Raw genomic sequence first — 288,358 nt, 5'->3', positions numbered from 1 at the left:
CAATTTCCTCAAATGACCTGATGCTTGACATTGTATTGTGGTCAGTATCTTGCAGATAAGTGGCCCTGATAGAGTTGACATTGCCCTTGTAGGAGAGGTTGAAGGGTTGCAATGACCTGCAAAGGAGTCGGCATAGCAAAATTGTGCCCAGAATGTTGTGAGAAAAGGTGACTTCTTTGTGCGTTCCAATGATAAAAGGCAACACGTACAGCCCTTGCTCGTGCCACTCCTTACAAAAGGGCACTAAAAAACTCTTGTCGAGCGTATTTTGGCCTACTCTTCCACACTAAATAGATGTATTGGAAGAGGTTAGTGTATCCACAATTTACCCCACCACACGTGACCTATCAATTAACGAATCTGGTGGACAGAGGCAGCGTGATTTCAGAACCTTTCACGTTTTAACTACCGTGCCGGGGTGTTGAATCGGCGACCTCTAGAATGCATGGCCAGTGTGCCAACCATTGCACCACAGCGGCATCCCCCGTCTCATTGCTTCCATTGGTAGTGGCTGTTAATGTGGTTTTTCAGCATGGATGGTAAATTACTTGATAGCTCTGTGAGCTTCAGGATGGTCGAGTAAATGCGTGATTTATAGCCTAAGTGCAGACGGAGAAAGTGAATCCGAATGGATTTGGCTCAGAGAGATCTGAACTCGGGGGATAAATCTCAGCCTACAGTATGCCGGTTAAATATGGACAAGTACATTTTGAAAGTGCAGAGAGCAAGAACAGGAAGTCAGTACGTGGCTCGAAAACAAAGGATAATGTGGTATTGTCTTATTCCGTATAATCAGAGCGAGGAAGATTTACATAATGTTTATTTATTTACTAATAATGTTTTTAGAAGTTAAATCTGAATTCCGATTGACAATTTGTATTGTTTCGGGTTACAGCGTGTGGGTACAGATATATGCCTACTCCACCAGCCGTCAAAGCCAAACGGGTCAAATTGCCGTGTAAGCAAATGTGCCGATTGATTTTGATTTTCAGCAAACAGGCACAATGAAAAACAAAGCAAAAGATTTTGATAGCAGTTAATATCGATCGTGAAAGCGTACGTAGTGAATAAAATCTGAATTAGGCAGTTTTGACGTGCATTTATTGAAATAGTGTATTACATTTTTTTGTAAATTTTAAATTGCAGCTTATAAAAGTAACGGCTTGCAATCACAGTGCCACACACAGTTCTTGCTGCTCGTGAAGAACAAATAGGGTCTCAAGCTGAGAGGTAATGAAGCCTTCTCAACTCAGCGTCATCTAACCTGACAGTACCTGGCAAATGGCCTCGTGTAACCTAGCCAAGAGTGGCGATGCAAAGCGGGTTGTTCAAATGCAATGCGTAATCGTGGTAAAAGTAATATGCTTTTAAACGGTGGCTCTAAGCGGCACATGGCGGAACAGCTGCTTGTGTGCAGTTTTCCATGGTAATTGGGCCTGACGTACCGAATAGTTCAAAAGGGTTTCACGGTGACCATCTGCGCTTTTAGCACTCCGGTGGTTCAGAACATATTTTTTTTAAGTTCATGCAAACAGTGTAAGTCAGGTTTTAACTGTTTACATACAATGTACGCTTTATTGTTACGCGGTCCCTCAGAATATTTCTTATGTAGTGTATATATAAAGATTAGCAATAATATCGTACAATTTATTGCATAATAAGTGGAAACACATTCTAGATTTGAAGCTTTCGTGACTGCAAGGATTCATATTCTTAGGTTTTTTCATGTCAGTGTAGAACGAGGAATGCATTGTACATTTGGTGGATATAAACACAAGGTGAGCAGAAGAGGATACATATAAAACAACGTGGGAAAGGAAGTGTGGTTTTTTATAGACGTTCAGTAAACCACATTAAATGGATTTCAAATGAAACCAAGCTACATTTTACCCAAAAGAAGCATTGTTCAGTAAGAGAAATTTGGCCATCTGGTTTATTTGTAAAATGCGTTTGTTGATTCGGGTTTGTTTTTAGTAGTACAGTCAACCATCATGAAGTCATATTGGACCTAACTACGTAGCAATTGCAGGTATTGCACTGTTGAATTATATTAAAACAAACATGGAACAAAACGGAAAAGTTTACAATAAAACATTGAGAGATGCGCATTTGGCATGGCATTGACAGTTTTTCATTTTCATGTATTAGGTATAGCCCTGTGAGCCATGCGGCTCTTGACTCGGGTGCAACCGCAACAAAAACGACATGAACAAAGAACATCTTAAAGTGACTACACGCAACAGAAAAAAATTCAAGAAAAAACGGCAAAGTCTTCCAGGAAGAGGAACCACGTGTATCAGAGAACACGCGCAGGTTAAAGATGTAATTCAACTGGTCCTAAAAGTACAGTCATTGGGCTTGGCCAGGACACTTGACTTAGAAGGGACGGTGACCGATGGTCAAGTATTACTAAGAAGTGGGCAACCAATAAATATAGTGCAGTTGAGAGCATGTTGGCCACGGAAATGGAGCGAATCGGAACAACCGAGATTTAATCTGAACGCGACTCGGTCAACAGCATCGGTTCAAGGGTGGGCGAGGTGTGCAAGTGCTAGGAGGTGGATTATGACAACGCAGAATCATGAAAGGTGGCAGCGGCTTGCAGCAGCCTTCATCCAGCAGTGGCTTGACCGTGGCTCATGGCAATAATACGAATGATGATTCATTTCCGTCCACTAATGGGTCTTCAGAGTACGTGAGCGATGAAATCCGCAATCACGGGCTGACGTTTTGTTCCCACGGACATCACCCGGCGCCTGTCACTGGGTCCGCCCTGGACTCCACGGGAGATTTCCGCACAGCTTCCGTTCATCCATCTTTGCTCGGAGACGTGTCATAGACAGATCTCTATTGATTCCGCTTGTCGATTTCAACCTTTGATGTAACCCTTTTTGCAAATGGCATTCTATAGGTCCCCCTTCCCCCCCACTTGGCTGATAAAGAAAAAAAAAGACGTGGGTCAATTACAAGAACTCAGTGACATTTCCATTGAGCAGGCACATGGATCTTTCAGCCCTCGGGGACTTGAGGGAGCACAAAATCTATAGTGCTGAAGCTGACCACAATGTCAACCCCATTTAGTTGCGATATCTTTGCTAGTGGAAGTCTTTCCAGATAGCGGATCGCTAAGCCAGCCAACAACAAGACGTTTGAAGTAAACCGATTCTACCACCTGGCAGCAATCTGTTGTGTGTAAGTAATTAGGTGGCGGGGGGGGGGGAACTCCATAGCAGTGCGGTGTTCTCCCGTGTAATATTTTTGTTGTTAACGTCAATGTCTCAGTGGCTTGAGATGTCCATCACCAAATCGCACGAAATCATCTCAGAAGCTGAGCGTGGTTGAGCCTGAATAGTGCCCCGACTGGGTGACTGCCAGGCACAATAGGTTGCTATAGGCTGCAGCGCTACACGGAGGGCAGCATCAGAGTGCAGTCCAGAAAAAAATGATTGTTGTACGGTACTTCTGTGCTCCCCACGTCGATGTTCCCCATGCCTTTAGCAACCAGCACTGACTTAATGTGGTGAAATATGATCAAATGCCCTCCCATGACCGGCAGGGCATTGGAGGAGGCCCTCATCCAGTGGTGGATTGACAAAGGTCTACACACATCCTTGTATGCGTGTTTACTCGGGATGCAACCTTCGCCTCTGTTTGGCATCGAACCCACGCGATGATTTGTTGCAGAAAAAAATTAAATGGGAATTAATTCGGCGAATCGGATCGACCGAGGTTGAATCTGAAGGCGACTCGGGCAACGTCGTCGGTTCAAGCGTGCGTGGGCGAGGTGTGCATTCAGCAGCGGATTGACATAAAAGCGGCTATCAATGTGCACGTCTTGCGGCGTTTAGTTTTTTTGACGCGTGAGATGCGTGCGCTGCAGAGCCCGGCAGGGCACGCGCCGTTGCGTCGTCACACGGGTGCTGCGCTCAGACACACACACGCGCGCGCTTATCGGCAGTTATATGGACTCGTAAAAAGGAATGCGTGTGTTTGAGCAGCTGTGATGCATGCGATGACCACGACATTTATTATTCCCCAGCTGTTTGCCTTCAACAATTGCCAATGCGTGGAAGGCATGACGCAGAACCAAGTTTGATTTGGCACGAGACGTAAACGTGTCGTGCCGTTCTGCATTTTGTGCGGGAATATCTGATGGATCAAAGTCGAAATTAAGATATCTGCCCTTCACATTTAGAGCAAAGTTTACATTGCTACGTTTTCGTAATGGTAAAATGGCATGATGTGTCTGTGGGTATTGATATTATACTTATTTATGAAACAATAAATATCTACGGAATCTTTTTTTTCCAGGATGTATCAAAACGATTTGCAATATATATGTTTGGTGTTTGAACATTTTAACAACTGTTTGATTGCCAGATAAGCTAAAGCCTGTTGTTTATTTTTTCATCGAAACACAATATGTAACGGAGCAAAATTTATCGACCAACACATTCCTGCGGAGGGAGCTGGTAGGAAACGTTGGGTTGCTCGGTCAATGGCCAGGGTCAACGGCGGCGTGGTGTATTCCGCAAATATGGCCGACTGTGAGGGCGGGCACAAGCCGGCGTGAGTAGGTTAAACGTTGAGTTTTATAAGGCCACCACGGGGTGACCAGCCCCTCAACACCCAGCCCCTCCCCTCCCCTCCCACCCCCTACCCAGCCTCACCCTCCCCACCCAGCCCCTCCCCACCCTCCCCACCCAGCCCCTCTCTCCCCACCCAGCCCTTCTCTGCACGACGGACACAATCATTCCCTGTGGGCTGGTGTAACCAGGAGGTTCCTACCAGTATAACTTTTTTCCCATTTTACTGAGCTCATTTTCAGAAGTGGATGGAAGTCATTACGTATAGGCATGCTAGAAATTCACCTTCATTCATTTGCACCTGCGATCCAAACTATGATTAATTTGCTGGCTGATACCCTTTCTTTAAATAGATGACAATCTTTTGAGATTCAACTTGCTTTTTGGCAAGCGAGACCCATGATATTATAATTACACTGGGACCGTTATTTGACATCTTATTGGAATCTATTTGCAAGGTAAGAGCATTATAACTAATGACAACAGCACACGATTGTTACGCTTGTCAATGACATAACAAGTCCTGTAATATAATGTTTCTGATACTAAACAATGTGAACAACATCTCTCAATTATCTGTGCCTTTTTCCTTTTGCATAATTCCTGGAAGATTAGTGTTTTCTCAAATCAAACTTCACCAGTTAAAATTCCGTTCTCCACTCTGTTGCCTATCACGAGCCATGATCTCACTAACTCCAGGGATTTGTGCTCCCTCCGTATCCCTGTTCAAGTCAAGGCCGAATGCCTTCATCTTTACAAAATATGCCCACTGTTTGTTTTGTGAATGATATGTAATGCATGTGTAATTACAGTGTGACATCTAACAGCCATAAGTGCTAAGTACGGGTGTGGGTGCAGCATAGATTGATACACACGCAAGCGACCACAAGGGGGGCATAACTGGGCCAAGGGTCAAAGAGGGGATCGAACTGGAAGCTCATGGAACCCGCGGGAGAGTTCGAGAAGAGGGGCGTGGCCAAGGGCGAGGCTTGGCCAATCTGGGCGAATATAAGGGAGAGGCGAACAGGGGTTCGGGGCTGTCGTGGGGGTTCGGGTCCTGGCTGTCGTCGCTGTCATCGCTGTCATCTCTTCGTCGCCGTCGTCGCTGCATAGCCAGCCAGCTATGTAGTCTTTGTCGCCGTCGTCACTATATAGTCAGCCAGCTATATAGTTCTACGTCACCGCCATCGTGAAATGGTTGGCTAAAGCTACGAGTCAATCAGCGCTAATGTTACTCTGTGACCCTATTGTCAAAGTATTCAGAAATAAATAAGAAGCCCTCTACAGTCGTGTCTGAAGTCATCTCATTACACATGTACAACCACAGCTTACTATAAAGAAGCTGCCAGCTATTGACTTTAAACAGCATTTTACTAAGTATTTCTTGGCAAGGTGATGCCTAAGGTGTTGCCTAATAATCAGGGCATTAAAGCTAAACAATTTTTTTTTAAACATGTTTTACTCGGTAACTCTTTTTCAGAATTGACCTGGCCACAAATGATAGCTCAACGAAGTGGTTTATCACGTGGAAATTTATAGCAGCCAAATGCAGAAAAGTGGTCGACTTGGTTATAATCTCATAGGATTTGGCAAAGGTTTTTGGAAATCGTCATGCTGTCGAGGTTTATTTTTATACATAAAATGTGCAGGTTATCTGCCTTAAAGGGAATATACATATAACTTTGTACAAAACCGAATATTGAAGTAGTTATCTTTTCACTTTGAAAATCCACACGGAAGTGTCGAGTGAATTTAAACTCACGAATCACTCACAGACCTCTGAACACCTAGCCCAAACTTTAAATTTTAATATTCACATGTGATTGATGTTAAGATTATATTGCTTATATATTCTTACTACCAGTAGCTATTTAAAATATCTGCTTATTTGCACTTATTTATCGTATCAATAATTTACAGCCCTCTGTCAATGTACGACTAGATAAAGGCCTCCCCATGCAATGTCGGTCATGGGAGTTGACTGTAAAGGGGGCCTGAAACTGGTCTCAATATCACTCATGCCTGATGTTAACTGTGGTGAGGAATCACACTCAGGTCTCCAGGTTCACAGCTCAGTGTGTTAACCACTCCGTCACTGCTCCAGATGTGTTTAAAAGTCTAAAAAGAATGCCTGCCCACACACGATGCTTTAAACAAATAAATATTACGCTGAGCCAGATCCGGTAAAAAAATATCGTGGCAGCAGAGTCCCCTAAGGATTTGTCCTTCAGCTTAGCTCTTGTCAAAGGGGCCGTTTGGACCTGCACTACCATCTAGTTTATGGGCTAAACACACACCCTAAGTGTATCAGAGTGGTGTCGAGCGAGGGGTTAAAGGGCGGAATGAATTGTATCCCAGCAAAGCTGCCACACAGCAGCCATCACCATTCCTCTGCGGCAGCGGTCCTTAGATATGTTTCTTCAGGTTGCGTACATTTGTTACATTTTTTTGCTATTCATTCATTCTACCACTAATAAAAAAAAATATTCTTCTTTCATATGGCTGATGTAGATGCAGAGCAACAACTACAATTTCACATTCGGGTGGTCAAGCGAGACAACCGCATCAGGAGCAGCGGAGTGTATCCCTGTGATGTCTCCGTCGTATTTGTGGATTGAGCACTGCATCGTTATACGTTGTATGGTCTGTTCTGCATGACCACAGTCGCACACTGGAGATTTTTTTTTCTTCCATTTGTGCATCAAGTATTCGCATCTGCCATTGTTTGTGCGGATGTGATTTCGGGTGGACCATGAGCTCCGTGGAAGATCAAAACCGAGGATCTTCTGCGTAGGGTCTGAATAATAAAAAAACACATGACAGCCGCTGCCATCCAAAGCATTCAAGACACAACATGTGGTGGAAGGAAGATGTGGCCGCTGCTGGTATTGGGGCGTGTGGGTATGTACGGCCAAAAATGTGTAGATCTGGCCTCTATGATGATTTAGGCAATCGATGACTCAGTTAGATTACTGGACAAATCAAATAACACGAAATACAGTTGTAAAAAGGTCTCACCTCTGTTTCCAATGGCAATGTGAAAAAATAATATCTGAACTGGCTCATGGCCAGTTCGAATATAATCGCCGACTGATATTAGCCATGGCCGTGAATTAATCTCAGGTTGCCACATTCAGAGTACAATGCATTAGCCACGTTACCACTGCTACTGCCACGTTATATTTACTGTGCAACTAACATGATCAGATCCCTCATATTTTCCCTAAACGAAATAAAGTTGTTCGTGGTGAATATTGAAAACCTCACACTGGCATGCTATTACATCACAGCATCATAATACATAATGGCGGCTTGAGGAGGCGTTCATCCAGCAGTGTATTGACCATGGTTGATGATGATGACTGGCATGCTAGTGTATCAATGGTGTGGTTGCACCCGTTCGAGGAGCTAATCTTGGTTCGGTCCACACTGTGTGAGTAGTAGAGATGAATTGGCCCATACACACAACATTCCCCACACGTAATCTCGCCTTGGTACAGCCCTGTGTCTGCTGAGGACCTCCCTGAAGGTGTCATTCTGAAGTAACAGGGCGATGTGTGCAATGATGGACACCCAACCCCTCTGTATGCTGAACCAAGATCTACGCAGCCGTAGGGCCCTTCAGAATATAGAGTAGATAGGTTCTTTGTCTCTGATTTTTTAATTTTGTGCAGAAGTGACACAAGAGTGATCTATCTATAGTTGAGTTAGAGAAACTGAAATGAACATTTATTAAATTGAGTTTCAAATTGAGGGATTTCTCCATGTGTGTATATTCACATAATTTAACATTTTTTGATCGTGTAACTTGAATTGTATTATGCATCATGTTTAAAACATGTTTAAATAATGTTAATGTGTTTATGTAATAGAAGAATACAAGAATGCATATCTGTAAAATGTGTCCGTTTTGCACAACACGCATTAAGTATGATATATTATGATGAAATGTAAGATACAATTCAACGTGGTCTTGCAGAACACAAAGTTTCTCAAGAACACCAGCTTGCTTCCAAATATATTTTATTGATGTATATAACGGCCATAAAAAATGTAAGAAGAAAATCAAGCTTTACTTTCACAAATTGTAGTGTTAAATGAACGTTTATTTATTTATAGTGTATCTTCTAAACACACTCACCAACAAACTTCTGTATTCAGCCACTGATGTTCAGAGCTACCATTAAACTAGGAGCTGCAACAGATTAAATGTTTTATTTTGGTTGCTTAATCTCTCCCAGGATTGAAAAACAGGGAGCATCTTTATTGATGAGGCAATGTTGCTATTGTCTGCTGGTACCTGCAGTGGCTAAGCAGCACATGGCATGAGCAAAATGGCATTTTGTTTTCTTCTGGCAGGTAGCCACCCTGCCTGCTGTATTGCCAATGTATTTCTAGATTTGAAGTTTTCGTGACTGCAAGGATCCATACTTCTTGTTTTTTTCGGTAAAGTCACGTAGGTAAAAAAACTAAATTAATTAAAATGTATTTGTTGGCTTCCAGCTGTCAAGGCTGCGCTCTGGTTAAATAACTTAGGAATGTTGGCGTTGTTGAGTATTTTTGGGAGAGCTTGCGTCCTCTCAGAGGTAATCATGACTTCGAATGTTTTGCGTTTTATAAAGGATAAAACTGTGCACCATGTTCTCAGATGCCTGTTCACGTGACTCTGGCACAGGGTACAAAGCGCTGACGAGGTGTCATGATTTCGATTTAAAGCTTTCGTTGCTGCAGGGATTCATCTTCTTGGTTATTTCGGTAAAGTCACGTAGAAGGGAAGTAATAAAAGAATAAAAAATTATAAAAATAAAACATAATAAAATAATTCTCACGACGTTTCGGCCACAACGCAAGCAGCCGTCCTCAGGTGAAGACCAGGTCTCTCGGGGAGACAGCGTCTGAATGGATCCAGAATTATTTTATTAGAATTATTTTATTTATTTGTATTTTATTATTTTATTACTTCCCTTCTACGTGACCTTACCGACAGAACCAAGAAGAGGTGTCATGACCTAAGTGGATTTGGCTGTGATGACATCTTGATCATGGTAGGGGTTCAAGATACTTCTTCATCAACACTCTTGGATGGAGGTTTCCCCATTTTGTTACCACCCCTCACGGTCCTACAATCCCTGCACATGAACTCGATCTCTGCACTGATTGGCATTTTGGGCAACTTTCTCTGCTTTGGCTGCCATTTCATAACCAGTCTCATCCATCGGCTATCATCACTTCGAGTGATGTGTCCTGTCCACGCCAACTTACTTTACTTAAACGTCACAATGACATCTCTGATTTGATTTTCCCATGATCCATGTGTTCCTTATTATATCTCCCAGTGCACTTCCAAGCATATTTTCTCATGCTTCTTTGCAACGTTTTCAAATCTTGTTCCCGTTTCCTTGTCAGTGTCTATGTTTCTGATCCATATGTTATAGTGGGTGATAGTTACATAAATTTAAAACTTTTTTTTATTTCGACATCTTGCTATGTTGCTTTTTTAATCATTGCATTAGAATGTCGTGAAGACAATGAACTAACCCCATCATTTGGATGTTACATTGATACCTGAATATACATTTAGAATAAATTCACACTATTTAACACCTAAACACAGACAAGCAGGACCTCGCTTCTTCTATCTTCATGATCCAGTGGAACAATGAAAGTTGTTACTGACAAATATATCGATCCAAGTTCTGAATTAAGTGTTAAAATATACTCGGAGAGACATGTTCGAGCAGCAACTAAAAATATCAAGTTTGCTTTAAAATAACCTCACTGAATCTGCAATCTTGCCCTACCGCTTAAACCTATCAGCAAGTGCCATTACTCCGGTGACATTGTGATTAAAGAATAATCTCTCAGCATTCTTGCTGAGTGCCATAGCAAGGGTCAGGCCCAAAGCCAGTTACTTCTTTGACACTATAATGTGTGAATTATGTTCTCGTCCTTGTACGCTTAAAAAAGACGGCCACACGGTGACCATTATGGAAATAAGCATTGAAACAATAAATTGTGTTATTGATACTGGAGGAATCCGATGAGTTATACGGCTCTTTTTCACAGATGTCTAGTAGGTGCAGATCAGAAAGTGTCAACAACGCACAATGCAAAAACACGATGGGAGTGCAAAGTATAGGAAAGGTAAGCACATCATTAAAACAATCTAAATAAACGAATTTTATTTTACCAGGTAAAGACCACTGAGCTATTTCGCTCTTTTTCAGAAGTGACCCGGCCACAAATGATAACTCAACGAAGTGGCTTATCACGTGGAAATTGATAGCAATCAAATAATCTAAACGCATGCTTCTAAATGTGGAGGGGAAAACGGGCATTGAAATACCCACCGCTCATAATGTATTCCAGACGTGCGGTGGCTTTAACGACATATCTTTGCACGCAATGAAATCCCGGCGTCATTATGCAGCTAAGCTTATGCCACTAATTTTTAATTTATAGGTACAGTTATATTTTTATGGATTCGAGGGAGATAATGTGAGAGATGGGAGCAGGGAGAGGGAATGAGAGTGGCACGGGGAGAGAGAGGGAGAGTACATGATCGCTGTTTATAGAGCTCAAAGGGCCTTCGCGTGAGTCAATCCATCAGTACAGTGCATCGCATACAAAGCGATTCATGAAGCTGGCCCACATTGATTGATTGTGCCTGTGAGATATGGCATTTTTCTGGTGGCTTCGTGTGCATGCCTATATTGATAATGTGTCAAAATACTCTTGCGTGGATTACTCCAATAAGCATGACAACTTTGCTTCTTCGTAATAATGTACAGTATGATTAGTGTTGTTTGTCACAAGTTTAACACGTAGGCGCCGGTGTGCTGAAGTAGTAAATAATTGGGCCGTATTTTGTTGTACATGGCAACTCGTACTCATTGGCTGTGTAGGTTGGTGGTGGGTTAACGACACATTTATATTTACGCGATCTAACCCCCAAAAAAAACTGTATTATGAGCATTTTTTTACAACTTAATCCTTATCGTACATTTATGCCTGTGAGTGAATCAGCTGGACTGTGCCTGATCTCATCGAAAGCTAAGCAGACTTTCGAAAGCTAAGCAGGGATTTTTTGCCTGAGTAAATAACAAAACAAAAAAAATATTGGACAATTGATGTGTATTATAATACACATTTACAAACTAATGTGTTCACTTTATATTTAATACTAGCAGAAGTACCCGGCGTTGCCCGGGTGAAAAATATATTTCTTAATAACCTTACATATATACACAGATGGGCTGCTACCCCTGCCCCCCCCCCAGCCACGATCTCCTCGGCCGCTGTGCAGTAATATGTACGGCCTAGAGTGTGGTGGGGTGTCGAGGCCTTGTACCGTGCAGAGCCTCCGGCCTCGCCTAAATTGCCCACCCGGCTGAGGCTGGGTACTGGGGCCGTTACCCCCCCCCCCCCCCGCGCTACAATAATACTATCTAATCGCTATAATTTTATTATCTACCGACCCTATAATAGTAATTGCACACATTGGGGTGGGGGGGAGTGAAGAGGACGTGAAACTTTGATGAATTTACCTCAGAGTCGCGTGTTAATGCGTGCGCATATTTTTAACGGGAATTAAAAATGGCGTCCACCCCGCAGCGAATGCGTCGCTACCCGTTGCCAGGGGCAACCGCCGTGGAAAACCAAACGGACCAATCGTGTCTCGCAAATCCCTCACATTTCGTCCAATGAAACTGCGTATGGTCCGGCGACACACAGACAGACAGACACACACACAGACAGACAGACAGATTTGCGATTTTATATATATAGATACACAAGCACTGATGGTAAATTATTAATCAAGTAGATTTTTCTACACTATGCTTCATATTGCTCCTTTACATTATTTATCATCATTGTGCACCAAAATCATGCTTCGAGTGTTTGGGTCACCAAAGTTAAACAACTCATTCATGTGCATGGCTTCTACAGTGCAAGACTCAATTTCTCATAGGATATATTGCCGGGGGCCCCCAACCCCGAACCCCCTAGGTGACCCCTCCCCGGACAGTTCCAGTTGAAATTAAGCCCCCTCATGCACTGCCTACTTTTAATTACCTCTGGCTCAATGAGATGCCATTTACTGGTGAGGCTGTGCTTATCCTATGTAATGTTTTCTCGTGATCACTCGCAAAATTGCCGATGATATTCATAATGAGAGTGAGAGTGGCTCGCTTCGCACAGCGTCTCGTGCTTTTCCGAATGCCCCACCGTCTTGTCTCGCCGCACCATGCAACGAAAAAACGTTGTAGGAACCATAGTGTGCAGGGGCAAGTGTCAAACGCTCAATGACGTAACATTAACCCGAACCCTGCCCGATAATCTGAAAGTGCAACGATGCTAAAAAGAGTTAACTTCCCAACAAATATTGTTTTTATGTGGATGACAAGATTTTTTTTATTCCTGGACCGCAAGGAGGGGTAACGCGGTGGCGAGATGTTAACTACCTCGCTGCGTGGGTTCGATCCCAACCCTGACGCCTGTATATTTGGAGTTTGCGTGTTCTCCCTGTGGTCGGGTGGATTTTTGTTTGGGTCCTTAATGTTTTCCCTCCACATTTAAAAACATGCGTTTAAGAGCATTTGGCTGCGTTACATTTCCACATAAGCCAATAGCTCAATGGGCCTTACCTGGTAAGATAAAAAAAAATTAACCCGTAAAAACAAAGTTTTTCACTATAAATCCTTTATATGCGTGGCGGCTAGAGTCCTCTCGTCCTCTGGCTTGAGATGGCTGCCACCTATGGGTCAGATGATTGCCTGCCACCATTAAGCAATTGGTAATTAAATATATATAAAAAAATTCCTAAAAAGTGTAAAATTTTGGAATTTTTTTTCTCACGAAAATAAATTGTCACGCACAACGAGTCTGTGTGCAAAATGTCAGCTCGATTGGATCACGGGAAGTAGGTTAAAAAACCACCGAAAGATTTGCACGGTCGTAAGCGCGCAAGCAAGCAAGTGAACTTTATATAAAGGATTTAAAAATCGTTTCGTTAAGTTATTAGGTTACGAGTTCAGTTACAACTTACTATTATTATTTTGCATGGTTAACTCTCGGTTATCTTATGGGCAGATTATGTGGGTTGTGGATGAACTGTCCTTGCAAATAAATAGGTGTAAACATTTAAAATAGGGCGTTTAAAGTTTATGTGTGCGCGTTCGAAGTGTCCCGCTTCCATTGTTACCTGATTATTGAAACAATAAAAACGGACAACTATATTCGTAAACCATAAAATTTCCTAATTGACATTTTTTTATATAATCATTAATTTATATGTTTACATTATCTGCCACCATCCCATTACCTGGGATAACGGTGTGCCGATTGCTGAGGGTGTTTAAGATTACACATTTCACATACGTTCTGCTTTATCTGTTATCTGTGTTTCTGTTTCATCTGGGTCAATACTCCCCCCACACCTTCCATAACCCCGGTTAATAAAAAAAATTACTGTACCCGTCGGTTGAAATTGTGAAGTTAACTGCTGCAGCAAGTACCACCACAATGGTCTGATCCAAATTCGTTCTTGAGAATGCAGCATTGTGTGCAATGTGAAGCACTTGGAACGCAGACGTACCTGCCCCGGAATTGAAACCAAACTCCATAGTAGATGTCCCAGAAATATTATTACACTTGCCGCATTGTGCAACAGACATCGCTTTGTTTAATTCATTATTGAGCCTCGATGTTAATTAATTTCATGTCACCAGGATAATTTATTTAACATTAATCCTCCAACAGAGACAATCTTGCCGTAGGAGAGAGTCCTTAGGACATTTTTTAAGATAGGTTTTTTTATTACTTTCTTCCATAATGCATATCTAATGAATGGGTTGTGTAAATTAACTTTTAATGTGAATATCAATATAATTTGTGGATTATTAAAACTAATAATATAATTGTCTGAATGTATTGACTGGGATCGTCTTCTCTTAGTATTCAACAAAGACCTCCACCGAGGAGCGAACGGTGCCCAGGCATTGTTGTCTAAAATGAAAAAATCAATAAATGAAGCTTTTATCTCCCAAGAGATTCTAAATTGGATTTCAAGCTGTGGACAGGTGTGAGATGTTCTATTGTCACAATCATCTTTCCGGTAAAATTCTTGCAACTTTTATCGCTTCCATCATGGGTGCCCGAGTGGATATTGTGTCTGCCCGTTGAGTATGTTTATGCACAGTGAATCAGTTGTTCAAGTAGGCGGTCAAGTGTCTCAATTTATACCCCTTTATCTCGGAATGATGATGAATAATGAAATTGCCGCAGCCGCATTGCTGGGCGTAGTCTTTATTGATAACAGTAAACTGGACAGGGCAGCTAATCTAATAATAGTATCCTTCGGAGTATTATAAAATTAGCTCAGCATGTCGTCAAATTAAACAAATGAAACACTTTTAAACCTCGGTTTATTCAGCTTATCCACAGAACTGCAATGTGAACCCACAACTAAATGTTCACTGACAATTCCATGTGGTGGCGGTGATGGAAAATGTACACTTCAGTTGTTATTCTGGTGTGATGAAAAAAAAATCCACATGTTTTATTAACGCTTCCCAAATAAGGTTGAAGGTGTTCAAGCATTAGCTCTGTCCATCTGTGCGTTCACCCATCCGTGTGTCTGTAATATGGGCTCATAATAACTTTCAAAAGATCAGTTTAACACGTAGGCTTTCGCGACCAATATTATTAATAATAAAGGTTTTTGGGTTAGATCGCGTTATTTATAAATGTGTCGCAACCCTCCACCACCCGACACGGCCAATAAGTAAAAAATGTGTCACGTTGACAAAAGACAAATACCATTGGAACCTCATTTTCCAGTAAAAAATATGATACTTGATTTTTTACCCTTCTATCTGGCAACAAAACTGACACATTTTTTACAAGAAGTCATGTTTGCATAGACCACAATACCTGCAGCCATAATGAAAACAAAACACATAACTCTGATAATATATGCACTGTCCTTGAAGGACAGTGCATATATTATCAGAGTTATGACTCCTTGTAAAAAAGGTGTCAGTTTTGTTGCCAGATAGAAGGATAAAAAACCAATTATCAAAAGACAAATAGTTCACTACTTTATCCCACCGGTGTGTTGAAGAGTGACAAATTGCCCGATGATGCTGGATGTAATTACCAGCGAAACGTCCTACTCAAAAATTGTAAATGTTGTGGATTCACTCTTCAACACACCGGTGGGCTAAAGTAGTGAACTATTTGTCTTTTGTCAACGTGACACATTTTTTTACTGATTGGCCGTGTCGGGTGGTGGAGGGTAGCGACACATTTATAAATAACGCGATCGAACCCAAAAACCTTTATAATTTCCACAAGATGATACAAATATCAATACAATTTAAGTTCAAATTTGTATTGCTATGGGGAAATTATCCTTTAGAAAACCGGCCAAATTCATGCAAGGGCTGCTGCCCTTTGATCAATTTGCCCATCGTGGGGCTCGGAAGGTTAGCGTTATTAACGCTAATTAAATACTTATGTAGGGGTGTTACGGAGGGGCTGTATACATAGGATCACACAGGAAACAAACACAGTGGGCGGGGCTTCGTGAATGCACGGGGAGGTGCTCTCAACGACGTCCGCACAGGGCAGCCTGGGGGGCTGGCCCCACCCCTCAGCGGGGGGTTTTGGTATAAAAGGGGATGAGCCGGAGAGCTCGGGGTACAATGTTAAAGCTAAACCAGTGAAGACCGAAGATCGTCTAGCTAGAGCCCTAGACTCCCCTGGGTCGCCGCCCTTGTCAGGGCCGCGCAGGACCGAGCCAGCGGCGTGGTCCCGAGAACCAGAGCTAGTGCTCTGGGACTCCGGGTACCGTAGCCCGACTTACCAGTGTCGGGCCAGACAGCCTCCCCTAGCCCGTTAGTGGAGGACTAGGAGGTAGGTCAGAGATAGCTAGCAGTGTATTCCCAGCTAGCCGGGTGAGGGGGCCGATACCCCCTCCAGTGTTGTATGTCCGCGGTTGTGACAACTATTGCGGAATAAATACGTGTGCCTCAACCCCGGCGTCCAAGAGTCCTCAACGATATTACACTTACGAGGGCCAATCCGTGTCGGAGAATGTGAGGGAATGTGTCCTTGAATCGTGGGTTTGTTTGTTTCCTTGTTGGTATAAAATCTGCTTCGGTAATCACACAATTATTGTTTCCCAATAGGCTTAGTAACTTTCCCATTTCGGTCGCTAAATAATTATCTGTGTACAATGGTACTGAGCATAACTGTACATTCAGTACATCTAAAACCCTATTAAATAAATCTTGACTTAAAGCTTTCGTGACTGCAGGAATTCACATTCTTTGGTTCTCTCGGTAAAGTCACGTAGATAGAAAATAATAAAAAGGTTTTTTTTTAAAAACCACGACGTTTCGATCGCAACACAAGCGACCGTCCTCGGGTGAACAAATACAGCTGGCAGACCGTTGAGAGAAATATCGCGAGAGAGTTGCTTGAGCCAAATGCAGAGCCACCGCAACCAAAGGTTTATATATGCTTGGAGTAGACGGGGCTGGAGATGGAATTTGCAAGTAAATGCAAGATCGCAGAGCTAGGAATGCCTCGGCTAATTATGTCTGCATTAACCACAATACTTGTGGTCAGAATGCAAATAATAATAATAAGGCGATCGGTATTAGCTTGGTGTCGTGGCATCTCTGCAGAGAAGTGAGAGACTCGATCAGATGGGCCCTTCTGTCTCGGAGTCTGTTAAAAGATCTCATGGTCGTGTGGAAACCCTCCCCGTAGAGGCGGTTAAATCTTGATTTAAAGCTTTCATGACTGCAGGAATTCATATTTAATAGATAGCAGTGTTTATTGTTTGAGCTGATTGTAAAACATAAAAGGCAAAAGGAATATTTTGCAGTGCAGCAGATGATGTGCAATACCATCCTTGTTTACTTCAAATGAGCGCTGCAATTTAAAAGAGATGCATTTGGAACGTTTCTAATTTTTATTTGTTTCCATAAATTAGAGACGTAAACATCACTGTTGGTAAAGGTGTACTTGATCAGGACATGTTGCTGGAAGGGATGATGGTCAGAGGTCAATACTAATGACAGAGTGGCAGCCAAAGGATGAAAGACATCTGAGAGTACGTCCAGTGATGAAATCAGTTAAATACGTCTCAATGGCTCGTACAAAATTTGCAACAGACGCATCTTCAAAATGAAGCCAATTTACTCATCACGGGAAAGCCAGAGATGGCAACCGACCAACAGCTCGGTGAGGCCTTCAACCAGCAGTGGATTCAGTCCGTTTAGGAGAGCGACTGTGAGACTTTCACGGCGAACGCGTTGATCCGATGTGGCTGCTACCGTTCGTCCACACGATCCTGCCCGCTGGGAGCTCAGTCCCCCCCGCCCCGAAGCCATTCCCCGTCATCACGTGCGCACTGTATTCATGACCCTTCGGGAGTTTGGGGGGAGTCCGCCGTGGCGTTTTTTTTATTTTTTTGCACAGGGGCAATGCAACACCGTTCCAATTTCCCAAGTGAGATTTTATGGAGGGACCCAGTTGAATTTCGAGAGTGCTTTTGTGTTTTGTTTTTTCTTTGCACCAGCAGCATGTGACAACACCCCCCCCCACACACAAACATTGATTGGCATCATCAGGGCATGTGAATTGTGAACTCTCCTGTTTGTTAGGGGCCATCTATTTAGTACGTACGCATGGAGGGGGGAGGGAGGAGGGTTAACCCAAATGCGTACGCTTGCGTATGGGGGGTCTACTGACAATGTACGTACGCATAGGAAACGGGGGGCGGGTGCGTCAGGCGTACGTACGCAGTGGGGGGGATGTAAAAAGTCCACGTGCGTACAGGGAGGGGGGGAGGGGTCAAGTTTTGACTGATTTTTGCCTACCTACTACATGGATGGCCCCTTAGCTCTCATCTGGCCTCCCCCCACATCCGATTAGCACGGTTGACTACGTACGTTGCGAAAAAAAAGTTCAACATACATATGTAATCATAATTTACAGCCCTATGTCAAACCATGGCTGGATAAAGTCCTCCTTAGGTCTTGTCCGTTTATGGGGGTTGTTTGGCCATACTTCACCACACTGGACATAGTGGATTTGTGAATGGTTGGGGGAAGGAGTGAGTGCCAGATGATCGCTCCCCACTAACGTCAGAAATGACCAGGGATTGAATTCAGGTTGCTGGGTTCATAGTGGAGCATGTAAATCACGACGCCATCGCTTCACCACTCCAATGCTACATCTGCATAGCTAAATAGGAGTGATATATGTTAACACTGTTAAACCTCGACTTAAAACTTTCGTGACTGCGGGGATTCATATTATTTTGGTCTTTCAGGAAAGTCACGTAGATAGGTTGAAAGAAATTTGCAAAAAATTATGTTAAATAACAAAAAATAATGTTATTTTCTTTCAACCTATCTACGTGACTTTACCGAAAGACCCAAAGAATGTTAAAACTGGAGTACAATCAGCGATGTTGAATATATATGCAATGTGCACTCGTAAGCATGAATGTGGCCAAGTGGATAAGGATTATGAGCATATTAAATATAAACGAAATTTATCAAGCGTCGATGCGTGATTTACACTGAACTTTATTTGTATGTAGAAAGGAACCGTAATCACGTCTACCAAAATAAAAGTGGTTAAATCCACCCTGAAACCAATCAACATGCGAATGCGTGACCTGGACAGGTTGGGCGGGATGCTGGGGGGGGGACGAAGCCTTAGGGAGACGGGGAACGTTGTTTGGGTGTATTAATAGCTGCAGGGCGGCAGTCGGAGCAAGAGAAATCAGTGGCAATATACGATCCCCAAATTGAAAGAAGCAGTTGCAAATTATTTCACCCCCCCCCCCCATTTGCCTTCCACCTTCTAGCTACATTATCCAGTGGTGTTGTCCCCCCCACCCCCACCCCCCACCTCCCACGTATATCCTCTCAGAGTCCTATGCCTCAATTACAAAAACGCAGTTGTGTTGGAACGATGATACATTTATAAATGTTACAATTCTTAAGTGCCCATTCGGCTCAGGAGTCACAGCACCACTGTGATCCTCGGTTCGAATCTTGAGATTTCAGCCACCTGTGTTTAAGCTGCATTTTGTATTGCAATGATGATCTCAGCCCAGTCACTTCATTGATTAATTTGAAAACGCAATAAACACATTCCTGCGGAGGGAGCTGGTAGGAACGTTGGGTTGCTCTGTCAATGGCCAGGATCAACGGCGGCGTGGTGTATTCCGCAAATATGGCCGACTGTGAGGGCGGGCACAAGCCGGCGTGAGTAGGTTAAACGTTGAGTTTTATAAGGGCACCACGGGGTGACCAGCCCCTCCCCACCCAGCCCCACCCCACCCCTCCCCACATTCCCCTCTCCACCCAGCCCCACCCCTCCCATTTTTGGATGCACGACGGACGGACGGACAGAATAATCTCCCGTGGGCTGGTGTAACCAGGAGGTTCCTACCAGTACAAGCATTGGTCTGGGGAGTGTGTGGAAAAGTGTGACCCCTGTGAACAATCTCGTCCGCGACCATTCTCTGACACACGGTAGATGCACTGCTTTGTAAGATATCTGAGCAGACCCTTTGTTTAGCGACGTGACGACACCGAGGGAATAATTGGAATAGACTTTGGAGAGTAGGCCAACAAATAAATAAAAAGGTAACAATACTTTCATTGAAGGGTGGAACATCATGTTTAGTTGAGTTTACCAGAACGGTTGTAAGTCGCGATGTTCGTTGCTTGTGTTTTTTGTTGGTCGGTGTACTTGAACAGCCCATCAAACACCCTCGTGGGCTGGAATCGCCATTATCACTGGCAAATGCATGATCTTGCATGGTGCTATCTATAGCATTTAGGGGGACCTGAAAGGCCGCAGGAATACAAAATCGTGGGAAACAAATTGGCCCAATCCTCAGTGGGAAATTTCCATGATAACGTGTCACGCTTACCACTGCCCACGCTTGCACAAGGATTAATGCGTGCCGGTGTTCCGTGTGCCGTCCATAATTTATTTGTTTATCACGTTTAATTTTTCGAGTGTCATTTGTTTGGATCTTGCTAATCCCCCTGAGTTATATATTGCAGGATTATAAAACGTAAATACAGTGAAGGAAAAAAGTATTTGATCCCCTGCTGATTTTGTACGTTTGCCCACTGACAAAAAAAATGATCAGTCTATAATTTTAATGGTAGGTTTATTTGAACAGTGAGAGACAGAATAACAACAAAAAAATCCAGAAAAACGCATGTTAAAAATGTTATAAATTGATTTGCATTTTAATGAGGGAAATACGTATTTGACCCCTCTGCAAAACATGACTTTGTACTTGGTGGCAAAACCCTTGTAGTTGGCCACCAGGTTTGCACACATCTCAGGAGGGATTTTGTCCCACTCCTCTTTGCACATCTTCTCCAAGTCATTAAGGTTTCGAGGCTGACGTTTGGCAACTCGAACCTTCAGCTCCCTCCACAGATTTTCTATGGGATTAAGGTCTGGAGACTGGCTAGGCCACTCCAGGACCTTAATGTGCTTCTTCTTGAGCCACTCCTTTGTTGCCTTGACCGTGTGTTTTGGGTCATTGTCATGCTGGAATACCCATCCACGACCCATTTTCAATGCCCTGGCTGAGGGAAGGAGGTTCTCACCCAAGATTTGACGGTGCATGGCCCTGTCCATCGTCCCTTTGATGCGGTAAAGTTGTCCTGTCCCTTTAGCATAAACACACCCCCAAAGCATAATATTTCCACCTCCATGTTTGACGGTGGGGATGGTGTTCTTGGGATCATAGACAGAATTCCTCCTCCTCCAAACACGGCGCGTTGAGTTGATGCCAAAGAGCTCCGTTTTGGTCTCATCTGACCACAACACTTTCACCCAGTTGTCCTCTGAATCATTCAGATGTTCATTGGCAAACTTCAGACGGGCATGTATATGTGCTTTCTAGAGCAGGGGAACCTTGTGGGCGCTGCAGGATTTCAGTCCTTCACGGCGTAGTGTGTTACCAACTGTTTTCTTGGTGACTATGGTCCCAGCTGCCTTGAGATCATTGACAAGATCCTCCCGTGTAGTTCTGGGCTGATTCTTCACCGTTCTCATGATCATTGCAACATCACGAGGTGAGATCTTGCATGGAGCCCCAGGCCGAGAGAGATTGACAGTTCTTTTGTGTTTCTCCCATTTGCGAATAATCGCACCAACTGTTGTCACCTTCTCACCAAGCTGCTTGGCGATGGTCTTGTAGCCCATTCCAGCCTTGTGTAGGTCTACAATCTTGTCCCTGACATCCTTGGAGAGCTCTTTGGTCTTGGCCATGGTGGAGAGTTTGGAATCTGATTGATTGATTGCTTCTGTGAACAGGTGTCATTTATACAGGTAACACGCTGAGATTAGGAGCACTCCCTTTAAGAGTGTGCTCCTAATCTCAACTCGTTACCTGTATAAAAGACACCTGGGAGCCAGAAATCTTTCTGATTGAGAGGAGGTCAAATACTTATTTCCCTCATTATAATGCAAATCAATTTATAACATTTTTGACATGCGTTTTTCTGGATTTTTGTTGTTGTTATTCTGTCTCTCACTGTTCAAATAAACCTACCATTAAAATTATAGACTGATCATTTCTTTGTCAGTGGGCAAACGTACAAAATCAGCAGGAGATCAAATACTTTTTTCCCTCACTGTATATGCATTTGCTGGGTAACGAGCATCTCTGGCACATTTCTGACAATGAATGCTTTCGCATCGCATCACCATCTTCAGCATCGATCGACCCACTGCTGGATGAAGACCTCCCCAAGCCGTCACCATCTCACAATCCTGTGAGGTAATAATACTTCTAGTACCCGGATATGAGCTGAATGAATTGCTCCATCTCCTCGGCGGTCATCCTCTGAGATGTGTTCCATTGCTTGGCCATTCCTTCAAACCATTCCTTCTCACCATCACAAAGGTAAGAATCTAGTGTTATGGGTGGGTTTTTTCCAGATACAAAATTCCTTCTCATGGGGTTGCCTTCTCGGTTCGCTATAAGTTAGGTGTTATGAATTCGTCATTCGAAAACAAATCCCTAACCCAAGGGTATACAACACATGCCATATGAAACAAGTAACTCACACATGCAGAATGTTCATCGTTGAGTCCTAATAATAAATAGCAATGTACAACCCTTTGTCAATCCATTGCTGGATGATAGCCTATCCATGCCATGTCAGTTTAGTGGAATCGTTTTACCATACTTCACCATGCTGGTCAGTGTGGGTTGGTGAAGTTGGTGGTGGGGGAGGAATTAGAAGGAGCAGAACTGCTATTAGATGTGTATAGAAATCATATTCAGGTCACCAGGTCCAAAGTGCAATGCCCACATCACTGCAGCACCACTACCCTTCTCGAGGAATAAATTAGTTTCATTGCAAAATAATGCTATAAGAGTGCACCACTGACTACAAGCATATCTTCCAAGTCTAATTATATTCTCGCCAGCAGCAGCAGATGTAGACAGTTATTCCCTGGTGCTTTCAGCAAGCACGTCTTCAGATTAATAGAATAATTGCTTCTGAGATTAACTTTAATAAAAGCGTTAACATTCGCATAATTGAGTGTTACAAATTTCTTATTAAAGGTTGGTGCTGTTCTGAGATAATTGTCCTACATTTATAAACAAGTTCATGAATGTGCATAAAGTCCCATCCAGCTCTCCGTGTACCCTGTGAGTGTGGAGTCACCCAGAGGTTCCTGGCGACCAGGTCTGAATGCTACGGTGGGGCCCCTTATTAATCGTCCAAGATATTCAAAAACCTGCATCCCATTTTCTTTAGACACAAAGCCACTTATTTGATCCCAAAAAAGCATGCATCTATTACATTACACTTATATGTGTCAAATTACAACAAAAGCAGCTCAGTTGTGGGGACCTCTTTCGTGTGAGGGCCAGGGAAACGTTCCCTTGCAACCCTATCCCCTCCACCCCGGGTGGCCCTGTGTGAGTGTATTGTAACTGGAGAACGAGGTGGCTGTTGCAGAACCTTTGAAAACAAAAATGCCGATGAACACTCTTCTCTCGTAACACTTGACGGCATTGCAATCTGATGAAAATATTCACCGGGGATTCAAGCGTAAAGACACAACGCGTGATATGGCATGCAAACACAGGGACTAACTCAAAGGTGTGGGAGGAGAACACTTAGGTAAGATGGTACGGCATGCAAGAATCCGTGACATGGCAGTCCCCATGGGAAATGAGCAAACTCAGCGAGGGTTTGTCTCTGAAGGACAAACGTTGGATGAGACTGGAGACAGTATGAGAATCAAGTTCAGAATGCGCATAAAAGGCATGACCGAAGTGGAGGTGATACATAATAAAGCCGGGGATTGTGTGGCAGGGATATGGAATACATTGCTACCAGCATGCCGAGGGTTTTGTCTAGTAGTTGAGTTAAAAATAGCTAATGCTGGCAATGGGAATAAAGTTCAGTGCATGTAAATGAGCGTATGACGGTGGTGTATTTAAATGTGCAATTAAAATTAACATGATGGAAATATAATGTATTAACTTTATATTGCGTATTCATACAACAATGTGTGGTATGTTAGATTCTGTGTCATGTTAGACATCCTTGACGTATTATAAACAACATGCTGCTTTTAAGATAATTGCTGCTGGTTGGTGGAAAGTGTATTGAACGTTTGGCTACGACCTTTAAAGGTAAATGTATTTTGCTTTCATGTAAGAATGTTATTGTAGTTGCTGTGACATTCCATATAATGCGCCCAGAGGTAATTAAAGGGTGATTTATTGATACACATTTCCTCGATAAAATATATTCCTGGAATTGTTTTTTTACGTTCACTTTAATCTTAGCGTCTCCATTTTATCGAGCGCCCAGGCAAAGCTTGTTTACATAATTCACTGAACAGCCCTGCGTAGTTTAATGCAACGTCAAGTTTGTGAAAAGTGACAGTTGCGTATGAAATGGAAAATGCACCGAGTAGGGCCTACGATGACATATGACATGATAGGCACGTTCATAAAAGGGCATTTGAAGGACTGGCTCATTAGGATTCCCAAGTGAGCATGGGTGTTCTAATACATTATGACCGTTCTTAATATATTTGAATGCCATGCATGTCTACAAGTGGGAGGGCTGGAGAAATTAGACAATGAAAAAATACTTGTTTCGTTAAATTATTGTTTGGCAGTTACGACAGGAAATTGAATACCTAATGTAACCTATGTTGGGTAACGATGATGTATAATGAAAAGCTAAACAGCAGCCGGTGTGATATGGTACATTTCAGAATTGTGGTACATCAGTAAGTGAGTCATATAAATGACTTAAAGAGGAGGTGAATACAGTAATCCCTTTGAGACACGTGAAACATTGCCTCTTTTGCAAGGGCGACCTGGGATTGCAAAAGCGATCTGGGTTAAAGAATCAAACATATACCAAGACTATTAGCATGGGGCCTTATTTTGCCAGTATCAAAATATGAAAAAATAACAATAGGTTTTACCTTTTCTGGCAATAAAACATTTGTTAATATGTTCAAACACCAAATATAAACATTTTTCAAGGAATCATGTCTGCATTAACCACACGCACTCGTGATGAACAAGTACATGGGTTTGAGGTCATCGGAGGCCTTCACACGAGAGCATGAAGGGTCCTCTGCCAATGGCCCCTCATATGTAGTGGGCCTTCGAGGAACCCCTGACGTCAGGGATTCGTAACTGCAGGTGGTACAACACATTTCCCTCGGCGTCCGATTACTCCGGCCAACCTCCCTGGCCCGTCTGACACCCCAGACCCCGACCGCACAAACACTGGGGATGAATAACCCATTTCGGGGATGAACATACAGCCCTAAGCGCGGCTCGTGGACAACCCAGCGGCAACATCTTACTCGCTCTCGCACACACCGCGGCCGTAAAAATTCTACGACCTCCACCGGCCATCTCTCTGGCCGGTGCAATTTCGAGGGCGTATGCAATGGCACTTATAAAAATTGTTAGTCATGCTCTATCCCTTACTACCTCTTAGCTGCCTCGCATACTTCTGATACATCATCCAGCGTGACCTGCTGGTTTACTGGCAAAGAAGGTCTCTTCCTTCCCGAGGCCAGACCCCATCGTACATCAATAGGGGTGTACTTCCACGGCCATACTTCACTCAACAGGGATCGCACTTAACCCATTGCGCCCTGGACAACTTAGGTTTCACCTCACACACCTCATCCTTCCATGCTTCGTCAGCTTTCAGAGCATGCATCACATCTCCCATACCCATCTCCGCGGTGGAGCCGAACGCGTCATTCGCTGCTAACATCACATCGGCTAACACCGTTCTCGCCTGAACCACCGCTAATTCCATATCCCTAATAGGGACTTGCAGGAACGGTTCCTAATCTCCCCTTAACAGTGTCAGCACCCCGAGTGGTGTGAGCCCATGGTTCTTCCGCTCTAGACGGGCCAAGGAGGACCTCCGTCTCCGGCCCGCCAGGTCAAATCCTCCGCAACAACGCAACGGGACCACTACTCCCGAGCAGTGTGAGCCCACAGCCCACTGCTCCAGATGGGCCAAGGAGGACCGCAACCTCCGGACTGTCAGGTAAAACCGTATGCAACAATGCAACGGGACCACTACCCCCCAAGCCGTATGGGCCTACGGGCCACCGCCCTCATCATCAAGAGCCGTAGGTAAAGTTCTCAACCCCTCCTCCTCCTCTGTCCAGCCGACAGACCGGTATGCTGCTCCAGACCGGTGGGTGAAGGCACTCCAATCCCCCACCGCCGCAGTAAATTATTTAATCACAGGCAATCTTCGTGGTCAATCGGCGGTACCTCGCCTCGTGACTGGAGTTGACACCGCCTCTGCTGCTTCACACGCAGGACCCCAAATGGCGGCCATCAGTCGCGTCGCCTCCCGCGAAATGGCGGCCCCCGACCGCGTGGTTCCCAGTGCCGGAAACCCCGACAACAGGTAGCCACTCCACCATCCCTGCGCGACTTCGCGGCTCGTCCCCGGCCGCACCAGCCCTCGAAGTTGCCGCTCCCATCGTCGCCACCAAATCAGCGATGGTCGAGCGGAACAAATCCGCCACCAGTTCACGCCATTCCTCCATCACCGGCTCTGTTTTCTCTGCACCCGTGGGGTTTGTCACTGGGACCCCGGCTCCTGGGGCTGCTGGGGGGACCCCTTGGTCGTCTTCCTTCTCCTCTTCTGAAGATGCTACAGGTGGGTTCTTACGCTTTCCTTTCATCGGCATTTTACAAGCCGCTTCTGACACCACTGTAATGTAACTCTGAGAGACACCGTCTTGTTCAGTTATATGGATATTTATTATGAATAAAGTCCGCAGACTTACTGATAACTTAACGAGTAACCGTGAGTGACCATATACGCTTGGGTAACTTAGATAACTCTATTCTAAGACAACATAACTCTAGCCTTCCAAGACTACAAGGTGCCCATTCCAGGATGATGAAGACGACCCGCTCCATGGTAACAATGGCGACGGCTACAGCAATTCCCCCACAACAGCAGCCTCAAGTCTTGGTTCGCGCCGGCTCTTATCCCCCTCATCACCCAGCCACGCCCCCATACCCGAACTCTCTCTCACCGCACCTGGCCCTGTCTGTCTCTGCCCTTATTACAATTTACAACCGTTAGGTCCCGTGCTTCCCCTCACGCGACCCTGTCAAAGCTTGTCGCATCAATCATTATTAGCAACCACTTAGGTCCCACATTATGCTAAAGTGACCCTGTCTATTCCCATTATGTTAATTAGTAACCATGGCCACGGGGAGCCGTACTGTCCGTACATCACCCTGTACTGTCCTTACACATGTGTAGTGTCAGTGATTCGGAGACAAGGTTTGTAGGAGGAACCTTCTTTATTATCAACATCCACGTTCTCGTCCACACACTCTCCACAGTCGCTTAGCCTTGCCTGTACACAACACTAGCCGTCTAACACTTACGGCACCGACTGAGATAGCCAACAACTATCCTGCAACGCAATATCTATCGAAGATGGCAGCGACGATGGCGACGAGACTACAGCAACGACGAGACGAGTCCAGTCCCAGAACCGGTAGCCTCGAGCTACCGCTCTCAGCTACTTTTACGCTACCAGCGTGGCCTGGCTCTGCCCTGACCACGCCTCCTTTCTCGAACCCGCTAGCAGGTTCCAAGGGCCTCCAGATGGGATTCTCCATGACCCTTGCCCTAGTTCCTCCACTCTGCCAACACACCCGTGCACACGCTCACCGGCGTGTGCATGGTCTGTCCACCGCAGTTGTCGCTGCCGTCCACCAGCCGGCGCTATTACACTACACATGTCTCAAAACACTTATTTAAACCTAATATCTGTTATACTTTGTCCAACATAGCTGGTGTGCTTTGTTTACATCATTCAATGATGCGTAAGTCAGAATCAGAATCTTCATTTATACTGGAGGAATCAAATGAGCTATGAAGCTCTATTTTACAGATGTCACAGACCATTGCTATCTCAGTGAGATATCTATAAATGGATTTCCCTGTATTACAAGGTGATTAATGTATATGCCGTGAATGGCTCTGGCTCAGTGGATAAACATTTAAAGCATTAAAAAAGTGGATTCAAAATGGTTTGCAGAAATAAAATTATTTCTTTTTTTTGTGCAACTTGTCATAATAATTTGTAGTTGACTAATTTAAAAGAAAATGCACTACTACTGCTTCATGATTGGGATAATTATTTTAACATTTTCTCGAATTACTCTATGAACTCCAGCAAAATTTGTCATGATAATAAGATTATTTTAATGAGCTGGGATGAAAAGTACAACTTAAAATAAGAACCGCAAAGCTTAATTCTGTTCAATTTCGCAAGGTAACTGTGTGCAGCCCATAAATTAATGTCTTTATAAATCAAATGCATTTAAAGGTTTGCAATTTAAAAAGTAAATTTTGCTTTAAAAAATAATGGAATATAAAACGACTGCTTCTTAAATAAATGAGACAACATTCAGGCGTATTTAGTGAGCAATGAGGTAAATAATTATTGCAAAGGACATCGTGACTTTTCCAGAAAAAGATAAATGTATGCAACCTCTACATGCACCTTATCATCCGAAAAAAACTCTAGAGGCCTAGTATGTTCATGCAATTTTTGTTCGATAAGGTATTAGGAATGAGTTTGGGATTTTAAAATATAGGATTTTTAAGGACAATTTCAGGTGTTTTGGGGGATTTTTTGGGATAATTTACATTGAACACGCCTTCACGTTTATTACATTGTAAAAATAATAGATATAATACCGTAACCCATGTCTGGCTGTATCTTTAACAGTTGTGCCAACGTTAGCAACAATTCGAAATTTCAATGACAGCAACAAATTCTTCATTCAAAATCATTAATCAAAGAAATATAAATAAAATCATCATCATCATCATATGTAATATTGCTTTTATATGTGTCCAATGTTTGGTATTACATGTGAGTTCCTGTGTCATGGCACACACTGTATGTCTTGTCAACCAACACCCGTGGACGTACATTAATCTGACTTCGCTAAAAATATATATGTGACTGCCACTCGCTCAGATAGAGCAACCCACATATATCTACACTCTCAGTATATATTTTTATTTTTAGAAAATGAGGCATGGCTGTGAACCCCTAGGCCACTGCACTGGGACTCCACAGACAGCAGACACGCAGTCCTTTGCACACCAGCCTGACATGCAGACTCGGGAGAAAAAAAACAGCAGTACCCCAGGTGTGCTGACACTTGGGCAGATGAAAGGTCTCGGTGGACGATAGAGGAGGAGGCCATCACCATGATTATGGAAATTTACTTTTATAATGAGCCACTGAGTCAACATAATCATAGCTCTAACCAGAAATCTATATCTGTCCATGGCACATATCTCTTTCTATGGGCCCATAGACTTACTATTGGAATTGGTCTATATCTCTTAACATGGTCCCATTGGTCTGAGAGATCTGCTGGATGTAATTTTCAGAGATACGTTGCACCGCTGGCGCTGCTGAAGAAGTAATAAATGTGGAACGTTTGGTTCACGTGACAATTTTATTCATTGTCTGTGTTGGAAGGAGGAGGGTTTATGACACACATTTGTCCACGACCTAACCTAAAAGCAGCCAATTATGAATCTCATAGCCCCATACATTTTCTTCAGCAACCACTTCTCTATCCCCTAGTACGGTAGGTCCCAATCTGTGGTCTGCAGTGCACTCGCTCGTGGCTGTGGAAAGTGCCTGAAATTGTTGCAGATAACATTTATTTTCTTCACGAAACACGATTATGCTTTTTACTGCCCATTGCACGATCGTTGAGGTTGTATTCACCACTCACGAGCACGGCTGGCTACTGAATGAATCCACTGATTTCTGGCATTGGTTACTGACGTCATACATTTAGAACTATGTCATCGGTGCACGGTGGTTCGCGAGAAACGTTTAAGATTTGACGGTGGTTCTGCAGCTGGGGAAGGTTGGGAACCCCAGCCCGCGATTAAATATAAACCACCCACTGCAAACACATTCCTGCGGAGAGGGCTGGTAGGAACGTTGGGTTGCTTGGTCAATGGCCAGGGTCAACGGCGGCGTGGTGTATTCCGCAAATATGGCCGACTGTGAGGGCGGGCACAAGCCGGCGTGAGTAGGTTAAACGTTGAGTTCTATAAGGGCACCACGGGGTCACCAGCCCCTCCCCACCCAGCCCCACCCTCCCCACCCAGCCCCTCCCCACCCTCCCCACCCAGCCCCTCCCCACCCTCCCCACCCAGCCCCTCCCTCCCCACCCAGCCCCTCCCTGCACGACGGACGAACGGACACAATAATCCCCTGTGGGCTGGTGTGACCAGGAGGTTCCTACCAGTAATATTGTATATACTGTCGTGATATGTTGTTGTCCAGAGACATTTAGGGCATCACACATTGGACATAATAATTATAATACGTATATATAAAATATTAGCATTTATATTGCACCCATAATGTCCAAAATGTCTCAGAAAGCATTTGTTTTAGCCGAGGGGACCTTTACTTGCAGTTTGTCTAATACATTTCATGGTGCAGAATATATTCACATACAGCAACAAAAATAAACATTTGCTAAAATGGTGAGGAAAGCTAAGTTTTTCCTGAAAAAAGAGGTGCCAGACATGTTCTCACTGTGGGCGACAGGGATGTCATGGCTTCCCCCTTGGCAAAGACAAAGAAAAAGCCTATGTGTTAAACTGACAAAGAAAAAAGATCCATGGTTTTAGCCTCAACAGACAGTTGCAGCAATTGCAGTTAGCAAGCATCTACGAGGGGGTGTGTGGCCAGAACCACACCTGGCCGTCTTTGTTTCCCCAGTGGCGATGTTTACACTCTCCACCAGGTACTTGTTTGAGGCAAAGTCTACCTATGGGAGGCCCAGGACAATTTCAGACAATCATCACTGATGTTGGCCGTTAATGGGAATTGATCTCGGGTCACCAAGTTTGTAGCACAGACCGCTACACACTACACTACCGCTGCCCTTGACACGACAATGACAACTCCCACCGTTCGTTACTAAATGGAGCACGATGAAGATAGTGAGGGATAAAAAAAACATGTCAATAATAATGGCTTCAAAAGAAACATATAATAGACGACGTTTCAGGGAATTGGCCCTCCTTCATTGCACGTTGATTTTGTTTTAGGTAATCGCGTATAGAGTTTCTATAACTCTTAAAGTGCGTTTCCGTGAACAGAGCATCACCATTTTAAGAGCAGGAACAAGACAGTAGCGGTGTGAAAGAGACATGAAAGAACTCAACTCATTTCTTAGGTTTGAGTTCATTTTATAAGAGCCTTGGGGTGCATTGAAAGCCAGTTATCTGTATTCAAAATTGAATACATTTTTGGTGATGCTGATGGTAGTGGTGCACAACCGCAAACAACAAAAGCTCAATACACGTGCCAAAAATACTTCCCAAAATAATGGAATCAATATCACAAGTGACGTTTCGGGCAATGGCCCTGCACTCATAGCAGAGAACGAGGGCCATTAATTGCCTGAAACTTTGCCGATTGATCAATAACTATATCATTGCCCCTCCTTGTGGCAGCGGTATTGACGAATGTGTCGAGTTTATGTGTACAAATAACAAGATATTTCGAGGTTTGTTGATACTCGTAATACTCTTGTGCCCTGCTACCCGTGAGATTGACCGGCGATGTTCCTGCAATAAGATAAGCTGGCACGGAGAGCCTAATGAAGGCGAGCCTAATGAGTAGCCGACTCGTCCTGCTGTGGGTAAGCGAGGCCGGCTTGCTCCTGAGCGGGTTGCGGTAGTTTGCCAGGCTGCTGGCGCTCGTGTGTGTTCGTGCAGCCAAAGATAGAAAGCCAGAGTCCAGGGAGGGATGGATGGCATCTCCAACTTGCCAGTGATTGCTTGGCATTGTCATGTCCATCAGGATGGCTTGTGAGTAATCTTGCAGCAAACGGTGAACGTTTGGAGAGAACATTTGCGAATTATTTTTGGAAGTAGGGCAACAGTTGTTTCAGCAATCGAAATAAAAATCCCATCTCACGGTGCTTGAAAACGAAGCCTTATTTATTTTTAATAATAACAAAAGATAATTGAGAGTATTGACACAATGACTCAATGAAGATACGTTTTTGTATTCTGAATAAGAAGCAGAATTGATTATCATGTCTGGCTTGAACAGCAATTAACCCTTCCATGACTCACGTGATGGCAGTAATAATTGTAATGCTAGGGAATGGAAGCATCAACAAGGGCTGTGATCGTCATACATTGTGAGGCCCGCATCATTTTTCAAAATAACCAAAGCTCCTGGATGTACTTGTTATGAATTTAAGATCAATTTACAGAATATCTAATTGAATGTAAGTGATAATTAACTATCAGAATCGATTACACATCATTTTCGTTTTTCCAGGAGCAACTGTTGGACCTTTTTGCTGCTCATTAATTAAAATTGATCATACCTGCAGGGTAGGACAATTAATTGTGTTTTTGTAGAATCACTGAAGCCTCGTTCATAAATGACTCGCAAAACAATAAATAAAAGTGGGTACTGTCACCGTAATAGTGAGTTTTTCATTCCATATGTTTAAAAATATACAGCGATGGTAATAGGCTATTCCGATATTAATATAGAGCATTACAGCTTTCTACCACTCATCCTGTCATGCAACGTCAATTTCAGCTTAAAATGTTGCTTTGCTACTGCGTGTCTTCAACATTTTTCAAAATGTGTTCAAGGCGACTGCACATCCGCTCAACGCCGTGTCTCACTGCACATAAAACAATCATATTCTCTAACCCGCTTGCGTTCCTCTCTTAAAACAATCTATCTCTTCTGCACAATAGAGGGTTTTTTGGGGATTATATCACGTAAATATGTGTCGTATAACCCGTCACCACCCTACACAACCAATTAGTAAGGTTTGCCACATAAACAAAACATGCCAATTAGTTACTAGTTCAGCACACCGATGTGTTGGAGAGTAACCCACAACATTTACAATTAGAGTACGACGTTTCGCCGGTAATTACAACCAGCCTCATCCCAACCAGCCTAATTGTCGGCGAAACGTGTGCTGAACCAGTAACGAATTGGCATGTTGTGTTTCCGTGACAAACCTTACTAATTGGCTGTGTCGGCTGGTGGCGGGTTTAACGACACAATTATATTTACGCGATCTAACCCACAAAAGCCGTATATTATGGATATTGGTCGCGAAAGCCTACCACGTGTTAAACCATCTCTTCTCCCAAGCAGATGCTGCTACTCCTTGCTCCCCCCCCCCCATCTACAACCAGGCCTACCCCAACCTCTATCACTACCCTACCCCTAACACGACCCCAACCGCTATCACTACCCCTGCCCCTAACACGACCCCAACCCCTATCACTATCCCAACCTCTATCACTGCCCCAACCCCTATCACTACCCCAACCCCAATCACTACCCCAACCTCTATCACTACCCCAACCACTAACTCCACCCCAACCTCTATCACGACCCCTCCTTAACCACTCCCACCTGGTCTCCTGTCACCATAGCCACACCACCACTTTTAATAACCTGACTCTGTATCTCAACCACAATCTTCCTTTGTACAATGTTCTAATTGCAGGTGAAGCACTATGGAATAAGGGAGTTTGAGGAATAAAGCATGACCGTCGCTGCCAGGTCTGCTGTGACTTTTTGTACGTCGCACGCATCCAGCCAGCAATCTCCCATGGCGTGAGTGGTGACGGGACTGTGATATGCAAGCCGTTGTTACTGATGTCTGGACCAGCCATCTCACGGCCTTCCACTTACACTGACAGGCATGCTCACAGAAAGGACGAATCTAAGCATTTCTCGGAGAGCTCTTTTGAATGGACGCACCCGTATCAAATCGCCCAACGAATGTCACGTTGGTGAGAAGTTTACCGTGCTGTACTGCGACCCTGCTTAAAGTGGGGAGGCATACAAAAAGTCAAGGGGGTGAGAATGACAGTTGTGGTGCCACAGCGACGGGGCCGCTCGGCCGAGCCAGGGAGCCGCTCGGCTTCCACCGCCGCACTGCCCCCCATCACCCCCCCCACATAAACACGCACCCGCACCCACGTAGGGCCTCGTGGTCGGGTCACCTACCCTGAGTTTTCACCCGAGGGCCCCCTAGGGGGGTTACCCCACGGTTTCTCAGGGCCAGGGAATTGGACAGGACCCTTCCCAGGCCAAGTAACACTGCGGCGCCGTGGGCGGATTTGAGATCGCACGACCACGGCGAGCTCAGAGAGCCCCGCAGTTAGAAACGCATACAAACACAAACACGGGTCAGCAAGGCAGATAGCTGGGGTCAGGACCCGGGACGACTGATTGGTCGAAAGTTCAAAGGCCGGCGGGATCGCAAAAGAGCGGGAAATCCTAGGCTCAGGATTGGTCGAGAGACCAAGGCGGTCGGGACGGGGGTGCCTAGCCTTTGATGTGAATAGTTTAAAAGAAAACGCAGGGGCAGTAGGGAAGTCTCTTCTTCTGGAGTTTGGACACGGGGTCAGCGACGAAGGAGTCATCGGGCGAGCCGCTAGATTGTCTGCAGGACGATCTGAGCGCCGCAAGGTCACCAAGGACTACAGACGGTATCGTGTTGCGCGCCTTACAACACCTCAGAGCGGAGAGTAGGATCCGTAGGAGAGGGTTAGTTCGGGGTAAGGACGAGTAGGAAAGTGGTTTAGCAGAGAGCGCAGCATAGAATAGGGCTACACGGCACCAGAGTGTGGGTTAGAAGCGCCTTGCGGGCCCGCACACACACACGGGTGGCTCGGTTGGTTAGCAAGGGCTAATAAAATCTCGAGCGTAGTAACAAAACCGTGTTGTTGGGTGTTTTTGGAACGTGGTATTAGCGTGCACTGCATTCGCGAGTGTGTGGTCGTTGTATGCATAAATGCCGTGGTCTCTGTACGATTGTGCGGGTACGGAGGTGTGTGCGTTAACGCCCGGGGAGAGCACTTTTGTGTGTTGGCGTGACTACGCAGCCGTGTGAGAGGAGAATCGTCCTTGTACGATATTTGGGTTGACGTGCACGCGCGAGTGGGGGAGGGGACGAGTCGTTGTGTCGGCGTGTGCCCCGCTTGCGTGTGCTCGTTACTTGCGTAAGCTCTCGGCGTGCGTAATCGGCGTACCCCAGGTGCGCGATCGTAACGTGAGCGGCCAGCGCGGCGCAGAGCGGCGCAAGAGTGGGTGTCGCGTGGGGAGCTGCGTGTGTGTGCGTGCGACCACCCCGTGTGCGATACAGGTGCGCGATCATAACGCGAGTTGAGTTGGAGTGCGCGGAGCGGCGTGTGTGTGTGTGGGCGTGCGTACGTTCGCTCCGTGTGGGTTGCAGGCGCGCGATTAGGACAGGGAGGTATCGTAGTAGGGAGGGGCAGAATACTACTCGATAGTTAGCCATGCCGGCTACGCGGACCCGCGGGGGAGGGGAATCCTCGGGCGATGGTTCCCACGCCACGGGTGAGGAACCTAGCAGCGGGGGGGCGATTGATGATGCTAGCCCAGCCGTTAGCATTATCGAGGGAGGGATCTCGGGGGCTAGCGACCCCCACAAATTGGTGTCAGAAGCGGTACGGACCCCCGCGTTACCTCAAGCTAAAATAAGACTAATATTTACCGGCCGGGGGGCCCCTTCGTGGAAGGCATTCGCCCGCAATCTCTTAGGGGCCAAGGAAATTAATGGATGGACGGACGCGCAGGCAGTACGTCAACTTAATATGAATCTTGATGGGCGGGCAGCCGATTTTGTAGAAGCGTTACCCGCGAGCGCACAGACACAGCTAGAGGAGCTGATGCGCCGACTCGATCAGCGTTTTGGCACACGTGACGAGGAGGAAGCAAAATCGGCCTTAGAGGCGCGCCGTCGCCAACCTGGCGAAGATCTCCGTGATTACGCCGAGGATGTGCGCGAGTTAACAAAGATCGCACGCCCGGGGTACGCAACTGAGGTTATTGAGGAACTGGCTGCCGAGAAAATCCAGCGGTACCTGTCTCGCACGGCGTGGTGGCAGCCAGACATGAGCTGCCCACGTCTTCCCTTTAACACCCTTGTCGAGCGCGCACGTAAGTGTGAAAGAATTCACAGCGAACGCGCGCAGCTCCGGGGGCTGGGACGAGAGCGCGCCATTGCGAGCCTGCTCTCGGAAGACGAGGAGGAGGAACAGGAGCTCGCGAGGACGGTAAGGGGCCGGGAAAGAGAGCCTCCAGTGTCCCGCGAGACAACCCCGGGATGGGTTGCCGGTATACAAACGGGTATAAAGGATGTCTCCGGCCAGGTAACCCAGATAGACAACAAGGTAAACCAAGTAGGTGAGAGGGTAACCCAGGTACGCGAGGAAACGAATAAAAATATGACCAAACTGCAAACCTCCGTTGAGACCATCTGATCCGAAATGGGGGACCTACGCGCCACGGTGGGAGGGTTATCTGGGAGGGTAGCCCGACTAGAGGCGGAGGGTGGACAGCGACGTAATGGGGGGGGAGGGAGTGGGCAGGGGGCCCACTACGGAGCCGCCCCCCCTCCCCGGGCATGTTATATGTGTGATCGCCGAGGGCATCTAGTGAGAGACTGTCCTGAAATCACCCGAGCTAGGCAGACGCGGGGGTTAAACTCCAACGCCTCCTAGTGAGCGGACCAACTAGGGGTGCAATCGACGCGGTCCCGATACAAATAGACGGTAATGAGAATAATGGCGAGCGAGTGATCCATAAACAGGTTACAACAACAACACCCAAGGGCGCGGGGACCTCGGGCGATTGGCTGCGGGAGCTGGTGGCAGGGATAACGGGAGCCACGTCGCTGGTGGAAGGCCAGGTGAACGGGCAGCGCACCCGGATCCTGCTGGACACGGGCGCCGTGGCCTCTCTCATGAGCGCCGCGCACTGCAGCATGCTCGGGGTGGACGTGGGCTGCCTGCAGGCCCCGGATCGCGCGCTGCACACGGCAAGCGGAGCCGGGATGGGGTTGCTGGGGAAGGTCTCCCTCGAGGTCCGTCTAGGAAACCAGGTGTGCACACAGGAATTCTACGTGTCGAGTGTGTTGTGCCACGAGTGCATTGCAGGAACGGACCTCCTGGAAAAGTTGGGACTTAACGTACAGCCCCGGCAACGATGCGCTACGGTGGAGGGCAGCGGGGAGCGGATTCCGTTCCTAGGACAGGAGCCGAATCGCCCACGCTTCACACCCGTGGCCGCTACGCTGGTGTCGGCCGTCACCATCGGACCTCTCGCCGAGATGCTGGTGCCAGTGGCAACCCTCTCCACCGACCCAACCCACCGACCATCGGGCGAGGTAATGCTGACTCCGCACCCGGAGTTGGCATCGCGATACGGGGTTGTAGGGTCAGCCACACTGGTAAACGCAGATGGGGGCCGGCTGTTTATACGTGTGTTTAACCCACACAGTACCCCGGCAATGATACGACGACGCACCCCGATAGCCACCGTACACCCCCTGCACGCACGCCACTCTAACGACTCGGTGTTCGCACTCTGGGCTGAGGACCCCGGGCGTCCTGAGGGTGACCAGGACCTGGCCTGGCGAGTCGGCCCGACTCCCCGAGCCGAGGTCGTTCCCCTGCTCGACGCGTTACATGTACCATGGGCGGATTTACCTAAGGGAGAGGCCGATCGGCTGCGCGAGTTACTGCGGGAGTATGCCGACGTATTCAGTGAACACGACTCGGACGTGGGTCGGACCGATCTTGTTAAGCACCAAATTGACACCGGTGCAGCCCGACCCATCAAACTCCCTGCGTACCGAGTGGGCGCACCCGAACGCGCCCAAATCAAAGAGGCAGTTGGGGACATGCTTCGCGATAACATAATTCAGCCCTCGGCGAGCCCCTGGTCAGCCCCAGTGGTACTAGTAACGAAAAAGGATGGGTCAACCCGGTTCTGCGTCGATTACCGTAAACTAAATGCAGTCACGCTCGGAGACGCTTTTCCCATCCCACGCATCGACGACACCTTCGACAGTCTCGCAGGAGCGCGGTATTTTTCCACCCTCGATCTGGCGTCCGGTTACTGGCAGGTGGAGATGACGGAGGAGGATCGGCCAAAAACAGCATTCACCACCCCGATGGGCCTGTTTGAGTTTCGAGTGTTGCCGTTCGGACTCACTAACGCGCCCGCGACGTTCCAGCGGTTGATGGAGTTGGTGATGCGGGGCTTGCAGTGGGAACAGTGCCTGATTTACCTGGACGACGTAATAGTGTTTAGTAGGTCGCTGTCCGAACACTGGTCCAGGCTGCGGGAAGTATTCCAGCGACTGCGAGCAGCCCATCTCAAGCTCAAGCCACGTAAGTGTTACATTGCGCAACGCGAGGTGGGGTACCTCGGACACCGAGTCAGCGAGGCAGGGGTGAGCACCGATCCCGAGAAGGTGCGTGCCGTAGTGGATTGGCCGCAGCCGAGGAACCTGACGGAGATCAGGTCATTCTTGGGACTCGCCACTTATTACCGTCGATTTGTAAAGGGATTCAGTGAGATTGTACGCCCCCTCACCCAACTCACCTCCCCTAAGAACCCCTATCAGTGGTCGGAGGCCTGCCAGACGGCTTTCACCATACTCAAAGACCACCTCACCCACACCCCCACCTTGGCTTTCCCAGATTTCACCACCGATTTTATTTTGGACACTGACGCCTGCAGCAGTGGGCTGGGCGCGGTGCTGTCGCAAGTGCAGGGTGGGACGGAGCGGGTCATCGCGTACGCCAGTCGGACCCTGAGCGGGGCCGAGCTGAACTATTGTGTAACCCGTCAGGAACTGTATGCTGTAATTTTCGCGTGTAAACAGTTCCGACCGTACTTGTACGGCAGGAAATGTCGTGTGCGCACCGATCATTATGCACTGCAGTTCCTCCTTACATTCAAGGAACCGCGGGGGCAGATGGCTCGATGGCTGGCGCAGCTGCAGGAGTACAACCTGCAGATCGAGTACCGAGCGGGGCGGACACACGCGAACGCGGACGCCTTGTCAAGACGGCCCGCGGTGCGCGCTGAGACGAGGGAGGGAGACGCCTGCCCGTGCTTCACGGGGGGACGCTGCCGCCAGGCAGCAGAACCCAAGGAGCGCGCGGAAACTAAACTCCCCCCCCCGAGAGAGAGTGCAGTGTGCGCCGCAGGAACCCCTGCAGAAGGAGCCCGGGGACAGACGGATCATCCCACCCCAACCGGGCAGATCCAAGAGGATGTCGGCTGCGCCTTCCCGGGCTTGGACGACGAGCAGCTGCGACAAACCCAGCAGCGGGATCCGGATCTGGCGGCGGTGGAGGCGGCACTGCGAGAGAGGAAGGATGCACTACCAGGGCCCTGGAGCGGTTTGTATGCCCGGTTGTGTGTAGAAAACGGGGTGGTGAGGGAACTGGCCGACGCTGGGCAGCCGGGGTGCATCTGCGTTCCCGCCCATGTGCGACCCCAACTACTACGACTGGTACACGACCACCCGCTCGGGGGCCATGATGGGGAACGGCGCACCCGGGAGACTCTGCGTCGCCAGTATCTCTGGCCTAAATTGGCGCAAGATGTGGCCGCCTGGGTGCAGGGCTGCCGTGCCTGTCAGCAGTGTGGGCAAAAGCCGGCGAGGTACCAGGTACCCCTGAGGCCGTTCCGAGTCAGTCGGACGAATCAGTTGGTCGGAATCGACCTGCAGGGGCCCTTTCCACGATCCCACCGGGGCAACCGATATATTCTCGTAGCGGTGGAGTACTTCACCCGCTACCCCGTGGCGGTGGCTATCCCGGATAAAACAGCCCTCGTAGTGGCCCGGGCCTTCGTGGAAAACTACGTACTTAAGTGCGGGATCCCCGAACGAGTCATTACCGACCAGGGTAGTGAATTCGAGGCCGAACTATTCCAGGCGCTGTGCCGAGAGTTCGGGATCCAGAAGGACCGAACCACAGCGTATCACCCCCAGGCGAACGGGATGGTAGAGAGGATGAACCAGACTCTGGCCGGGAAGCTTAAACGCATGGCGGCCGCGAATCAACAGGACTGGGACGAACACCTCCCCTATGCCTTGTTCGCCTACACCACCGCCGTTCACACATCCACAGGACAGACCCCGTTCCTAATGATGTTTGGTCGCGAGTCTCGCCTGCCCGCAGATCTGCTGTTCGGTGTCCCTCCACCGCAACGGGAGGAAGGGAGCCACCCCGTGGAGCACTTGCTGGAGACCCTGCGAGGGGCCAGGGGCCGAGCCTACCCGCACGGAGAGGCCGCGCACCAGCGGCAAGAGCAGGGCGCCCGACCCCGTATGGAGCCCCCCTTCTACACTGCGGGCTCCGAGGTGTGGCTGTACACTCCCCGCGTCGGTGCCGGACAGGTGGGGAAGCTGACCACCTACTGGCGAGGACCCTGGATTGTGAGACGGCAGATCTCACCATGGACGGTGCTGATTCAGGGAGGAGAGAGGGGCCGGGAGATGGTGGTCAACATCCGCCGACTGAAGCCGTGGCGAGCAGCCCCCGAGGGGGGGAGCCCCGCCGTCCAAGTACCCCGAAACCCCGGGGTTCCCCCACCCCCCGTGCCCGGGGGCCTCGCGCAGTATATGGGCCCCACGGAGCCCCGGGCTCCGAGGGGCCCCGGGCGGGGCCGGGGGCGACGAGGACGGCGACCCTTAAACCCCACCGCCTCTGAGTTTGTTCCCCAGCCCGCAGGTGCCAGAGACCGAGGGGAGCCGTTGGAATGGAGGAGGAGACCACCGCCGGAGCCCCAGGAGACGGAGCCGCCACCCCCGAGGCCAGCCACAAGGGCCGGGCGAATCCCGCGGACCCCGCGGCGATACCTCGTGGGGGCAACCCAGGCGAGGTGCTCCAGTCAACCCGGGACGGGGACTGGCACCCCGGGGGGCTATGTGGTGCCACAGCGACGGGGCCGCTCGGCCGAGCCAGGGAGCCGCCCGGCTTCCACCGCCGCACTGCCCCCCATCACCCCCCCCACATAAACACGCACCCGCACCCACGTAGGGCCTCGTGGTCGGGTCACCTACCCTGAGTTTTCACCCGAGGGCCCCCTAGGGGGGTTACCCCACGGTTTCTCAGGGCCAGGGAATTGGACAGGACCCTTCCCAGGCCAAGTAACACTGCGGCGCCGTGGGCGGATTTGAGATCGCACGACCACGGCGAGCTCAGAGAGCCCCGCAGTTAGAAACGCATACAAACACAAACACGGGTCAGCAAGGCAGATAGCTGGGGTCAGGACCCGGGACGACTGATTGGTCGAAAGTTCAAAGGCCGGCGGGATCGCAAAAGAGCGGGAAATCCTAGGCTCAGGATTGGTCGAGAGACCAAGGCGGTCGGGACGGGGGTGCCTAGCCTTTGATGTGAATAGTTTAAAAGAAAACGCAGGGGCAGTAGGGAATTCTCTTCTTCTGGAGTTTGGACACGGGGTCAGCGACGAAGGAGTCATCGGGCGAGCCGCTAGATTGTCTGCAGGACGATCTGAGCGCCGCAAGGTCACCAAGGACTACAGACGGTATCGTGTTGCGCGCCTTACAACACCTCAGAGCGGAGAGTAGGATCCGTAGGAGAGGGTTAGTTCGGGGTAAGGACGAGTAGGAAAGCGGTTTAGCAGAGAGCGCAGCATAGAATAGGGCTACACGGCACCAGAGTGTGGGTTAGAAGCGCCTTGCGGGCCCGCACACACACACGGGTGGCTCGGTTGGTTAGCAAGGGCTAATAAAATCTCGAGCGTAGTAACAAAACCGTGTTGTTGGGTGTTTTTGGAACGTGGTATTAGCGTGCACTGCATTCGCGAGTGTGTGGTCGTTGTATGCATAAATGCCGTGGTCTCTGTACGATTGTGCGGGTACGGAGGTGTGTGCGTTAACGCCCGGGGAGAGCACTTTTGTGTGTTGGCGTGACTACGCAGCCGTGTGAGAGGAGAATCGTCCTTGTACGATATTTGGGTTGACGTGCACGCGCGAGTGGGGGAGGGGACGAGTCGTTGTGTCGGCGTGTGCCCCGCTTGCGTGTGCTCGTTACTTGCGTAAGCTCTCGGCGTGCGTAATCGGCGTACCCCAGGTGCGCGATCGTAACGTGAGCGGCCAGCGCGGCGCAGAGCGGCGCAAGAGTGGGTGTCGCGTGGGGAGCTGCGTGTGTGTGCGTGCGACCACCCCGTGTGCGATACAGGTGCGCGATCATAACGCGAGTTGAGTTGGAGTGCGCGGAGCGGCGTGTGTGTGTGTGGGCGTGCGTACGTTCGCTCCGTGTGGGTTGCAGGCGCGCGATTAGGACAGGGAGGTATCGTAGTAGGGAGGGGCAGAATACTACTCGATAGTTAGCCATGCCGGCTACGCGGACCCGCGGGGGAGGGGAATCCTCGGGCGATGGTTCCCACGCCACGGGTGAGGAACCTAGCAGCGGGGGGGCGATTGATGATGCTAGCCCAGCCGTTAGCATTATCGAGGGAGGGATCTCGGGGGCTAGCGACCCCCACACAGTCACTGTTAAACAAATGAACAAATGTTAAATGCCAAACAGAATGAAACCAGCTGAGCCTTCAGTGGGGGAGGGGAGGTCTGGGGTCAGACCCCTTTGCCCCTCACCCCCATTATTCTAGAGGGGCTGTGAAATTAGATGCAGAAAGAAGGAATGGGATCTTGATTTGAAGCTTTCGTGACTGCAGGAGTAAGGAATGGGATATTAGTATTTTTTACATTTGTATCAAAAATTTAACAATATTAAAGGTCACGGTTTTTGTTCTTGTTTTTACACATTACACACATCCAATAACTGATTGTTGTTTAATTAATAAAGCGGCTGGGTGTTGTCAAACATAGAGTTTTCCGACATGATCCAATTTTTTATGATTTTCCACTGTTGAAATGTCACGTGTTTTAAAATATCAATGGCGTGTGAAATGTTTCCGTGTTGTAGACATGTACTCGCACACAGAATGACACTGAACATGCCATGACACTGAACATGCCACTGATATGTTATTGGGTTGGACCGCGTATTGTTCAACGTGATCCAAATGTATAACTTTCGAAAGAGGCTCCCAGCACGTGCAGTAAAACGTCGGACATCGTGCCGAACAGCACGCGGTACAACTCCCGAAAACACATCGCAGATATTTACAGCGTAACTGAGAGCACCTATACGGTCATATACACAAGCTCCATTGTTTAAGAGAGTGAGTGATACAGAAATATAAACAATGATAAAGCTATATACATCATCATTTCGTACCATATGTTTTTGCTCATACAGTGGAAAATGTTATTGTGTGGGCTCAGGAGAAAATTAATTTGATACCTTTGTCATCACTGAATGGAGGCTGCCTAAAATCCAAAGAAGCCTGGCTTAGAACATATGTGGCGTGCACTAGAAGCAGAATCTGGTTGAACGTAACTAAATTGAAGTGATGTCCCCATGTGGCATGCTCTACCACTCTACAGCTGGCCATAGGAAATATTTAAAAAAACAATGGCGCTGATAATCCAGAAGAGATTGAGGTTGGAGTTGATCAGTTAGAAAAAGTGCGCCCTGGGCGAGACTCCCAGTTGAACCTAATCAAAGGCCTTGTGTAAGCCCAGCAAGTCGAACAATTATGTCCGTGTCTTGCCTCACGGCAGATGTGGAGCGTACGTTCACAGGAAGTTCCTGTTTTTAAATCCTTTATATTAAGTTCGCTTGCTTGCTTGCTTGCGTGCTTGCGTGCTTGCTTGCTTGCTTACGACCGTGTAAATCTTTTGGTCGTTTTTTAACCCACTTCCCGTGATCCAATCGAGTTGACATTTTCCACACAGACTCGTTGTTCGTGACAATTAATGTTCGTGAAAAAAAATTCCCAAAATTTTACACTTTTTAGGCAAAAATTTTTTATTTTACATATATTCAAATAGAACTCATTCATGGCTTTGGCTGAACGTCACAGTGTAAGAGCCCAGAACGTAACCCCTCCACAGGCCGTGGCGGAGTAGCGCAGTTGGTAGCACCCTCGCTTCCCATGCCAAAGGTCGCGGGATCGATCCCCGCGTCCTCCACAGGCGAATATTTTTAAATCCTTTATATTAAGTTCGCTTGCTTGCTTAGGACCGTGCAAATCTTTCGCTCGTTTTTTAACCCACTTCCCGTGATCCAATCGAGCTGACATTTTCCACACAGACTCGTTGTGTGTGACAATTAATTTTCGTGAAAAAAAAATTCCAAAATTTTACACTGTTTAGGGAAAACAAATTAAATATTTAATTACCAATTGCTTAATGGTGGCAGACAATCATCTGACCCATAGGTGGCAACCATCTCAAGCCAGAGGACGAGAGGACTCTAGCCGCCACGCATATAAAGGATTTATAGTGAAAAACTTTGTTTTTACGGGTTTACTTGTTTTATGCTAATTTTGGTCACGTGACCAGGAAGTCACGATGTTAGATTTCAGTGAACCACGCGGGCATGGGCCATCTTACTCATAATTCAAGATGGCGGCACGCATCACATCTCAATGAGACCACAGCCGCACTTGTCCATTGTGGGAGCTTAAGAAGCATTGTCTGTAAGTTTGTATATATTCCTATAATATTGGCAATGCTGTTGTAATGTTGGAATGACCGTTATAGTGATGTAAATGCCTTTATGGTGCCGTTAAGTTGTTGTAGTAAATACTAGGCCTAGTTAGTAACGAAGCCTGTGAGTTTCCTTATTGTGGATGTTACTTGTGATTTAATAGGTCGAGTCAGACTTGTGCCTATGTTGCGATCCTGAGAGTAAAGATGACGAAGTATCTCATCCACAGTTTAGTGTTATGTGTAATGCTGTACATTTGGGGTGCAGTGGGATGAATACATGATGTGCCTGTATGCAACGCACCGGCTTGTGCTCTTGTCTAGCAGTTCAGTGGTAATGTAGGGGCCTGGTCCGTCCAGGATCTATTATCTAAGACAATGTTCTGATGCTGTGGCGTTCATTGTGTTGGTGTTTCCGGATTATAACAGATGCTGTATCTGTGTTTTCTCACCAGTTTTACCTTGTTACAATCAATAAATGACGATTGGAGTTGGACGTTCATCCTGGCTCCGAGGGTTTATTGAACGCAAGGTTATCTACTCGACTAGCAGTGCAACGCAGCGCACAGCAAGGCCGAGATAGTCAGCTTCCAATGTTGTTTTTAACACCCTAGCTGGCATAGCACCAGATTTGGATTCTGCTGTTCCAGGAATTACTTTGAGATACCTTTTTTTATTTTATTTATCTTTAGTCAAAGGCGGTGGAGACAAAAGGTGCAGCCGTGGAACTGCTTGCTCATGCCACTGCTAATAGAAGGGCCTTCACTCGGGGGCGCTTTAGAGAGCCCCTCTAGTGGGCATTTTGCCTCATCTGCACTGTTGGCCAGACATCTTGATAGAGGTGGGAATACCCACGATTTACGCTACTGCACCTGACCTGCCGATCGACAAACTGTAGCGCAGCCATTCATACTACCGTGTGGTCTGAGGCATGGGACATTGAAGCAACTTGCACCATTGTTTCCAAACGCCACGCCGAGAGATTGAACAGCCCAGCCTGCAGTGTGCTCACCAGTACACCAAAGCAGCATCCCATCGATAATACCAAATCCTTAAAACAATTCTTCAGGAAACTGACACATGTCTTAAAGGAACACAACATCGAATAAAACAAAATGTACACGCTAAACTAAAATCTTTTGCGAAAACAACTCTTAATTTAACGTCGAACAATGATGTAATGGTGCTCTGTCATCATCGCTCAATATAAAAAAGCAATGTATATATTTGTAGCATTATTATTCACGTAATTTCCTATTAAATCTCAACTCTAAATTGTAAATTTTAAATGGGGTTTGAAGAATAAAGCATAACCATCGCTGCCAGGTTTCCTGTGACTTATTACACGTGTTCGTAGCATCATCATCATCACGATCCATGGGCAGATAGCCAGTAGGTTATTACAGCACATTTCGTAATTTGTCTCCCCTCTCCTCTGTCTTGTGCCAATACGCTCAAGTGCTGGAAAAATCTTTGGCACAAATCTCTTTTGTCGTGAAGCCATCCTCTGTTAGGTTATCCTCTCTTTCCGGTTCCCCACTTTTAATTGTGAGTTTATAGCGCAGTGCGCTAACCATTGCGCAATCACTCCCCACAGAAACACATTAATACACGCATATCGGACAGTGTGAATGGAGCCCACCCTTAAACAAGTTCTTATCTCAGATTGCACCTTCATAGGGGCCCATGGGCCAGAAGGGCCCATAGGGACGAGAAATTGGACAGGAGGTCACGCAGATTTAATTCCTTCTACCTGTGCTAGCCACGTTATGCCCACTAGCTGCATCCGCAATACCAGATACAGTTGTTAAATACGAGTCACGTTCACATGAATTTCTCGTTGCTTGGAAGATAAAGGAGCATTAGATATTGTTTACCTGCCACTGAATTTTGGATGCGCAGCACCATACGAAGGATATTGCATGCCAAGATATTTTGATTTGCAACCTGTAATTTGTTTTAATTTATATGATAGTAGTTTGTGCCATAGAGTTGGAATTTTAGGTGGGCAATTTGAGAGAAAAAAATAATATTTATCATACACTACTTTCAATGATGTTTCACTGCACTTTTGTGTATAAAGCATATCCCTGGGTGCCTGGTAACAGGCCACGTGTCAGTGATAGGGCATGAGGTTCAGGTCAGTTCATTCACTCTTCACTGCTTCATCAGCACAGTATAATTAACCCTCTCGCTATGAGCTCACAACTTGGAATCGTCACCAGTGCTTGTCAGCACAACGTACTCGAAGTTCGCAGTAGCACACGCACATTTGTACATTGCTACAGGCAGTCTCCTTGCATAATGTGCAAGTCGGTTCGCTGCATTATGCTGTAATTTGAATCAAATATTGCTCCATCACTTAATTGCTCATTAACAATCATTATTGGGCCAGGCTATCGTTTTATGTTCAGTCCTTTACGAATAACTGAGCACCCATATGTTTTGTAAAGTCAGAAAAACATTTTTATGGTTACTAGAGTTTCATTTTTGTGCAATAAATTTTATCAAACAAAAACAGCACTTACTGCAAGTATTTGTAACATAAGAATGCAACACATGTGTAATGACAAGGTGACACCTGCTGGCCGGAAAGGGAATCATGGGTACGGGCACGGTTAAGTACCAACCAATCAGAGAAGGAGGCGTATCTGGGATAAAGGTAACAAGTGGGGTTAGTCGGGATATTCCAGGAACCTGCTCGAAGGTTCCACGAGAGGGCTTGGCCGGAGGTGGACCCGTTCCCTCGTGTGTGGGGTCCTGGGTCCTGGCTGCGTCGCTGCTCGCCGACATCTCTCTCCGTCATCCGGCCACATGGAAGATCTCCTCCGTGGTTTCCATCACCGTCATCGTCACGCCGCCAGCCAGCGGCGTAGCCGAGTGAGGGCGATGGGACCACGCCAAGTGATCGGCTGTGTGTGTAGCCAGTAGAGGTGTTATTACCTAGAGTTATACTCAGTGTGAGGAAGAACAATTGTTGGCCTGTGTTGTGCCCAGTGTGGGTAATAAAGAAGAAGTACCCTCCACACGACTTGTCGTGGAGGTCGCTCATTACACATGCATCAATAACAATGTAACCTTCAAAAAATATATAATAAGCAACGTTTTTGACAATGACCCTTCTTCATTGGAAAGAAATAGAGAGGCCAGAGAAATACAGCACTCGATATATACCATGGGGCCTAATGAGAATAACATTTCAAAATGTTTTGTGATTTCCAGTTTTTAAATAGCCATGTGAATGGTTACCTAATAGTAGGTATTGAGAAATAGACACACCTTTCAATAATCGTTTGTATTAAAGGTAAAGTTATTCATTGTAGCTGGCACATTCTATTGTGGGAAGGTTGGTTCTTGTGCGAGCAAGGCATAATCCACCTCGATAATAAAAATTACAATGTCATGTTATACAGCGTCATTCGTGCTAATTGCATCTCACAATGCTGTATAATTATTATATCCATAGTCACATTAAAACCCTCAGAAATGTAAAATGAATAAACAAATCAAGAAATTTTATTAAAACGACAGAGAGACACTGCAAAATTAGTACATTCAATTATTTAATTGTCATGCAAGACTCCCTACAATAACTTAAAAGGATGTCCAAATTACAGAACTAAATACGTTATAAAAATTTGTAGCAAAAATCAATAGCTGCAATTCTGGGACAAGTTGCATTTTCAGAGCTTACTATGTTCATTTGCAATCAAACATTGAGTGTCACTGTCATCAGCCTCTGGTTACCATGATTGCAAATGATAGCCAGATTAGGGCGTTCTATCGACAGTGTGGGAGTGACAGATGAATGCTCTGATTGTTCCATCAGTTTGGCAGGAGGGTTTCAATTACCTTAAAGATATTTACATAATGTATTTTAGCCATGATAACAGGTCTCATGATATCTCTTTTATCTACTGTGCAAAGCGATGTTTATTAATACTTTTTTTTAAAGACAATTTCATTTGTCCTGTACTGAATATGTTTGGAGGCTAACATCCCTTGGCCTGTTAAGCTAAATGCATTTGTCAGCCTCGGCACTGCTGCTCCACACGACGCACGCACACTCATGCGTCCGCTCTGCTTTGCAGGGTTTTACTGAGGGTGCATCACAAAGTTTGTTGGCATCGAGAACGTTTCTGGCAAGTTAGTCTGCCCACTCCGGGGAGGAGGAGCAGGCGAGAGCTCAGATAATATAATCGTTATCGTGCTAGGAAATGGCAGCTGTGAAAAAACATACTGTAGGTCTAATGTGGGTGTTTCTTTGAAAAGTTAAATGCATTTTTCTCATTTAGCAACCTTTTTTTATCGCAGTTGCCGATCACAGGCCAAAAGACCAAAAATGCCAAGCAACAGCAACATTGAAGGTGCAATAGGTAATATATATTTCTTACATTGAACAAGGCTGTAAGTAGTTGGGAAAAGAGACGATGAGAGGAAACTCCAAAGCTTAACAGTGTGAGGGAAAAAGCAAAAGGATAAGTCTTATGACCTGCAGTGTGGTGGCTGAGCAGAGTATGGACGAGAGAAAACATTCAATCTGGTAGACCGAGTCCTCAACATGCGTGGAAAAATCAATGAGTGAGGTTCATGGGAACAACTATGGTGGTAGCAATAGAAGAGTTATAAGAAGACAACTAACCGCTGATGAGTGAGCAAGTGACTGGAGTGAATCAGCGAATGCTGGGTCATCAACTGATATGACTGCTGCAATCTGAGGACGTCATTTTGCCAGTAATTACAACTAACAACCAGACAAATATTTACGTGACCTAACCCAAAAAAACTATATTTTGGATGTTCTGCCTCACGGCAGGTATGGGGGTGTGCGTACACAGGAATTTATTGATATGGTGTTTATTTGGGTCACGTGACCAGGAAGTTACGACTTAAGATTCTCTAAGCCATGTGGCAGGGTGTCAGCCATTACACAGAGTACAAAATGGAGGCACAAATAGCGTCTAAGTGAAGACAGGTGCATCTGTTCATTGTGGGACTTTATGAAGCATTGTCTGTAAGTTCGTTTATGTTCTTATACTACTGGTTATGTTAGGATTGACGTTATAATGCTGTAAATGCCTTTATAATGCTGTTAAATTGTCATGATAAATATGAGGCCTAGTTAACAACGAAGCCTGCCACTTGCATTATTGTGAATGTTACTTGTAATTGGATAAGTCGAGCCAGACTTGTACCCATGTAACTTTAATGCGATCTTGAGAGCAAGGATGAAGAAGTATCTCATCCGCAGTTCAGTGTTATGTGCAGTGCTGTACATTTAGGCTGCAGTATGGTGATTACACGATGTGACCTTATTTAACACAGTAGCTTATTCTCTTGTGTCGCTATTCAGTGCTAATGTAGGTTCCTGGTCCATCCAGGACCTATCGTTGAGTTTCATGATATCTAAGACAATGTTGATGCGCCATTCATTGTATAGATATTGCAAATATTAACAGATGCTGTATTTTGTGCTATTTTTCCATTAGTTGTACCTCGTTCAATTAATTAAATACGTCGGAGTCGGATGTTTACCCTGGCTCTGAAAGTTTATTGAATGCGAGGTTAACTCCTCGGATAGTGGTTCAACGCAGCGCACAGCGAGGCCGACACAATGGATGATATTGGTTGCGAAAGCCTACGTGTTATGGAGGTCGTGAGTTTGATCCCGACCCATTGAAGCCTGCATATTTATAATTTGCATATACTCCCCATAGTCGCGTGGATTTTTCTCCAGGTCCTCCAGTTTTTCCCTCCACATTTATGATCAACACGCGCGTATAGAGAATTTGATTCAAATACATGTCCACATGATCAACTATTAGGTTGAAGCTATCATTTGTGGCCTGGGTGCTTCTGAAAAAAGCTATACACTGTAGCTCAGTGGGCCTTACCTGGTAAAATAAAAAGTGAATGTTTAGTTTTATAGTTTAGTTTAGTCGGCTGGCTACGTGGCTCTGTCCATGAAGGGTTTTGCTCACCGCTGATTTCCAAGATGTCCATTGTGGCGAGCCCCGCTGAGGTGCTCTGTACGCTCGCTCGTTAGTTCGCGACACCTGTTTTTCTCGCGGAGAGAAGGCGCCCACGTTTACGCCGCTTGTGGCAAGATTTTTTCGTAACTAATTGTTGACATTTGCTCACCTTGTGGATAACTGATTCGCTACCTTAATTGGTGGGCAATTCAATTAGAATTGACGCCATTACGTTGTAATTAACGTAGAGCCAAGGAATGCTGCGCTACCGTTGTGCGTGTGTGAAAGGAAACAGCCGCTGTTAATAAATAACGACCAGTTTACAACATGTCAGTCATTTGATATTGTGTTGTATTTATTATTTATCAGGGTAAACATCATTATTGTTTAAACTAGTCCAATGGGCCAATAGGTTCAACGCCTATATTTAAATGTAGCCATCACTAGACAGTGCAAAGGGTTGTATTATATAAAATGTAGGTGTATCCGCACCATTATAAGGCACCGACTTATTTAAAATCCATATAGACAAAATGGAGAAATTATTTACTTGAATCATGCAATAGCTTTAATCGGACATTTATTACAGAAGGCAGCTACATTTCAAAAATAGTATCCTGAGATAATTCAACTCGGTGCGCTGAAGCAGCAAGCTGGAAGGAAGGAGATGTCCCTGTGATTGACGTGAGAGGCTGCCCTCTCACCCCGTTCCTAATTACCTGTTTGCTCGGGCATGCGTACTGGCCAGCGGGTCAATAATACCTCCTTAGACCAAGCGTGCCAAGAACCACGGCTTAATTTAGGGGCCCAATCAATACGACTCCAGTTTGATATTGCAGGCACACAAATAGGCGATGGCTTTTCAAGTCCCACACCATCTGAATCTGTCTGTAGCTTGGCCAGCCATGCAGGGTGGAGATCACTGATGCAGTGGCGCCTAGTGGGATTAATCTTGGGAGGATGTGTTATTCAGTGGTTGTGTAACATGTTGACCTTTACGGAGCAGTAAGGTAATTTTATTCCTGATATTCCTAAGACTTCTAACGCCTCATTGCATGCTGGTTTCATTGAGGCACACACCTTGTTTTAAGAAGGGCCCATAGTTTTGAAGTTCCGCCCCCTACTGTGTGGGATAGAGGTTACTAGAAGGGGTCTCAGGTATCTGCTTCAATGACGGTTTGCACTCTCCTGTCAGGGATCCGAACTCACTGCTTGTCTGCTGAATAAAATTGTGAGGATTTTTTTTGTTAACAAGTAGGGTCTAGTTTTGATAAATGTATACAGTACTCCAGGACTCGCAGGCACGTAAAAAGACGTGTACATCGTGTCCTTTCTTCCCACCGGTGCAAAGTTTAGGCAGCAATGGATCAATCAGTATTGCGGCATTTTTAAATGATTACCGGGATTTATGAATTCAGTAAGTAGATGTATTAAAAGGCTGACTACGAGAACACATTTTGACACGCGTGTGATAATGTTTGGACACATTCCCTATGTTTAATTGAGACGAAATAACTTTGACGAGTAAGGCATTTTATTTCAATTGATTATAATGTTTCATTCAAAACTGATAACCATGAACAACTGTTAAAGGTACATATATACGTTTTATTTTGTACCAGATGCAGATGAATGGGTTTAGATTGCAGATTGCTGGGAGTGTGAATGGTAACACCCAAGACATCCCCTGACTCAGTCAATAAGCCATGCAGCGATTACCCAATTGTTACAGCAATATTATTTTCACCTCACTTTGCGGTGGGATGGCATTACAATACCACCACCCCTGCCCACCTCTGCCCCTCACTCCCCACCTACATTTTGTAAAACATATTTAGATCCCATATTAATTTTTGTGTATGCATGTCATTAAAATAAACTTTTTTAATTAATCGCAAAATACACAAATTTCAGCTGCTCGTTCAGATTATGAAACGGTTTAATTCATATTGTCCCAAGCGTATATGAGTAAGAAAAAAACCTGTTAGTTTTTGATTGGCTGCCCTATTTTACTTGGAGGTTCAGGGTCAGTGATCGACAGATCTATAAAGCTTATAACATTTGTCCTTTTTTCGTTTAACATGTAGGCTTTCACGACCAATATTATCCATAATACAGGTTTTTTGGGTTAGATCGCGTAAATATATAAATGTGCCATTAAACCCACCACCACCCGACACAGCCAATGAGTAAGGTTTGTCACGTAAACAGAACATGCCAATCCGTTACTAGTACAGCACACTGGTGTGTTACGTGACAAACTTTACTAATTGCCTGTTGGGTGGTTGCGGGTTTAACGACACATGTACATATTTACGCGATCAAACCCAAAAAACATGTATTATGGATCCTTTTTACAATTCAGCGAATATAATTTATATGCTATTGGGTTAACGAATCCATCCAAAAAAAAGCAGCATTGATCATTTGAATGTATGTTCAAAAATATTTATCAAAATCTGAATCAACAGATTTCATTTGGTTGCCTTTTTACTGACGACTCGAACAAAAATTTACGGCTCTAACATATGTGTGTGAAGACTTCGGCTTGTTGTAACTCATTCCCGAATTTGCAGCACCCGATTATGATTGTGCTTTTTTTGAGTTTCATCCTGGTTGCACTCAAGTGGTGGGTTCGCTTGATTTTCCACGGTGATATTTCCCCGTTTGGACTCTGACGAAATTCAATCTCATATGGGACTGAAAATGCCCGGTGCTTCGTTGGCATTGTCACCCATCCAAATGCAACACGGACGCATGAGAAAAGTGGTCCGTCGCTTGGCGCCCGTGTTCAAGGCTACCGTGTGCCATCTGTTATACCCACGTGAATATAAATAAAGTGAGAGTCTGGGCGAATGACGTAACCACATCAAATTTACCTTAAGAGCCATAGCTACAGGCCGCATCGCCCATCAGCAGTACCGTGGTAATCACCTGTACTGTAACAGACCACCCGTTCAATAGCCCAGTACCACACCTGCAGAACTTATCATGTACCAGGGGTGGATAAAACCTAATTTTTTCAGATCCGAATTTGAGGTTTAAGGTTCAAACCTTAATAAACATTAATAAACCTTAATAAACCGAATAAACCTCATGGTTTTATTTGCAATACTCCCAGATCAGGACTAGTCCTCCGACGAGTCCATGTCGTCGCCCTCGAACATATGACTGCATTCGGCAAACACCGCATAGTTGCTCTTGAGGTAGACCAACTTCTCCACCGAACTGAGCACCAAGCTGTTCCTGAGCTCCCTGTGTATGAAGCCCATAGTTGAGAAGTTGCGCTCCGAGGCTGCAGAGGATGTCGCCATCGTGAACAGCTTTACGCCGATCTTCTGAAGTTCGGGCCAGGCCACGCCGTCAGACTGATAATACTGCAAAGATGTCTTACGTCCCCTGAGCAGCATAATGAATCTAAACCCCCTGGAATCCTTCTCCTGCTGCGCCGAAATGACATACTCTGTGAGCTGCATAAAGAGCGCCTCTTGCCTCTCGTTATCAACCGCCCTCTCATCGTCAATCTGTGTCTCCAGTAAGATGTTTTCCAGCTTTTTTCGATTAGCCAGGCTCAAGCCCTCTCCAATGAAGTTATGATCTAACAGATACGCCAGTCCATGGGCCTTTCTGTACATGAACTGAAAGCGTCTTGCTGCCAACTTGATCAGGTAGTTGATCTCTTCAGTGCTCGCATGACCGTCTTCGTGCAGCTTGGCAAACTCAGCAGGGAGGGCATGAAAATCAAGCAAGACTTCAGAGACTGCGTCGATGGGCGTGAGAATGGCAAGGGACTTCTGCAACAGAGAGACAAAGTCATCGCTCATAATGATGGTCTTGATTCGCATGCGCTCGGATTTCTGAGCTGCCGTCCCCTTGATGAAGTCGCGAGCAGTGACAATGGAATGCAGAATCCTCTCCGACGACAACAGCGTCTCCCAACAGCCATTGATCATTCCCCAACGTGTAGGAGCTGGCCGGACCAACACTCCAACGCCAGTTATCTTCTGTTCAGCCTGCAGCTGTGGCTTGAGAACGTGACTGTTGTGAAACAATTTGACCGTATCCATGCACCCCACGTATGTGTGTTCTGATTGGCTGGCTTTCCTCGTCTTCGTGGCAGAGAATATGTCCTTGACAAAGAAATGCAGACCATGTGACGTACAGCCTTGGAAATATGAGGATGGGTGAGCCTTCAAGAGCTGTCCCCACGCATTCAGTTGGTGGATGTGTTGTCGGTGAATGTGTTGTCGGTGACCGCGCCAGCGATGTAGTCTTCGGATGGGACACCACCACATGTTGAAGATCCGAGGCAATCCAGTCAGCGTTGTGGCCCTGCTCTCCAGTGGACACTGACTCGAGAAACAACGTTGTGGACGGCGATGTGACCATGTAGTTCACAATTGGATCATTCTTGATGTTTGACCACGCATCAGATGTCAGGCAAACACTCTTATTGTCCAGGACGGTGTCAACCTTCTTCTTCATGTCGATGTACGCCCTGTCGAGCAATGGTCCGGCCAGCCTCTTCCTGTTTAGCAGCACTGCATCTGGGCGAAGGGCCTTCACAGCGATCACCAGGTTCTCCTCGACCCGCTGGAACGACTTGCCCGAGACAATGGAATGCATTGCAATGGCCTGCTCGAACTTCTACTTCGTTCGCTTATCGTGTTTGGGTATTAGGTGATCTTTGATCGATCCTTGCTTCATCGACGAAGCATTCGATGTAGATGGAGTTGAGCTGCCGCTTGCCATCAATGGCTTTGCCCGCTTCTTATTCGACGCATACCACTCGGGAAAATCATCTATCTCGGTGCCATTCATTGCCCTCCGAAAAGCGCCGCATGCATTCAGGTGCCTCATCGCCTGCTCACTCTTCTTGTGATGGTTGAATCTGGTGCAACAATGTTTGCAGATGGCACTCTTCAACTTGTGCGGTTCCGGATCATCGGTGTAGTGCCAAAACTGGCCCATCGAGCGTCCTCTGGCCATCCCTGCGTTCACTGACGCCCCGTCGGCCACTCCATCCTTCTCCGCGTCGGCCACACCATTCTTCTCCATCACAATTACGACATCACTATCACATTCTTCGGAATCGAGTAAATCCTCATCCAGGTCCTGATCCATGATCCTGCTCACGGTGGAAATTTGGTTATTTTGATGACACTAGTAACTCGGGTAATGCCAAGATTTCTGATTTTCGGGCTCCGGCCTTCCGCTGTCCGTTACTTCAGTCAGACTTCCTGCAAAAACTAAAATGGCGTCTTTTTATAATAAACCTCAAAACCTCACCCTAGTTTTTTTTTTAAACCTTATCAAACCTAATTATTTTAAATAACGCCTTGCCACCCATGTCATGTACATGGGCTGGGGGGCTATGCCGATGGGTGATACTGTACCAGTGATGGTGGAGTGTTGACACAGTGGTCGGTGTGCCGCGATTCGAAACCCAGTGGTGAGTGATATTGGAACCGGTCCATGGGATCTACCCTCCCCCAGCCCCCCCCCCCCCCACCAACATGCACTGACCAACATTGTGAAGTATGGTTAAACTCACCCCTTGTGACTGACACGGCGTAAAGGGGGCCTTCATTCCGTGGTGGATTGACAAAGGGCTGTCAATTTCTATAATGATTACACCAGTGAAGGTGGCACTCCTTGATGAGCATTGATTTTACTCGGTCCTCCTGGCACTGGCCCCGTGCATGCGCAGTGTGCGACCACACGTAGCCCGCCAATTGGCAATTCTGCGATTGTGCCTGGTTGCCAATTCAATAGGCTTTACTCCAGGATGCAGTGTGAAAGTTACATCCTCTAATGCACTGCCAAGAAATCTCTGCTTTTAAATTGGTAGATAAGCGTTATTTTGTGAGCGTAGCAGAAGAGATTTAATGGAAAACACAAATTACGGAAGTGCCGTTTTTTCTTGTGTGTGCATACCTCTTGGTGGCTGGTCTCGTACCATTAGACTTGCTGTCAACTGATTAAGTAGCTTTTGGTATCAGGGAGGCAATGTTCTTACTTCGGTTGTCTGCCTCAGGGTTTGAACCCAGAATATCAGCAGTGCTGGATCAGCATTCTAACAAAGACATTGCCGCCTTTCCCACACATTGGTACACAGCCGCTTCAGCACAAACGATATTTAAGCTCCTTCACTGGTTCATGAACTAAGTCTGAAAGTATACTTATGCACAGTTAGGGTCTTTTGCGGTAATACTGCGAAACTTGCCAACGTATTTTCGGGTCGTACCGCTTGTTGTTTGATAATATGTCTGACGTTTCGCTCCACGTGCTGGGAGCTTCTTAAGAAACAGATTTTTGGCACAACCCTGAAACGCATCGGAGAGGATTACATTCATATTATGGCAGCACTTTGTCTTCTGACCAAAGTAGCAGTCTGGCACCCAAACCATAATGTTGAGTAATTGTCAAACTTAATTAAAACACGGTTGAGTTTGAAGAAGCAATCTCTCTTACTTTTTGGAACATTATAGATCATACTTCCAAAATGTGTCCTGGGTATAACATCAAACTGCATCTGGTGATGAAGTCGTGTGAAAACTCAATTAACGACGGCAAGGAAATCTGAACTGTGTCTCCATATTTACATGGCTCAAGAGCCCGGGTACGGAGTGTATTGCTGTGAAATAACGAGTTGGATTGGATGGGATGGATTGAAGCTTGAACTATGGACCTGCCCTTGGGCACAGAACTTAAGAGGGACAGAAAATTATAAACTGGGGCTGTTTAGTGCTCCCTGGATGAGCAAACACTGCACCATCTGCTCCCCTCCTTCACTCCGGATGATCTGATACCACTCTCCATCCGACAGACAAAACCCCAAATCCTCCCCTTAACAGATTGCACCGGCTTGACCCATACAGAACCTCTCAAATGCTCACTGACATCCGTGGTCAGAGTCTACAGTGATATGCAAGAGTGACGTGCGAAAAGTAAACGCATAATGCATCCACCTAACAAACATCAATCCTGAATGAGCTCGCTGCAGCTTCCCTGAGCGATCCTCTAGGGTACTACGACACAAATGATAACGAAAACTCAAACATGAATATATCTTTTATTATTTTTTGTCATTTTCAAATCCACTACTTGATGAAGACCTTCACTATTCCAGTCAGTCGTTTGCCACTCATGTCAGCCACGCCTGGGAATTGAACCCCTGTCACTCCTGTCACCGGGTTCACAGCGCAGTGTCCTAACTAATGCGTCGCAATTCCACCCCAGATATGTGATATAATAGCGAACTGGCCACATTGCCTAAACATCGCAGGGCTTGCGCAGATGCCCTTGGTGAAGTGTCATGCTCTGAACATACCGGGGCTGCCTGAGCTTCATTCCTGACTTACTCGTGATCTCAGTCTCAAGGGCTGCTGAAGGTACCCTTCGTTCCACAAAACACAACGTTCATCCTCCACGACACCCGCTCACCACTCACACTGCCAGGCTATTTCTGTCTTACACAGATGGTAATGACTGCTTTATGCTGGGTAAACAACAATCGCTTACATATGTCATGATGTCCACAGGTGCGATTTTAGTTAAATCAATTTAACTCTCTGTGAGAGATACGTAAACGATGTATATATGTTTGTTTGACTCATTCAAATTGTGTATTTTTCCTCCAGAGTGCTGGTAAGAAGCTTTATTTAAATAAATGTCAAAACCTTTTCACTGAAAGCCAGTCTCAATTTCTACACGCAAAATGCGCCACAGATGTAGAAATACACTTTGTCTATTTCCCACTGTTGCTGTCACTGTTAGGCGGAGATGCAATCGACCTGTGGGTTGAAATTGAATAAATTCTCGGTGGTGGTGATGGTGACGGTGGACGTAATGCAGTCGGAGTTTATTTTTCTAACCCAAACTAATTTCCCATTTTGGACCTGGCATCCTCAACAATGATGATAACATCCCAGGCCTGGTTTATTATCCACTGTAAGTGCAAGCCTCGTTACAGCGGAAATTACCAATGTGAAATTCCATTTCCCCACACGTAATCATCTGTATTTCAGCTTCTTTTCTATAACGTTGAGATGCCATGAAGCCAAAATTTGGCACAGAGGCTTGGGGACTCATATGCTAATTTAACATTCAAATCTATATAGAATTAACAGCGCATTGGTACTATATGTTCATTTTTCTAGATTTAATTCAAAACAATTGATATAAGGTAACACGACTGCTATTCGTTTCCCTAATGGAACTACTCCAGTGCAGAAAGAGAATGAGAAATCATTACGTATGGAGAATATTAAATATTTAAGGTGAATTTTAAGAATTGAAATGTTGAGATTACAATATCCAAGGTTAAATGTATGCTTTTGCTTTTTACCGACATGTGTTTGCAAACAATTGCATGGATCGCGATGTAATATATTCATGCCCCTTATTAAACATGCTAAGGCTGTTGACATTTTCAGTCCAATATAAATTAATAGCAATATCTGTGCAGCTAAAGGTCACTCGAGTTTCCCTCTGCAATTGGGAAACGATTCAATGAAACCAAGAGGCGGCGCAACCTTCTGCGGGTGCCACGTCTCACATTGCTGACCAATTTGTTCTCTTCTGTAGAGATTCCAGGAGAGTGCTGAACGTTTCTCAAAAATGAAGTATTCACTCATTCAATAATACAACAATGGCGTCCATTAGAAAAGTAGAGCTGCATGTTAGTTATCACTCACCGCAGCCTACACCGGTGAGTCGCTATTATTTTTCCGTCCTGTTTTTGGTATTTGTATTGTTTCTCATTTGTCATCTCTAGTTTCTGCTTAGTTGTGTTCACCCCTGTTAGTCTAATTTCACTGCAAGGATGTACAGTATTCCCTTGTTATTCACGAACTTGCAATCCGCGATTTGGGCTATCCGCGAATCGCATCTGGAACTCTACACGGCTGCATCGAGAGAGAGAGAGGGAGAAAAAAAGTGATAGATAAAATATTGAGAGAGAATGTGATGCAATAAAGTGATGAGATAGAGTGATGAGATAAAGTGATGAGAGAGAAATATTACGTATTTATTCAAGTTAATTCATTATACAGATTATCGTCGGCCAATATAATTATCCACAAAATTTGCTATTCCCGTGCATCTTCGGAACATATCCCTCGCGCATTACGAAATAATAACGTGTATTTTCACACACCTGATCTGATTAATCTATCGTAAGCTTCGAGCACTTATATTAATTAATTGATACCTCGTATGTGGAACACATTGCACTTGTGTATAAGGGTACATTTTTGCGATCATCTGAACTATCCTCTGATCATAATTATGTATTGGTCGTAAAGTCAATTAGTAATTGTCATCATTATTATTATTTTGAGTGAAGCCTGCTCAACCGAGATGAAACAAAACACTGTACAACGAACAAACACGTCCAATGGACATGAAGATTCTATTACATACAGAGCAGTGACATGACCTCAACGGAAATGTGTTTCATATAATTGAACACACAGACAAAATTCTACAATTGGCGCATGGCTAAATTGACAGTTGCATACACTCCAAGGTTGAAAGCCTATGTCAGAGGTCATCGCTAAGCCTGAAAAAAATGCTTTGAGAAAATCTTTAGAGTTCGTATGTTCTGCTAAAATAGCCACTGCAGACAGAATTTGTTCAATGGTGGAAATTTTGAAAATAATTAATATCTTCCTCGTGGCTGTCTGTGGTGAATGTGACAATAGACGGCTCAAGTGAAGGGAAGGGGGAGGCCGTTGTGGTTTTGGGGTCGGTAAAGGATCACTGTGAGCATGCAAAACCACCACAGAGGCCATGGCAGGCATCCACCCCCCAAAAAAATGCTTGGACAGGGTGAAATTAATATGCCACGGCCAATACAAATTTACAAGAGGAAACATCTTGAAATACTGTACAGCAAACCCCTGCTCATCCTGGTTTTAAATAAAGGATATATATTCACTTTCTAAGGGGGGTCTAGTGGATCACACACTATGCTATAAACCCAGTAAATCCCAAGTTCAATACCCAGCTACGGCAAATATCAGTTGCGAGTGATATTTGAACTGGTCCAGTGTCCCCATTTTACACTTGCCAGCGTGGTAAGGTTACGGTCAAATATACTTCACCATTCTGGTCAGTTAGGAGGCCATTATAAAAAAAAGACAAATATCTGTACATTATTTATATTCAATAAGCATTGCTTGAAGGGCCCCTTTAGCTATTTTACAGGGGCTCGTATAGTTACTCGTCAAATTCCGACCACCGCCAAACTTCTAAATCGTTCTAGATTTAAAGCTTTCGTGACTGCAAGGATTCATACTCCTAGTTCTTTCGGTAAAGTCACGTAGGTAAAAAATGAAATTAAAATTAATTTAAAAAAATAAAAAATCACGACGTTTCGGAGGCAACACAAGTCTCCGTCATCAGGTGGGACCGTCACAGCCAGATTTGCTGCATCACTTGATCACTTGTGTTGCCTCCGAAACGTCGTGATTTTTTTAAATTCAAATGTTTACCTACGTGACTTTACCGAAAGAACTAGGAGTATTCTAAATCGTTAACACACACTGAAAAAAATACTGATAACAAACAAGTTACTCCTCGTACGGAGCGGTGATGACACAAACCGTACGAGTCGTGTTTTTAAATCCCACACAATTGGAACTCTCAGTTTTGCGAATGATTCTTCCCGTGCAGACAGGAGTGAGGAGGCAGCAATGTGGCAACAGCCATCTCCTTGACGCCACCAGCCTGCCACATGCGATTATTTCCAGCACTGAATGTTATTCTGAGTGGGGAAGAAGCTATTCAATCGGCACATTGTGCAAGAGCGCAGAAGGGTGGTCAACACATCTACGCTTTTATATAAGGAACGAAATAGTAAGACTTCACAAATCTGGCTGTCGCCTGATTAAGCTAGTTGTAATGACTGGCGAAACGTCGTACTCGGATTGTAAATGTTGTGGCTTGGCTCTCCAACACACCGGTGTGCTGTACTAGTGACTAATTGGCACGTTCTGTTTACGTGACAACCCTTGCTAGTTGGTTGTGTCGAATGGTGGCGGGTTTTAACGACACATTTATATATTTACGCGATCTAACCCAAAAACTTCTATTATGGGTGAAATACTATGATTTCTAAATTGCAATGCATATACTGTATAGAGAATGTCATTATGATGATCGGCAGCAGCCCCTCCCCCCACTCCTCTCCATCTCACATCAATGCCGTTCCCCATGGTACCACTGCCACAAGGTCACGATTGGTCTCGCTCCCGCACACTAGCTAATGTCCTCTCCGTGGTGGTCATCCTCTCGGACGAGTTACCTCCTTGGCCCGTCAGTTCATCATCTGTCATGGTCGTTGGTCACTATCCCTGCTCGTGACATATCCTGCTCAAGCTCACGTGTTCCCAAATCGTCACTACAATGTCTCTGTTTTACATTTGTTATCTGATTCATGTTTCTGCCTTCATGTCTGATTCATGTTTTAGCTTTGCCTTTTTCCCCATTTTCTAGTATAGTATATGACGCAGACAGTAGAACATGTAGCTGTAAAAAAACGTGCTGGCAATAATTCGGTCGATTAATCTAGCAGTTTGACAGAAGCCGTCTCTAAAACGTATATTTAATTGTGGAGTTCTGAAATGATTGTTCATACCACATTGCATTTTTCTTGAAGATTGCTCATTCAGCTCGTGTACCACCTGGCTTTACAGGTGAAAAAACACATCTTTAAATATATTTCTATCACAAAAGAGCACAGGCTAGGCTAGGGTAATGGCTGTTCTATGTAAAAAAAATTACGTGATAAAAGTAGAAGACAGCATGAACTAAACAACAATGGCCCGTGCCTGGCCGACACGATCAGCTGTTTGCGCAAATAGGTGTAAATTGACATATGGGCAGAGTTATTTTTTTACACGCTTTTTATTACTGGTAGGAACCTCCTGGTTACACCAGCCCACAGGGGATTATTGTGTCCGTCCGTCGTGCAGGGAGGGGCTGGGTGGGGAGGGGCTGGGTGGGGAGGGTGGGGAGGAGCTGGGTGGGGATGGTGGGGAGGGGAGGGGCTGGGTGGGGAGGGTGGGGAGGGAGGGGCTGGGTGGGGAGGGTGGGGAGGGTGGGGAGGAGCTGGGTGGGGATGGAGGGGAGGGGCTGGGTGGGTGGGGAGGGGCTGGGTGGGGAGGGTGGGGCTGGGTGGGGGGTGGGAGGGGTGGGGCTGGGTGGGGAGGGGCTGGTCACCCAGTGGTGCCCTTATAAAACTCAACGTTTAACCTACTCACGCCGGCTTGTGCCCGCCCTCACAGTCGGCCATATTTGCGGAATACACCACGCCGCCGTTGACCCTGGCCATTGAACGAGCAACCCAACGTTCCTACCAGCTCCCTCCGCAGGAATGTGTTAACTCACTGTCTGTTGTTGTCGTTGTTGTATCCTCAAATCTTGTAACTAAATGTTAACCCACTTCCCAATGTGGTATCGACTGCAAACTTGGTATGCTTATGTCATACTGATGACAATACTATATTATATCATAAAAATGTAATACATATTTTTAAACATTCTTTTTTATATGTTATGTTTCGGCTTAGGTCTAATTGTCCACGGTCAACTGACGTTGGCTGTAATTGACCACGGTCCCTTACGTTATGGCAAGCTTCGGGGCCACTTCCTGGAGTCGTGTTTTAAAAAAAGTTTTTTTTTACATTACTTATTTTCCAATAGTCTCTGCGAATGTGAACGCTCTGAGACCTGCAAGTGCATTGAGTGTCTTGCAGAGAAGGAGAGTGGATATGTTGCAGCTTTTTCGCTTGTTCCAACTGTGACTGGTTTTATTTTTATCGCGTGATGCTTGCAATGTCAATGTACCTTATGTAACGTTTCTAGCTTGAAAGACAACTTATTTTTTGTAAATGTGTTATCATATGCGGAAACATCTCGCGCCAAATGGAATAATTACAAATAATCCAGATGATTTGACATTTATTGTCCTCTTAATCTTTTGTTTTTATATGCATGTGAATGTTCATTTTGGAAAGCACTATTTGATGCAAGGAGATGATGTATGTTATCCTTACTGAATCAAACAGCACGGATTTGTTTTATTTAGCAGTATCCGTACAACGTTGGGCGTGATGATCCCACAGCCCAATATTCATGCATAATTTGAAATATCAAAGAAAATAGAGCAGCCTGTTTCTAACTCCCACCTGAAGACGATTGCTTGTGTGGCGATCGAAACGTCGTGATCTATTATTTTTTCTACCTACGTGACTTTACCGAAAGAAGCAAAGAGTATGGGATTCCTGCAGTCACGAAAGCTTCAAATCAAGATTAATGGTTTAACTTTTCAAAAGTTCTCCAACATTATTGGCCAGAGCTTCCCGCATCTTCCAAGACTTAAAAGCATCCTCCAATCCCGTAATGTGATTACATCTCCTTTCACAAATATATAACTTGTGATTTTATTATCACAACTAATATAGAGTAGAACTCTTCTTATCTACAGTGATGTGAGAGATGAACATGGTGGAACTCATCAACCGTGATATCTGCAAATTTACGTGAAAATCAGGGATAATAGGATGAATTTGTCAAGGAACTCCACTTATCCACAAAAAATGTATAATAGCCATTGCACAGTGGAGGACGGATAAACCCAAGAATAATGGCTGATGATAGCAAAATAGGGCTGCCGATTATAGGAGTTTCCACGGACCGTATAGCTCCCGTTAATAATTAATAGGAGTCGTTCTCATGTATTTCACGTTTCAATGCATGCCTAGCATGGGTCAGTCATATAAAAGTAATTTAATCCATTTGTTGTCAAGTTTCAAAGAACCAGAGGATATAACTGACCCTATCAAATCACATCTGATCTCTATATCTTATATACAATAGTTTTATATAGCGCCTTATTCCAAGGCGCTCCCTCCGATTCTTGATCAAACGTTACCAATATCCGAGTATGGATTACAGAGTTGCATTGCAGTACTTATTTTTGCATGTGAACCTCACTTTGTGTAAAGCCATATTACCGACTTTGCCACAATAAGGATTGTATGTAGAGAATATCTTACGAATAACCAAGCAATTTTCATTTTCGAATTGTATTTTTTATTACCGAACAACACTGCAGCCAACGTCGTTGGCATTTACATGCTGGCAACTACCGTGTTTTGCTGATCACATAAAATAGATCATGTAAAATTATGTTTGTTGCTCTACATCAACATCAGCCATACAAAAAGAAGATAAATAAAGCAGTCAATTGAGGCATTCATTTAAGCATTCGCGCATAAAACTAAAAAAACTGAAAAAATACAGATGTAATTTCATTCTCCAGCAGCATTATGCATGCAATAAATAATGTATCATGATAACATTCATGGCTCCGGTAACTCTTCAGGCATATGGCTTTCATTTGACTTTGTGTCGTATGGTTTTTTGTAAGATAGAACTTTGCTCGCACGCAATGAAATACATTCGGCTGTGAATTAATATATAGAGCTTTTAAACTTTCATCTTCTTGGTTTTTTCGGTAAAGTCGCGTAGAAGGGAAATAATAAAATAATAATAATAAAACATAATAATAAAATAATTCTCGCGACGTTTCGGCCACAACGCACCTGAGGACGGCTACTTGCGTTTTATTTTTATTATTTTATTATTTCCCTTCTACGTGACTTTACCGAAAGAACCAAGAAGATGAATCCCTGCAGTCACGAAAGCTTTAAATCGAAACTTTTAAACTTTGTCAGTGTTGCACTTTCGGGAACGTCTATCATCGAAACTAAAATATTTGTCGGTACATATTTGAACGATCATGGCTCAGTCATAACGGCTGCGTACATGTCAAGTGTAAGTCACCGGCACAAACAAAGACCAGAGTAAATATGCCACTTATGTATGTCTAAGGTTGCAGTCAGAAACTCATGGGCTTATTGCACCGACAATTATATTTATGTCACAATAATTCAGCCTATTCCTGGCCCAAAATTTTAAGGTGTTAGCACATTATCTTAATTTAGAAAAAGCACAATGCAGTGTGCCTTTATAAATATTAATGATTCATTCACAGAAAAGCAAAAGGTCAGACCGCAGAACTCTTTTTGCAATTTACTCCCACAGGATATACTGTGCTCCCTGTATGCTCACTTAATGACATTTGTACTGTGTGCTCCCTATATGTAGACTTAATGGCATTTGCAGAAGGAAGAAAAATATATAATAACCTGTAAGCCACAGAAATGTCAAGCATTTTGTTTAATATAGTGTCACTGAAACAGCGAGGATAAACCAATATGCGAATTCCATTTCGAAAATGATGTTTCCGATGGTGTATCTGTAATTGAACTTTTGACGTTTTGTGTTTGTGAAATAGTCTTGCCGCCTGGAGCCGTTCAATTGCACCGTCTGCACGGTTTACAGCCACCTTTGCTTACGATCCATTTTAACGTCACTTACCTGGTTCAACACAATCACTCGGTGTACATGCGGGTGCCGCGGTGGCGAGATGTTAACTCCCTCGACTAATATACAGAGGCCGTGGGTTCGATGCCAACCCTGACGCCTGTATATTTGGATTTCGCATGTTCTCCCGGGAATTTTTATCCAGGTCCTCCGGTTCCCCCCCCCCCCCCACATTTAGAAGCAATATGTGTTTAGAGTATGTGGCTGCGTTAAATTTCCACGTGATAAGCCACTTCGTCGAGCCATAATTTGTGGCCATGTTGCTTCTAAAAAAACCGAAATAGCTTAGTGGGCCCTATCTGGTAAAATACAAATAGTTTAGTTTGAGTTATCAATCACTGTTTGACGAGGGCCTTCCCGTGCCATGTGGGTCGTGGGAGTTATTTGGGGGGAGGGGGAGCGTAGAGGTTGGAGGATGGTACAATACAGCAGTGGTTGTTGCTGCACAGGCCTCTGCTGACAAAGTAGCCCCGCCAGAGCCTGCAGCACCTGTGTTGCACATGGTGGTCGCTCATCCAAGCAACTATCCTGGCTCAACCCTGCTTAGTTGCATATTACGCCATCACTACTGATGGCGTAATATGTCACTGCTGCTCATGGCCCATTCTAACTGAACAGTGCAAAGAGCAGAAGTGTTAACACGTGTTGCAGAATATAAATTGTACCCTGATTAAACATCCACAACACCAGTAAGCTGTAATGGTTTTCATGAAGAGTGTGTGAATTTATCCTGTAAAGTAACTTGACTGAAATGCATGCCAGCACTATCTGGCTGGCTGCAATGCACAATCCCACCATTTCACAGCTGACATCTCGAGCAACCTCACAATTGCAGATGATTTTCCTGTTTTTATAACCACATTAATATCACACTGGGGTGGAAGCAAAAAAAACAGCTCTTGGTATGCAGGATTTATGTACTATATTTAGATTCTGCGTGAAGTTGCTGAGATAACAAGCAAATGCATATTGTGGAAAGTGGGAAGAATAGGAAATGAAGTGGCTCTTAGTTAATCCATAAGGTCCTAACACAAATTGGGCCTCATAAGGGATACCTTGTAAAAGTGATTGCATTGTGTTATAAATGGCACTGCAAGTGTAGTGCAACCCCTGGAGGATAATAAACAAACAGCTGACAGATTGGCATGTTGCACGTGTTTTAACGCAGTGAGAAGCGGTGTTGTTTGGGTTCGTGCATGTATGTTGAACTTCTTTCGCACCGTGCTAATCGGAGGTACACTGCATCATGAACACAGAAACCCGAGTTAGATTGCCTATCACGGCCAACATCTGTAACAAAGCAATCCTGGGCCTCCCTTATGTCAACTCAGTCTTAAATGAGTAGTGTAGATATTGGCCACACCACCCGCTCGTGTACCATACCGGCCTTCATAGGTGCTCGAGAATTGCACTTGCCCCAAATATGTGAAGGCTATAACAGCATCTTTGTCATTGTGTGTCATACCACATTTCCTGCAGTGCAATTACGCAATGATTGATGGCTTTACATAGTGTTCACATTAACTCCACGTTAGACGAACGTGCAAAACTAAGACTTATGTCAATGTTCTGCCTGCGGATCGAAAAGTTATCCCTGCTCAATGTTCATGCAAAACCTCAAATCACAGCTTTTATTTATTTAGAACTTTCAGAAACATGTTGAATATATTTGTTCCAGAAAATGTCGTCTGCTTTTAAACACATAAAGTGTTTGCCAGTGAACAAGTCGAGCTGTTAATAAATGATATTGCACACTCAACACGGATACAATACTTTTCAATAACGTGCATGTTAGTGATGTTACCCAGTGCATTACCATCGTTGTGAATTACAGCCCTGCCTGTAATATGAAACCATTGAATTGTTTCCTCTTACATATGAAACAGCTTTGAAATGTGTATCTCCATTTTACAATTACTTGATCGTTCTGACTCAAAAGTAATGGGGAGGTTTTGTCAGAGACATTTTAATGATTTCTTACGTTTAATGGTAGACTGTTTTACATTGAATTACTTGGTAATCTGCACTTCAAAATCGCATATAATTGTGCAATTTGTCCTAAAATTAGTTTTCAGAGTATTGCACGATGCAGCAGTAAAACAGAATGCAGTGTGTGGAAAGCGTTGGGTGCATGGGGCTGATGCATGCTGGGTAGAACAGACAGGGTGGTGTTGTGCCAATTAATTGCATCTCAGTGCCCCATTATGCAGCGTGTCGTGGCTTCCTAACATGTGATTGCCAGATCTGGGGCTGGATATTTCCGATCCTATATCCAATTAAGGCCGATCATGTATCACCATGTCCATCTTAGACTCTGTAATGTGTGAAATCTTCAACTGGCAGTGTCATAGCCGGTCGCAGAAAGGCAAAAAAAAGATTATGCAAAACGCTCGCCGCTGTGCTCTGGGCCACTCTGCTATCTTATCTGTGCGTGTTTCAGCGCAGAATATGGGGGACGTGAGCGGTGTGCTTTGCCGAAACGTGCTCACACGAGAGTGCACCGGTGAGGATCGGCCAAAACAGGACCCAGCAGAGCAGGACCCAATAGCTTGAATTATTCACGGCGCTAGGGCGGTCTTCCATTAGCAGAGAGCGAGTGGAGGCCACGCAGGAATACGGGTAGAATGCCTTGCACAGAAAAGGGCGAACTTCGTGGAACATGAAGAAGGAAATTTGTAATGCAGGGAATAAGGGTTCGTGGTTTATGCTCTTATCAAGGAGCATAAATCATCACGTAAACTCCGGTCATCCTCGCAGCGGATTTTGGCTAACCATCGAATAAAGATGGTTACTGCATCGTCTGGAACGCTCTTTCCTTCCTATATAGGAAGCCACTAGAGCTATGCATTTTGAAATCGAGATTTAAAACTGATATCTTTAGAACTGCTTTTTGTGTTTAGTTTGTTGTCTTCCCCCGTACCTCCGATTAACATGGTTGGTGAGATACGGTGTGAAAGAATTTCAACAAACATCAACAAATACAAAAATCCCCCGTATAGCCTTAACAGACTGTAGGGGCAAGTGCTGTTAGCGAGCACCTATGAAGGTCAGAAGGGTACACAAAGGGGTGAGTGGCCAGCACCACGCCCGACCACCTTTGTCTCCCCAGTGACGATGTTTACACACCACACCAGGTACTCATTTCAGGCTGAATCGACCTATGGGAGGTCCAGAACCGTTTTAGATAATCGTCACTGGTGTTGGCCGTGAGCGGGAATCGAACCCGGGTCGCTGGGTTCATAGCGCACTACCGCTCCCCACTACATTCATCAACATACAACAACAACCGCCATTCGCCACTACGTGGCTGTGACGTCACCACGACGCTTATGCCAGGCCAAGTGCACCTTGAGGCCACGTGAAGTGTCGAACGCCCGCTGGCAGGAGGTCAACATACAGACATCAACACACATACATCAACATACATACGTGCAGAGAGCCAAGACGAGGGGTATAACTAAAGGTAATGCACATGGATGGAAAGTTTACTCTTTGGAGATTGCTTTCAATTTTTCTCAGCCATTAAAATCATCACGTCCATTTAATTCCGCTCCGGTTTGTTGCATTGTAATAATTAATTACATGTAAACATCACTGGGCTAAATGTGACAGCAGGCAGTGGCTCACCCAAATAAAAGAAAATATTAACATTTTTGGGGGAGGGGGAATTGTTTTCCTACCAAGAGTAAGCATTAATTCCGGAAAACCACAATGAGTTTTGTATAATATTATATATGTAAAATCAAACATATGAGAGTTGCCCGGAAAGACGTCGTAAATCTATTGGTTAAATGCGCATACATTTTCTACATAATTCCCTTCCACCTCAATGGCTTTACACCATCGATAATTGAGAACGTGGATTCCTTGCCAGTGGGGCATTACTTCCTGGGCGACCCTCGTACATCAAGAAGTATGATTTATTTACAATTTGATATTACACACAAAAAAATGGGACTGTGACATTTTTGGTCTGTGACATAGAGGTCAGGAATGCCACTCCTCTCCCCCTACTCCCAGATTTGCCTCTGATACCAGGTAACGGGTAGCAGTTGTGTCCAAGTCGTGTGGATATGGGACAGGAGGTCCATGACAGAAATAACCCAGTGGGCTGCGTGTGATCTGTCACGGTTGGTTATACCTTCCTATTATTAGCCGACGTCTCTTTTCTACCAAGTAAATGCTTTATTTGCTGTTTCTCAGACGAGAATTATTGTACAGAAAAATTGAACGCTCTAAATGTCGGCGATATTTGCGGATCAGAAAATAATATCGACTGCAACTACTTGAACGTTATGAATCCAAAAGCAGTCAATGGGAAGCTAAAATCACTTTGTGTGATACGTGGTGAAAATTTAGATTTCTGGTGTGCTTTCAGGAAACAAATTTTTAAAACAGGACACGCGCGCGCACACAAAAGACTAAGATCCCCCAATATAGCCTTAAAGACTGTTGGGGCAAGTGCTGTTAGCGAGCACCTATGAAGGCCGGCACACGAGGGAGTGGGTGGCCAACACCACGCCCGGCCGCCTTTGTCTCCCTCGTGGTGATGTTTAGGCTGAGTCGACCAAGGGGAGGCCCAGGACCGGTTTTGAGCGGGAATCAAACTCGGCTACCGGGTTCGATGTGCAGCACGCTAACCGCTCCACTGCTGCTCCCCACACACCCATGCACCCAAACACAATTATCAAAGAGAGACAAAGACAGACACGCACACGGGGTACATACACACACACACTCCAACGACAACGATCCCCCATATAGCCGTAACAGACTGTTGGGGCAAGTGCTGTTGGCAAGCAGGAGCAGTGACCTGCTCACACACAATCACGTTTATTCGGCGCTAATGCCACATTCATTACATGATGTAAAACAAAATTTAATAACCTCTTAGAAATTCCCATTTGTGTTGATAACGTTCCTTATTCTCTGGCTAATACCATGCCACCAAAGTGTTCCAAGGCCAGACATTGATTTATTGTAGCATATGCACGGATATACTATTTTTTTCCCTTTTAAGGCAGTGTTATTGATAAATGTGTTGAGTTTTTGTGCCAGATTATTTTATGCCATTGCTGGCTGATAATTCTAATAGGAGCTCATCACTTTCATTCCTCACTCCGTTGATACATTTACCAATAAACTTCTCCTCGTCTCTGTACCTTTTACCTACTTTTGCATTACAGTTATCAATTACGATGTTGTAATGCGTTTACCGCTCTAGGTTAAGAGCATTCACTTGTACGTGATTGCGAGGGGTGTAGCAATGAACAAATGGTGAACACACAACGTAACAATGAACACGTGTGCATCAAATGACGTGTAAGAAGCAACGATTTATGCAAACAGTAAGCATACGTTGTGCAATGGGTTTCGCACCACCCACTCCAGCCACTAGAGGTCGCTAAATTGACCCCAGTGTAAAAAACAAATACCCAACCAATTCTTGAAAGTAATTGTGACCCTGAATTACAGCAAATTAATTGAATCGGGGGGTTGGGGGCAGATTGTTGCAGCCCTAATTATGAGGAAGGGCAAGAATATTAATAGTGACATTTAAAAGCTATAAAGTTAAGATCAAAATGAATTTATTCATGGAGGACCCCGTTAATATTGTGCACAAAGATCAAACGGGGGCACGGCGTAGTACACATCAATGCTGATTCCTGTACCCAATTACAAGCAGGGGAAAGCCTCATTGCCCACCTAGCATCTCTCATCTTTATGATCTGCCACAGCCACCAGCCAAGCCGTTACATACACGACGCTACACAGTGTATAGGAGATTACAAATGACAGTAGATCCTCTAAGGCCCATTTTCACCCAGTAACGGTGGTGATGCACAATAGTATGAATGTGTGACGTGTATATAATTGCCACATTTGGCTTGCTTTTCAACGTGCCGGCTTTCTAAAAAAAACAAAAGTCACATGGCACATTTGTCCAGGTGGCAACTTTCATTTGGTTTGGCTGTGTCGGGTGGAGGAGGGTTATAGCTCTGATTGTCATGATACCCACACGATCTAAGCCAATAAATGATATTGTCTGCGTAATACCTTTGTCTGATTTGGTGTCCCCCTTACAGGGCTTTGGAATTAAAAACGATGTTCCTAACTCCTTAGTGAAAGTGATTTAACATATACACAATACTGTATACATTCTGCAAATATATTTTCCTATGTCGTGATAAAATACCAAGAAAGAGCTCATGTTCGTTGGTTCACATAATGCCTATGTCATCAGCAATTAAGGGATGGTTAATATTTTGTCAAATTAAAATCAAATTTTCAGAAGATATTTTCTGTCACTAATTAACTATGATGAGAATATATCACGGGTTTTTTTGCTCTCTTCGTGCAATGTCAGCTTAGATGTACCTCGACATGTGCTTTTAATCATGTCAAGATAATTTTAACGCCTATGGTTTGTGAAAGCGTAAATGACATTAGTTTTCACTGAATTACATGCGTCTTCAAAGCCCACAAAAACCATTCATAATAGTATTTTGGATATTTATTAGCATTTTCTAGAATATCGAAAGTGCACGTGGTCGATGGTAGGAAACACCTTTTCTAAATATACTTTGATCGTGACATTTGTTGGGCTTAACATTGCACGTGATTCATGATCTTCATGAACAACGTCTATACATGTGATAATTACGAGGATAAGATCTCCATAAATGCATTGAATCATTTGTGTAAAAATTGTATGGTTTTCTTTCCAAATGTGTTGCAATGGGTTCATGTAACTAGGGGCACTAACATTAACCACGGTGTAAAAAAAAATATTGTTGAATTTAATCCTGACCCTGAATGATGGTCATTCATCCAATTGCCTTGAACAGAACAGGAAGATGGCAGATAACAGAACTGTAGTGGGTGGATAATTTTAGCTGTGAACCTGTGAAGCTGAAATTCACGAAGCACTTTGGGGCTGCAGTGAGCAGGCTGCAGAACATGAGTCAGTGGCTTAATTATTGAGTGTGCAGGCAGTGCAACTGCACTGGGGCCCACTGACCATAGATGCCGAAGAACCAGGCTACTAAGAGTCAGGGAAATTGGAAGGTGGGGGGTTGTTTGGGATTTTAATTCCTTGCACCAGTGCTCATTGCCACACTACACCACAAAGCTACAAAGGGTTCACACTGCCAGTCCACACACCTTACATGTGTCCTGGCCTCTACCTGCCAGGCACGACCACACGAAGTGCAGCCTATACCGAGCGCTTAACGCCTTCACCAACATTGTTGTGACCACAGCTACTGGCCTAAATATATGGAACATTTTAGGCTCATATCCTAGCATTTCATTTGTCTGCAACCTTGCATTGCAATTTTCAAACAAATGGCTGTGTCCGGTGTAGATTCTGCTAGGTTAGGTGCCATTGTAGAATTTCGCAGATGTGATTAGTGTGGGCACTAAATAAAGAAAACACTGAAATCTGGAGGCTGAATGGTTAACAGTGGTACTGGGATGTTCGCTCCTAGCAATAAGGGGGGTCCCCAGTGCATTTTGAAGCCAGTTGCATTTATTGATTTGTGTCCCAATTTAGAAAAAGTGTTACACTTCTGCCCAACTTGAATCGAGATGAATTAATGAGCAACTCTGCATATACTCGTGACATGCTGGGGGGTGTAGCCTTGTCCTGCCCCCATGAATACATCATCTGAACTAAATGTGCTCACATAATGTACTCTGTAACTCTCATAGGAACACACGGACAAATGTTAGAATTGCTACCTCCAAGGTACAAGAAAACTGGGCGATTCATGGGAGAAAATCTCACAATACTAAAAAAGGGGAGAACTAAATGTAGTGTAAAAGCATTGCCTTAGGTAGTTTATTACTTGCCAACTGACATTAACCAAGACTTTTAATGTCCTGGGAAGACTTATAGATTTTCCAGAACAGCCACCTGAAAAATATTATGTCCTGGGGAAACCAGATAAAGGAAAACCTAACAAAAAGCCATAATACGTGTATTCATTTATAGCTTATTCAGAATGTACTGAATGGTCTTGTAATTTTCCAAATAATAACACAATATCAAGAAACTAATGTTATGTGATTGTGTGGGAGATGTATTACATGTGGAAATTAAATTCTGAGTGGACTGCTAATCATACTAAGTTGGATATTCCCAGCAACAAGTCGCATAAATTGATTTGTAGATTATGCACCTATTGTTCAACTACAGTCATCGACTTACGCACACAGACTTACAAATACCTGCACTTGCAAACCAGCTTCCATGAAATATTTTTTTACATTGACTTCAAACTCTGACTTGCAAACTGAACCGCAGAACTATGTTGTTCTGCAAAGCGATCCTCTGCGAGATGTAACTAGTCAGCCTCGCACTGGGGGTGTTTGTGCGTGTTAAAGTGTGGGGAGCGGTAGTGTATAGCTGTTAGAGGGCTGCGCTACGAACCTGGCGACCCGGGTTCGATTCCAACTCACGGCCAACACCAGTGACGATTATCTGAACCGGTCCTGGGCCTCCTCGAGGTTGACTAAGCCTCAAATGAGTACCTGGTGCAGTGTATAAATGTCGGCACTGGGGAGGCGTGGTGTTGGCCACCCACCCCCTCCTGTGCCGTGTTGGCCTTCATAGGTGCTCGCTAACAGCACTTGCCCCCTACAGTTTGTTCAGGCTACACGGGGTCTGTGTTTGTCTTTTGTGTGCAATTGTGGTGACTCATTGCGCCCCTTCCGACAAGCACGCCATCATCAGGACTAATTTACGTAAAATTTCGATTTAAAGCTTTCGTGACTGCAGGGATTCATCTTCTTGGTTCTTTCGGTAACGTCACGTAGAAGGGAAATAATAAAATAATAACTATAAAACATCATAAAATACAATTCTCACGATGTTTCGGCCACAAGCGAGGACGGCTGCTTGCATTGTGGCCGAAACGTCGTGAGAATTGTATTTTATTGTTAGATTTTTATTATTTTATTATTTCCCTTCTACGTGACTACCGAAAGAACCAAGAAGGTAATTTACGTTCCTTTTAGTTTTATTTACTATGCAGTAATTTTATAGTGTTACTTGCAAATGTACAATATTTATTCTTATTAATGAGTTTAACAATGCTTCCCTTTTTTGTTGAACCGTAACTCATTTCATAACACTGTCCGACTTAACATTTAGAAACATGCGTTTAGAGAATATGGCTATACATTTCCACATAAGCCACTTTCGTTGAGCTATCATTTGTGACCAGGTCGCTTCTGAAAATAGATAAAGCTCAGTGGGCTTTACCTGGCAAAATAACGGGGTTTTTGTGTTCGTAAGTCGATGACTGTCTAAATATTTGAGTCTCGTCTTTTAATTCGCGCAATGTCGCCACCTGCTGTTCACGGAGCGCTGAACACGATTCTAGATTTAAAGTTTTCGTGACTGCAAGGATTCATACTCTTTGGTTATTTTCGGTAAAGTCACGTAGGTAAAACATTTTAAATAAATTAAATCACGACGTTTCGGGCGAAACACAAGCGTCCTTCTTCAGGTAGAGACAACCACCTGAAGAAGGACGCTTGTGTTGCGCCCGAAACGCTGAACACGAGCCGTGGAAACCGAAGCTCCTCTTGACACGAAAGCATTTGGGTCATGATTCAGCCATGGGTGGAAAAACCCCGATTTTTCCAGCGGCAGGCATCGGGTTTTTTCTTTAATACAATTAAACCCGATTTCTGGGAATTAAAACCTGGTTTAGTGAATACGAAACTCTGATCCAAGGCTTAGGCTGCTTCCTCGTCGGTGCTGCTATCGAACTCGGGGCCGTCGGGCACGGGGTGGTCGTAGAATGCGGCGGGCAGGTTGGTCTTGATGAACACGAGCTTCTCCTCCACAATCGTGGGCGCCAGTGAGTTCCTTAGCTTGGAATGGATGAAGCCCATCGTTGAGAAGTGCGGTTCTGCATTTAGAACCAATTAAACCGGATTTCTCCCAATCTCAGATGATCGGGTTTAATATAAAAAGACAATTAAACCCGATTGTAAAAAACCCGACTGTGCCACCCTTGGATTCAGGGTCGTGGATTGATTTATGAATGGATCATAGATACCATTGTGACCTCTAGGGTATTGCATAGGTTACATTAACCCATGACATACCCTGTACTCGTTCTCTGCGATATTGATGTTGTCTTTGTTGTTGTGTGCCCAGACTTCCCTTGTAAAATTAGCGGGGCAACTGACTGAAAAGGATGATCTGAGTAAAAAAAACTCTAGGATGGATTAAAACAAATATTAATTGTACATACGATTCTACATATGTAGATATCATGAGCCAAAATAATATACGATCGGTAAAAATGTACACTCAGATTGGACACGAACGCATTAGAAGACAAGTAATATTTTCAACGATTCTTTAATCTTTCAGCCAAATGTAAATAGCGAAAAAATGCTTCAAACGATGTGAACAATTTTCCATACGCATTTGGCAAATAATAGTTTTTTAATACACTGGGTGTGAATCCATAATTTTTCTAGGGTATAGTAGTAATTGCAATAGTTTATACAGGATACTTTAAATGCAGATGTAGGTTTATCCCATGTACTCGACGACTTTCCGTTGGAGAACTTGACCTCCCTGGTCAACATCTCCTGTTGAAACAACAAAGCACATTAATACGTGTTACGTGGTGGCTGTTTTAATAGGGTACATTTTACCGAGAACATTACACGGTATTTTACTGGTTGATAAACGCTATGGTGACTCGCAAAAACTGACTGAATTCGCTGCTCGTGTTCACACTACGGAGTTCTCGATATTTATCCCCTGGCGCAAACGGGGCAAGAGTTCATGTCAATAAACGAATACGTTTTGTCAGCTGACAAAGATTCAGTGCTTGCGCAGTGAGGGCAAAAAACTCATAGTGATCATAAATCACCCTTCATTTTAAACGTTATTTTCATTGATAATGAAATTATAGCAACTCCTAAACCGCTAGGTTGAATACTACATATTTATTCACTAAAGTTGCACTACCATAGGATTCTGATCAAATCACAATCCCAGCTGATTTGAAATGTTAGCAAAGATGGATTCTGCGCTCAAAGGTGCGGCCCTAACATTCCACTCCTGTAAGTTGTGGTTAATGAATCACCACGTTTGGTATATGGCATTATGTCACGACAGTCTCATTATAACACTGTAAGGTTCCACATCACTTACATTGGAGGCAGTTTTTCAGGAAACACAATGTTACGTATCATAGTGTACAAGGTATATTTAAAATGACTTTTTTTCCCCTTTAGTTTTGTTCCATGAAATATGTAGTCATGTTTTTTTTCTTCCATTTTCCACCGATTCCCTAAGAACATGCCGATACTTGCTGTTTTGTATCACACACTATGTAATCTAGATTAGAAGTTTTCGTGACTGCAGGGATCCATACTCTTTGGTTCTTTTGGTAAAGCCACCACGTAGGTATAAAATGAAATAAATTAAATCACGACGTTTCGATCGCAACACAAGCAATCATCCGGTGGGAAAACCACAGCAAAACATTTTCTTGCTGTGGTTTTCCCACCTGATGATGATTGCTTGTGTTGCGATCGAAACGTCGTGATTTAACTTATTATATTTTACACCTACGTGACTTTACCAAAAGAACCAAAGAGTACACTATGTAATCATAATGGTCACTAAGATCTGTACTGTACAAAATCTGTACCGTCGCAGGACGCCCATGAGAGAGCCTAACAGCTCATTGGGCCCTTCCTGCTGAAATAAATACAATGTAATGACCAGCAATATTTTTAAAATAAACTAATTATTCAGATGAAAGAAAAATGAGCAGCACACCTTATTTTTTAAGTGTAGACTATATATTTTTTACGTGCCATCTTTCGTGCAATGACACAAACAACCTACAAATTTCATGAACGGACGAATGAACACTGCCTCACAAGTTTCATGAGAGAAATTCGTTGTTTTGCAGGATATACCATCTGCGAAACGGACCATAGCTCCTTAATATCCTGGCATTGCGCGAGTGGCACAAGTACAGAATGTACAAATGACTTCTTCTTCACAATACAAGCTTGCTTGTTCACTCGTGTTTTTCAGGTGCAGCTCTAAGTTCCTAGATCTTGCTGAGCTGGAGGCGCGAGATGAATGGGGCGTGGTAGGAGCCCAGGTAGAGCCATCCATCGTGCTCATGGGCCTCGCTGACGGAGGGCACCATCGTTCCCGCGGGGTCATGGAGGCTGCGCCGCACTGTGCCGTCTGGGCCCAGCTCCAGCAGCAGGCCGTGCCGTGGCACAAACTGCATCATCACCTCCTGGCTCAGGACCTGTGCGCTCCGCAAGGGACGTGGGCGCAGGAGGACACAGAACATGCTGACCACTTCTAGATTTGAAGCTTTCGTGACTGCAAGGATTCATACTCTTTGGGTTTTTTTCGGTAAAGTCACGTAGGTAAAATTTTTTTTACCAACTAAGTTAAATCACGACGTTTCGGGTGCAACAGAGCAGTCTGCATCAGCAGTAGGCCATGCTTTCCCACCTGATGACAGACGCTTGTGTTGCGCCCGAAACGTCGTGATTTAATTTAGTTGTTTTCATTTATTTTATTTTATTTTTTACCATGCTGACCACTGTACAGTGCCTGTGGCAACAGCCCATGCTGGCAGCATTTGGAATTCACCGACAACGCTCATTGGCAATTCTGAGGTTATGTGCAATTAATATTCACGTACCAAAAAAGCATATGTTAATTTATTGTTCACAATTCATGCAAATTATATGCTGACGATACATAGACTAATGGAGTCAACAAAATTGTACAAGAGAGACAGAAAACATAGAAACAATACAAACGAGATGGTAAATAACGAAAAAATAAGATTCCTCGATTCAAATCAGGACTCTGAATCAAATTGCATAATTCGCAGTAAATGTCTGATTATTCATCGAAACAAGTTGACAATATGCATTATCCACACCTTGAAGAGGAGCGACTTAAGCCAAGGCCGCGGTGCAAGGAAGTCTACGAAAGAAAAACCAGGGTTGGGCCGCACCCCAGCCATGGCCAGCCAGTATCCGCCGGTGCCGCTTGCACGAATGTTGTCTGGGAATCCAGGAAGGTTGTCTGCGAAGATCTCGCTTGCGCCCGCCAGCTGTCCTGACAGACGATACCTGTGGGACAGGTGGAGAGGGTTCACAATCGCTGAAGAAGCCAGAGGTGCAGAAGAAGCAAGTTGCAGAAACGTTGTGTGGTCACTGCGTGAGCAGGTCATGTCTGTGGCAGCTGAAACACAACCGTCGTTGGGAATTATTAACAGGTGGTATACAGTGCATGCTAAATTAGGTGCCTTGAGGCAGAAAATATATTCAAGACTTGTGCTCAATGGCAGTTGTGTGTTTTAAGCGAGAGTGTTTATGCTTTACAGCAGCTTTATTCAACTGGCAGACCAGGAGTCAAAGGTTTGGGGATAGCCCATCGAGAGTTATAGAGATGCTGATTACCGAGATGAAAAAAAGATACAATATAACAAGAGATAGAGATGAGGAAGCTGTTTCCACGCCACGTAAAGTCATAATGAATGGCTGTGTGACATGTGACGCCACGTGGCTCTCCAGAGCACGCTCATGGTTGTTGAATGTCTTTCGCACCGTGCGTAGCAAACTGTGCTAATCGGAGGTGCTGTTGATGTTACATGCAAATATGACAATGATTAACCCTGCCCTAACCCTCTATGATCCTGAGCTAAGTCAGTTTTAGTTGTCTTCGTTTTGGCTCGACTCGGCAAACAACCAGTGGAAAACCCACATGTACCATAAGGGCCCCCATGCTGGCGCGGCTCTGACGTGCCAGTAAGAAAGAGGTCTACAGGGCTTACTTGAGCACCCTTGCCATGGTTGTTTCAGCGACGAGCAGCGCGTCCTCGTTAGGTGTGAGCTGCACGCCATTGGGGAATCGCAGCCCGTCCATGAGGAGCCGTAGGGAGTCCTGGACCATGTTGTACTCGAACAGACTGCACCACAGCACACACCAGCTGTCACGTGGGCTCCAGCTGTAACAGCCTGAGCAACAGTGCAATTGTTACCAGCAAACACATTGAAAAGCCGTTGTTAGGCTGTCATCAGCTAAGTGTGACTTGTTAAACAGAAGCCAATTTATGTTGAGAGGCAAGATCCCCCGACGAATAACCTGAGGACTCTTTAGCTGTTCAGAGTACAGCTGGGGTATATGATTATATATGCAACTACTCAATGACTCTCTTGATTGCCAGTTCAATTACTCGACTAATCAGAACATGTAAATAGATGGGGAAAGTCGCAACTCTGGACGAGTTTGGTGCTATGATTGGCATCATCAGCTGAACACTCCCAAGCGTGGTTTAAGGAGGATTCCTGTACTCATGCTTCATCTGAATAAGGATGGTTATAAAATAACATGTTTAGTTGAATAATCTACATGACTGCCTATGTATATATACACAAAAATATCACCCAAAACCTCTGAAAATACAAATACAAAATCCCTATATTTAAAAACTACACGAAAGTTTAAAATGTGTATTTTTTTCTAAATCCCATGTCATGCATGCAATGCTCGAATAATGTGAAGAGAGAGAATTAAAAAATTGGACAGCACATTTCAAAATAGTAAACAAAAAATGCCAACCTGGATGCCTGGACAATCTCACACATTACACTTCCCACAGCCTTCTTCCCTCTGCGCTAAAGCCACTCCATCGCAGGCCTCACCGCCCATCAGCAGTGGCCTCCATCACCAGGTAGCGGTTGTTTCTCCGCTGCCACTTGCTGCTCGAGTCTGTGAAGTAAATCCTGGTGCCGTCGCTGGTCACCGTCAGGTCATTGATGAAGCCCATAGGATGGCCCTCCACCGGCTCTTGGGATGACACCAGGGTCAAGACTTTGCCTGTCCATCATACCAGCAAGCAGAACACAAGGCGAATCATGCACGACAAACCCATTCAACTATCGCAAGCGTAAGAACTTTAGCGATTGGACCGAAGCATCATTGCATGCCCAATCACAACCTCAACATTCTTAATTGAATTGTGGTAGAGTGAGGAAAACACTGATCGAGTTTTGTCCATGACTTGATGAATAGCAACTTATAAGTCCATGTTCAGATTAGTTAGCCAAGCAATGGTTTCAGCCGATGTGCTGTCGATTGCTTCAATGTCGCTGTGGAATGTTCGGAGTTCATAGTGGTTCATAGTGGGTCGAAGGTCTAATTGGTGTTTGCGCTATCGCATGGCAAGCTTTCGTTTACTTCCAAATTGCAAAGGTAGTGAGCGTGTCTGCTGTGAGTTGGCAAGGAAGATTCAATCCCAGAGGTTATTTACTGGGATTGGTAATCAGGTGCTCTTTCAGGATATTGGTGTTCACCCAAATCTATCACAATTGCTCTGAGGGATGCAAAAGCCACATTTTTAAAGCCTTTGGTTGTGCTCAAGAATAATTTGTGTGACTTTTGTCAGTAATTCAATAGATTCCATATATCATGTGGAAGGACAGAATTGAATTGACTTGGATATCAATGCATTGGTATGAAGAATCGTGTTATAATTCGGCCAAATTCGTTAAATTATATCCTGACAAATGTCGTAAGGCCAGTTGTTGTTTTTATGCTAATTATACATTTCCTACACATTTGTGAACAACGTTTAGGTGCATGACGTAAAAAAAAACATTTTATTTGAGATGTGTAATGTTGTAATTACGACGAATAAACTTCTTTATGAGGCACACGTTGTTTATTGTCTTTCACTACAGGGTCCCAAGCATGAAGGGTATATCGGTCCCTACACCCTATACCTAGGCATTATGGCCTCCGAACTATACGGGACCTAACTCTGGTAACCCGTTCTCTATCGTCCTCCGGCTGGGACCTAGGGGAGGCTAACCGACTCCTGGTCCGTGGGTCCTGACCACTGGCCTCTCTGAGCTCCAGCCCTTAGAAGGGCTGTAGAGCTTGGGGTCCAGGGTCCTATTCTCCAGCCCGGTCTTCTGTCTTCAGCGTGTAGATATATACCCGTTCGTGGCTCCGCCCTGGCCACGCCTTCCTTCTGGAACACTCTGGGCCATCCTGGAAGGTGACATCATTCCCCCGGTTCCCCACCCGGGGGCCTGGGGAATGTGGCCTAGGATCCGTTAACCGGGATCCACCGTTGGCCTCTCTCTGGCCCATGGCATTTGCCCTGGCGAGGTAACGCCTCTGCACTCTGTTGACGGTAAGTGGAACTGCAGGGCTGTTGAATTGTGAGTGACAATCACTCTTACAGATGTATGAAAAATAATAGGTTCATTGTCATTACAAACACTCAATGATGTTGTGTGCAACAGTGGTTATGAAAAAATTCATGATGTAAATACAATTGGAAAAGACCCTTCAATGATTTAGGGTCCTTAATGTCAGCTTGCAAGCTTTATATAATGAATCATGTCAGACTTCATTATGTCAAGCTGATACCAGGCTGCAGTTTATATTTAGCTACTTTCATCATGTAGCACGACTCACTGCAGTACTCATGCCGTATTTTTATCTGTTCGGTGCTAATTTCGTGAGATGTGCCTGCAAGCACCTGTACTGCCTTTAAGCGTTAACGTCAACAAAACAGGGTTACACAAAGAGAAGGTCAAAGATAACACTAACACTGCATTTCCCTCGGGTAACAAAACATTTTTCCTTTTTTTGGCAAATGGACCTCACAAACTATTAAATGGGTAAGAAACAAATGTATACATGCTCTGTTAAACATGCCGATGCTATACAGTATGGTATAAAAATAACAAGGTTCACCCATTCTGCTCTAAAGTGCAATTATAATCCCCTAAACCTCCCTTTGCCATTGTGGTTTTATGAATGCACACGCTTTTAGGGTTCCAATTTCATCTATAAAAAAAATACATAAACTGTACAGAGAGAAATGGCATTGTTTAGCTACGGAGTAATGTGCATATATATTTTACAAGTGTATGGTACATGGGGGAATGTTTATAGTCTTGAAATTCTGACGAATTTATGTGCTTAAACTTGGTGTAAGTAAATAATAAAGTCCATCAACCAATTGGCATCAGCATTATTTTAAGCAGGAAAGTTCTGGACGAGATTCGACCTCCTAGGTCTCATCGGCAAAGTTGTGTTGCCAGATGTGAATGGCCAAAGCACTCCATCGTTCAAGCTACAAGGCTCCCCAGCGCAAAAACGTATTATGCACCATCTCGGGGGACCATGATGACGATTATTATGCTTTTATATCCAGGAAAGACTCAGCTTCTCATAAATCTTTTCAGCAAGGTCCTCCCAAGTTTTCGTGGGACAGGGCAATGATCACTGTCGATTCTAATCGAACAATTTGATTAAGGACCATGGAATAGCAATCAGCATGGAATTTCTGTACAAATCATGGATACCTTTGACTCCTTTAAAAATGTCACGATACCTTTCATAAGTGACTTTGCTAATAATAATAATGCTGCATATGGGAGGCACATTATAAATGATATTTTTCAGGCAAACAAAAAAGGTACGATTTGGAGTGGTTCATGAGTTGATTGCAACAGTGCAGGTGGCTTCCTGCTAACTGCCCGAGTCTCGGTAAAGACGTTTGGCTCACCGGTGACGGGATCGACTTCGAAGAGACCGAGGTACGCGTCGGCTATCAGCAGTGTTCCGTTCGGACTGACACGTATTCCCAACGGCCGCCCGCACGTGGGCTCCAGCTCCGGGCGCCCTGCATTACGCGCACACGATGGATCCCGCGCAATTCGCAGTGAGCAAGTGCAAGCACGTGCAGTGCGAAGCATGAGCACGAGGGAATTGCTTACTTGGCAAAAAAGTCCCAAACCGAGGAGGAAATACAGGCAGCCCCCGCTTAGCGCTCAGGATGCTTCCTGGAGAAGGGAGCGCCAATTGAATTGGTGTTAAAAGCGGTCATGGTTCCATTGTATACATGGGGATGCATTCCTGACAGCGTCTTTCCTGTGAGCAATATACGAGGGCTTCGTTGGGGTGTCAGTAAGAGCTAAAATCACCCAGAAATGTCTGACAGTCCCGCGTGTAACGTCACTCCACATGAGGCCCACCCCCCCTCATTAATATTTATGAGTGGGTGGATTTTTACACAAATGCAGAGGAAGGTCGTGCTAAATTAAATAATTTATTGCACAAAGTCGCTTCAAATATAACGTTTCTTTACAGAAAGTGACGGTAAAAAATAAATCTATGCAGCACAGTGCTACATCCGTGCGTGACATCACTGCAAAAGAGGACCCCCCCCCTTCATTAATATTCATGTCCGCGTGGAAATTTACACTAACGCACAAGAAGGTCGCGCACTCCACAAGCCGCACCCCTCCCCTCATTAATAATCCTGAGCGGGTGACGTCACTCCACATACCGCACCCCTCCCCAATAACCATGAGGGGGTGACGTCACTCCACATACCGCACCCCTCCCCAATAACCATGAGGGGGTGACGTCACTCCACATGCCGCACCCCTCCCCTCATTAATAATCCTAAGCGGGTGACGTCACTCCACATGCCGCACCCCTCCACAATAATCATTAGCGGGTGACGGCACTCCACATGGGGCAACCCCCCCTCATTAATAATCACGAGCTGAACAATTTTTCTATTGAATATTTAAGATTTACTGCAATATACACCCGTCCTAGGACGGGCAAAAAAGCAAGTAAAGCTAATAATAATACAGGCGGTAAACATTGTTTTTGGACATGGATGACGTCGGCGGCGCAGAGTTCAAAGTTCATTTATTAGGTATAGCCCTGCGAGCCATTCGGCTCTTGAATCGGGTGCAACCGCAACAAACAAAAACATGAACAAGAAAACATCTTAAAGTGACTATGTGCAAACAGACAATCCAAGAAAAGACAGCAAAATATTGCAGAAAAAATCACCGTACACCAACCCTGTGCAAATATCCCAGTGGGATGCAAGTCAAACAACAACAACCACAAAACAACTTAGATTAAGGCCATCAGTCTAACTCTGTACTACAACAAGCAAACATGGCCAAACCAAAAAACTTTTCGAAAATCACCAAAAAAAGCCATAAAAGCAGTGAAACAGTGGTCATAGGAACTGTGACCGAATTTTCACAATAAACGACATAAACAACATGTACTACCAAACTCTGCAGCCATAGCTGGCTGCATGAGTCACTCCACAACAGTAGGAGCATCAGTCGGAGTATCAACATTTTTCAATGCACCTTTAAAATCAGCACACCAAATCAAAACACAGATCATACAGAGAATCACTCACGGAGGCCCCCATCCGCTGCCCAGCTCCCCCCCCACCCCCCGGGCCGACCACCTTTGTCTTCCCAATGCAATGCCTCAACACTTTTCTGGCTCCCAGCTTTCCGTCAGCCCCCAGCAACGACCAGGCATACCACAACTCCTCCGAAACACTCGCGCCCATTCTGTTGTCACTAAAATTACACCACCACTTGTAATAATCCCGTTCTTCATCTGAAACCAATATATGCACAATTGTAGAATTGCTGTGAAGCGCCTTGAAAAAGACGCAATATAAATTTTCGACCAGATAGCATTATTTCATAAATAACAAATCATAATGTAGGATCATATCAGTATTATGTCCTGTAAACACGAGTGCATTCGACTGTACTCGTTACAAGGCATCGGTGGATCAAGACGTTGTAGTAGTCTGGGTCATTCTCAGAAAAGAGCTCCAGGTCCTCTGTGATCTTAGTGATGCCCTCAGTCTAAATTTCTGTGGTTCATTTTAGGTGGAGCCTTAAGACTCTATCCCGGTCTCATGAGTTCTCACCTGGCTGAACAAATCGTTTTTTTTATGTAATCGCAACCACAAATCGCGATAATGGAATTGCGGGGGGATGGGGGCATACCGATTGGCTCAGAGCGTACGTCGCTCTCATTTGGCCAAGAGAACGATGGGTTCGGGTACATTTCCACGGTCAGCGCTGCTGCATGTTCTCACTCGTAAAGCACTTTGTAGATTTGATTTGATTTTCATTTTACGTTGTAAAAATGCACTCCAGGACAATGAGCGCTCGAATGCATCAGCATTATATGGGGTCACGCTAAGTGAAGTCGGCCTGTGAAAGATCCCCATGTGCAGCCTACAGAGGGTACTGTTAGCAGGTACTCATGAGGGGTCAGCAGAGTACACGAAGTGGTGATGTGGCCAGAATGCCTGACCGCCTTTATCATTCCAGTTATGATGTTCACACACTGCACCATGCACTCATTTGGGGGCTGAGTTAACATATTAGAGGTCCAACCAAATATAAACAAAACACTGTTCTGTGTGTCTCCCCATATAAATAAAATGTTTTAGTCCATGGCCTTTTGGCATTCCAGCCCAATATCAGAATCTTTATTTATCCAATATAAAAAACAAGTGCAATAAACTCTGGACAGGTTTGCAAATGTGAACCCCTCTCTAATCGAACAAGCAAAATGCACCCGTGTGTGGCAGCTTGCACACAGGAAGCAGGTGCAGGAAGTATGGCTTGCACCAGAGGTTGTCTCTGGAATTTATAGATAAAAATGTGATAAAGTATTTAAAAACATAAATATACACTAAATTACCCGACCATGGTACTTTGAGACACACGTTTTTAAAAGGTAGCTTGTGGTAGGATTATACTGTAATTATATAAAATCTTAAATTTGAAGGGAAAAAAGGAAAAAAACAAGTTTTTTTAAACTTATTATCTAATTTACTTTTTAAGTTGTTTTACTTATTGTCTTATTTACTACTTACTTTTCTCTTTTCTTATGCTATTCGTTGGATGCGGTTGTACTTTATTTTGCACACAGTTGCTATTTGTTTTTCTCAGTCGGTGTTAGCTGCTGATGGCGTAACGGGTTTCTTTTTTCATTCCTGTTGCTCTGTGCCCCCCCCCCCCGTATCGTTCCCGTTCTGTTGTAATAATGCACCGATGCCTACTATATTGAGGGCGATATTGCCACATAAAATAAAGATTGGTTGATTGATTGATTTGAGTAATTTTGGCACACAAATGGATAAAAAAAATCATTACCACATGGTGGCTTTCCAAATCTTGCCAGTGTGGATATTTCTCCTTTTTCAATTTTTAAAATTCGTCCATCAGCCGTTCCAGTATAAAGCACATCTGAAAGATAGGATACAAACAATGCAAAATCTAAATCTCAGTTTCAATTGAAAGATCAGCAGCAAATGCAATGCATTGGTCAAATATTGAATTGAAAAGTTTTTACAACACTCATTTAAAGTACAGGGTGGTCTTCAATCATAAACCATGGAATATTATCGCCGGATAAATTCTGTTTGCTCAACATAATACACGAGTCTGAACCTGCTGATGAAATATAAACATTCTCCATTCAGCCATATTAGAACTTTGCAGCTAATGAATAGCAGACCAGAATACATTCTACGTGGGCCCTATATTTTATGAAGGATCTATGTTTTCTTTTCCAATGTAGGTGATTTCCTGCCACAGCTGTTATACACAGTGGGAAAATACAACTGCTCACAGATTTCACTGAATATTACTGATTGCAAGAATTATGGGAAAATCTAGCATCGGTTTCACTCTCTTTCATTGATAACAGTAACTGGTGAGAAAATACAAAACCACTCTCAATCATTCTACAACCAGCTCTTTGTCTGATAATGGAACCATCTGTTGACTTCCAACTGTAAAACTGTGTGCCATTGTTAACACTGTGTGGCGGTTTGCAATTCTGAAATGCTTTCCGCACTTGTGGTCACGTCAGGTTGACTGGATAATTAAATTAATCTCAAGTTGACGGTAAGTTTTTCCATTGCCCATATCACGTGGTCAGTCACTTTAAATGCACATTAATCAACGACGCTGAATACACACAACCCTGACATGGCCACTGTAGAAAACTAAGCAAACTTCTAATACATATTAATTATGCAGATGAACCGTGACATTCCGTGGATATCACAGTGACGTGTGGTCGTCTAAATGTTTTACTGCAAGTCAATGTTATTGCACATGGTCCAATATTTTAATCTAAATGAAACACTGTGGCATACTTATAGGGATTTGTTCAATTCACCTCCCAACGTAACAATGGACTCTGGGCCCATGAGCTGACCCTGGAACAGCCGTTCTACTCCACGTAGCTTCTCGTTTGGCTGCAGCAGTCCCGTCAATGGGGGCGGCTCTGCATAGCTGCCGGAGCGTGGCCACAGAGCAATCGCAGAGCATGGCAGGGAGATAATAAGCAGTTTTAGGTTCATGGGCAACCGAACAAACGTGTTCATTTTGCACAACACAGCATGCCAGCGCATTCTTGGTAACATGACTCCGGTATAATTTATCATCCAAAAATGTGTTCTGGATTAAATCAAGAATTTCTCATAAGGGCCAAAAATAAAAATAAATTCTCCTATCACATCTGCTCATCATCACAAATGAGGAGTTGTATCAAGGTGAATGACAGAGGAATGATAAACGTTATTTAAATTTCAGCAAATATTCATTTATTTTTAATTTTCTAAATCTTAATTTTATCATGATGCTCATTACTAGTACAATAGAGCGGAGCAGTGATGCAATAGTCAGCCACCCTACCCTCTGAACCCATTCCCTTGAGTTCAGTTCCCAGTCATGGATAGCATCACTGGTGAGTGATCTCTAAATTGGTCCCCCCCCCCCTTAACCACTAATCCACACTGAACACCAGCGCATGGTCAAAGAATCCCTATGATCAATTGGCATGGGGAAGCCTTTATTCATCAGTTTATTTATTAGTTATATAAACTATAACTAATAAAATATCTAAATAGTATACCTAAATATAGTGGTCGCTACAGAACATTAGACATACAGCAAATGGAAATGTTAAAAGGCAACACCCACGAGGTAAAAATAGTCGATAAAAATTCTGTTGAACACAATAAAACTACTATATCGGCATGTATCTAGTTCCAAATGTTCTCAAAGAAACATGTTGTTCTGATTTAATTACTAGATCTGTGGCAACAGCGCATTAACACAATTCATATGTTTAATTTACCACCCACAAACAGCTCATTTACACAACTTTCATACCAATGATTGACTCTGGTGACATATAACAATCAGCTCCAAGGACAACCTGTGAGAGATTTGATCTATTTTTCTATTCAGTCTCAAGATTTGTATGTTACAACCTTGCTCTGTTCATCACGGTCATCTGAACAGCCGTAGCCAGACATTTTCACAGCTGGTGCAAGGTGCTACCCCAGTCATCCCGTCAACCCGTCCTTGCTACAGCACTCGATCTCAATATCCGTTCGGGTATTTTCCCACTTTGTGATCGAAAAAATAGTTTTGCATTTTTTGTTGAAAAGGCATACGTATACCAAAGTGTTACCAACTCGGTTCACATGTTTGCTCAGTTCACAAACATTTGAAATCTGAGATGTGCTTGACAGTTCAAGAGCCATAGTCCATAACGAAACATAAAACAAACATCCTGTCAATGTCTGCGCACATGGATTGACAGTGCATTTGAACCTAAATGTGGGGCCGTCCATAAATGACGTCACGCGATTTGGGACAATTTTTGACCCCCCCCCCCTCGTCGTCACAGGGCGTCACAAAAAGTCAGACCCCCCCTCAAATATGATGTCACAAAGCTCTGCCCCCCCCCCCCCAAAACCATAAAACATGCTTCAAATTGCTGTAAATTATTGTCATTGTAGTGCGTATTTAATGTGGCGCTGCACTCTGATGTAGGAGAAAACATTTATTAAAAAGTCTATTTAATTAAGTAGAACGCGCTGTCTATATTTATTTAAAGTTGCGCATTTTGATGTGATGTCACATTTCTCAACCCCCCCCCCCCGCGTCACACATCGTCACAAATGTATGACCCCCCCAGGTGCGTGACGTCATTTATGGACGGCCCCTCTATCATAACCATTTCTGGGTAGTTTCTGTGCAATTTGAATCACTTTTTGGTAGCCATGAATTGAAATGTTTGCCGATACATAAATCAGGAAACTATAGCAACAGAACATAGAACATTGACCTGAGGTTGTAGAAACCGGGCAGCTCAGACGGGCTAATGTTATATGAGTAAACATAACCTTTTGCAACTTACTTGTGTGAACTATATATATACCCTTTTTCGACTGTACAACCGCGGCACACCAAGGCTGTAACCGACCCAGCCGGGTGCAGCTCAGGTGACACATTGTTTTTCCACTGCAGAAGCAAAGCTGTGCCACTGATGTCACATGTAATGAACGGGTAAAGGCGCATGTAGATGACTTGACACTTTGTCCTCACAGTATACTGACTGAAGTCACAAAATGAATGCATCAATCGCCACGCTCATGGCCCTGCTTGTCTCTGAACCAGATGCAGATGTCTCAAGAGGCCAGTACAGCAAACATTTCGCTCTCTTGGTTTTAACCATCTCGGTTTTGCGCCAAACGTATTGGGGTACAATTTAACACGTAGGCTTACGCGACCAAAAAAAACTGTATTATGTTATTCATTGAGGTACAGTTTGCCGATCGCACCCCCTTTAGCTTGAACATTCGCAGTTGACCACGAAATTCCTGTACGCATCGTAACTGTACTGCTCGCGATGATGCTGCTGCAGAAGAACACCCGCGCCATCTTGTCTCCATCTTGTATGCCCAGCCTCCAGTGAGGCACATTAATTTTGAACACTACATTTGATTTTTTGCAGTCTATGCATTTACCATACACGTTACATAAAAAAAAAGACTTCCTGTTTAATGTTTGGGTTGATATACGATAACATAAAACCAAACCATAGTTTTCCCATATGTCTTTGAGTTTGTGGATATTTTCCAGAACATAACCCCCGTGATGGGCAAGGGTTTGCTATGTATCATGGGTTTGTTCTCGCTCAGCATGGGAAATAGCCAGTGTAAGATCATCGATGTATTGAGGGCCCCTCTGTTGGCACAGCTCGGATGTACAAGTGGAAAAGGGGTACAATCGGTACAACAATTGTATATAATTACTAATCTTTCATATTATTTCTGAAATATATTGATTGTTTTGCTGTTGTTAGTTGCTGCATTGTGCTACATTGAGTAAAATGGAATCTATGTGCGATAAACATATCTACAAACACAGTATTTCCATAGGCAATATGCGTAGAATGCGATACATCACCAGTACATACCTGTAGGGCTGCGGATTGATGGGCGAGTCAACAAAAAGGCACAAGATAGCCAGAGGAATCAGCAAAAGAAGAAGCATGATCCCAATGCTAACACGAAATGCACGGCCACTTACTGATCTGCGCACACGGGAACAAACACACACAAAAACAAGATGTGAAAATTCACAATGTATTTAAATAACTATTGGCAGCTTTTGAGTTAGCAAAGATGGAAATAAAATTAATGACAATGATTGATAATAAAGGAGACAATCTATTGTTTAGCAACATAGGAAGCCTGCAAATGGGCTTTAATTTTTTTTACCACATTTCGAGATAGGTGCATATTTTTCCACCACCTGCAATGGAAGTGCAGTGGAATGCATTGTTAATGGCAAGGGAACAAGTATGAAGCACTTAGCTCATGCTACATTAACGTCTCAGTTACAGGACGCTATAGAATGCATAAGATTAAAGTTATGTACATCTTATGTGGATTTTTGCCAATAGATTTAGCAAACACAAACTAGTAGAGAAGACGTTGCCCTGCAACAGAACATACAAGACAGTAATCATTTCCACTCTTCTCACAATCCTGTACTCTGAGCACTAAAATCTAATTTTTTGTGTGATAAAATGCCCAGATAATATGCATTGCAATGTTTATTTATATTCGCTAGGATTTACATAATATTCTGGCTAAAGAATGACATTGACAGAAGCACAAATTGAGCATTTTTAAATTAACCGTGGTCAGTCTTCTGCATTCGTTACTCCCACCCTATTCGGTGTCGCTGTCCATTATTAAACGTCTTCCACCATTTCAATGGCAAAGGTCCGCAGCCACGAACAACGGAGTTATTGTTAGGGTGGAGAGAAGCCCAGCCAGCAGCCAGCCAGGAAATTCTATGTACAGTATAGATCATTGTAAATAGTAATATGATGAAAATGCACATCATGACTTGTTCAAGAGCAGCACCTTCAACTTAAATTATGTAACCGTAACCACCCTTGTGCTGATAAAAAAAAACTCATGAAAGTATAATGCATTACTGTATATGGAAATGTTACCGTGAAGTTAAAAACGAATTCACGGCCATGAATGAGATGAGATGAGGAAACTTGCAGCATTGTATAAAGTAGTTCATTATGTGGCACATTTAAATTCAGTAGAGAACAATTGAAATATTAAACAATTATTCAGAACAATGGATATATTCTCCAGTGCTGGGCCATTGTATGAGAAAGAAACCGGTTTAAGTTTTTAGTGTTATTGCACTTAAGTTGACAAAAAAACCTTGTGTTCAATGTGTACTTTGCACCCACGGCTTTCAAAAAGTAAACTACTGTACTGCAAACGTGCCCTGCTCTCTGTAATAAGCTGTTAGTGTGCATTTGATGTTGTGTTAATGTACAGTATACATACATGTAGAGTTCTTTGTAGATAGCCAACCCATTTCTGATAACCTTCTTCTTACAGGCGATTGAATATTGTGACAGTAGTGATGGCTCCACATCTTACACAAGAGCGTCACATTATGTAAATAAGTGCATTTGAGATTGGTGGGAGACGTGTAAATATTTGCTTTGAAATAAATCGTTGTTTTCTTTAGACTATAATTGTTCTCGAATGTTTCAATGCCCGATATGTTTAATGCTGTCCTCGGTGTTTCGGTAAAACGGTACTGTTTCATAGTTATCCCCCACTGGAAACTTACGTGAGATGAACACAACATCAACACGCTACAGCCACAACAGGGGCCGTCCATAAATGACGTCACACGGCGTCACGAAGAGTCAACCCCCCTCAAATATGACGTCACAAAGCTCTGCCCCCCCCAAAAAAATGAAACATGCTTCAAATCGCTTTAAACTATTGTCATTGTAGTGCGTATTTAATGTGTCGCTGCACTCTGATGTTGTAGGAGAAAACATTTCTAAAAAGTCTATTTAATTAAGTAGAACGTGTTGTCTATATTTATTTAAAGTTGCGCATTTTGATGTGACGTCACATTTCTCAAACCTCCCCCCCTCGTCACATATCGTCACAACTGTCTGACCACCCCCCCTCCATGCGTGACGTCATTTATGGACGGCCCCACAGTACATACTACAAGCGTCTAGGACGAATCACAAAGGTCGACCCAAAGCATCGTGCACTGGCGCAGTCATGCAGCAAGCCGAATGTCATGCTCACATTCACACGAATGAGCTCGCATTACAACAGCAACAATAATGCATTGGTGTCCTTTCTCTGCAACTCCTATTAGCACGGTTGGCTACGTACGGTGCGAAAGAAGTTCACCATACGCGTACATTTCACATCTTTAAATCACTCTCAAACGCGCATGCATGGACACCACAAGTGGCCCAAATATGAAATATGCTAAAAGGTACCGACGCTATTCGGGTCCCGTTATAGAACAGGCTGCACCACACACAGAGAGAGAGAGAAGAGACGTCTCTACACGATGCTTGCACGTGTCAGTGCGTTCGATACGTGCACTCAACGCGTGCCACGATTCGCATAACGCTCCTCCACGTGAACAACGCGTGAACATCGACAACAACGCAATGCGGGCACCACAAGCCCCCAGCCAGCCGGAGTTCGATTCCCGCACAGGGCACAACATCAGCGGCGGACACTTCTAAGAAAAAAAACTACAAAACAAAAAACACTCCTCGGGCCACCGTTAGGTCGACTCAGCCTTAAACATCGTCGCTTGGGTAAGAGACGAAGGGCATCCCCCGCTCCGAACATTGGGCACTTGGCGCCACAAGCAAAAAACACGTTCGCAAGCAAAGGAGGTGGCGATCTGCCTCTTCCGTGCGTGTGTGTGGTGTGTGTGTCATGTGTGTGGTGTGTGTGTGGTGTGTGCGTGTGTGGTGTGCGTGTGTGTGGTGTGTGTAGGTGGGTGTGTGTGTGGGTGTGTGTGTGGTGTGTGTAGGTGGGTGTGTGTGTGGTGTGTACGTGTGTGTGTGTGTGGTGTGCGTGTGTGGGTGCGCGTGTATGTGTGTGCGTACGTGTGGTGTGTGTACGTGTGGTGTGTGTATGTGTGGTGTGCGTGATGTGTGTATGTGTGGGTTCGTGTGTGTGTGCAAGGTGCTCGCTAACAGCACTTGCCCCTACAGTCTATCAAGGCTATACGGGGGATCTTTATCTCTGTGTGTATGTATGTGTGTGTGCCCCCCCGAACGTTTGTATCGCGAGTGCTCGTAAAAGCCCCCCTCCCTCCCCCCAGAACGTGTGGCCCTGCGAGCCACTTGCCCGGCCGTGAGTCCGTGGGCCCCATGAGCAGGAGGAGGAGGCTCCTCCTGCTCGTCCGTCACGACTTGCAGCTCGGGCGTTCGTCGCCGGCGCAGATCCGTTGGTGGCTCCATCTTCGTCTTCCTCTGACTCCCCTTGCTCTCGCTCTCTCGCTCTCTCGTTCTGCGCGCCGCCTGCAGGAAGGATTAGGGGGGGGAGTTTTGGTCGCTTCCCTGCTCTTCCGAACGAGGTCAATGCCCAACACCACACACACACACCACCACCCCCACCAACCACACACACACCCCCCCACCAACCACACACACACACCACCCACACACCCACCCACACACACCACCCCCACCACCCACACATCACCCCCACCACCCACACATCACCCCCACCACCCACACATCACCCCCACCACCCACACATCACCCCCACCACCCACACATCACCCCCACCACCCACACATCACCCCCACCACCCACACATCACCCCCACCACCCACACATCACCCCCACCACCCACACATCACCCCCACCACCCACACATCACCCCCACCACCCACACACCCACCACCACCCACACACCCACCACCACCCACACATCACCCCCACCACCCACACACCCCCACCAACCACACACACACCACGACCACCACCCACACATCACCCCCACCACCCACACACCCCCACCAACCACACACACACCACCACCACCACCCACACATCACCCCCACCACCCACACACCCACCACCATCCACACACCCACCACCACCACACACACCCACCACACACACACCCCCACACCCAACACCACACACAACCACCCACACACACACCCACCACCATCCACACACACCCACAACTTTATTGGCGTTCTCTCTAGCGACACGGTTGTTCCGCTGGCAAGTCAACACACAACGCAAACACACACAACACAACAACACACTGGAGAAGAGCTGGAGCTGATGCGGTACGGGAGGACGTGGAGCTGAGTGGACTTACCGTCGTCCGGTGCCGGCGGTGTCAAGATCGACCTCTGTGGAGGACGAGGCTCGTGAAGGACGCTGCTGCTGCTGCTGGGACAGGCACTCAGCAGAAACAAACTTAGTTTAGTTAAAACGTCCTCGCTCTCTCTCTAAGACGACAATCCCTCGTCAATCGCGGGGGTTACATCACTTAAAACCGCCGCGGTTGGCAATAACTCAGTCCTTATGGGAAATAGTGGGTTAGGGCAACACACATACAATACACAACAACGAAATTTAAAAAAAAAAATAACACAAAAACAATGTTATTTACCTTTAATACTGAGGGTTGAAGTCCATGGTGATGACGATGATGAAGGTAATGGTGGTTGTTAGAAGTGTCGTGATCTATGGGTCACGAATTGCATGGAGATGGGTTGGGTATATTGTGTGGCATTGCAGGGAATGAGGATGCACACCCAGGATGATTGCTTGGGTGGTGTGGCTACTCCCCAGGGAGTGAGGTAATTGGGGAACAGCTGGATTTAATATTGCAATAATTATCTAAACAAGTGATTTCCGTCTATATAAAGGGGGCAACACTCTATCCCTGTACAGATGGAAACAGGTGGCGATTAGTCCACTTGTACTGCCTTTCTTCTGACGAGCCTGGGTATGGCATCAGAAATGAGCCACGCTTATTCCACTTCTTGTTCACAATAACAATTGCCAGTAAGTGTGTTACACAAATTAATTAATCATTAGTGCTAATGATGAATTAATTTGATGCAGCGTCGTCCGTGCAAATTGCATTTCTCAATTGCGGAGAAATCACAGACAAGCTGGATGGCTGCCAGGCAGTGATCCAACATTGTACCTGCAGTTCTCATATCTGAATATATTAAGATGTTTCTTTAGTCAATAAGTGTTCATATTTGTGTGGAGCAAACCGGATCACCCAGAGAAACACCACGAATGAGACACTGCTCTCTCCTGGCAAGACATAGTACTGCACCACTATGATCTCTCTTGCCCTATGGGTAAGAAATTTGGCATAAATCATTGTTAGAAAGTGGCCAACCCTACAAATTGACATGCCTGCTTGACAGTCAATGTGGACATTTTGCAACGAACGTAGACTGGAATTGATTATCAGTTCGGTGTGCTAAGAAGCACTAACGGTGCACATGTGAAAGTATACTGACGACAATCTTGATTTGAAGCTTTCGTGACTGAAAGGTGGTAATACGGTACGGAACAAAATAATTATATGGATCAGGATGTTTTGATTCTTAAGTACGGCAGAATATGACGATACGATATTTTTTCATCAGGTATGGTACGGGGCAAAAGTACGCTTTTCTTTGTACCATTTTTATACTCGTTTCGTACCAACTCAGATAATCAATTATTAAGTTAAGCTTCTCAATCTGATAATTATTGGACTTTCTTGTCTTTAAAGGCGGCTACAATAATGTAACACATCAGTTATCAAATACTAAAATTGCAGGCAAGATTTATTTCTCAAAATGCCACTTAACATTGATAACGGATGGGAATTTTAAGCGTTTTTCATAAACATTTCGGAATTGTTATTTTGGATTAAAATGTTTATTGTAAATTCCAGCAAAAAATCTGACATGTTTACAGAAGATTTTTTTTATGTTTTTTAATAGTAAGTTTTCTACAAAAACATTCAAGCAAAACAATATACTATAAGCTTGCTTGTCATCTATCCCTTATTTTCTAATATTTGTTTTCTTCGGTTTAATATAACGCACGAAATTGTGGTACTAAATGTTACTGTATTGGTACTTTACGAAAAATATTCAAAGTACCGGACGACAAAATGTTCAAAGGTACGGTGCGAAATTACTGTACGATACTTATTTTCGAGTACAAAACACGGAAACAATATCGTACCGTATTTCCACCCTTTACTACATTATGGTGCTGTTTTTTTTTGTTAAAAATATTACACGTTTCAGGAAATGGTTCTTCACATAGAGAGGCCAGAACGAATAAAAATAGTTGAAGACAACACTTGAGAATTAAAACAAATTAAATGTTTTCTGATGACCGTTTTTTTTTAAATTGACATATGGAGTTACCTAAACGTAGCTTGCTATTGGGTTCACAGACAGACTCTTTAATAATCAAGAAAATATTCCAAAATAAATCTAGATGAAAAGTACAAGTATTAAATGTTGCACTCAACGATGCATTTCTGGGCCCTATTTCCGTTTATAAATGCGGTGGTGTAATCAAAATTGTCGTCACCACACGGTGGCGATGCGATCACATGTTGTCAACATTCACACTCAAATCTCTTCCAGGTCAGAGGCGAGGGTCCGCCTTGAGTTGCACCCGGGACTCTCGGAGGGAGGATCGTGGGACGTGAAATAAGAGAGTTGGAGATCGAGGAGGAGGAGAAGTGAAGAAGGGAGGAGGAGAAGGGCAACCACGACCATGCACGGGACTCGGGATGGAACCCGTACCAAGGAGAAGAGACGGTAAGCCTGGCAGGCGTCAAGGTGTCATAATATGCACACTGCGGGGGTGATTGGTTGGGTGGCTCACACATGAGGTTCACGATGGCCATGGAGATCCTGTGTTCGAATCCGGGTTCTGGTAAGAGTGGGCTCTCAAGCATTAACGAATGTATGGTCTCAGATCGGTGACCGATCAATCACTTTAATCGGATCGTAACTTGATCATTTATATTGTTTGATATCAAACCCCTTGACGTTGAGTGTTTTGAGATTAAACATCGCCTGGCAGGGCTTTTGAGAACTTGTGCGCCACCTAGCGTGGGTAAGGGACGATTGAAGTGACTTCGACTACTTGTGGGATGTCACCTTCAAGAAGCCATTGTTCGGCACAATGTAGTGCACTGCTCACTGTTGTGCATTTTTTCGTCTCTTGACATTACGCCACCGACAGCCCAATTGGAATATATCACAGTCAGGGAGAAGAGATAAATGGCCAAGTGTTCCGTTCTCAACATGTGACGTTGACGATGAGACACCCAAGTGTCACGTCGTGTCACCTCGTCAATGTTTTTGAAGCGTGGGGGGGAGGGGGTGTCTCCCGTCAATCACATAACATTTCCTTGAAATGATCAATGATGCCACTGAATATGCAGTACGACTGCGGAGAGCAGGACAAACAGCGTGGGGATGGTGACGACTTCACTATGTTTTCCAATACACGAGTTGGACGTCTTTCCAGGAAAGTAGTTATTGTGCAGGAAAAACACATGTGAAGCTCAGCCAGTGCTTTCTTCATGCCAGCTGTATAGATGCATGCTCTACCAATATGCAGGGGCTATACATGATGTAATATGATGCACGAACACATTCAGTTAAAGGCCTTTCCACTGCTGGATGAAGGGTGCCCCCAATGCAGTGTCAGTCATGGGGTTGTGTGACCATACTTCACCCCCATGGTCAGTGTGGACCACGGCTAACTGGCTAACGCCACTTGGCCAACGCTCCACCTAGTACGTTTAACATTGTGATATATAACACGTACACAGGAATAATAAGTACTCAGGAACGTATACATAGATAATTTCCTATTTATGTGCCTCTTTGGCTGTCTCAGCCAAAGTCAAATACAGTGTCTGATAATTGCAACTTTCTGATGATGTCCATGTTTTAGTTGCAGGCGTATATCCATATGGGTGAATGTGTTGCTTGTGCTTATGTCCTAGGCCCAAGCTGGACATGGTGTTTGTGAGGAGGTTTGGAAAGTATGGATCCATCCTTTTTCCAAACGTCACGTCTACAAGCTCCCTCATGTTTGCCACGCTGCTGGTCATCGGCCTACTCGGTGAGAATTATTTAGACTTTAGGAATCCGATGAGCTGTGAAGCTCTTTTTCACTGATGTCCAGTAGGGGCAGATAAGCAAGTTAGATAGGGGCAGGTCAGCAAGTAAGAATTACACAAGACATTGTGCGATGAGTCACTGCCACTTCTAGTCCCCCTCTGCAAGCCATGCACTTTCATGTCTCATTCAGTAGTTTTTTTTATTTCTAAACTTGAATGTTAATATGAACAAGATCGCAATGTCAAATCGCCAATCGAATTTTTTTTTTAAATGTTTTTAAAGGTGGTAAATTAAACTTACTTTTTAATATAATTGGTAACACATTTTATTGGTCGTGTTTTGAGATTGATTTCAGCTTTAGCTGTTCGGGGCTGTTCTTTGGCAATGTTAAATTGCACCTGTGTGATGTGATTATTTTCAGTTGAAGCAAATTATATGCTCGTGTTATATATAGGGTGATTGAGCAAACTAAAGTTTTCAACGGAGGAATATAAAAATATTATTTAAATAACATGTGGCAGCTAAACCCATGAACTGAAAAATGCATTCTGGGTGCCCACAGGGCAGCTGGTGATTTATCAGGTGGGCGTCATCCCAAGCCAATTCTATGAGATCCTGGGCAGCAAAGACTTTCCTAAGTTCAAGGGGCTGGTCGCCATCGCTGTTATCCTCATTGCTATCAACTCATTCGTAAGTATTGCATTTTTCACTGTGCGAATGGTCTTTGCATCTCGAGTGCTAATAGGTGAACTGTTGTTGTTGCTTGTCCCCGGATGCTGTGTCCTGGTTTGTACTGCAGTGGTGTTCTTCTCCTCCCTCTTGTTTCCCTTCCAAAACCACCGCGCCCATCATTATATCCGTTGTGTTTTGCACTATCTCCACACGTGATGCATTCAAGTGTTTGTGTCCTCTCTGAGGCTCTTGAAGAGCACAACATGCCTGTTTTGGCCCTTCCCTCTGTGCTTGCAGCTGAAGAGCTGTGACCAGTACGTGTCGAGCCTTCTGTACCTCACCTGGAGACGAAGTGTCACCGAGCACCTGCACGATCTCTACTTCCGCGGACGGGCCTACTATAGGCTCAACACACTGCAGGATGCTCTCGACAACCCGTGAGCGACAGACCGTCTTTTTGTCAAAACGATGATATGATTGTTGAGCAAGACCCCAAACATCGCACATCCTGGTTTTGACATCCCTCGAAGTCACCTGGTTTACCATCAACCACGACTTTGGCCATGCAACCCAAACTATGGACTCGTATAGTAAACCACTGTAGTCTGCACTCCTTCTACGAAGAAGGCAGAGCAAAACTACACAAATTCCCTCCAGAAGCCTTCTCATGGCCAGCCGACCTCGACATTGGCATTCATATTGTAAACATATTGCCATATGTAAGAATAGAATTGTTAACTTATAAGCTGTTTTAGCCCTAAGGTTTTTACACTACATGTAGTAGTAGTTAGGTAAAGTTAAATTTTACCAGGATATATACATCAACATTAACTGAGGTCTTATTCCCAAGGGTGGCCTGGGTTAAATGGTAAGTTTTATTAAAATATAAGGGTAGTCATTCATGAGGCATAGTCAGCGAAGGATCGCTGGCTGTGCGCCAAACGTGTGACCTCTTGCGACAGAATTCGCATAAACTGCTCTTGCTGCCATACCGGCATCTCGAGTGATTTGCTTGATCCACGGGGGGGGGGGTGATCACGGGTGCGACCACGGGGGCACCACCATTTCTTTGAGGGTCGCAGTCCACTTCGAACCTGAAGTACGCAATTTGCCGGAGTTTGCGCATCAATAAGGGAGAGTCCATCTCTACTTATTGTCCATCTCTAAATGCTCACTTTCCACTGGCTCGCCATCTTAATTTTCCCGTCATCGTTTTTGTTTAAAGGGAAGCGCCTCGCACCTGCGTGGCAGCTCCGGCGGCGCTAAAAGTGTTTTGACATTGAAACGCCACACATGGTGGGCAACAGAAAAGCCCAAATGCACATCACATTGAGCAACACAGAATACATAGGCTGAAGATATTTCACTCATGACCGTGGTACTACAGGGCTTATGTTCATAAATAAGTGAAGTAATCATGTCAACTACTTTAGTATTGTGAGACAGTTGTGGTAGAAACCAACATTTTTTACAATACATTCCATAATTCAGAAGCAAAAACCTGCCAAAGCTCTATCAATGATTCCTAAATGTGTACATGGAACCTTGAAGGAATATCTTGTAATCATGTGTTTGTTTATGTTAAACCCTTTAACAGTATTGTTGCGTTAAGCCATTTGTGAGTAAGCATTTTAATATTTTAATTAGAACGTGCTCCTCCGTTGTTCTGCAGGGATCAGAGAATCAGCCAAGACGTGGAGAGGTTCTGCAAGCAGCTCAGCCTGATGGCCAGCAAGTTGCTGATGTCGCCGTTCACTCTGTGCTACTATACATATCAGTGCTTCATCAGGTGCAGACACAATGCCAACATGCTTTTCTGACCGCAGAGCCTTCAGTACCTCTCTAATCATTGTGTTAACTTTGATCGTATTACCATACCCACCTGTAACCCATTGTGTTCAGCTTGAACGCTGAAAATTGGCAAGCTTCTACATTACCTATAACCAAAAATGTGATTTGTTCATATCACATATTAACTGTCTTGCAAAAGATATAAGGAATCTCATTGGTTGCTTTTTCCAGCCTATTTATTAATAGTGTTATGTATAGCGCGAGCGCGCAGCCTGACCCTTTTCAGATATTCTAAAACCACTCGTCAGTCATCAACTCACCTGACCCTCACCACTCCCTAATTTGTAAAATATATAGTGGGGAACCAATTGAGATTCATCAGCTCCCCCTGCCTCCACACACCCCTTCTCTAACAGCACAAGGCTGTCCGTTGTAGATGTTTTGAAACGGGGCTGTGGTGGATTTTCAATCGGCCGTGTGAATGAGCAGCGCCAGCACTGATACACTTTCAAACGAAACCCCATTAAATTTAATTGATGGAGTGCTCAGAAGAGCCCTCCGGACAACGATACATTTACACGTACAAAGATGCCTACATACAGATTAGCAGCTTACTACGTAGATGCTACCTTCGGGGGATAGCCATTGATGGCCCGTGCTCAATACTAACATCGGGAGTAGCAGCCGAAGGATCGGGAGGATGTCTGCTGCAAAGCTGTGAAATCAGCTGGCATGCAAGCGTGCTAGATGGATCGCTGCATTGCAGGACCATGTGAGATGGCAGCGGCCTGGCGAGGCCTTCATCAGGAATTTGATTGATCGTTGCGAATGATGTTGGTGACGACAGAGATACACTCTAAAGGCCCTGGTGGTTGTGCTCGATTGTTGTGCGCAGCACAGGCTGGATCGGCCCCGTGAGCGTGTTCGCCTACTTCCTCGTGGGCACGGTGACCAACAAGCTGCTCATGGGGCCAATCATCTCCACTCTTGTCGCTCAGGAGAAGATGGAGGGAGACTTCCGGTTGGTGCATGTTATGACCCAGCCCTCTTTATTTTCTCCTCCATTAAAGAGCGAATTAACAGATGATGGCGAAGAAGTCACAGTAAATAGATATACACGCACAATTTGTTCTTCATTTTTAACACGAAAAATTAGGAGTTGCTACCACGATGTAATGGTGAGGATGCTAGACTTGCAATCCAGAGGTGTGGCAGTTGACAAATTGGGTAGATTTCTTAAATCCTCTCTGCCTCTGTCCATCCAGCAGTATAAATGAGTGCAACGACAGTTTGCATGTTGTGGGGTAAAGTGTGGATATATCCACATCTTTCAAAATGTTTGGCTCGTGTAGAAGAGTAGGCCAAATACCATCTATAGGGGGACTGTAGTGGAGGCCCTTCCGCCAGCAGTGGCGTGTGCAGGCGTTTGCAGCGCTGCATGTTTACCTTATTTAGCTCTCACAGAAGTGTCCAGTGGTAACTTCAGAGTGACTGTCGAGAAGGTGCCTTGCCTGCTCACACTCCCAACTATGCTTATGTTCTGGTCGGATAGCTTAGACCAGGGGTTGGCAACCTGCAGCTCCGGATCCACATGTGGCATCTTTAAGGACTCCATAATCCAGGTGTTTTTTCTGGGTTAGCAGTCTTTAAGGACTGCTTTGTGGACTGCTTTGTAACGTTATTCACATGAATTGTGGCTCTTGAAATATTGATTTTCTTACCAATTTCGAAAAAGATGGCTCTTTTTATTTTGGTTACCGACGCCTGGCTTAGATCATGTGACCTAATTTACTCCAGTAGGTCAATGAATCACGTGTTTTATGGGACTAATCTGATAAATGTATAACTTTCTGTCACACCATTGTAAAATATATAGTTGTGCCTATGTTATGATTTACCAGGGTTTCCAAAAGGACAATGAATATGAATTGGTTTTCATTTTAAGCACGATGTTTATGTAATAAAATATGCAAAACTATTAACTCACATCTATTATAGAAGTAACTCATTAACTGTTTGCCAGGTTTAAGCACATGGAGATCCGAGTGAATGCTGAATCGGCTGCTTTTTACAGGTACCGTCACAGTCCAGCCACTTGCCCTTTGCACTTTCCTCTACACGTTGGCGTTTAGATGTCCCAGGGTGTGCCTTGTATGCTTTCAGTCTTCTCCAATTGTACACCGAATGAAACTGTCTGGGTATTCAGTCACTCCGTAATAACCAATTTTAAAAGTTGTATGCCATGTAAGGTCACAGGAAAAATAATTTTTAAAAAATATTATAGCTGTAAGTTTAGATTATGAACAGAAACTATCTAATTGGCCCTCTTTCTTCTGGCCTCTAAATATTGGACAGATGCTTTGAACTCAATCTCTTAAGATGTTTCTCAAAATAATTATTCTAAAGTCCAACTGTCCTGTTTAAATGAGCATTGAGAGGGTGCTTATCTCTTGTTTAGAACCCAGAGGTAGTGCTGGATATTCCACATTCCTGTGACAGGGGCAAATACACCCTTAGGACAACCACTTTTTAAATCCTTTATATTAAGTTCGCTGGCTTGCTTGCTTGCGCGCTTACGACCGTGCAAAACTTTCGGTCGTTTTTTAACCCACTTCCCGTGATCCAATCGAGCTGACATTTTGCACACAGACTCGTTGTGCGTGACAATTTCTTTTCGTGAAAATTTTTTCCAAAATTTTACACTTTTTAGGTTGAAAAAAATGATATTTAATTACCAATTGCTTAATGGTGGCAGGCAATCATCTGACCCATAGGTGGCAGCCATCTCAAGCCAGAGGACGAGAGGACTCTAGCCGCCCGTTTCAAAGACCAATGTGGGCTGGGTTGTGGCCCATTGAACACGCATATAAAGGATTTATAGTGAAAAACTTTGTTTTTACGGGTTAATTTTTGACTTCCCCACAAGTTTGTACTTCATTTATAGATCCTAGAGGAATGATTGGCTGAGTCAACCCCACGATCCAGGATTTGAACTCACAATCGTCCGATTGGAAGTTGCTTGTTCTATCTCTGAGCCACCTAACTGGGTTAATGTTTTACTCCCTAACTATGTTATTTACCATTTAAATCTCACTGAGTTTTTACCTCTTTTCCAAAGGTGACCTGGCCACACGTGATTGCTCATAGAATTGACTTCGCATATTTGGTCATTTATATTTGCTAAGTAATGTAAAAACATGTTTCTAAATGTTAACGACCAATAAGAGATGCATACTTCAGAGTGCTGTCTATGTCAGGGCCGGGAGAGTGGAGCACACTCGCACCAATGCCCGCCTACACCGCCTTCTCAGCACCCAACAGACGCTCATGAACAAGGAGTTCTGGCTGTACCGTGAGTGTCTCCACCACCAGTTCACGATTGGGCTGACAAAAACCTGGACATGTTCAACAACAAGAACAAAAACTCCACGCAATAAGATCAACAGACTGCCCTTACCACTTCTTTCCTCGCACTGCTCGACTTTGTAATTTCCTCCCATCGTCTCTTTCCCCAGGTTATTATAAACTCTCTCAACTCAAGAAAAAATATGAATTCTTACGTGTTACCGTATTCTCCGGATTTTAAGATACTCCGGGAAGTGGGATGCACCCCAAACTAGTGCCCGGTGTTAATAAAGTTACGCAAATCTGGTCACACACACAGCTAACAGATTACGAGACGCACCCCCAACTTTGGCTTTCAATCGAGGGACAATGAGTGCACCTTATGTATAATGCAGGAAATAAAGAAACAAGCTCTACCTTGCTGGCCGCTTGGCATTCTGGGGGGTCTCTACCCAGCAACCGTAAAAAAAAAAAGAGAAGCATTCACACAGGGTTCAGAGCAGCCAGACGGACAGAGTGTGCAGCGGCCTCACATGGCGGCTCTTCGTTGCTGTTATCCTCTGGCGTGAATTGTTCTGCATCAAATTCCCATTGCCTGGAGACAAGCTTTTTCTCTTCAAGTACCACTTTAGCACGGGGTCATTTTTACTTTTTTATTTTATTTTTACCAGGTAAAACCCACCGAACAAAATAGCTCTTATTCAGAAGCGACCTTGCCACAAATGATAGCTCAACGAAGTGGCTTATCATGTGGAAATGTATGGCAGCCAAATACTCTTAACTTATTTTTCGAAACGTGGTAGGGAAAGACTGGACGACCAGGAGAAAAATCCACATGACCACGAGGAGAGCATGCAAACTCTTGTGAATGTGTGCTCTTCCTCCCAAGTGACCTAATTCATTGTCATCTTACATTTGAAAATCAGGTTTTCTTCTGACACAGTCCACATAAAACTAGGAACTGATGGTTATCAATTTAAAGTGGTAAATATTTATAGAAGCAACCAACTGTGATGGTCACAAGTGAGAAGAACTTGGATCGGTTGTTCTAATCTGTCCGATTTTTTCACATTCTGTTAGAGGGTGCCTATGCCAACTGATACAAACTTATCCAGCAATGGATAGAGAATAGTAAGAATAGCATAGATATCAGATGTACAAATTGTACGTTCTGTTTTTGACAGAACGTAATAAGAATTTAGATAAATAAAATTAAGGTAAAAAAATAGAAACAAATGTAAATCTTCACTTTATTTATAATTGTCAATGTTAATTCGTGTCAGTAATTTCATTTTCTGAATGTGCTGTTGATGTTGACGCCGTTTTTCAGTCACTGATTGCAATCGTTGCTTTCTGAGCAGTAGTCGCAGATGATTTTATTCTTAATTTGCATGTCTGATGAATTACCTTGTGTCGTATTTGCTGTTAAGTCCCATTTGTGGTTAAGTCCCAACGATGTGCTCTGGTTTTTTCAGAAATGTTTCTTGAAATATTTCCAATTTTGTGTTGCCCGTGATCCGATTTGTAGATTAAAGCGTATTTAAATCAAGTTACAGCTGTCACATTGGGGCACATAATTAAGTCCGTTTGTAGTTTACTGCAGGAAAACATGCATTTTGCTACACTTCGCAAAACTAAAGCATGCAAATTGGGCGAGCGTTAATTAACTTTTTTCATAGAAGGAGTTTGTGTTCTTCAGTGACTGCGTTACCCTGGTATAGCAATGATCCCATTCCAAGGATGCACCCTCAGGCTGAACTTGAGATGCCTTATCATTTGTTTCACGAGCTACTTGAATGATGCTCTTGTTACATTAGACGTAGGTACTGTTTTTTGTTCAAATTACAAGGATTATCAGGTTAGGTCTGCTGATAAAGTAATCAACAATGTATTGCAATTCACTTCCTGGCCTATGTAGTGATGTAAGGATGGGCTGATTAGTCTGCTTAAATCGGTCCTTGCACCGATGATACATGTGTCAAATTGTTTGAGTGAGAATCGATTGTATGCTCCTTGTGAAAATTATATCCAGATTATATGCTCATGTTACATTTAGGCTAATGGAGCAAACAAAACAGTGAGAAACGAAGCAGCTAAAAAAAAACGAAACGAACAAGATATGGAAAAATAGACAAAAATAAATCGCTTCTAGAATCGTGAGCTGGAACTGGAGGCCAGGGGAGGGGTCAATGGAGATGCGGGGGGAGGGTGATGAATCTATCCGTGTTTGTCTCTCACTGTTTTTCCCAAATGGTGAATAACTGACCTGATATTGTACCTTATTTATTGCTCACATTTTTAAGGCCTTCTGTGAGGAAAACATATTTCCATTTACTTCATGCACATGGATTGTGCCTTACAATCGTCAGAAAGTGTCAGCTTATTTTTTCCTATTTGAAATACCAGAAGCTATGTGATATGTGTTGGTTTAAACTACGACATACGCGTTGTTGCTGCCTTCCACAGTGGCTGTGAATATGTTTGACTACATGGGCAGCATCCTAAGTTACGTCGTCATCGCCATCCCAATTTTTGCCGGCGTCTACGACCACCTGAGCCCCTCCGAGCTCAGTGCACTCGTCAGCAAGGTGAGCCTTGGCTGGAGCAGTAGCCACAGCGTAGGGAGCGGTAGCGCAGCAGTTCTCACACTGCGCTGCGAACTCGGTGACGTGAGTTCGTTTTACATGGTCGCCAACCTCGGTGGCGAACATGTTAACCGGTCACAAGCATTCCTCGGTCGACTTCATCGTAAATGAGTACCTAGGGCGGTGTGTAAACGCAATGGCGGAGCCAGGATTTTCAGGTAGGGGGGGCAACCCGTCCAGCAATGAAAAATGATAGGAGTTGTTAGCAAGTAAGGACTTGTCCCTTGCTTTTTATTCGACGCGTGTGCGGCGATGGCACAGCCATCGATCAAGGGTCGAATTCGAACCGTGTGTGATCGGTATCGCGCTCGCTGAAGGTGAATGCCTTCAGGGAAGTCGTGTACTCTATACGCAACTGCGCACAATTCTGTGAGTCACTTATAACTACTTTGCTGTTACTTATTGCCAATTATGGACTCAGACTATTGTCCTATCATCTCATAGAGTCCCTGGCACATAATAATATGCTACACAGTGGCAGTGGGGGTCGCAAAATGCCGATTTATTACTAATAAACCCAGTGTGTAAACATCACCATGCGGGGGACGAAAGAGATCGAAAGCGGTGCTGGCCACACCACCCCTCGTGCGCCTTGCTGGGCTTAATAGGTGCTCACGAACAGCACTTGCCCCAACATTTTGTACGGCTACGAGGAGGGTCTGTGTTGGTCGGTCTGTAGCAATGTGAATACGTTGACCGCGGATGTAGTCTTGCTCAAATATTTGCAACGTTACACGTTTCCATTTAGCCAGCAATGCTAATTTATTTTCGATGATGGCTAAGTATTTTTGCAGCTCTACAGCATAAATTACATTTTGGAGGCGGGGAGGAGGGGGGGTGGTTTGCAATTTTTAAGTTGTTTCACATAAGTAGAGATGCCACTCATAAGGAGGTGAAGATCTTACTTAAAATGCATTTCGACTAATCAGGCTTTAATTAATCATTTGCATTTTCTTTCTTAAGTTCAATTTCCAGGAACTTGCCTGCTTACAGCTCAAATGACAAAAGATTAGAACGAGAGTACTGGATGATTATGCAGATTATGCCAGAGAGCAGACGATCATGCAGATTACGTATGGAGCAGACCGATGACTTCCCCTAATGTGATGTTTTCCAGAGGCTTGCAATGTGCATGCTTTACCACGAGAATTTGCATAGATTAGTGGCCCCACTCTTTAATTTCTTCTCTGATTAGGCGGAGGCATAAGCCGGCAATCAGGGACATGGGCTTCTGTGCCACCCCCCTACAAGCCCCACCAGCTTGCCACCCAGATGAGAGCCCAAACAAAGCTTTTTCCAGCCCCTCACTAATGAGAGAACTCGCTCAGTTATGGCTAGCCACTGCAAGCAGCTGTCATGTCTTCAAAACTAGGTTGTGTTACAGGAGAATATAAAAATACACTTAGATTGAATTGGATCTGTGCTGTCCTCGACCGAATTCAAATGCAACGTTTAACATGTCTTTGTTTGTCTTTTTTGACAGAATGCTTTCGTATGCATCTACCTCATCAATTGCTTCAGCCAGCTGATCGACTTGTCTAGCAAGCTGTCAGATGTGGCTGGATACACGCACAGGTTACTCGCATTATGATATCTGCTTTTCCCATTAGAACATTTTCCCCTTGCAATTTGAAGTCCAGTTAATGTATATTATAGCACAGTAGAAAAGCTTGGATTTTCTTCCCTGCTGGTCCTAGAGTTAGGCTTGAAGGATCAATGTATGTCACAGTGTGAGCAGTGCAGCAATCTCAATAGTTCCACTGTACATCTGTGTTCCCAGATGTACTCGCACTGATGGTTAAGTATGGTCAAATATCCCCCCACAACCAGCACAACGTTGAAGGCCCTAATCCGGCAGTGGATTGACAAAAAGAGTTATAGACCTATGCAAGGGACACTCTGTAATTTACATCAGGCCTGCACGACAATTCCACGCATCACACGCAGGCGTGCGTCGTTATCTGCCGGTTGCATGAATGCCGTGTTAAGCGGCAGCTGCCTCATCTGTTCAGGATTGGAGAACTGCAAGAGGTATTGCTGGAGCCGACAGATGCCCCCCACGATAAGTGGGATCCAACCCGGGAGGCATCGTGGGATTTTGAGAGGTGAGAGCACTCAGACTAGAGCCACTCCTACCACTCCTCTACTCATTCAGAATCGAGAAAAAACCTGCAAAGTTTCAAAACCTTTCTGCAAAGCAAGACTATAATTTCGTCCTTTTTTTTGCCAAGTTTGATCCCGATTGTGCTATCGGTGTCATAAAACGATAAATCTATTCGGAGCTCTCTCCCAGCATGTGCAATGGCCCACAGAAGGGGATATCATAGAACTACATCTGAGATCCCTTTACGTGTTCTCTGATCCACACACCAGGGGGCAGTATTTTCCCACTTTTGCAACAGAGCAATGTTTTTTACAGGACATTTTTTCTAAATCTCAGACCTGGCATTTTGCCCAAATTTAATATGATGGTGTTTTGTAGTCATTGTTTCCTGGACAGAAACCATCAACTCTCTAAACTGAAAAACTCTGTTTAATCACAGGTGGCTACATGGATTCGAACCCAAGACCTCAATGGTACCAGCTCAATGCTCTGACCTCTAGACTGTTCAGAAGCTCGAATAATACTTTTATATAAAATAATCATTAAAATTTATAATGCGCATTCCATCCTAGGATCCCAATGCACAATGCATGAAAAGCAGGAAACAAAAACAGAGCCAGAGCAAACGACCAAACTAAAGAGGGAAGGCCAGTTTAAAGAGATGGGTTTTCAAAGCAGACTTAAATATATCTACCGACTCTGATTGCCTGATTTCAAATGGCAAAGCATTGCATAGCTTGGGTGCCACGGTAACAAAAGACCGATCACCAAAGAGGCATCATCAAAATAATGGTGATAACTTTAGTTGTGACTCATGCCTGTGATATTATTATTCAAGATATTTTGTGATCTCTAATAGGTCCTTGTCCGACTTGGCGATCAGATTGACTTCCCTGTGCGTGGTGCGTGTGTGTGCCTGCGTGCAGCTGTCAGTGTGAGAGATGCAACACGGAGGGGATGGAGGCAAGGTCCCTGGCAAGCGTCACTAAGCTGAGGTATCTCGGTTGCCACTAATCGACGTGCCGAGGTGTATCGCTAGCTGCAGGGGGAAGGCTAGCACAGAGAGTCGTGTGAGCTGCATGTAGATTCTATCCCCTGCCCCAAATGCCCACGATATTTAATGCGGCATTGAAATAAACCACTTGTGCATTTTATTGCCATGAAATCCAATTGTTTTGTAAATTTTCTTTTCACATTTTCCAACGCACGGTACACTTCCGACAATGACATTTTGCCCGAGGTTACACCTTGATACATATCCTGAATGTAAGTGCATATTATGGAAATTTTAAAGGGATAGTAGAATATATATATTTTTTAAACGCACAAAGGGTTGGTAGGTGAAATGTTGTATTCTTTACAGTTTTCAAATACTACCAATCATAGCAATGTGTTTACAAACATACGCAATAGGATAACAGTTTCAATATGTTACGCGTACCACGAGATACCGGGTAACTACAAAATTGGAAGTGTATTTGGAAAAATGGGTGTTTTCACGTGCATAATATAACATTTGAAACAATATGCAGTGTATCCATTTACTGTTCAACCACACATCCACGTGTATGTTTGTGCGTGCAGTCATCAATATGTGGTGCATTAGCACAGTGGTTAGTGCACTGCGCTACAAACCCGGTAGCCGCAGTTCAATTCGCACTCATGATCAATAACAGTGAAAAATATTTGAACCAATCCTAGGGCTCCGCTAGGTCGACTCAGCCTTAAATGAGTATGCTGCAGGCATGGTGTTGGCCACCACCCCCTCCCCCCACCGTGTGCTATACCAGCCTTCATAGGTGCTCGCTAACAGTACTTGCCCCAACAGTCTGTTCAGGCTATATGGGGGATCTTTGTCTTTGCAGCGTCATTGAGCCGTGGGACGAGGTGGCGAAGGACGCCTTTGTGCTAGACCACGTGTCCTACAGCACTCCCTCTAGCACCGAAGCTCTCGTGCGGGACCTGTCTCTCCAGCTCGCCTGGGGCCAGAACATCCTGGTGGTGGGAAACACGGGCACGGGGAAAACCACTCTCCTGCGTGTGCTCAACGGCCTATGGCCTACCCTAAAAGGCGAGCATGGCGGACGGCGGCAGTGTCTGCTCCCCAACCGTAGCTGTTTCACATCGGTTGATTGAAATCTCTTCTTCTTGGTTGTTTCGGTAAAGTCACGTAGAAGGGAAATAATAAAATAATAAAAATAAAACAATAAAATACAATTCTCACGACGTTTCGGCCACAACGCAAGCAGCCGTCCTCAGGTGAAGAACAGGTCTGTCAGAAAGACAGCGTCTGAAATGACGCTGTCTTTCCGACAGACAGTGAATAACAGGTCTTTCCGACAGACCTGTTCTTCACCTGAGGACGGCTGCTTGCGTTGTGGCCGAAACGTCGTGAGAATTGCATTTTATAATGTTTTATTTTTATTATTTCCCTTCTACGTGACTTTACCGAGAAGATGAATCATTGCAGTCACGAAAGCTTTAAATCGTGATTGAAATCTGTTGTTACTCTCGCAATACATACATTGAATCTCACGTGTAAGAATACTGCTACGTAGTATGCAGTTGGTTGGTGAGTGCGAAACCAAGATCTTGGCTGGTAATGGTGGTTATGATGCAATTGGTTCATGAAAAATCTACAGGGTCATAGACACCTTGTATCTACTATAGGCTTTCTACATGTATTACAGTAGCAAATTATTAAATTTAATGGAGATCCTGAATTGTGACATTAAATCTAATTGAAATGGGGGTGAATCATTTCTGACGTTTTGTTTAGCCAAACAATCATGTCTTACCTTAAACAAAGTTGAGTTTTTAAATGGAGTATATGTCGTTTTATTGCTAATATGTTCCATTTGCTTGCCATTGATATTAATTATTTTTTGTTTAGCTATGCCAGGATTTAGGACAAGATTCTTGTCCTGTAAAAGCTGTGGATCACTTGTGTGCCGTGGTGCTCATCTCAGGAGGGAAGCTCGGTGCTTTATATTCTACAGCATCTTGTGCATAACCACTGCTGATGTGAGCACGATGTCGCGCAGGCTCTGTCCACATGAGGACCTGCTTTGGGCCACGGGGAATCCTCTTCTTGCCGCAGAAGCCTTACTTCACTGACGGGACCCTCCGTGAGCAGGTCCATTGCTTTGCAGTCACTCGCCCCCATTTCTCTCTCTCTTGAAAAAATTGTTTGGTGACACTGCATTGGCAGTGGTCAACACATTTGTAAGTAGCACTGGATGCCATAAAAGGGAAAACGTGTAATAGGTGACATTTCGGGCAATGAGTCTTTCTTCATAGCACATAAATACAGAGGCCAGAGAGACAGAGTGAATAAGAGTTGGAGACTGTTTACGTGGAAATGTATTTACCGAGTGTTGGGTTATTAATCGGCTGTGTCGGGTGGAGGGCTTTACGACACACGTTTTACTTACGCGATCTGACCAATATATAAATTGGGAATTACAACAATGGAGTTTACCTGCACTGCCCTCTGCTGGCAATGTAGGCTCCGCAGTGGCATACAACACCTGTTTATCCACGGTGGTCACCCATCATCCAAGCACTATTAAGCCTCGGTCCTCTTTGTATGTTGTACCCTTTTGAACCAGCTTGCTTAATACACGATGTTCTCTCTGCTGTAGGTCATTTACCCATTGAAGGAGATGTACCCTGTTACTGGTAAGCAGGCTTTTTTTTACGAGAGATAGAATTGTTATGGTTACTTATATGAGGCCTACAGATGTTGTTGATGATGTCACCACTACATTTAGACATTGCACAACCTGACAGTGACCCATGCATTTATTGGCTTTTAACACTATTACTTACACAAATGCGGAGTTTTAATTGTGATCATGTTATGCAGGTGTTGTAATTTCCCTTCACGTACTTTTAATAAGCTCCTGTGTATGTACATTCCTAATTTAAAGGGATATGTCTGGTTGTCATCCTATTTTGTGTTTTAATGCAGCCAGGTGGCTCAGCGAATTGTGCAAGCAGCTCACAATCAGACGGTTGCAAATTAAATCCTACTTGCAGATTGACTCAATCCATCATCTCTCTGGGGTCGATAAAAATAAGTATCACTTGATTGGAGAAGTCAATCCCCGCCATAGGGATGCGGCTTTCCACCACTGGCTCAGGGCTGTAAACATGAGCTTAAGCACGGACTCAATGCCCATTTGAGCAGACAGTCACTCTGATCACGCGTGTTTAAGACCACCTTGAATTAACTTTCATGTCCGGTCTGCCAGAAGATTTTGATGACAAGAGGATTTTACACTTTCTGGACTGCGTCGGGATGGTGAGAAGTACCCCCGCACCTTTTGCAATACACGGACCCTAACCCTGGGTGCAGGGCTTACATTTTCGCTTACAAGGGTGTAGTTTAATGAACACTGTCGCCTGATGAAGCTAGTTGCAATTACTGGCAAAACGTCGTACTCGGTTTGTAAATGTTGTGGCTTGGCTCTCCAACACACCGGTGTGCTGTACTAGTGACAAATTGGCATGTTCTGTTTACGTGACAACCCTTACTAGTTGGCTGTGTCGGGTGGTGGTGGGTTTTAACGACATATATTTACGCTATCTAAGCCAAAAAACCTCTTATTAATTAACACTGCCTGGCCCACTAGTGGAGAATACTGTGTGCGCAATAGGGCAAAGTAGATCTGTTACAGCTGCGCAATAGTTCTTGTGTAACACACCAGCTGGTGAAGGGCTTTGTCGTCACACAATCTACAAACCTCCCAGTGGCAAGGCGATTACTCTTGTGTAAATTACTGTTACCAAAGTAGACAAAGCCCCCTATTGTGCTGCAGTACGCAGATGCGATATTGCCCATTTGAATTACACATGCCACACGTTATTGTTGTTTTGTGTGCGCTCTGTAGTCGACCCTCCTGGACAGGACTGGTGGCCTTGACCAAGAAGTGGACTGGAGCTGGTGAGTGTGTGGCTCGTGGAGTTCATGATTCTCTCCAGCACTGCGAATCAGATGGCAATGCGATATACATGACCCTGCTAGCTCTTGTCTTGTAACACTTCTTCATGTGCTGGGTGGTTAAACGACAATCGTGTTTTGTGTTTTTTTGTTCGAGTGTGGCGGAGCCAATGTTTAATCCAGAGCCTTGAACCCCAGGAGTGGTGGATAATTACAATTTGTGAAACTTCCCAACCGACTGGGATAGGAGATGTCCAGGCAATTGCAGTACAGCAAATGACTTCTGGGGCCCATCTGTGTTCATTTTTGAGTAATATCCCCTCTCTGTGCAGTGGGCAGCACAAGAGAGCGCAGCAAGAGCCATTGTTGTACTGTGCTCCTATGCTCTTACTTTTGTGCCTTCACCAACCCACACTGACCAGAATGGTGGGGTATGGGGAGGCCCTCATCCATCACTGGATTGAAAATGACTCTACATGCGCATGAACGTTGTCCTCTTGTACTTGTGGATTTTTTTCTGGGTTGTCCATTTTTATCCCGCTCACAAAACACTCTTGAACACGGATATCACCAAACGTCCAGATTCAGGACACTCCTGAAAGCATAAGTCTTGAGGCTCGCTGAGGCTTTCCTGGATAAATAAATAGAATAACATTACTGTATTCACTTTTATCATCTGACAACATTTTGTGAGGCCCTTTTGGCTTTATGCGACAATGGTAGCAAATGGCACCGCTGTTATCTTAGATGATGTTGTGATGCAATTATGGAATACGGCAAAAAGGGTAGTTAATTCATCTCTCGATTGTATGTTCCATTGTCATATTTCTTTTTCTTGGTGGTAGTTTGATCCGGTGTGTATTCACTGAACAGGTCCGATGCCCTTTCTCCTGGAGAGATGCAGAGACTGACTTTCGCAAGGCTCTTCTACCATCAGCCAACCTATGCAGGTATGAAAGCTGTTTATTGTACAGAGTGCCTTCCTCACCAAATTCAGAATTACTGAGCCCTACAACAAAATGGCAACCATTTACTAATGTAAGGAGAAAATACTTTAATTCCTATTTTGCTATGCTATCCTGTAATAGATATGTCATGGCTGACCATGAGTCCTATAAGGAGATCTGGAATGTCATCTGGTAAACGGTTCTCCACTCTGCTCATTATCCGTAAACATATTTTTAATCCACTCCAACTGCCAAAGCTGTTGACTGGGATATCAGAACTTAACATCACACTGTAAAATGTTGCTATACATTCATACTGATCATTTGTAAATGTGGAATCGTGGTGTGGGATTCCTACCACTGGCTCTCAGAGTTATCAGAGGAGATTAGCACGAGCCCAAAACTTGTTTGAGCTTTGAGACACTAGAGTTGTTGGATCAGAATTATCTCTAAATGACCCTCTCCTGGTTTTATATTGCCTTGTGTCGTACCCTCCACCTCCGATGCTAAATCCCCAAAACACAAGTCCTGGACGAGGCGACGAGTGCGCTGACGGAGGACGTGGAGGGAGACATGTACCGCATGTGCAAGCAGCTGGGCATGACGGTGCTTAGTGTGGGCCACCGCAGCAGCCTGGAGAAGGTGAGTGTCGGGGGGGAGAGCAGTCGGAGAGGGCAGCCAGGGACTACAGCCGGGGAGGGAAGCTGAGGAGGGAGGTGGGCCAATTACCACAGGGCCCTCCACTAGGGAAAAAGCATCGTATCATCACCCACAAGCAAATTCTACGGCCGATACACCAGGTGTCTCGTTGCTGCGTCTACTTTATTAAAGCTTTGCAACTTAGGATAAAAGCGTTCATGCAATAACGTTGTCCGTCTCTGTAACAGAGGGTACTGCGACTCTTGTGGTGATGATCCAATATGAACCAAGCTGTGGTATACAGCTGTGTTGTTGTTGGGGACTTGCCCTAATAGAAAATGGCCCAGTTGGTCAAAGGGTTGCCCAAAAACTCGGAGACACAAACCAGGGGTAAAAGACCAATGTTAACATACGCAAATATGTTATGCCCTGACTGCTACCTGTCAGCTTCCATACCGACTGCCCAAATGTGAACCCAGGGTCTCAGCCAGAGGTCGCAATCGGGTACCCGATACCCGTACCCTACCCGATACCCGGCTACCCATACCCGGCCGGGTACGGGTACGGGTACCCATTTGCGACCCTGGTGCGGCCAGGTACGGGTACGGGTAAGGAATCAAAACCCGTTTGTGACCTCTGGTCTCAGCTTCGCTGGCTCGATGCTCTTCAACTTCTCAGCCACCTTGACCACCTCACCATTGTAGCTTCTTGAGAAGTATACTTCATCGCAGCCTCTCCCTTCTGTCCTTCATCTTTTGAAAGGCTCACCCAAAGCGTGTTGCGTTGTTGTTGTTGCGATAAAGTTTTGTTGTTATTGTTGTTGCAAATTGAAAATTATCGGAATGTCGACCCTCTCTCTCTCTCTCTTTCTTGCAGTTCCACGACTCCATGTTGAAGTTGTGCGGCAAGGGACGGTGGGAATTGCAGACTCTGTTCCATGACCCCAGGTGATGGCAGTCTCCTGCTGGATGTTGTGCGGTCAGTTAATTGCTGACCGAGACCAATGGACTCATGTTTACGGATCAAATTTGCCTTGTTTTTAAGAGAGAGAGAGAGAAAAAAAACAATCGCTTACATTGAAGATTTACATGTTGTGTGTATGTCAGTATGATTGCTGATCAAGACTAATGGACTTGTATTTACGAATCAAATTTGCCTTGTTTTTAAGAGAGAGAAAAAACTATTGTTTGCATTGAAGACATATGTGTCGTATGTGTGTTGTATGTTGAACTTCGTGCGCACCGTACGTAGCCAACCGAGCTAATCGGAGGTGCAGGGGAAGGACAACAAACTAAACACAAAAGCAACATTTTGTGTGAATAGAACAGTACAACAATTATTCTTGTTACATTGTTAATGTTGAGTGAGTGCACATTTTTGGTTAAATATGCAATATATGTAATCAAATGTAACTTGACATTTTTTACATGGAAGTCTGTTGGAAAAGTGTATTTATTTTCCAGAAGTTCTAAAATACACTTGCAATGCTAAAGATTTTATAGACGAGCGAGTCATGTTTGGGTGCGTACCGCTAACGGTGGGCATACATCACCATGTGTTTGATTATACGACTGTTGCTTGTGTAGCCTGTGAATACATTTGTGCGATTGGTACAGTACAATATTTCTTTAAAGTTTGGATGCTTGTAGTATTGTATTATGTTGCAAGTGTTAGGACTTTGGTGCTGTAACAGCTGTGAACTGGTTGTATTGTTATGCTTGTCACCTAGTTTGTCTCTCACTCAGTAGCCACACTTGCATAATAGACCATGTGATACATGGGTAACAAATGTGGTGCTATGAGCCATGTTTCTATTGCCGTCCAATGATGAGACCCTCGTCCATTAAATCTTCACATCCCAACTCGTGCATTGCCACTGTCTTCTCTACGGCTTCACAAAATCCCTCTCCTCCAAGCTCCAGATTATCCAAAACGCAGCTGCCAATCTCATCACTCAAACCCGTAAATGAAACCCCATTGACCGAATACTCCCAATCGCTCTGTTGGCTCCCATTCCATGCTGATCGATTTAAGATCGCAGTCTTCAAAGTCCACCTTGGACTTGCTCCTGCCCTCCTCTTCCCTCTCATCTCACTCTTCTCCTCTCCATGTTCCAGCAACCGATGTTTCCTATCGAAGCCCCCAGTCAACCTTCACTCAGTGGGAGATCGCCCATTCTTCTCTGCCCCCCTTAGTCTAGAACTGCCTTCCTCCTGCCATCCATGCTGTGGAATCCCTGTCAATCCAGGCTCAACACCATCCTTTTTTGATCTGCCTATGAGTGACTGCCTCTTTTAAATAAATATGCCCACTGTTTCTGGGCAGCATTCTTCGGTCTATGTTGCATTGATAAACTTGCTGCATGGGTGTTATGTTTACATCTGGATATTCCATCAGGTGCTGCTGTATCCAGAAGTGTATCCTGCTATCTTTTCATACCTTGTAACATTACACTGTCTAAAGGTCAGAACAGAACATATTTTGTCTCTATTCAGTCAATGAACAGCACCTGTGCATGGCTTTACACCAAATCTAACTCTGTATATGTTGAGAACATCATCAGATATGAAGATGAGTGCAGACTTGAAACAAATAGGAGCAATAATAACTCACGCAACAGTGATTTTAAGAAATCAAAAGGTGCAGTATGGAGATGTGACATACAAGGCGTAATGAGAGTAGTGATCGACCTTTTCCTGCCTGGAAATTTTATTTTACGTGTATTATTAGCTGTATGCATTGTTTTATGTTTGACTTGCGGTATGTCTGGCTGGGATAAAAACTATTGTGTTATACTGTGAACACATTTAAGTGTGCTGGTGTACCTCATCGCTGTGTCTCACCGCTGTATCAGAGGGACATTCTGTGATGGGGCTTATGTGTCTGTGTGTGTAGCAATAGTGTAGCGGTTAGTGCGCTGTGCTACGAAAAACTGGCGACCCAAGTTCAATTTCCACTCATGGCCAATACCAGTGCCAATTATCTGAACTGAATACCTGTTACGGTGCATAAACAATCGCCACTCGGGAGACAAAATCAGCTTGGCGTGTTGCTCCACCCAACCCACTCGTGTGCCATGCCCATCTTCATAGGTGCTCACTAACACCACTTGCCCAAAAGTCTGTTCAGGTTATTCGAGGTGGATCTTTTTCTTCGTCTTTTCATAGTAATTCGAAGTGCAAAGTCAGATTTTATGTTTGAAACTTGCAAAGTTGGGACGTGTCTCACAGCTTCTCGGTTACGTTCATTAAAATATAACTTGATCGGTTTGTGGTATCAGTAATCCAGTATACTTCTACCAACAGATTTTTGTAAGAAATGCAAATTAAAATCTGGTATATTTTCCATGTTTTTTTTTTACAAATATGTTGTGAAAGTTCTGTGATTTGAAAGTAATTGCACAATGTTTTTTTTTTACAAATCGACAGAAAGACAATTTTATTAACAAGGTACTTGGTGATTTCAAAGTACTTTGTGCTGAAAAAATGAGTTCCAATAAAGTCATTTGAATTTTTTAAAGTCGCATTTTATTGGATGTTTTGCACTAAAACTTGTTTTTCGTACGTGTGACCCAAATACAGCGTGAAGTTACTAAATAACAACAGAGGGTGGATTGTTAAAACTCGCCTTGGAAAAATATCAACACGTTCATGTCAGTTTTACAAACACTTAATGCTATGGGCTATCACGATAAATAACTTTAAAGGATGTACAAACGGAGAACAAAAAGTGTAGTGGTTATCTTTAGGGTCGTTTGATTTAGTCGTTGGTGAGTTATTATGCAGAGTAAAGCCAATGTATTGGATTTACCAATCGTGCTGGAATGGTTTATGAAGAACAATGCAATTCTCAGTGTGTTAGTCAAACCAGGGCAATCGAAAGATACTGATTACTTTAGTCAGTAGAGTTGAGAATTTTTTGAACTGCCAGGTAACGTCTGAAGTTTTCTGTCATCCTGTAATTTCCGATTAAATTATTACCATTACAAAGTAGGAAAATACTGAGTTCTCGTAAATAGATTTAACTTAATTCCAGATATATTAGTTTTGCCCACACCGAGTAACTTTGTTCTCATGAAATAGTTTGTTCAAGTGATTAACTCGTCTCAAATTGTCGATAATGACCTCAACCTGGTTCAGCGCCCTCACTTCAACAGGAGTATGGCATCTTGATTGAGCACAATTTGTTTTACTTTCTGAAATTTCTGATACGTAAAGGTGCAGCCCTGCAATTGCTCGCATACACCACTGCTGGTGGAAGGGCCTCCACTCGTGTAATATGAGGCCTTTACAAATGTGCCCCCATGTTTGTAAAGATTTCTGAATTATTATCGCCAAAATGTGTATGGCTTTATTTCCACTATTTGTGTAAAATATTTACATAATGTACAATGTTAGTGCTCGCTATTCGTATAATTGTCCATGTAAGGGAGAAATAATGTAATGCTGAGATTACAAACATAACTAAAGCAAACACTGCTTCTTATTTACACGGTGCTAAATTACAATTATTAAAACTGTGAACATAACCAAAGTTATATTTAATCGATAATGATAAAACAATAACTATTTACAACATACAATATGTGCTTGTGGAACAGCTCTGAAATGAGTTGCAGGTATTACTCGATGCAAGTGTGGGTTTGATGACCTTAGCACAGTTTTGCAATGTGTATTTTTTTATACCATAATATTCATACTTGGCTTATGCTCTTGGGTAACGTTGAACTAGATGCCGTGTGACTATTCGCGCCTCGTTTAGTTAAGAAATGTGCTCCTCGCATATGACTGTCACAGCTGCAGTTTGTTCATGTTTAGCCCTTGGAACATTAACCCCTGTAAAATAATTAATCTCTTCGGGACTTCATTTCAGGTGGGTCTGTCTGGGTCAGCGACTCAGAAAATATGTATATGCCCGACACACCACATCAAGTATATCTCTCGCTATTGGGCGTCACGGTACCACCTACTTAAATCTATCAGCGACCCGGAAAATATTAAGAAATTAAGCCCCGCGTCTTTTACACATTTGAATCATTGTTAAACGGCTACCGCTGCCTCTTTGGCATCACCTGCATTTGCATTCGCATCCTTCATTAAAATTCCAGGTCACTCTTGAAAATGAGACTTTCCTCGCCTCTTATTGAGTTGTCACCTGCTTAAACAAAATAAACTTGAACATCACGTAGCACTGCTCGCGGTAAATGACAAAATACGGCCATTCACCGCATGCTAGCGCTCAGAACACTCCCTGCACACCCGCCAATTACAACGGGGCAACCTTGACTGTGGAACAATAAAGTATGCTTTAACTGTCGTCTCTTCAATTTCTAGCACACGAATAAATATGACAACTTGTTATAATTTAACTCGATTTGACCGAACAAACAGCGGAACAACACGGCCGATGCTGTGGGTCAACAAAGATACAATGATTTACGCTGGCTGCTCGCCGCAGCTCAACGGCGCGGTGGCCGCGTGTGACAAAGCCCTCTTCCCGATTCGTGCCACTCACAAGTTCCACCACCATCATCATCATCCACCCCGCAGGGAACAGCTCCCATCAGCAGAGTGGCCCCGCAAGATTCGCCTTAAGAGGGAGTCCGTACCCCGGTCCTGCCGTCCCTGGCGCCTCCTCCCGCCGAGTGCACGGTGGCTCTGGGTCCCGGGGTACCGTGACCGGCGGGACGCTGCGGGGTGCCGTGCGGGGTGCCGTGCGGGGACCCTGGCCGTGCCTTGTAAGCCGCCGCTGGGTCGCCGTCACGGGGTGCCGCCAAGCTGTCCGGGTCACGGACGCCGACCTCGCGGCCCTTGAAGCCGACGTCTGTCCGCTGCTGCTGCTGCTGCCCGTGCTTGCAGCTCTCCACGGACTTCTTGTGCATGCCTGCGCGACGTTGCGAGATGCGTGCGTGATCTTTGGGGCCGTCCATAAATGACGACACGCGGTTTTGGACGATTTTTGACCCCCCCCTCCCTCCTCGTCACACGGCGTTACAAAAGTCAGACCCCCCCCCCTGAAATATGACGTCACAAAGCTCTGCCCCCCCCCTCCCCAAAAGCATATTTCCATTTTGAATAAAACATGCTTCAAATCGCTTAACTATTGTTATTGTAGTGCGTATTTAATGTGGCGCTGCACTCTGATGTTGTAGGAGTGGTATTATAACAATTAGTGTTGTTATAACAATTGTATATTTATTTAAAGTTGCGCATTTTGATGTGACGTCACATTTCTCAACCCCCCCCCTCTTTACACATCGTCACGAAAATCTGACCCACCCCCCCTAGGTGCGTGACGTCGTTTATGGACGGCCCCTTACAGCCGAGCCTGAGTCGTGAGTGCATGGTTCAGAGTTCGCCGGCAACACTTTAGTGGTGGCAATTGTTGGTTGCGGGGCTATTTACAAGAGGGTACGTGTAAAGTGCAGCCTCAAATTAATATTCACTCAATCTCTGCGGCCTCTCCATTTCTGTGCCACTAAGTAAGGCCATTGTACTGGTAGGAACCACCTGGTTCCACCAGCCCACAGGGGATTATTGTGTCCGTCCGTCCGTCGTGCATCCAAAAATGGGAGGGGTGGGGCTGGGTGGAGAGGGGAGGGTGGGGAGAGGCTGGGTGGGGAGGGGCTGGGTGGGGAGGGCTGGGTGGGGAGTGGGAGGGGTGGGGCTGGGTGGAGAGGGGAGGGTGGGGAGGGGCTGGGTGGGGTGGGTGGGGAGGGGAAGGTGGGGAGGGGCTGGGTTGGGGGTGGGAGGGGTGGGGCTGGGTGGGAAGAGGCTGCCCTTATAAAACTCAACGTTTAACCTATTCACGCCAGCTTGTGCCCGCCCTCACAGTCGGCCATATTTGCGGAATACACCACGCCGCCGTTGACCCTGGCCATTGACCGAGCAACCCAACGTTCCTACCAGCTCCCTCCGCAGGAATGTGTAAAGAGTCACCTCTCGGATTTTCTTTCCTCTTTGGGGCAGTGTTATGGCGGCGTGCGTTGTTGAGTTTGTGTTTGTGAGCAGCTGCCGGCAGCTGAATGTGGTGGTGGTGCTCACCCAGAAGCCACGGCGCGCAGGAATCGACCGCTCCCCCCTCCTTGGCCGAGCGCAGGATGGACTCGGGCAACGGGATGGAATGTCTCACCATGGCTCCGTACAGGCCGTACTCGGCCATCACGCTGCTGCGGCCCCAGCACTTCTCACGCTTGCGCCACTTAGCTCTCCTGTTCTGGAACCACACCTGAGCACAGCAACCGACCACGCATGCACATATGCACGGACAACGCGCAGTGCGTGAGTCAGGCGGTGTCCAGTGATTCACCCTAATCTAATTCACCCTAAAAAAGCAGCGTGCCAAAGGTCCAAAATGTGAAGCAGCCAGCAGCAAACAGAAATATTAACATCGTAATCGGCGATGGTGAATGCGCTTCTTGACTTGAGCGAGGTTAGAACAACTTGGGAAGAGAGACGATGGGAGGGAATTCGTCAAGTCAGGCATTGCGAGGAAGAAACAGGACATGGGACGTGTTGCAAGGAACTAAATGGGGCCCCTGGCTATTTCCTTTTTTCCCACTCCAGCCTCTTCGTAGCCCGGAACTCAGGCCGTGTGGGCACCGGTGCAGTTGCACCGCCTGCACATTAGACAGCTGTGCCACTGCCAACGTCTCACCAGAGTGAAAAGGGGCATTCGGGGGTGGAAGAGGCTGGGTTACGAGGCTGTGCTGGGTGAAGAGGGATCTGGGAATTGCAAGGACATGGGAAGTTGGAGCTGCATTGCAGGACAGTTTAAGTCTATAAACTGAATCCGAATCTTAAAACGATCGAAAATATACGATTAAAATGTGGCTTCTAATAAACACACACTTCACATACTCTGCACAGGTATTTTGCAATAATAACTAGTAGAGAGCCAGTTGCTGAACAACAGGAGATAAGGGACTGCTGTCAATTTCATACCCTTCTTACAATCCTATGGTCGGAGCACGAAAAGTAATCTGCTTTTTTACGTAATAAAATTCCATTAAAATACTGTAAGTTGATGTATATATCCTCTAGGATTTAAATAGTATTTTTAAATACTGTAATTATACGAGCACAACAATTTTTCATGAACCGTGTCACTCTTCTGTATTCGTGACTCTGACCTCTTCGGTGTCGCTATCTATTTTACGTCTTCAAAACTTCAATTCAACGTTTATTCGTTACTCGGAAACTTCCGTTTAGCCAGTTGCCCAGATAGATTCGGTGGCAACGGCCCGCAGTTAAAATCGACAGAGGTATTGCTAGAGGAGAGAGGAATCCAAGCAGCTGCCAAATAGGAGACTCGAGGTAGAGATTGCATTTAATTGTATCGTAATTTAGAGTTGCCCCTATTTAAAGTGTGATATTGGCATCAATATTGCATCATCTGTATGTATGGCTAACCTTTCAAAACAGCGTGATTTTGTTTTTAATATTGACGTTGTTTTCCTAAAAAAAACACTTTACGTCATTCATATTCATACACATCACACTGCCAGAGTACTTTCAGAAAAAAATACAAAATATATTTAAACATTTTATATGAAACGTATTAGGTACGAGTAAGAGAAACGGATATGTTCCATTAAGCGGGTCCCTGTTGATAACGCATGCACGTGTAAAAAACGTCTTCAACAGCAAAACACAACAGGAGCCAAAGCACGCTTCGCATAGCAATGTGACATAATTCTTGCGCAAGTTGCGAATGTTTGAATTTGTTTAGTTTAGACTGAAGAGAGAAAACAATACACGCCTATAGTGGCTTCAATCTTCTTCAGGTTCATCATTGTCTGTTTGCCACTATTACATATAATGAGCAGATTTTAGTCGAGTCTAGGTGAACGCTTGTACATCCCGCAACTCGCGTTTTTACGTGAACGCGAGGCTCATCCAACCATCTGTCGATCTGCTAAGGCCCCCCCCATCTCCTCCACCTCCTTGCTCCTGCTTCCGAGTTTCCTCCCTCTGCCTGGTCAATGAGACACGGCCTGTCAATGGGGGAGCCGGGGCAGCAACACGTGAATGACGTCCCCTTTGATTATGTCACGCGCCGAAATCACGGTCCCGTCGTGGCGAGTCACGGTGGGTGGCTGGGTCAAGTGCGTGTGGGCAACCCGCAGCATTGATACAGCGGCGATTATCTGTGGGTTGCTGTACCTCCCCACCCCCTATAATGGACAGCAGTGTATATGTAAACCCCCCACCCCATCACCACCACACGAAAAGTAATTCAAGGGTAGCTCCTTGGGGAACCTAGAGAGGAACGCATGTTCACAATGTCATCACGGCCCCCAAACATCGCCATAGCTTCTTCCCCGCTATGATTCGCTGTGTAATTTACAGAGATTATGCAGCAAATCAGATTTGAGTGATATGGTATATCAACTCGGGTCTGCTGTGCAAGCTGCCTTAGAGATTCAGATCCAAATCTACATGTTCAAAAATATATCTTTTGCTAAATTTTCAATTTAAGATTTGAAGCTTTCGTGACTGCAAGGATTCATATTCTTAGGTTTTTTCGGTAAAGTCACGTAGGTAAAATTTTTTAATTAATTAAAGTAAAATAAAAATAAAATAAAGCAATCGTGCTGTGACGGTTCCACCTGAAGACGGAAGCTTGTGTTGCCTCCGAAACGTCGTGATTTTATTTTTATTTTACTTTTATTAATCTAAATTTTTAACCTACGTGACTTTACCGAAAAAACCTAAGAATATTTTCAATTTAGTTTGGTTTACAAACACTGCTGGATGAAAGCCTCCCACACATCGTGTCGGTCGTGGAAGTTTGAGTTTACTTTACCCCGCAGTTCAGTGCGGGTTGGTGAAAGGAGGAGGAGGGGGATTCTTCTTTAGCCATTGGAACTCAAGTCGTCAGCTTCACGGCGCAGTGCGCAGCATCGCCCCACTCCAGGACTCCCGATTAAATGATTACAGTCATACCCCGATTTACGTCGTTTTGCAAATATGTCGCTGACAGCATCATCCGTCTTCTCTCGTATCCGTCGCTTCAGCCTTCCTCTCCACCTACGCTGTAAATCGCTTTGATTTAAGTCGTTTCCATATTCGTCGTCGCACCGTTCAGGAACGCATCCCCTGATGTAAACCGGGGTATTGGCGTATTACCCTCGTGAAAATGAGTCGTGAGACTCATTTTCACGACTCCTTTTCACGAGGGTCCTGCCAAGTTTGCACGGAAAGTGGGCGATGTTTACAATGTAGATTGGAACTGACTAGTTTCCGGGTAAGCATTTTTTCTACTTTGGACCATGACGACAGCACACAGTGGCCTACTTTAACACGTCGTGGTAGTAGAAGAAGTAGGAGGAGGAGGAGGCTTTCGCGACCAAATAAGAGTGTTTTTTGGGTGAGATCGCGTAAATATAAATGTGTGTCGTTAAACCCGCCAATTCGATACGCGTTCAGCCACACCGGTGTGTTGGCTGTCGACTGATGAGGCTGGTTGTAATTACCGGGGAAACGTCGTATTCGAATTACAAATGTTGTGGGTTTACTCTCCGACACACCGGTGTGCTGAACGAGTAACGAATTGGCATGTTTCGTTTACGTGACAAACCTTACTAATTGGCTATGTCGCGTGGTGGTGGCGAGTTTAACGAGACATTTATATTTACGCGATCTCACCCAAAAACAACCTATATTATGAATGGCCTACTTGTTGCAAATGACGTTGCAGGATCGTCATTAAACGTCCAATGTGAAGCAGACGGCGTGTATTATTTTGTATGCTTTGTAGACCCACAGTAGTAACCCGATATAACAAAACAACTAAAAACGACCCCGAGCAATGTACTTTAGCTGGAATTGTCTCTTGCACTGAGGGGCGGATTCACCGTCGTCTTAATCGTGTTGTCGGTATCACTGTTGAGTCCCTCCTTCTCCTAAGCACTTGAGACAATAATAAGGCGGATTTAATGTGGCACAACGCAGGTTCATTAAGTGTATCTGCCGCTCAGCGTGCCTGATCTCATCCAATGCCTTGCCCTTTGTGCATCAAGTTAAGACTTTGCTTAACATGTGACTCTTACTGGTATTGGTATTTTTCTTATTTTAACGTGTTCAAGGGTGCATTTTAAATGCGCTCCCTCTGTGATAAAGTATGACGTACAAGACTAAACTGTAAACATGACGTGTTGGAGCGGTGGAACAGTGGTTAGCACACTGGGCTGCCAACCCAGCGCCCCGCATTAGATTCCCAGCCACGGCTGACATCAGTAGCGACTGTTATCTGAACCAGTGCTGAGCCTCAACTGGGTCTACTCAGCCCGAACGGAGTAACTAGTTCGGTGGGTATGAAATATCAGCACTGGGGAGAATAAGACGGCAGGACGCGGTGCTGACCACGCCACTGCCTTCGGTAACCCACACTGACCAAAGTATTGAAGTATGTCTTCTTGGTTCTTTCGGTAAAGTCACGTAGAAGGGAAGTAATAAAATAATAAAAATAAAACATAATAAAACAATTCTCACGACGTTTCGGCCACAACGCAAGCAGCCGTCCTCAGGCGCCTGAGGACGGCTGCTTGCGTTGTGGCCGAAACGTCGTGAGAATTGTTTTATTATGTTTTATTTTTATTATTTTATTACTTCCCTTCTACGTGACTTTACCGAAAGAACCAAGAAGATGAATCCCTGCAGTCACGAAAGCTTTAAATCGATATTGAAGTATGGTCAAACAACCCTCAAGATCAGCAAGGCGTGGAGAAGACTTCGTCCAGCAGTGGAGAGACTAAGTGTCTTTCGTTGCATAAATATGTCACGTGCCAGGGTCAATGCTACTAGTGAGTACTTCTAATCGATTTAAATGTATATTTAATTTATCAGAGAAAATATGAATATAGAAAGTAATTCTGTGCCGACATTACAGCATATTGCAATAAATATAATCTAATGGTTTTATTTAATGTAATTATTATCACAATCAAACATATAATTTTGTCATTTGTGCCATGATCAGAATGGAGGTACTCTAATCTGCACGAACCGATTTTGTGTTGCAAGGCATTTCATATTTAGTTTTCATTTACCACTGATCTACGTTTGTGATATTTTTATACCTGACGTGATTTAGTGTTTTTGTCGCATTTGCTTTGACATTTCTTTTTTTTCTGATTTCTTTACTTAATTGCTGTACTGTTTTGCCATTTCCAGTGACCAAAGTAACGTTTGCACGCGAGACGTCATCCTGGTCTCCTGAGTTCTCATCTGGTTAAACAAAATCAACTCGAAACTGAGAATAATATATTAATATATAGAATAACAACAAACACCACAGAGTTTTCAAAACAACCCCCCTCCAAACTAAGTTCTCAGCTTGACAGCAGAAGGACGAGGCGGGCGCCCGGGTCATTTCGCACCGCAACCGGTGACTCCGCAACGCGAGCGCGTGAATCACCCCTCACGGATCGCCCCACAACATCGCCTCTCCGCTCATCACGACTGTGGCCATGCAACCCAAACTATGGACCCGTTTAGTAAAACGACTGTAGTTTGCACTCCTTCAACGGAGCAGGGGGAATAGCAAAACTACACGAACGAACTCTCTCCCTTTCCTGAAGCCCTCTCGTCGTGCCGAGTGGACCTCGACATTGACATTGAAGCTCCTGATCGTGTTTCTGCCATCTCATGTGCAAGAGTAGAATTGAACCTGGATGCGGTCTTCGGGCAGCTCGGTTTTCATGGCCAGCATCTCCCTGGCGTACACGTCTGGATAGTGTGCCTCGTTGAAGGCCTTCTCCAGCTCCTCCAGCTGGTACGACGTGAAGATTGTCCTGCAAATAGTCAGAATCTCGATTTAGACTGGAAGAATTCGATGATTGTAACGAAGTGAAATTATTTTTTAATCCGGATAACCATGCGCAACCATTGCTGTGCTGTGAGTTGTGCATCGATGATCGTTAAGGTAGCCGTCGCATTTTTTTCAAACAAGTGCAAGCAATGTCAGAGCTATTATAGCCACGTAAGAGCCATAGCAAACAATGTTGAAGAAATGCGGATTCGTACAGCGTCTGATTGCGACCGCGTCTCATGATGCTGTGCAGAAGCGATGTGCAACATTTATATGACACAGAGTATCAGTCGGTCATCGGCACGGGCAAAACAAGGAAAGTATTGAGCCTGCACTTGAACAGAGGCAGAGAGTTGACAGCACAGGTGGCTGGGGGAAGAGAGTTCCAGACGATGGGGGCAGCAGAAGAGAATGAGCGACCTCCCACTCAGCGAAGGTTGACTGTGGGCCTTGGACATACAACGTCGTTCGCTTGCTCTGTTCAACTTTCATTTCATAGTTAGTTATAATTTTCACTCTCACAACGCCGAATTGAACGATGTCATCAAGATATTCTTAGGTCTTTCGGTAAAGTCACGTAGATAGGTTAAATAATATGAATTCCTGCAGTCACGAAAGCTTTAAGTCAAGATTTCATCAAGGCTCGCCGAGTCTCAACACACGTCTTCCACAAGGTTCCTGCATCGGGATATTTTGACGATTGCATACGTGCGCATCTTTTCGCACTTTGCCACGTGCCCGCTGCGGGTGCACGCAGTCGGGGTGCGATGCTGCTGCGTTGTTCATTGCTGGTTACGCGAAATAGGGGCGGCCGTGGTGACGGATATTATCTCCCTCGCCTGTTCTATACTGGAGTTCGTGCGTTCGATCCCGACCCTGATGCCTGTATAGATATGGAGTCTGCATGTTCTCCCCGGAGTGGCGTCCTCCGGTTTCCCCCCTCTTCACATTAAGAAACATGCGTTTGGAGTATTTGCTTTGCTATGAATTTCCACGTGATGAGCCACTTCGTTGAGCTATCTATCATTTATTAAATCCTTTATATTAAGTTCACTTGCGCGCTTGCTTGCTTGCTTATGACCGTGCAAATCTTTTGGTCGTTTTTAACCCACTTCCCGTGATCCAATCGAGCTGACATTTTCCACACATACTCGTTGTGCGTGACAATTAATGTTCGTGAAAAAAAAGGTTCCAAAATTTTACACTTTTTAGGACAAAAATATTATATTTAATTACCAATTGCTTAATGGTGCCATGCAATCATCTGACCCATAGGTGGCAGCCATCTCAAGCCAGAGGACGAGAGGACTCTAGCCGCCACGCATATAAAGGATTTATAGTGAAAAACTGTGTTTTTACGGGTTATACTTGTTTGTCTTTAACCAAAATTGTCTGAGAGTCACGGGCACGCACACCTTTTCTGTTATATATAAACACATGTATAATTTGGTCATCACTTGCAACAGAGACGTTGCGCATCATATATCATCGAACGTTCAACAAAGTTGGGAAAGCAGTTTATTTTCATTCGTGATAATGTTCTCACAACGATAACAGTAATATTATGAACGTGTGTTGAGTGACATCGGAACCGGTCCTTGTCCCTTGAGCACACACTCCCTTCACCACCAGCCCGCACTGACCGCCCCAGCGAAGTATGGTCAAACGACCCTCATGAGCGATACAGCGTGAAGCGGTCTTCATCCAGCGGTGCGTTAACAGAAGGGCAACTACATCATTACATTCATAACACATTGTTATTGTTATCCTGACGTGTGTTTCTCTTCGGTTCAACATCATAGCGCTGTAATGTTTTAAATAATATTAAATACCTAAATCATTTCAACAACAATGTGATACGTGTTTATCCGTGATGTAAACACTTTATATGTTCGTCTATATGCGATGATATTACATGTACAGTCAGCACGGGTTTCCCTCGCTTTGTGCGGTAGTAGATGCGTTCTTAAAAAAAGGGCGCGCAAAGCGAAACTGCACGAGACGCCTGCCTGTCGAGTAGCGCACACGGTATACACACAGTACACACAGCACACACAGTAGACACAGAGCACACACACAGCACGCACAATACACACACACTACATACACACTACACACACAGTACACACACAGTACACACTACACACACACAATACACACAGCACACACACACCACGCACACAGTATACACAGAGTACACACACTACACACACACACAGTAGACACACAGCACACACACAGCACACACAGTACACACACTATACACACAGTACACACACTACACACACACAATACACACACAGCACACACACACAATGTTGTCCTACGTCCGACCGCATAGCCGCATGTGAGTGAATTAAACCTGCGTAGAGCGAATTTTTTGTAGAAATAAGTTCGCCACATATTTGCGAAATCGCAAAAAATCGTACAAACCAAACCCGCATAAAGCGAGGGAAACCTGGAGAAGCTATCGCCAGGGGCTCTGCTGATGAGCAACAGATGGGCAAACCCGGCCCAGAGTTTGCGTGTTTAAACATAACGCTGCTTGTTAATATTATTCTCGACGGCCACTAAGCTGATTAAACAAACCTGTCAACCCCTTATCAGTGCCCTAACTTATTACAGACCAATTCAGACCTTATTGGTCACCCCGTGCCGTTATAAATCTCAACGTTCATCCTACAAAGTCCCATCACAAAGGATCAACACAGACCAAACATGAGACAAAACAATTGTTTTGCCCGCATTTAAACGACTGTACGTCGTCTGGACATTGAAACTCAATTTCCCTGTACAAGAATACGGGCTAAACCCGTATTGGTTGACAGGCATGCTGAAAGGTAGCCATATATATTTAATAGGGTAGATTTAGAGCGGAAGCTCATGTGTACAGGATAGTTTATCAACTGTTTGCTGGAATCGGTGGCGTGGCTCCCTGCGCTATGAGCCCCGTGTCCTGAGTGCCATAGCCCGACCACAGCTCTCATCAGTGGCGAGCGATCCACGGCCGAACCGCTCCTGGGTCCTTCACCAAACCGCACTGGGCAGCGTGGTGGAGTGTGGTTCAACACCCCAATTGACTGACTCGGCATTACGACTCCTCCATTTATAGGAGTGATGATGACATAAAAAAAAACCTAAACACTGTGGCTTTAAGAAGAAAACGTGTATTGTAATAAGCGACGTTTCGGGAAATGACCCTTCTTCACAGCACACAGAGAGGCCAGAGAAGTAGACTCGTCTAGCAGTGGATTGACAAAGGGCTGTACATACGATGTACACCGTGTGCTGGAGTCTCAATGTACCCGAGAGATCAGCTGGAGTGTTGGTGCCGGGTGGATTTGGTGCATCACGAAACCGTGAATGATGTGGGGAGGCCTTCATCCAGCGGTGGATTGATCATGGGTGAGGATGAATGTTGGGAACAAGAGGCATGTGCCGCCCTGTGCAAGATCTCAAACTCTTCCCCGTGACCCCCCCCCCCAACTCGCACTCTCTCACCTGTGCCGTCGCTTCTTCCGCTTTTTCGACTGGCAGCCGTTGGAGACATTCAATGCACATCTGTCTCCCGACGAGATGTCTTCAGAATCTGAGAAGGAATTGATCAATCAGTAAATGGCAATGGCATCCGAGAGAAACGTCACTCGCGCGAGCGAACACTAACAACAAGAAAAACATCTGTATTTTAAGCTTTCGTGACTGCAGGAATCCATACTCTTTGATTCTTTCGGTAAAGTCACGTAGGTATAAAATAAAATAAATCACGACGTTTCGGGCGCAACACAAGCGTCCGTCATCAGGTGAGAAAGCAGATCAAGCAGATCCTGCTTTTTATTTATACCTACGTGACTTTACCGAACGAACCAAAGAGTAAAGAAAAACATCCACATCGGAAAATTCGCACACCAGCGGACAATGTTAAGATGGGTATATCCAGCGCAGTTGAACGTTTAAAATAAAATTGATTGTTAATTTACGTTCACTGTCTATGAGGTTATATGCTTCATTTTGAGAATAATCATTGCTTTCGCTAAAGTATTTGATGTGGTTGAGTGTCTATTATTCGTGCTGTTAGCTATTGTGCAGAATGTCGCGGGGTGTTTTGTCTGTAAGCAGGTACGTGCGTAATCAAAGTAATACTGATTTACAGCGCTTCTGAATACGCTGCTGTATCCATAATACAGGGAGGGGGGGGTATTTGGGTGAGATCGCGTAAATATATAAATGTGTGTTCTGTGCATGACAAACCTTACTAATTGGCTGCGTCGTGTGGTGGCGGGTTTAACGACACGTTTATATATTTACCCTGTGTAATGGGTGATATTGCTCGCGAAAGTCTACGTGCTACACTGCTGTATGAAGGACGGTTCGGACGTTTGCCGTGGCCGTGGCCGCGAATCGAACTGGGCGCGCGACGTGAAACGCACACTTCGCTGATAGCTGCGCCACCGCTTCCACCCCGCGTGTCAATGATCAAAAGCGACGGTATGAGTGATTGTAACAGTTACGTTTCGACTATAAGTTGTTAAGCAGCAACGTCTGCGTCAGTTACATTTTTTGACCGAGCCGCATTCGGACAAAAACCAACGCAATGTCCGGCGCGTGGCAACTTTATCCCAAGTTAATACAATTTTATTTCTTTTGCTGACGCGCGTCGGCACGTTTTTGGCACAAATCTGCCACTCCAAAAGCGCCGTCATCACATCACTGCTCAAACACAAATAATTATACACAATGAGAAACTGTATTATCAATAGCCCATGCAGGGGCAACGATTCTGAGAGCAATGAAAAAACTGTCAACTTGAAACTTAATTTGGAGCTTTCGTGACTGCAGGAATTATTATTTGGTTCTTTCGGTAAAGTCACGTATAAAGATAAAATTTAATTTAATTTATTATTTTATCTTTATACGTGACTTTACCGAAAGAACCAAAGAATGTCAACTTGAAGTTTACTTCTTAACTTAAAGCTTTCGTGACTGCAGGAATTCATATTCTACGTGTTTTTTGTTGTTATTTTTACTTTTTTTTAACCTATCTACGTGACTTCACCGAAAGACCCATAGAATTTGAAGTTTACCTTCCAACAAAATCCAGCCGCCTTTGCGTCTGAAACGCAACTAACCAAGCCCACGATTCCGTGAGCTGTTCGCGCCAGCACACATCAAACGGCTGCTCTCCGACGCGTCTTCGGGTCGCACCGCGCGTTATTCGGAAATGATGTCCGACATTTCGCTCCACGTACTGGAACTGAAAAAGCTCCCAGCACGTGAAGCGAAACGTCGGACATCATGCCGATTTTGTTGTTGCTATAGCCTAAAAGCTAGTTCAGGAAAGTAGACCGTGATTCTGTGTTGGCAGTGGTGAATACGCACAACTAACAACAGCAAACTCAGCACACACCTCTTCCTAACAAGGACAATGGCCCGAAACGTCTGTTTAGCTGTTCTGAAACCATTCGCTCAAGGTCCCAGTGCGCGCTCCACGTGCAAGCAGCTTCCTCAGTTCCGAGAACTGTCTGGAAGAAGCACCCAGCGCGTGGATCGAAACGTCGGACAACATGCCGTCACGTCGAACAACACGCGCACACAACCAGAACACACGCCGCATCGTAGCAATTGCAACACAACAACAAAGATCTCCCGTTTCGCCTTAACAGACTGTAGGGGCAAGTGCTGTTAGCGAGCACCTATGAAGGCCAGAACGGTACACGAGGGGGTGGGTGGCCAGCACCACGCTCGACCGCATTTTTCTCCCTAGTGGCGATGTTTACACACCTGCACCAGGTACTCATTTGAGGCTGAGTCGACCTACGGGAGGCCCAGGACCGGTTCAGATAATCGTCACCGGTGTTGGCCGTGTGCGGGAATCGAACCCGGGTGGCCGGCTTCATAGCGCAGCGCGCTAACCGCTACACCACCGCTCCCCAACACAACGCACACAACACGACACCCCCCACCACCACGACCCCCTCCATCCGCAGTCGCCCGCGCGTGAACGCCGACGCAGCCCTCACCCGAGCTGTACTCGTGGTGGCTGTCGAGGTGCGGCGCTGCTCTGCACGCGAGCGCGGCCAGGTGCGGGCCCATGACCCCCCCGTGACCCGCCGCCCTCGCGTCCCCCGCGCTGTGCAGGGCCTCCAGGAAGGCCGCGGGAGGCGCGTAGAAGGCCGAGAAGGCGGCGTGACCCACGAAGCCGTGCATGCCGCCGCCCATGCCGCCCATGCCGCCGCCGGCGTGCAGCACGGAGCGCGCGGCGGCCAATTGGAGCATGGCCGGGTCCACAGCGGGACGCGGGGGCTCCCGGTTCAGCCCCAGGATCTCCTGGATGGCGAACCCCGTGGAGCGGCGGGGAGCCACCGGGCCGTGCACCGCTAGCGCGGCGTTCGGGCCGCTGGGTGGGACCACCACGGCGCACGGCGGGACGGACACCGTCGGGGCAGGGGTCAGTGCAGGGGTCGAGCCGCCCCCCTTCGTTGTGCGGGTGGCTTTGCCGGTCCCGCTCTCGTGGCCGCGCGGCTTGCCATGCTGCGGCAGAGGCTCCGGGGCGGTGGCGCGCGTGCCCTCCTTCTCTGTCATGGTGAGGCCCCCGCGGGTCGGAAGAGCTGGGGTGCGTGGCCGCGAGCGTTGGCCCGGGCGCGGCGCGTTATTTATGCGCTCTGGGGGCGGGATCCCTGCAGACACCCCCGCCGCACGCAGCGCCGGGGTTCGGGGGGCCGGGGGTCGGCCCAGAGGCTCGCCGCTGACCGTTTGGGAGTTGCCCGTAATCCGGTCACGCCACTCACAACACAGTGGGACGCGGGGTCGGCCCACACGCCAGCTCATACAACCCGCCCGCCATCCCATGCACCACCAGTCCACGCACCTGCGTATGCCACCATTCATCACATGCAATCAGACAGGGCAGCACATACACCATTCCACGCGACCAGTTCCTCGCGTCAGGCCATGCATCTGCACATACACCTACCAATGCACCAGTCAGTACAGCGGCCAATACACGAGATCATATATATATTTAAACACACGCCAACACGTACACTCCCATCTCAGGCCATCTAACAGGCAAACCCATACATACGCACACTCATCTCACTCACATCATCTCGCACGCCAGCTCTGCATGGTGCCGATGTACAATTCAGGATTTGTCTCAACCCAAGAATTGAGCGCAGAGGCTGCAATGCGCCGCTTGCCCAAATCGCAAACTCTCGTAATTACCCCTCGGCTCTCGAGCACAAGTTTCAGACCATATATAGATGGCAGACTATTTTTACTCACGACACACTGTGGGAACTCATAATAAATTCCATAACGGGGGGTTATATAAAGCAATAATTTGTTTCAACAATGCAATTTTACGCAGGCCACGGAAACGCATCCGAAATTATCATTCGAAGTATTAAGCCCTTTTTAAACTACTTCATTTGGTTTACGCAATCGCCCTTATTGTGCTGCACACGGACAGCTGCCACTGGGGGTGTCCTGTACATTTTTTGAGATTAAATGGAACGCGCTGAAACAAATCATTCATGTTTAATATCATTAGTTGGCCTAGAAAAATAAAACCAAAAATCATCCTTCATGTGTTTGTCATTACTCTGTGCCGTTGTTTTAATTGAGTATTAGAGTACACCTGTCGGCTCGGATAGAGACCCATCGTAATCGGACAACACAAACGAGATGTACCAGATGTGCAGTCAATGGTGCGCGCACCACAAACACAAGTCGAAGGATGCACTGGCAGCTTTATGAGAGGATTGACAGGATTGCATACATCTGACGTCACCGACATCCAATGCATTCGTAGAAAATTAGTTTTTCATATACTGTGTATATATATACACACACACACGCGGTACGTATAACCTCGCTAAAGAAGTTATCGCAGTGGAAACTGCGTGCCAAACTATACACACACATTCTGTAAAGTTGGTAATCACACCGTCGTCTTCAACCATGCTCGATCCACTGCTGAATGAAGCTCTCTCCCCGAGCCGTTGCCACCTCGCTCTCGAGTCGTGCGATGCAACAATCCACCGAGCGGCTGCCGTGCATGAGCTGATTTCATCTGCAAAGTTAGTTGATAGTAAATCCGCGAATAGTTTCGATCTAAAGCTTTCGTGACTGCAGGGATTCATCTTCTTGGTTCTTTCGGTAAAGTCGCGTAGAAGGGAGATAATAAAATAATAAAAATAAAACATAATAAAATAATACAATTCTCACGACGTTTCGGCCACAACGCAAGCAGCCGTCCTCAGGTAAAGAACAGGTCTGTCGGAAAGACAGCGTCTGAATGAACACCGCCAAGCTCCCTTCTACGTGACTTTACCGAAAGAACCAAGAAGATTAATCCGCGAATAGTATTTGAAGCGCTGTTTAAAGCGATGTGTATAGGAACATTGGACACACATGTATATTATATATCGCCATATATTGTAACATTACATTAATCACTCATCCGCGTGTATTACTTCTTTGTGAGTTTTAGGACGTGTGTGTGTATATATACACACCTTGGTTTATATAATGGCCCTTGTTATATAAACTGTACAGCCAATTGAAGATATTGCCAATTGTAATTGCATTAAGCTTTCAGTTGCGAGTCTATTCAGCCCATCATGCTTTTGGGCGTCGATGCCGCTTTGTGGGACGCAGACAGAGTCGTCGTCGTCGTATGAAGTGCACCCAGACCCTGCATGGACAATGTGGAAAGTGCACCTGTGCGGTTGTTTGCGAATTGTTCGTTTGCTAAATGATTTCTGTTCGCTTACAAAAAAATTCCCGCGTGAAACGGGCGAGTTTAACTCGGGCTGGTGAGCGATGGCGACGGCCCGAGGAAACGCAACGGACACCTTTTACTCACCGCTCACCGCGTGCTCAACAGCGGTCTTTGGCTGGCCATCGAACAAATACGGTCAACTGCACCACTTCTGCGACCGTCTGGAACGCTCTTCCTTCCGATATTAGGACGCCACTGGAGCTATGCACTTTTAAATCTTGATTGAAAACTCATTTGTTGAGGACTGCGTTTGTGTGCTTAGTTTGTTGACCTCCCCCCACCCCGCACCTCCGATTAGCACGGTTGGCTACGTACGATGCGAAAGAAGTTTAACATACATACATACATAGCTACGATCCAGGATTGTAGGGACGCACGCTGCTTTTCCCCGCGTGAATTAACGAGTGAAAGAGTGAGTGAACCTTGCGTGAGTTTCAGAGCGAATGTGCACTCGGTCGTTCAGCCGCAGCCCTCGTACAACCGACGCGTGTGTCTCTGGAACGATGGCGCATGCAGTGGCTGGAGAGCTTTCACTAAAAATACAGCGACCCGAGGTCGATTCCCGGCCAACATCAGTGAAGAATATCTGAACCGGTCCCGGGACTTGCCGAAGTCGACTTGGCCAAAAATTGAGTACCTGATGCGTTGTGTAATAAACTCAGCACTGGAAAGACAAAGGCGGCCGGGCGTGTTGCTAGCCACACCACCGCCTTGTCTTCCGTGTTGGCCTTCGTAAGTGCTCGCTAACAACACTTCCCCCAACAGCCTGTGTAGGCTACACGGGGGATCTTTGTCTTTATTTAAAAAAAAACTCTCGTCTCTCCGTTTCATGTCTCTGTATTTCGATTTAAAGCTTTCGTGACTGCAGGGATTACATTTTCTTGGTTCTTTCGGTAAAGTGACGTAGAAGGGAAATTTCTAAAATAATACAAATAAACCAATAAAATTCTCACAACGTTTCGATTGCAACACAAGCAATCATCATTAGGTGTGAAAACCACAGCAATTACATTTTGAAAAAAGTGGTTTTCGCACCTGATGATGATTGCTTGCGTTGCAATCGAAACGTCGTGAGAATGTTATTATTTTATTTGTATTATTTTATTATTTCCCTTCTACGTGACTTTACCGAAAGAACCAAGAATATGTCTCTGTATGTTACTCCACGCTGTTGACCTGTTATATCTGTATGTCCGACTGTACACTACACGTGTCTGTCTAACGGACAGGTATGGAGGCTTCGCAAGCCTCACTCACTCAGCGCAAGCCGCTTGCAAGCTTAACGCGCGTGTGAACTTTCATTCCGGATAATTGTGACTTCAAATTAATTCCCAACCCCCCTCCACCCACCCACCCAACCTCACCACTGTTATTGCCTCCTTGTTAATCGCGTTTGGTTCAGGGCTATGGAGAGAGAGAGTGGGGGGGGGCGCGCTCTCTAAACCTGCAGAGGGAAGAAGAAAAAAAAGCAGATTAAGGCCGAATTTGAAGCATTGGGAGTTATTAAGTTACATGGAACTCATGCAGATGAGGAATTAAGTCTTTGCAAGCCGCGTGCTGTATTTGCATACATATAGTTACGGTCTGATCTTGCTCTTGAGTGGAAATCGTTTGGACACAAAAAATGCAATTACGGAAGTCAAAACAAGCGATCGGACTTAATGTGTCGAATCACCGTTAGATGAGCGATGTAACTGTGTTTAACAAAATCAAATAAAACTAAATGAAAAAATCAGGTGTTGATTTTAAAATCGACATCGGGGAGGTGTGTTGCCCGCGTGTGGAACATCACATCTCAACACAGCCTTCACTATGTACTCGCCAGAAAAAAACAACGAGATATGTCTATAACTATCTCTCTCTATTCTGTTTCTTTCAGGACTTTCTGCGCTGTTTGCAAACAGCGAACAGCTGCCCCTGGACGCACTGGAGCGGTCACCATCCGATGCTGTGCAATGTCAACGACAGCGGTTTGGTGCCTCATTCAAGCGCTCTCGAGTGGCGATATTTAATACGCTCAGCCGGGTCCTGCGAGATGCGGAGTTTTACCCCGTTAAAGATAGAAAAAAATCGATACGAACGACACATTTCAACTTTCACTTGGAAACGTATCCAGCGACGCGCCGCAAAGTCCCATCCGCTTCTTCGTAATTAGAGCACCTCGATAATCCGGCCAGCAAATTTCCTGCAGGATCAGATATTACCGGCTCAAACCGGTGGGCTTTGACGTGAGCACGTAATCAGCTTAATTTTCGTAATTTTTCACCAAAACCTGTCCCCGTCCCCTCCCCTCCCCTCCCCTCCAACCGTTTGATAGATGATTTGAATGGTTAATTAACTGCGGGATTAGGCAAAGTGCGCGGGTCCCATGCGATATGCTACGAGCGGTCCTGTGTGGCTCGGCACGCCAGTGAATGCGTGGCGCGTCCCAACGCGAATGTCACCTGGCAGTGGCTCGAGACTCAAAAACAAATACCTCACCCCGCCCCAAGCGGGCAGGCGCCCGCATTAGAAAAGCAACCAACCGAAATAACTTGGGTGAGCAAGGTGCTTAGCGTAATGACCATAAAAGCCACCCCCCACCACCCCCACCACCCCCTCTGATGGCCATTTGATCTTTAAAACGAATGCGATATATTTGATTCATGCGCGGCGATGGGATTATTGAGGATGAACCCAATCAGTTCCTGTCCCTTAGCGTATTATCTTATATAGGGAGGGGGGAGGCTCAGGAGAGTCGTGATTAGAGGTTATTTATAAAATCTCTTGCAAAACACAACTTTTGCTCCCCCTTCTAATCTGGGGTTGCACGCACGTGTCCGGCTAGCGTGCGGAGGCAGCAGCAGTAGCGCCGCCTCCACCCGCTTAATGCCTGCTGCTGCTGCTGCTCGTCATGCATGCTGCTGCTGCTGCTGCTCGTCATGCATGCTGCTGCTGCTGCTGCTCGTCATGCATGCTGCTGCTGCTGCTGCTCGTCATGCATGCTGCTGCTGCTGCTGCTCGTCATGCATGCTGCTGCTGCTGCTGCTGCTTGTCATGCTGCTACTTCTGCTGCTGCTCGTCATGCTGCTACTTCTGCTGCTGCTCGTCATGCATGCTGCTGCTGCTGCTGCTCGTCATGATGCTACTTCTGCTGCTGCTCGTCATGCTGCTACTTCTGCTGCTGCTCGTCATGCCTGCTGCTGCTGCTGCTGCTCGTCATGATGCTACTTCTGCTGCTGCTCGTCATGCTGCTACTTCTGCTGCTGCTCGTCATGCATGCTGCTGCTGCTGCTGCTCGTCATGCTGCTACTTCTGCTGCTGCTCGTCATGCATGCTGCTGCTGCTGCTGCTCGTCATGCTGCTACTTCTGCTGCTGCTCGTCATGCCTGCTGCTGCTGCTGCTGCTCGTCATGATGCTACTTCTGCTGCTGCTCGTCATGCTGCTACTTCTGCTGCTGCTCGTCATGCATGCTGCTGCTGCTGCTGCTCGTCATGCTGCTACTTCTGCTGCTGCTCGTCATGCATGCTGCTGCTGCTGCTGCTCGTCATGATGCTACTTCTGCTGCTGCTCGTCATGCTGCTACTTCTGCTGCTGCTCGTCATGCCTGCTGCTGCTGCTGCTGCTCGTCATGCTGCTACTTCTGCTGCTGCTCGTCATGCCTGCTGCTGCTGCTGCTGCTCGTCATGATGCTACTTCTGCTGCTGCTGCTGTTACTTTTGCTACCATTGCTGCTGTTGTTGCTTCCGTCGGTTTTGCCGGTGCTGTTCCTGCTGCTGAAGTTGCCGCTACTGCTGCTGCTGTTGTTTTTGCCAGAGATGTTAATGCTGCTGCGATAGCTGTTGTTACTGCTGCTGCTCCTGCTGTTACTTCTGCTGATGGTTCTGCTGCTGTTGCTTTTGCTGGTATTGCTGTTACTACTGGGGTTGCTTCTGTTGCTGTTGTTGCTGCTACTAGCCGTAGCTGCTGTTGTTGCTGTCCCTACTGTTGCTGCTACCTGTTTACAACTCGAGTGAAGGCAATGTTACGCAGACTGTGCTTGTGCCAAGTGTATACCCGCGTCTGCTAATCGTGATAGCGCTGTGGGTTTGGACGCATCGAGCGCGATATAGGTAGACAGTTTCTATTTTATCTTTTATTTCAACCAAGCGAGAGCTCATTGAGACTGAGTCTAATTTCATTTAATGTAAACCTGGGCTACAAAGGTAACTTTTAGAAACAGAAGAAAAGATTCATAAACTGAATTGTCCAGAGGTTTCTTGTTCGCCGCGTGTTGCATATATACGCGGTTAGAATTTGAAAGGGCACCCTGGTTAATAGTGTATGAAATACGCGGGCGTCTGCTTAACATTGGACGTTAAAGATCCCGTGACATTCGAATAAGAGGAAGCCATTGTGCGCTGTCGTTACAGGAAAAAACATAATCTAGATATTAATTGTGATAATAGATAACACATTACCGTAAGTAATATACCATTAAAATGTTTTAATGCCATTGTTAAAATAAACGAAATAACCATGTGTGTCCTGAGTTTTGGGCCACCCTGTATATTATTATAATTAAATAAGACAATAAAAGTATGTGTGACCTTGTGGATACTCACCGCCAAGAATCTCGTTTTTTGTTATATTCTTCTGTGATGTCATTGTAGCATAGAGATGTTAAATACTCATGCAATATTAACGTTGTCGGGATTCTAAATTGGATGCAATTTTTTGGTGATTTGAGGCATTCCTGTTTGCATCAATGACGTCATATGCAATGGTTATTATCAGCACGTCAGTTTCGTGACCAACATAATGCCTGGACATCTGTAAACAATAGCTTCATAGCTCATCGGATTCTTCCAGTCTAAATAAAGATTCTGATTCATAATTGATACATATGCATCCATATTGCATGTTGTCACTACCAGAGAAACGTCGCATCAAATTGTTACATGTGTATGGATTGCTCTCTGTGACACACCTGTTTGCTGAATCGGTAAGAATAAAATGTCAAGTTCGTTCACCACGTAACAGCTTTACAGATTGGCTGTGTCGGGTGGAGGAGGGTTTACGACACGCATTTTACTTGCGCGATCCGACCCTAAAATATATTACGAATGCATTATTATTCTTAACGCAACTGCTCGGCTAAACCGTGGAACGTGTAGCCACCAACCTCCCCCCACGAAGAATTAGCCCGTGTTGAGCAGTCGTTTCTGTGTAGCCCGTGCACATTGCCACATGTTTCTGCTCGTGTAGTCCGCTCACGACTTTGGCAGCACGTGCAAGTCTCGGCTGCGTGTTGGACTGAGCCTGCAGCGCAGGCCCTGGTGATGACGCTCACAACTTATACAGATGATGTTACCGAATTCTTCCGATCATAAGAAGTTCTGGAAAGTAAGACGCACCCACAAACGTCTGTGCTCCGGTGTCAATAAAGTAATAAAAACAGTCTGGTAACACCCACCCGCCAGATTACAAGACACACTCCCAACTTTTGCTTTCATATACAGGGGAGAGAAAAGTATGTGTTTTATTCTTGGAAGAATACGGTAATACTACTGTAGGAAGGTTTTCGCGGCTCTGCCGAATAGGTCCCCGATGTTGTTTCCGGGTTGTACCGGTCGAGTGTCGTTCGGGCCTGATTATCCGACGTTTCGCTGCAGGTGCTAACAATCGGCATAACCCGGCAACGCTATATGATCTAGAGGTGGGCGCGGGTGGGAGTTTGTAGCTGCTCAATTCCGTCCCTAAACAAAAGCTTCCCGCAGGTGGTGCGAAACGTCGGACATGGTGCCGAAGAACTCTGACGATGATGCTGATGATGATGCGTCAGCGCCAGCGTGTTGCGCCGTGCAAGTGGCCTCGCTTCGAGTTAATTGAGGTTCCTCCGATGGGATTCCTGCTTTGTGCGTGCAGCGCAATAGCCAATGAGACGTTCGGACAGAGGTGCAGGGGGAATTGACTTTTTTGCGCAATCCATGGAGGGGCCCCTCGCGAGAACGGAGACCCCCGTTACGGGGCACCTACGGCAAAGTTTGTCCGGGTTCCCCCCGTGTGGCAACACCGGCGCCCAAGCCGTTTAAAAACAGAGTTGCAGATTTTGTTACCCCCCCCCTCTTCCCAACCTCCACCCATCCATCCCCGCTGCCAGCAGAGCAGATGTCCGTCCTTAATCTGTTTCTAAAATTCATTATCTCCTTTGTAAACATATATAGGTCAGTAAATATGCAAAACGCTTAGGACAAATCTGCATATAATGTTAATCTGTCGGGCGTAACAGTTAGATCCGTCTTAAAACATTAATCATCATAAAGGCAGAGAGACATTATAATTGCTTTCTTTTTCGATCTTGCAATGAATGAGGGCGCAAATCAAGTAATGCATTGGCTCTGCGATTGGATTGGACGTAAAGATGACGCTTGCCGCGACAGCCGATTGCAGTTAAGGCAGCGTCAGATCAGTAATCTCGACATGCATGGGATGAAGCCTTCACGCCTGTGTACATACACATCATCATTAGCGTAATCTCCATCACTATCATTATTGCCACGATCATAATCAAGTTATTACCACCGTCATTATTGTCATCATCATCATTAAGTTATTACCACCATCATTGCGGTCATCGTCATCATCAATATCATTGCTGTCACCTTAATCAAGCGTGTAGTGTTAGTATCTGCGTAGTGCATAATGTAGGTTGATTCTCTGTTGCGGACCCTCGGTCTGGAACTTCCTCCATCCCACTCCACAGCCTTCCACGCTGTCGACTCCCCTTGCTGCTGCTGCTGCTGCTGTTCATGTCCAATCTCAAGAAATCCCTCTGCTCCTCTGCCTTCGGTTCACTGTCGCGTCTGGGAATCCGCATTGAAACTCAAAAGTTAAACAAAATAATTTGGTGACGCTGCTGCTGCTGCTCCGTTGGCAGTGGTGCAGAAGCACAATCTACAAAAAAAAACTCAAACCCATCCGTCAACAAAACTGGCCTTGAATGGGGGGAAAAACTTGATGGATGACGTTTTGGGTAATGGCCCTTCTTGATATATACAGTAACGCACAAATGATGTATGCATGGGAGGGCTCTTGACAAATGTGTTTTGTTGTTGCAAATCGTGACTGTAAATTATGTAAACCTTAAAAGGGTAGGACCATAATAGGGGTTTTCCCCTTTTTTCTGGCGACAAAACTGAAACCTTTTGCAAGGAATCATGTTTACATTAACCACAATACTTGCAGTCAAAATGCAAACAAAAAACAACACTGGTAATTTATGCATTGTCCTTGAAACTGATTGGTCCACACCAGAGACAGCTTTCCTTAAAGCCTAGTCTCATACGGTGTTCGACCAGATGACGCCAAAAGGGGAAAACCCCTATCATTATTAGGGTAGGACCATGTTTTCTCGTAAAAAGTGTTGCTTTCGTGTGTGATCAAGCATAATAATTATAATAAGATCATACACATTGCCGATCTCTTGCCAATCCACGGTTGGGCGAATAGAAGTCCTCTCCACGCTGCGCAGCGCACGGAGCAGTGCACCACAGGTCCCACACGGGAACTGATCGGAACTCATTATCACGATAATCGAGCCCGGGCTTTATGCAACTCAACGTTTGACACAGGAAAGTCGAGCCTAAGATGCTTATAAATGTCAATTTTTTTTCTTTACCTCTCTCACAAATATGGAATTTGGTTCCATATCTAAAGTTCTACATAATAAAGGCCTACACCGCTTTTAAGTCTCGCGATGAAAACTATAATAATGATAATCCCATCTCCAGCATCAGTGAAACAAAGAATTTGCTGCTCGTAGAGTGTGACGCAAACGGCGATAGAAAGCGAGTGACTGTTTTCGACACGTACCGCGCTCAGCGGTATCACGATTGGCTAAACCAAATTGAGATTACTAATCTCTTGTCCAGGGGTGCACGTGTGTGTGTGTATATATAACGATGCACGTGGCTTTATTTTTCCTCTGAATAAGCGAACGAATCCACGAATGTGGCATATAGCGAGCGATTCGCGCTCGCCGTAATCGCTGCGGCGAGAGGCGCGTCCAAGCAAAAAGTGGCGTCGCAACAACAGCAGCGGCAGACGCGACGAACGTTGACTGTCGTCACGTCTTACGCTTAATTAGACTTGCGGTTGATGAATTGGTCCTAATTGAGGGCTAATTTCTCGAGGAGAGTGGCTGCTGGCGGCAGGAGAGACTTGTTGTTGTGTGTGTGGTTGGGGGGGGGTGGAAGATGTGGCGTGGGGAAGTATGGTTAATGGGGTGTAGGGGTAGGGGGTGGTGGTGGTGGTGGTGGTGCTTCGTCGTGGCACGCGGTGGCCCGCTAGCGCCTGGGGCCCTGGGGGTGGCTGGCGGCGCCACGCCACGCGGACGCGCACGCAACGCGACCCTTCACATCAATTCATCGGAAATTATAACAAAAAAAAAACACACAAACCCTCCCAAACAGGCTCTCACAGTGCAGGTACAGTTATGTATGCTCGATGTAGCAGATATAATCAGTTATATAGCAATTAGGACGGCTCTTGACTAAACTGGTGGTTTAGGGGAGCCCTTAATTGGTTCATTACCCCGTGTGGACTCCGGGTGGCTCCGCACGAGACGAGGGGAGTGGATGTTGTGGGGGGTGGGGGGGTGATGTGTGAGTGAACGAAGCAGAGGAGCTCGGTCATAAAAAAAAACCACGGCACAACAGTTGCTACAAGACCGCGATTGTTTTGACAGATCTCATTGTTGGACAATCGCCCCCTATGCATTCCGGTAGGGTGCAGTGTTTAATGCGTGAAGAGTTGTTAGTTTAGAATTTATTTCACCTTGTCTGGCCTCGCAATTTTGTGGGATGAAGGGGCATTTCCCGAAACGTCGCCTGTTGTATACTGCTTATTTTAAGGTCACAAGTGTTATTTACTCATTGTTAAGTTTTGTATTAGATTATGAGATTTTAATCGGAAATGGACATCATATGGGTGGACTCGCCGCCGTCATATGAATGTGGAATTTTCATTATCTTAGAACTGTAACTGGATGAGAACTTACCACGCACGGGTTTTACAAATATTTAGCTTTTTTACGCTTTAATAAGTGTTGCTGAAACAATATTAATCACATAAAGCCACGTAAATCGAAATTGCGAATCCCTCACTGCCCTTTATAAAAAATTAAATGTAACTTTTGACAAATACAGCACCACTCAAATCTGCTTTTTTAAAGCAATATAATAAGTAAACTATATATGATAATAGTTTTTTTAACCCTTTTATCTGGCAACAAAACTGACACCTTTTTTACGAGGAGTCATGTTTGCATAGACCACAATACCTGCAGTCATAATGCAAACAAAAAAAACATAACATAATTCGAGAAATAACCTTCGGCAGTACACGATGACGGAACAGATTATTTGGTGACACTGTAAGTGGTGCAAAAGCACAAAGAGAGAAAAAATAACTCAATACATTCGTCAATAACGCTGTCTTAAAAGGAGAAACATATAATAGGCAACGTTTCAGGCAATGGTCCTTGCCTATGATGGAATTCGAGGCTTCACTCTGGATATAGGTGAGGTACTGGACTAAGGGTTGGAGCTGCGCCGCATTGCGCTGTGAACTCAGCCACCAGAGTTCGAATCCCAGTCACGGCTCAGCTTCGTGGCGATTGATATTTAAACTGATCATGGAGGGCTCCTTACCCCTGCAGCAAATCACCAGGGCGGTGAAGTATGGTCAAATCACCACTTCTCATGACCGACACGGCGCGGGAAGGTCTCCATTTAGCAGTGGCTTGACAAGCTGCTGTGAAGAATTCGTCGGTAAACTTGCCGCCCGACAATTGTTTCGTCACGCCCCTGCTGGAGAAATGGCCTCCACTTCGAGGCAGGGTATCTATGAGGCCCTCTTTTCATCACGTCTACAGGTTATTTGGCCCACTTTTCCAAGCTGGCCAGACGCCTTTGAAAAGGTAGGAGTACCCACACTTTACCCCAACGCATGCGACCTACCGATCGACGAACTGCGGCAGAGCCATTCAAACTGCTGGGTGGGCAGAGGCAGGTAGGCTTCATAATAAACGTTTTGGGTTAGATCGCGTTATTTATAAATGTGGAGACTTCAGTTAGAAACCTGGCAATTGCTGTGCCGGGAGATCGAACCGGCGGCCTCCGACGTGCAGTTCCAGTGCGCTGCTAACCACGACTGCCCCCCGCGGCAGCATCGTTATCGTTATTCCAGGAGTTGAATACTTAATAAGTGGAGGGGTGTTGAGACTTTGTTTTTGAGAAACGACACGCGGGCGGGCGCTGTGTGTGCCAATTAGTAAGGGTTGTCACGTAAACAGAACATGCCAATCGTCACCAGTGTGTTGGTGAGCCAAGCCACAACATTTACAATCTGAGTACTCCGTTATTTACGCGATCTAACCCCCAAAAAAACCTTTATAATGGATGATATTTGGTCGCGAAAGCCTACTCCGTGTTAAACGCCGTGTGTTTGTGGTTGGGATACGAGCGGACGAGCGAGCAGAGGCGCCGGTAGGACGGGACGTCTCTCGCCACAGCGGGTGAGACTCGGAGGCACCCGGCGGGTCCCTGCCCCGTCGCTGTTGACATCCAAGTTCCGTTTGTGTCAAAAAGGCCCCCAGGAATTCGTGCCACCGCTCGTGGCTCAACCTTTAGCAGCCCCCCCCGCCCCCGCCCGCTACCCCCGGTGCGCTGCTAAACGCGAGACGCGGTGCGCAAGAGACGCGGGCTCGCGTTTAGCGGGGCAGTGTCGGGTGTCCAGCCGACGAAGTGGAGGGACGGGGGAAGAGCATAGGGTGCCGATGGAGAGGCAGGTTGGATGTGGAGCCGTCTTGCAGTGGTGAGCGCAGTGAGCTATAAACCCGACCACCCGAGTTCGATTCCCGGTTACTGTTGACATCAGTGGCTGTGCTGCCCCACCTCCTCCTATTTACCGAGCCCCACAAGTTTACCGTCGCTATGCGGCTTGCAGAACTCTCAGCAGTGACCTGCAAAGAGACGGGACCTCTTTCATGTTGCCCTTGCGGAGGGAGCAGCGCTGGGTCATTTCGTGAGGTTACCCGTCTTGAGTGATGATGATGATAATGATGGCGGTGGTTGTGGTCGTCTTCCACACGGGCGTTCGATGGGACCACCGTAACGCATGAGCGAGAACTGGAGAGGCTGTTTACTCTAAGGCCGTGCTTGCGTGGCCTCCATCTCAACACCTCCGATTAGCACGGTTGGATACGTACGGTGCGAAAGAGGTTCTACATACATACAGAACGGAGGGGGCTTATGCAGCAGGCTTTGTTCATCAAGGTCTATCACATTGCGCTTTGAAAGAAAGCACGAGACGAAATTTTTGACAAGCTGTGTTGACACATTGGTTCAGATGTTTCATAATAAACTGGGTCATTCGCACACACACACAAAATACAAACTGGAAATAAAAACTGAAAAGTACGCAAAGAAGCACGGAGAGACGCGCGCTGGGAATTGCATTTAGAGACATCAACAGGAGCACGTGGATTATCTGGAGCAATTAAATTGTGCACGCGATCCATGTGGATAATTGCATCACGGCATCGTGCAGGGAGAGGACGGCGACTTGGGGAGGCCTTCACTCAGCAGTGGATTGATCATAGCTGCTGATGATGTTTTTTTTTATTGGGTGCAATTATGAACAATACCAAATTCAGACATTAGGACATCTAATCGGCATAAAATCATTGGGATTTGTGAATTATGCGTCAACCAGAGGTCGCAACCGGGTACCCGATACCCGTACCTTACCCGATACCCGGCTACCCATACCCGGCCGGGTACGGGTACCCGTTTGCGACCCTGGTGCGGCCGGGTACGGGTACGGGTAGGCCGTGAGTCACTGGTGAGTAACTGTTTGTCACTCATTTCCCAACGTCTTGTCTCTTCTCACAATTCAAGTTCCTAGAATCAACCCACCCGTGCCTGCAACATGGCTTCATCTCAGAGGTCGCAATCAGGTACCCGATACCCGTACCCTACCCGTACCCGGCCGGGTACGGGTAGGGTACGGGTACGGCCGGGTACGGGTACCCGTTTGCGACCCTGGTGCGGCCGGGTACGGGTAGGGTACGGGTACGGCCGGGTACGGGTACCCGTTTGCGACCCTGGTGCGGCCGGGTACGGGTACGGGTAAGGAATCAAAACCCGCTTGCGACCTCTGGCGTCAACTCTCATCCAAAATATTGAGAAATGTGCTCCATTTATGCGTGTGTGCATTCACACTTCAACTTGTTGGGGATTATTTCCAAGTAGGAAAGCCTCTCTGAGTCTCAAGGCTAGTGTACAAGAGGGTCCTTGCTTTTGCCGTGATTAAATTCAGTAAATCTTCCTGCAATCCTCATGATGTTCTCTAGGAGGTGGGTGGAATAATGCCTGGCTGGCTCGCTCTTCACAGTTGCATGCCATCACGACTCTGTATTAACTCGCCTTTTGCCCGTCCAAGGACGGGTGTATTGCAGTAAATCTGAAACTTGCAAGTGAAAAGCAGACCGCGACATAATATTCATTGCATCAATTCGTGTGCAATTTGTTAGGCCGCGGTGACACAGACTTATTTCATTTAAAGGTTATAATCCCTTGTTCATCATGACGTCTTTTTTACTTCTATGTCTCAACAGCATTACGGAGATCGCGTGACGTGAGGGTTCTGCCTTTGTAGTGAGGGTTGTGAGTTGACGCCGAGGAGGGAGGAGGAGGCGCCTCACCCCCCCCCCCATGTGGAGTGACGTCACCTGCTAATTAATATTATTAGTGGGGGGTGTCCATTTGAAAGACGTCACCTCTCCATGATTATTAATGAGGGGGGCTGTTCGATGTGGAGTGAAGTCACCTGCTCATGATTATTAATGAGGGGGGGGGGGTCCATGTGCAGGACGTCTTCTGTTCATGATTATTAATGAGGGGGGCTGGCCGACGTGGAGTGACGTCACACGCGGGACACACAGACATTCTTGGCTCGTTATAGTATAAATATCTCTACCCAGACGTCTGGCTAACGTCAAACAGTAAGCCAAATACCCTTTATACTAGGAACTCCATAGAGCTCCCTCCAGGGGAGACCCTTCTGCTAGCAGTGGCATTGGCAGGTAATTGTAGGGCAGCTCGTTTAAGGCAAGCAATCCAGTTTTCGTTTCTATTTTGACGAAATTAATAATAACATGACAGCATAATTAGCATAAAGCACATCGTATCTAGTTAGATACAAATACTGACAAGAAGAGACTGACACTTTTAAGTTTATAGATGTGTAAAGTGTGGTCATCCTAAAGAAGGGGCATTGTCCAAAACATCACATGTAGATTTTATTTTATTTTTAAGGCAGCGTTATTGACGAATGTTTTTTTGTTTCTTGAAGACGGGCAATTCAATCCAATGAAGTCTAACGTGTTTGTCAGAAAGTCGCATTCCATATGTGCTTTCCACAATGTTGTAGAAATACCTTTAACGAGTATTTATTTTGGTAAACTAAATTGTAATTGGTGGAGAACATGTCCCTCAAACATATGCCCGTCATGAATGCGCCGTCAACTCGCTACGAAGGAAGAGTATTTTGAAAAGGCATTGATTCTGCAATGCGCATTAGGTCTGTTTGGGGCCACGGGGACACGAGGGCCAGGGTAATAAAAGCCCCTTTGTGAGCGGCAAGCCTGAGACTGACCAACTCATCTGACACGCTCTCCACAGTGGGCATGCGAGCACGGGTCACTGGGCCACCCCCAACAACGGAGTGTGGGAAAACAGCTTCACCGTTACTTTTTTCTCAATTATAATTATTATTAGTTGTAAATAGCTCTCATTGTGCCACCTGAGTTCAATTCCAGGTCATGGCTAACATCGGTGGCAAGCGATATCTTAACCAGTTCTGGCTCACCCCACCCATCTGCAGCAATCCGCGCTGACATCGTGTTTTCTCTCGGCTATGACGCAGGCCCATGGTACGAAACGTCACCTATTCGGTATTTCCTTTTAAGGTAGTATTATTGATGAATGCGCTGAGTTTTGCTTTTGCTCTTGCGCTCCGCTGCCAAGGCAGCAGCATCACAACGCTTGTTGTGGTCTCATTTTGAGAGCTCAACAACTCACCGTGACTGAAGGAGGTATTGGTAGGCTCTGATCAAACGGTCAATCGGCCTGGGAAAGGGGGGGATCTGTAAACAAAACCTTTCTGATTGTCCATCACACTGCTCCTGGTCTGACATACCTACGAGCTGATATTTTTTTAACAGACGAGGGAACAAGCAGATGGGGTAATATCTGGCCAACGGGCTGGGGTGGTCGAGGCGGCCACGTGGCTGAGGTGGGGTGCAGGGTACGTGGGAAACAGGTGTCTTGGGCGTGTCGTCGCCGGCTGATGGATGACTCAGGTGTTGTACCGTTTATTCAACCAAAGAAAAAAATCGTTTAAGTGATTTCCTGCTCACAAGAGCATCCAGGCGGTGCTCAACTCCTATTTGAAGTCCTGAGGCCGTGGTGGAAATTCCACGTTACGACGGCGCAGGGGCGAGTCTATCCACAGGACAACCACTGGTGGCTTGCCCACAAGGTGGTTCGCACTTTATTGACCCCTGAGAGATGATGGGCTATCAACCCCCCCCCCCTCAACGCGCAACCTGAATTTGATTGCGAGCCATTCACTCTACCACTGAACCAATTGGCCGATTATATTAATTCTTTATCCAGGTGATGAAATCAACGTCCGTTGAGACACATTGTGTTGCCTCTATTGCAATGACGACCCGAGTGGCTGAACTTTGGTCATCCTCCCGCGAACTCCGATCATCTTCGCAGCGGCTTTTGGCGAGCCATCGAACAAAGACGGTTACCACATCGAGCACTTTCAGATGGGCTTCTGCGGCCGTCTGGAACGCCCTTCCTTCCGATAATAGGCAGCCACTGGAGCTATGCACCTTTAAATCTAAATTTAAATCTAATTTCTTTAGAACTACTTTTTGTATTTAGTTTGTTGTCCGTCCCCGCACCTTTGATGAGCACGTTTGACTACGAAAGTGCGAAAGAAGTTCAAAATACACACATAGAGAACACAGTGTTAAAAAATCCAAAGGTAGATTATATGTAACTATTATTTAATTACAAATTCGAATCCAGTACACAGCAAAACAAAGAATGTGAACTGCACTTGAACGTTTGTCGGGCGCAGTAGCTGCGTAATTGAGCAGCCTGGCTCTCCTTGCCACGTGGAGCCAGAAGAGGGTTCGTCAGGCTCTGCAGTCTGCAGACATCTGACTGCCAGCACAATGCGACAGACAGCTGGGACCCCATGGCAGCCTCAGTAGCTGTCTGGCTGGGACGGACACCGCTGCGAAACGAGACAGCTCGGGCTGGCTGACTGGTCGGACCGATCAGTCGGTCGATTCCGTCCGTCCATTGGTGCGCTCGTTGGCCGGCCACGGTGGCTACTGCGTGCGCGGCCCGGCGTGGCTAATTACTGAACCGAGGCAGCCGCGCAAGGAGCACCCTGAGCCTCTGTCGGCACCCATTAGACGCACGGGCCCGCACCCCATTGTCCGAGCGCCGCATGCCTGTCTGATTAATTCTATTTTATCATTTTGCCGGCAACCGGGACCTGGAAGTCTGCTAATTAAGCCACATGAATAACGCCACAACCGATTAGCGGCCGCGCGCAATGCGGCCCCATTGTTGGCGTCTAATTTTTATAAACTCATTACGCGAATGGCCGAGCTACATGTTGATCATTAATGGCCCGCAGGTTTTTGATTGTGACTGCTCTTGAGGGTTTTTTTTTTGTGAACTGAGTTTGTAAAAATAATACTAAAAATAAAACTAAAAATAATACTCAATAATACGACTGCTGCTGCGTTTGTAACGAGGCTAAAGGTGGATTTAGAGACAGTTCGTTGCGGCAACTGACAGTAAGTAATTGAGTTACTTGCAACACTTTTTAAACAAATGTACAACGACACTTCTTTAACGAGATGTTACAAGGGACATTGAAATATAAAATGAACGCAACTCGGGGATTACTCGTTATGGGTTTACTAAATAAATGTGGTTTAGTAAATAGACTTCTGTGATTTTGAGATTTTGCAGCATATACCATCAATTGTTATCCTTACGTGACGTTATGATGTTCATGAATTCCTCATCTGCGTAGTTTCGAGTATTTGGCTGCTATAAATTTACACGTGATAAGCCACTTGTTTGAGCTATCTTTTGGAGCTAAGTCGCTTCTGAAAAAGAACTATACTGCTCAGTGGGCCTCACCTGGTAAAAAAAAAACATTATTTGGTAATGGTTTAATTGGTACTTACAGAACAAGCATGACCGAATCATCGGGAATTCACGAGATCTTGTCAAATCAGAAGCTAAACAGGTGTCTTTGCCTCGAAAATTCTTGAATGGGCCGACCACATTGCATAATAGGAGGGAAGCAGATGGTAACTCATCGCAATATACATTGTGGTCCTGTACTTTGTTGCTTCTAAATTCGCGAACCCGCACACACCAACGTGGTGAAATATGACACTGTAAAATAACCCTCACGACCTGCATGGAATGGGGAGACCCTCATCCAGCAGTGGATTTACAAAAGGGCTGTACCTGCACCTGGACGCAACAAGGAAATGTCACATTTGCTATTGCACCTCAGATGACAGACAATAGTTTCAACAGACGGGAGGAGAGTGGAGTGTGTTGGATGTTCGAGCGGGCGAGCGGGCGAGCGGGCGGGCGAGCGTACAACTCCACAGAGGTGCCAGTGATCGCTCCGTGAGCAGGGGCTGCTGGTGTCAGCTTGACCCCTGCCCGGGGTTAAATCTCACTTCCTGCACTCTCCCTTCCCCTCCAGTTGACCCGAGCATGTCACTTGCCTTCACTTCACTTCACAGGCTTAGAGAGGGGAGGGGGAAAAATATTCAAGCAGTGCAAGAAAGAATGTTATGAAAGCATATTGGCTGGATTGCCAGGTAAGGTCACTTTCTTGACTGATGGCCTCTGATTTTTTTTCATAAAAATGGCGAGTTTAAAAGCTTCTGAATGCCCATGTCAAGAATAACTGACAATATAAGTAACACGTGCAGTGTCGATGTCCATACTGTCTTCTGGGAGCCCTAGCCTTGTTTTAAATATTTTCTTTTTTTTTCAATTATTTTCTAAGAGCAGGTTGATAGCTTCAATGGTGAATTATACAGGGCGATCCATGTATATATATCCCACTATTTTCTATTGACCCTCTTACTTTTGTCTCAAAAGGTGAATGAATATTGCAAAAGACATGGCTCCGTGTCTTTCAGATGGGCGTATTAACATTGGTGGGAGACATGTAGAGACTTTGGAATTAATGGGGTTTTTCATCTATAATTTCCCCATTTTTTTCAGTGGGGTATTTATACATGGATCTCACTCTGTATTATTTATTTTATTTCTAACACACTAACAATTAGAACATGTCACATTAGGAAAACGGTTGTATGAACCTAGCCACTACATTCCTTCAGCAACATCCAAAGACCTTGAACGTGAATAATGCGGTGCCATTTCTACAGCAGATGGTTGCACTGATTAATTCATAATCTGGGGCTAACTGATCATTAGTGGAATGCGCCTGCGAGGTTGCCAATCTCCTGGTATTTACTGCACACGGAACACAACCAAGGCTTGCACACGATACAAATCTGTGCTTTAAACTGGGAGAGTAATTTTAATGTATTCTACTGCAAGTTTCAAACTTAGAAATATTATTTTATAGATGGAGTGGTGGCGCAGTGATTAGCGCAACTAAACTGAGTCGGATTTCCAGTAGTAGCTAAAATCAATGGCTGGTGATATCCGAACCTCTCCTCCTTCGCAAACCCGCACGCACCAGGGTGGTGAAGTATGGTCAAACAACATCCATGACCGAAAGGCGTGAGGAGGCCTTCATCCAGCAGTGGATTAGAAAGGGCTGTATACAGTATTATTTAATTGGTACTCTTTCATAAACAATTCAAATTATCGGCATCAGCTAAACATGCTCAGCATGTGTCATGGACTTTCCAAAAATTAAATTGGCACTGTTATTCACTTTGTAGAATATCTTGATTTGAAGCTTTCGTGACTGCAGGAATCCATACTCTATGGTTCTTTCGGTAAAGTCACGTAGGTATAAAATAAAATAAATCACGACGTTTCGGGCGCAACACAAGCGTCCATCATCAGGTGGGAAAGCATGGTCTGCTGCTGAGGAATGTAGTGGCTGAGGCAGCAGACCACCTGATGATGGACGCTTGTGTTGCGCCCGAAACGTCGTGATTTATTTTATTTTATTTTGTAGAATATATTGTATTGCCTTATTTTGGCCATATCTAGTCTTGTATTTCCCAAGGGCATACAATGTAAAACACCAAACATGAGCGCTTGGTGACTCATTGGACATCTACTGACCTTGGAAACTTGAATAGAACAGTCTGGGCAATGCTTCTTCTGATATGTGAGGCCATATGATGATTGCGTAGCTACACAGGAGGAACCTGGGATCAGTAAAAGTTGACACTTAGATGTGATGCATCCCAAGAGTCTGTTGATGGTGAACACAAAGATAGCGCCCTCATTTGTGCAGACAACAGAGTCAAATGTCAAAGCTCAGGAAAATGGAATGACGCACATTCTGATTTTATTGCATGGTTTATATTTGCACAAAAACTAAAGCTAAATTAATAAAAATGCTCTTTTGCGCATTTCTTTGGCTGGCACGCACAAATCAAACGCATGTTTAATTCCCAATAATCTCCTTGCTTTGCCCATCCCAACTGACACTGAACCAGAAGAAGATTGTTTTATTTATTTAAAAAAACCCATAGTAATAAAGTCATCGCGATGGGGCTAACATTCAACAAGAATAATTACTGGCGCAAGAGAGATTTCACTTTGCCTCGTTAGTGATGTGCGCAGATTTGCACTTTGAAGGCCCACGTCTGATGAAATGCTGTTTTTGAACCCTAAAGAGGAATAATCCTGATTTATCTGGTGGGCAGACACGTAATGGCTTAAGAGAGTGGCATGCTACATTATTAGACCATGGCACTGCCACTGGCTCGCTATCAATGTTGCCTGTTACAACAAGCCCTGCTCTCTGCTTCTTCTGAGTAATCATCTTCATCACGCATGGCCAAAGCACTTCTGGATGAAAGCTTCCCCAAACCGCCACGATCTCCCAAGGCCCTGTGATGTAACAATCCATCTTGCACCTGCACACAGGGGCCGATTTCAACGCTCCACTTTTATTCGTGGATGTCCACTTTGGACGCATTCCATTCCTTGCCTGCCACTTGGCCCTTGTTTGCGATGACGGCCAACAGCCCCTTCTCGAGATGTGTCACTTCCACCGAGTCCCAGCAATGAAATCTGTCCAACCTCACAAGTGTCAGCGTCAGTCACATTAATTTGACCTGATGAAAGTGAGACCTCAGAATCTATATATTTGCTGAGATTTATACTGCAGTACGCAATTTGAGCCATGCTACCAGCAGTGGTCTGCACTTGCCAGTAATGTCGCGAGCAAAGGTTTTCCGCACCCGTGCTGTAACAGTCATCCGATGTGCTCTCTGGTTGTACCGCACATTTTTCGACACGCTTTCCGAAGTTTCGATGCACGTGCTGGGAGCTTTATCAGGAGCAATTCAATGCAGTTCCCAGCACGTGAAGCGAAACGTCGGATATCATGCCGAACAACACGCGGTGGAAGCCGAAAACACACCAGAGAGCTGTCACAGCATGCTTAATGTCCACTTTGCAGCAGTCTAAAGATCCTTGGCAATGTGCAGCAGAGGGAATCGAACCGTTGCTCCAACGTGCGCTGGCTTGAGTTTACCAGTACCGAAGCAGTTGAGCAGACATTGTTGTTTAAACCTGCCCACCCGCCTTTCCAATCACACAACCTGTTTTTGGATTTAATCTCATTCAGTTTGGACGCATATATTATATCATCTTCATTCGCAGGCACAATACATCCACTGCTGCATGACAACAAGGATGAGGAACTGATTTTTGTGTTTAGTTTCTTATCCTTCCCCTGCACATCCGATTAGCACGATTGGCTACGTACGGTGTGAACGAAGTTCAACATGCATACATAACGATTAGGTGTTCATCCTGTATTTGTATTACTGGACTATAATAATGCAATGCTTGTGAATTAAACATTTTAGGATAAAGGTGAAAACTATGTGAAAAGGTAACATAAAGTGTAATGGTAAAGTTAGATTGTCTTGTTTAAAGACTGTACCTTAAAATGTATAATTGTATAAATTGCAGATTGTTAACAGTACTCTTATTTGAAAACCCATTGTCCTTGACACATATTTTCAGTAACGACATTTTCTAAGATTGACTGCAACTTTATAGCAAAATCACCCAACCAAGCCCTTACTGTTGTCTGTCCAGACTCCGAGAAATGTTTTTACTCTCCCTTCAAAGTGAAATCCAGAAAGAAGAAAAGACAGGAGAAAGAAATGTTAGCTCGAAAGCACAAAAGTAAAGAATGAAAGAAAAATGAGTGACACCAAATGTAAATGTAACAAAACGCACAAAAATATAAACTCATTTTTCTACCATCTTACTGGGTACTCTTAACAAATTAAAACATGACACTCTAAGTAATTTGCTTATAGCACGAGTGTTTATGAAGCTATTATGCATCGTGTTTATTATGCCCGGAGTGTTATCGCGCTAATAATTTTAAATTGACCTTGAAACCAGGAAAAGTAATGACCACTCTGTGTCACACCGAGTCACACAATCTCAAAGACCTGTTGTCTTCTCTTTGTAGTGCTGTAACCCAGGAAAGTTGAATGTCAAGTTTCTGGAATTGGTTTGTGGCTGGACAAATTAAAGGAACACCTTTCCTGTGCACGACCAGGCGTCACGGTACATTAACTCTCGTTCGCTCATAACATAGGAAACAAATGGAATAATAGAGCCATTGGCGTAGGTTAGAGGTAGAAGGGACCTCTGAAGCAAAACCAAACATCTGTGCGGTCCATGCTGGGGGGTTGAGTAATGGACGACTCTGTGGAGAAAATTTCCCTAAGCATGCCAGCACATCCGCGACGGAGTGCATTTCTTTTGACCTCACCCTCTGCCTTTTAAAGCCCTACGCTAATGACACGTCAGTCACTGCGTGTACAAGTTTGCCACGCAAACCATAGCCACGAAACGTTTTCCAAAAATGCTACTATAGTCTGTTTCGTTCAAAAGCAAACCGGAGAGAACCCTTTGCCAGTGTAAAGTAGTTTTTTTTATGATTAAATACGAGTTGTTGAAAAGTTTATTTTCGAGGAATATTTTCACTCGTGACGAAATTTGGTTGAATTTGTAAGTTTTACAAATGTGATAATATCCACTCCTCTTTTTGTACCTTAGATGGGAGTGCGTGCACTTCCACATTGACATTTCATTGTTAAAATGTTAAGCACAAACATAACACGCTAAAATGTAACATAGGAGTGAACTCAAACACGTGAATGGACTCGTCACACTACATACACTACATTCACAGAAATGTCGTGGCACAACGCAAATTGCGATTGCCATGTGCCAGGAAAATCCCCAAAAAAACTTCCGACTGGTGGACGTGTCACGTGGACGTGTCACATGGCGATGGCGCAGTGTGACTCGAGAGGCAGCCAGGGGCTTCGAAGGACTCACGTGGTTTCGGGCTCTTCACGGCTACGTCCGCTCGTGGGGCCACGACCGTTTGACCACCAATGTTTAGTTTCATGGCAAAAAGCTTGCATCACATGCTACAACCTCCCAGCCACGGGGAACAGACTGCCCTTGGAAACTATCCCTCTTCACAGTAATCGTTCCAATAATAGCCAGTCTTGTGATTGCACATTTTCAAATACACGGTCCTTTTTTTATAAACCATACGTGTTTTTTTCCCCTGGATTTTTTCTTTCATGATGGGTTTCCTCATTATTTACGGATTTTATTATTGCATCTGGGATTCATTTTGTAGCAGCAATTGATTAACACTCTTGCAGATATTAAAAGTATAGCATTGTATACATTTGCAAGATATTTATTTAGGTTATTTGGCTATTATACATTTCCACATAAACCACTTGGCTTGAGCTTTCATTTGTGGACAGGTCGCTTCTGAAAACGAAGATAATAGCTCAGTGGGCTTTACCTGGTAAAATTAAAATGTTTTTTTGTGATCTGCTTACCTTCCTATACTTTGGGCTCCTATTGTGTTTTTGCATTAGGGGCCGTCCATAAATGACGTCACGCGATTTTGGACGATTTTTGACCCCCCCCCCTCGTCACACGTCGTCACAAAAAGTCAGACCCCCCTCAAATATGACGTCACAAAGCTCTGCCCCCCTCCCCACAAAAAAATAAAACGTGCTTCAATTAGCTTTAAACTATTGTCATTGTAGTGCGTATTTAACGTGGCGCTGCACTCTGATTTTGTAGCAGAAACATTTATCAAAAAGTCTATTGAATTAAGTAGAACGTGATGTCTATATTTAAAGTTGCGCATTTTGATGTGACGTCACATTTCTCACCCCCCCCCCCCCTCGTCACACGTCGTCACAAATGTCTGACCCCCTCCCCCCCCAGGTGCGTGACGTCATTTATGGACGGCCCCTTATTTGTTGTTATAACTTTCTGACCCGCCCTTACTGGTTATCTGTGGAAAAGAGTTTAATCGCTCATCGGATTCCTCCAGTATCAATAAAGATTCTGATTTTCAAGTTTTTGATAGTGTAGCAAGGCTAAAATGTATTGTGAAAATGGATATGGTGTGTGCTTAATGTATAAAAAAAAACACTTGAAATGCGTGATCTATGAAATTAGTTGTCAGTTTAACTGAGGCAACTTTTAGCAGTAAATTTGCATTGCTAAAATGGTGTTGAAACAACTTTATTCATGTTTAAACTTATTTTTGCTACACATGATCACTTCATCAAAAAAAGTATACCGATATTCAATCCAATTCTATTACTGTTGTCCTTTAGCTACACATTATATCAACTTAAATTGTGAAAAAAGCAACACGAAGTAATTTTCCAATACACGAAAACACTTCAAAAAAAGACACATCATGAAATTTACAATGCAATTATTCACGTACACAACTTTAAAAGGTATGATTTTAAAAGTATGTTTGAATCTAAGTACTTTAATGGTCAAAGCAAACTGTCATTAAGTATTTTAGCAGATGAAATTCCTACATCAGAAGTACAGAAACTCATAACTGTGTCCAAAATCTATCGTGTTACGTCCACACACAGGTATATAGATGGGGCAAACTAACCATCTCAAAATCGCTGGCCTCGAAGCTACAGAGAATATCGCTATGGTGCAGCGAGATGTGCTTGCATTCGCCCTGGGCTTGGCCCAGTTCGGATGGCCGGTAGGGAGAGGCCTCCTGCTGGCGAGGAGTCCGAAGTACCTTGGGTGATGAATGTGAGATTGGGAGCCTCCCCATCCGCAATGCTGAAAGGGGATTTGTTCAGGGGTGGGCAAAGTCCACAACAAGGGGGGAGGGGACTGCGCGATTAATGGGTAGGGTTGGTGCACTGGGAGGAAAGGTGAAATACTGTACATATTTTAAATTAAATATAGCATCTAACTTAATTCAACACTCAATTCGGAGATAGAAATACACACTCAGTGTTTTCAATGGAGTCTTTAGAGGAGTTCATCGTTTTCTTTGCGGACACTAGCTAAGATAACTCCAATCTCCATTACATCTGAACACAATGATAATTTTAATTTAATACGCAGCCTATTCGCTGTGCTCAAACGACCACAATATGCATGTGGACATTAGTACCTGTCTTGCTGTGCATTTTTCACGCTTGGAATGCCCCCTGCTGGTGCTGACAAAATCATTTCCGTCTTGAGAGTTTTCCTGAATAATCAGACACTTGTTTAAGAATACCATACAATGATAAATGTGTTGATGCTATATACTTAAGCCAAGGAAAACACACTTCATGAATATGTACACCTTTACTGCTGCTACATGAGTACATGTCATGGTTTGCTATCAAAGTATTCGTATATTGCTATGAATGCATTTGCTATGAGAGTTATTTTGAATTGCAGATTTCATGAAAGCATAATGATCATCATGACAATCTGGTATGTGATTTGCCATAGCTGTTCATTACCTGCTGCTCATCTCCCCGTTCATTTTAGCAAAGAGGACCCTCAGCACTCGTTCCTTCTGCTCCCAAGTCAGGTCACAGATGTCCACTTTTTCTGCTGTGATGTTGTTCCTGATGTTCAAGGGTATAAGCCACACATTTCCAATACGTACATTGTATCAACAATCTAAAACATGGTTTATTACATAAATAACTTTTATTTATACACAATTGACCACGCGCATATACACATTTAATTCGCCTTATTCACGTTGTATTGTATGAATGTATTGTCAAAATGAGTCTACCAATGTTAAAGTTATTTGTTTTTTTAACAACTGTGTTCTTTAATCGTTTTAACTGTAACCTAGATCACTCTTGGGAAAAAAAAAAGTGTCACCTGTTTCAATGGGTTTATTTAAACTCCTGGTTAGATAAAAGATATAAATAAACAAGTTGGCCACCTTGTTTGTACGGTTGGCTCCGTGCATGTGAAAAGACGTTCATGCATCTGTAGTGACACGGCACTGACTGCTGTACAGCAGCGGCAACTGCAGGTGGACACTTAGTGTACACGCCACTGAGCATACACACGGTGTGTGTGCCGGCAGGGCGGAGGAACTGGAGCAAGGGTCACGGTAGACCTCGTGGCCCCTGAAACCCTCTGGTGGGTTCGAGAAGGGAGGCGCGGCTAGGATGGAGCCAAGCCGCTCCGAGGGGAATAAAAGCAGCGGAGAGCGAGAGCTCCGGGCTGCTGGTTCTGGGAGTGGACTCGTCTCGTCGTCGCTGCCGCCTTCACCCGGACATTGCGTGGCCGGACAGCGGTTGGCTGTCTCGGTCGACGCCGTCGGTGTAACGTGGACAAGGTCGTGTCTAGGCCGGCCTGTACGGCAGCGTGGTTGTGAGAAGAGGCATGGCTCAGTCCAACAACCTCTCAGACTGAGTGTACGCATCACACGCCACACGCACACACAAGCCTCGGGAAAGTAGGACATTACAAATATATTTTAAAAAATTAGATGACCACTCACCATTTCTCTGCTTCCTCTACATCCCTGTAGACGCTGTTGGTACTGTGCTGCAGCTTGCCAAAGGTGCGCACTCGCGGGTACTCTTCCGTGCCGGCGAGAGCACCCTGCAGCTTGCGCTGGTAGGCGTGCTGCGCGGCGCGCTTGTAGTGAGCGCGGCTGGTGGCCACCTCCTCCTGCACCTGCGCCAACGCCTCCAGGAAGAAGGCTTCCACGTCGCTGCGCTGGTCCAGGATGTTGCGCGCGAGTTTCTTGACACGGTTCATCTCGCGTGCGCGCAGCTCCGTCGCGTGCCGGAGCTGCATTACCTCGGCTCGGTCGGCCTGGCTCTCCGACTGCCACTGGGCACGGGCGACCGCTCGCTCCTCCTCAAACTCGCGTGCCATGAGCCTCAGGCTCTGCTCCAACATCTCCACCTTCCTTTGCAGCTTGCGCAGCTTCTCCTTCTGCTGAGCTGCCTCCTCCACTTTCTCCCGAATCAGCTGTGCCCTCTCCTCCTGGCGAAGGGGGCAGTCGATGAGTTTTAATATTGATTGCAGAATGTAAGGCAGCAGTACACAAATATTTTATATTTGGCAGTTGCCGACCTTTGCTGCTACCGTGGAAAAAGAATAAATTAACAGCAAAGAATTCCAAAGATATTTGTTTTAAATGGTGGCTTTGAGAACTATATTAAGCTTTGAGGCTTATTTTAAAATATAACAATATAGTTTTTTAAATACTAAAGTATACATTTAACCGTACTCTTCATTTGCATTGTTGCAGATTTTTTTTAATTTTTGCACGTTTCACTATTAATGTCACATCTGGCTAAACCAGGAGTTGGCAACCTGTGGCTCCAGAACCACGTGCAGCCCTTTGGCCTCCCCCTTGCAGGCAGCCGTTTTAATTTTTTTTAATCTTAAACATAATTTAATGTAAAGATAATTTATTAAATATAGCAGGGATGGGTCACTATGGAATGTTTTGGTGACGGACAAAATGTACAGTCAAACTGTAATGTTAATGAATAACTAAGGAGGGGGGAAACTAAATAGAAGCAGTTTATTCCATCACCTATTTTGTTTATTTAAGTCAGAATATGTTTGTCATCTGCCGTATACCTGCTATGTTTGTGTACAAGTAGCTCTGCGTGTGATGTGGCTCTCAGACAATTTTGGTTAAAGACAAACAAGTATAACCCGTAAAAACAAAGTTTTTCACTATAAATCCTTTATATGCGTGGCGGCTAGAGTCCTCTCGTCCTCTGGCTTGAGATGGCTGCCACCTATGGGTCAGATTATTGCATTGCACCATTAAGCAATTGGTAATTAAATATAATATTTTTGTCCTAATAAGTGTAAAATTTTTGGAAAAAAATTTCACGAACATTAATTGTCACGCACATCGAGTCTGTGTGGAAAATGTCAGCTCGATTGAATCATGGAAAGTGGGTTAAATAACGACCGAAAGATTTGCACGGTCGTAAGCAAGCAAGCGAACTTAATATAAAGGATTCTAAAAAATGACTCTTCTTCTTTTAAAGGTTACCGACCCCTGGGCTAAACGGTGCTCGTGGCGAACCTACAGAAATGGGGGAATTTGTAAGCGTGGCACCTTCTCTTGGCAGAGCCGGTTGTTATGTTCCACGAGAATCTCGTTCTTCTTGCGAAGTGTTTGTGCGTCATTCTTGTGCAGGGTCAAGGCCTCGCTGAGCCGCACGTTCTCTTTGTACACCGCTTGAGTCGTCTCGTCAAGTTTCCTGTTACACACGTGAATAACACATGAGCACTATATGAAAGTCAGTCCGTATTGTATATTCATACATCCATGCATGTACATTATAGAGGAAGGGGGATGAAGTAGTGGCACAGTGTTTACTGTGCTATAAACCCAGCTAGATTTTTGCTCATGACTAATGGCAGAGGCGATATCCGAACTGGTCCTGGGCTGGGGTCAGAACGTTACAACAAACAATACAAAAACACGACAGAAGTTAAAAGTATTGGAAACGTTAGCAAATCACTTTAAAAAATATACAAATAAAACTAAAATTTTTTTTTTTATCTTACCAGGTAAAGCCCACCAAGCTATTAGCTCATTTTTCAGAAGCGAACTGGCCACAAATGACAGCTCAACAAAGTGGCTTATCACGTGGAAATGTATAGCACGTGTGATGACTGTGTGATGACTGTAAGGTGTTGGCCCCTGGAGCTCACATGATGGCCTCTGTATGAGCCTGCTCAGCCAGCTGGTTGACCACCTGCCCTGCTTCCTCCTCTAGACGAACCTACAGGACAGACCATTGCCACACTTAGTAATGCTCACATCACACTGAGAAAACAGAAACATTGTACACTGCGACATTACATTCCCACACTATGTGTGAAATGTGAAAAGTGCACACGTATAAAAAGAGGCCTTTGTTTTTTTCATTGGGAGGATATTCATTGTTATGTTACATTGAGTTGGTGATATTCTTTTCAAATAAGCTTCGTGTGGTTAATAAACTGATAGGCCGATTGTTTAAATTATCTGTTCGAAATGTTTGGAGTACAGTCATACCTTATCTTCCAAAAACTTTCTCTCCATTTTGGCCAGAGCTTCTTTGTGATTCTTGCCGGCTGCATTCATACTCTCTGTAATCTACATCATGAAGCATACATAATTATTAAAGTTTGCTCAAACAAACTAAACTTTAGTGATAAAAACACACATATAATTGGAGCTTTTACATGAATAATTTTTCATGGAAATTGTAACCCATGTGTATAACTACATGCCAGTATATATATTTTCTCAACTTTTCAACATTCTGAGTGCATGTGACAACGGAGGTGCAGGTTCGGTACCATCACGGTTATCACGTTGTGCTACGAACCCGGTGACCCGAGCTCGATTCCTGCTCACAGCCAATCCCAGTGACGATAATTGGAACCGGTTCTGGGCCTCCCTTAGGTCGACTCAGCCTCAAATGAGTACCTGGTTCGATTGTGTAAAAGTCGCCACAAGGAAGACATGCATGGTCCTGGCCACCGACCCCTTCGTGTGCCATGCCGGCCTTCATAGGTGCTCGCTAACAACACTTGCTCCAACAGTCTGCTAAGACTATACTGGGGATCTTTGTTTTTGCAAGTGCAGGAGTGTTGTCACCTCATCCAGCTCTTGCTGCATCTGGTCCCGCTTCAGGCGAAACTCGTGCATGTCTCTCAGCTCGCTCTGGAGTTGATTGACCTCACTGCTCTTCTGCTCCAGCCGCAACTCCATCTCCGCCTTCTGCTCCTTTGCCTCGTCTATCTGATCTCAAATAACGTTACCATTTTACATTTAACTTATTCAACGATGCGAAGCACAAACAACTAAGTCAACATTCTCTTTATGTAGGGTCAGAATAACTCACCAGTTTTTTCATTTCGTCCCTTATTTCTTGTCGATTGTCTTCAATCTGCTTTTGCAGCTTCTTGATCTGTGGTGTCATAACATTCACATTTAAAATAAACCGATAACAAAAACAACCTTCCGCAATTGGGTTTGTTTGTGTACAAAGAACCAAGACGCTTTTCAGACTATATTTGGTTGGACATATTGGCAAATAATAACCAGAAATAAACAAAACATATCCCCTCAATACAACAATGAATGTCACTGAATTGTTCATGTCTCGCCCACCATCCTGTCCTTCTCCAGGTCTTGCGACTTCATGTAGCTGATGACGTCTATGGAGTCGCGTTCCACGGACCCCAGCTGTTGGAACAACTCGTTGTTGGACTGAGCCATGCGGCGCGCAGCCTCCCGGTACTCGCCACGGGAACGTTCCGTGGCCTCCAGCCGGGACTCCCAAAGCGTGGCGTTGGCACACGCTCGCTCCAGCTCCATCTCGCGATCCGTCTGCCTCTCCTTGTGCTCCCCGGTTTTGTTCTTCCTTGCGGAGGGAGCGCAGCACACAACGAGTACAAGGTGTGCGTGTGGCGGAAGTATGGAGTTTGAGTGCTGACCACAGTACAACTGTGACACGTAGTCACTCGTTCATCGATGGTCGGTCGCCTACTTGTCTTCTGTCGCTGATACCTCAGTTGCTGTCTCAATAAACTTCACTCATCGATTCCTCCACCCACCCTTGTTGATGACTCAGTCTATCAAACTGACTGTTTCATCTCATCCATACTGTGTTCAACCACCACACAGATCACAACACTGAGTTTTCTGCTGTTTCCCTCACACTGCTGGACTTTTGTAATTCCCTCCCATGTCTTTTTTCCTCAAGTTCAGAAAACCTTGCTCAACTCAAGAAACCGTATTAACGTTTGTAATGCAAAGCACACCTTCAATCGTGGTGTGTGTTACTAGCTGCTCGGCGTTTTGGGGGTTCTGGACCTGTAGCAAACAACCGCCATTTGAAACACACATAGAGCGAAGTGGCACAGTGGCCAGCAGGCACCGAGGTGGCAGTGGTCAGGACTCATCAATACTCATCAATACTGAGCCACTTTGCACAATGTTAGCAGTCCAATTCCCTATCTTAGTCACATGTACGGTCATTTCGAGATGTGTATCATAGTGGTAGAGTATTTATGACAGAGAACAGCGTAAATATCGTTTAAAATTGTCGCGATAACATTGCCTTAAATGGAAAATATTAGTTTTAAGGCTCGGGGTCCATTGCCCCATAAACACTTAGACATCACCAAATAATTTCCGGTCCCATTGTGATGTCACAGATATTTGGCAGCTGGGTGTGAAATATAAAAAAAGTTCCGACATACAGTATATACTAAAGCTCAACACATTGGTGAAGAACACTGGCCTGATAATAAAATATATATATATAATTGGCGACGTTTCGGACAATGACCTTTATTCATATCAGAGAGATATGTTGTTATATATTAATACGTCTTGAACGAGTCACATTTTAACATATACGTGTGATATTTTAACATAAACGAGTGACATTTTAACATAAACCACTGATATATCTGTTTCAGTTTTTTCAGTTTCATTTATTTGGAAAAGCCCTGTGAGCCATTCGGCTCTTGAATCGGTTGCAACCGCAACAAACAAAAAAACATGAACAAGAAAACATATTAAAATGACTATGCGCAAACAGAAAAATCCAGGAAAAAACTGCAAAGTCTTCCAGTAATGCATGTCAGTGATATGCGCGTTAAATTCGTGATTTGCGGCACTGCGCTGTATGCCATGCGGTGAGTGTTGCGGTGTACGCGTGCTGTGCTTTGTCTCGCTGTCGTTACTCCAACGCAGCCCATAACTCTTACTTCTTCCCCTTCTTCGCTCCCTTGGCCTTGCCCTTCTTCTTCTTAGGCATCGTTGCGGAGTGTCCCTTGCTTTAACTTTAAGTAGTTTTACCACCGAGACTTTTACTCGTAAAAGAAACCTTTACCGCCTCCTCCTGTCTTGTTGTTTCTGTTGCCACGCCGAGCGTTTCCACGAGCAACGCCGGATCAATAACGTGCGTAGTGACGTCACAAAGCACATTCCCTCCCCACCCCCCGTACGTCGTCACGCACGCGTCGTGTCGCCCTAAGACGTCACGACGCCCGAAGCCGCGACGTCGACGTCACGACGTAAAAGGAAGACGCTACACGTGCACCGCAACGTCACGTAATGACGTGATTGCGCAATTTATATCGAGTTACGGGCTGGTTACAGATGTCTTGTGACCCCCAATTAATTGACCCTTAACATTGTCTTCCGTTGCATATGTATGTTTGCGTTAAATAAACCTTACTTTTAAACAAAGCAATATTACGTTTCTGATAATTAAATGGGGGTTACAAGACACTTTGACCACCACGTACATTGCATATATACACTACGGCATTTGTATGCAGTTCATAATATGCGGATGTCACGGGGATACAGAATGACGTCATGTCGGTCAAACTCGAATGTCACGAGCGTTAAGTCGCACGTCACGACGCACGAACGGCGGTGAAGCAAGGAACGTCAATCCCCACCCCACCCCCACAAGGGCGTGGCTCCCTCATTGCAATGTCTCCACGTCCTAACAACGACGTCACGCCGTGGTAAACGTGACGTCACGCCGTGGCAAACGTGACGTCATCACGCACACACCGAGACACCGACCAAGGACCTCCCCCCCCGCCGTGCGGCGTCGTCGTCGTCCGCTGGAGCTGAAGCCGCGGACCCCGCGACCCGCGGAGCTCGCCGGGGAGGCCCCGCTCATGTTCCCGCCCTACGTCAAGGTCCGTCCGAGCTCTCTCGCCACGGGAACCGTGAGGGTGGTGGTGGTGGGGGGGGCGACATTGGGTGATGGTTTCGAGGGTTCCCCGCGGCGTCCATGAGGTTGGGGGGGTGGAGGGGGGAGACGAGGCTCGGGCTCACTGCGTGTGGCCCCGGGTCCTGCGTGTGGCCCCGGTCTTTCGTGTGGCGGCGTTGGACTTTGGGCGCTGTGGGGGTTGAGCCGAGAGAGCTTTTACGCAGCGCGTCTCTGTGTGTCACCCTGTGTGTGTGTCTCCCTGTGTGTGTGTCTCCCTGTGTGTGTCTCCCTGTGTGTGTGTCTCTGTGTGTGTGTCTCTCTGTGTGTGTCTCTGTGTGTGTCTCTCTCTGTGTGTCTCCGTGTGTCTCTCCCTGTGTGTGTCTCCCTGTGTGTGTGGGGAGCGGTGGTGTAGCGATTAGCGCGCTGCGCTATGAACCCGGCAACCCCGGTTCGATTCCCGCTCGCAGCCAACACCACCAGTGATGATTATCTGAACCGGTTCTAGGCCTCCCCTAGGTCGACTCGGCATCAATTGAGTACTCGGTGCGATGTGAAAACATCGCCACTGGGGAGACAAAGGCGGCCGGGCGTGGTGTTGGCCACCCTCGTGTGCCTTGCCGTCCTTTATAAGTACCGTACTCGTGCTTGACAAATTCTCGCAGTTTAGTTATAGGTTTGAGATGTGGGGGTGAGACTGTGCTGTAGTCTATGCCCCCCCCCCTCTCAAACAGAATCGCTGTTTGTGATGAAGGGATAGTAATCGTCAAAGTAGGTGGGACACGAATGCGGCTGAGATACGTGCATGGAAGGATACGGTTCGATCAGAGGTTGATTAGCGGCCACGGCTATCGTCAGTGGCAGGTCATTCCTGAACTCGCCCCACCACACACCCTTCGCCAACCCGCACTGATCAGGATCAGCATTGATAAAAGTGTGGCGACTAAGCAACCTCCATGCCCTACACGGTGTGGGGGCGTCCTTCTTGCGGCAGCAGATTGATCAAATACTGGTGAACGATATTAATGAATCGTTAATCGAATATAGGAAATACACGTTAAAGGCCTCATTTGGTTCCAAGACGATCGGAACTTGACCTCTTTCACCCTAAAAACATAGTTTGTCATTTAAACACGCAGTTTTAATAAATAAACGTGATAGAACATATTAAAACATCAATGAATAAATAGAGCATATATAGGTGCATAAATAGAAGATCAAATAAAAAAACGTATCTTAGGCTAATAAGATGTTTTCCTCACTCTCGTCTTCACATTCATTTTAGGGGTCAATGTTATTTCTTTCATTTAACTTTGAAGTAAAAAAAACCCACTAAGTATTCAAGGGAACTGTTTCCATAAGCAACGCACCGTCAAACATTGAAATTCTGGCCGCCAGTTGCTCTCAAAACGGTGATAAAAGGGCGTCGCTGGTTGGCTGAGGTCTGCAGCGTTCACTTCGGAGCGGTCCGATTGGCCGAAATTGGCGGCCGCGTGGTATTGTAAACATGTCGTTAATCGAAAATGTCTCGTTAAAAGAAACAATGGGATCCAGGCGGATCGTTAATCAATATATCGTTCATCATGGCATCGTAAATCGAGGGGGCACTGGTTAGCATATCAATTCAAGGTGGGGGTCTAAAGTAAAGACATGGGTTTCTTGCTATAACTATAAGTTAAAGAGAAGACGTAGTTAATGGTTTTAACGAATTAAAAACAAAGTAGAATTGTCACCTGAGCCAGGGAATTAGACCTGGGCAGCGTGTCAAGGTCGCTGGCATTCTCTTCCCTCGGCTACAGCATCACACCTTACCGAGATATGGTGGGGGAATTTATAACATTGAGTCTGATAAATCGGCAACGTTAATTTCTTCTAGCTATGTCACGCCAGTAAGTTGGCAGGCAACATACCACACTTGTGAAATGGTGGTGATGCCCAGAATAAACCAGTGTGGAGGCATGGGCTGTTTGAGGTTGTGCTACTGATGCCACGTGGGGTGGGCACTCCCCCTGGCATCTTAAACAGTAGCGGCAAGTGGGCAGTGAGGTGTTGGCCTTAACCGTGACTGCTTGGCCGATATCCTTACATGCACTGCAATATCAGGGGCTGGCCGTACGTAGCCTTAGAGCAGTGCTGCACACGGGTGTTCGCTTAGCAGGTGGTGCGGACGTTGCAGATGGAGATGAAGCGGTGGCGGCTTCGCCCGAGCGCCTGCGCGCTGTTGCTCGGCTCAGCGCTGCTCGTGCTGCTCTTCTACGTGGGGCTGTGGTGCAGCGCCAGCATGGGCCTCCCCGATGCCGAGCTGCGTCTCGACCCCAGCGAAGACGGTGCCGCGGCAGCCCAGGGGAGGATGTTCTACGGCATCATGTTTGACGCCGGAAGCACAGGCACCAGGATCCACGTGTTCATTTTCAAGCAGCTCAACAAAGGTGGAAGGAATCATAAAATATTGAATTTCGTTGGTGTTGATTGATCAGTAGAATTTATGTTTCAGTCCGTTATCATTATGAACGAAGGTGCAGCTTGTGTATTTTCTATTTAAACCTTTCCGAGCAAAGGTGCAAAATGTCAAGTATCCAGCAATAAACGTAAAAATTGTGATAAGGGGTAACATTGCGGCTTGGAATGGGCAGCCTTATAACAGCTTGTGAAAAGAGACGAATGGGAGAGGATTTTCCAAAGTCAAGTCGTGTGTTGTGTCCTGCAATGTGGTGGTTGAACACAGTCGTGTTGTGTCCTGCAATGTGGTGGTTGAACACAGTATGGATGCCATGATACTAACCGTATGCAGATAATATAAAAAATTATTTAATCAATTGTATAATTTTGGAATGTTACATCCAATTAGTTTGACTAAACTTTACTTTATTTTTAAAGAAAACTCTTCAGCAATTTCTCAAATATAAAAAAAATAACTATTGGAGAAATAAAAATGTCGCTTTGTGATAAAAATATATATATTTAGCTTTTCTGCCTTAATAGTAATTTTAATGAGGTTATATATTTATTTTATTGTATGGTGTTCATTCATGTAGCCAACCTGCCGGAGCTGACAAGTGAAGTGTTCCTTTCCATGAAACCTGGCCTCTCGGCATACGCTGACCACCCAGAACAGGTGATGCGATGCACAAACTCCACACAAAACATTCAATTATGCATAAAAGAACAACTAATGTGGCATAGCACAGGTAGCATGGGCCCTGTTGCAAAGAATCAAATGTGGTCCCTTATAAAAGTTCCCCCCTCTTTGAGGCACGGCGCCTGGGCCCATCCAGCCCGTCAGCCCCGGTGCAGTTACCAAATATTGCAGATACATGATGGCTTACCAAGGAAAACAATATCCAAGATAATTATACACATAGCAATTGTTTTAGATCAAAGCAAACTCTACAAAACATCTGTACCACCCACCAGGAATGTCAGCAAGTGATGTGACTGGCATGCTTCAGGCACTTGTAGCTGATGCTTAAAGAGCCTGAAGAGAAAGGTGGACTGGTGTGTAAACAGTTCTGTAGTTTCAGCTTTTCAGAGATGGGATCACCAGGATGTTTGCCTTGAATACAAATACTTAATTTGAACAAACTACATAAATTTTAAAACTAAACTTTATGTGCTTTTGCCCTCCGAAGGACACCGTGTATTCCTTCATATTTCAGATACAGGGGTTGAAAAAGAATCTTGATATTTACTAATATTTGTAAGATTTAATATAGCTTAAAACTGTTTCTTACAGACTGGCTGGCGTTTTTGTACGTTATAGAACATTATTTACATGAAAAACTCATGCTTAACATTTACTGTTGAGTCTGCCTTTAAGGCAAGTAAGTAAACATATTTTAACTGTTTACAAGGGAGTGTACGTCATTGTGTTTTAGTTTTCAGCCGCCCCATTCATGTCACTTTAGCCTCACTTAACAATATATGATGTTTTTCCGATGTATTTTCTGGTTGTACCATGTGTTGTTTTTGTGAAAACACTTTCGTACAGTACATCTGGAAAACTACAGAGTAATATGTGAAAAGTAACTGCTCCCTCCACCTCCCACCCCTCAATGTGATCCAGAGTGTGCAGTCCATAGAGGAGCTGCTGGCCAAAGCAAAGAAGGCCATCCCTGAGACACAGTGGCAAGAAACCCCTGTGGTGCTGAGGGCCACGGCAGGCCTGCGCCTTCTACCTGGCCGGAAAGCCGATGTTTTGCTAGAGCAGGTGAGCATGTGCTATGTGCAGGGCCTTGTTCATTTTTAAACATTAAGACAGAAGACCTCATCGTTTGTGTGAATGTGCCTGTGGAAATGGCCATGGTCATCATCAGTTGTGAAAATTTGAACTGGTAATAGGCCTCACCGAGGTCGATCCAGCCTTAACTTAGTTCCTGGTGCAATGTGTAAACATTTACACGGGGGAGCCAAAGGCTGTGTCGCAGCACTCTGTAATGTTCCGTGCGGGCCTTGATAGGTGCCCAAAAAATAACAGCACTTGCCCAATAGTCTATATAGGGTATATTTATTGTTTTTGTCTTTGTGCAAGTATGTAATTATAAATGGACCACAAACAGTTTTAAGAATAATCAATTTTTTTAATTTGATGTTTTTTCACCAATTAAATATAATTTGTGATTACGGAATTGATACTATATTAATAAATGTAAACTTTTCAAATCCCGTTCTCATACGTTTTTCACTCTTAATTTATAAGGTGTTTATTTAAAATTATTAGGGTTTCAAATATATCTAATAATGTATTACACATTTTAAATATTGCTCGCATCTTTTCACAGGTGCGAAATGTGTTTGACAGGTCCCCATTCAAAGTGCCAAAGAACAGTGTGGAGATCATGGATGGTGCAAATGAAGGTGTGAGTTTGAACTAATTTCATTGTCCTTTGCAAAATTCATCTAGTGCATAAAACTGAGAGGACATTGTTTTCTTGACACGGCTCTGTTTGGTTTTTATTTCAAGGTATTTCTTCATGGATCACAATTAACTTTCTTCTCGGTAAGTGTTTTTTTACATTAAATACAGTCTAGTCTTAACATGCGCTATTGCTTAGACTGCCCCTGGTACACACATCTTACATCAGTTGCAGTCAATATATTGACTGCCTTTTAAAATAGAATATATTTATAAACAACTTAAGGCAGTCTCTGAAATGTGTCTAAAATATAATACGTTATAAAAATAGTGTCCCACTTGAAGGATGGCACAGGTGGGGAGAGCACAGTGCCTCTTTTTCCCATGGGAACCATTATAGTTAGCAGTAGTCTCTCCATGTTCTTAACTTGAACATCTTATATTCTGTTGTGAGGTGTGGTACGTGGTCTCCTTGGTCTCGAGAGATGTATCCACTCCTGTACTATTTTACAGGAATTCTACGAGGGCCAGAAGACAAGTTGTTTGGAATACTTGACCTCGGAGGCGGCTCCACGCAGGTTACATTTTTGCCCCAGAAGCAGGTAAGAAGCATGTATGTATCACAGTATACACTAAGCTCACAACGTGCAGTATGTATAGTTACATCTGGAAATGGCAGTAATCCAAATTGCTGCTGTCATAGTTAATAAGAATACATCAACCCAATACTAAATAAGAATACATCAACCCAATACTAAATCATTCCACTGTCTCCTAAGTCCAATCCTGGATCAATTTCAAGATTCCACTCACCATCGTCAAGTTCCTCCATGGACTCGCCCCATATCAACCTCTCCACCCTTAATCTAACTACTGTCCTCTATGCACTCTCTGCTCCAGCAAACAAGGCTTCCTCTCGAAGCTGCCAGTCATCATTCACTCAGTGCCATGTGACTCAATCGCTTCTGCTGAACTTATCGTGTGGAATTCCCTTTCCCCAGCAACCAGTGCTGTCAATTAATTGTCCCTGTTCAAGTCCAAGCTTAAGGCCTTTTTTCCCCTCTGCCTATGACTGACTGCATTGAGTTGTAGTCGTATGAATCCAAATTTTAAGTTTGGTATTTCCACATTCATTATTTTCATATAAATAGTTGTATTTGAACTGCTAATTTATAAGGAAATAATTTGTAATTGAATAGTTATTTTTTAAATATTTTAACAATGCAGTATGCAGCCTATGCTCACTCTAATAATGCAGTCCATGTTTACTTTAATACAGTATGTTTAACTTTTGCAGTCGGCTTCGGATGCAGATGTAACATCCTTCAAAATGTTTAACAAAACGTTCAAGATTTATTCCCACAGGTGAGTTCTACACAATAAATGATAATGACATTGGTATATGATTATAATGTATTGAACGTATTACGGTATTTCAACTGAGTTGCTTTGTTAATTTGTATTTTCAGTTACCTGGGTCTGGGTTTAATGTCGGCAAGACTGGACATTCTGGGAGGAGATCCAGGGGAAGCCGGTGGGATAAACTTTTTTCCTTAATACTGTAATACTTTTTGCTTCTTTCGGTAAAGTCACGTAGGTATAAAAAGTTAAGTAAATCACTACGTTTCTGATACAACACAACACAAACGTCTGTCATCAGGTGGGAACAATCACAGCAAAAAACAGTTGCTGAAATAGACAAAAAAGCTGCGATTACCAGGGGGTTATATATGCGAGGGGGGGGGGCAAGGATAGAGAGGGTGGAGGGAAAAGGAGGCAAATGAGACATTGAGAGTCAATAGCCTGAAGAGCCAGGGGCGGTACTTGGACACGTAAGGCAAATTTCTAAATGATGGGACTGAGCAGGGCTGGGTGTAAGAGACTGGAGATGCGGATACGAGAGCAAACTGTAAAGCAGTTAAGATTTTACCTGGTTGATAACATCCTTCCAACGATTGCTCAATTTGTATCTATCTTCTCGGTTGAAGTTATGTCTGTTTATATATCTGGATGGCTTCATGAACAAACCTTTGATAGTAGCCAGAAGGTTTGCAGAGCACCCTTGGTCTTGGAGAAAACAATGCTGTAATATCTTCTTGGTTCTTTTGGTAAAGTCACGTAGAAAGGAAGTAATAAAATAATAAAAATAAAACATAATAAAATAATTCTCACGACGTTTCGGCCACAACACAAGCAGCCGTCCTCAGGTGAAGACCAGGTCTGTCGAGGCGACAGCGTCTTGAGAATTATTTTATTATGTTTTATTTTAATTATTTTATTACTTCCCTTCTACGTGACTTTACCGAAAGAACCAAGAAGATGAATCCCTGCAGTCACGAAAGCTTTAAATCGAAATTTAATGCTGTAATACTTAACAAATATATATATTTGCCATTAGAGGGCAACCACTTTTACTTGTTTATAGCTTCACATAACAGTTCACGAATACATACAATGCTATTTGCAGTCCTAAAGAGTGGAGTGGGAATGATTATAAATTATGAATAACCACATGTGTTTTGCATTCACATGGCAATGTTTCCTGCTTATTTATGTTGTTAAATTAACAAGTTGTCTGATGCAGTATCACATGTATGTAATTCAGCATGTTGGGGTTACGAGTTGATCAATAATTCAGGTTTATGAACCTTCCAAATCTCCTGGACTGCGGGTTGGCCAAGAGATAATACTGCAAATTGATTCTTTAAACCATCTGTGCAGAGCCTTTAGTGTATTTCTCTGATGTGCGTGGTTTAACCGGGTATTCCGGTTTCCTCCCACATACACAATACTCTTTAATTGAAGTGGTAAAACATGCAGAACCCTCCTGAAAGGGTGTTGACTCAGTAGGATGTTCTGGCATAAACAGGATTATCAAATAGTATTTTAAATATTTTAGACTTCATACCTTCTTTATATTCAGAGTAGATATTTCGATATGAAAACAAATGTCAATTTTTACTTGTGTAGGCGGAAGGCGGTTGCTGAGTCCTTGCCTTCCCTCTGACTACAAGGGCGAGTGGAAACAGTCAAGCGTCACCTACTTGATCGGGGGACAGAAAGGCGGTGGGTATCTGGCTGTTGGGTCATTAAGTGCTACTGATGAGGACTCGTTTAATGCTGCTCTCATATAAAAACTCATAAGAGTGCTACGGTTTAATAGGGAAGTGTGCCATGCACATAAAATGTCAAGAACTGTTCTGCACTATTTCTATAAATTATTTGGTGTGCAGTATCCATTTCTCTTTTTTCTTTTGTAATAAGTGGAACCTTAATTAGGACTCCATAAAATATAGAATTTGTATTACTTTATTATTAAGGGTTGGAGAAGGTAGCCTTCACGCGGCCCACCAGTTAAGCGTCTCATCGCATGACTATTACCATCACTTTTAACTTTTTGTAAATTGGTTATATTTTATTTATATATCTCAGATATTCGATTTCGAGTACATGTAAATCCCGTCCAATATCGGTCTTTTTAGGGGCCAAAATACCAGCCAAAGAAGAGTGGGACGTGCATTGAGTATATCAACTATACCTGGAAGACCTCTCGGGCAAAGTGTGATGTACTCGCCAAATGTTTACATCAAGAAAACATTGACATTGTGCTCAAGGGAAACCCCTGCCAAAGACAACTGACTCACGACCTCTAAAATCAACAGATACGACTTAATTTCAATCATCTGAAATATGGCCTCGCCACTTACATCAAGGCCTTAAAGATTGTGAGGTGATAGAATAAATAATTGCCAACAAAAACATCGGTCATCGGAATAGGTCATGTGTCCGTGATCAATGTGTACAAACCGCCGAAGAGTCCTTGGCCAACTCCAATGATCCCTATTGCAGCCTATATATTGCTGTATGTGGGCGTCTTTAACAGCCACTGCACATAATGGGGCCACTCCACAAACAACGGACTGGTTATCCATAAACGATCTATATCTGCTTTTCAATCCTAATCGCAGAAGCAGTTTCCACTCCGATGGAAACAGGAGTACAAACCAGACCTCTGCTTTGTGTCCAAAAATCACCACGGCGTCCCGCTTTCCGCAATGAGGCAAATCGTAGGACTGTTTCCCAGAAGCCAACACCAGGGAGGTTAATAATAAAAACCTCATCGAGGACCCTACCACTGCTCCACGTGGCATTCATCTGAAAGCTGTGGTGCTTCATCAAACGTCTCAAAACAACAACTGTTTGCTTTCGTTAGTGCGACTGCCGCCACCCGAACAAAACAATGGACCATATGAACAAGTGCATTCTATGCCCGTTCTCCAGCGCACTGGGACAGTGTTAGTCGCTTTGGTCCCGAAGTTATCACGTGGCTAAAAAACTTAAATCTGGACTTATAATTTACACATACTTGCCATATTATAGAAGGACAATATTATAAAGTATATATTTCACATATTGCTCAATAATGAAGACAATTGTGTGACATAAAACTGAATGCATAAATGTTACCATGCACACATTGAAAAATTACACCTTGGTATGTGTGTCGGTGTGAACTCTGTGGCATGCAGCCAGCTTTAGCCTGTGTGCAATGAAAGTTGAGAAGATGCTGTCAGGGAAAGTGGAGCAGCCTGGAGGCATTCACCAGCAACACTTCTACGCCTTCTCCTACTACTTTGACAGAGCTGTCGAGTCTGGCCTCATTGGTGCGTCCTAAACTATAGTAACTGACCGAAACGTGTTAGAATTCTGAAGTATATAAAAAATTGTTTTATTTATAGATTTTCAATAAAATACTGCAATATGGTCAAATGTGTGTTTATAGCTTGTGCTCTTGTGCTGTATAATGTGCTCTTAAAATACGATTTAAATCAGTGGATAATCTAACCCACTAAGAAATAACAGCAAGTTCTCCTCTTTGTTTACAGCACCGGAAGGCGGCACTTTGAAAGTTGGTGACTATGAAGACAAAGCCAAAAGCGGTAACTAACCTTTTACCCCAATAATGTACTTTACACGCGATTTAAACAAATTTATAGCAGCTCAACTTTCATTGCGATTTGATATAAAACAAAAGGATTGTACACTGGAGGTAGATGCTTGGTCATGGATATGTTTCATCATAGTTGTATATGGCCTCGCAGTAGCACGCTAGTGCATCCGCTGCTTGCTGCAGAGGTTCACAGTTCAAATCCAGCGGCCGCATTGATTATTGAAGTGGGTGTCATAACCATAATATTACTATGCACTGTCTGTTTCACGGTGGAAATAGAAGATCCCCTGATATAATTCGCAAGAGTAGACCATTGTGCGCTAGCATCGGGAACCAAATTTGCCAAAATCGAAAATTACCCAATTGGGATTTCACAGCAAACATTGCACCAAACTGGTATAGTTTAAGGCCCAAGTCTCTCATGAATATTAGATTATCCTGGCTTCTTGGGTTCTCACCTGGTTAAACAAACTTGACTGAACTGGTATATGGGGACTGTTTAATAATTGGCCCTCGTGGCTGTGCTGATCTTGTGCAGTTTGTGATGGCAAGCAGGCCATCAAGGGTGCCGACCCCTTTCTCTGCATGGACCTAGCATATATCGCAGGTTTCTTGCAGAAGGGCCTGGGCTTCAGCAGAGACACTCCTCTGCAGGTGAGTTTACAATGTGTTGATATTGTCAATTGGTAATATGTGCTGAAGGAGTAATAATTTAGACTCGTTTACATTATATTAATAATCATTGACACTAGAAATTCGGTTTCGGCACCGAAAGTTGGCAAACTCTTTCGGCATAGTTTCTGTTTCGGTCGAAGCCATAAAGTTGACTTTCGGTTTACTTTCTTTCGGTTTTGGCCGAAACTGATATTGACTTTCGGTCGTCATTCGTCAACCGAAGATCTATTTTTTGAATATAACGCTAGTGCTACGTCTATCACTCTGCCTATCGGGCCGGTTAGTCGGCGCTAGGCAATCCTATGCGATAGGCTGCAAACACAAACACATCATCAGCAGCAGCTTGGGAGCGAGGTTACAGCCGCAACCATGGTCTGCTAATAAGAGGCCGACTGAAATTTGGTTTCGGTTTCGGCGCCGAAAGTTGGCAAATGGCCTCTTTCAGCATAGTTTCTGTTTCGGCCGAAGTCAAAAAGTTCATTTTCGGTTTACTTTCGGTTTCGGCCGAAAGTAAATCTTTAACTTTCGGTCTAGTTTCGTTTTCGGCCGTTTTCTGCCAAAACCAGAAATTCAGTTTTGGCCGGCCTCTAATTGACACTGCAACATGAATACATGTCAATGTTGCTTTCCTGTATTTGACCAATACAGCTAAACTAACAGTATAATAATAAAAATAAAATACTTCGATTTCATAAATCAACTTTTATAAAGAGGTTCACGATACATTTAATGGCCTATTTGTCTTGCATTATATTAACGTGCATGCTGTATTTGTCCATATATTAAATGTGTGTATTATTAACCTTGAATTTCATTTTGTGGTTTCACAGTTGGCCAAAAAGATAAACAATGTTGAGACTGCCTGGGCTCTGGGAGAGACGTTTCATTTCATCGATTTTATGCGCTAAAGACTCATGATGCAATCAATTCTGCTAAGCCAATGTGGCGTTTTGTTAAACTACATGTAATGTAAAAATTCCGAACACCATCACGTGTTGTTGTATATTTGTGCATCTAAGTCTAAGAAAACTCCATTTACACAGTTTCTTTTTTTTTTAAGAAAACCACACAAGATCTCAGACCAACCTACAATTATCAAGCTTGTAAATGTTTCAAAGTGCAATTTGCCCATTGTGGTAAATGGTTAAATCAATCAAAATTACTATAATATTTCTTCATAATCTGAACTTTAAGAGAACAGATATTTCCAAGATTCCATATAAAAGATCGAACAGTTTCAACTTCAGTGTATACCTTTAAGAAATATAGCGCTGGGTGCACTTTTGGGGGGGGGAAATGTGAAACGGTTGTTTTGCTCATGTTTAATTTCTTATTTGTGTAAATTTGTAAATTGACACTTGGCAAAACAGCTGCTGTAAAATATAAAGTACATGCATGTTGTAAGCCACAGTCAGAGGGTTAATGCAATGTTCATTGTACAAAGCACAAAAACAAATTGTACATTTCTTCGGTTTCTTTATGGCCTCAAAAATGTGAATTAAAATGTACTGTTCACTGTTATTGTATGAAAGTTCTACAATCATGTGAATTACTATAATCTCATTGTGGTATGCAGTAAGGTGTAGAATTAACAGCAAATAACTTTACACTGCCATACTAATGTCAATACACTGAAACCCATTTCTATACAAAATATCTACATATTTTATCTTTTCACATTGCAGTAAGATTTGCAATTCACTATAAATAACACCGCTTTTTGAACTTCCAATACGATGCACATGGAAAAAGTGAAGCAGAATGGACAAATATTTGGCTGCAAGGCAGCTTTCTATCCTGTTTCCATGACGGTACCACCAATAATAATACTAAATAATTGCCGTAATTTGTTTCAGCAGCGGTGATAAGCACTCCAAGCCACGCAGAACTTTTTTTTATTATATTTGGTTTGTCGAAACGATACATTGCTTCAAATCACAAACACTTGTGGAATGGTTATGTCACTGATTGCACATTGCCAGTATTCATCTGGCACGCTTAATCATGTAGTTGCACATATGTCAAGGAATCATGTTGAATGTCACGTTTAATTACTCGACAGTATTTTTTTCTTAATCCAAATGATAATTGCTCATGCATATGTCTACAATCTTAGGCCTGGCTTAGATTATGAAAATCTATTCACTTGCGATACTAATGATGGCATCACTATATATTTTAGCAGTTGTAAATAACATGTGTTATTGAATCAAAGACAAACGCCCATGTGGATCTTGTCAGACAAATGATCTTGATTTGTCCTGCACTTTCCATTGTTTTGCTACACTTCCAAGCGGCTTGCATTTTGCAGTCGATGTACAGCATTCATATTTTAAAGGGTCATTATTTGGTCATCATGATTTGTTTTTATTATTCAATGCCAGTACTTGCAGGTTCTTAAAATGTGTGGAAAGTGCAATGCTTTTTCATGCTGTTTGAGCAAGTGTCATTTGTTAGAAAGATGCAAGAATAATCCAGTAACTATGAGGTTGAAAACTCTGAACATGAGGTATAGCTAATTTGTGGTTAATGAGTTGATCTAAAGTGTGCATGTTTTCTGGGTGTTCCGCATCTCCAAATAAATGGCAGATTTGTTTTGTTATCAGTTATTGCAGGTTATTTTTAACATGTCATTTGGTGTTTAATACATTTATATTTTTACTTGGGAAAAATAAATTACAAAAAAATCCTGGTTGTAAGTCTGATCATATTTATTTACGAAACATTTTGCTTTATTTTCGTTTTTTAGTTACATCTGATTTGTATGTACAGCACAGTGTTGTTTTTTATGTTACCCGACCCCATGGCAGTCTCAAACTTGTTTCCACTTTCTGGGCTTTGTGCTATGAAGAACCATTTCCCGAACTGTCACCTATTGAATGTTTCCCCTTTTTAAGCAGCGTTATTGACGAATGCTTTTGAACCCACTGCCAATGCAGCGTCACCAATAATTTGTATACAAGTTGGTATTACGAACAGAAACTGGTTACGATTAGTTCGTGTGCTTGATGATAGTGGTTTATTGACAAGATAAGTATCAATGTTTCGAAAGAAAGTTTTCAGCCAGCGCATATCGGCTATATAACGAGGCTCAGAAACATGAACACATACAATATGTATAACAGAACAACACCTGAAATGTATGCAGAGATTGATTGAGAGGTGTATTCATTCTCGCAAGTAACTTTCGTGGTGTAGGAAGTAACTCGTGTATCAAGACAACGTACGCAAGTTAGGTTAAGTGAGGAGGCTAGGACAAGACGCGGTGAGAGGAGATCATCGCCGATGGAGGAAATTGGGAAATACGCCCGAAGAGATGGAACGATGGGGGGTGTAGGAGTAAGATTTGTCGTGGCATCACGGAATCGTGGGCAACGCCGTGGGATGGAGTCATTCGCCCAACAGTGAACAGAATATGGCTGATGTATACGCCGGTGCATCCAAGTGCGTTTTGTGCATAACTAGCTTTCATACCCGGCTTCGCCCGGGACTTGGATTCACCACGCCCGGCCGCCTTTGTCTCCCCAGTGGCAATGTTCACACACCACACCAGTTCTAGATTTGAAGCTTTCGTGACTGCAAGGATTCATACTCTTAGGTTTTTTCGGTAAAGTCACGTAGGTAAAAAAAAAATATTAATAAATCCTATTTAAGAGCTTGTCTCTTGGATTTTTCTCACTTCATATAGTAAATTTAGCTGTGACGGTCCCACCTGGTGACGGAGACTTGTGTTGCCTCCGAAACGTCGTGATTTATTATTTTATTTCTTACCTACGTGACTTTACCGAAAAGTAAAATTAAGAGTAACACACCAGTTACTCGTTTGAGGCTGAGTCGACCTCGGGGAGGCCCAGGACCGGTTCAAATAATCGTCATCGGGGGGAATCGAACTCGGGTCGCCGAGGTCGCCGAGTTCGTAGCGCAGCGTGCTAACCACTGCACTACCACTCCCCCCCCCTACACACACACGTGCGTCCATAGGTACACATACACGCGCTTGCTGCAGACACGCAACTTTCAGGGTGCGTACGGCAGTAAACGACTGAAATAATAAAGTAATGCTGCGCGAAGAACACCTGAGACCTGCAACACATTTGTATTTCACTTTACCCGCGATATACACATATCTAGAGTTTCTGTGACGTCACTCGATATGGCATACTCCCCCCCCTCACTAATAATCATGAGCATGTGACGTCAATCCACATCGAACAGCCCCCCTCATTAATAAGCATGAGCAGATGACGTCATCCAAATGGACACCCCCCCCTCATTAATAATAATTAGCGGCTGACGTCACTCCACATGGGGGGGGCGAGGCGCCTCCTCCCCCTCCTCGGCGTCAACTCACAACCTTCACTACAAAGGCAGAACCCTCACGTCACGCAATCTCCGTAACGCTGTTGAGACATAGAAGTAAAAAGGACGTAGTGATGAACAAGGGATTATAATTTACTTGGTTCTTTCGGTAAAGTCACTTAGAAGGGAAATAATAAAATAATAAAGATAAAACAATTAAATTCTCACGACGTTTCGATTGCAACACAAGCAATCATCAAGTGTGAAAACCACAGCAAGAACTGTGGGGTCAAAAATCGTCCAAAATCGTCATTTATGGACGGCCCCTATCTACATACCAGAGGTCGCAAACGGGTTTTGATTCCTTACCCGTACCCGGCCGCACCAGGGTCGCAAATGGGTACCTGGCCGGGTACGGGTACCCGTTCCCTACCCGTACCAGTACCCTACCCGAAATGAGTGAAAAACGGTGACTCACCAGTGACTCACGGCCTACCCGTACCCGGCCGCACCAGGGTCGCAAACGGGTACCCGTACCCGGCCGGCTACGGGTAGCCGGGTATCGGGTAGGGTACGGGTATCAGGTACCCGATTGCGACCTCTGCCGCATACATACACGTGTCGGGCATGTCACGTGGGGTGGGGGGGGGGGCTTACTCATGGTCCGGGGCCCCAAGCCCCCGTCGCGATTCGCATTGCGGGGCGCCCCAGTGAACGGCTCCGCCTCCCCATTGGCTCCGAGCCTCTCGCCGCTGCAGCCAATCGGCGCGCGCCTTGCTGGCCTACGTCAGACCACGTCAGAGAGTAGGAAAACGATGGCCGCTGTACGTGCGGGACCCGCGGCTTCCACTCCGGGCTCCCGCTCCAGCCCGCTCCGTCTCCTCCCCGCAGCGACGCTCACGGCGTGAGCACCAAGAGCGAGAGCCGCGTACGTAGCGACTCGGGACGGCGGCTAAGCCCCGGGGCAGGGGAGGCGGCGAGTACGCGGGCTGACGGCATCGTGGAGAAGTGGGGTGCGGGGTGAGTGGGGTGCGGGGTGAGGGGGGGGACTCCCGAGGAATCGATTCCGCCGCCCGTTAACGATTCAATCGATTCCCGTTGTGTCTGTGTATCTACGTGTGTGTCTCTTGTGTGTCTTATGTGTGTCTATGTGTGTGTCTACGTGTGTGTCTACGTGTGTGTCTCTTTGTGTCTATGTGTGTCTCTGTGTGTGTGTCTCTGTGTGTTATCTTTCTGTGTTATCTCTCTCTGTGTTATTTCTCTGTGTTATTTCTCTCTGCGTGTGTGTCTGTGTCTCCGTGTCTGTTTTGTCTCTCAAATTTAGCAATCTTTGGAAGAACGAAATCAACCAGGTAGGGTGTTAACGGTTGTGTTAGCCGACTCTCTGTGTTGTATTTGCATTATATTTATAAGTTTGCTAGGTTTATTTTCTCTTTCATTTGTACCTGATGATGATTGCTTGTGTTGCAATCGAAACGTATGCTATTATTTATTTCTACGTGACTTTACCGAAAGAACCAAAGAGTAATTCCTGCAGTCACGAAAGCTCCAAATCAAGTTTAATCCACTATCTTCTTAACGTTACCAAGTGTAAGGGTCCACGGAGCTATTTAGCTCTTTTATATTTTTGGAAGAAGCGGCCACAAGCTCAACGCCATCGTGGAGAGTGGGGAACTCCCGAGGAATCGATTACCGTGGTTAAAACTACTAGACTATCTTCTTAACACTCATTGGTTCTTTCAATAAAGTCACGTAGGTATAAAACAAAACAAATTAAATCACGACGTTTCGGGCGCAACACACTTGGTAAACGTGATTTAACTTATTTTGTTTTCTACCTACGTGACTTTATTGAAAGAACCAAAGAATATTATGGATCCCTGCAGTCACGAAAACTTAAAATCTAGATTATCTTCTTAACTTTACCAAGTAAGGGCCACTGAGCTATTCAGTTATTTTTCATAAGCGACCACAGCTCAAATGAGTGGCTTTTTACTTGATTATAAACCGGATTGGACTTTTATGATTGTTGGGCATTTAACGATGCAGCCCCCCTTGAGCAGGGGAACCAAATATTTCGTCTTTCTTGGAGCGATTGCGAACAAACCCCACTACCAGCTACCGGTACCCTAATACATCGCATCTTCTCTGCGGCAAACATTCATTGGGTTTCGAGACTTGCAGGAGCTGCGTTGGATCTTGTAAAGTACTGCCGTGTTTATTTTGGAGAAAACCAGAGTATCTGGGAAGGTGTAACAACAGTCAAATGTACGAATAGATTGCTCCGCCAACCCACTTGCTGTTTTTCCATCTGGAGAGTGGCGTTTGATCATTTAGATATCTGCGTGATCCACCAACCCTCACATGCAAAGCGCTAATTCACAATTGTGCACCATCACAGCCGGATTAGTATGTAAAGTACTGCGGTGTACACTCATAAGCATCTGTTCAGTAATAATCTGGACGTGTGTCAATATCGTCACCTCCCGTAGTTGTTGGCCGTTTGGAAAACACGTTCCAAAGTGAGCAGTCCCCAAAGGAGAAATCGCCAGTGTCCGCGCCAAAGCCGCTCAGGATGTCAAAGGCGACGAAACGCAAGCACGTGGTGAAGGAGGTGCTGGAGGAGTTCGCAGCACCCATGGAGCAGCAGCAGATCGTCAAGGTATGCGTTTTGAACTTATTTCGCACCGTACGTAGCCGTGCCAATCGTAGCGCGAACAAATTCAACAGACTTGTCCAGACAATTCCCTGTAATTTGTTTGCTAAGCTTAAAGTTTAAACTCGAGAGACGTTGATGCAGTGGTATTATTTGGGAAAAGCTTAGTTTGCTAGGTCATTCCAGAGTTTAGAAATGTATGGCGATAACATGTTTTTAAATACCCCATTGCCATGAAAAGATGAGTAAAAGACATGTTCAGGAAGGTCTTGCATTGAGTATTTAACTTTGTGGGAGGACACCCATGCATAAAAGAGAGTAACACTCATCGTGCCATACAGATGCAGCAATGCATTCCTCCACACTCGCCTGGTTGGAAGACCAAGCCTACATCACCTGGTATTCACAGGCAGATTCTAATCCCAATACTACATCAGGCATAACCCTATCTAGATTCCAAGACATTACAAACGTTCAGTTGTATTCTAGATGCAGTATTGAAATGCTTAAATACACGGGATTGTTTGTATTATGCATAAACCGGTTAAGGTATAATTTAATGTTTTACTCGGTACTGTGTGATGTTTGACGAGCTTTTGTTTGAATACAGAGTTTAGTGAGCTGTTGACTTGTGTGCCTCAGGTGTTGGGCACACCTGGCAATAATCTGCATGAGGTGGAGACAGCTGCCGGAGAACACTTCCTCGTCACAATGCCCACCAAGTACCGCAAGAACATCTGGATTAAAAGAGGTGCGATATTGTGTAACTCCAATGCAGCTACATGTCAGATAAGTGAAATAAGCTTGAATTCATATTGTTCACGATGGAAAAGTGAAATCGATTTCCTGCTCAAATGTGCGGAGGTGGTGTTCACCAGTTTATATCGCTGCGCCAGTCAGTGGTGGATATTTCCTAGTAGGGAAGGGGAGTGCGTATCCATTGAAAAAAACACGACTTCAACCTGAATTTGAACTCGCAACCTTCCGATTGCAAGATAAACGTTAACTCCACTGCAGAGCCACTCGGTTAAACTGAATAAAGGACTAAACAAAAATTAGGGTTAGGGTTGAATGCCTCTAATAGTTATATCCTGCTCATGAATAAGTTTGGTTTTATATGCAATCTGCTGCTGTTAATTTACATGATTGTCGCTGTTTTTAAATGTGTGTCTGCAGGAGATTTTGTGATGGTAGAGCCCATTGAAGAAGGAGACAAAGTCAAGGCAGAAATTGTGTCCATCTTGAACAGAGACCACATCAGATACCTCAAGAAGGAGGGTGTTTGGTAAGAACATGTGAATGTGCCATGTTGGTTGATGTTACATATAGGACTACCACTTGTCATTTGAATTTCAGTAATTGGGTTTGTTTCTCTCTTCTGTAGGCCTGTCAAGTTCAATGATGATGCAAGTGTAGAAGCTTCCAGCAAGACATTCCTGTAAGTATTTTTGTTTAGTTAAAGTTGTTTTGTTCTGTTGTTCCGCATTGGCATGCTTGCCTATCTCCATGTTATAGTATACATTTTTTTGGCATGATAAGACAAGTTCTCTTGTGCTTCCCTGTGTAGCGAGCCAAAACTGGACTGTGAAGAAACCACCTGTGCAGCGAATGATGAAGAGGTCTCTGATGAAGATGACAGTGGAGATGATGACCTGTTTGTAAACACAAATCATGTGAACTCCGAGTACACTGCTAGTACTGATGAGGATGACAGTGAGAATAGTGATGTTGACAACAATGATGTAAACATGTCAAATGCGGAGAAAAGTTCCCAGCAGGCAGAGAGTGAAGAGGAGCCAGAACAATGATGCTTTCAAGTGAGATTCTTCATGTAAGCCAAGTTTAGCTTACAATGTGGAAGTTTTCTCCAACCTTAATTAAAAAGCCTTGTTTCACATTCTGTAAGCTTTATATACTGTAGATGGTTCACATTTGGTAGGGCAGGCATCTTACCAAAGTGAAAATACCGTTAAAAGCTGCATAAAAGTTCATTAAATGTTTGGCTTTGGGATTTTTTTTTTTATCCCACAAGTGTTCAGTTAGTGATTTGAGTTTAATTGCCTTAAGGCTTGTGAACAGATAATAAAACATTACATTTATACCATGTGCTTGTTTTCATTTCAATGTTTCTAGGGTGGGAAATATCCTTAGCATTTCTTGTTTTGGACCCTACTGGTGTATGTACGTGAAGAGATGACCACCATCTCAAATGGTCTTTAGACAATATTGTACAATTATAAACTTTATTTTCCAACATTTCTTTCCATGTACCATAGCAATTCCACTTTTTAAACAGTATGGACTGCTACACATTCACTCATGTTAAAATACTCGGGACTATAGAGCTCTAATTAAGCACCTTTGTTGAATGCTGGTGGAAGTTACCAAGGTTATTGAAGCAGTCACTGGACATCCATTTGCAGAGATTCAGTGAAAACTGAACCACTTGTCCATAATTCTTTCCACCGACATGAGCAATTTTACCTTGAGCCAGTACCCCGTCCCTCCTGTTATTGGTACAGGATGCATCTTTACCCACCCTAGTAAAGCATCTCCAGGTTGAAAAAAATTACGTTTCTGTAAATAAAGTTAATCCGGGCACCAATTGGTGTCAGCAGAGTTTCTTGGAGCCACTTTAAGATGCAGTGTACAGCTATTAAATAGCAAATGGATTTAACTTGTGATGAGCCAACTGCAAATTGTCAGGCTAAAGCAAACCAAAAAACAATGCACTATGGGAAACAATACACGTAGCACTTTGTGATGAAATTGCCAATTACGAACCATGACCTGAGATAGAATTCAAATGTAAGCTTTGTACTTGCATGTGTAAATGTGTTAAAATGTGTACTTTATCATATTTTTGTATAAAGTGCTCATTTATCATGATAGAAAAAAGTAAAACAAACCCATGTACTTTTCAATTTAATGCATAGTGTAACAAATGCAGGTTAATGTGCATCACTAAGCACACTACCCTGGCCAACAGGGAAAACAAAAATACCCACATGGACCAACTCCTTAACTGGGAAACATATGGGGGGGGGGGGGGGGAAGGACACTCATGAACCTTGAATTTAAAACAAACCATGTGACAATTTTAAATATGACATGAAGTACATTAAGTAACGATGTGGTTACCATGATAATTACATTTGTAATACTTGAATTTTCTTTATGGTTACGATTTGGTTAATTTTCATGGTTTAAAACAAGGTGTTCATTGGCTGTGCCGAGACATCGCATGCACATTTAGCAAGCATAACTATTTGCAAGCTAAACAAAATTCCTCAAATCAGCTGTTGCAATTAAAGCTAAAGGGCCACGGTTACATTAATAGTGTATAATTAAACATTTGCATACCATTACTGCATCCTATAAGAATCGCATTACATTCAAAACAAAAAAAGCAACACTCAAAACGGGCAGACAACGCGTCGGAGATTTAAGACTCGGGAGTTGGCGAAGTGGACGGCTCTGCTGCACAATCTTAAACGTCGGCCGATGCGGATGCACGCCACTGCCCTCCCGTGCTCGTACCACCGTTGAGTGACGCGAGATTGTCCGGAGCGCTGATGCTGGAAGCGCTCACCATGGGAGGACCCACTCGGGGCTGAGAGACGAGTGTTGCGTCTGACAGAGTCGGTGCAGGAGGTGGATCCCAGTCTTCCCAGCGCCGGTGGAAGTAGATGGCGGGCGTGCTTGTGCAGCTGAAGCCGTTTGCCTCCAGGCGCAAGCGACGACGACGCCTCCTCCCCTTCACCGCGACGCTACTCACGGCCACCCCCACGAGCACCAGCAGCACGAGGATGCAGGCAGCAGAGCCCAGCGCTACGGCCAGCGGGGAGACTAGGGCCGCCACCTCTGGTGCCTCTGTGGGTGCAGGGGCCGTCGTGGTGGCAGCACCGGTGGCCTCGACTTAATTACAGACGCGACGGTAACACCACGTGCTTTGCACCTTTTAAAAATGGAGACTTTTGAAATGACAACCCAGTGAGATTCATCTCGAAGGAAATGGGCTTTGCTAACAATGTTGGCTTTGCAGTCTCACTCCACGGGAGGCAAAGTGCTTGGTTCACCGATGATGGAAACCATATTTAAGTGTTGAGAATGACATTTAAAGCATATTTATAACCCAAGGATGACCTTAGGTTCTCAATTGTATGGTTGAAATGTTGTCTAGTTAAACATATAGACTCAACTTAGTGTTCTAAAAAACTTAAATTCTGCATACACAAATCGAATAAACATCAATTCTGATAATGAATAAATTTTATGCAAGGGAGAAATTAGTAATAATTATTGTTAGGAACAGGTTATTTATATTTAAACACCGAAATGGGTGCTATGATGTGAAAGTATAATAGTTGTTTGTGCGCCAGCATAAGGGAACTTGCCTTGAGCGAGAACGCTTTGGCACTGGGTTCCTTTCCACGCGGGGTCGAGGTTGATGTAGTTTTCATTACAGAAGCAGACGTAGGAGCCCACCATGTTGTGGCAGAATGCGTTTGCGTCACACAGGTCCTCCCCCACGTCACACTCGTCCACATCTGAAATTGATGACGGACGAGTTGGATACAAAAGCTTGCTCACGCGAGCACACCGAGCCAACAAGGGTTCATCCGTGCGCTCCCAAAAACAAGGAGCGCCGATGCATCGTGGGCGTGCTCACACCCATGCTCAAGCTTACACATGGTAACTCTGGGAACTGTACCAAAAAAGGCAAAACCAACTGCTTTGAATTTTCTGAAAGGGGAGAAGATTTTACTAAAGTGTCAATCCAATGCAAATAAGCATCAGCCATTCAAATCATTATTGGATGTAGGGCGGTTCAATCCATCACCATCTCTCATGGACACTGTGGTGTAACAATCTAAATTGTTCATGCAGTAAATAGCCTCACCTCTACGTCCGCAGTAGTCAACCCTCAATACATCACGACGGAGTTATAAAGTGCTCTTCATGCAGACCTTTCGCAATAAATAAAGCCATTTATCAATCCAGAATAAAAAAAAACCCAAATAAATGGGTTCATTCAATAATTTGCCTGCATTTTGCACAAAAAATCCAACAGCAATAATATTTACTCTTGCACAATATTGATGAAAATAATATTGCATGCATGTTTTTGCTTGGCAGTGCATGGCCACTGTGGCTTGTGTTGCAATGTGGGTGGTGGTGGTGGGCAGTACCGGTCACATCGATGGAGAGGAGCTGGAGCCTCAGGGCCCCGTCCGCGGACTCCAAGTGCTGGCCGGGAAGATTGCGCAATGATCGCTGCAGCTGGCGCGCGCTGGCGCGGGGCAGGTGCCGGAAAAAGACGTGGAACTTCGTTTGCACCTGCAGACCCTGCGCCACCCTGCACGCGGGAAATTCACAGCGACGACAATCGCATTTTCACAGCTGGAGAGCTCGGCGAGATGGCTCACTACACATAAAACCTATTCATAGGAACATGTCAACAAAATGTAGAACCAAGGGATAATAGCGGCATCGCATTTAACCCTTACCAGACCAAGGTGGAGAGAAAGTAGAGTCGTTAGTGCAAAAAACACAGCAACCTGAATTGTTTTCCTGGCCATGGGAAATATATCAGTGGCTAATGATATCTGAACCCGTTCTGGGTACAGTCTTTACAAACCAGCATGCACCAATGTGTGTAAATATTCAACCACCCATCCACCCGCTATGATCAACACGGCATAGGAAGGTCTTCATCTACCAGTGGCGTGAAAGGGCTGTATATAAACCCTTACCAGCCTGCTTGTCTTGGCAGAACACTCAGGAAATTACTTCCATAATAATCGCTTGCGTTTTTCTCCATCTGCAAATGGGGGAGCACAAGATAATTTAACAAACGTGCGGTCAACATCGACCAAATTAAGAGCAGCATTCTTGCACTTGGGTGATACGCGTTAGTTTTGGTCATTTCGTGTTGGCAAAGTAAATTTCGAAGTACAGAAAACCTTTCCCTCTCTCGTAGATTTAGTGCGAAATTTGACCGAGGAAGAGTTCGCCGTTTGCCCCCGTGGCTCAACCACTCAATGTACCACGAGATTCCTGTATGCATCGTAACTGTACTGCTCGCGATGCTGCTGCTGCCGTAGAAAAACACACGCGGTGCCGTATCGTCTCCTAAGCATCGAATCGTGGGTCCTAGGTCACGTGTTCCCAGCCGCACGATTTTTCTATCTGTAGTGTACACTAGATTGTTTTCATTCTATACATTTACCATACAGGTTACATTTAATACTAGAAAATATTAATATTCTACATTCAAAATACTTCCTGTTCAATGTTTGGGTTGAACCAAACCCGAGTTTTTTCCTATTTGCTTTGTCTTTGCGGATCTGCCAATTGAAGCTACTTTCAAGAACGTAACCCCGCAATGGGCAAGGGTTTGCAGTAGCCAATTAAAAAAGTGATGAGAGACACTGCAGGACATCCATGCGAAGAAAAGAGACAAAACATATTCATATGGTTCAGCAGCAACAATATCCTCACCAGCTGGGAGAGGTGTGAAGAGAGGAGCCTCACAATGCGGCCTAAAGAAAGCCCTTCCCTTGCCTTCTTTTGAAGCATGGAGTCCACGGACATCTCAAACCAGGTGTACTCTGAAGTACAAAGACAAAGACCCCCCATATAGCCTTAACATGTTGAGGCAAGTGCTGTTAGCGAACATCTATAAAGGCCGACACGGCACACGAGAGGGGGTGGGTGGCCAGCACCACACCCAGCCGCCATCATCTCCCCAGTGACGATGTTTACATACCACACTAGGTACTGATTTAAGGCTCAGTCGACCTAGGAGAGGCCCAGGACCGGCACAGATAATCATCACCTGGTGTTGGCTGCGAGCAGGAATCGAACTCTGGTTGCTGGGTTAATAGCGCAGCATGCTGGGTTAATAGCGCAGCATGCTGCGCTACACGACACCCACACAGCCATTCACCACACCATGTTCACGCCATGTAGCATCACACGCTCCTGTGCAACCATCATCATGATCCAATTTCACCAAGTTGACAAGGTGCCCATCGCTCCCTCTGGGATCTTACTGTGTCAGTGAGACTAATCATTTAAGGCTAGGATACAAATGTGAAACAAGCCACACACTTACACGCTGGTCGGCATAGGCAGTGGGGAAGGCGAATAAAATGCAGCCCTCTCTCAAATCGATTGACCAGCTTACATTCAAACATAACCTATATGGGAAAATCTCTTGAAGCCAGAATCATGAGCAAGTTCAAAAGGTCACAAGCAGAGGCTGCAACTCCTTGGCCGTGTCACATAACTCCCCCCCCCCCCCCCAATTTTATTTCCCCAACCCCCAGAATAATATATATTTTACACGCCCTCTATACTGATCGGCATGTATAAGAAGTGGCCAACCCAAGCTTTGTGTCAACTCACCTCGAGGTCTGAAAGGCCCTGTGCCAATGTCCAGTGACTGGGGTTTGTCCTCATTTTTTGCAGTGGGAAATGGCCCTAAAGGAAATAATTGCATACAAAAAACACCACCACTCAGTATATTTACATATTAATGCAAGTCTTTAAAACATAAACAAAAACATTACAATTACTTAATACAATGTTTATCACGCAGAGAAGAAACTAGTTTGAACGTGAGACAATTCTGATGTTGACATAAGTGTGATTGCAGTAGCCTCCCCAATCATGCAAAATCATATATTGGGAGGCCTTCATCCAGTAGGGGTGAAACCGGGGAATTCATGATAAAATTATAATAGTTAAGAACAGCAAGCCCATCAAGATTGACTTCCTAAACTGTTCACTTTGACTTGCACATACAGTATGTGGAATGCATCCTTTTAATCGGTGTTCTTCATTGCAAGGCCCGTGGCCCCCGACAATACACAAATGTGAAAACACCCCATCGTGCTGTCAAATCCAACGGTTTAAAATGTGTGGTGGCCCTCATACGGATGTCTTTCCGGCAAAAGTGGCTGCTCCTATGAAAATTAGTTAAGAACACTGCTGTAAATAAACACTCAAAACTCACCATCGGATGAACTCGTCCCGTTTGCAGTAACAGTGCTTGAAGAAATTCCCACGCTTTCTGTTGGCATAAAGTCTCTAATGACCGGCTTTGATGACCAAACATCAGATTTGTTGGCAGGGAAAAATTGGGCGCTGTACATCAATGGGGAGCCAGAGGCAGCCTCGGGTAGGATGCTCAAGCGGTTTGAAGCAACCAATACATCCGAAACTGTTCTCTCTGCTGAGGCAGATGTGGTCACTGTAGTGGAATGGATTAGAGATTGTGTGGTGGTGGCAACTATGCGAGCCTGTGCAGTCACAGAAGGTTTTGTCAATACGTTATACGTTCCTGCGAGGGGAAAACTGTGCCACCTTGTACGTGATGCCTGCAAATACCTACCTTTATGTATACGTGTAACATGTGTGCTGAAAATTGATTTATTTTTAATAGCGTTGTGCGAGAGTCCACGTAGAGAAGCCTCAACAGGAAACGCAATTAACGGCTGAGATTTTATCAAAGATGCCACTGCAGAAGCCCTTGTCATTTGTTTGCCCGAAGCCATTCGTCGTTTTGTCCCCTTGATCAGTTCACTCATTTTCCAAAGTAATGAAGTGCGTGTCGATGACTGTGAAAGATTGTCAAACGCCTGTGCAGTTCCTCTAGACTCACTCCCAATAGCTGTGCGAGAAGATGGATATCTGTCCACGCTCACCCCGTGGTAATCTGTTGGGAGAGTCTGGGTACTACTGCCTGACAGAGCCAGTGTTGTAACTTTGTTCAACTGCATAAAATGTTGGGACATCACTTGAGACTGTACAAACGAAGGCTCTATCTCAAATGCAGGTCCCAAGGAACCCTTGGTGGTGGAAGTTACATCATCCTCAAGGACCTTGTCAGAAAACGCATTTGGAAAATTATGTATACCGCTCTCCGATTTTACAGAATTTGTAACCATTGTTACGGAAGTGGGTGAAATTAAATTTATTTCTAAGACTGACGCAAGTGTGTTTTTTGTTAAAAATAATGGGGTTGGCTGAATAACATTGGGAGGCCCCAGTAATTTGCTTTGGAGCATTGGTTTTAAAAAGCCTGGTGTGTGAGCTTTTGCAGCTGCCACTGGTGTTTCATTAACAGCTTCTGCAGCCCTCAAATTAACACCTGATGATTTAGGTGAAGGGAGTTCAACATGATTATGGGTTTGGTGGAAATTTACACTCTGATCTCTAACAGTCACAGACATAGACAAACGAGTTAGATTTTTTAAAACTGGCAATGCAGTAATGTGCTCGGGTACTTCTACACCAGATATATATGGAACATTTTTCTCAAGTAAAATAGCAGAGGTGACGTTATCAACTTTAGAGCCCAGTGGAACTAAACGTTGCTCAAACTCAATTTCCAAAGCCGTTTTGTGACGCGTCTCATTTGCCAGCTCGAATGGAGAATAACGAACATCATGATATGGAATGTCTTGTTGGATGCCTTCTTCAGTGCCACGGCCTTCATTAACTTCCAAATCCCATTCATTTGTTAAGGAATTAATGTCAAGGGGAGTCTGATTAACAAAGTCTTCGATTTCAGAACTTAGTAACACCATCCTGTCACTGTCTGCATCGGAAGCAGGTTGTCGAATTACGTTGATCAATGTTGAGTTAACACCAGACTCCCCGCAGTTCAGCCTGCTCAAGTCCAGTGTATCCCACTCGTCTAAAACAAAGTATTCTCCCCAGAAGCGACGTGGAGCAGCAGAATTGAGTGCCTGGCGGTCGCCACTCACGAGCAGTACGCTTAGCCCAGAGCCCTTGGGGGTGTAGTAGTACGTGTCGTGGCCCCAGCATGACAGCACCATGGCCATGATGTTTCGTCTAGGAGACTCCTCAAAGATCAGCCGGTCGCTGTGCAGGCAACACTCGTCTCCTCCAGTGAAGCCGCAAATTTTCACAACGATGCTCTGAGTCTCCCTGACCTGGAGGTTCCAGCTGCACCACCCCAGCTCTGGGTAGCTGTCTGGGAAGTTGGGCGAGTAGAAACGCCCGGACTTGCCTTGCAGCTCAAACTGACAGCTCTCGAGGGGATAAGCCATCCGAGGAACCGCGTAGTTGGGTGCTGCAAAACAGTGGATAACTTATCGGTATTCAATCACCCCGAACATGTGACAAACTTTATATCAATCTAATTGTTACATAGGTGAGGCCTATGATCATATTTTAAGGTCTCCAATGAATACAATGTGATTTTACCTGGTTATAAAATAGAAGGTTATGAATTTCATTGTATATTGATATGGATTGGCATAGGTTACACAAATTAAACTTACACACAGTCACTCAAAGCTGGCGAGTAATTCACAGCTTAAAATACATTTCGGTTTCAAACTCCAACACGGACAGGGCAAGACACTTTCTCAGCATTTACTACATGGGCCAGAGCAGAAATTGGTACCACTTGAGGAAGCGAACTAAACTATTTTTTATTTTACCAGGTAACACTCACCGAGCTATATAGATCTTTTCAGAAGCGACCTGGCCACAAAATGATAGATAGCTCAACGAAGTAGCTCATCCTGTGAAAATTTACAGCAGAAAAATCCACGTGACCCCAGGGAAAACATGCAAACTCCAAATATACAGGTGTCAAGGTTGGGATCGAAGCCACGATATCCTGTATACCAGGCGAGGTAGTTAACATCTCACCACCATCTCGAGTAAGAGCATGATAACCCACTCATTACAAATGGTTCTCACAATTCAATGTCATTGACCACAGAGAAACTGTAACCGCTCAAGTTCTGCCACCTCAGATTGTACCGGCAAAGACAAATCTGCTCTGGGATCACAAACTATCTTCTTGAATCCCTGCAGTCACGAAAGCTTTAAATCGAGATCACAAACTAATTACCGCAATGCCGGCGAGGCAGCGACGTAGCCCCCCTGTCTGCGCGACCGTCAGGAGGAGGAGGAGGTCGGTGTCCCTTCTGCCTCGAGTAGCTCAGACGCAGGGACCGCGTGCGCAGCCGCAGGCGCAGGGGTGAGGGCAGCCAGTGCTGCAGGTACGAGTGCACGAGCTCGCCCAGGAGGTGCCGCCCGTCCTCGTCATCGTCCGCCACCAGGCGGAACACGGGGTATCCTCCGCCCAGGTGCACGATGCGCTCTGCCAGCGACGGTGCAGGCCCCATAGCCGACCGCTCACTGATCACAGCCTGGTTTCCATCCGCTGGAATACCGTGGGGGGGCATTGGCGGAAACTTGCCGCTGGCTCCATTATCGCAGCCGGCCTCCAGCCACTCCTGGATGTAGTGGTCACCGGCGGCGGCATCAGCCCTGGCGCTAGGCACGGCGAGGTAGCGCACCTTCACGTAGCTGTGCAGCGCGTGGAAGCTGTGCACCGGGGGAATTGATTCGGGGACGAATGCCACGTGGAGGCGGTTGGTGGGCATCGCAAAGAGCGCGCTGGAGCAGCGGTGGGCACACACTTCCAAGGCCACACGTCCACCCAGCTCTCCCCACCGCCCACCAGGGCCAGCCGTCCTCCTCAGCCTGTCGCCGGCCTCACCGGATTCATCCGTGCCGGCCATCGGGGTGAGCACCACGAAGGAGTTGTGCTCGGCCGTGCAGCTGCCGTCGCTCGGGCAGCCCAGGCACACGTGGACGAGCAGGCAGTAGTCGGTCGGCACGGTGAGAGTGCACTCTGACCACAGCCCGGCACTGGCCTCGCTGCTTCTGGCGTAGAGCAGGCAGAAGGGCTCTAGAACTCCCTCAAAACCGTCGACCTTGCGCTGGCACGGAGTCTGTGGCATCGCCAGAGGATCCAGCCCTGCAAGGTGGAAGGGGGGGGGGGACTCAAATCAGCATCTTTGGTCCAGCCAACGCTTACAAAAGTTAGTCATGCACAATTTATCATCTCGTGCTTTTTGCAACTAAGGGAATGTTTGTCACGGAATTTATATTGATATTGACGGTCAAGTCGTGAGAAAAATAAGTATCGGAAAAGCCACGATATGACCCCATGGTGCTTTGTTCAAATTCCCTTACCAGCGTGAGCTCCGTGCCACTATCATAGCTTTTGACACGAGCCTATTATATATATTCAAATAAGCACTGCAGATCCTCTTTGTGTTCAGCGATGTGTGTACGAGTGTGAATATATAATTTTCTTTCCACATTTCCGCTACGGGAAAGAGAAGGGGAAACGTCTGGACATTTGCCAATGTCTACACTAATAGGGGCCACCCAACCAGCCACAATTTTTTTAAACGGTTCTTAAAATGTAGCATTCACAACGGGTTCTCACAAGCGAGACGTTGTTCAAAGTCTGCCTCCTATATGCAAGTGCACTCGTTTTAAACGTATTATATTACGTCCGATATACACTGCACCGCATTTATGGCCATACAATGTCTACAGACACGGTGGTAAGTTTTCAAACTTGTAGAACGACGTCCCTACATGAACAGAAGACCCAAGGCTGATGGCACAGCACTGTACACTACTCTACCTTGAATTGAACACGAGTCAGAATTTAGCACAATTCGACACACAAATTACTCTAACCTTTTATTTCAGCTCACCAAACCAACTCACTACCCCGTATTACAGAAACAAGCGGCCTTTTCACGATGGAGCGATGTGGTGGTGGAAGTTTTGAATTAATCGTCGACCATGATCCAATCCACTGCTAGATGAAGGCCTTCCAAGCAGTCGGCATCGCACACAAGTTTGCAGATATAACGATCCGCATAGCACCTGCACACATTCGGATTTGATCGCTCCATCTCCCGAGGGGATGTCCTCCGAGGGGATGGGTATTGCTAAGAGAGCTTCCAGAAAACCACCGCCGAGTTCCAAAAGACGATCTTTGTCCGTCAACAAGAGAGCCACCATCACGGCCCAACGTTGTGCATAACACGTGACATTGAAGGATAAAACAAGCAAACTTGGCCAACTGACCGTTCCTCTGAAGAGCCTGGCGAAGTCGGATTTCGCTGGCCGCATAATCAAACTGCAGGACAATAAAACAATGAACACCACGTCTCACCTTTGATTACAGATCCTCAACAAAGTGTATTTAAAATCCTTTTTTTTTAAACCACTAACGGACGTCTATTATATTAATGTCCACAGTGAGCATTAATATCAATGCGGCAGGTTGTGTTAGCTCAGAAGGAGGCACAAATTGTGTGTTAAAGTTACTCACTGGGGGCTGGGCTGTGGGGACATCAGTGCAGAAGCCCAGGACCAGTCTCGGCAGCCCAAGCAGCAGCAGCAGCAGCTTCAACATCCCTCCTAACCTCCTCTCTCGACTCACAACCTCTCCCACCTCCTCACAACCCTCTCCTACCTCCTCACAATATATCCCACTGCGTCTGCGACACCACGGTACAATTCTCGTGAACTTTTCACGACGTAAAGCAAAGGTGGGATTCCTCTACACAGTGATCAAAAAACCCGCCCATCACCAGGTGATGGGCCCCCATTTCCCGCTGGTGATTGGATAACAATTTAAAAAAACACATTATCAGGGGGTGGCCAGAAAGAGAACAGATCCAAATGCAATCTCCACCCACTCCCACCTGAAGTCCATTAATTAATTGTCATCGGTGGCACTAAATGGTCCAATAATGCAGTCATGTAATTGGCTTTCACATTGAACATATACAATCCGGACATTCAAAAAGCTTCATCTTGAGCGTATCGTCACGAGCAATTGCTGCTACAACTCTATCTATAGACACCAAAGGAAATTAACAGCCTTTCATGTTTTATTTTCAAAATGGGTACTAACGTCATTATTAATCTGAATGCGCTTGAAAATCACAAATTCCACAACGTTGCCATTTAAAATGGCAGTCACCATTGCACATTAATATTGTCCAATTAAGAAAGTTTTTTGTTTAATATTTTGTCCAGATACAAAGACAACGCGGTAGTTCGCTGGTATTAACTAGAAAGCCTTCCATAACTCAGCTATCATAAAAAACATCTTCTGAGACTTTGTAACATTTCAGTTTCCTTTAATGTTCAAATAAAGCAACCTTTCATTTTCCTTTGATGGTTGTAAGCCTTAAGTAGTATTTCATGTGTGCGTATAAAACTCCCATTTATGTATTCGTCAATAAATGGTCTTACAAAAAAAATAGGCGACTTTTCGGCCAATCGTCGTACTTCATACCACATCATAGGCGAACCCTTCACCTTCCCTTATTTTAAAATATTTCCCATATAAAGACCAGAGTGTTGATGCCGAATGCTTTGAGTGTTTCGTCGTTTTTGCGCCGTTGTAGACGCAACAAAAATCAGCATCGCCAATAAGTGAAATTGCAAATGCGTGGCTGCAGATGGCGCAGCGAACGCAGACATTTAACTTCGGTAAGTTCTCAACAGAACAGACACACGAGAAGGACCGGGGTGGCGTTTGCGGGATCGGTTAAAGGTGCAGCCCTTGCAATTTCTCGCTCACCCCGCTGCTTGACGGAAGGGTCTCCACTAGAGGGACCTCCAGAGAGCCCTGTGGTAATTCTAGATTTGAAATTTTCGTGACTGCAAGGATCCATACTCTTGTTTTTTCGGTAAAGTCACGTAGGTTAAAAAAAGAAAACAAATACATTAAATCACGACGTTTCGTGTGTAACCTCCGAAACGTCGTGATTTAATTTATTTGTTTTATTTTTTTAACCTACGTGACTTTACCGAAAAAACCAAAGAGTATGAGCCCTGTGGTAGTAGCGATGAAATATTGACAGGGAAGCAACTGACTGATGCTGAGGGTGACTTGAAGTGATTCAGTGCCACTGTTCGATGGGAACTGTGATGGCGAGAAGGCCCTCTAGAGGGCATTGACCCTACTCGTCCACGCTTGTCAGACGTCAAATAAGAAGTGAGACGAAGCTCACACTTTTACCATTTATACTGCTGGGTTGGAAGTCGAATCGGTTACACTTATGGGTCGCAAATCTATTGTGCGAACCATTACACCACGGCACAGCGTGCTTTGTGCGTGATAATGTACATGCCTTTCATTTTGTTTGGTGTAAGTCATCACATCATTAAAACGCCATGGCTAGAAGAGGCGCTATAGCATCTATAATGACGGAGTGGATTCCATGAAATGGAAACGCGTTCCAGAGGACGTCTGTCCTTGGAGATAGAGCGATGAAATGAGATCGATGGCAGCTGCTGGGTGGAATTTTTATTGCATGGATCGTAAGATGGCAGTGGATTGACCATGTTTATAGCCACAAAGCACTGTTATTATCATGCCCCATGGTGTATGGTGCAGACTCAAACTCGTGTCCATGCTCTATGGCCTCTCTGTGCGCTATGAATAAAAGGAATTCCCCGAAACGCCTGATATATATTTTCTCATTCAAGGGCAGCGTTTGTTGTCGTATGTGTTGAGTTTCTTATGTGTGCCTGTGCACCTCTGCCAAAAATTGTGCCCACAACTGTGAGAAAAAAACATTTGCTGATATTCCTAGCACATACACATTTTGCACGTGCTGTGAAGAAGGTCAATTGCCCGAAACGTCACACACTACATGTTTCTCACCGTTAAGGCCAGAACTATTGTACTCTTGCGGATGGCAGCGATATGTCCAGGACATAAATGTCGATGTCGAGGTCTGCCAGCCACGACGAGAGGGTTTGCAGGAGAGAGAAAGTTCGTGTCGTTTTGCAATTCCTCCACCGATGCAGGAGCGCAGACTCGAGTCGTTTAGCATACGATCCATAGTCTGTTGTATGGCCACAGTCGCACTCCCGTTGCTTGTTTTTAACGTGTCTGTGTATTTTTCGATTTAAAGCTTTCGTGACTGCGGGGATTCATCTTCTTGGTTCTTTCGGTAAAGTCACGTAGAATGGAAATAATACAATAATAGAAATAAAACATAATAAAATAATTCTCACGATGTTTCGGCCACAACGCAAGCAGCCGTCCTCAGGTGGAGAACAGGTCTGTCGAGAAGACAGAGTCTGAATGACACACCCCAGTCGCTCCAAGCCTGGGGTGTCTGTGTATCTGTATGGGTCTGTGAAAAGTACGGTGCTGTTTATGAGTCTCCACAGAGCATCTGTGAATCTCGATGCATCTTTGACTCTCAATGGGTCTCCACAGTACAGTAGAACCTGGGAGATCAAACGCAGCAGAACTCGAACAAATCGGTGTTCGAACAATATTTCCAAATCTTCTTGGTTCTTTCGGTAAAGTCACGTAGAATGGAAATAATGAAATAATAAAAATACAATATAATAAAATCTTTTATTTTTAAATAATAAAAATAAAACATAATAAAATATTTTATTTTATTATGTAAAATGTTTATTATTTTATTATTTCCATACAATAAAATATTTTATTTTAAAAATAAAATATTTTATTATGTTTTATTTGTATTATTTATTATTTCCATTCTACGTGACTTTACCGAAAGAACCAAGAAGATGAATCCCTGCAGTCACGAAAGCTTTAAATCGAACAATATTTGCGAACATTTTTTGCCCCGGAAACCGAACAAAATTCGGAGGTCGAACGGGCAATCGCGACTTGAAAGAAGCTGTGCGGCTGAGACGCGTATGACCAGCGTGCATGACGCTTGCCCAAGGGGACTTCCCTTCCAAACAATAACACCACCACCACCTCCTCTTCCTCACCACCTTCCACTCAAGCAAACAACTCTCCTTACCACAGGTCAAGTGAAGTTCAATGTTAATTTATTTCATTTATTCCATATATTTATTCATTTATTCCATTTATTTATTGTTTCCTGTTTTTTTGTATGATTGTATGCATGTAATTACTGTAAACTTCGTGTAGAAATGCTTTATAATTAGTGATTTCTTGTGTCTGGAACCAATTAATGTCATTTACATTAATTCTTATGGGGGAAATGTATTCGGTGTTCGAACAAATCGGTGTTCGAATGGCCTTCTGGAACGAATTAAGTTCGATCTCCGGGGTACCACAAAAATATATAATTCTGTCTCAGTGAATGTATATTTGTATCTCCGGGTTTACGATGTGGTCAATAGTTTGGTGTGCATAATAACCGCAATGGTACTGTTGCGGCTTGTACAGGATGGTCCAGATGTCTTGTGACGCCCCTCCAATTAATTCACCCCTAAAAATTACTCCTTTGCGTATTAATTTCTGTTATAAATCAACAACAGTACTTAGATAATGAAATGGGGGGAGGTGGTGGAGGGGTCACAAGACATCTGGACCTCACCCTGTATCACACACACGTGGATAAAACGAACAAGCGTGTGATTGGTGGACCCCCTTCAATTAGCTGGAGGGGGGGGGGCTGAGAGCGGTGGCCACGTGGTGCCTGCGACTGCCACGTGGCATTCGAATCGTGGCCATTCCGGAGGTAACAACATACAGCGCCAATTAACGATAAAAACGATAAAACAATATTAAAACGCGCCAATTCGGGGGGCGGGAAAGGTGTAAAATCCTCGTCGTGATATAGACTTTATTGTGGTCGTGTGTGTTTTTGTTGTATTAATAGGCGTCGGTAAATTGCGTGGAAGTTTTAACAAGTTTCCCCCCATACACGCGCGCGCGCCATTTTAACACGTGGGCCCGTGAATGCGGTCGTACAGGGCCGTGGTCATTCCACTGCTGGATGGAAGTCTTGCCTTACTAAGACGTGTCGGTGGTAGACCACACACACACCCGCCAAATACGTGTTTGCCCAGTTATAAATCGTGTCTGAATTAATGTTGCAAGTCTCTTTTAAGGGACTGCAGGTTACTGTACTTTCGCCGTCGAGTAAAAATGTTGTCGGTAGAGCGTTCACTTGTAATTAAACTTTTTTTTGTTAAATAGCCACGTATTAAATACGGTGTTGTTGCTGGCGAGTAGACACGCACTAGAGTATCAGCGCCATGGAGATGGAGCGACGAAATTGAGCTCGCTTGGAGAGTCGGGCCCATTGTTCCATGGCTGGATCGTGACATGTTAGCGACTGATTTCATCCAGCAGTGGATTTATCGATGGTGGCTGACTATGACTAAGCGTTGGCACACACAAACCCCCAAATTAAGTTCCTTTTGGAATATATTAAATTCTGGGGTGAAAGAATGTGGATTATTAATTCGCAATTGGTGGTGAATGTACCCTATGACCGTATCACATGCGTCAGATCTGCCAAGCTCGGCAGGCTTGGGGCCACATCTTGATTTTCTCGTTCCACCGTTGCCCACGTCTTTTATGTTCGCAAGCGTGGTTAATAAATGATGATCCCAAGCCATACACCACCTCGCACGGTGGTGGGAGATGCTCTCATCTAGCAGTGGCTCGAGAAAGAGCTGTGCGTTTCAATTGGTACTGAGAGAGTGAGAGATGAAGGTTGTGGCATCAGCCGAGGTTAAGGTTTGTTACAAGTCGTCCCATTGTCTTAGCCCGCAATGCGCCACCTTCAATTTTGTCGTCCACTTCTCTCGTTTATGGAACGCTGCTGCGAATCTTGAAACAAATGTTCGGCGCGTTTGGTTTTTCTTTGTTCACTATTCACAAGTGACGGAACCAGGACTCAAAAGCTGATGAGGCTAGGAAGGTTGAAACCAGTTTGCTCGCTTAAATACTTAATGGATAATAATGCTTGTGATAGCCAAAATGATTATGCCCTCTACACCAGTTGGATGGAGACTCTGGCTGGTAAAAGAAAAATTCCCTTTGCCGATAACTAAATGAAAAAAGTAAACGAAAAATGGTTAGCGGTTTGCCGACAACCTTATGAAAAACCGGTTTTGCCACCCATAACTTTATAGAAACGACTCGAGCAGTAAACGGGGACATGTTAACCTTGTTAAATGAGAGATGTAATAAGGCTGCTGCCGTGTTGCACTAGCGCGCCAGGCCCGCGATTAAAAATAAAGAAATGGGCCAAGATTCTTAAATGCCCTCCCGCCTCTGTCCTCTAGGAGTATGGATGGGGAATGCCACTGCGTTAGTCGGGTGTGGGTAAGCCCACCTCTTGAAAAGGCGTCTGTTCGGCGAGGAGTAGTAGACCAAATACCCTCTAGAAGCTCCCTCTTGAGCGGTAAGGTCCTGCTGCCAGCAATTCGCATGAGCAAGCAAATGATTGCTGGCTTTGCAACCACTACCCTTTAACTGAACAACGAGGGGAAAAGTACTAACCACGCAGTTGAATTAGATCAACTGTGCGGTTTGGAACTTCGTTTTGGCCAGTCGGTACATTCATTCAAATTCCATTGCCAATGATTACCAATTCCTGAGTTCGGAAGCAGTAGTCCTGAAATGGATGACCTGTTTACCGGTTATCGTTTGACAACCAGTGGCGACAGATCAGCATTCTGCTGTTATGTGTGTGAGGGTTACATTTGGCCCACAAGTGGTCCTATTCATGGAGAAGGGAACAAGACCACAATACAGAACACGCGCCACTCGTGGTGGAGCAACATTGAAATACGTCACGCCTTTCCGCATTGCTCCACCGAACGCGTATTCCAATGTGTAAAGTGGACAAACATCGTCTCGTGCGAAACCTGGGGGCTTGGGGGTCGGGTAATGCCGCAGCTTCCACTCAAGATCACAGGGGGGTATGGTTCATATGCCGCCCTACCCGTCCTCGCCAGCAATGTTGGCAGTGGCTAAACAAGTAAACACGTGTGCTACTTGCACAAACGGGTGTTGTGACCGGCGCCTTGACTCGTGCGTGCAGAACAAACGGTTCAAACCCAGCATGAATGTTGGAGCGTCTGATTTGGTAGTTTAGCCTGCCAAATCAGACGGATGGGATTCCAGAAAAAATGCTCACGAAACTTGGTGTTGTAATTGCGTTTACTAGATCAGACCGTTTTCCTGTGCACCCAATGTCGTGTGTGAAAATTAAATGATCTGTTGGAAATGACCCAAACAAATCAGCGATTCAGAGTTGAGCTGTACATGGACATTTGTTTATACTTAATGTCGAAGACAGAATTTTGTCCGTTCAGAAGGGCCGTTGTCCAAAGCAGCCAACTTTATATACTTTATTTTCTAGTGTTATTAATGACAGCAGTGATGTTTTTTTTTATCCTGTGCTTGCAACTTAGGGTTTCATAATTAAAAAGGAATACAGTACTACCAATTTTATCATAGCTTAATACATGTCTATTATAGATGCTGACATTGAACTGATAGCATTTTTGGAAAAAAATATTTGCATGGCCAATCTTTGTTGCAGGTCGCAGAGAACACGAGCAGTTGTACAACGATGAGCAGCAATCCTCCCGACCCACACCATTTGGACATAAAAACCAGCATCTCGACGGCAAGCCAGATGCGGGTGGACAGCACGCTACGCCAGGCGTTGTTGGCCATCAGCCAGCTGCTCACACAGCCGCAGCAACAGGCGGAGCAGACCATCACCATGTTGAGCACCGAGCAATTGAACAGCCTCGTGAAAGCAAATTTGATTCCCAGCAGCACCACACTGGTGGCACCCGTCACCGCTGCTGCTGCTGCCGTCGCTGCATCGGCCGTGCCTCCCTGGGCTGTTTTTCAATACGGGGCGATTGGATGGCCGTACGGACACAACCCATACCTATACCCTTACCCTCAGCCCAGGCCGTATTCGCTTCCCTGCATCTGCAGCAACTGTCAGCCGGCACAGTGCTGCACAAGTCACCCGTCGCACCTGCATGCACCTGCGGGGCAGATGCAGTTGGGTTGCACTCAGCCCGTGCCTGCTGGCGCCCAGCAGGAGTGCGGTCATCATGCACATGCACACACTGGAAAGTGCCCACAGGAAACTTGCAGCCAGGAAAGCAGCCGCCCCAGCACGGATGGAGCCAGTCGTTTCACGCCACAAGGCGACTCAAATGTTTACGGCGGGGAGTCGCGTGGCATGGGAGGGACCAGAGTCTTTAGAAGTAGAGATGGCGGTGACTGGAAGAGGCAGAATGTGCAGGGCACAGACTCACATTCTAGCAGCGCGGGAGGCAGAGGGGCATCCGGTGGGTGGAATGAGCAGCAAAACTGGAGCAAGGGTGGTTATCGAGGTGGGAGCAACCATGATGGTGGTGGTGGCGGGCGTGGTGGATGGCGTGGTGGTCGGGGAAATTGGTCGGGTAGAAATGTTACTTCTGATCGTAAACGGCCATGGGAATCTATGGAGCCCAATAATCGTGGTTCTCAGGATTTGAACACAAGCTCCTCATCCTTCCCCAGGGAACCTGCCAAGCAGCGTAGTGCTCCGTGGTTGGCACAAAAGGTTGATGGAGAGACCCCTAATGCCACAGCATCTGTTGTATTGTCTGATGATTGGGAAAATGACCCCGCTATACCCGAGGGCAGCGGAGAAGAGAAAAGCCAGGCAAGCTAAAATACATATATATGACGGGTGAATTACCACACGTGACTTTGCCAAATGAAAGCAACAGTATTTGAAGTTGTGGCTGTGATTAATCAACAGCAGATGTTCAATTAATACTTGCTTTCAAGGCATGTAACATTCATTGGTTAATATTTTTACCGACTACATGCATCAAGGCAAGGAAGCATTATTTACAAGGTGACTGAATTTGGGTTTCGGCTCCCCTAATTAATCCAGGTCCTCAAGTTCAGGGAGTTTATGATCAAAGCCCAGTCACCAATGACTGGACAAAACTTTCACGTTAAAGTCGCTTTTTTGCACTTAATTTGACTAAATTCCAGCTTTGAGAATTTCCAAATTTATCAGCTTTGTATGTAACATTAAGTAGTAATGATGCGTGATAAAATGTGCTTCCTATCGTGTGAATAAAAGTCACTTGATGGAATTTCATAAGTAGCTCCACAATATATGCTTCTCTGGGCTGCTCTTTAACCCAGGGTGATGCATAATCCAAAGGTCCGAATGGACGCTTCTTGTCATGGAGAGAGATCACAATTGGAACAAAATTGTGGGGAAATGACAATGTATGCAAATTATTTTGAAATCTTGAGGCTAATGGAACAAATTGGATAGATGATTCAAACCAAGATGTGCAAATGAAACAAAAACATGACCTCTGACCGGAGACAATTGGTAAAGTCATAAAAAGGTTAATCGTTGCATGCCTGGTTTCATTGGATGGTGTGATCATTTTGAAATAAGTCGACATTGTACGAGTAGGTGAGTTGATATGCCAGTTACCCTTACGTGCTTTACAAAACTTGTTAACATATTAAACAAGTTATAGTATTTGGTTACATCACTTGAATTTGTATCACCGATGTAAAAAAAAAGTTGGGAGTCTCACGTGGCTTAGAATGTAAGAGTACTTTTAGTTTCCAGCTGGATGGCAAAATAGAATTGCTTTGGTGAAGAGTGCCACGAAGTTGTGTTTACTCCTTTTCTGTGTTATTTTTCTAAAATAGAAAAACCTCTTACACGTAGGGTAATGGCACATATTTAAAGAATTAGTTATTCAATGTTTTTTTCTGTGTTAAATGTTAATGTGTTTTATCTGAACTTGTGTTGCACTGGTTTGAGGGCAGTTTTGCAATCTTAATTCAGACTGGTTAGGGGTCAACAGCAATTAATCTCTCAGGGGTTGATAAAATAGCATACCACATTGTGGGACATGATAGTTGACCGACATATACACTCAACCCTGACATCTGTATAGTTTCTACCATTTGCTCAGATAATGACAGGCGATGTGGTACCAAATGCTGGTTTGATTGCAGAAGCACCTTTTTGAGGTTTTCTTGAGTTAATGACAACGTGTGGTAGGATATATGCTGTTGGAATAACCCAGTGTTGACAAGTTGTCTTGATTGTTAAAAAAACACGTGGATGTTTTATAAGCATTGTTGTGTTTGGACTTCTGAAGTCATTTCATTGTCATATGCACACAAGTTTGTTATCGTGTTATAGCCAAATAAACGGTTTATGCATTTCAGTGTGCGGTATATTACATGCATTGCCATTAATTGTACATACCATCAAAATCCTGTGACTATCCTGCCATATGGCCGATGGTGCTTGGATGGGTAACCACACGAGGAAAGGTGTAATAGGCATTGATGGCTAAAGAGGACTGCTTACAAATCCACTGTGGCCCCCCCCCAACTCCACCCCTCCCCATCTTTGTCAACCTGCACTGACCTGTGTGAAGTATAGCCGAACATTCCTCACCGCCCACAAGGCTTAGCGAGGCCCTCATCCAGCAGTGAATTGTCAAAATGTGCCTCAATACGAGCTGTATAATTAACAACCACGTGGCCCTCCGTATGAAACAAATGTTAGGAGGCTCTCGTCGAACAGTGGATTGGCAAAGAATGGCTGCACATTTACCAGTGTGGAAACCCAACACTTTCCCAAGCTCATCTGCAGGAATAAAATTGTGTAAAGTTTTCACAATTCACAGCAGCACATGGGCTAACTCCACAATCACTGCCAGCCAGTTTTGTTTTAAACTTATGATTGGCCAGAGCAACTATGTTGGCCAATAATATGAGCAATCACAACCACTGCATGTGCACAAAATGTAATTATATTTCACGTGTAATTCACTCATGACGTGCAGTTTTTAAATATGGTATCTTGACAATGCACATCGACAGTATTACCTTGTCCTTTCACTGTAAACGAATACACTGTATAATAGACAGCCATTTTCAATCCGCTGCTGCATGAAGGCCTCCCCACACTCCGTCGTGCGTGGAGGCTTGAATCACTAACACGATTTTTGTTCCTGGGTAGTGTTATTTTCTAATTGCTTATGCCTCAAAAGTATAGAAAATGGATATTATTCCCCACAAACTTTGCTTTTTTAAATCCTTTATATTAAGTTCACTTGCTTAGGACCGTGCAAATCTTTCGGTCGTTTTTTAACCCACTTCTCGTGATCCAATCGAGCTGACATTTTGCACACAGACTCGTGCGTGACAATGCATGTTCGTGCAAAATTTTTTCAAAAATTTTACACTTTTTAGGACAAAAATATATTTAATTACCAATTGCTTAATGCTGCCATGCAATCATCTGACCCATAGGTGGCAGCCATCTCAAGCCAGAGGACGAGAGGACTCTAGCTGCCACGCATATAAAGGATTTATAGTGAGAAACTTTGTTTTTACGGGTTATACTTGTTTATATCGCGTTGGACAGACCGACATAACTATACATTTGCGTGCATGTATATTTATTTCTCTTAGCCAACACATCATTAAAACACATTTATTATGCAACGGCAACATTCAACAAATATCTTTCAAAAGGTGGTTGCACTCATTAAAAGACACAAGCCTTCAGAGGCTCATCAGTACCTGCCATATGGCATGGAAGCAGCCAGGCTCAACACCAATAAAAACCTGCAATATTTGTTAAAACTCAACTCGGCAGGAATCATTCGCCAAGCCCATTTGTGGTAGCATAATCCCCCCTTTCCACCGGTACATCTGAGCCACGGGGCCTTCAGTATGGATGTTTATCCACTGGCTATTTGCCATGCGGAACCAGCAAAAATTCAGTGATACTCTGGACTCGCAAGACCCATTGCGTGTGATTCGTTAGTAGTTATATTGTAAAGACAGCACGACACTTAAGTGGCATGGCTCATCTGCAGTGGAAAACCTGGCACCTGCCCTGGCAAGGATCAGATGTACAGTGGAAGAGAGCTATAATAGTCAAGAGCTTTAGATATATTTGCAGGCCTTCGTTGAAACAGATGCATATGAAGACTAAATTAACTTTGAAATTGCAATGAAAGCATTGGAGATCTCTGTAGTATCAAGTCCATATAAATGGGACTGCCAAAACATGAAAAGTTTATCTTTGGTATTTGTAAAAACGTACAGGAAATATGGCTTGGTGACTTAACCTGCCAAGTTAAGTTTCCTCAAACTGCAGTCCAAATAACTTGTCCCCCATCCTCTCATCGGTGGCGTATCACCAAGAGGAACTTCATTCACCAGATGTTATGATCAATACAGTAGTCTGACAATGCGAGATTAAAGTTGATACCGGTCGCTGCACGTAGATTTTCTACTTCCAGAAACAGTGATTTGTAAGCGTTCAACTGGACAAAAATTATTGGAAGTGTTTTTTTAAATATTAATTTAACATCGAGTTTCGAAATTAAAGATTAAAAAGTGTGCGGTGGGTGAGGGAGTGTAGTCAGAGGTGGGGAATATGTTTAGCAAACTTAGTTTTAGTTTCTGGCAAAGGTATACCTATTAGCTGCTTTGCATTGTAACAGGAAGGTCTCAACACAAATAGAGGAAGTTTGGAGCAACATATTCTTAGGTTTTTTCGGTAAAGTCATGTAGGTAAAACATCAAAATTAATGAAAATAAAATAAAAATCACGACGTTTCGGAGGCAACACAAGTCTCCGTCATCAGGTGGGACCGTCACAGCCGAATTAGCTGCATCAAGTAATTCGGCTGTGACGGTCCCACCTGATGACGGAGACTTGTGTTGCCTCCGAAACGTCGTGATTTTTGTTTTATTTTATTTTCATTAATTTTGATGTTTTACCTACGTGACTTTACCGAAGAAACCTAGGAATATGATTCCTTGCAGTCACGAAAGCTTCAAATCTAGAATTTGGAGCAACATTGCGCGTTGTGTATTGTGCGCTGTGTGCAATGCATGCACCGTTCTGTGTGGCTTCCCCCACCACCCTCCACCCCAGCATTGTCTTGCGTAGCTTCATATGCTGCAAGATTGAAATTATGTAAAAACTGGGTGAAGGAAATGTGCGGTCCCGCATGTCACAAAGACAGGTCCACGTGACAGGAAGGCTGCCTGGCCCCTGAGCACCGAACCTGTTGCAAATACTGTAGTTGATTCAGAACGTTTGAAATTGTGGGATGGAAATATTCTGACAAAAATATGACTGTATGTGAATGACAGATGAAAGTCACTTGCGGGCAGGTCCATTTGATGCTCCTAACAATGGAGTGTAAAGCATATGTGAATGTATAATGATAAGTTAGTAATAATATTCATACAAAACAAAAACAATTAAGAAATCAAAATTACAGCCTGTTGTTGTTTTATTCTGTCACGATGAAGGACTGTCAGCCAGCCCTTAATTCTATCTCTGGAATAATGTTATATGGAGTATTTCATCTTCAATGCTTTTAATTAAAATAAATCAAGTATTTTTGCCCTTGTAAACACAACTTTTCCTCGCGCTGATTTTTCCGGATAAACAGTGTTAAAATGTTGACAGTTACCCTTGCCGTTTTTCAATGTTATCGTTTAAACCGGCTGCAAAAATGCTAACTCTCCACACTTGGCAAGCTTACTCTAATATAAATAACCCACCCAACACAAGAGGCACTGTCCCTACTTACATTCATCGTTTTCACCATTGCAGGCAATGTTGGGTTTGGGTTCATCCAGGAATAAAGGCACAAGATCTCCCCCCCATCCACTGCACTCCATCAGTCCTCTGAGATCTTCAGGATTTTCTTTTTCATATCACACAGCTGGAGAGAATTGTATTTTCTGTAAACCCGACACATTTTAGGACTGAAACTATACTTGTGGGGACATAGTGAAGGTTTAATCCAGGTGCGCAGCGCAACTGGGCATTGTGGGTATCCAGACATCGCCAACGTGTTTTGAGATATGACCACGAGACACCCAGAATATGATTTGACTTTAGTCATGGTATTTCTTGAGTCTGCATATTTTTATCCTTCCAACAAACCAACATAAATGGTGATTATGTCGACGACTGGACCGAAATATACAGTGGGGTCAGTACAGTAACAGATTTGGCAGCCAATATTTGTGTAGATTCAATATAAATTACAGAATAGTCGAAATTATTTTATGTGTGACAAGGTCGGGGGGGGGGGGAACTTCACGGAACCAGTCTGTAACCTGACCAATAGCCACCAGGAACCGTGAACGAGCAGGACACCCCCAGCCTCCACAACGTGGCTGCATCCTGGGTTTTAGTTCATTTGAAGTGGCGCTGCAGCATGTTGTGCTACAGCAGAAACACCACACCTTGCGATCTCTTCGAGGGCTGCAGAAGGCCGTGACATCATAACTTGCAACGCTCTTTTTCAACAATCACAAGCAAAAAAAATAAGTTACCCGTTTGGTTTCATAAAAATACGTTACAAGCGACTGCTATACAGTATGTACAGATGGTGCGAGCCAAAATAGCTAAAAAATACACAGGTACAGTATCCAGATGGTTATACGCAAATTAAGTTGGTTATACAGCAGAATGGTTGCGTTTTGAATAGAAGCTTCCAAACTTGACGCAGACCATCCTGACATTTTCTCGCATGCCTAGTTGAGTTCTTTTTTTAAAGCTAGGAGTTGCTATGATTCGTATATGAAGTGCATTAGATGCGAGGGCGCAATTGCCCAAAAATCTATAAGTGTGACAGAAATTGTCAATTCACATCAATAGATATTCAACACTATAGTATTACCTGCACAAGTGTAATTTCTTCAATAAGTGTTGCTATCAAAATCTCATATACACATAATTTATAGTTATAAGCAAGAAAAGGCATGGCTTTGTTATAAGATGTGTTAAACTATAAGCGTGAGTTGTGTATTTTTTTTACAAAATTTTATTCAGCAATTTTGCATAACAAAAATAGAACAAAATGGCTATTAAATAACTTACGTCGCTTGAAATATAACAATACTAACATTCACAAATAATAATTATCTTTAAAACAACCCTATTCGCACGCAAACAGTCCCCGTGACGATACAAAACCATACTGAGCGAGTCCTGTGCTAGGAATGGGACAAGTATAACAAAGTTTGCTCCCTTTGGTTGAGACGAAAATTTGCATTTATGGTTGACTGCCTCGATAAGGCCACACGGAGGACACCCACAGCATGAAGTGCGTCATGCCCAACACTGCACTCGCGCTGGTCAGCCTTGGCAGATCGGTGTTTGCAGTGTGCAGGGGGAAAAAAAAATCACTAAGGCAAAGTCTCTGGCAAGGATATTATCAATTGCACGGGAAGCTACATCAACACTTTAGGTTGGGACTGTGGAGTGACTTCCAGATATCCATCATCTCGTGCGGGTTGCGCGGGTGCACGAGGATGAGGTCCCTGTAGACGCATATGTTGTTGCGCTCCTTCTCGGAGATGTCAAATGTTCGGAAGCCCGAGTTCTTGGTGGGCGCGAAGCCCATGCGCCGGAGGCACATGCCCACGTACACGTCGTCGATGGGAAACTGCATGACCTGGCGTGACACCTGGTGGATCCGCCGTGCCATCTCACCCGAGTAGACGTAGCCGCCGCCGCCGGCGTACGGCGGGTACGCGCCCTCAAACACACTCTCCGGGATGTAGTACTTCACCTTCTTGTCACGGTGCGGCCCGGCGTTGACGATCACGTCGCCCAGGAACAGGTTCTGCACCTTGTCCGGCGCCGTGATGTTGCTCAGCAGGGCGACGGTGCGGTCCGTGTTCACGAACACGTCGTCGTCCCCCTTGAAGATGAAGCGCACGTCGGAGCAGCGCTGCTCCACCCACTTGAGGAAAAGCAGCTCCTTGAGCGTCAGGTTGAAGAAGCTGTCGCGGAAATCCCACTGCAGGATGTCGCTGTAGCGCTTGCTCTCCAGGTCCAGCAGGTGCTGAAGGTTTGGCTCCAGGTCAGGGTTGGCCGGGCGGCCCAGCAGGAACACGCGGCGCACGGTCACGTTGCCCGACGTCTCCGCCCCCCACGACTCGCGGATCGCCTGCCGCCGGTCGAAGTGCGCGATGACCGACTTGATGGCGAATAGGAGGAAGGGCCGGTGACCCGCGCACTTGCGCGGCTGGTCGATGAGCTGCGGGAACGTCTGGCAGTTCTGGTAGAGCAGGAAGTCTCTGAAGGACTGCGGCAACGTCTCAAAGTCACCCACTTCGGTCGTCGCGCGCACGTTCGGCTCGCAGCTGAACACATCGGGCGCGGAGTTGTTGGCATCGTGTTTGCTCACCGCGGTCACGGAGCCCCTCTGGCTGCCATTGACGAGGATCGGGTTGTAGGACCTCTCCAGCCGCCACTGCTCACGGTTCCAGTATGCCTTGGGTGGCTCGTCCATTCGCCAGAACGGGACATCGCTCGCCGGAATGATAGGGGTGCCGCGCTTCTTTGTGGACGAGCTGAACCCCCGCGACAGCTGCATCGTGAAGAAAACGAAGAGGTTGGCGATGACGGCGCAGACCAGCCACAGCAGTGCTTTCTTCTTCATCATGTTCATTGCACACGCACCTGCGCACCAGAGAGGAGGAACAGCAATGGGAAAACCTGCCGTCAAATAGGGTACAGATATAACCACGGAGAATGAGCAGAAGAGGCAACCGGTGTCCCAACGGGAAACATGTTTGCACAAGGACAAAGTGTTCCAAGTCACACAGAGACCTACATGTAGTTAAAATAAATACCAATTCGTTGCCAACTTCCAAATAATTCAAATTCAAATACCATTCATGTGACCCTCTGACAGCTGAGAAAAATCTTTGTTCACACATCTGCCATATCTTTCAATAAGATAAATACTTTTTCAAGTGTACTTAAACAAATACTGTGTTACACTGCAGAATCGTGAGAGTTGGAGGCAGTATCAATTTGGGCCTTCATACAATTTTGAATTAACCATGGCTGATGTGGACTTAAATGACGTCAAGTTACTTTTCACTTAATTAAACAAAACACTGTAGGAGGCACAAAATTGTTCTAATAACTCACAAAGACTTTTTAATGCTCTTTGTGTAGAGATGACGGTTAATCACGTATGGAGATTGATCTACCTACTTTTGTGGTGTCGCTTCATAAAGGCTAGAAAAGCGCTGGTGGAAGTGACAAAATGACCCTGCCAAGTTAAATATCGCTAAAAAAAAGCCAGACGTGAAGCAATCGAAAATAATGGACTCACTGGAGCCGAAAGAAGAACATTTGTTGTATTCCAAAACAAAATTAATGGATGCTGACATTTCCTGTAGTTTGCCAAATACTTCAGAAGTGAGGCATTGCTGGCTGCTACTGGCACTGCTGCACTCGTCTGCCATCAAATATTTATTAGAAGTTTTTTTTTTTAAGCCCTCTCACTACACGTCACACTGGCCTTTTTCAGTCACGAGGGTGGAGAAAAACAACTCTGCAGCTGACAGACCCCCATTAAAAGAACAGTCAACAGGCAGAGAGGCATGTGCCACGTCATCTGGATTAGGGTTCGAATGTCACACGATGATCATCATTGGGATCAGTTTCATTTGGATTAGTTTAACAAACGAATGAGACGAGAACACATTTTTGTTCCCACATTTACGCCAATGCTTGCAACCTTCCAACAAAACCGTTTAAATGTGTGGGGCGCCACGGTGGTGAGATATCAACTACCTCGCCTGGCGAGCCCTTGGTCACTGCATCGTGCGCTCTCAGATGCGCTTCTGCGGCCGTCTGATATGCTCTTCCTTTTGATATTAGGAAGCCACTGGAGCTATGCACTTTTAAATCTAGATTGAAACTAATTTCTTTATAACTGCTTATTGTTTAGTTTGTTGTCCTTCCCCTGCACCACCAATTAGCACAGTTGGCTACGTACGGTGTGAAAGAAGTTCAACATACAGGTCGTGGGTTCAATCCCGAACCTGACGTCTGTATATTTGCATGTTCTCCCGGTGATTGCGTGGATTCTTTTCGGGTCCTCCGGTTTTTCCCTCCACAGTTAAAAACACTCGTTTATAGCATTCTGCTGCTAGAAATTTCCACATGATAGGCCACTTCTGTTGAGCCGTCATTTGTGGTGAGGTCACTTCTGAAAAAGAGCTGCAGAGCTCAGTGGGCCTTACCTGGTAAAAGAAAAAATAGTTTAGTTTAAATATTTGATAATTGGTCACGATTCAGGATCAATGATTTGATTCAATCACACATTTTTGTTCGACATTTTTTGTATGCGCCATTAGCCTAATTGAGGACATAATAGCACATAATTAACATAATTCCGAACTAATTATCATACACACAATTCAATACATACAACGCTAGATGTAGGACTTCGTTTTAAATTAAGGATCCATGCATCACTGCGTGCATCGTCCCGCACCTCTGATGAGCACGGTTGGCTACGTACAGTGCGAAAGACATACCAACATACAGACATATGTGCTCAGCACCAACCGTGTGTCATGGCCACACGTTTCTCTTGAACACAAAGCATTTTGCCATAACATGCCAACATACGTAAGAGAAATTATACAAAATATCATTGTTTAACCTCAAAAGACTTATTCAAACTACTCTTTAAAATATAACCATTTGAACCTACTTGTTTGGCACACTTTGTTCTTTTTTTAAAAAGCCCTGTGTATCCACTAAACAGGATTACAGATCTCATTCATGTAGCTTCTGTAAGTAAGCATGGGTTTCCTGGGTATCCTATGTTTATAACAATGTTGTCAAGTGCACAAACTCATTTATTTATTCAGTGTCTGTAGCCAAGATGCTCAAGAACAAATAAACATTCGCAGAGGTGACTACTTGGCATTCGGTATCGATACAAAACTTCCTTCTACAAATGGTAACCACAGAAATTCCATACTAATAATATCTGCACATGCGTACAAACAGTCGGGTTCACTGATGACCGATGCACTCACCGATTCACTCCTGTCTGTCACTCACTCGTTCACCAGACGATCTGCTCCATTGACACTTTCGTATTTCCTATGAACTTCCACTCATTGATTCCTCCACTCGTATTAAAGAATGTCTCGTCTCATCCACACTGCGTTCAACCACTGCAGGTCACAAACACTTCTCTCCCGGCTTCTTCCCTTCCCTTCCCTCGCATTGCTCAGCTTTGAAATTCCACCCAATACCTCTTCCTTAAAGTTTTTATAACTTTGGTAAAAAAAATGTATCAACTCATCTATTATACCTTCGATCGTGCTGTTCGTTGCTGGTCGATTTGTATTTTGGGCCTGTGCTTAGCAAATGTGACGACAAATGAACATTCCACCTATCTGGAACAATACCTATCTAAAACATGCTCATCGCTATAACACAGTGTATTGGCCGAAGCGGTATCGCAGTCTGCATGAACCTAAGTTCGATATCTGACCATGGCATAGACACCAATGACAAGCGATATCTTAAATGGCCCTAGGCCACCATGCAGGGGTCAAACAAAGACAAACAAAGACAAAGATCCCCCATATGCTGTTAGCGAGCACCTATGAAAGCCGGAACGGTACACAATGGGTTGGTGGGTGGCCAGCACCACGCCCGTCCACCTTTGTCTCCCAATTAGCAATGCTTACACACCACACAGAGGTACTCATTTGAGGCCGAGTCGACCTAGCGAAGGCCCAATACCGGTTCAGATAATCGTCACAGGCGGTGACCGAGTGCGAGGCACACAACCGATACACTACGGCTCAGACAACCCCTATCATGAACATGTCGTGGCAAGGCCTTGATAATCACCGTAAATTACGATCATCATTATACACGCGTCAGGTGCACGACCCAGTCAGTCTAAAGTCAGACGCACTAATGACAGCTGTGAACCAACAAAGCGTACCGTGTACATACTTGCAAGCGGCACTCACGAACTACCCCGCGTGGGTGGAATCCTTGTCGTCTATTTCACGGCGAGACTGCGCTGGCCCATATGGTGCCAGCTCGTTGCAGTGAACCGCGTAAATAAGTGCCACCTAACGCCGAGCCCCTCCCTCTCTGCCACTTGAATTGCATTACGAAACGAGTCGCCTGCAACTGACGACACAACGTACGTCTTTAACCTCCAAAGAAAATAAGAAATTCACGTTAGACCCTAAATTACCGATGTTGTGTGTTTATGCACTTTAGTTCCCCCCCCCCCCCGATCCCGAGCAACGGACTTGTCCATTAGCACTACTTGAAATTATAAAACTTAATTGTAATACTAAGACTCTTTTACCAGCGAACGTTATCGTAGCCATTGTCCGAGAGCAGCACAGTCCAGAATGAGATGTACAATGGGAACAGCACATATTTTCACAGCTCTTGGCGAGTCCACTGCTGGATGAAGGCCTCCTTATACCACGTTTGACCCATACTTCACGTCACTGGTCAAGGCAGTTTGGTGAAGAGCGTGATGGGCCAGGACCCATTTCAGTAATCCCTTGCCACTGACTTTGGCCATGGACAAGGATTTAACTCAGGACCGATGTTTATACGCGGTAACAGTGCCTAGCTGCAGTGTGTCCACCACTTGTTGAAAAGCCTCATGGTTGGATCGCATCAGCCATCCTGGTTATTACTCTTGGTGCATTAACCATGAACATACCATGCATGGTCTGCTTTACAACGGACATAAAAAAGTCCAATGATGTCATTCGAGTAGGCCATTGTGTGCCAGTGGCATGGTCAAGATTTTTAAAAATTAGGTGCAAATTACTCATTTGGAATCAAATCGTCATCGCAATAATCGCCCCTTACTGCAAAACTTGGCAGGACCCTCCTAAAAGACAGCCATGAGCCTCAGTGAGGCTCTTTCTTGGAAACCAAGCATCATGATAATAGTGTGTGCTAACCGGATGCAGCACCACTCCACTCCCTTCAATTATCTAGTGCCATAATTATTTTGGTCACCTTTTACACGGTAGATGGCAACAACACGGATTTGGTCTGAAGCATTGTAAGAATATTCCCTTGTATTGGTCGACTTGAATTTTTATTTTAAACGTGAGTTTTCCCGCACCGTGTACACTCAATTCAAGAAAATGTTACAAGAAAACATCTTTGCATGGAAAGACCATAACCAATAGCTTATAACTGTACCATATTGAACTCTGGACACATTTACTATCATTCAATCTGCGATAGGAAGTGTAACATTTCGTAAAATTACCTAACACGAAGGTCTTGGCAGCCAATGTTGTGATGCATAATACATTTTTGGGGGGGTTACACCACGTCATTCATCAAGTATGGTACAAATGGATGTCTGTAGTGAAATGGGTATGTTTCGTATGGTGGCACAGTGTAGGTATGTGCCTAACTTATTTCAAGATGGCTGGCCAGCGTGGAAGAGTAGGCCAAATACCCTCGTGAAAGGGCTCTCTAGAGACCCCTCTAGTGGAGGCCCTTCTGCCAGCAGTGGCATGAGTAGGCAATTTGAGGGCTGCACATTTATCTTTTAATTTGCCAAATGTTCACACGACACGTTTTGAACACGACAATTACAACACCGCAACACATTTGCAAACACAATTCATGTTTTGCAATGTAAGCTTCTCTTCGTTTCTTGTTTTCTTTACGTCCACTGGGAGTACATTTGTCTCGAAAAGGACAAATTCAAAGATCCGCCATGTGGCCTTTAACAGGTTGTTGGGGCAACATCTGTTAGTGAGCACCTAAGCAGGCCGGCACAGCACACGATGGGGTTGGTGGCCAACACCAAACCAAGCTTATGATTACACAGCACCAGGTACCCATTTGAGGTCGAGTTGACCTAGGGGAGGCCCAGGACCGGTTGAAATATTCGCCACCATTACCGGTTTTGTAGCACAGAACGCGAACAACTGAACCACTGCTACACACGCTCGTCTCTATGTGGACGCACACAAAGCAAAATAAAACAATAAATTCCTGCCATTCTCAATCCACCCATGGATGATGGCCTCCCCATGTCATGCCGATCATGGGAGGTTTGTTTTGTTCTCACCATACTTCACCACTCTGACCAACGTGGTTTGGTGAAGCGGTGGGGGGAGGGGTAGTGACGAGGACAGGACCCGTTCTGATATCATTCATCGTCAATGTTAGTCGTGGTCAGGACTCAAACTCTGGCCGCAAAGTTCACAGAGTAATGAGCATTCATTCATTTTCTGAGTCACCCATTTGTACTAATTTTATTTCTCGTTTAATTTTGTCCCTCACCATTACGATACATGGCACGAAGGCAATGGGTATAGATGGACTATTACAAATCACGTAATAATGAGAGACGGAGGCAGCTTTGGGCGGCATTCATCCGGCAGATGATTGATCGTGGCCGATGGCAATGATGATGATTTTGGGGCAAAGAATGTGAGCGATGGCAAAGGGAATTCTTACTGAGCCTTTTCCCCTACAGCAGCAGAATAGGCACCCATCCATTTGCCTGGCTTCTCCACACGGTGGCACGGAGCAGCCATGTCAAAAGTCACAGTCAGCACTCCAGTTTAGGGTTTGGGTCATGGATTAAATTTACCCTCTTGTCTTGACACTATGAGAGTAAAATGCATTTTCAGTGGGGTCAAATGCAACAATTACCTTGAAGTCATTAATCATTTCAATAAATACCCCAAACAGAGCCAAACATTTTAGACGAATCATTGCCAATCGACTCATAACAATCACATTTTTCATTGTACAATGACTTGCAGAAATTATGGGGTATGCATTGACTACAGCCTTGCAAATTAACTGCGATTTTATGTTGAACTCAGGCAACATACAAACTCAAGATGTCGAGCAAAATTGCTGTGCATATTATCCCGCAATAATTGTAAATGTGGTGTGTACCTGGTATTTTTTTTTTATAAGCCATCTGGAGCACTTGGTCACTATTTCAATGCTCACAACTAAATCAAGAAGTTGAACAGATGAGCCCTGAGGAGCTCATGGGGAAAAAAAATCAATTTTGAAAAAAAATGTGCTAAGCAGCTCCAAATTCAATTTTCTTTGCTAATGAACATAACTAACTTAAATTTCGATTTAAAGCTTTCGTGACTGCAGGGATTCATCTTCTTGGTTCTTTCGGTAAAGTCACGTGACTTTACCGAAAGAACCAAGAAGATAACTAACTTAGTTATATTTACATAATTTTCTCGATAGTCATGAAATTGCTATCCACGTATCGCATCTGGAACTCTTTACGACTGCATCAAGGAAATGTGATGCGAGATAAAGTGATAGGATAAAGATAAGTTTTGTAGGCCAATATCTTTATCTGCAAAATGTACTATTCATGAGCATCTCCGGAACGTATATCCCTCGTGATTAACGAGGGATATACTTTACCTCCGATATCGAAAAGTAAGGTAAAAAGAAACCTCATACAAAACGAAGTGAGTTCGTTTTACCGAGACCCGTTACTCGCGCTCGGACAGAGAATACTGCAGTTGATGTAGTGATGGATTAAGCGTGTCTGCATTTCCGGGGGTTTGGCAGTAACCATGCTTGGAAAAACAATGTTTAATTTCCATTCTTACATGAAGTAGGCTTTAACAACTGATCTTACACTAAGTTTGATCGTGTAGGTATCAAAAATGAGTTGATAACTAATGTATTTCGAATTTATTGTTGTGCTTAGTTTGTGGTCCTTCCCCCGCACCTCCCATTAGTTCGGTTGGCTACGTACGGTGCAAAAGAAGTTCAACGAAGTTCAACATTCATACTGCAAATGTTTCGACCATGCCCTCCACCAGCCCACAGAGCCAATCAAAGAAAGTTGTCACGTAGGCAAATGTGCCAATTGAACAATTGTAAAAATTGTGCTTGCTTTTCAACATTATGGTTTTCTCAAAAACCAATTCAAATGGCAGATTTGCCCACAAAACAAATTGATTAGCTCTGGATGATGGCAGAGGGTATGGTTGAAAATTGGCACTGTAACTATATCTAACCCAATATAAATGTATTATGAATCATAGTTTTGCCTGCTCGTTCATGCCTAATGTGATCATGCCGGTTCTATTATTATTATCTGCTCCTGTCTTGCGACACAAGTGACAGATGATTTTAAGAAAAAGAAACAGATTATTCCTACGTCTTCATCCCCGTTCTACATATACACACTTGGTGTATCGCCAAATTAGTTTCATGCGGGCCTTCCATTACCCTCGACAGTGTCTATTCCACTGCAAAGCACCGGGCGGCAGCATGGTGCAGTGGTAACAATCATGGCCTCAACGCAAGAAGGTGCCTTGGGTTCAATTGCCAACTCGGGCAGCCCTTTCTGTGTGGATGTTGTCACCCTTTTTCTGCACGGGTTTTTCCCCATTTGCTTAAAAGAAAAAGTACAATATACAGTGACTGGTATTGGTCAAGGATCCCAATGCTGCAAAATTGCCAGCAAATGACTAAATTGGGATTACGCACATCACCATCGCCCCCGACTGTAAAAGCCTGGCAGGACATTCCTGAAAACGAGTATTGAGATGCGGTGATGCTCTCCTGGAGAAACAAGCGTACTCATCCATAATACAGGTTTTTGAGTTAGATCGCGTTAATATATATACTTGTATTGGTCGCGCAAGCCTACATGTTAAACAAGCGCACTCAGAAAAAAAATATTAATCCCACAGTAAAACTAGGGTAATTACAAAAATACACTGCCTTTAATGCTTTAGGGTAGCGATTTTACCAAGAACCGATTCTTGGTTTTTAACCCTCTCATGAATAAATGATTGAAGCAAAACCAAGCATTTGCTTTGGTTTAGTATACATTTAGAAGTCAATGAAACCCCCCAAATGTGTTGAACGTTTATCATACAAATTCAGCACAGTGATTTAAGTCCTGGCAGTCCACCACGGTAGACATGTGAGAGGATGACTATAGCGGTGAATGCAAGCACCTGTGGCAGATGGGGTCACGAGAACCCACATGCAAAATAAACAAACCCAAAAAAGACATCAATTCTTAAGCAATACTGTGCACGTATCGGGAGCTGAGGAATCAACATTGTGAATCAGTGCATCGTTGCACCTATACACGCCGCGCGCCACTATATATAGTCTAGACATGGGACACTGCAGTGCAGTATGTAGATAAAGGGCTTGAGTTGAAGTGTTTAAAAGCCTCAAAGTCTCTATAGTCGGCGTGAGTGCCATGGCTCCATTTTACGCTGCCAGTAAACATGTTCTTTAAAAACAAGTTAACTTCATTTATACGCCACTATCAGCCACAAAACACCAATGTTCCCATTCTATAAATAGTCAGTGTCCAAGGGTCAAACCGTATACTCAACCCCACTTAAAATTACCTGTCAAGTTATCGGACTCCCCTTGAAATGCCACATGCATTTTGTTACTTTCTTTATGCTATCTCAAAGTAGTTCAATTTTTGTAAATGGTTTGTATTATTTCCACTGTAAGAGCTTGAACGACTGCATAATTTTCCAGAGAGTTAAATACCCTTGGATAGTCCAAGAATCGTGTCTGCAGTGTGCACGTTGTCAATTATGTTCACCACAGGAGGAGCAATAAAATACACCCATGGGCAGATGCTGGACAGATTGTTGTGTCGATGGACTGCGAGATAAGGCAACGGACTTGGTGATGGTGGCCTTCATTCGGAATTGACTGACCAGGACTGATCGACATAACAATGCCTAAATAAAAAGGTGGCAGTAATATTTTTAAAAGAACCAACTTCCTTGCGATTGTGGTTACAAAAAATTACGAATAAAAAATGCACTTTTAAATAAATAGCGCTGCCACATGTTTCTCTCCGCACTAAACAGTAATAAGTCACTCATATAGACACGACGTTTAAAAATCCCTTCCGTCAGCAACATTGGCAGGAAACCATTCACCAATATTCAAATGAGACAGTCGTGACGACAGCTAAATGATTAATCATCTGGGCCTTCAGTCAGAAGTTATCTGCATACCACTGGGGGTGAAGTGGATATAGGGTGGTTAAGCATGCTGCACTAGGAACCAGGCGACACGAGTTCGGCTCCCGGCCACGGCTAACATCAGTGTCAAGTGATTGCGAGAAACGGTGCGGTCTTCACCCACTCCCGCTGCCTTCACCAACACATCCTGACGACGGCTGTGTGGAAATCTCACGTCATCAACACGCATTTATTCTCTCTCCCTTTCAGGTCCTCTGAATTAGCGTACATGCATCTTTCCCCTTGGCCTGTGATATTCTTGATGTAGTGTACACTGCCTGTAGAAATGAGCTTTGTTGAAGAACTAAAGCGGGCATTGTTATTGTGGCAGTTTTTTTGTGACCCTGCCATAGTGGCATGGGGGGGGGAGGCCACCATGCATTGGTGGACTGAGAATGGCTGGAAATTATATGATTGTTATTTTAAACTCCACTAACCTGTCGGGTATGCTCATGGCAGGAACAAGACGATGGGGCACGTTTCTACTCTGTTTAGGATACCTACAGAGCATGTTATTCACCCAAATATCAACCAACTTCTGCAAAACGTTTGCCTCCGAAAGTACTCTGTTGAAATTAATACTGTACCTTTATCCAGCAATGGATTGATGAATATGATACAAGTATTACACGATTTTTGAGTAGTGTATAAACTACCTGTTAATGCCACATTCGTTTATTGATATGTGACTTTGCTCACTCTTTTTCCGTGATAACCATATATCCTTGCTCAATTTACCAGAATGAACACAGCTTTATTTTACGATGATTATGTATTGGTGATAATTGTAATCCAAAAAAAATACTTTGAGTGAAACAAAGCATATTTTGACAAAAAGAGGAACCCCATGCAATGTATACGAGCGAATAGGATTCGTTTTGAGTGTTGCTGCTGCTGCTACCAATGTATGCTTCTTCCAGCGCCAGAGCACACAGGTAAGTGTTGTCTGTGCTCAAGTATTCGGAGCAGCCTTTAAGCCCACCATTTTTGCTGGTAATGGCTCATTGAAATAAGAGCTATAAACACTGCAATTGGAGACAAAACACACGAAGACAAACAATACCCGAGCATTAAAGCGATCTTCCATCAGACCAAGGGTAATGACTTAATATTCTTAAAATATGTAAAAAAAAAAATCAGGTTTTTTTTATTTGTCCAATCTGGCTGTTTTTAAATTCTTCTTATATTAGTATTACCTTTCTGACATTTATATCAAGGGTGAGTTACAACATCCAAACTTCATTCTTTCCAGGGGGTTACTGCACAGGAATTTATCATACGATTTGTTTTCAGTAATGAACCACTTTTAAAAGGTAAAGATACCATTCTAAGGTAAACATCACATTACCCCAATGAGAGGCTGGCAAAGTTTTACAAACGTTCAGGGACAAATTCCTGGCCAGCTAAGGCCCCTGCTGTTACATTTATTCATGAAAGCACCGAGAGATACACGCTTGGAATTACAGAGAGACCGGGAAGACATTGGGACAAGCCATCAGAGAGCATACACAAGTTAGCGACGTCGGAAAATAATTGGGCTTGCGCAAGTCGCAAATAAGATAACACTGTGTGGCCGGTAGTCGAGGCAAATGGGTGCGGAAGTGAAGGGAAGAACAGGCCGAAGATTAACCACCACCACCACCACCATAGAGATTGAGGAATGAGTTCACCTCATGTGCAGAGGTGAATTGGATTGCAGCATTGTAGGACGACGGATGGAAATTGCATGGGAGGGGGGGGGCTTCATCCAGCGTTTATGATTATGAAGATATAATAATATAATACTGTAGTGTATATATTATGGGATGAAGGGTCATTGCCGAAAACGTCGCCGATTATATAGCTGTGCGAGTTTTTTTATTTGCAATTGTGCACCAGTGCTAACGCAGTATTATCAAATAACTCGTTTAGTGTTAGACGTGTTTGGATTTAGTCTCACTTCCTCATGAAACACCTGAACATTTCTGAAACATTGTGCAATGTGTGATTGTACTGTATTAAGAGACATGTGAAATAAGAAAAATCTGTGTTCATTTTGAGAAAATTGAGCAACGATAAATGATCACCAGAAAGAAACGGTGAGCAAAGTCACATTCCACTCACACAGAACGCATTCAACGTGACAGGACACAGTAAATATTTGAAACTTCTTGTAAGACTTATATGATTATATTTTAAACAGATTTAAGCCCTTTATCAACCCACTGCTCAATAAAGGTCTCACCACACCCCATTAATTACTGAGGTTGTTTCACCATATTTCACCACTCTGGTCAATGTGTTGGTGAAAGGAGGGAGTGGGGAAGTCAGAAGTAGAATGGATTCAGATACCACGCACGTTACCTTTATTTATTTGATGCAGAACAGCAGTACAATTGCATTAACCCAATGCATGAAGATATTATGAGACAATATGACACACTTAACACGTAGGCTTTTGCGACCAATATTATTGATAATCAAGGTTTTTGGCGAACACATTTTTATTAACGTGATCTTACCCATAAACATTTATTCTGACTTTAACCCGTGTTGGAGACCGACACGCGCAGCACAAACCAACCATTTAAACGTTAAATTGAAAAGCAAGGCCATGGAGTTTATGAGTGGTCGTGAAGGGGATCTCCATTCTCGGCATGCCAACTTGTCGCCATCGCGGCCACGTGGTATTTTTTGTAATGGCACGCGACACGCCAGGGTGCCCACGTGAGCCGCGAGAGGCATCGTAAAAGGCGGTTTTTGTTTTCGCAAGCGGGAATTCCGGAACCCAAATGAAAGCGCCCGTTGAACAATCTTGGCCAAGATGTGCATCAGCATTATCATCATCCGTAAATGTGCCATAAAATAGAGAGGGAGACCATTGTACAGGGATGAAATGTAAAATACAAGTACCACAATTATGTATTCAATAGGAGCGCAAGCAACATAACCATTGTTTCCAGGTGGGTGTGGGGCCTTCTGGGAACGATGTGGTGCTGGGATCAATTTTCCAAGAACGATGTTTACCTTTGACCTGCATTGTGAAACGAAGAGATTCTCTCTTACGTTGCCTAAGCAACAGCAAAGCAAAAAAAGACCTGCTTTCATTAAATTCCTTTATTTGGTCAAATCTTATTATTATTATTATACCTGCCCGAAAAGTGATCTGCCCAACTTCATACGATCCACCACACGATATAGATGTAGCTTTAATCAGTAATTGGCGGGAAAATGTAAGCTCAAATCTGTGTCCATCACACTCAAAGGTCCCGGTTTCTGACAGTTATGATTATTAAAAAATGTGCTTTTCCTTCCACAATTTTTGTTCGAAAAAAAATAAAAAAATTTTTAATCAAAGTTCTTTTTCTCGTTTTCGACTGCTTTTCCCTATTCATGTAACGTGTAAAGCGCGATACAAACTCGCTGTTTGTATCGGACCCCATGGTCACCAAGATTGTAACTAACATCCCCACTGTGGAACATCTGTAGCGTTGTAGGATACCCATGAAATAGTGCCCAAGAGCTACTTGGGTCCTGCCGAAACAAATAAATCTTACCCATGTCATTTGCTTGAGTGAGTCACTCTGTCTGGCTATACTTTTAACATGTATCTTGGTACCTTTTATCCACATCTAATATTTGTAAGGCTTTTACGTTTTTGCACAAACTTTTTTTTTTAAACAACGTTTGCATGTACGAGTCACCCAGAACGGCTGCTTTCTTCCACTTAAGTGAAGTTCATCCCGTTCCGTGTATTACTCCACACTTTACCGGTCGGATAATAGGTCTAGAATGCAGAGATAATAAACACAGATAATGCAACCTGCCATAGCACACCTCCCCTCACCCCAAACATCAACTCGGATAGAATTCTTATCAAAGTACATTTACTGTACCGTAACGGATTTCGACCCCTCGTCCAGAACATGCCAAGAGTGTAAAAGTACTTTACTGTATATGCCACCAGAGCTGGATTAAGGCACGGGTTTTAGGGGCTGCAGCCCAGGGGCCTCCGCCAGCCGGAGGGCCTTCAGAGATTGAAGTGAAAATTTATTTCATTTGTGAATGCTGAATTTTATTTGTTGTTAGCCTTGTAAAAATACTTTTTATTTTTCTTTAACTTTGTTTCCCTTTTGAAAATATTACTGGGAGGGCCTCACAGTACCTGTAGCCCAGGGGCCTACACAATCTTAATCTGGCCCTGTATGCCACCATGGCTTCAGATGCTCATCACCATCGGTCTGTTTTCGTCCAACAGAGGGGGGCTCGTCGTTTAAACCGTTTTAGGTATTTTTTCAGGAAATTCCAGCCCCCCAAGATTTGACCCCGAAATGACACGTGTCACAGATGCCACATTAAGTCGAGCTGGGCTTCCGCAGCTCTGCTCCAGCCGACAGCGACAGAGCCAAGCGGAGAGGCCCCCCACTGTCTTTAGGCGTTGTGAGGAGATGGGGGGGGGTCACCACCGTTGGCAAAAACAATGAGCACCGGTTGCCAACTCGCCCATGCGTACACCCCCCGTGTGTTATGGTACAAATCACCCAGACACGCCGCTGGTAGGCAACAGGTGGCACGGTGAAGACAAAGTCTGGGGAAGGGGGGGAGTTGGCAACAGGGTAAAGGTGGGGGGCAGAAGTAAACTGGGGACCAGGGCACACAAACAGTGTTACAAAACAAAGCCTTTGAAACATTTTCATATAAATACCCAGAAGCCATACAGTGTTTTTCTTCTTCTTCTCAAAACGGTCATTGAAATTCCAAACAAGCCAACTATTTTTCAGTTTTATTCCAGTTTTAAAAGAGGTGGCGTTTCGCTGAGAAGAATTGCTCAAGTTCCATCAAGGGCAGCCAGCATTGTAACCACGTCCTGTTAATAAGGCCTTTTATGGCAGCATAAAAGCACGCAACGAACACCTCAGCGTAGGGAGATATTCTATGCAAATTCACACGTTCAGAACCCACACCTTGTGACGGTACCCCACTGTTATATGTCTATCAAACGAGCACTTGCAATAAGACAAAACCGTGCCAGAGTGCGAGGCAGGGCAACCGCACCACTGTACAGTATTTCCATGTCCAAATACTGCACGGTATAATAATGCAGACATGTTAAGCCCGAGGCACCCCAAGGTTTTTTCCTTGAATAAAAAAACCCCATTATAATTAATGGTCTGCCTGTGTGAGTGTTATTTGCGAAACTCAAACAGAGCGCCGAAGAGGTTGAGCCAGTGCACAAACACCTCGAAGCCCAACTACACAATGAACGCACATCCCTAACGTCTATAAAGGGAACCCATACAGCACAACTGTGAGAAAAAGAAACCTATGCAGTTGTACTTAAAATATTGGCAAGCAAGAACACACAGCACCTAAATCTGTCTGCGCCTTTGGTTATTGTTCAGCGATTCTGCGTGCCACGTGTCCTGGCACAAAGCCACCGCACGAAGCCACCTTTTCAAATAGAATTCGTATCCAAATACTTGATGTTGGCCAGGCCCACCCAATACAGCACTGTATCTCTCAAGAATGGCAGGACATTGCCAATGCAGACGCCATAATTCAATTACTCTATTGTATTTCAGAGTGCAACCTCCCGAACAGCACTTAGCCCTCCAATTGCCCGTCACTGGCAAGAACAGCGCCATGGAATCCTCAATCTGATCAAATTAATAACGATCCAATGCCAAGTCAGTCGACAGTGGCTCAAACTACAGCACTGTACAGTACAGTAATTTAACCCTAATTGATACCAAGAGTGAATGAATATGCCATATTGCATTCACTGCTTTTTGTTGTTCCATTAGTTGGAGGTTTTTTTTTTCTCCTGTGAGTTTTCTAATTGTATGTACCGCACATTTGTTTGCGGTACGATGTCCGGCGTTTCGTTTCACGTGGCGGGAGATGCTTCAACTTTGTTTGCGGTACGATGTCCAGCGTTTCGTTTCACGTGGCGGGAGATGCTTCAACTCAATAGGTAAAACAAGTAAACCCGTAAAAACAAAGTTTTTCCCTATAAATCCTTTATATGCGTGGCGGCTAGAGTCCTCTCGTCCTCTGGCTTGAGATGGCTGCCACCTATGCGTCAGATGATTGTCTGCCACCATTAAGCAATTGGTAATTAAATATTTAATTTGTTTTCCCTAAACAGTGTAAGATTTTGGATTTTTTTTTCACGAAAATTAATTGTCACACACAACGAGTCTGTGTGGAAAATGTCAGCTCGATTGGATCACGGGAAGTGGGTTAAAAAACGAGCGAAAGATTTGCACGGTCCTAAGCAAGCAAGCGAACTTAATATAAAGGATTTAAAAATATATTCGCCTGTGGAGGACGCGGGGATCGATCCCGCGACCTTTGGCATGGGAAGCGAGGGCGCTACCAACTGCGCTACTCCGCCACGGCCTGTGGAGGGGTTACGCTCTGGGCTCTTACACTCTGACGTTCAGCCAAAGCCATGAATGCGTTCTATTTGAATAAATGTAAAATAAAAAAATTTTGCCTAAAAAGTGTAACATTTTGGGAATTTTTTTCACGAACAATAATTGTCTGGCACAACGAGTCTATGTGGAAAATGTCAGCTCGATTGGATCACGGGAAGTGGGTTAAAAAACGACCGAAAGATTTGCACGGTCCTAAGCAAGCAAGCAAGCACGCAAGCAAGCAAGCAAGCACGCGAACTTAATATAAAGGATTTAAAAAGCTTTCAGCATTTAGGGCGAACTGTCAGACATCGTGCCGAACAACAACAAGTGGACATCTACACGGTATAAATCGCGAAAAACCCCCGAACTGCGCTCTTATGCCTATTTTTTTTTTACACAAAATATTTAATCCCGATGTTAGCTGGCACTGTAAATGTATAGATCTATTAGAGGACCCGAGGCCAAATAAAAAATCCGATCAGGTTTTTCTCGATTGTTTTTATCATGATGGGTGTGAGCACTTTCTTGAATATAAATCTACGCAAATCAGGAAGTCACACCGAGTAACCTCCTCCCATGCCTCAGCCCCTACCGCAAGCACCATCAGTCAAGCACATTGTCATGCAGAGGCCAAGCTGACTTTCTAAGTAAACACATAGTATATACACCGTCATGTTTAATATGTTTCTAAACGTGGAGGGTAAGACCTAAGGACCTGGCGAAAAATCCACATGACCACGGGGAGAGAGAGAACATGCAAATTCGAAATATCCAGGCATTGTCATGGTTGGGATCAAACCCACCACCTCCTTCATATCAGGCGAGGGAAATGACATCTCGCCACTGCGCCACGCCATAGTTACAGCACCATCTGCAGTCAATAAATTAGCGTATTGTAAGAAAAAAACTGTTTTGGTTTCCAGTTCCAATTGGTAACTGTTTAATTCAACCTCGCTCATAATTTACGTTCACATCTAACGAAACTCACCGATAAGAACACAAACACACTAACAGATCCACACAAACGAGCCATTCTCCAGATGACGTCAATTGCGAAAGGAACCCATGGGGAATGTACACAGTAACCTACACCACGGAAATAGGAATTAGAGCAAATTTTAAATGATTACAGAGCTGCAGAGTTACATTGGGAGGAAGAGGAGGGGGGCAAAGACGAACAAGCCAGCGGCTGTCGTGTACACAAAGCATTATCTGTCCAAGGACCTCAATTGGGAGTTTTAGTTCCCTCACCACAACACGAAAACCAAACAGCATTTATATTTCTCCATCCAAAAACCTCCGCACAAAGTCTCACCACAGCGCTCTGCACCACACAACTTGACGCAGCCGTTCTCTTACTGGCTTACGTTGTCCTTCTGCAACACGAAGCCACATTTTCCATTGCAGCCGAGTGTTTGGTTCGTGTGTCTCGATGCGATTTCTTTTGATTGCAAAACGGGCACGAAACAGTTTAACCTTGTGGAACTTAGCACGGCAGTCTCGAATTAACAACGACGACGCATTGCCTTCGGTTATGCAAGGGCAGCTGGGATGTCGGGATGGAGCGCGGGGGGGGGGGTACATCTATGAATCGGAGCACTCTTCACAAAACCCCACGTTTTATTTTGCGGATAAAGGGGGTAAATTCGCCACGAGTAATAGGATCCGAGAAGGTTTCCCTCCACATCACCACGGATAAGAGGGGTTCCACTGTTCTGTATATGGTTCTAAATGTACGGGCTGGGTTTTTTGTTTATTTTAAGCATGTGGGCACATCCAATATGAGAGTTTTTTTTACAAAAGTCCCATCAATGTCAGTAACAAAAACAGTACTACAGTACACGCACCCACATTTGCACTTACATAAACTCATCTCTAATCAGTTACACACCCTCGAAGACTGCCATACATAGGTGGAAGATTAATTGATGAGGCTCGGTTGTTTCATTGTTTGAATTCATTAACCGTACAACCATTTAACGCATTTACCCTCAGACCTTCATTGATCACTGGTGATGAATGCCACCATTACAATGAAATATTTACATTTACACATCTCTTGCCACTCAGTACTGCAGTGTATTCTGACTGAGTGGCCCCATTAGCAGTGCGATGCCCATGGCAGCATCCACTGCCAAGCCAGCACCCGTGGAGATTATGGATTTGAGTCCTGGGTTTGCACCCAACGGAGTAATACAAACCTAGGCCTGGCTTCCTCGTGTTTATCAATGGCTGTATCGTCCGGCGTATGCGCTCATTTTGGTTTATTACAGTTCTGAGAGCATAATTTATGTGTACATAGACAGCCAGAGTGTAAACCACTCGCATGTCAACTGTGTAAACGCTGGAAGCATAAGTGGCTTGAAAAAAAAGAGGACTATGAATATTGATTACGAAATGTATTGACGATAAAGTAAATAATTAAACTCTACCCATTTTCGAACCACCAATGGACGAAGGCTTCTCCCAAGCCATATCAGTTATGGGAGCAGGGCCAGTTCTAATATCACTCGTAACTGATGTCAGTTTTGACCGGGATTCAAACGCGGGTCACTAGGCCCACAGCTCAGCACCGTAACTACTGTTCCTCTGCTGAATCCCCTGTATTAAAGACTATGGAATGGAAATTAGTGGAGGGATGAGTGCAGCAGTGATTTTCAAACGGGGAAATAATAAAACACAAGTATTTAGTAATGAGGAAAATCACTGAAGGCAACAGAGGGCTTAAAGGATCTGGGGGCAAGTTGGCACAGTCTGTTAAAAGTGTAGGCAAAATATTTGTTTACACTGCGTATATGCTTATTTGGGATTACGTGGTGCCACATTATGTTCTTGAATAACTCTTTATAAAAATTATGCTTATTTACCCACTGAGTCTCATGACTCTTTATAAATGGAGTCCTGCCAAATTTTCGCAGAATTTAGGGAGAGATGGGGGGTGGGGTGATTACGATTGATATTTGTATGCCATTGTAATAATTTGTAGGTCATTTTTTTATTTGGACCGTGGCGCTGGAAAACAATGGCCTACTCTTGCAAATGATGTCACGGGATCTTCAACGTCCATTGTGACGCGGACGACATGTCCTGTCCAACAACACAGAAGTGGGAGTACCGGTCGTAGTGCCCACACTTTACCCCACCACACATGCCGGTCGACTAACTGTGGTGAACCCATTTACACTGCTGGGTGGACAGAGGCATGCGGCGGGGGGGGGGGGAATGTCAAGTAACTTGCGCATTGATTCTACTGCCGTGCCGGATAATTGAATCGAACCCGGAGAACTCTTATTTTGCAAGTCCAATATTGCCAACCATTACACGTCAGGTCCCGAAAACAAATGTCATGTGGTCACAGGATACCAAAATACATAGTTGGCAAATGAAATGTGTTCCTCATACGTCAGCTCTGGCCAGCAATATAAACATGGTAAAATTCAAACTAACAGCACTACACTATGTACTCCATGAACATTCTGTACCGTGTGGTAATCACACAGGTAAATAAGAACAGGTATAGAGACTAATGACCTGGCTGCCAGGGAATTTTATAACCTAGGGTATTGAACTCTGCACTTTGCCACACAAGTACACTGCAGACACTTTTTGTTCGCTTATATAAAATCGACAGATCTGTAGCTACAAACTTGTTTAAATACACAAACGATTCAATAGAGTACTGCACAGTAATAGCAAGTTTAGCCATTCCACCTGTGCTCGTTTAATGAGGTTTTTTTTTTAGACACCTGCGAATACCTTGAAACTAAACACGAGCCTGAATATGCAGCCCACTCCTGCTCAAACTGCTACTTTACGTAAAGCGGACGTGCCAGGTTTGAACTGGCCCTTTGGCACGTCATCCCCAAACTTTAAAGTCCACATGTAACCTACTCTACCTTTTTGTTAAGATCTCTCTCAGGCAAAAAAGTGACGTATTGTTTTTTTATCGCAGTGGTTACAACCTTCGTCTTCTCGGCGTTATGTTTTTGGATATTGTTTCTAGTTCCTAGTTCTATTAAGATGAGGTTTGTATTCAAAGTAAAAACAAAAAGCGGGGTTTCCACGATTATTTTCTGAAATGAAGCACTTTACACTCCTCCTGCAAAAGAAAATCTACTCTGAAGATGCATGCAGATGAGACCAATGAAATAAGTTTAGCCAGCAGTTTGAAAATGCTCAACACTCATCAGGCTGGCTGAAAGATTTGTTCACCTGCAGAGTATTTATGGTAGATAGTCATATCCACGAGAAGAAACCAAGCGAACAACATATTTATATGACCGGTAGTAAGGTTTTATAATTGAAAACCTTACTACGTGACTTTACCGAAAGAACCAAGAATAAGTACCCACATTTAAAACTAAACACAGCATGTTTCATTATCTATCATTCATACCCTTTGCTCAGAAACGATAATCTCAATGGAATTTAGACGTTAGCTGGATTGTTGCATTTCACCGACAGGTTTTTTTGGGTTAGATCGAGGAAATATACAAATGTGTCGTTAAACCCACCACCACCTGACACAGCTAATTAGTGAGGTTTTTCACGTAAACAGAACATGGCAATTCGTTACCAGGACAGCAAAGCCACAACATTTACAATCTGTCATTGCAAATGTTAAATACATGTATACTGTACAGCATGAGGGTGGGTAAGCTTTTAACCACCAATATCTTCTTTTTTTCACTTAGCAGTCATAGTTACATTAATACCTCTTTTAAATTGAAGCCGCTTCATGAATTATGCCGTCACTTTCTTTTGCAACAGTCCTTTAAAAATAAAAGTGGTCGCTCGTGTACACACTGCCAAGTTTTCTATTCTCATGAATGCGATAAGCCAAGCCATAAGAGTTGGCCCACCACTGTGGCAATCTTTCATGGCTTAGACGCAGATATTTCACGTAAGGGTGTTAATTACGGTTATATAAAAAAAGTTTCTTGATAATATTTTTTACAACAAAGGAAAGGCTTATCTCAACAAGTCACGCTACCAAAACACAAGCAGCCAGATCTATAAATGAACAGCGGTAAACATAGCCTAAGAGTACTTGCTGTCGTTCGTGATGGTCTACAGTAGCATTTCATCATCATTGGTTGTGATGTATCCACCACTGCTGAAGGAATCTCCACGCTGTCATCAATCCTCACGGTCTAACGATGCAACAATTCATCTCATTCCTGCGCATGATCTGATCTCATTTGCTCCATCCCTGCAATGAATACTCTTCTCAGCCCAGTTCATTCCTTAAGCTGATACGCCATCGTTAAGTCTTGATGATCGGCCGTCATTCATCCTTTCTCGTGACGTGTCCTGTCCAAAACCCACTTAACTCGGTGTATTTTCTAGGTCTCCACCCAAACCTATTCACCCTTCTCACTCCACCGACCCTAGCAAAACCCCTGCATCCTCTGGAGTACGTAACAATCTGCTGAGTGTACCTAGAACCAGAACTGTCCTGGCTGAGCGTTAATCCGTAGCTGCACCGATCATGTGAAACTCTCTCCCACTGCGAAATTCACAGCAACCAAGCAACATTAGACATTGAAGCAGCAGCTCAAGCCTCTCAACCGCTGAGGCTGTCGCCTGTTAAGGTTCTCAGCCATTCAAGCTGTTTGGTGTATGAGGAAATGAGCCCTGGCTCTGCCACCCCCAAGTTATCGATCGATCGAACAAAGCGTTTCAAAATGAGCAAAACATGCGCGCGTCATACATCGTGTTTATTATTCTTAAAAGTCAACACAATGACCCTAACGTGTGTTTAATTCACTGAGTCACGTGCTCCTCTTCCAGCCTCTCTGTGCAATTCCAAGCACGCACCTCTACACGATTCTTTACACAAGCTTGAGCCTTTGTCGAGGCAGACAATACAATATACACCCATTAAAACATTATTCTTGAGACACATTGGCATGGTGCTTTTCATTGTCAAGTTGAGTTTTCTAAAAAACACTCCCAACCTGCTCTTGCCCACCTCTATTTCATAATTTGTATATTCTATTTATATGTTATATTTCATCGTAAAAAACATTTGTGGCATTACTTAACTCAGTGAGGTAAATGAAAAAAAGGTGATAACTCCATTGTTTTGTATTTCTTTATGACATAGTAGTATTATCCAGTCACATTGAGACATGGTAAAAATACAGTAATAAAAGATAAATAATAATTCTTATTAAAAATTCTAAATGGGTAGAGTGTTGTAGTGTCACGGTATATCAAACATATACATTAACCTCATCCTACTAAGAAATGAACATCTCTGCTTGCCTGTGAGCTCACACTCTTTGCAAAACATAACCAAACGATCCAAGTTCTATTTTCACTTTATAATTTTCATATTCACATCATTTATACCAAATTCTGTACGTGAAATAATGTATTCCCGTCGAGTTTTACTCACGTTTCCCTCCCCCCAAATTAAATTGTACCATGATAGTTAATGCAAACAGACTGGCCACACATACATGCGAGTGTGCACGCACGTGTGTGTTCAGACCTCGGGTAGTACTTTGCAAGTACAACAAACGCAAAGTATACGTTGCACACTTCAGGTCGTGTTCCTGCCCCTTGGCCAAATAATCCATTGGCTTGAGGCTTTGGGGGACAATATTAGGTCTTCCTTCTCATTTTTCATCTGGGACCGGACAAAAAGATTGAATGCAAATCACCCGTTGTCGCGACGTGAAATGCGTGCGACCGTGTTTCATTTTCACAAATGTGGAGCTGCTACGTTGTTACGGGGTGATAATAGGGCCCAACGCTACCTGTGTTGTTTATATCACCCACTTTGCGTAAATTCCATCTATTAGTAGATTTTTTTTTTAATATGTAAAAAAATATCTAATTTTCTGCACTCCAGTAGTTTTAGTTAATTCAGTGTCATTAAATCCCAGGACATCGAGAATTCCTTTGTTTGGCCATATGTACTATTGTACTGCATTGCGAAATGCAGGGTACAGGGGTATACAAATTTGTTCTCGTTTGGTTTAATTGGACATGTATTGATAATCCTATGTGCACCGATACACTGCACATATATACACAAGTTGACACTGTGGTATAGATCTGTAATCCAATGCGTTGGCGGCAAAGGTCGATGGATCACAGATTTGTGCCACTCCTAAATGCACTTGGACTGACTGCGAGGTGGCCACGGTATTGCAGAAGCTACTCAAGCAGACATTTCAGTGTTACCCCTTCATATGCAATGGGTGTTCTCTGAGCATTCCAGTTATATAGAAAACCAATCTTGTAATGAAGCTGGCCAAACATCTCAATACATCATTCCTGTCCTGAAAATTATTATTTTGCAAGCAGTGAGGCAGGTTTTAATGAATAAATGTATAAATAAATCAATCGATCCAAGATTTATAATGTGCCATATTTTGCAAAAAGGCTGGGACAGAAGCACGGGTGGCACTGAGAAAATAAAATAAATAAAACAAATACCAATAAAGTCAACTAAACGTGAGGAGAAAATAAATTTACCTCATCTGGTCTTAAATTCACTGATGGTCACAACTGACCAGACTTCAGTAGGCAGACTGCTCTAGACCAACGGGCCTACAGATGAGAAGCTCCGTTCTGCTGTCTAAAGTCGAGTGGATTGCACACACAACAGCAGCAGGTCCATACCAGATGAACATAGGTTTTTGTAATGGTACAAATGGGTGGATGGCATTGCTCTGGTCGATTGAAAGGTTGTCTTTGCCATAAAAGAGAGTACTGCAACCTTGAACAGGACTCTTATGCACTGGTAACCAGTGCAGCTCCTTCACAAGGTTTGCACAGCTTGCGAGAGAGATGGGCCAGACAAACGGCTCTGGCAAGGGAGTTTTGGAGACATCTTCTTGGTTCTTTCGGTAAAGTCACCGAGAAGGGAAATAATAAAATAATAAAAATAAAACATCATAAAATCTAATTCTCACGACGTTTCGGCCACAATGCAAGCAGCCGTCTGACGCTGTCTTTCCGACAGCCCTGTTCTTCACCTTAGGACGGCTGCTTGCGTTGTGGCCGAAACGTCGTGAGAATTGTATTTTATTGTTTCATTTTTATTATTTTATTATTTCCCTTCTACGTGTCTTTACCGAAAGAACCAAGAAGATGAACCCCTGCAGTCACGAAAGCTTAAAATCGAAAAGTTTTGGAGACGTTTGCCGAGACCACCGTTTATTCCGTAGAGCAGAGTTGCCATAGTCAAGGCATGTGGGTAACTCGACTACATGCGACGTTATTTGCAACATCCTTATCACTGCTATTTCTGATGTGATGTAGAGCTCGGCTGTGATAAGTGCAAGACCGGAATGACTCGCTGATATGCAAATCAGAAGTTAAATGTTTGTCAAGTAACACCCAGCAACTTGAAATTGCGATACAATATTCTCTCGTTATTCGCGAGGGATAAGTTCCGGAGATGCACTTTGAAACAGAACATTTTGCAGATAATGATATTGTCCTACAACAATATTTTAAATCAATTATCTTAAATAAATAAATAAGCTATTAAATACATGCAAATTATCATATCAAACAGATAACATTTGGTTAGAATAAACAAAGCAAAACAAATACAGATTAAATGTATTAAATAAGAGTTTATAAATGGACGTATTGGTGGTATTGGTGGTACACCGGTGCAGCATAACACAAGATTCCTCATAAAACAGTCTGAAAGCACCATTTCAATCAGAAAATTTGTTGTATCAGTCGTTAATTGAACCTGTCGCCAAGTTTGCCGCAATTCGAGACTTGCTAAAAAAGGTCAGCCATTGTTTTAGAGCTGATGTACATTCCAAAAGCCAGTTTATTGTCAGGCAGTCCTTGGGTTACGAACCTAATTTGTTCCTGAGATCCGTTCGTAAGTAGAATGGTTCATAAGTCGGAACACAATAATGCACTGTATTAAATGCCCATACGGTCAGTGTTATGAAATGTGTTACGGTTCAACAAAAAGGGAATAAATATTGTACATACGCATGTAACATTGTAAAAAAATACTGTAGAGTAAATAAAACATACAATGAAGTAACATAAATAGAAAAACACCTTTTATTTTCACTTACCTTGAGTCCCGATCATAGCTTGCTTGTCAGAAGGGGGGCAAATCAGCAGAGGTGGGACAAAGTCATTGGTATGCAAGTCCAAGTCGAGTCGCAAGTCATCAAATTCATGACTCGAGTCCAAGTCACATGACTCGAGTCCACATCTCATAGGTGGGACAAAGTCATTGTTATGCAAGTCCAAGTCGAGTCGCAAGTCATCAAATTCATGACTCGAGTCTGACTCGAGTCCAAGTCACATGACTCGAGTCCACACCTCTGCAAATCAGTCACCACAATTGTGCAAACACACACACGGGGGGGGGGCACACGTGCACACAGACACATACAAAGACACACACACACCCCAACAACACCGATACCCCGTGTAGCCTTAACAGGCTGTTTTGGCAAGTTCTGTTAGCGAGCAGCAATAGCCAGCACAGAACACGAGGGGGTGAGTGGCCAGCACCACGCCCGGCCGCCTTTGTCTCCCCAGTGGTGATGTTCACACACCACACCAGGTACTGGTGTTGGCCATGAGCAAGAATCAAACTCGGGTCACCGCTTTCGTAGCGTAACACGGTAACTGCTATGCTACCACTCCAATACCAATGCCCACCATGCGCCACTAAGTGACGGTGACGTCACCACGGTGCCTGTGCCAGGCCAGGTGCACTTTGAGGTCTCGGGACAGACACAGGTGGCATGGGTTGGCTGACTGAGATGACCAGTAGATGCACCAGCTGTACCCCCTACTGTGCCAACTTGTTGCGTTTTAGCTGCCCAGCGTTCCGCTCGTGCACGCAAACGCTCACTCCCAGCATGAGTGAGTGTATACATCTCGCGGAGAATCGCACCTCTGAACAAAATAGTTCCGCGGTTCAGTTTGCAATTGCGATTTCGCGTTTTAAAGCAATGTTTTTTTAAATATTTCATAGAAGCTGCTTCGTAAGTACGAGTGTTCGTAAGTCGGATGTTCGTAGATCGAAGACTCCCTGTACCAGACGTTTTCAAAGCGATGTAGAGCTGAGTATCATCAGCATATTCATGTATGAGCCTGGCTACTGGAGACAAACAAGCCCTAAAGATAATGGGATCGAGATCAGATCCCTATGTATTTCATTTAATTTATTACGACCAAGGGGTGTGATGCAGTGGTTTGAACACTTAGGTATGAATTTCCTGGCCATGCTAACATCATCAGTGTGCGGTGATATTCGAACTTGTTGTGGCCCAATCCCACCACCAATCAGCACTACCCAGTGTTGTGAAGTGAGATAACATAAATATATGTATACCCCCATGGCCAGTGGCATTGAGGTCTCCTTCAAATGGTTATCGTTCTCCTTTACTGTTACTGCTGTACAATACTAAAATATAAACATGACCTCTCCCCTATGCTGTAATATTTGGAGACGCCTGGAGGCCACAGCAGCCACAGTAGCAAGAGAGTAACCTCAACAATTACAGCATGACAACTGGGTTTTCATTAAATGTCACCATAAGAGATGGAGCAGCACCACCCGTGGGCCCATAGACATTGGTTCAACACTCTTAAGTGGCATGCCCTGGTTTTAATAACATTAAAAGCCGTCTCGTCTCTACCTCCTCATAGAGAGACAATGGGATTACAAAAATACGTGGTATTTCCTCAAATGTTTGAAGATATGTTACGTAATTACTGCACTGTAGTTTCTTCCATAAAAAAAACTACAGTATAATCCCTTTCTCCGGAGGTCACACAACTAAGGACAACCAGGCTTCTGTTTTGAAAAGCAAGCTTAAACCAATACTCCAAAAAATCCATAACCATGCTTACTCTTTAAAAGAACACGCTACATGACATTTGACCACCTTAACATTTGCTATCACATTTTTGTTCAATACACGCCTGAGTCTTTATTTCAACAGCGTTTCCTCTTGAATAATATATTAACATTGTGTGGTTATTATGATAAAAAACAATTACCGTTTTCACACACAAACACAAAGATCCCCCATATAGCCTTCATTACAGGCTGTTAGGGCAAGTGCTACGAGTGAGTGCCCATGAAAGCCAGCTAACCCACACACCCGACCGCCGTTGTCTTCTCAGCGCTGATGTTTATACTGTACACCAAACGATGTAAATCACGAAGACTGAGTTGACATAGGGGAGCCGCAGAATCGAGTCTGATAATCTCAGCGTGAGTGTGTGAAAGTGACCATCACAAAAAAGACAAAGATCGCCCCGTATATCGTCTTCACAGGGAGCAGGTGCTGCCAGTGAGCCAGAGGTCACAAACGGGTTTTGATTCCTTACCCGTACCCGGCCGCACTAGGGTCGCAAATGGGTACCCGTACCCGAAATGAGTGACAAACGTTTACTCACTAGTGACTCACCGCCTACCCGTCCCCGTACCCGGCCGCACCAGGGTCGCAAACGGGTACCCGTACCCGGCCGGGTACGGGTAGCCGGGTATCGGGTAGGGTACAAGTATCGGGTACCCGATTGCGGCCTCTGCAGTGAGCACGGTTGGCTACGGACGGCACACGGTGGATGGCCAGTACCATGCCAGGCTGAACTTTATCTCCCAAGTGGCGATGTTAACACAACGCACCAGGTACTCATGTGAGGCTGAGTCAACCTAGGTGGGGTGGGGGGTCAGGAGCAGTTCAGGTAATCGTCACTGGTCATGAACTGGAATTAAAAGCAGGTCGCTGGGTTCCTACCACTGCGCAACCACACACTGAGTGCTTTACGGTATGTACAACACTGCGTGAGTGTCTACGGGATATACAACACACACCTACATACACACGTAGGTACACGGCAACTGTAACACATGGGGGCCTATGATTTTCATAGGGTATTGTTTTGTGCTGCCCTCAACAAAGGTGAACCGATGGCTTAAAAGTCGTAACACATATGTAGTGACATAGATTCGGTCACTTAGCAGCATAGCGCTGGCTGCTGGCAGAGAAGGGGATCTACAGCTACAGCAGCCCTGACTGACAGCGGGCCACGTGAGACCAGAGAGGGAACGAGGGGAAAGGTTACGAAAGGGGCACATCGAGAACCCGCTGGTAGGTTCCAGAAGGGGGGCGTGGCCGGGGCGTAGCCAGGCCACGCTGACAGTATAAGAGGGGCCCCGGGAGAGGACCTCGGGGCTGTCGTGTGGAGTGGGATTCCTGTCGTGCTGCTGGAGTCTTCGTCACCGTCTGCGTCTTCACCATCTCGGCGTCGCCAGTCAGGCAGTCTGCCAGCTGTCCTGACTGGGAACCGTAGTTACTAAAGTGTGAACTGTGAAGGCCGTTTAATAAACAGTGCCTCCTACTCTTAGTGTCTTCTGAGTCAGTCACTACACATACCCTGTGCTGTAGTATAAATATTAGGGTCTATGTTCGAAGTGGTGTCTGAAGGGTCAATGGCAAAAACGTCGGGGCACTTCATATTTTATGTTATAAGGCAGGCAGCAATGAGTTGTCTTTATTGACTTGCACATTTCCTGCACTGCATATTGACTCCCACGCTCACGCCCCAACTCGCCAAGGTCCACATTTACTAAATTAAAAAATTACACCACAAATCACAGTACTCAATTGGGATTAGATAGCAATCATTACCCCCTACTGGCAGACGAATGCCCTAGGTCACTGGCAAATTAGACGTATCCTGGTCTCTGGAGTTCTCACCTAGTTAAACAACAAACGTGAATTCATAACTGCAATACGTACTCACAAAGACAGGTTGCTTACAAAGGTATCAAATACACGAACACCCTATGGCACGATATTTGTTGCCACGTTTTATTTGTATATATAGTACTGTATATATGTATAACACAATGAATTGGTCAATAACAACACCTTGAAGAGAAAAAAATATATCTATTGGGCAACGTTCCAGACAATGGTCCTTCACACCATAGATAAACCAGAGAAGGTGCAGGAGATATGTATGCTTGTGCAACACTACCAACGTAGAATCACCAAATAATGTGCCTACACTGTCTTCTATGTAAGTATGGTTTTCAACAATAGAAGCGTTTTTTTATATTCTGGTTTGACATAAAACGCACGCGCTGAGTTTCACCCCAGAATAATACGTTTGAAATGTAAGCTTTCATTGTTCAAACGGAGTTGTACAAATTCAGCCCTTGCCGTTTCGTTGAAAAGCAAACAAGTATGGTACTTAAACATAACACACAAGGTATCATGCCACAAACACCCTCGCGTGCACATACGCCTACATGACTAACATTCAAACATGCACACAAATGGATTCAATGATCCATGCCTGTGGTGCTGGCACCCATCTCCTCGCCAACCTACCACCTCGCAGCATATGCTTATAGCAGCAGGATTAGTGTCGGGCGAATCTCCCATCCCGAGCGTCTCATGACAGCCACATTTGCACGCGCGGCGATAACCACCGGATCAATGCACCAGTGTATCGTGGGAGACTGGATCCACGTGCTGTACTAGCCGCAGAATCACAATTAGAATCTTAATTTTTCCTGGAGAAATCCCATGAGCTGTGAAGCTCTTTTTTTCAGATGCCCAGTAGGGACGTCAGAAAGTTACAACAAACAGGACTAAAAACGGAGTGCAAAGTATAGGAAAGGCAAGTAAATAACTACAAATAAATAACCTTAAATGAAAGCAAGTGTATTTGTTTTATTTTACCAAGTAAAAAACTAGATTCGAAGCTTTAATGACTGCAGGAATTACTCTTTGGTTCTTTATTATTTAATTTTTTTCTACGTGACTTTACCGAAATAACCCAAGAGTGTTATTAGGTAAAGTCCACCGAGCTATTAGTTATTCTTTTCAGAAGCGAACCTGGCCACCAAAGATTGCTCAACCAAGTGGCTTATCGTGTGGAAATGTAAAGCAGCCACATATTCTAAACGCACCTTTAGCAGCCGCCATAGCATGGCTCAACACCACAGACAAGAAGATGGGCTAGGTGCGCTGCCACTCATCTCCTCCTCCACCACCACCAACAGGAAACAAAGACCCAACAACCCCTCCCCCGAGTTGTCTTCAAGAAAAGAGGGAACAACAAGTGCTGTGAAGCAAGCAACTATTGTGAGGCCGACCCCGGCACACTGTAGTACTGGTCAGAACCGCGCATAGCCGGCGGCCGCTTCTGTCTCTACAAAAAAAAAATACGCGATGTCTTTTGCCTACACACGGTGAGGTTTTACGTGGCGGAGGAGTCGGATGAATTGCCATTGCTAGATTTTTTCCCTTGCTTTAGTCCACAGGACAGCGCGCACCTTTCGGGTCATTTCCTTGGAATATATTTCACAGTAAAACCAATAACCAAGAGCACACAAGTTATCATCAAACGCAAATAGTCCCTCGCTATCGGAGCAATTGAACAATGCGAGTGTTGACCCTGGCTAGTGCTTAAATATGAGATTGCGTATGAATAGTATACACGCCAGGTGATGTAGCTGCTTGTGGGGGGGGAAGGTGACAAGGAAATGGGAAATATCGTACAGCCGTGGATTCTTGAATCACTAAGCAGGGGAGCTGCTTTACGTGCGTCCCCCACCACCTCCATCTGGTTTCGGAGCTCACACAAAAGAGCCACCGGCAAAGCACGATTGGAATTTGGTCAAACATCCCAAAGTAGCAGTACGCCCTGAAAAAAATGGGGTGGGGGGGTCTTGAGACTCGGTGAGGGTTCTCAAGGTAACAATCACCTCCGATTAGAATGGTTGGACACGTACTATACATGCAAGCGTTATGATGAGGCCTTATTTAAAAGTGCATATAACACGAGAATGCTACGTCACCTATTGCGTGTTAAATAGTTTTTTTTAAATTTCAATGTGTCAATATATTTGTATTGATTATTGCATATCATTAAATGAATAAAATGTGTCGGTCAGTTGCGTTGTTTGCCCATACTTCACCATGCCGGTTGTTTAACACCGATGTATTTTAACCCCCCCTATTGAACATGTTAGAAATTGCACTGGTTACACATCGTACTAATTTAAGGCTGAGTCGACCTTGGAACAACGGCTTCGGGCTCCACGTGCCACTGATGTTATCAACACGACTATCACTAATCATAACCCCGTTATTATCACCACCATAACTAACCCCATCATCATCACTAACCCCACCATCACTAACCTGTTTAGTATCATTCACCCCGCGATCGTCACTGCCATCACGAACCATGCCACGAAACCCCGTGCGGAAATCACCACTACCACCATTCAACACCACCACCACCACCATTCATCACCACCACTACCACTCATCATCACCATCACCAAAACCACTCATCATCACCAACACCACTCACCACCAACACCACTCATCACCACCACTCATCACCACCACCACCATCATCATTCATCACCACCACTCATCACCACCACTCATCACCAACACCCACCACCACTCATCATCACCAACACCACCACCACTCATCATCACCAACACCACCACCACTCATCATCACCAACACCACCACCACTCATCATCACCACCACCACTCATCATCACCACCACCACTCATCACCACCACCACTCATCACCACCAACACCACTCATCACCACCACTCATCATCACCACTCATCACCACCACCACTCATCACCATCATCATCACCACCACCACCATCACGCAGGCGCGCGCACCTTCACTCTGTGAGCGCGTCCCTTACCGTGCGGACGGCGGTGGCGTCGGTGGCGATGGGAGACGCGATCCGAGGTCTCAGAGACGCCTCCCTCCCTCCTTCCTTCGGAGGCACGACACGCGGGGAGCCGGGACCTCTCTCCGGCGAGGTGGAGGAAGCTCTGTTTATCACTCGGAGCCCCGCTGGGCAGCAAGGGGCAGGCCAGGAGGAGGCGGCTACCAGAAGCGAGCAGAGTTCTTTGTGGGGTGGTGGTGGGAGGGAGGGAGAGACGAGAGACACGCGGCTCAGTCGGCACTGCCGTAGCGGCTGGGACACAACACAACACACACACGGGGCCCAGCGGGGAGACGTTCCGATCGCGATCCTCGCGAGCCGACCGGCGTTTGGCGCCGTGGCAGGGAATTCCCAAAGACCGGATCCACGTGTTGACGTGGTGCGTGGACCTGTGACTCGTAATCTCGCAACAATCTGGTTCTGCTGTGGAAAGGGCGCGCGTGTGTGTTTGTGTGGGTGTGTGTTAGTGTGTGTATGTGTGTTAGTGTGTGTGTGTTAGTGTTTGTGTGTGTGTTAGTGTGCTTATGTGTTTGTGTGTGTGTTAGTGTGTTAGTGTGTGTGTTAGTGTGTGCGCCACTTTGCGACTTTACGCGGAACTCCCACACACAGGCTGCGTGCGCTACGACTCCCCGGCACTCATCTCCTCTTAACACGAATCTCCCCCCCACCACCACTCACCTCTCCCCCCCACCCACCTCTCCCCAATACTCATCTCCTCCCCCCAGCACTCATCTCCTCCCCTACCCCCCAGGACTCATCTCCTCTCAACACGAATCTCCCCCACCACCACCACCACTCATCTCCCCCCACCACCACTCACCTCTCCCCACCGCTCTCACCTCTCTCCCCAGCACTCAGTACGATGCTAATAACACCTCAACATGAATATCCCCAGGAGGCATCGCTTACCGGGTGAGATTGGGATGACTCTGAAAGCCCCGACCTACTCCGCGCACTAACTTCGGTCCGTCCCGTCGACTAGTAAACTACTCCTCCATCCTCCACTCCAACTCTTCCATCAGCTCTTCAATACACTCCTCCTCCTCCATGAAGTCGACCAACCATTACCTCCCCCACTCCACCACTGCCTATTCCTCCTCCTGCTGCCCACCCCCCCAGGCGAATGCAGCATGCGCACCGTGACTCAGAGAGCCCCCAAACCCACACGCCTCCATCCACTCCTCCTCCTCCTCCCTCCTCCTCCTGCTCCACACAGCCAACCTCAAAGCCACATCCTCACAGCAGCAGTCTCAACATTTAATGCATTTTTTCGTTAGCTTATTTATTTATTTTGGTTTTACAGTACCTAACTGTACGACCCTTAGCCACAAGCACGCGAATGTGGTTTTTTTTATACACGGATGATTTATTTAGCCATGAGTGTAATACTTTTTTTTACTTAACACATTTGTCAGGAACTCTGTAGCCTTAAAAGGAAAAGTATATAGCAGGCGACGTTTCCGGCAATGGGCCTTCTTCATTCTACACGAATGATTGAATGTACAGTATTGTCTAATATGTTGAGTGTGTTGACACATTTTTAAAATATAATTTGGCCATACATTGTACATCTCCGTGGTCATATTCTTTGTTTCTTTCGGTAAAGTCACATAGATGGAAAAACTAAAATACAAATATTAAAAGTCAGCGTACTGGCAGTCTATAATATAGATTGTAGCAATGGTTGTTAAGCTGAACCTGAGTGAGTGTACTGACAGTCGATAATGTAGATTGTAGCCTGGTTATTAAGCTGGGTGAGTGTACTGACAGTCTATAATGTAGACTGTAGCCTGGTTATTAAGCTGGGTGAGTGTACTGGCAGTCTATAATGTAGACTGTAGCCTGGTTAAGCTGGGTAAGTGTACTGGCAGTCTATAATGTAGACTGTAGCCTGGTTAAGCTGGGTGAGTGTACTGGCAGTCTATAATGTAGACTGTAGCCTGGTTATTAAGCGGAGTGTACTGGCAGTCTATAATGTAGACTGTAGCAATGGTTTTGAAGCTGGTGAGTGTACTGGCAGTCTATAATGTAGACTGTAGCCTGGTTATTAAACTGAACCTGAGTGAGTGTACTGGCAGTCTATAATGTAGACTTATTCTGGCTCTTTCAGTAATAAAAATAAACACAAAAACACGACGTTTTCATCGCAACACAAGCGGTCGTCATCAGGAAAAGGGGGGTTAGCCTCTAAAGGCAAACTCTTTATAAAGGTTTAAAGCTTTCGTGACTGCAGGGATTCTTTAGGCAAAGCCACGTAGAAGGGAAATAATAAAAAAAAACAATAAAATTCTCACGACTTTACCGAAAGAACCAAGAATGTTTTAGAAATGTTTAGAGATGTGAGTAGCTCAAGTGTCAGCAGCAGTTAATGTTGGAGACAAAGCCACTGCAAGTACACCAAAGGGCCGCCAGGCAATCATTACACCTCGCTCCACACATCCACACTGCTCATCGTTGACAAGAAATAAGTAATACTGTGTTTAAAAATACTTTTAACACAACGCTTTAATGAAATGTACCGTATGAGTAATGTCAGAACTCCACAATTACAGCCAACGTCAGTTGACCGTGGACAATTAGAGCCAAGCAGAAACATCTAACCTATAAAAATGAATGTTTAAAAATACTTTATTTTCTTTTTAATCATAGAATATAGTATTGTCATCAGTATGACATACTTATACCAAGTTTGCAGTCGATACGACATTGGGAAGACGGTTAAAATTGAGTTACAAGATTTGAGAAGTGAGTTCATAGAAAGCGTGTAAAAAGATAATTTTTTTCATGATAGAATATGGTATTGTCATCAATATGACACAACTATACAAAGTTTGCAGCCGATACGACATTGGGGAGTGTGTTAAAATTGAGGTGCAATATTTGAGCATACAAGCACAACGACAAGGACGACAACAATAACAACAACAGAGTGAGCTACCTTGTTTTTGCATGCACAGCAGCCATTCAGCAGTAGCTGTGTCGTGCCATGGGGAGGCATCGTCAATGTTCGACTGTCGTTGTGAAAGCAGCGCACGAGTCCAGGACGTGGGCCCCGCAGCTTGCCACAGCGTCAGGGCCCCTCCCCCATCGCCCCTCCCCCCCATCGCCCCTCCCCCCCATCGCCCCCCCCCCCCCACATCGCCCCTCCCCCCCATCGCCCCCACATCGCCCCCCCCCACATCGCCCCTCCCCCCTATCGTCCCTCCCCGTGCTCCCTTCCCCCATCGCCCCTCCCCGTGCTCCCTTCCCCCATCGCCCCTCCCCCCCATCGCCCCCCCCAACATCGCCCCTCCCCGTGCTCCCTTCCCCCATCGCCCCTCCCCGTGCTCCCTTCCCTCATCGCCCCTCCCCTCCTTCCACCACCCCCGCCCCTCGACGTGGCTCCCCGAGGCTTGCCATAACGTAAGGGACCGTGGTGATTTACAGCCAACGTGAGTTGAGCGTGGACAATTATACCCGTAAAAAAGATTGTTTAAAAATATATTTTATAATTTCCAATGATAGAATATAGTATTGTCATCAGTATGACATACCTATACTAAGTTTGCAGTCGATACGACATTGGGAAGACGGTTAAAATAGAGTTACAAAATTTGATACAACAGACAGAGTTAAATAAAAGTGTGTAAAATGTAAAAAAATATATCATTTGGATTTTTTATGATAGAATATAGTATTGTCATCAGTATGACATACGTATACGAAGTTTGCAGTCGATAGCACATTGGGAAGTGGGTCAAAATTGAGTTACAATACTTTTTGAGGATACGACAACAGAGTTAAATAAAAGCGTGTAATAATAACAATAAAAACACCAATCAAGTCATGACCCAAAGTGGTTGTCCTATTAAATGGATTGACTCGCCCCCCCGCCTCCCCCAGTCATAATGAATGTGGAATGTCAACACAAGCAACATGGCTGTGAATGGAATGAGCAGTACTTCAAGGCTCATATGAGCAGGATTTTTCTTTCCAAGATATTTCCATACCCTCGGGTTCTTTCGGTAAAGTCACGTAGGAATAAAATAAAAAAATAAATCACGACGTTTCGATTGCAACACAAGCAATCATCATCAGAGATATTTCCAGATAGTTTTTTTTTTAAAGAAATATTGTAGAAGTAACTTCGGTTTTACATTTCTGCCTTCCACTGCGTGAGTTCAATAGCCTGTGCTTCACGATACCAGTGATGAATGGAAAGTTTAGCCGTAGCCACTGAACGGAATTCGTGTGAGTTACATGAGCCTGATTAAAATCATAAGGGTCAGAATTTTCCAACTGTAGTTGTGAATGGAGATGTGAGTGATTGCAATGCAAATACCCTAAACACGAATAATATTTCCTTAAATACAGGTGTAGCCCTGCAATGTTCTGCTCATGCCACTGCTGGCAGAAGGGCCCCCTCTAGAGGGAGCTCTAAAAAAAAACTCTTAGAGGGTGTTTTGGCCAACTCTTCTCGGCTGACCAGACATCCTGGGAGAGGTGTGAGGACACTTTACCCCACCACATGTGGCCTCATCCCTGAGTACAAGCACAACAAGTACAAGCACAACATTTTCAAAGGAAATTCTCAGAGTATTGTATAAATGTCAGTATACATTTTAATTTATAGGAACTATTATCTGCTTCACGATTATTATTTTCACGCACATAGTGTACGTGACATTTGTAGCAAATGCTATGCTTCAAAGGTACCCTTGTAAAATGTAACTTTTGTAAGTGTGCAAGAGTGCACTGCTAATTACAGGGCCGGATTAAGGTGCTTGTAGGCCCTAGGCACTTCTGTTTCCTAAGCCTTCAGTGATAACTTTGAACAGTTGTTACTGCTGCTGCCCCGTGTTACTACCGCCACTGTCACTCCGCTTATTTCATGTGTACTTCGTCCAGCCGCTGGACAGATGTTGTTACTGCTGATACGTAAATTATTTAGTCTGTGCCCTAATTCAATGGGAACGCGCTGTGTGCCACAGATAAGCAGATTTAATTTTAAATGACCTAAAATATTGTAAGTGAACATGTCATCAACAATTTTTTACTATGATTATCATATCGGATGATGCCGCTTTAAAAGGATGCCGTTCATTTTCATCGATAACAAATTCAATGTTCTTACAGGACAAGTGCCATGTTGCTTTACTTTCGTTTAAGCTTGAAGATTTGTTTGTTATAATATGCCTCACTTACATCAAGTCAACGACTTGTTACCACTACAAAGAAATTGCTACGAGCAGCCAAACAAATTAAGTGGCAATAATGATTTTTTTTTGTAATTAGTGTTTTTTGTAGTGCCTGAAATACGCGCCCCACGCATGAGTGGGTGTACTCACACAGGGTACAGTGGGAGCAAACGAGGTCGAGGCTGTTGTTGTTGTTGTTAGGCATGAGGTCAGAGATGGGTAGGGGGCAATTAAGGACACAGGGCCCGGATTTGCTGGGAGTTGTTATTGTCCAAATGTGGTGCCAGGCTGTCTGAGGACAGTAACAGGTGGTAAGGGGCGATTAAGGACGCAGGGCGCTGATTGGCCGGGAAGTTGTTGTTGTCGCTAAGTGGCGCCATGTTGTCTGGAAAACGGGGCAGGTGCCAGCAGGGGCTGGGGGCGAGTGGCGTCGCGGGGGATGCCACCGATTAATTGGAGATTAATTGGAGATTAATTGGCTCGGGGATAAAGAGAGGGGTTTTTGGAGCAGATGAAGTTCGCGCCTGGGAAGAGAAGAAGGATGTTGGAGCTGAAGCAGCGGAGCCAGAAGCAGTGGAGAAGTGTCGGGTAGCAGTGGAGAAGTATCGGGTAGCAGTGGAGAAGTATCGGGTAGCAGTGGAGAAGTGTCAGGTAGCAGTGGAGAAGTGTAGGGTAGCAGTGGAGAAGTGTAGGGTAGCAGTGGAGAAGTGTAGGGTAGCAGTGGAGAAGTATCGGGTAGCAGTGGAGAAGTGTAGGGTAGCAGTGGAGAAGTGTAGGGTAGCAGTGGAGAAGTGTAGGGTAGCAGTGGAGAAGTGTAGGGTAGCAGTGGAGAAGTGTAGGGTAGCAGTGGAGAAGTGTAGGGTAGCAGTGGAGAAGTGTAGGGTAGCAGTGGAGAAGTGTAGGGTAGCAGTGGAGATGCCAGCAGAGGTGGCTGGAGTGTGACGGTAAAGCCAGCAGAAAGCGGCTGGAGTGTGGTCGAGAAGCTGATGGAGATACGGCTGAGTGTGACGGGGGAGCCGATAAAGAGCGGCTGAACTGTGACGGAGAGAGTGGAGAGGAGAGTCGACGGAGGAAAGACGCGGAGCGAGCGAGGTCGGCGGAACGCGGCGAGCGAGCAGCGAGCGCGCAGGAGGAATGTTGATTGGTGTTAGCTGGAGGAATGTTGATCGGTATTAGCGAAATAAAATGAGAGAGAAAAGCAAGAAGCTGTCGTGTCAAGTCGAGCACTACATTTTTATAAAATACACTATTTAGTAAAAATTACTGCATAGAAAAATAAGTTGCCTATTCTGCCAGTTTACCTTATTATAATTTCAGAAGTGGCAGGGACAAGTGCTACTTGACTGCTATTTTAGGCTAAATTAGAAGACAAAACACATTTAGTGCCTTAGCCCTTAGGTCGACACTTAATAGAATTTTAGTGTCATTGCATTTTTCCTTTATTGGTAGTCTCTGCCTTATATTGATGTTTGGTCTAGCTGTTCAGATAATGTTATGAGCGTCTTGCTTTGTGTATTTCTTCTTTCAAATCATTTAATCGTGTTTAATTTCAATCTTTTAGAGAATTTTTTTTAGTTTTTGTTGTGTTTTTTTAAATGATACCACTCTCCCCAATCTTCCAATATGTCAGATGGATATACAAGAAAGCATAAGTCGGGACACAAATAGAGGAACAAACAATAAAAAAAGATGAAGCATTGAAATAGATCAAGAGATCTATTCTGAAGTTCATGATCAAGAATGCGAAGAGTGGTAGTGCAAAACCTCCAATGGAATCATCACCATTAATTATACAGTTGGATCATGATAATAGTGAAACTTTGGAACATATTGTTCTTTGAAGCAGAATCTCATTCGCACGTAGAGGGTAGATCAAGTGAAGAAACAGGTTTATGCCCCTTTGGAAGCAGATGATGTGGTGACATAATCACAGAGACTCCAAAGCTAACATCAGATGCTGACTTTACTAGTAGGCCTGCCAGCGATCCTGCACTCTGGACAGAAGTCACTGCAGATTTTGAGATGGAAAACGGCAAAATGCATATGCCAGATTCAATGATGGATTCAGTTTCCTTGTAGATAGATCACTATCCACAGTATAAATTGTTATCCTGGCCAATGCTTTGGTTGCTGAATATACAGCAGCTCTTGAAAAATCATTCACCAATGAATTCCTGTTCTTCCTGCATTTGTATACAGATAAAAATAATAGTGACAGATATGCTCAAAGCCCACACATCCGATAAGTTGATTAGCAGCTTTCTGAATGTTTACATTGCTCTAAGGATGTATCTTGCTATCTTGGGAACGAATTGTGAAAGGGAGGGTTCTTTTTCTAAACTAAAGCTAAAAAAAACTGTCTCCGACCAACCATAGGACAACAACGCTTGTCTTCCATTGCGCTACTCTCTATTAAGAATGAGATTGTGTTAAAAACACCATTTGAAGGTCTTGTTGGTAATTTTGCAATTAAAAAAATCTTGAAAGTTAATCTATAGTGTTAGTTTCTCTCACCTTGTGAAAAAAAGATTGACATGACTGCCTCTTTGTATATACACTGTCTATCCTTGCTATAAACATATAAAAAAAAAACATGGTAAAAAAAAATTCGTAGATCCTTTAGTATTCGTAGGCCCTAGGCACAGTGCGATTTGTCAAAAAATATATTATAATTGCAGCACATACTATCATACAAGTTGATCACAATCACATGGATCGTTTCACTATGGCTTTCCTAACCCTTCCGCTGTTTCACAAATTAAGTATTAATCACATTTTATACCGCTATTAACAGAAGCCTTTAGCAAAAATCACTGAGAATATAACAATCGTGTTAGCTCTCGGAAGCAGGGCCGGATGATGATCCCGTGAGGCCCCTGGGCACATGTCTTTTGGAGCCCCCCCCCCACCCTCCGCTTTCCTATATTGGTGTCTTTTTTGCCTTCCTCCTCGCAAAATCATCCACTAGATCGTCAAAATCTAGTTGTCTGACAAGGTCTGACTCTATTGACATAAGTGACAATGAGCCGAGATGTGTTTGGTACATGCTACTCCACAGCTCATTTTTTATTCTGCCGAAAAGGGAAAATGTCCGCTCACCCTGGCAGTTTATCACTGGCAAAATTATAAAAATCCTAAGTGCCACGAAAACATTGGGGAACACTGACTGCAGATTAGGTGCCTGCAACGTCTCAAGCAATTTAGTTGGGCACTTCTCACCCTCAGAGTCAGACATGAAAGACTTGAATTGGATGAGTTCGTTGGCAAAGTTCATGTCCAGGTCTGATGGATATGCAGCGGAGAGTGCATTTACCTTTCCACTATGACATCACTGTTAGACACCTGATCTGACATAAACAGAACTCCAAATAGACTGGTCAAACGCTTGTAAGCGTCCAAGCGATGTCCAAGGCATGCCACTAGCTTATCAATGACCACATAACATGTTTCTATTTTGAACTTCTCCCTCCCCTCAAGTGTCACAACTGGCTCTGAGCTCTCATCTGCAAATGTTTTGCGTTTCCTCTTTCGCTGAATATCATGCTTATATGACTGAGAGACACCTGTTCTATTTAAGGCTGCCCTTTCAAAAGCCTCAAACTGTTCTCGCTGTCCCACCACAATCCCTCAACGAAGACAAAAGCTGTTCTGCTACAGAGATGTCAATGTCACTTTTCTGTAGGTGCATGCTTGTAGCGTGGAACTGGTCAAGTATGACGTCCCAGAAATGTGCCATGAACATCATCTCTAAGGTGTCCAATTTAGCACAAAGTCTAGCGGCCTCAATTCGAGTATCTATTTTCTCATTATCATCATTGCACACACCACAGAAGGCCTCTCTAATGTGGGTGTAATTTCTCCACAGTGCCTTGGTTGACTTTGCCCGAGCACTTCACTGAATACTGGACAGCGATTTTAATATCAGACTGACATCTGTCTTCCGAAAGACTTTCCCCCATCTGTGTGTGGATGAAGAGAAAAATGTGTACAGTGACTGCATCATGTTAAAAAACTCGTCAGCCTCTGGGCTACTGCCGTCGAAGGTGTTAACACCAACTAAGTTAAGTGAATGCGCTGCGTAAGGCACATACTCTATCAGATGTTTTTTTTGTTTCAGGTGGGCCTGTAGCCCATTGTATTTTCCTGACATGTTGCTTGCATTGTCATATGACTGCATGTCAACGTTAGCATTATCTACTTCCGTGGATCTAATAACAGAGGGTCTATGGAAAAAATGAATGGGGTTTTCCTTAATCTTTAAATATGGATTGGGTCTCTTATATATGCATTTGTGTTTGAAAAAATATAGCTTTTGTCATATATTTTTCAATGTTTCACAAAACCACGGTGTATTTTTAATAATTGATTTGTCAACGACGAGCCCTCGGTCTCACTAGCTGGCATTTTAGTGCAGCTAATTTGGTTGTAAGGGCAGCTAAGATAAAGGGATAGCTAGTTACGGTAAGTCAAATAATGAACGGCTTGCCATAATATGACGCCCTTCAAACTGCCCTGTTATGCTGCGCCCCTCACAACCATTTATGGCCTTCAGCCAGGAAAGTCACGAAAAAATTGCACACGAATGATGCATTCACTCAAGCACCCGATGCTCCGTTTTGAAGTTTTAAAATTAAACATCTTTGAATTGTGTTATGCTTTGAATTAGATAATTGTACTTCTTCATTAAAAGCTTATATCATTTTACATCTGGAAGACTTAATTGAAAAGGACATTTCGTGTGAATTTTCTCTCGTCGTTAAGTATATGGCCTTACTGGGGGGTTCGGTTTGATGCGGACTTTCACCTGTTTGGGATTGCAGGATCGAGATAAGGCGACAGAGCTGGCCGTGCGAGAATACCGCCGTCTGCAGATCGATTCCAACGTAATCGAACGTCTGTCCCCGTGCCTCCGTCGTTCATGCAGGGGGCGTGTAAGTTGCAGCGCCCCCTGCATGAAAACGATGGAAAGTGCAGCGTTCATCACAGATAGATAAAGTTGTGCGCTTATATAAGAGTATGTCACAGCATATTGTACAGAAGCACTGCACTCTCCGAGAGGCTCTCGTTTTAAGCATGCACTGTATGTACCAAGGAGCCCAGGTGTTACGCTCGATGTATGCACCAAGGGGCGTGGGGGCCCTAGTGGTCAACTCACACTGTAAGCACCCAGGGGGCCAGGGGCCCTAGTGGTCAGCTTACGCTTTAAACGAGGAGGGGCCCAGGGACCCTCACATTGTAGGTGCCGAGGGGCCTAGGGGTCCTAGTGGTCAGATCACGCTTTAAGCTCCAGGGCCCTAGGCGCCCTAGTGGGCAGCTCACTCTCTAAACGCTAAGGGGCCTGGGGGCCCTCACACCGTAGGCGCTGAGGGGTCTGGGGGGCCCTAGTGGTTAGCTCACGCTATAAGCACCCAGGGGCCTAGTGGTCAGCTTGCGCTGTGCGCACTGAGGGCCCTGGCGTTCAACTTCCTTTGGAACTCTTGCGCCACGCACCGCGCGCCGCCTGAGGCTTGGAGGCCCCCTGGCAGTCCGAGGCCCCGGGGCACTGGCCCCACTGGCCCGGTCCATAATCCAGCCTTGCTCGGAAGCTAAGCAGTGTTGAGCCTGGATAGTGCCAGGGTGGGCGACCACAAAAAAAGGCGTAATAGGTGTTGTCTCCAGTAAAGGGCAGTGCAGCTAAATTAATGGTTCTGCACTCCCCCCTACCATCACCAAACCGCACTGACCAGCGTGGTGAAATATGGTCAAGTAATCTACTACTAGGCCTCGGCACGGAAAGGTAATGGACCCTTTTTACCGGGTAAAAGGGTAAAGGTAAAGGGTAAAGGTGTCGACATGCCAAGGGGTAAGGTAAAGGGTAGGGTAAAGGTAGCGCGGAAGAATTACCCAGTAGGGTAAAGGTAGCGCGAAGTATTACACAGTAAATACCTTGTTTACCGTAAACACCTTGTTTACCGTAAACACCTTGTTTACCGCTCACTAAAAGCTCCGTGGCGCAGTCCGTGGCCTCCATTTAAAATTGAAATCATCGAGAGTATTCTAAACTAGCTCTACTACCCGGCTTCACCCGATGCTTGGATTCTTGTCTTAATATACGGCCTACGCGGAGGGTGGGGGGGAAGTGTGACGTCAGCAGGCACACTGCGTGACCCTGCCGCATGCGGGTGACATCACAGATGTGACATCACTGTTCACTTGCCGTGCAAAATATATCCATTATTGCGCCCCCCCGCCCCCCCCCCCAAAATACAAAAGTCTATTTTTATACTTTTTGCATTGTGTACAGTCTGGAAGCTGCTCACACGCCAAATTTCAAGTTTGTTGCATATTGGGAAGTATGCTAAACATTTCGAACAGACACACATATTCACAAATTCTCCTTATATATAGATGAATAAAGCGCTCTATCTAGCATTTACCTGTTATAAACCTTTTTCATGTGTAGTACCCCAGTAATTACCCTACAATCGGGTAATTTGTATTCGGTAAGGGTAAAAGGTAGGGTAAAGGTAGGCTCGTTGCTTTTGACCTTTTACCTTACCTTGCTAAAGGGTAAAAGGTAAGGGTAGAGTGATTGTATTGTGGTTAGGTAAAAGGTAGGGTAAAGGTAGGCTCGTTGTTTTTACCTTTAACCGTACCTTACCGAGGCCTATCTACTACCTGCATGGTGTAGTGAGTGAGGCCCTCGTCCAGCGGTGGATTAACAAACGTACATCGAGACAATTACGGGTTTAAAAAATTATGAGCTAAAGATATTGTTTGTTATTTGGTGTATATATGTGTGTGTGTGTGTACTCCATTCATAGATCAATTCTGAAATAAAAACACCAGTGCTAGGAGAACAATTGTGGCTTTGTATGTACTGCTACTGGGCCAGCCGTAATAGGTGATCACACACATAATTCCCCCTCAGCCTTGTAACCAGCATTTGTGATATTTATTTGGGGTCCGGTAAAATCACGTGTCCACATATATAAATTCCCCAGATATGACTAAATATATTTTTATATATTTTTCCATTCGAGGCAGATCATGTGCTCCATTGGTTGCCATGGCTTCCAGACTGCAATTTAAAATACAGACATCTGCCTCCCTCCCATGGCTGGTATGTCACTTAGTCAGGAATTAATGTCGAGTAATTATATAGCCATACGAGTGTGAGCGTTATACAAATCACAGCCAGGAGCAGCAAAATAAATACAGAATGAAATGTCAACCTGTCTTTCACTTCACCGTAGAATTGCTTCGATCGGAAGCGGTTAGTATTTAAATAAGCCGTACCATTTTCTCAGTGGTACAGCCCAGGCAGATCTGGTTAAATGATTCCATAGATCTCCTGACCTGACACAGCACAGGCTCTCTCCTGTCCCGTGAGACCAGCTGTGCGATGCGCATGCCAATTCTCTTGGATGCTACTCACCGGTATTAGAATATGATGCTGATATAACAACAGCAATGCTGATGCTGGCGATCATAGATTTTATCGAAATTATATAATTACAGTAGTTACAGTTCTTGATCAATTTAGTTAAATGGAAAATGTATATTATTTTACCCCATTCGTAAAAACAATCTATTACTAATTCTACTATTCAAAGAGGGAGATATCAATGGGGAGCGGTAGTGTTGCGGTTAACGCGATGCGCTATGAACCCGACTACCCAAGTTCTATTCCCACTCACGGCCAACACCAGTGACGATTATCTGAATCGGTCCTTGGGTCTCTCCGAGGTCGACTCGGTGCTGGCCACCCACCCCGTCGTGTACTGTGCCGGCCTTCAAAGGTGCTCGCTAACAGCACTTGCCCCAACAGTCTGCTAAGGCTATAAGGGTTTTTTTAAATCTTTGTTTGTCACCATAAGGAAATGACAAACAGTAAATTATTGAAGAACTCAAAGACTGCAAAGCTGAGATCAAGATGAATGATGTACGAACGAAACAAGAGTCGTCTACAAACAACGAACAAAATACTATGTAAAACAAGTGCACTTCAGCAGGACACAATTCTAGAAAGGATAACGGTCGGTGGCTGAGGCTGGTGATGGAATGCCAGTTAAAGGTAGGATCAAGCAGAAGAAGACGATCACTGAAGAACATTTTTTTATTTTAATGTTATTATATTATAGTTTATTTAGAATACGTTTGATAATGGAAGGGTGTGTCTGGTCCTCAAAATATACTATTTGTTAACTATTCATAGCTTATTTAAAAACTGGTCATCAGAAACATTTAAAATTTTAATTATAATCAGGTCCCATGGTGTTAAGTGTCATCTCCAACTCTTATGATCCACTCTCTATATGTCTGGGCCTCTCTGTATATGTGCGATGAAGAACCATTGCCTGAAACGCTGCCAATTATGTTATTTTTTAAAGGGAGTATTGTTGAGTTTTTTGTTCAGATGAGATGGAAGAATTAGATCAGTTAATGTGCACGAGTAAGATGGCTTGTAGCATCATAGGACTTTGAGATAACACACAGAGTTGAGGATGGCTTCATCCAGTAGTGGATGGACTGTTGCTGCTGATAATTTGATAAGACTACATAGTTATAACTGGTGTCGATATAAAAAATCATAAACAAATCACAATATGCATTCTAAAAGTTATTACGATACGCTCATGCAAATGCATGTAAAGTATGTGAAAATACCCTCTCTGGAAATGCACTGCAGTCGACTGATAGAGGGATGAGAGTAGCCTACTTAGAGTTACAGATTCCCATACCCATAGATGGGAATGTTTTTTACATTGAATCTTAAGGAGCCACTTTACATCCGGGCTTATTAGATCAAGCAGCAAACAATGTCCTTTTAAGGCAGGTTAAGAAGGCATGATAGCTTTTTGGAATTGCTGCAGAGGTTATTATAAGTACACAACGTTTTGTTTATGTACGGTTGCTAATTTTGGTTCTAAGCACTGGCATACACATAGCAGAAATACATAATAAAACTCCCATTGAATAAACGTACGCTAGCTTTAGATCAGTTTTTTTCTCAACCTTGTTGGTGTGTGCCCCTCACCCGCAATCAAGACGAATGTTTCCCACGCACCTACCGAAATCCTCTAGCCCCAAACACACAGCTTAGGTTACTATGGCCATAGTACACAGGCATATCAAATGTCCACACCTCTAGTCAAGTGTTAGAAAGGCATTTGCTTCATGTTTTGTATCAGTCTGTATTGTCACTGCAACATCGTGCTAACCTCCACGCACACTCAATAATTCTCCTGCACCGTATCCATGCTGCAGCCCCCCCCCCCGTCCCTCCCCACCCCAAAACGATTTTGGGTTGACAACCGCTGCTTAAACAACTCCTGAATATCTAAAAACATAAATGTGGTCGTGAAATATTTATTTAAAGATTGCAAGTCACTGTTTAAATATGTAAACATCATACTCTATTAGCAAAAGTTTTGCTGACTGTATGCCTGGCTGGCTGCCTGGCTATGCGCCACCCAGGGTGCAGAGGGGAGGGGCGCGAGGGTGGCCGGCGCATAAGTAGGGGGCCTGGTGGGGGGGGGGGCACCGTGGGGATGCGTGGGTGGGGGGTGCCTGGGGGGCCGTGGAGAAAGGGGGAGGGGCGCTAGCGGAGATGGACGCACAAGGAGGGGGTGCGGGTGGGGGGATATGCGGGTAGGGGTGGAGGGGGGCCCTGGGGCTTGTGATGCCCGAGTGGGGGTCACCCAGGGGTTGGGGGGGACGAACGTCGTTAAACAACGGATACTTTTACTGTATTAGAACACGTTTTGCTGGCTGAAGGGATGAAGAGAATATCACGTCCAAAAGACAGTGGGCTACGAGTTATATAAAAAAAAAACAGTACAGCATATGCATTAATAAAGTACAAATGTGCAATGACCGAAAATTTACCACAAGCCATATGCAGCCGAACTGATATTTTAAAATCTCCGATTGGAAGAAAGAGGCCTTCACGGTGATTGGTCGGGAGGGCAGACTTTTAAAGGGATTGCAGAATAAAGGTTGAACGCGAAACAGAAATTATCCGTTAAAAGGAACGGATTGGTTCAAGATAAAAACGAGGACAAGAAGGTTCGAGAAAGGGGGGCCAAGGTACTGTATATATAAGGGGAGAGAACACGAGGAGTGGAGACGTTCGGAGGAAGATGCCTTGGGTCCCTTATTGTGTAAAGTCTTTAAATGAAAGTGGCTCTTTTTATTACCATGTCATCGGAGTCATTACAAATGTATTATTAACTTCAAGTTCCTTGTAATGGACGGTTGTACGCTACTGTAGACAAGTGTGGCCACGGCTGTTATTTAAAAAACACGTTTAATGTATTCCTACAGTTTACATTATAGACTGCCAGTATACTCACTCCGATTAAGAACCAGTCTACATGAATGTTTTTTTTCATTATTTTTTATCATTTTTATTCACTTTACTTTATTATTCTTTTTCTATCTACGTGACTTCACCGAAAGAACGAAAGAATATTAATTCCTGCAGTCACGAAAGTTTTAAGTCAAAATTGAAATTGCGTTTTAGTGTTTTACCCAGTTATTACCTGCTGGACGAAAACCTCCCCTAACGCTTTCGGGGCCATGAGGGATATCTGGTCATACTTCACCACCCTGGTCAGTGCAGGTTGGCGAAAATTGGTGGGGGGGGGTAAGAGCTACGATGGATGTTATTGCACTGCCCTCTACTGCAAACCGACTCCTAATTCCACCTTTCTGAAAAGGATGGCGGTCACCCATGCAATCGCTATCCAGGCTCAATCCCGCTTAGCTTCCCAGATATGACACGATCATCGGGTACGTTCCAGATGGTTTGGCCACAGACATACTCGTGCCTCACTGCTCTAATTTGCATTCGTGGCCCTGATTTAAGTTGGGCAAACCCACACATTATTTTTGGGTACCCGAAGCATCTATTATGTAAACATGCCTAGTAATTTGGCATGCGGTAAGACCTGCTGGTCCAACGTTACGGCAAAGTTGGACCACAACGTTGGCCCAACATTCCATGTTTACCGGGTAATTATCGGGGTAGGGTGGTGCGGGCACGATTGGTTGGGGGCACTTCTCTGAGAACCCAGTTCCCTTTGTTTGAATCCCGACCCTGGCAAACATCAATAGCGAGTAATATCTGAACCAGTTGGGGGCAACTCTCTCTTCACAAACCTGCACTGCCAAACGTGGTGAAGTATGGTCAAACAACACCCATAATTCACGTGTCACGGGGAGGCCTTCATCCAGCAGTGGATTGCCCAATGGCGGTACATTATATATTTTTTATGCCATTGCCAATATTGTTCATTGCGATGAATAAATGACGAGCAATACTTGAACCATGTTTTATTCATTGATAATAGAATGCAGGTGTGCAGCGTGGTGTTCAAATATTGATGACAACGCTAACCTGTGCACGCGGTTTAACAATGCGGTAAATACATCGTGCAAGACGATAGTCACCGCCGTATGAAGAACAAAGAATGCCGGTGCAAATGACGGCTCGTAAGCAAAAAACTTTAAGGTGTGGGCCTGAAATCTACTCGCCCTTCTGCCAGGCCACTGCTGTCGGAAGGGTACGGGTACCCGTTTGCGACCCTGGTGCGGCCGGGTACGGGTACGGGTAGGCCGTGAGTCACTGGTGAGTCACCGTTTGTCACTCATTTCCCAACGTTTTGTCTCTTCTCACAATTCAAGTTCCTAGAATCAACCCACCCGCGCCTGCAACATGGCTTCATCCCAGAGGTCGCAATCGGGTACGGCCGGGTACGGGTACCCGTTTGCGACCCTGGTGCGGCCAGGTACGGGTAAGGAATCAAAACCCGTTTGCGACCTCTGCCTCGAGTGCAATTTCCCTTCAGCGCTGGCCAGACATCTCCGAAGAGGTCTGAGTACCCACACTTTACCCCACTGCACGTGACCAGCCAATCGACAATCGTAAAGCAAACAATAAGCAACAAGAAGACGTATTTTCTGTCGACGATGTATCTGCTGCTTGTTGTCCATCAACAGCGACAGTGGATGGATGAAGCCGTGCCACATGCCCATGTGGGTCCAGTAAATTGCAGGATGTCCACTGAAGAGACGAAGCAATGAAATTCAGCTCGCGTGCAAGTGGTTTGACCATGGTCATGATGATGGTCGTTTATCTAGAGTCGCTGGGGGTTGAACCTCGTCCACAAACACAATTCTTCTTCTTGGTTCTTTCGGTAAAGTCACGTAGAAAGTCTACGTTTGAATCCCTGCAGTCACGAAAGCTTTAATCGAAACAATTCTTTTTCGGGGACGCATAAATCCCATCTATAATACCCGATTTTTGCCGCAGTGAACACATCACTTGCATTATTCTCTTAATATAATCCTGTACAGTGCACGGATTAATGATTGAGAGCTCTTCTGGATATGCATCACATACCGGCTGCATATACTGTACGAGTGTGTGGGCTATTCCATGACAACAATAACATGGTCACTGCAGCTGTATTAGATAGCAAGGGAGTGGGCTCTATTATATATCACAACAACCGGCTATTACGTCAGGATCAGAAACTATACCAGCCCTAGTGACACTTATGTGAAATATTCGAATTATCTGGTTCTGTGTTTCATGCTGTGATAATTCCACTATCATGGGTTTGACCATGTGCACACACAAACTAGTTAAACAATGGAAGTATTTCCAAGTGTTGGCCAGGTTATGTGGCAAATTAACAGCAATGGCCTTCAAAAACAATGCTGTACAGGCCATAGTGCTTAGGTGCATTTTGTGAAAGTGGCTGGTCAATATAATATTTTGTTATTCGTTATTTAATTAGCGTGAGTACAGTATTACTTTAGTATTTGTGCATACATATTCCATAGACAGCTAAGTATCTCACAATGCGCAATACATTGAAAAGGCTCCAGCAACAATCATATAACATTAAGGCTTCTAGAGCTTTATTCGCTTCTATCGAGCTTCAAAATAATCCATTGTGGCGTTACAAAAACAGTCAGCCACGCTACGCCTGGAGCAGATCCTAGCAACCGCTCCCCGCGGTTTCCTCCGCAGGGACCACATGAGGCTGTTAGCAGCACTGTGTCGCAGATTATTACAGAGCCATTACAGTTATCCAGCACACGCTACAGGTTTTTACATCCTCCATGATCTATCCGGCCAGGTAGCTCAGTGGTAGAGTGAGTGGCTCGCAATTAGAAGGTTGCGAGGTCAAATCTCTGTTTGGGAGTTGACTCAATCCATCATTCTAGGGTTGTAAAAATCGGTTTGCCTTATGGATATACTCGCCCCCGTCACAAGAACGCAGAATTTACACCCCTGGCTCAGGGCTGTAAACAAAGGATGAACACCACCTAAATGCCTCTTGGAGCAATAAATCAAAATCGGCATAATGGATACTGTGGTGCAATCAGTGATGCAAAAATGTATTTTAGTTGGAGAATAATTTTAAGTGTACGATGGCCATTGTTATCAAAGGTGAAGAACATTATTATGCAAAGCCTTTCTTAACAGTGACTGTGTAATATGCCTTGGATAATAATCACAATGTCAATACCTATTATATTATGTTATGATTCTGTAATGTATTCAATAGTTCTGTCGAACTCGGAACATCGCATGCAGTAGAGAGGGTATTTACCTATAAACATAAGGCAGAATATTTTTAGGCATCCATTGGATATAGTCTTCTGGAAGACACCGCTGATGACATACTGGATGTCAGAACCGGCCCACAGTTTTGCTTGTATTAAACCAATGCTTTTGAACAAATTAACTCGCAGAAGACCACATAGCCGATGGCAGTGTGTAACTTACTGAATATACGTTTTAATGTGGAGGAACAACATTTTTTGAGATTCTGATAAAGCAAGGGGGGACATTGGCTGCTTATTTTGTCATCAAGGTTAACAACAACAAAATGCTACTCCTCTCTTTACAGTGACTGTATCACATGCCTTGGACAACAGTAACACTGGAGAAGGCTCACAACAAAGTTAAACTTTTGCAGTGCCATTAGATCAATGACTATAAAAGCATGAAACATTAACATATGCCCGTTTCTTGCAACAAAAAAACAAATGCCAAAAACCATTAAATATGTATAACACATGCATTATGCATTACAGTTTCTATAATATACAACCGTATTAACCTGTATCCATAAATCAATGGGATGGAAAGTGCATTCCCAAATCTATGAGTTTCCTGCTTGCTGAATTACAGACTACTCTCCCATTTTCACGACCAGGTAGGTAAGTGCACTGAAATAGCAAACACTGGCAGTCAGCTAATGCTCGGTAGGAAGTACTGTAGTTTCATATTGCTGGATTATGTATGTCTCAGCAATTTCTATATTTCAATACCCATTAGCGTTTAATGACATCATATTACTGACAAAACAGTAATGCATTGTTCCATTGTTATTACCAACACCTTTGTCATAGTGTGTGTAGAAATGCAGAGCATGAGTTATCAATTAACCTCCCAGTTTGGAATAGCTTATAAAAACATATACTCATCCAGAGTTTGCTTGTATGGAACTAATGCTGCTTCCAGAGGCCATGTGGTTGATAGGAAGTTGAAAAATACTTTTATTTGTATGTGGAGGGACAGATATATGAAAGACTAGCTTTACTACCCGGCTTCGCCCAGGACTTGGATTCTTGGAATCACGACGCCCGGCCGCCTTTGTCTCCCCAGTGGCGATGTTCACACACCACACCACTTACTCGTTTGAGGCTGAGTCGATCTAGGGGAGGCCCAGGACCGGTTAAAATAATCGTCACCGGTGGTGGCTGTGAGCAGGAATCGAACTCGGGTCGCCGGGTTCGTAGCGCAGCGCGCTAACCACTACACTACAATGCGTGACGCTTCCACGTGCGCGGGTCACGTGACGGATTTTACGTCACAGTTCACTTGCTGTGCAAAAAATAAATGCATTATTGAGCTCCCCCCCCCACCAAAAAAGTGTATTTTTATAATGTTTGCATGGTGTACAGTCTGGAAAGTACCCACATGGAAAATTTCCAGTTTGTTGCATGTCGGGAAGTACGCTAAACATTTTGAAGATATATATTTTCTACTTACAGTATATGTTATAGGGTTCAGCATATGACTACTTATAGCAAAATAGACAAGCAGACAATGTCTCCTTCATAAATCCACCTCTCCATGTAGAAGAATAGAAAAGTGTTCATCACACAACTCAATGGCATTCTGGCAGTGCATTATTTATGGGGTTTTCTCGACCCCATCACAGCCAGAACTACATGATTGATGTGAACAAATAAAAAAAGGTATATCGCTTCTTTGTTCTATTATCATCTTGTTCCATTGTTGTACGTGTACTGAAGATGTTGGGAATTATCTCTGGAAGTTTCTCCTCTTTATAAAGGTAAGCCTTCTCTGGATTTTTAAACGTAATTTTGAAAGTGAAAGAAAAGTAATTTATGGGGAGAGTCAAATGAGGAGAACGTCTTGTCAGCGTATTTATCTTGTTCTTTAAAGTCCCTACAATCACGATCGTTATTATGTTGTGTTCTGTATTATATAGTTTTGCGCATATAAATGTCTGGCACTTCACTAGCATTGAGGTAAGCAAGCCCCCACTGTTACTGATAGGAACCACCTGGTTCCACCAGCCCACAGGGGATTATTGTGTCCATCCGTCGTGCATTCAAAAATGGGAGGGGTGGGGCTGGGTGGAGAGGGGAGGGTGGGGAGGGGCTGGGTGGGGAGGGTGGGGAGGGCTGGGTGGGGAGGGTGGGGCTGGGTGGTGGGTGGGAGGGGCTGGTCACCCCGTGGTGCCCTTATAAAACTCAACGTTTAACCTACTCACGCCGACTTGTGCCCGCCCTCACAGTCGGCCATATTTGCGGAATACACCACGCCGCCGTTGATCCTGGCCATTGACCGAGCAACCCAACGTTCCTACCAGCTCCCTCCGCAGGAATGTGTTAATGAGACACTGAATGTCGAAACAAGTCCAGAGTTTTCTTGTCCTGTATTAAACAAGTGCTGCTGCAAAAAATGCACTCCCAGGAGGCCGTGTGGCCGATGGGATGTGTAAAAATAAAAACATTGTTTTATGTGGAGAGACAAATATGGGAGGGAGGCATATTGTCAACTTAGTTGATTAAATGTTAAGTTATAGTTGTTGCTCGAGATCAACATTAGCAATATGAAGATTTACTGTTACCCACATTCTTCACAAGGAGGCAAATTATTATTTTGTGTTGTGCTCATTTTAAATGAGTTACAAAAAAAATCTGTTAATATTTAGCCATTCAATAAGCGAACACGTTTTGAGTCTGGGCAGGTTTTCCAGCTGGTTTTTTACTACCCCCCCTAAAATGATTAACCCGCATAATTTCATTTCTAGGGTGCCTTGCAAATGTTCTTATCTGGCACTTACTGCTCCCAGCTTGAAGGCATGTTCACCTTGCATGTGGTTAAGAAGTGGAAGCAATTGTAAAAAATAACTTGTGCTGCTTTGGCAACAAGCTCTCATTTTGTCAGGAACTGCAATTAAAATAAATGTACATTACATTTCATTATTAGATTAGGTTTTTTAAAATAACTCCAATCTGCTCCCTGCCATCTCTTTGATCATTTAAAAAAAACAACAAATGTATCAATAATCTCGTTAATCATCTCTTTAATGCGTCATTTCAATCCAGGTCTGCCTCCAATAACTGCCCGAGGTTAATGATTGCCAATCTACCAATGGTAGTCGAGAAGGAGAAAAGACGAAATATAATTTTTAAAAATTGGAGGATTTTTGTTGCATAACTATTTCACGAAAAAAATGATTAAATCTCAAAAATCAAACTGGTTTTTTTCAGTTGACGAAGAGAAGGTTCCAGATGTCAGACATGCCCTTCAGAAGATGGAGAGACAAAATACCCGTGGACATCATAAACAAATCAGGATGAGTTATGGGAACAATATTCACGGATCTATTTACGAAACGATCTATTCACAAATGTATAATACTATAACACTCAACTGGTGAGTCATATGTGGGCAGTCTATTTTTGGGGGAAAAAACCCACACATTTCCCCAAATATCTATCCCATGCTCAAGTCGCAGTCAGGGTGAATGGAAGCAGCACATGATCAGTGAGTGACTCCACCCTCACGAGGTGCAGCCTACACAGTCGCACGCTTCCACTATCAAGAGCGTTGCACTCGTAGCCTCGCTCAAACAAAACGTTGAACTTATTTCGCACCGTACTTAGTCAACAACACTAATCAGAGATGCGGGAGAAGGACAACGAACTAACCACAAAATGCATTCTAGAACAATATACTCTTTGGTTTTTTCGGTAAAGTCACGTAGGAAAAAAATAAAATAAAATAAATGAAAACAACTCAATTAAATCACGACGTTTCGGGCGCGACACAAGCGTCCGTCAGGTGGGAAAGCATGGCCTACTGCTTTCCCACCTGATGACGGATGCTTGTGTTGCGCCCGAAACGTGATTTAATTTAGTTGTTTTCATTTATTTTATTTTTTACCTATGTGACTTTACCGAAAAAACCAAAGAGTATGAATCCTTGCAGTCACGAAAGCTTCAAATCTAGAATATGCCTAAAATAAGCAGGTCCCTCGAGAGAAATGTGAGGCCCTGGTACACAACTTTGGAGGTAATTTAAAATTAGTCCCCTTAGGTGGTGGTCCCGATAGAGTTGTCTAATTCCCCCCCCCCCTCTTCGTAACCTGGTGCTGCTGGGCTCTTCTGGCCCATGGCACCCTGGTGCAGTTCCACCGCCTGCACACTCAATCGCTATGCCACTGGACGACTATTATCCAGCAGAAATGTCAAAATAAGCTTCGCTGCTGGCTACGGCAGTTAATGTAGTGGCCCGAGAAGGTTAAGTCAGCGGTAAGTATCCAAATGATAACTATTAGAGACGACGGCATTTCAAAAAACAATGAACGCTGATATGTTAACTGTTGTTTACAGCGCTTAGATGTTTTAATGATCACATTCGCTGTGGGCATGAGAATGTAGCCAGCAGCAGAATGGAGCTTTAATCCGCACGATGCTCTCGCCCGCAGCGTTTACCAGGTGTGTAAACGCACTGGGTGGGGGGGGATGTGCGGTTCTAGCTGAAGTACATCTTAAGCCACTCATTAGCTTTCGGATATGAAAATGCGTCGAGTGTTAAAAGTTGTTTTTGAAAAATATTTTTTTACCGTGTAGAAGTATTCTGCAAAAAGTGCTCAGACTTCAAGGCAAACTGGGGGCACTGTAAGAATGCACCTCCGATGAGTGCGGTTGGCTGCATGCGGTGCGAAAGAAGTTCAACATACGTACGGACTGGAATGGATCGTCCCTAAAGCAATGGCCACGATACACGGCACTGCCTCGCGCAACGGACTCCAGTGCACACTCATGCCACTGCCGTGTAATATCGCCCCAGATGGTCACATGAGCGACCTATGATAGACACTTGCGAGCCAAGGCGAATTATTTTTAGATAGACGCTGATACTAAGTCGCATTTTCCACTGACAACAAAAATGCACCACGCGCTCAACGCACGATGTAGTCCACAGCATACGTTTTTGGGGTTACATCGCGTAAATATAAATGTGTCGTTAAACCCGCCACCACCCAACACAGCCAATTAGTAAGGGTTGTCACATAAACATAATGTGCAATTCGTTATATATATGTGTCGTTAAACCTGCCACCACCCGACACAGCCAATTAGTAAGGTTTGTTACGTAAACAGAATGTGTAATTCGTTACAAGTACAGCACACCGGTGTGTTGGAGAGCAAATCCACAACATTTACCATTGTAGTACGACGTTTCGCCAGTAATTGCAACTAGCTTCATCAGGCGACAGCAACAAATCTGTCGCCTGATGAAGCTAGTTGTAATTACTGGCGAAACGTTGTACTCGCTCGAAGTGATAATGGCAGTGGTATGGGCTGAGGGGGAACAACAGTGACAAAGTAGCAGCCTAGGAATGGAATGCGTCTAACATCAGTGTGTAAGATTTTCATTGAAATGCCCATATAGGACCCACCACTGCGATCTCTACATTGGGTCAAACTTAACATCTCTTAATGATCGACGGCTTGTGCATCAGATCTTATTTATTCACGATGTACTTACAAAAAAGTCAGCAGACTACCTGCTGGATCTCCTCACTGTTTCGAAGAACAAATGTGACCGAAGGTCCTAACTCATTTACTAGCTTCACATTCCTTATTGCCGTTCAAATACTGGAGGAAGGCCCTTTGCTGTTGATGCCCCCAGGGTCTGGAATGCTATCGCCAATAAACTGGAACTTGGATCACTACCTGTGAGATCTTAACTCAAAACTGCTCTTGAGGAGCTGTACACCACTGGCTGCCACTGCTATGCAGAGTGGACCGAAATCAAATGCATCGCTCCGGATGACCGCTGCAAAGTATGATCTTGAGTTTTGATTATAGCGTGCTGATCTTTAAAGGTGCATTGAAAAAACATCATAGTCCTGTTGTTGTGGAGTGACTCATGCTGCCAGCTATGGCTGCAAAGTTTGGTCGTACATGTTATGTATATCGTTTGTTGTTAAATTTGAATCACAGTTCCTATGATCACTGTTACATTATTTTTATAGCTTTATTTGGGTGATTTCGAAAACGAATGGTTTAGCCATGTTTGTTTGTTGAAATACAGTTAGCCTGATAACTTTAATCTAAATTGTCTTATGGTTGTTATTGTTTGACTTGCATTTCACTGGGATTTTTGCACACAGCGTTGATATACGGCGTTTTATTCTGGAAGACTTTGCTGTTTTTTCCCTGGATTTTTCTCTTGCGCGTAATCACTTTAAGATGTTCTTTGTTCATGTTTTAGTTTTTTGCGGTTGCACCCGAGTCAAGAGCCGCCTGGCTCACAGGGCTATACCTAATAAATGAAACTGAAACTGATAGTGTTATTAGAATGATAAGCTTTTTAATACATTTTAGAAAGCTTACTTCGATGTGATATTTGGTGCATCCATGTCGGTCATGAATCTGGGACCGCTTGATCTAGTTGGGCCCAGAAACTTTAGCTAAATTTGTTGATGCTAAATGGCCATCCATTTAGTAGGTACGCAAAAATCTATGAAAACTTGACCCCTCCCGCCTCCCTGTACTCACGTGTACTTTTTACATCCCCCACCTGCGTACGTACGCTTGACCCCCCCCCCCACCCCCGAATCCTATAGAACGGCCGATATTTAATCCACGCAGAAACGATCAAGGATTCATAGTATTAACGTGTTTAAGCAAACGGATAGTCCACCGCCGGACTATCTAACTCATTTGAAGGCCAATGTAGACAAATTATTATCGAGGCTACACCCCCGACCCCCCGTTACCTATGCGTACGTACATTGTCAGTAGACCCCCCCCATACGCATGCGTACGTACTAAATGGATGGCCCCTAAATACTGCCGCTGGTTGAGGGCAAGCAAGACTTTGAGTTCCACCAGGACTGGCTGCTGGTGAGTGAAGCTCCAAAAATAGACCGGGTAGATTTGAGTTATGCTTTCTGAAGTGCCTTTCTGGTTGTACCGCATGCTGTGTTAACCATGAGGGTTATTCGACCAAACTTCACCACGCTGGTAAGTGCAGGTTGGTGAAGAAACGGAGTGTAGACGTTGGCGCACATTACAAGTGGATTTTACCACACTGCTCTCTTGCTCATAGCGTAGCCCTGTACCAGCTTTTGTTCACCTGCCATAGGCTACAAATGTATCTCCCGAAGAAGCTGCCAAACCTGGAGTGAAACGTTGGACATCACGCCAAATAACGACCTGAAAACACACGTGTCGTCGGAGAGCTGTACAGCACACAAACGGCTGTTAGATTCTGACAATTTACGGAAGCAGTTCTGTAATGCTCATAAGGGTTGTGTCAAATTATTGTACGTCACGTAAACACGCAGTTGAAGTGGCCTGTAGTGGTTTCAGAGTGGATAATCCGCTGGAGAATGCTGCTCCGGTGGCCCCTACACAGACATTCGGCTACTGGATGCTCTACTATTCCGCGTGCTCGTCCCGAGCACGTGTGTGTCATGCAAGGAAGACCACTTGCCGAATGTCCTCTCTATGAAAGACGTGACTGCACCCGCCGAGGCACGTGTCTGCTGCACATGCCGTGACACGCTTTAGGTGTGACACAGCTGGGCCCCTCCTTGTGTGCTCGCGGACAGCCGTTGGTTTTTGATGATCGTAAATATGAATGGCTCCGTTGAACTCTCTTGAACCAAGACACTTCCTATGCAGTACTTTCTCCGTATCTTTGTTTCTTATACTGTATGAACAAATATGTTTGTCATAATAATATTCAACATTTGTATCCCCCCCTCCCCCCCGTAAATAACAAGCACTCGTAAACCATGCGCACGCAATCTCTCAAGAACGTGTGTGCGCAAGCAACCAACGTAGGTGGCACTTCACGGTACTTATTTTGATGGCCCCTATCGTCCACGATAGCAGAATATGGATTTCAAGGTCATGTGGCCACATCTGCTTGTTGTAAGCACTCTCATCGTCGTGGAAACCAGAACAATTCAAAGAAACATGGGAAGCACACTCATCTGCCAGTTCCGTGTGTTCATAAATAGGTTCTCTAAACAAAACCACATTATGATCCTCACACAGTGCCTGTCTGTCAACCTACCCCAGCCGTGATATATGGCTTTGTGTTAATGCTGTGCTCACGCACTACGGATCTCCCTTGTAAAATTGCTAGCTAAACGGGATCATTCGTGTAACAAATTAAATAAACTCAAATCTCAAACTCAATGAGGTTTATAATCTTGGGATGGACATGTGATGGGTATGGATGATTACAGAAAAGACATAGGTATCTCGCCTATAACAGTATCATCAGGAATGTTCTCGATCTGGACAGGTTTTGTAAGCTAAGCAGAGCTGAAGCTGGCTTTAGATTCCCAGATCTGCAGCTGCTATCAGGGGTGACATGCTGCTGCAGGACTATGCTGTTACCACTGGGCAAGTGCAGATGAATCCGATGTTGTACTATACTCTTCCAACGTCTACACTCCTCGCCTTAAAACAACCCAGACTGACCAGCTTGGTGAAGTATGGTCCAATCAGCACCACGACTGACATGGGGGTTATTTAAGCATGGGGAGGCCGTCATCCAGCAGTGGATTTATAAAGGCCTGCATAGTCAGTGTCTTGTGTGCTGCTAATCAGCACACCGCTGGCCTATGAGGCTATAAAAAAGAAACATGACGAGTGGGTGGATAGGCTACGGAATTATGATTCTATTAAACATCCACAGTTTATTTGAAATAAATCTAATTTAGGGTTTCAAAATCGTTAAATGTCATAAATGAAAACTATTTTGAAACCAGTAACAGAAACGGACAATAATAAGCCAAGTGCATTTACCTATTTAGAGAGGGAGCCGGCAGACAGGAAGGAGGCATCTTGACTGTCACATGATCTCAGTGAAATTCAGTCAACATTAAATTACCACCATTATTGTTCCTGAATCGTGGTTGCTTAATAACTTCGTCGAGAGAGGGGGTAGGCAACTAGCCATGTGTGGGTGGAGGCCAAGGAAGTATAGTGAAGAGGGACCACACACGTTTTGTAAAAAAAAACTGCTGCAGCTGAGAGTAACCACAGAATAAAGGCGTTTTACCGAAATAAATTATGAGCAAATGAAGTAAGGGGTGGAGCAGCCGCGCAGTGGTTAGCACACCGAGCTTTGGCGAACAACAGCGACAAGTGACCTCTGAACCCGTCACCTCCCTCCGTCCCTCCCCCCTTACCCTCTCCTTCCCCCCAACACCTTCACTCCTCAAGGGCCCTTGCAGCAACAACAAAAAAACCCCACAATTTATGTCGTCACGTTAGACCAACAATTTTCAGCCACACTGGCCAGCGCTGTGAATTATGGTCAGGCAACACCCACGATGGGACATTGTGCAAAGATGCCTTTAATTCAGCGGTAGATTGACAAATGGTTGTAGATTATTTTACTATTATTATTGTTATCTGAACCAAACATATTTACGCCATATGATCTGCCAACAAAATGGTGAGCTTCTTGAGATAATTAACAGGGCTTCCAAACCACACACGAGCTATGCACTGCTTAATGAGTTTTGTGACCGCGTGGATATTGAGATGTGTGTGCACATGGTGTGGTGGAGTAGGATGTGCAATTGAGCGAGGCTGTGGGGGGAATAATTCAGCTTCAAATGAAATGTCACCATGTGGCAGGTAAATCAAGGGATTGCAATCATATGTGTGTGGTACTGTATAACGTCAACCGATGGACACACATTAAGATGACTACGTGGGAATTTGTGATTGTATCCGAAATATGCATCAAAAAAGTTTTTATACACGGCCCCAATATGATCAAGAGTGATGTAGGAAGCCTGTTAATATGCATACATCTACTAGGCTGCGTGCCATTGCTATCCCACGTGGATTAATGCCGATGACTTGTTAGCTTCTTAATAAACAATCCGACACATGTGAAAGGCAAAACATAATCGAGAGTAATGTTGATGCTGATGATGACAATGATAAAGGAATACGGAAAATACAATGTTAACACATTTATTGCAAATATCTCACGATTACTTCTGAAAACACTATTTGTTTTACCTGTCTGCAAGCAACTTCCCACAAATCCCTCTTGCCACACACAACACGAGTGCAACTGCAGTAGTACGTTAAATGTCGCAATGGTGATTGTCTTATCGCATGGAAGCAGCAACATACAAATTCAACAGGAACCCACAAGTCATTGGTAAGTTTCGCGAGCTCAAAATAACTGCGATTTGCATATCCTGGATTAGGCACTTAAAATGCAATCCCAAATCTGATATCAATAATTCCAATGCCCAGCTGTAGCTTATTTATTTTTTACAACCAATGACGGTCGTTTGAAAGGCGAACCTGCATTCGCTATAAAGTCTATCGAAAGACGACGCCTTTATTTATTTATGAAGCAGCCCAAAGCAGAATTCCAGTAAATTGAATTTACGAGTTAAACAACGAAGCTGGTGGAACAATGGGAAAGGTGATAGCGCCCCCTCCGTTTGGTTGCAAAACACCCGGCCCGAGCACGTGACGAGGTCGCGTTGCTCGTCGTTCTCGCTACGGCGGTTGCAGATTGCCGGCTCGCGTTGAGTTGCTTCTCAATTCTCATCGCCTGCGCAATCCCGTGTCGTTTTCACGTCATTGTCGCCGTTAAATGTCAACGTGCCTCAACGTGGCTCATGACGATGCTGTTACGCGAACAGCCAAAATCACGATCTGAAGCATCGGACACAACGTTGCTTATGAAAGCAGTTCAAAAGAAATGTGCTGTTGCAATCTGTGAAGAAGGGGCGAAAATCATGAGGATTTGTAATATATTTGGGACTTAAATGCAATATTGCATCTCGTATCAATCATTCCAATGGCCAGATATAGGGTTTAGTTGCCAAAATAGAATTTAGACCATAATTTCAAATATAATACATTCACTTAAAAATATATACCCCCGTGAAATGTACACACCTTGTTAATGATTCCCGCATTTGTGCTTTTCTACTTGCAATAATTACGTGAACAGGTCAGAAAAGACACCCGCCAAGGGGAGACGTAGCAATAGAATTAAACTCGTGTGCAGGAGCGAGGTGGTTTATCACATCGCAGAATCGCAAAGTTGGCGTCGGTTTGTGGAGACCTTCATCTAGCTGTGGATCGACCACGGCTGATGATGATGATGATAAATGAAGTTGGATGCCCACAGACCTACGTTTCAAACAAAACGAGGAAAGGTGCAAAACGCAGACAGCCATTCTTCTCGACATCTATGAAAAAGAGCTGCAATAATCATCGGATATCTCCAGGATAACGATTCTGATTATGTGCGTTTGAAACTAATGGTTTCCCAGCCTGCATTGATTGTTTTAATTATAGGGGGGTTTCTGATAATCAATTACAGATCTGACCCACACACAGTTGACACGAGGCTACATACATACGTCGTATAAGCACGTTTGCGATTCCAGATTTCTTGCGACGTAAATCATTCACAAGTTGGTGCGACAAGTAATTCGCGACGTGACTTATTTACTTGCATTCCACATCGTTTACATTTCTTATGCTGCAGTGAGAGGCGTACCATCCCCCCCACCCCAAGTAAAAATTACCTTGCTTTGACCTGTGATGGAGAACATACAGAACCACTGTCATTCACAACAAAACTCATAGACAGCTTCGTTGCCGACATTCACTCCCCCTCATTCACGTCCCAATGAAGCCAAAACGCCGAGTTTACTTACACAGGTAACCCAACTTCTTCTGGCGCATCCTGCGCTCATATTACGTTTGCACTGTGTGTGTGTGTTGTTGTTGTTATTCACGCGTTTCGTTTACGACCATTAAATACCTCTTTGTTAGTTGTGCAATAATCCTTAAGGACCATGTAGTCGGTCTCTAAAAGTAGTTTTTGGCTGTTTTACAGTTGCTTTGTTCAAACACCGCCGGATCTCCCACCGTAAAAAAGCCGGAAAACTAGCCAAGCGGGCTCGTCTGTGAAACAAATAAACTAAACTTAAACAAGAACACAACAGCTTTGCAGTCCCCCACATCTCACCCCACACCCCTCTCTGAGGCCCTTCAATGGAATTCCACTGCCTCACCCCTTGCCGCTCCCCACCCACCACCCCAGTTTTGTCAAATGCGAACCTCCCTGCATATCAGATTGTGCGGATAGGGCTGCATACCTAAATAGCGCCTTTAGTAGAATGCTTAATCAGCATGGTAAATTGCATCATATTGTGCTGATTGGGCTGCATACCTGATTGGTGCATTTCGTAGCATTCTTAACCAACATGGTATACTGTAGACGATCTGTATAGCGTGGAATGTGGAATGGCTGTATTGTCGTATACAGGAGTTCTAGATTTGAAGCTTTCGTGACTGCAAGGTTTTTTCGGTAAAGTCACGTAGGTAAAAAATAAAATTAAAAATTAATAAAAGTAATAATAGAAATAAAATTATTATTTTAAATAAAATAAAAATTAATAAAAGTAATAATAGAAATACAATTATTATTTTATTTCTATTATTACTTTTATTATTTTTATTTTTTACCTACGTGACTTTACCGAAAAAACCTAAGAGTACGTATACAGGAGTGTTGAGTTTCGTAAAATTATCCTCTATATGTTTATCAGCAGGCAGGTGCATAGAATGGGAAACGTTGGATTGTGGATTATATATGAAAATTTAATTCCGTGAAATGCTAATCCGCATGTTAATCTGTAGAGAGGCCTATTGGATGGGAAGAGCTGAACTGCAGATTGAATTCACTCTCCATTCCATTCCCACTCCCACCGTCTCACCTGTGGGTGGTTTGAAGCTCATGATCACGACAATCTGTGTGCTGTACTCACTAGTTAAATAAAAGTGTAGTGTGTACCAAACCATCACCGTGGTAATACTATCCCAGTAGTAACGAGGAGGAACAATCATGCATATGCATGTATTCTGTCACCGCCTTCCAACAACATAAAAACGAAACAATACTATATTTACTTCACCAGTCAAGGCCCGCTGAACTATTTCGCTCTTTTGCAGAAACGACCTGGCCACACTGGGAAAACATGCAAACTCCAAATATACAGGCATCAGGGTCAGGATCCAACCCACTGCCTCCTGCACACCAGGCGAGTTAGTGAACATCTCGCCACCGCGGCGCCATGCGTCTATCCTAGGAAATCATTAGCGATTCGATTAAATTCGTTGCTTTCCATGCCGCTCAACTAGATGGCATCACACAGCGCAACCCCTTCGAACAACTTGGCCAGCTTTTTGTCATTCAATTCCCCAATAGCAACACAACTTGACACTAAAATTGAACTTACATTGACTCATCGTGAGCCCCTGCGACAGGGATTATTTACCGCTTACAATCTGCTGTTTTCTATTTGCTTCGTTTCTGCACTTTAATTGTTTCTATTTTGTAATGTTGGTTGAAACCAGGTCTCTCATGCAGATGAATACTATCCTGCTCTCTTGAGAATTTGAACACGTAGGCTTTCGCCACCTATATTATTCATAATTCATAATAATATATAATAGCCCAGATCTGTCATTATTTATTTCATTCTGTGTCTGTGATTAACGCGGCACGGATTGGTTGAAGTGCGTCACGTGACCATGAGCAACAGACGGGTGAGTGAGAGTGAGGCAGAGCCGTGCTCTGTCCACTGCTGCCCTGATGGACCCCCCTGCTCTCCACTGCTGGCTTGAGGAAGAGCCGCGCTGTCTCCACTGCTGCCGTGAGGGAGCCAAACGCGCTCTCTCCACTGCTGCCCTGAGGGAGAGCCGTGCTCTGTCCACTGCTGCCCGGAGGGAGAGCCGTGCTCTGTCAATTACATTAGTACTGGAGTTTTTTTGTGCTTAAATCCACTGCTGGATGAATGCCCACCGCACGCTGTGCGAGTGGATCGTAAGGATTTACTTGACCAGTCTGTTGGAGGCCGCCGCACGCTGTGGTTGTTGGGGGGCGCCGCACGCTGTGGTTGTTGGGGGGCGCCGCAGGCTGTGGTTGTTGTTGGGGGGGCGCCATAGGCACCCCCCCAACAACAACCTAGTTCATAATAAATGTTTTTGAGTTAGATCGCGTTATTTATTGATAAATGTGTCACAACCCTCCATCACCCGACACGGCCAATCAGAAAAAAATGTGTCACGTTGACAAAAGACAAATAGGTAACTACTTTAGTCCACCAGTGTGTTGAAGAGTGAATTTTTGAGTACGACGTTTCGCTGGTAATTACATCCAGCATCATCGGGCGATTTGCCAGAATAGTGAAGCCCTCCCTCCACTTGCTCCCGGTCTTAAATATAGCAGTAGGGTGACGTCAGCTCTTGAGCATGACAATAACAACAAACTTTGCAAGCATGGCAATAACAAGAGCAGCAGCAATGCGGGTGCGTTGCACACCTGCGGGAGGCGCAGTGACGTTGGGGACACTCTGTTCTCATCTCACGCATTGGCAAAACAAATTACGGCAATTTTTGCAGGTGATGTAATGATAATAATGTTGGTAATTTATCCGCTCAAAGTCTCCCACCACCACCCCGGGGAGAGGCACACCACAGCGTCTCCTTCATATCCCGTTCGCGGGGTCCCCTGTTTACATTCTATCCCCGCATGATGGGGTAATAAGTAAGTAATCGCCTTACCGCCACGGCGTCCGCGCGTGGTTTAGGCCCCGTGTTGTTATCGCAAATAAATGAATCCCGGACGGCACGGGGGGTCCATTTGTGTTGTTCCTGATAGGTTTTGCCGTACATTGCGTGTGACCTCTGCGTGTTCACCATTGCATTCTCAGAATGTCCCGAAGTGTCCCAATTGATGTGGGGCTTTTTTTGTCAAGGCCGTGCGGGTCACGGGGGTTTGCGTGATCATATTTTGGGCCAGAGCAAGACATGCATGCGCATGGGACATTTGGTTCATGTTGGAAATAATGTCTGTGCTTGTCAGTGTGGGTTGGTGAACGTGGAGTGGTATAGGGGGCGATTACTTTTGTATACCATGTCCACGGATCGTACAATAGTTGACAGCCATCAACATATAACTACGTATCAATCCACTGCTAGATGTGGATTTCGACCATGTATGTTGGTTTACCCATATTTCACCACGCTGGTCTCAGTGTGGGTGAAAAATGTTGGTCGAACATCGTGGCTGTAAAAGGGGTTGAGTGAGGTGGTTGGGGTTCCAAGGACCGGTTCAGATGTCACTCGCCACTCACGTTTAGCCGTGGCCGAGACTGGAACTTGGGTTGCCGGGTTCATAGGCAACAGGTGCAATGCGCTAACCACTTATCTTGTTTGAAATAAACGCGAGTGGCTTGTATAAAATGGTTGTCAATGAAGGCAATTAGAGTGCATTTCTCGAGTGATTAATCAGACACGGAATTTGCATTTTAAAGATCACGTTAGGTTACTCACACACGTACAGCCTTCATAGGCACAGGACTCGACTGGATGGTGTCATCAGCACCACAACCATCCGCCTTTGCCTCGTGTTCACGACACACCACACCAGATACCGTACTCATCTCAGGCTCGGGTAAGCTTGGTCCAGATATTTGCCACCGATGTTAGTCGTGGCCGGTAATCGAAACTTACGATTCCTGGGTTTGTAACGTAGGCCACTTCCACCCCTTAAAGTGGATATTGGTCACTCGGCCTTATCACAAACACGCACACCATGGCCTCACCACACACACACACACTACATACAATCCCACACACACACTACATACAATCCCACACACACACACGTGATGAATGCGCCCGTGTTCTCACGCGTGTTCACTTATCACTCACCTCCCTAACAGCTGATACTTTACAAAAATAAATATCACTTAAAAAACCGATACATCGACCAACTCAAGCCACTAACATATAGACAATAAATCGCGTAACTCAAATAATTAGCCTAACCAACGTCGCAGGAGAACAGGGCATGCAGAGGATGGTAAACGAGGTAACGCTGGCAGGAATCACGCACTCTGCGCGCCGTGGTGCTCATGGGAGACGACAGATCGAGGGGCGGAGGCGGCCCGGGCTTCATTTCAATTGGAGATGTCCGGGGCTGAGCTCCAGAAAATTGAAAACATTTTTGTCTAGAGCGGGTAATTGTGGAGTGTATGTTAAATTATCCCTTGAGAAAATAAGCCGCGCAGGCAGATATAGGATAAGGGTGTGGACACACCGACCGAGACTCGTGCAGCAAGAGCATCTTCGTGTATGTCGAACGCATTTGCCCGCCCGGTGCAAATAATTAATGTAGCCCTGCGTAGTTGATGTTCCGCGGTTTGTCTTGTCATAAGCCCCTCCGCTCGCGGTTCGGTTTCGTGTTTCTACCGCGTGTGCCTTCCGTTGCTTTGAAATCATCTCCCAGACAGGTGGAGTAAAAATGTCGTAAATCATCCAGAAATGATAGCGGTGCGGGAGAGCTCGAATGAAATAGGAGGGATGTCGCCGAGGAATATCCGACTGCTGCTGCACAAGAAGCGAGCACACCCCCCCCCCCCGTGTGCACCAAGATCCCATTGATTTGCGCATTCCCCTCTTTTACATGCGCAGTGCGCATTCCGGCCACAATTCGCGGTGGTGCTGCGCGAGTGGGTTCCACTCGGAACCCCCCGGCGATTAGAAACAGCAGCAGCAACAACAACAGCAGCAGCAGCAGCATCCATCACCCCTACCCCACCCTCCCTGGCCATTAGTGAGACCGCACACCTGCAACAATTGGGCACTGTATGGGGAGGAGGGGGGGTCGAGGAAGAGTTCACGACATCTCAACACGCGACACCGCTGGAGAGACTCTGTGGCACCCCCCCCGCCGCCACACGCGCAACGCGCAGCACCGCCCTTGCGATGGTCACTTACCTGCTGTTGTTGTCGTCTGGACGAGAACCGCTTCGGGCACGCACACTTGCGGTCGGATCTTCTCCTCCTACTGGTGGTGGTGCTTCGCGGTCGGTGTGTTGTCGGCGTGTAACGCAGCGGCGAGTGGGTGGGTGGGTGCCTGGTGTGCGTTGGAACCAAAGCTGCTGCTGTTGTTGTGTTCCGCGTGAAGAGCCGCAGTGCGTGTTGCGCTGTCGGGAGCGCGTGTTTTAGGGAGAGCCTAGCTCTGGTCGTCTCACACACAGGCACGCACACACACGCATGTGTGTGTGTGTGCGAGAGAGAGGGAGGAGAGAGAGGGAGGGAGGGAGAGAGCTCAGCTTGTTATTGTGCGCGGAGTCGCAGCTATGCTCCGCCACCGGTTGTCCCCTCCACCTGGGTTTGGCAGTGGCAGCAGGGCTGGACTGCAGGGAGGGCTTGGGATGGGTGCCCTGCCCCCCTTAGCGCTGTGCGGTTGCGTGTTAGGAATGCCGGCGGTGTTGTGCGCGTGCTATGCGAGCGGCGTGTGAGCGTGTATGAGAGTCGCGACAACGCGCCTTTCGTTGACATATGCACGAGGCGTTTGGCACCGTGGCCAGCTCTGCCGGCTGTCTGCACGCCCTGGGAGATGCTGCTGGCTGTGCCACGGCCTGCGCACGAGTGATACAACCTGCCCGGTGCGCTATTTGCAGCGGTGCGCGGTGCGTTCCCGGTCGCGTTGCGCACAATCGCAGCAGAAGCAGCTTGGCTCTTCTGCCCTGCCACCCCCCCCACGCCTTAAATCAAGAGAGTCACGCGTGGGCAGGGAGTCACACAAACCCACCAGGGGTGGGGGGATGGGTGAGCAGAGCGAGTGAGAGAACGAGAGAGGTGGAGCGGGGGAAGGCAGGTGTCGTGACTGTGGCACACACGGACAAATAACACAAACTCAACACTCGTTAATAACACTGCTCTGTAGGAAAGCAATATCATAGGGGACGACTCTAGCAATGGCCCGTTATCATAGCAGAGGTAACAACTATACTGTAACACGCTTCGAGAAAAAAATTCAACACGTGTGAATAACACTGTGGCTTTGAAATAAATAAAACTAAATACAATAGATTTCGATTTAAAGCTTTCGTGACTGCAGGGATTCATCTTCTTGGTTCTTTCGGTAAAGTCACGTAGAATGGAAATAATAAAATAATAAAAATAAAACAATAACATTTTATGTTTTATTTTTATTATAAAACATAACATTTTATAATGTTTTATTTTAATTATTTTATTATTTCCATTCTACGTGACTTTACCGAAAGAACCAAGAAGATAAATACAATAGGTCACGTTTTGGGCGATGGACCTTCTTCACGGCTCTTCGGAAATCTGTAAGACTTGCCCTCCAGCTACAGGCTGCAGCCACCAAGCTGCTTGTACCAGACTTCCCCTCATGATCGAACCCTCAATTGCCTCCCGAACAGGCCTAGATGTCGAACTGTCCATAGCTCCTGTAAAGAGATAGTCGCCTCCACCGCCCCTCATTGAAACTGGTTTCCAGCATCAACAGACATCTGGCACAGCAACGATTGACCTCTCTGCTGCTTCTGACACTGTTTGGCATCGTGGTCTGCTGCTACAGGAGGCCAAATTCATCAGATGCCGTTCTACTGTTCACCTAATCGACGCGATGCTCAGCAACTGTACTTTTAGAGTATACCTCGCTGGTAAATAGCCGCAGTGAATTACTACACTATGTAACGCAATTTTTGTTCCTGGGTAGTAAGTGTTATTTCCTAATTGCTTATGCCTAAAAGTATAGAAAATGGCTATTATTCCCCACAAACTTTGCTTTTGTGACCAGGACAGTGATATTTTGAAATTTACCTATTTTGTACATCATCTCACACGTTCATGTATGCAGATGTCATAGTCCTTACTGCACAGGGCACACACCTCAAGAACATTGCTAATACTTTAGCAGGTTGTCTAACTTTACTGGAGGCATATTTCTGTCGCTGAAGACAGACCAAATCCTTCCAAAACCACCGCAACTTTCCACTTGAAAATTCATGCAGCGGATGCCACCTTTGGTATCTTTCTGTGGTAGCCCAGTGCGCAATGACCCCATTGCAAGATAGCTAGGTATTATCATGGACAGAAGTCTGACCTTCACGCCCCACATAAAACAGATCTGTTAAAAGGCCAAATCAAGAATGATTACTAATGAAGTGGGGGGGGGGTGCTACATGTGAAATTACGTCTTCTGCTCAGGATTATTAATGTAGGGGGAGGGGGTCCATGTAGAGGACGTCACGTGGTCATGATTATCAATGAGGGGGGCTGGCAGACGTCGAGTGACGTCACGCGCAGGACACACACATTCTTGGCTCATTGTAGTCGTAAACACATTCTTGCGGAGGGAGCTGGTAGGAACGTTGGGTTGCTCGGTCAATGGCCAGGGTCAAAGGCGGCGTGGTGTATTCCGCAAATATGCCCGACTGTGAGGGCGGGCACAAGCCGGCGTGAGTAGGTTAAACGTTGAGTTTTATAAGGGAACCACGGGGTGACCAGCCCCTCCCCACCCAGCCCCACCCCTCCCATCCCCCACCCAGCCCCTCCCTGCACGACGGACGGACACAATAATCCCCTGTGGCCTGGTGAAACCAGTGGGTTCTTACCAGTAAAATACTATTGTAGCCTGTGCTCCTTCATTGGAGTAGCAACACGACACAAACTCTGCCCATAAGCACTCTTGTGGCTTGCATACCTCGACATTGGCATTCAGTTCCTGAACATATTGCCATACACACGAATACAATGGTTCAAATTGGTTTGTGCTCTTCAAAAAGGTCATTTCCCAAAGCGTTGCCTATTATATATACTGTAGTATATATGTCACCACTGAGATTCAGCTTTAGGTGATTTAGCCGTTCAATTATTTTGTTCAATTGGAGATACACACTGCCTGCAAATGTATAACTTGGGACAGTACGAGGTTATATATATGTGTGTGAATATTTTACCACGTGATGGGGAGCGGTGGCAGGCTGGTTAGCGCGCGTATTGAGCCCGAAACCCAACGACGCAAGAGTTCAATTCGCGCTCACAAGTGGCAAATCTGTGAACCGATACCAAGCTTCATCTAAGTCGACTCAGCCTTTAACGAGTACTGTGCCTGGTGCGGTGTGTAAACATCAGCGCTGGGGTGACACGGGCGTGGTGTTGTCCACACACGCCCTCGTGTACCGTGCCCGCCGCTTTCATTGGTGCTTGCTCACAGCGCTTGCCCCAACAGTCTGTTGAAGACTATTCTGAGATGTTTTTTCTTTGTTTTACCACCGTGAAAACACGTACACACGCGTGGTCTCACGCGTGCCTGCGTGCTCAATTAAAATGTTGAAAAGGAATCAACACGAGTCGTCTCTTGGGTAAGGAACTTTATTCAAGCCACACCACAACTTACATACAGGGCTCTTAGGAAGCTTCACGACCAAGAGACCCCGTGTTCTCCCCAAGCCCCCCCCCTCCCTTTGATCCACTCCCCTCCGTTCCTTCTCGTACCTTCCAGAAGGTTCCCTGCCTGCTCCTCCTTGTCCTCCACCAATTACCGAGTGCGCCTTTCTTACCTGCCCCTAACCGTCTTTCACCTCATCCCGTTTTCTGCCTTTCCCACAATTAAACCTCTGCAGCCAATCCTATGTCCCTGCTTCCCAGAATCTGCCCCTCCAGATGTCGTTTATTAAATATCCTAAGGTGTCCTTACATGACCCTTACTCTGTGGTTATGAATTCGCCCCGACGGTGTGGAGGTCAGATTACAGATGAGCATGATGTCAACACCGTGATTGCATTCACCCTCCTCCCCCTGTTAAATGTGATCTCAAACGAAAAAAGGGGCTTCCCTGATTAATACCCAAACACGAGTAGCCATTCACAGCTATGCTCCCCATCTTCACCGACCAGCATAAACCAGCATGGTGAAGTATGGTCAAATAACCCACACGATCTGCAAGGGTAATACGAAGCCCTCATCCAGCAGTGGATTGACATAATACAAACACAGCCCCATCGATCCACTGCCGAACGAAGGTCTCCCCACGCTGCGCCGATCATGGGCCGAGGGGGGGGGGTGTTTGACCATACCTAACCATATAGGTACAGTGATCCCTCGTTTATCGCGGTTAATGGGGACCGGAACCCCTCGCGATAGGTGAAAATCCGCGAAGTAGGATCGGCCCCCTAGGAATTTCCGTATATGTGTGTGTGGGTACCAGGATGTTTAAAATATGTATATTTATACTTTATATATATATTTTACTTAAATCTATTTAATTATAAAACCTGAATATTATACATTCACTCTCTCTCTCATACGATACGTATTATGGTGTTCTACACTCACCAATGACAGTAGTATCTTGAGACTTGACTCCAGTAATGACGACGACGACGATGACAATGACGATGACAATGACGACGATGACAGACCTGTGCAGTTCGATGAATGTGATGATGAATGATGATGATGATACTGCACAGGTATAATGAGGCCTTTAAATCAGTTCGAAAAATCCGCGATGCACTGAGGCCGCGAGACTTGAACCGCGAAGTGCCGAGGGATTACTGTAAATTCAAATGAAACATGCTAGCCTGACATGACAGCTTTACTCTTTTCCACTCAACGGGGACAACTATCTTCGTGTGGGCATTCCCAACCTCCTCCGAGACGTCTGGCCAGTGTGGAAGAGTAGACCCAAACTTCTCGCTATGGAGGGGCTCGCTCAACCTCCGTAGAGTAGAGGCCATTCCAACAGAGACTCTTACACTTTTTTGAACCCTGAAGAGGCCCGTTTGGGGAATGGGCCGGTGGATATTAGTTAGGACTGGGCCGTGTTAAAACATTTTTTTATTTAGCCAAATTCCTCCGCACAACCGCTAATTCCTGCAAGCCACGACCAGCCAACACAAATGCACACCTGCAATATGCACTCACTACACTGTCTGAAACAATAAACAGGGCAGGCGAGGACTTTTTTAATATGAATTCCAGAAATAGCCCCTACACTCGGGTCGTGGGAGTTACTTGACTGTACAGTACTTCACGATGCTGGTCAATTTAAGGTTGGAGTAGATAACAATGTATTAGTGGCGAGTAATATTCAAACCTGTCCTGGGCAATCCCGCACTTAACCAACCCGTACTGACCAGTGTGATGAAGTACAGTATGTTCAAACAACGCTCATGACTGGCATGGCATGGGGGAAGC

At 44.8% G+C, this 288,358-nt stretch overlaps 8 protein-coding genes across 20 annotated transcripts; 4 read left to right on the top strand and 4 right to left on the bottom strand.

Annotated features, from left to right (window-relative positions):
• Positions 1 to 76,463: 76,463 nt before the first annotated feature.
• Positions 76,464 to 96,003, bottom strand: APMAP (adipocyte plasma membrane associated protein). Of its 6 annotated transcripts, none has more exons than XM_078596181.1 (11): positions 95,819 to 96,003; positions 95,522 to 95,592; positions 94,532 to 94,704; positions 91,285 to 91,401; positions 88,189 to 88,304; positions 87,156 to 87,248; positions 83,714 to 83,830; positions 80,832 to 81,006; positions 79,961 to 80,095; positions 79,064 to 79,256; positions 76,464 to 78,412 (listed from the first exon to the last, which is right to left on the bottom strand). In XM_078596181.1, exons 3-11 carry the CDS (start codon positions 94,642 to 94,644, stop codon positions 78,203 to 78,205), a joined length of 1,269 nt encoding a protein of 422 aa, XP_078452307.1. In that variant the 5' UTR covers positions 94,645 to 94,704; positions 95,522 to 95,592; positions 95,819 to 96,003; the 3' UTR covers positions 76,464 to 78,202. The 6 variants fall into 6 exon arrangements, 5 of the variants coding, with proteins under 5 accessions (XP_078452307.1, XP_078452308.1, XP_078452309.1 ...); XM_078596182.1 differs by having other exon boundaries at positions 95,522 to 95,589; positions 95,819 to 95,904; XR_013585674.1 differs by lacking the exons at positions 94,532 to 94,704; positions 95,522 to 95,592; positions 95,819 to 96,003 and adding an exon at positions 92,044 to 92,204 and having other exon boundaries at positions 76,464 to 76,718; positions 78,066 to 78,412.
• Positions 96,004 to 97,510: 1,507 nt separating this feature from the next.
• ABCD4 (ATP binding cassette subfamily D member 4) lies at positions 97,511 to 119,924 on the top strand. Of its 4 annotated transcripts, none has more exons than XM_078596177.1 (20): positions 97,569 to 97,997; positions 99,200 to 99,318; positions 99,880 to 100,007; positions 100,287 to 100,426; positions 101,662 to 101,778; positions 102,676 to 102,801; positions 103,804 to 103,854; positions 105,038 to 105,132; positions 107,592 to 107,713; positions 109,254 to 109,345; positions 109,783 to 109,875; positions 110,801 to 110,869; positions 111,740 to 111,945; positions 112,919 to 113,010; positions 113,519 to 113,555; positions 114,134 to 114,180; positions 114,770 to 114,822; positions 115,693 to 115,769; positions 116,293 to 116,408; positions 117,282 to 119,924. In XM_078596177.1, exons 1-20 carry the CDS (start codon positions 97,954 to 97,956, stop codon positions 117,354 to 117,356), a joined length of 1,899 nt encoding a protein of 632 aa, XP_078452303.1. In that variant the 5' UTR covers positions 97,569 to 97,953; the 3' UTR covers positions 117,357 to 119,924. The 4 variants fall into 4 exon arrangements, with proteins under 4 accessions (XP_078452304.1, XP_078452303.1, XP_078452302.1 ...); XM_078596176.1 differs by having other exon boundaries at positions 114,131 to 114,180; XM_078596178.1 differs by lacking the exons at positions 114,134 to 114,180; positions 114,770 to 114,822; positions 115,693 to 115,769; positions 116,293 to 116,408; positions 117,282 to 119,924 and adding an exon at positions 113,848 to 114,123 and having other exon boundaries at positions 97,511 to 97,997.
• Positions 119,925 to 160,892: 40,968 nt separating this feature from the next.
• BBOF1 (basal body orientation factor 1) lies at positions 160,893 to 168,634 on the bottom strand. Its single transcript, XM_078596175.1, has 11 exons — positions 168,424 to 168,634; positions 166,817 to 167,069; positions 166,548 to 166,613; positions 166,301 to 166,444; positions 165,713 to 165,793; positions 165,367 to 165,437; positions 164,765 to 164,909; positions 163,172 to 163,665; positions 162,165 to 162,272; positions 161,825 to 161,902; positions 160,893 to 161,484 (listed from the first exon to the last, which is right to left on the bottom strand). Exons 1-11 carry the CDS (start codon positions 168,471 to 168,473, stop codon positions 161,343 to 161,345), a joined length of 1,632 nt encoding a protein of 543 aa, XP_078452301.1. The 5' UTR covers positions 168,474 to 168,634; the 3' UTR covers positions 160,893 to 161,342.
• A 618-nt stretch (positions 168,635 to 169,252) lies between these two features.
• ENTPD5 (ectonucleoside triphosphate diphosphohydrolase 5 (inactive)) lies at positions 169,253 to 182,465 on the top strand. The gene is made up of 14 exons (XM_078596174.1): positions 169,253 to 169,374; positions 171,541 to 171,814; positions 172,421 to 172,500; positions 173,449 to 173,592; positions 174,164 to 174,239; positions 174,346 to 174,381; positions 174,751 to 174,839; positions 175,535 to 175,602; positions 175,707 to 175,771; positions 177,208 to 177,303; positions 178,767 to 178,901; positions 179,124 to 179,177; positions 179,727 to 179,842; positions 180,694 to 182,465. The coding sequence occupies exons 1-14, from the start codon at positions 169,354 to 169,356 to the stop codon at positions 180,769 to 180,771; spliced, it is 1,332 nt and encodes a 443-aa protein (XP_078452300.1). The 5' UTR covers positions 169,253 to 169,353; the 3' UTR covers positions 180,772 to 182,465.
• Positions 182,466 to 184,940: 2,475 nt separating this feature from the next.
• Positions 184,941 to 188,917, top strand: EIF1AD (eukaryotic translation initiation factor 1A domain containing). Of its 2 annotated transcripts, none has more exons than XM_078596172.1 (6): positions 184,941 to 185,090; positions 186,655 to 186,824; positions 187,461 to 187,569; positions 187,995 to 188,103; positions 188,203 to 188,256; positions 188,386 to 188,917. In XM_078596172.1, exons 2-6 carry the CDS (start codon positions 186,738 to 186,740, stop codon positions 188,624 to 188,626), a joined length of 600 nt encoding a protein of 199 aa, XP_078452298.1. In that variant the 5' UTR covers positions 184,941 to 185,090; positions 186,655 to 186,737; the 3' UTR covers positions 188,627 to 188,917. The 2 variants fall into 2 exon arrangements, with proteins under 2 accessions (XP_078452298.1, XP_078452299.1); XM_078596173.1 differs by lacking the exon at positions 184,941 to 185,090 and adding an exon at positions 185,258 to 185,514.
• An 813-nt stretch (positions 188,918 to 189,730) lies between these two features.
• On the bottom strand, positions 189,731 to 200,309 carry LOC144719882 (uncharacterized). Of its 2 annotated transcripts, XM_078596169.1 has the most exons (10): positions 200,014 to 200,309; positions 199,767 to 199,818; positions 197,719 to 198,633; positions 194,842 to 196,926; positions 194,232 to 194,306; positions 193,323 to 193,432; positions 192,575 to 192,642; positions 192,011 to 192,177; positions 191,216 to 191,368; positions 189,731 to 190,691 (listed from the first exon to the last, which is right to left on the bottom strand). In XM_078596169.1, exons 1-10 carry the CDS (start codon positions 200,095 to 200,097, stop codon positions 190,309 to 190,311), a joined length of 4,092 nt encoding a protein of 1,363 aa, XP_078452295.1. In that variant the 5' UTR covers positions 200,098 to 200,309; the 3' UTR covers positions 189,731 to 190,308. The 2 variants fall into 2 exon arrangements, with proteins under 2 accessions (XP_078452295.1, XP_078452296.1); XM_078596170.1 differs by lacking the exon at positions 199,767 to 199,818.
• Positions 200,310 to 204,104: 3,795 nt separating this feature from the next.
• LOC144719881 (uncharacterized) lies at positions 204,105 to 209,690 on the top strand. Its single transcript, XM_078596168.1, has 2 exons — positions 204,105 to 204,184; positions 207,008 to 209,690. The coding sequence occupies exon 2, from the start codon at positions 207,038 to 207,040 to the stop codon at positions 208,145 to 208,147; it is 1,110 nt and encodes a 369-aa protein (XP_078452294.1). The 5' UTR covers positions 204,105 to 204,184; positions 207,008 to 207,037; the 3' UTR covers positions 208,148 to 209,690.
• Positions 209,691 to 212,774: 3,084 nt separating this feature from the next.
• Positions 212,775 to 283,750, bottom strand: B3GNT2 (UDP-GlcNAc:betaGal beta-1,3-N-acetylglucosaminyltransferase 2). Of its 3 annotated transcripts, none has more exons than XM_078596166.1 (3): positions 283,115 to 283,750; positions 247,488 to 247,696; positions 212,775 to 215,986 (listed from the first exon to the last, which is right to left on the bottom strand). In XM_078596166.1, exon 3 carries the CDS (start codon positions 215,973 to 215,975, stop codon positions 214,755 to 214,757), a length of 1,221 nt encoding a protein of 406 aa, XP_078452292.1. In that variant the 5' UTR covers positions 215,976 to 215,986; positions 247,488 to 247,696; positions 283,115 to 283,750; the 3' UTR covers positions 212,775 to 214,754. The 3 variants fall into 3 exon arrangements, with proteins under 3 accessions (XP_078452292.1, XP_078452291.1, XP_078452293.1); XM_078596165.1 differs by lacking the exon at positions 283,115 to 283,750 and adding an exon at positions 250,453 to 250,543; XM_078596167.1 differs by lacking the exon at positions 283,115 to 283,750 and adding an exon at positions 248,424 to 248,607.
• Between the last annotated feature and the right edge of the window lie 4,608 nt (positions 283,751 to 288,358).

This window comes from Lampetra planeri, chromosome 7 (assembly GCF_965212315.1).
Source record: "Lampetra planeri chromosome 7, kcLamPlan1.2.h2, whole genome shotgun sequence".
Taxonomy (NCBI): domain Eukaryota; kingdom Metazoa; phylum Chordata; class Hyperoartia; order Petromyzontiformes; family Petromyzontidae; genus Lampetra; species Lampetra planeri.
This window is presented reverse-complemented; position numbering and strand designations above follow the sequence as displayed.

Bases quoted from the DNA above. Each gene is read 5' to 3' on its own strand.
- APMAP (XM_078596180.1), bottom strand. From the start codon at position 92,189: ATGATCTATACTGTACATAGAATTTCCTGGCTGGCTGCTGGCTGGGCT. The intron at 87,249-88,188 runs GTGAATTGAACA...CCTATCTTTCAG, and splicing joins GTCCATTGTTACGTTGGGAG to ATGTGCTTTATACTGGAACG. The intron at 80,096-80,831 runs GTGAGGCCTGCG...GCTGTGGTGCAG, and splicing joins GAGGCCACTGCTGATGGGCG to TCTGTTCGAGTACAACATGG.
- ABCD4 (XM_078596176.1), top strand. From the start codon at position 97,954: ATGCACGGGACTCGGGATGGAACCCGTACCAAGGAGAAGAGACG. The intron at 97,998-99,199 runs GTAAGCCTGGCA...CTTATGTCCTAG, and splicing joins CGTACCAAGGAGAAGAGACG to GCCCAAGCTGGACATGGTGT. The intron at 99,319-99,879 runs GTGAGAATTATT...GGGTGCCCACAG, and splicing joins GCTGGTCATCGGCCTACTCG to GGCAGCTGGTGATTTATCAG.
- BBOF1 (XM_078596175.1), bottom strand. From the start codon at position 168,473: ATGCCTAAGAAGAAGAAGGGCAAGGCCAAGGGAGCGAAGAAGGGGAAG. The intron at 165,794-166,300 runs GTGACAACACTC...TTCATGATGTAG, and splicing joins TGCAGCAAGAGCTGGATGAG to ATTACAGAGAGTATGAATGC. The intron at 164,910-165,366 runs GTGAGCTCCAGG...CGTGTGTAACAG, and splicing joins GCTCATACAGAGGCCATCAT to GAAACTTGACGAGACGACTC.
- ENTPD5 (XM_078596174.1), top strand. From the start codon at position 169,354: ATGTTCCCGCCCTACGTCAAG. The intron at 178,902-179,123 runs GTGCGTCCTAAA...CTTTGTTTACAG, and splicing joins TGTCGAGTCTGGCCTCATTG to CACCGGAAGGCGGCACTTTG. The intron at 179,178-179,726 runs GTAACTAACCTT...GATCTTGTGCAG, and splicing joins TGAAGACAAAGCCAAAAGCG to TTTGTGATGGCAAGCAGGCC.
- EIF1AD (XM_078596172.1), top strand. From the start codon at position 186,738: ATGTCAAAGGCGACGAAACGCAAGCACGTGGTGAAGGAGGTGCTGGAG. The intron at 187,570-187,994 runs GTGCGATATTGT...GTGTGTCTGCAG, and splicing joins GAACATCTGGATTAAAAGAG to GAGATTTTGTGATGGTAGAG. The intron at 188,104-188,202 runs GTAAGAACATGT...TCTCTTCTGTAG, and splicing joins CTCAAGAAGGAGGGTGTTTG to GCCTGTCAAGTTCAATGATG.
- LOC144719882 (XM_078596169.1), bottom strand. From the start codon at position 200,097: ATGTTGAAGCTGCTGCTGCTGCTGCTTGGGCTGCCGAGACTGGTCCTG. The intron at 198,634-199,766 runs GTCAGTTGGCCA...TCCACCTTGCAG, and splicing joins CCAGGCTCTTCAGAGGAACG to GGCTGGATCCTCTGGCGATG. The intron at 193,433-194,231 runs GTGAGTTGACAC...TTTGTACTTCAG, and splicing joins AGGGCCTTTCAGACCTCGAG to AGTACACCTGGTTTGAGATG.
- LOC144719881 (XM_078596168.1), top strand. From the start codon at position 207,038: ATGAGCAGCAATCCTCCCGACCCACACCATTTGGACATAAAAACCAGC.
- B3GNT2 (XM_078596165.1), bottom strand. From the start codon at position 250,478: ATGGCTGCTGTGCATGCAAAAACAAG. The intron at 247,697-250,452 runs GTAGCTCACTCT...CACCCCACAAAG, and splicing joins GCTGTGCATGCAAAAACAAG to AACTCTGCTCGCTTCTGGTA. The intron at 215,987-247,487 runs GTAAGGGACGCG...TCTGGTGCGCAG, and splicing joins ACGCCACCGCCGTCCGCACG to GTGCGTGTGCAATGAACATG.